We start from the raw sequence: 244941 nt of genomic DNA, 5'->3' as shown, positions 1-244941 counted from the left end.
AGTCCAGGACAAGGGGACACAGTTTAAGGATAAGGGGGAAATCGTTTAGGACTGAGATGAGCAAAATATTTTTTACACAGAGAGTGGTGAATTTGTGGAATTCTCTGCCACAGAAGGTAGTTGAGGCCAGTTAATTGGCTATATTTAAGAGGGAGTTAGATGTGGCCCTTGTGGCTAAAGGGATCAGGGGTTATGGAGAGAAGGCAGGTACAGGATACTGAGTTGGATGATCAGCCATGATCATATTGAATGGCGGTGCAGGCTCGAAGGGCCGAATGGCCTACTCCTGCACCTATTTTCTATGTTTCTATGTAAGTCGGAATGTTTTTTCCAGCCTGATAAATAATGTGCACAAGTTAAAAAAATAGTCGGGAGGAGAAAAATTGCAACTTATCTGATGCTCCGAGTACCTATGGCCGGCATAACGAGCCGCTACGATATATCTATGGACTCCTACGGACTCGGTACGAACATTCTGCGAGTTTGAATCAAAGGGAAAACTCGGGAGAATTCGTGAATAACTCGGGAAAGCGGGACAGGCCCTTCACCAACACCCACTAACTGGGAGCAGCGGCAACGGAAGTGAAACTTCCACCCTGGAGACAGGCAACTCTTCCGTTTACATTGTAAGAAATGAGATGATCACAAAGGGACCATTTAGAGTCACAGTCAGTGGATCAGTGGCATTTAATATCTTTGAATCTTCACAGCATCACAAATGATATGACTTCTCATCAGTCAATAATATATTGGTTCATTATCCAACTTCATAAATAAATCAAATATTAGTATTGTAAAAGGAAATTATTGTTATTGATCAGTGCAAATAGCGTTTGGCTGAGTTCGGAAAGTCCGGCTGAAAGTTGGGTCATTAGTTTGGGAGTGTTGGCGGAGTGAGGAGGTTCGTGACTGGCAGGCAGGCTTTAACCAGTTGGGGGGGTGGGTGTGCCAGTCTCTCCGTTTCCCCTGTGCCCACCTTAGTCCCTGCAGCCTTTTACTGAAGCCAGATGGTGACCAGCACCAGCCCCATACCCACAGTGAGTGAGAGGGTGGGTCCTCACTACCCCAGAGTAATGCCCCCACTCTCTGCTGACCAGCCCACCCAGCGTGGGCATGGCTAATGCCTCTCCCCCTTCCCTCCCCCATGCCAGTGTATGCCAGTGTACAACTCCCTCCCACCCTTCAGCAGCCAGCCCCCAATATGATGGATTGAATAATACAGCATGGAAACAGGCCTTTCAGCCCATCTAGTTCACGCCGACCGTTGATCACCCGTTCACACATTAGTTCTATGTTATCCCACACTCCCATCCACTCCCCACTAGGGACATTTCACAGAGGGTCAATTAACCTACAAGCCCGCATGTCTTTAGGACGCGGGAGGAAACCGGAGCACCTGGGGGAAACCCACGCCATCAAACTCCACACAGGCAGCGTCTGTGGTCGGGTCTCTAGTGAAGTGAGGCAGTGGCTCAACCTGCTGCGCCATTGGCATGCCGTACACAGTAAAGGCGGACCTCTATCAAGTGCTGCAATCTAACAGGACCTGGCAGTTTTACTTTCTTTAGACTTTAGAGGTACAGCATGGAAACAGGCCCTTCAGCCCAGAGTCTGCGCCGACCAGTGATCACCCTGCACACTAACACTATCCTACACACTATGGGAAATTTACAATTTGTACCAAAGCCAACTAGCCTACAACCCTGTATGTCTTTGGCGTGTGGGAGGAAACCGGAGCATGCGGAGAAAACCCACGCAGTCACAAGGAGAATGTGCAAACTCCGTACAGACAGCACCCGAGGTCGGGATAGAACCCGACTCTCTGGCGCTGTGAGGCAGCAACTCTGTCGCTGCACCACCATGCCGCCACACTTACTCCAGTGAAAGGTTGGAAGTAGTGGCAGAGCTGAGGGTCTGGCCACAGTGCGGCCATTCCATGTGACCAAGGGGAGTCTCCCTGCTGACTCCCAGATGGATTTGTGGTTAAAGCTACCCCACGATGATGGGTTGCTCCTGTCTGGTTTGGGCGCCACTGTTCCACGGGCCAGGAGAAATTGGTGAGGGAATGCCGGGGTTATATGGAGGCCCGCAGTGGTTGGAACATGGGTCGATGATCACACTTTTTGGAGTCACGGGACCGTGCTCCAGTTAGGCACAAAGTGCTGGAGTAACTCAGCGGGGAATGGCAGCATCTCTGGAGGACATGGATGGCTGATGTTTCGGGTCAGTGACCCTTCTTCAGACGGGTGGACAGCCGCACAGGAGTCGGGTGAAGGGTCCCGACCCTAAAATGTCACCCATCCTTTTTCTGCTGCTTGGCATGCTGAGTCGCTCCAGCATTTTGTGACTATCGTCGGTATGAAGCAGTATCTGCAGTTCCTTCCTACACACTATAGTCCCAAGGGCCACAAGCCAGGGACCCAAGGGCCACACTACAGGGACCCAAGGGCCACACTACAGGAGTGAAAGATGCCAGTGGCCCAGGGTTGTACGTCAAGAATAAGAGTGGGCAAGGGGTTAAGGAAGGGTCTTCTCTGGACTGGTGGCGTGAACCAAGCGGAAAGCAGCTGGAGCAATGATAGGGATTAACCAGGGTGGAATGGGGTACTGCCACCCATCCTCATCTACAGCCCACACTCTGCCCTCTTTTGCTACCGGCCTGAATTGCAGTTGCAAAAACAGCAACATCTTAGCAAAAGGCACAAAGTGCTGGGGTAACTCAGTGGCTCAGGCAAGCATCCCGATCCCGCTGAATTACTCCAGCACTTTGTGTCTTACTTTGTGAACCAGCACCTGCAGTATCTCCAGTCAACATCTATGCAAAATTAATCGCATTTGTAGCAAAAATCTGGTACCCTGAGAGCACCATCCACCTGCCCTGTTTCAACCTTACCAACAGTAGACAATGTACCCACACAGGTATATCGGGTAGATTCACACAAAGTGCCCCCCTTCCTCCCACTCCACCTAACTTTCAGTCTGAAGTATTTCGACCCCGACCCCGAAACGTCACCCATTCCTTCTCTCCAGAGATGCTGCCTGTCCCGCTGAGTTACACCAGCATTTTGTGTCTATCTTCGGTGTAAACCAGCATCTGCAGTTCCCTCCCGCACATGGTGACAAGGTATCAACGCTGTCCGAGCACGAGCCCTCCTTTCCCATCCGAGGAAATGCAGGCGCTGGTTTACAAAACAAGACACAAAGTGCCGGAGTAACTCAGCGGGTCAGGCAGCATCTCTGGAGAAAAGGAATGGGTGACGTTTCGGGTCAAGATACTCCATCAGACTGCAGTTGATTTGATAGCGATTGCAACAAAACGCTGTTACCCTGAGAGAACCATCCTGAAGAAGCCTGAAAAACTGTAGTTCCAGTCTGTAGACGGATCCCGACCCGAAACATCACCCATCCTTTTCCTTCAGAGATGCTGCCTGACCCGCTCAGTTACTCCAGCACTGTGTGTCTATCTTCAGTATAAACCAGGAACTGTTTGTGTCTGTCTCTTGTGTTGTTTACTCTCTCCAGGGTGAAGGCAAAGAGAGGGAAGTACTGGCCCAGAAACTCTGGCAGCTGAGCAGTGACCCTCCCTGCCTCACCCTCCTGCACTCTCAGCGCCACCTTTACCACCAGGCACCCCACGAACCGCCTCCTCCCACAGCACAGAGAGGGTCGGACACCTACTTCAGACTAAACGGTAGCAGCGGACGAGGAGGGTGGAAACTGGAGGTGGGAAGCCGGCAGAACAAAACAGGACTGGCACCAAGGGTGGAGCCCACAATGGCCCATTGTTGGCAGGGGAAGATGTGAGGGACAGTAATAGGCCATGGGTGATGCATCCTGGTCGGATGCAAGCCTGGGCGATGTCATATGGAGGACAGGCTGTTGCCCATGCAGCATGTCCCCCCTCTCCACGTCGCTGATTGATCCTAAGGAACAGCAGGGCCTTACAGTTTGGCACCAGCGCCGTCGCAGGAGCTGCCAGAGCGAGGTTGCAGACAACGGAGTGAGGGATACAAGCATGCAAACTGTGGAACTGGTCGGACGACTAGGGTGGGGGATGACGGGGAGAGAGGAGAGGGGAGGGTGGGGGAGGGTGTGCAGGGGTTACGAAATTAGAGATATCAACGTTCATACGGCTGGGTTGTAATAGCCCTGTCCCACGGTACGAGTTCATTCCAAGATCTCTCCCGAGTTTAAAAAAAATCAAACTCGTGGTAAGCACGGAGAATGAACGTAGCGGGTACGTCGGAGCTCGGGGACGTCTCTTAGCACTAACGGCAGGTACTCGGGAAGACTCGCTAACGGCAGGTAAGCACGGGAAGACTTGTGAAGATTTTTCAACATGATGAAAAATGTCCACGAGAGCCCCGAGTACCGACGAGTGGCCATTACCGTAAATCTCCGAGTTTGAATCAGGGCAAACTCGGGGAGAGCTCTTGGAATGAACTCGTACAGTGGGACAGGGCTTTAAAGCTGCCCACCCCTAACCTCTATCTTTGTCTGTGGAAGGGTTCCGACCCAAAACGTCACCTATCCATTTTCTCCAGAGATGCTGCCTGACCAGCTGAGTTACTCCAGCACTTTGTGTCTGTCTTTAGTGTAAAGCAACGTCTGCAATTTCCTTCCTACACAAGCACACCGTCTGAGCTGAGAGTTTGGGCTTCATCTCTGTACCGTGGGACCACTGATCGCGGGCAGGATTATCGCGGGGGCTTACGGTGGGCAGTCGGCAAAGCCGTCCACCAGCAATCGGTGCAACGCTTACAACTCAGTTTCTTTTCCGTGTGGGTGGGTGGGTGGGTTCTTGCAGCAGTAACGGCAGCCGAGCTTCACGGAGCAGGCAAGCCCAGCCCAGCCCAGCATGTGTTGATGGTGGGGCCGGAGAGGAGGGCAACAGGGAACAGACACACTAGACCCTTGCGGTGGGTCTCCCGATATCCCCTCACACTTCCCCCTAGGGGAAAACCCGAACAAGCGGACCAATTCCCGATTAAACAGGAACATCACAAGTAACCACAAACTCCACCGACTGCAGATGTCTGTGCCATCCGTACCCTGGCCGCTTCTTATTAACCGCTCTTGCAATGAAAGAGGAGGAAGGATGTGTAATATAAAAAAGCAACAGTAATTCCCAGACCACCGGGTAAGATGCCCCTCGTTCAACGGCATAATTTTGTAGATTCCTTTGCTTAGCTTAGCTCCATTATTGAACTGTGGGTTGTATGTTCGGGTAAGCGCGCAGTGCAGGGCCGCCTCAACCGTGTTTAAACTTCACTGTCGGATGGAGAGGGGCATGCCAGATCGCTGCCGATGCCACCAGGCCTGCGGTTTCTGAGATCGGTTTCTTCATCCTGCGGAGAAATGAGAAGATGAAAAAATATTATTTCATTCCACATCCCCGACATTAGACCAGTGAGGTGCACTGTCATAGAAACATAGAAAATAAGTGCAGGAGGCCATTCGGCCCTTCGAGCCAGCACCGCCATTCATTGTGATCATGGCTGATCGTCCCCTATCAATAACCCGTGCCTGCCTTCTCCCCATATCCCTTGATTCCACTAGCCCCTAGAGCTCTATCTAACTCTCTCTTAAATCCATCCAGTGACTTGGCCTCCACTGCCCTCTGTGGCAGGGAATTCCATAAATTCACAACTCTCTGGGTGAAAACGTTTTTTCTCACCTCAGTCTTAAATGACCTCCCCTTTATTCTAAGACTGTGGTCCCTGGTTCTGGACTCCCCCAACATTGGGAATTTTTTTCCTGCATCTAGCTTGTCCAGTCCTTTTATAATTTTATATGTTTCTATAAGATTCCCCCTCATCCTTCTAAACTCCAGTGAATACAAGCCTAGTCTTTTCAATCTTTCCTCATATGTCAGTCCCGTCATCCCAGGGAATAGGAATCTGTAAAAGGGGCCACTTTTTTACACAAAGAGTGGTGGTGGGTGTATGGAACGATCTGCTGGAGGAGGCAGTTGAGGCCGGGACTATCGCAACGTTTAAGAAGCAGTTAGACAGGTACATGGATAGGACAGGTTTAGAGGGATTATGGGCCAAACACAGGCAGGTGGGACTAGTGTAGATGGGACATGTTGGTCAGTGTGGGCAAGTTGGGCCAAAGGGCCTGTTTCCACACTGTATCTATCCTATATCAGTACTGAACCTGAGGCTAAATTCAACTGATTTCTTCTGCGTACATGCACCCCATATCCCCCCATCCCCTGCATGTCCATGTGCCTATCTGAAGCCCTTAAATGCCTCCATTGTATCTGCACCACCACCCCTCAGGAGGATGAGGGGTACAAAATCACGAGAGGAATAGATCGAGTCTATTCTGTACTGGTACTGAATAGTACTGAGTCTTTTGCTCAGAGTAGGGGAACAGAGAACATAGGCTGAAGTTGAGGGGGGGGGGGGAAAGATTTAATAGGAATCTGTGGGCGTAACATTTTCACACAAAGGATAGTGGGTGTATGGAACGAGTTGACGGAGGAGGTAGTCCAGACAAGTACTTTCGTGATGTTTAAGAAACATTTAGACAGGTACATGGATAGGACAGATTTAGAGGGATATGGGCCAAACACAGGCAAGTGGGACTAGTGTAGATGGGACATGGTCGATGTAGGCATGTTGGGCCTGTTTCCATGCTCTGTGACTATATGGGCATATTTGGCATGTTCCAGGGACCCACCACCCTCTGTGTAAAAAAACCCGTTGATTTGTAATCTTTAAACTCCCCCCTCTGACCTTAAAGCCATGGGCTTCAGCGCCTGACCTTTCCATTCTGGGAAGAAGGTTCTGACAATGTACCCAACCTATGCCTCTCATAGTGGTATAAACTGCCATCAGATATTTATCAGTAAGAATGTCATTGTCCTATCTGGGACATATGACAATAAAACTTGACTCTTGACAGCCTCTTTATAATGCAAATTTGGAGATGGTGGCTTGATTTCATGCCAGATAGATAGTAATCAGATCAGATCAGATCAGATTCAAATTTATTGTTATTGTGCAGTGTACAGTACAGAGACAACGAAATGCAATTAGCATCTCCCGAGAAGAGCGACATAGAATATGAGCAATAAATAAGTAATCAGTTCTTGCTGGCGTGTGACAAGTTTGGAGACAGACCACAGTGTTTTGTAGTGATGAACTGTGCTGGTCCCATTACAATCGACAATAGTTGCAGGAGTAGGCCATTCGGCCCTTCGAGCCAGCACCGTCATTCAACGTGATCATGGCGGATCATCCCCAATCAGTACCCCGTTCCTGCCTTCTCCCCATATCCCCTGACTCTGCTATCTTTAAGAGCCCTATCTAACTCTCCCTTGAAAGCGTCCAGAGATCCTGCCTCTACCGCAGGCAGAGAATTCCACAGACTCACAACTCTCTGTGAGAAAAAGTGTTTCCTCGTCTCCATCATTAAATGGCTTACCCATTATTAGTATTCTTAAACTGTGTTCTGGACTCCCCCAACATTGGGAACATGTTTCCTGCCTCTAGCGTGCCCAAACCCACACTACGGTAAAGGAAGTGCTGATTAAAACTGCTGATCTTGATGCATTAACTGCGATATCTGCATATCACAATCTACAAGATAAAATCATTTGCTCTTTTGTGCACAGCTCAAACTGTTGAGCTCACAGTGACCTTGAATGAATGGCAGCAAACCACGTCCTACTCAGGAACAACATTTGCAGAGACAGTCACCACGGCCGCCCTTCCCTCTGCACGCTGCACTGCTGCACCAATGCAAATTCCTTGCATGTGTACATACTTGGCCAATAAACCTATTCATTCATTCATTCATTCATTCATTCCTCATTCAACCTTTCCATGCAGATGTACAATGGGATACGGTTCTTTATTTTGTCCCTGGATCATGGTTTTTAACAGGGGACCAGTCCCGGGAAAGAGGAGAGATGAGGAGAGAGGGGGAGAGGGAGAGGGGAGGAGATAGGGAGAGGGGAGAGAGAGGGAGAGGGGAGAGAGGGGAGAGAGGGGAGAGAGGGGAGAGAGGGGAGAGGGGGGAGAGAGGGGAGAGGGGAGAGGGAGAGGGGAGGAGATAGGGAGAGGGGAGGAGAGAGGGAGAGAGGGGGAGAGGGGAGAGAGGGGAGAGCGGGGAGAGGGGAGAGGGGGGAGAGAGGGTAGAGGGGGGAGAGAGGGGAGAGAGGGGAGAGAGGGTAGAGGGGGGAGAGGGGGGAGAGAGGGGGAGAGTAAATTGTCCCTGGTGTGTGTAGGATAGTGTAAGTGTATGGGGGGGGGGGGGGAGGGTAACTGATATGGGGCATCTTGGTGCGCATGAACAAGTTGGGGTGCAGGGCCTGTTTCCATGCTGTATGAGTCTATAGGAAATTTGGCAAATGTGAATAATATATTTTTCACCTACCGGGTCCATGTTCCACTCCATAGCAGAATGGTCTTGGTCGGGATATTCCTGATCACCCAGCTCCTCGTTGTCCGGTAACTCTTCTGGGTCGTCATCTTCATCCCTCATTGCATCCATTATATCATCTTCATACTCAGTCAGATAATCGGACTCTTCTGCCGTGACCAGACAAAGAGAAGATAAAAGTGCTTCAATGACAAGGTTTACAAGGTTAATTCCCGGGATGGCGGGACTGTCATATGCTGAGAGAATGGAGCAGCTGGGCTTGTACACTCTGGAGTTTAGAAGGATGAGAGGAGATCTCATTGAAACATATAAGATTGTTAAGGGCTTGGACACGCTAGAAACAGGAAACATGTTCCCGATGTTGGGGGAGTCCAGAACCAGTGGCCACAGTTTAAGAATAAGGAGTAGGCCATTTAGAACGGAGACGAGGAAACATTTTTTCTCACAGAGTGGTGAGTCTGTGGAATTCTCTGCCTCAGAGGTCGGTGGAGGCAGGTTCTCTGGATGCTTTCAAGAGAGCTAGATAGGGCTCTTAAAAATAGCGGAGTCAGGGGATATGGGGAGAAGGCAGGAACGGGGTACTGATTGGGGATGATCAGCCATGATCACATTGAATGTCGGTGCTGACTCGAAGGGCCAAATGGCCTACTCCTGCACCTATTGTCTATTGACATTGAGTGGGGCCAGGGCAGTAAACTCAGAACGGCACGGGTCTGTGACGCCTTACAGCATCACAGTCCCGGGTTCGATCCCGACTTCGGGTGCTATCTGTATGGAGTTTTTACGTTCTCCCCGTGACCTGCGTGGGTTTTCTTCGAGATCTTCGATTTCCTCCTACACTCCAAAAACGTGCAGGTTTGTCGGTTATTTGGCTTGGTATCAATGTACAATTCTCCCTAGTGTGAGTGTGCGGGGATCACTGGTCGGTGTAGACTCAGTGGGCTGAAGGGCCTGTTTCCACGCTGTATCTCTGAACTAAACTAAAAAAAAAACTCTCACTCAGGGCCCTAACACAGATGGGAGCCGACAGCAGCAGAGCAGGGACCTCAACTTCGCAAAGGCAAGAGTTAGTGAGTTTGTAGCTTTGAATCTGGCCACTTTACACAAGAAATGTCCCACACTACCAACCTCACCCTTCTGTCTCATTCTTCTATTCCTTTCACCTGTCAACTTATCTCACTTGCCCTTTAAAGAACAAAATGGTCGGAGTGTTGTGGCACACAAAGGCCAAGGAGTGCAGCTACATGTTCCATGAAAGAGGCACCACCAGTGGACCAGGTGGTGAAGAAGGCATTGGGCTTCATCACTCACTGTATTGAGGGCATGAGTTAGGATGTTATGTTTCCACCCTCACTCTAAAGAAATATAGGTTTGTAGGTTAATTGGTAAAAATTGTAAAGGGCCTGTCCCACTTAGGTGATTTTTTAGACGACTAGGCTGTCGCCACATGGTCGCCTGGGTGTCGCCTGTATGGTCGTGAGTCGTCTCCTCAGTTGCCCAAAGTGTCGTCGCATCTTTCTGGTCGCCGCTGGATTTTCAACAAGTTGAAACATTTTCGGAGAAAAGTTGGCGACAGTGGGTTTGACGCCAATGAGCGTAGCTTGACTTCTCCTGATGTAAGTGCTGTCGTTGGTTGTTGCCAGGTTAACGTAGGTTGTCGCCGGTGATGACTTCATTTATTTTTTGTTGTTAAAGTAAATGATTCTATTTCAAATTTTATGTCGAAGGGGGGGTCCAGTCGCCAGTTTTTCGGCGACCTGCTACGACTATGACAGTCGCCTAAAAATAGCCTAAGTGGGACAGGCCCTTAAGATTGTCCCTAATGTGTAGTGTGTGCTAGAGTAACGGGAATCGCTGGTCGGCACGGACCTGGTGGACTGAAGGGCCTGATTCCGTGCTGTATCTGTAAACTAAACTAAATGAATACTGCAGAGAAAATGTTGATGGTTTACAGGCCAGCCCTGGCTGGTGTTTGCTGGCAGGCATCGAATGGAAAGTGGAATGAAGAGAAACTCTGGGAAGTGCCCGACTTACCGTCAGCCAAGTTGTAGGTCTTTGGAGGCTCAATTCGAGACACAATCTCAGCGAGGTCAGTGAACGCAGCGTTGGAGGACATAAAGGCCTGTGGAAGCAAAGGTGGAATGAATAGTCTCAGTACAGCAACTTGGTACCTGGTTCATGTCTGATCGAGGACCGACAAAGTCAGAGCAGTCTTAGTTTCAGTTTAGTTTAGTGTCAAGCATGACTTGAATGAATTATATAATATTCAGTCTGGATTTTATCTACTGCATAAGCACAAATAGTGTAAACACTTTGAGCCTCTACCGAGGCATGAATCCATCTCGGATAGTGTTTGATGAAGGTTTTCCACAAGGCTAGTGCCCTGTGTGTTCACCATTGACGGTTTCAACTCGGTACCTCACATCAGAGTCCAAGGCTCTTCTCAGTTTAGTGTACTGAGGTAGTGAAAAGTTTTTGTTGCGTGCCAACCAGTCAGCAGAAAGACAATACATGCTTACAATCGAGCCATTTATAGTGCATAGATACATGATAAAGGGAATAACGTTTAGTGCAAGGTAAAGCCAGCAAGGTCCGATCAAGGATAGTCCGAGGATCACCAATGAGGTAGATAGTAGTTTAGGACTGCTCTCTGGTTGGTAATAGGATGATTCAATTGCCTGATAACAGCTGGGAAGAATCTGTCCTTGAATCTGGAGGAGTGCATTTTCACACTTTTATATTTTGCCAGATGGGAGAGGGGAGACGAGGGAGTGGCCAGGGTGCGATTCGTCCTTGATTGTGCTGCTGGCCTTGTGTGAGGTATAAATGGAGTCAATGGAAGGGAGTGTGTGAGAAGCAACTGCAGAAGCTGGTTTAAACTGAAGATAGATTAAAAAAGCTGGAGTAACTCAGCGGGACAGGCAGCATCTCTAGAGAGAAGGAATGTGCAACGTTTCAGTTTGAAGAAGGCTCTCAACCCGGAACGTCACCCATTCCTTCTCTCCAGAGATGCTGCCTGTCCCGCTGAGTTACTCCAGCTTTTTGTGTCTGTCAATGGAAGGGAGGTTGGTTTGTGTGATGGTCCACAATTCGCTGGAATTGCTCAACGTCTTGGATGGAGGTTACTTGAGGCAATGCATTTTACTTCATCTGTAGTTCCTTCTTATACAACGAGAAGCCAGGCATTGCTATTAATGGCCATAGCACTGCATCTGCCAAGAGGGAGCATTTCTGGGTACTGTACTCACATTCTTCTTCTTGATTTCGTAGTAGTCAACTGACTTTCTGTCCTTCAGCATCTTGTCGATAATGTCTCCTCTGTTCCAGTTGCCGAACACCACCTTCCCGTACTGGTAGCCGAGATTCTGCAGGAAAAGATATAGAAGTGTGAAAACGCACACCTCCACATTCAGGGATAGTTTCTTCCCAGCTGTTATCAGGCGACTGAACCATCCCACCAACACCTAGAGAGCAGTCCTGAACTACTAACTAACTCATTGGTGACCCTCAGACTATATTGTCTGATGAAGGGTCTCAAGCCAAAATGTCGCCAATTCCTTTTCTCCGTAGATGCTGCCTCACCCGCTGAGTTTCTCCAGCATTTTTGTCTACCTTCAATTTTTCCAGCATCTGCAGTTCTTCTGAATATATTTGATCAGACATTACTGGCTTCATTTTGCCCGCTCCCATTATGTAGAATTGAGGCCACAATTATTTTGTGGGAGGCAGTTTCGTTCAGTGATAGTGATTTTTAATGAGTGGGAATAATGCACTGTATATTGTACCAGATAAACAACACAACCTCCCTGACGGGGCACAGTGGGATGAGCCAACACTTCAGGATGAGCTGGTGCTGTAAAACCACTGGGAAACTTGGGCTAGCAGTGAAATTGGTGTGCATGGTATCTGCAAATTTCCTCTAAACATAGAAACATAGAAAATAGGTGTAGGAGGAGGCCATTCGGCCCTTCGAGCCAGCACCGCCATTCAATGTGATCATGGCTGATCGTCCCCAATCAATAACCCGTGCCTGCCTACTCCCCATATCCCTTGACTCCACTAGCCCCTATAGCTCTATCTAACTCTCTCTTAAATCCATCCAGTGACTTGGCCTCCACTGCCCTCTGTGGCAGGGAATTCCACAAATTCACAATTCTCTGGGTGAAAACGTTTTTTCTCACCTCAGTCTTAAATGGCCTCCCCTTTATTCTAAGACTGTGGCCCCTGGTTCTGGACTCGCCCAACATTGGGAAATGTTTTCCTGCATCTAGCTTGTCCAGTCCTTTTATAATTTTATATGTTTCTCTAGTTAGCAGGCTTTTAGCCACTCTATCCGTGATTTGCCCACGATCCCAAAACAAAACTCAATACATGTGGAAACACAAGCAGCATGGTGGTGCAACGGTAGAGTTGCTGCCCCAGAGACCCAGGTTCGATCCTGACTAAGGGTGCTGCCTGTATGTAGTTTGTACATTCTCCCTGTGACCTGTGTGAGTGCTCCAGTTTCCCCCCACAGTCCAAAGACCTACCGGTTTGTAGATTAATCGGCTTGATAAAATTGTTATACTGCCCCTAGCGTGTGAGAGATAGTGTAAGAGTGTGGGGATCGCTGGTCAACGTGGACTCTGTGGGCCAGTGGGCCTATTTCTGCACTGTATCTCTAAGCTAAACAAGCAGGAAATTTTCCAATACAGACAAATGAAAGAAAACGTCTCGAGGGACAGACAGAATGAGGCAGTGAATAAGCACCGCCATTCAATGTGATCATGGCTGAAGATCCCCAATCAGTACCCCGTTCCTACCTTCTCCCCATATCCCCTGACTCCGCTATTTTTAAGAGCCCTATCTAGCTCTCTCTTGAAAGTATCCAGCGAACCCGCCTCCACCACCCTCTGAGGCAGAGAATTCCACAGACTCACAACTCTCTGTGAGAAAAAGTGTTTCCTCGTTTCCGTTATAAATGGCTTACTCCTTATTCTTAAACTGTGGCCCCTGGTTCTGGACTCCCCCAACATCGGGAACATGTTTCCTGCCTCTAGCGTGTTCAAACCCTTAACAATCTTGAGACATTCATGCAATGGCAAGAACAAGTAAGTTCTTAAACTGTTAAATCATACAAAAGAGGGCAGAATACCTCCGTTGAGAGGTTAACACAAACTTTGAATCAAGCTACTAGCCAAAGGGCAGGAGAATGGGGCAACTGGGTGAGTTATTCAGACACGCCCACAATGGTTCAGATGCCTTGTGATGTTACTTTGACTCCCTGAAAAAAAAACAAAAACCAAGGGAGGTACTTACATAAATTTCATCAAACTTGCCAAAGTCCATGGTTTTAAACCTGTCAATAGGTGGGCGGATGTATTCACAGTAGGCGCTGCTCTTCACCACCTCCAACTGTCGGACACAGGACACGTAAGCCAGTCGTGACTGGATTTCTGACATGTCTGGGACCTGCAATAAATCAGATCAACAGGGCGTGACATGGGGTCTGCAAACATCACCGTCCACAACCCGTGCGCCAACCTACTGAACTGTAAGCATGCTCTCTCCGCGACATTACCAATACTAATGGTAGTATCCATCTCTTCATCCGACCAGAATTAAGATGGACCCGGCTGTTATGAAGGGGGGACACAGCAGGTGAGGCCACCAATATTGAAAGGGAGACTGGGAGGGGGGTCGCCGAGAACGAGGGGGGACTGTCACGGGGGGCCGCATGCTGCCATGTGCAGCGGCAGGCAGCAGGTAGGACTGTTCGGCGAACTTTCGTGACTGTGTTGGTGCCAAAAATGTGGTGACACTTGTGTACAGCCTAGGCGAGGACTTCCGTGAACGCTGATGTATTGTCGATAAAGTTGGCGATATATAAATTTGATGACCGTATGTTTGTAAACTGTCAATACAGGCAGCCTTTAATCGTGTTAATACTCTGTATATTTATTTTTATTTTGTATATGTATAATTAATAAAAAGATCTGCTGTAGGATTTTACCGGGTTGAACGCAAAACAAAACATTTCACTGCACCCAGGTACGTGTGACATAAAAGTATCATTGAATTATTGAATCAGTTGAATCAATGCAGTTATAATGAGGGAAAGAGATAGCAAGTGATGGAAAACAAAGCTCGATCTCACTCCTCTCTCCCACTTCTATATGCTGACAATTTCCCCTCTACACCAGTAGCCTGGCTAGCACAGGAGTCTGAAGAAGGGTCTCAACCCGAAACATTACCCATTACTTTTCTTCAGAGATGTGGCCTGACCTGCTGAGTTACTCCAGCATTTAGTGTCCATCTTTGGTATAAACCAGCATCTGCAGTTCCTTCCTACACATCGCCGCTGCACTCTTTGCCCCAATGCAGGGTCTGGACCCAAAATATCGGCCTCCGTGGATGCTGCTCAACCTGCCGAGATCTTCCAGCAGTTGTTTTTTTTTGCTCTGCTTCGGATACATTTGCTCTTGATCAACTCAAGCATTGGCTGGATTACTACTCACTTCAGTCAGCAGAATTAAAGGCAGAGAGTGCTTCCCACATGGCAGCAACTCATTTTTCCTTGTCCTCGATTTTCCCCCACATGACTGCAAGTGGGCGAGGGTGGGACACATTTTCTCCATGACTCACACAGGGAATTAACTTGGGAAATACACACAGTATAGTCTTTCAAATGCCAGATCTTTTCAAGAGTAAGCCAGTCAGTCTCCCGCCACTCTTCTTTCCCTTCAACCCTATAAATCGCTCGACTTCAAACACTTGTCAACGCCACAAAGGAACCCTGAAAGATTGTTAAGGGCTTGGACACGCTTGAGGCAGGAAACATGTTCCCGATGTTGGGGGAGTCCAGAACATGGGGCCACAGTTTAAGAATAAGGAGTAAGCCATTTAGAACGGAGATGAGGAAACACTTTTTCTCACAGAGAGTGGTGAGTCTGTGGAATTCTCTGCCTCAGAGGGCGGTGGAGGCGGGTTCTCTGGATGCTTTTAAGAGAGAGCTAGATAGGGCTCTTAAAAATAGCGGAGTCAGGGGATGTGGGGAGAAGGCAGGAACGGGGTACTGATTGGGGATGATCAGCCATGATCACATTGAATGGCGGTGCTGGCTCGAAGGGCCGAATGGCCTACTCCTGCACCTATTGTCTATTGTCTAACCTGCCTCCATCGCATTGATCAAGATATTAAAAATCCTCGAGTGAATCTTTTGCCAGTCAAGTTAAATCTGTGCTTTGGTCCACAAACGGGCAATTTTTTCACCTACCCAGCGCCTTGTCCATCAGGACCTTTTACACTTCACTTGCTTCCCAGACTGCAAACTATATTTTGTTCAAGAAGGAACTGCAGATGCTGGAAAATCGAAGGTAGACAAAATTGCTGGAGTAACTCAGCGGGTGCCGCAGCATCTATGGAGCGAAGGAAATAGGCAAAGTTTCGGGTCGAAACGTTGCCTATTTCCTTCGCTCCATAGATGCTGCCGCACCCGCTGAGTTTCTCCAGCAATTTTGTCTACAAACTATATTTTGTAACTGAAACCCTTCTTCCTTGGAACTACTCATTAGTCTTTTAAACACCTTTACTGGGCCCTCCAGAATCTTTCTAAAGAGCAATGATCAGAATTCACTGAAATATTTAGCGAGTGCATTACACGGATTTAACATAACTGTTTGCTCTCATCTGCTTATGGCACGGTGGCGCAGCAGTAAAGTTGCTGCCTTACAGCGCCAGAGACCCCGGTTCAATCCTGACTTTGGATGCTGTCTTTAAGGAGTCTGAATGTTCTCCCCGTGGGATTTCTCCAGGAGCTCTGGTTTCCTCCCACTCTCCAAAAACTTACAGATTTGTAAGTTAGTTGGTTTGGTAAAATTGTAAATTGTCTCTAGTGTGTGCAGGATAGTGTTAAAGAGTGGGGATCGCTGGTCGACATGGACTCGGTGGGCCGAAGGGCCTGTATCCGCGCTGTATCTCTAAACTAATCTAAACTATGAAATTTAGGATCCCATATATTTTATTAACTGTTTTGCAGCATAGTTGAGGCTGGGACTATCCCATTGTTTAAGAAACCGTTAGACAGGTACATCGATAGGACAGGTTTGGAGGGATATGGACCATGCGCAGGCGAGTGGGACCAATGTAGCTGGGACATTGTTGGCCGGTGTGGGCAAGTTGGGCTGAAAGGCCTGTTTCCACCCTGTATCTCTCTATGACTGTGTTCTGCCAAAGATTTATACCAGTAATAGGACTCTTAGCCCCTGCACCCTGCGTAAACTTGATCCATTTAGTCTGTATTGTCTCTCTTGTTCATGAGGAATTTTTCTTCCAGCCTGTTTGTCTTCTGGATGTCAATCGTGATCCTCCTATTCGATGGTCCTTGGTCCTCCTCCTATTGTGTTTAGTTTAGTTGAGTTTAGAGATACTATCTGGAAACAGGCCCTTCGGCCCAACAACGATCACCAATATACTAGTTTTATCCGACACACTGGGGCCAATTTACAGAAGCCAATTAACCTACAAATCTGTACGTCTTTGGAATGTGGGAGGAAATGAGAGCATCTAGAGAAAACCCATGTGGTCACAGGGAGAATGTACAAAGTCCATACAGACAGCGCCTGTGGTCAGGAGCGAACCTGGGCCTCCCGGTGCTGTAAGACAGCAACTCTGCCGCTGCCCCGTTCTACTCTTTACCGCGCTTTGCACTTTTCCATTGCTAATCAAAAGATTACAACCAAGATAAACCATCTGTGATCACTATTCAAGTAACATAAATAATAACCTGAGTGTTTGTTCATCTAGAGAGAGGAGGAGGGAGGAGAGCACAGAAAAGGCATGCAGGCTGAACAAGGGAGACCCGTGTCTGTATGCATTTGTGCGGAGAAGAATGGAGTGCGAGGCAGCAATGGAGGACAAATGTGAACAAAATCCACCAGGCACTTTTGACTCGGGTATTGCTCCAAGCCAAAAGAACAAGCAAGCAAGCGGATTTCAGAGGTTGGCTGGGATGAGTACAGTGGATGTGTATCATCTTGATATACTTGACCATGTTCAATGGTACGTTATTGTCACCTGTACCGAGGTACAGTGAAATGATAATTTTTTATACACAAATATTCACTTTTGTATGCACATTCATTTTTCTATACGCACACTTCACAAGCAGCAAATTCTCAAGATGTGTAAGAAGGAACTGCAGATGCTGGTTTACACCGAAGATAGACAGGGAAAATGTTGGAGTAACTCAGCGGGGCAGGCAGCATCTCCGGAGAAATGGAATAGGTGACGTTTTGGGTTGAGACCCTTTTTCAGACAGTCTCAACTGGAAACATCACCTCTTCCTTGACTGCAGAAATGCTGCCTGTCCCGCGGAGTTACTCCAGGTTTTGTGTGTATCTTCGGTTTTAAACCAGCATCTGCAGTTCCTTCCTACACGATTAAACGAGTAGGTCTGCAGGGAAAGGGAGGCACTTAATCAACCATTCTCTCAATGCATTATCCAGTCTCCGTGGCTCCTTTACAAAGCTTATTGTGCAATGGATTGAAAAACAGACTTGTCCGCATAGTTTCCTACTTTGACTTTTTCTGCCCATGGATTTAGGCGTTTCCAAAGCAACCACCATCCCGACAGGCTGTCTCCATAGTTACACAAATCGGTTTCATCCCTGCTTCCCACATCAATAGCAATGACTGTTTTGGCACCCATCGTTTTGGCGATATCAGCTGCAATTATATTTTAAAAAAAGAACACAATTTATTTAACATTTCGGCTGAACAACCAGGAACACTGCATGCTGTGTAAAACTGCATCTGGCCTTGGACAGGTGCTTCCTGAAAACTGTACCCAGGAACAGCTTCCATTCGCCAAGTCCTCTCGAGATTCACTTTTGCAGCGTTTCCAAAAATAACACAAAAAAGTTCCATTCCTTATTAAACTGTAAACGGTCAAAAGCTACATTGCACTACAATTACCACAATCCACTGCAAACAAAAATATAAGCAACTTCACTAAGCAAAGGAGCAATTTTAATGGGTTTTTTAAAATATAGAACAATCACAGAAACACATGTGCAGGAAGGAACTGCAGATGCCGGTTTACACCGAAGATAGACACAAAATGCTGAGGTAACTCAGAGGGTCAGGCAGCATTTCTGGATAGAAGGAATAGTTCAATCCAGAGATGATGCTGCCTGTCCAGCTGAGTTATTCCAGCATTGTGTGTCTACCTTGAAAAATACATGGCGTTCTTTAATGAATAACAAACTCCATTTTGAATGATGGTTGGCAGAGACATGAGTGCAAGGCAGTAATTTTATCTGGCATGCTAGTTCATATCAAATAGAAGTAGCACAGCATAGAAGTACCAGTTGGGAATAAAATGGTCATTCAACCCTGAATATATGAACCTAATGCGGGCGTTCGGTTGAAAGTATTGGCATACTGACTGATTGGATTGCACAGAGTGTTCTGTTCTAATGTAAACTGACAGCCCGATGAGAAAAACACAGCAATAGTTGTGTTTAACAATTGACAATGAATTTTATTTAACAAAGAAATTCATCATAAGTGTTTTTTGCACGGGCATCAGCAAAGTCCACTGCCCAGCCAATAAGCATGCCCAAGATATGTGGAAAGTTGATCAAATAGTTTGTCACTAAAGGAGATACAAGGAACTGCAGATGCTGGTTTACAAAAAAATACACAAGGGTATAAGGGACTGCAGACAAAGTGTGTGGGAAGGAACTGCAGATGCTGGATAAACCAAAGATAGACACAAAATGCTGGAGTAACTCAGCGGGTCAGGCAGCATCTCCGGAGAGAAGGAATGGGCGATGTTTTGGGTCAAGACCCATCTTCGAATGGGTCCAGACAGGTCTGAAGGAGGGTCTCAACCTGACCCGAAACATTGCCTATTCCTTTTCTCCAGAGATGCTTCCTGACCCGCTGAGTTACTCTAGCATTTTGTCTCCATCTAAGGAACTGCAGATGCTGGTTGACAAAAAAAAGGCATAACAATAAAGAAACTGTCGTGTGTTACTCCAGCATTTTGTGTCTTTACTTTGTCAGTTATGGATGGTTTAGGAAGCATCTTACAGGAGATGGAGAAGCAGGGGTATCTGGGGATGGAATTTCAGAGCTGGACTCGGTGGGCCGAAGGACCTGTTTCCACGCTGTATCTCGAAACTAAACTAAAGATTAGATGTAGTTTTAATGGGTGAATTGCAACGTTGATTGTTAGATCACAACAAACCATTTGTTGCATTTTTTATTGACGAGGCAGGGTATGTATTAGATAGGAAAATTTAAGTGGATAATACATTATATGGAGTTCCAGTAGGAATCAGTTTGGAAAGCTAACAAAATGTCATAAGATGTTATAACAAAATGTTACAGAAACAAGGAAGCACCGGAAGTGGCGGCGCTGTTAACAGCTGCGGCTCGCCTGCAGTCCGTCTGTCTTTACTTTTTTCTGTTGTTTTTTTTGTCTTGTTTTGGTTACGTTTTAGTTTGTTGGGTTGTGTTAGAGAGAGGGGGAGGGGGGGTGAAATATGTTCTCTGTCTCTTCCTTCGGGGGAATGCGACTTTTTCGTGTCGTATCCCCCTTCTCTGCCTCCGTCTGCGCTGAGGCCTAATGGCGGAGCTGGCGGCCTCCAGCCTGCGACTGACCCCGAGGCTCCGGAGGCAGAGCCAGCCAGGACTCACCAACGAGAGGCTGGCCGTCTTCGGGGCTGAGGCAGCGGTGGCCCGACTTGCTGGTGCGGCGTTCTGGCTTTCGGCGGCGGCCTGGAGCTGATGCAGCGGGGCTCGGAGCTGAGACTGTGGGACCCGGAGCTGGGGCAGCGGCCCGGAGCGGAGACTGCGGGACCCGGAGCTGGGGCGGCGGCCCGGAGCGGAGACTGCGGGACCCGGAGCTGGGGCGGCGGCCCGGAGCGGAGACTGTGGGACCCGGAGCTGGGGCGGCGGCCCGGAGCGGAGACTGCGGGACCCGGAGCTGGGGCGGCGGCCCGGAGCGGAGACTGCGGGACCCGGAGCTGGGGCGGCTGCCCGGAGCTGATGCTGTGGCGGGCCGTCTCGGAGCGGAGACGGCGTTCCGGCTTTCGGCGGCGGCGACATCACCACGGCGGTCCGTTGGACTGGAGGGCGGCATCTCCGGCCTGGATCGATCGCCTCAGTGCAGAGGGAGAACAAGGAGGGAAGAGACGGAGACTAAGATTTGTGTTTATTGTATGTTTTGTTTTTATTAGTTCTGTGTATGACTGCAGGCAACATAATTTCGTTCAGACCGAAAGGCCTGAATGACAATAAAGGGAATCTAATCTAATCTAATCTAATCTAATCTAATGCTGCTTTATACCCAAGATAGACACAAAGTTCTGGAGTAACTCAACGGATCAGGAGCATCTCTGGAGAAAAAGGATGGGTGATGTTTCGGGTCGGGACCCTTCTTCAGACTGTTGTTGCTTGTTGCAAGTGGAATTGAATACAAAAGTAGAGAGGGTATGTTTCAGTTACATGGGAGTTTGGTGAGGCAACATGTGGAATATTGTTTGCAGTGTTGGTCTTTTTTTAAAGAGAAAACATGTTAATACATTGAACGCAATTCAGAGATGACTTACGATGCTGATGGTCGTAATGTCTGGTGGTTTAAAGCGAAGATTGGACGAATGAGGCTTGCAATGGTAAGTTTAGGAAACGAGACTGAAACACACAACATTGTGAGGGATCTTGATTGGGTGCATTTGGAGCGAAAGCTTCCACTTTGGGGGAAGAAGCCTCTGCTTGCGCCCGGCGGTGGGTGGCCAAGGATGGGTGCCGGAGGTCGAATGATGGATCAGGTGAGCGCCGGAGGACAGAGGGACCACGTGAGTGTCAAGGTCGATCGAAGAAGCGTCGCGGAGAACACAGAGGGACCATTGGAACTACATGGAACACTCTGCGACTTTGTCAATGCCCTATAGGTGGTGAATCTTTGCATACCTTGTATATGGGACGCAAAACCAGGAATATCACTGTGACGTGTCACATGTGATAAGAAAGTATCATTCATTCATTCGGGAGTTACAATTAGGGGTCTCTGCTTAACCACTTGACCTGAATATTTTTGCCAGATGGTTGGAAGACCTTGGAACTCTCACGCTCAGAAGGCTGCAGGTGTAGAGTTTTTGAATATTTTAAAGGCAGAAATAGATGGCGCTTTTTAATCATTGTGCAGGGGTGGCGGAAAAGGTTAGCCAGGGTGTAGAGCTAAGGTTAAAATCAGCTCATGTACGATGTTAATGATGGTGCAGCAGGTTCGTGGGTTCCAATGGCCAACATAATTTGTATCCACTTGACCATTGAACTTAAAGCAGATCATTGACTGCAATGGTATATTAGCTGATGAACAGGTGGGGTGAGGACACAAAGTGCTGGAGTAACTCAGCGGGTCAGGCAGCATCTCTGGAGCACATGGATGGGTGACAGCTCGGTCCGGGACAATTCTTCAGAGTATGTCTGAAGAAAACTGTGGGGGATAATATTGGGTACTTAAATGGAAGCATGGAGCTCTGCAGGCCGAAATGAAATAACTCCCAGACTGAGACCGCCACCTTCAGGCACATACGATGCCTTTGCACATTGTCAGAGCCAACATTTTTAAAGACTATTGACCAGCCATGTGCATTTTTCTCCCCATACTATGCTATATATTTTCACAATTGCACCAACAGGTAACACTATACAAATTCATTCAAGGATCAAGTTTCAAATATGTTTTGATTACACTTGAGAAATGAAATTGGAGACAAAAGTGCACCATGCAAGGCTGTGTGTGTGTGTTCTCCATAGCAAATAATAGTTCCCTATCTCTAACTCCCCAACATTCCTACCCCACTGACCCAAGAACAGCCGGGCACCCAACACATGTTACCCTGGCGACACTGTGAGCCATAATGGCTCGCCAAGGGAAGAATTAATATCCTAATTTGCGTAGGTAGTTTCTGTTCCATTTCACGCAAGAACTGTCCATAATCTCACGAATGCCGTGTTAAAATGGAGATGTGAGGAACTGCAGATACTGGCTTACGAAAAAAAAGGCACAAAGTGCTGGAGTAACTCAGCGGGTCAGGCAGCATCTCTGGAGAACACGGATAGGTGATGTTTCGGGTTTGGACCCTTCTTCAGACTGATTGTGGAGTGGGAGGGGGTCGGTGGAGAAGCTGGAGAAGAAGTGGGGGCAGGACAAAGCCTGGTGAGTGATAGGTGGATACAGGTGAGGGGGTTGATCGGCTGATGGTTGGACAAAAGCCAGGACACAAGACAAAAAGTGTGAGATAAGGATAGAAGGTGTGAAATGTGACGCCCAGCGGAAGGAATGCAGGTGGAAGAGAACAGGGGAAAGGGGAGAAATGGGTGTGAATCCCGATGGGGCACAGAGAAGGCGGGGTTGGGGGGGAGGGGGTTTGTAGATTACTTTGTAGAATAGTTACCTACAATTGGAGAATTCAATGTTCATACCATTAGGCTGTAAGCGAACGGGCGGAATCTGAAGATGTCACCTATCAATTTTCTCCAGAGATGCTGCCTGACCCGTGAGTTACTCAGCATTTTGTGTCTATCTTCGGAACACGAGGTGCTGTTCCTCCAGTTTGTGTGTGGCTTCACGCTGGCAATGGATTATTGCACGGTTTTCTCTTGCAGATGGGAATTGTTGCTGGTATTTCCTACCGCTGATGGTCTCAATAATGACCAGACCTGCACTGCCCAGCCAGATATTCCCCCGCGGTCCCTCCACCACACACACATCCGTTGCTTGTACACCTCTGTCACCGAGGAAGCATTTTTACAGCAGAAACTGTACCCTGAAGTTGCATTGCAACAAGCTTAGATTGCTGCTTCCCACCTGCCCAATCTCCAAAACCACCGTGGGTTTAAGGCACTGAAATTTTGCCAAATTCATTCTAATATCTTTTTAAAAAGCCAAACAAAGATGCTTCCGTACAAACCACACGTTCGACAACATGACAGGACAAGTTAGGTTGCCGTCAATGAATTGGTGGACTGTGCCAATCCATTTCTGCAGCTAACTTATTCTGGAGCAAGTTAATTTGCAGCAGATCGGTGGCCCCCGGATTTGATGTGATCTGTGACTTCTGTAAGAAATTCATATGAAATTAGGTTTTGCGTCTCACATAAGAAGAGCTGGTTGGCGTTCATTAGCTTTTACAATCACTATACTGTAATTTCAAGAGCATACCTAGTAGCTTAACTTGACTTATTTTGCTATCAAGAAGCTAATTCAGATCTCACCTTGGGCCTTTTCTCTCCTAATGTCACATACTTGCCTGGCAGGTTGTTGGTGTATCCTCCGTCCATGAGCAAGTGTCCGTCCTTGGGGTCACAGAGTGGCGGCAGGTATCCCGAGAGGGACATGCTAGCTCGCACGTACCGCCACAGCGAGCCTAACCACACGAGGAACAGATGCAGTCAGAGGCCTAAAAGAGCATCGGTGTGCGCGACACGCCACCCTCCCCCACTTCCTCGTTGCAAAATATGTGCTCTATGCAGAGTGGTAGAGGAGGGGAGGTCACAGCTTACTACTCACAGGCCGACGGAAATCTCCACAGCATCTCATCTCCTGCAGCCCAATGTCCTCCTCCAGGCCAAATTATTTCCGAGGGGCAGGTGGAGATGGTGAAAGTGAGAACAGTTTGACACCAAATCTCTTTGGTGACAAAGATTTTCAGCAGAATGGCCAAAAGTCACCAGCACTGTCAGTGATTAATGTTCAGTTACAGTGGAATCATCATGCCCCTGAATAATCAGTAACATTGTGTGTCCGTTCTTCCATGGATGATTTCTAAAGTTTACATCTTTAAAGAAAGACGTACTAACATTAAAGGGCCTGTCCCACTTTCCCGAGTTATTCACAAATTCTCCTGAGCTATTCACGAATACTCCCGAGTTTTCAAACTCGCAGAATGTTCGTAACGAGTCCGTGGATGTATCGTAGCGGCTCGTTATCGTAGGTACTCGGGGCATCAGGTAAGTCGGGAGTTTTTTCAGCATGTTGGAAATGTCCACGAGTAAAAAAATAGCCCCGAGTACCTACGGCTGGCAAAACGAGCCGCTACGATATATCCACAGACTCCCACGGACTCGTTACGAAAAAATTCTGCGAGATTGAAAACTCGGGAGAATTCGTGAACAACTCAGGAAAATTCGTGAATAACTCGGGAAAGCGGGACAGGCCCTTAACTTTCTCCCCCTCAAAGATCTGAGCATTTCTCCAACCTTGAGTTCTTGTGTATTCCTCACTACCCTGGAATTTACTCCTGAACTTTTAGTCCCCTTCTGGGTGCAAGTTTAGTTTCGAGACACAGCATGGAAACAGGCCCTTCGGCCCACTGACCATTCACACTGGTTCTCTGTTATCCTACTTTAGTTCCATGTTATCCCACTTTCTCATCCACTCCCTACCTGCTAGGGAGTGGATGAGAAAGAAGCCAATTAACCTACAAATCCACACATCTTTTGGATGCGGGAGGAAACCAGAGCACCCGGAGGAAACCCACATGGTGTCAGGGAGAACGTGCAAATTCCTTTCAGACAGCACCTGAGGTCAGGATCGAACCCGAGTCTGGGGCGCTGTGAGGCAGCAACTCTACCAGCTGCACCACTGGTAAATCTATCTCTTTGACAAAGTATTCGGTCACCTGTGCAAGGAAGTGTGAGGGTTGATATCAGATCAATAGGACTTTGTACACCAGTGTTGTGGCTGACATCATGATGTCTCCTCAAGCAGTTCAGTAGTGGCACTGCCAGTTCCACACTACAATGTTGAACCATTTGACTTCCCCTTACACCTCTGCATCTGATCTACATCTGCGACATTTACCATGCCGAAGTCCTCGAATAAATGTCATTTGCTGCTTCCCTTGTACAGCTTTACAATCCCACTCTAAATCATTTCACCAACAAGCTCACTTCCGTGTTGCAGAAAGAAACAGGCCACTTGACACACCGAGTCCATGCCAATCTTCAAACACCAATTTTTTCCACAAATTCCGCCTTAAAGCCCTGTCCCACGGTGCGATTTCATTCCAAGAGCTCTCCCGAGTTAAATAAAAATCAAACTCGTGGTAAGCACAGGGAATGAACGTAGCGGATACGTTGGAGTTCGGGTACCTCACTTAGAGGCTCGTAACGCTAACAGCAGGTATTCGGGAAGACTCGCTAACGGCAGGTAAGCACGGGAAGACTCGTGAAGATTTTTCAACATGATGAAAAATGTCCACGAGAGCCCCGAGTACCAACGAGAGGCCATTACCGTAAATCTCCGAGTTCGAATCAGTGCAAACTCGGGAGAGCTCTTAGAATGAACTCGTACCGTGGGACAAGGCTTTCAATCCCTTATTACTCTCTTCGACAGCTCAATCTCCCATCTCTCAGATTCTACACATTAGAGGTCATTTATAGTTGGCAATTAACCGATCAATCTGCACGTTTTTTTTGGGATGAGGGAAGAAAACGGGACATAAAACATAAAAACAGCTTTTTCCCCCACGAGTAGTAGCTCTACTCAATGACCAAAAATCTGTAGCCTCCTTTTGCTCTGGTATTTTATTTAATTCACATGTTTAATCGATAATGTTTTATTATTAATGTTTAATGTGTCATTCGTAACTGTCACTGTGTGTCGTGTTGTCACTTGCGGGCGGAGCACCAAGGCAAATTCCTTGTATGTGAATACTTGGCCAATAAACCTATTCATTCATTCATTCATTCAGGGAGGAGACACACGTGTCTTTGGAGGCGCTCACACCTATCGCTTATTTAAAACCAGAACCACCTTGCTTACCCCAATTCAGAATGTATCTGCACTCAAGTCTGGGATTGAAGGACTCAGCTGAGGGTGAGAATTGGCAATTTTCCTTGTTCCACAGATGGGAAGAATGAGATTCCACTGTAAGATTCTTTATTTGATTTACTCACTAATAAAGTTTATATTAGCGAGCATCTGGCCAGGATGCAATGATTTTGAAAGTTGCTTTTGGTGCGACAGGCTGTTGTTAAATGACAATTGAGGGAGAGTATACCAAGTAACGGTATTATTAATTTGATTAATGGTGACAATGTCAAAATAAAATGAAAGAGTCACCTGGAGACTGGGCAGATAACCATCTCATGATAAAACCCAGACCAGTTTGTCGGCTGCGAGACTCCTTTGATGCTGTGTAGATTTAGAGTTTTTGCAGCACAGCTGCCAATGAGCAAGATGGGTCCACACGCAAGACTTATCCACCTCATGCCCGTCCTTGGGCGAAAGGACAATAAACCTTCATAGAGAGACTTGGTTCAGAAGGAAACAAAGCAGTTTGAGGCATCTGGCCGTTGAGCACAGAAAGCTGACACAGTCCTGTTAGAAAAGGAGATTGCTGGTGGCAACCAGTGGTTTAATTGATATTTTCCATAACTTTAAGGATCTGCAATATATCCAAATGATTGATTATCGATGGGGAGGCAAAGAGATCGCAAACACCCAAATGCCGTTTCCTTTCGAGCCACAAGTTTCCAATGTCTCCACGTGGCCAGTGTAGATAGGAAGTGATTGTAGTGCTGACCTGGGACATTGTTTACATAGCAGCCATCCACAAGCAAATGCCCGTCCTTGGGGTCACAGAGAGGAGGCAAATAAGGGACGTAAGATGCACTCGCTCTGACGTAACGCCAGATGCTGCCTGCTGGATGAAGATGAAGAGTAAGAAAACGAACAGCAAGGTGGAACAGCATGGGAAGGGGGGAAAAAAGAAATAAAGGGGACACAGGCACAGAGATAAAGCATGATAAGGGTCAATTGGGAGAACTCTTTGAAGAGTTGGGGGGACAGAAAATTCCTTGCAAGCATTCCTGTCCTTCAAGGACATTATATTCGCTTTAAACAGCGACTGCTTTGCTTTGGGCTACTGTTATTTTGTCCATATTTGAGCAAACTGCAGTATAATGTATAGGAAGGAACTGTAGATGCTGATTTACACTGAAGATAGACACAAAAAGCTGGAGTAACTCAGTGGGACAGGCAGCGTCTCTGGAGAGAAGGAAGAGGTGACGCTTTGGGTCGCCGGTCTGAAGAAGAGTCTCGATCTATTCCTTTTCTCCAGAGATGCTGCCTGACGTGCTGAGTTACTCCAGCTTGTTGTGGCTATCTGCAGTACAATGCAATTGACTACCTGCCATGGACACAGCAATGGTTCTCACAACAGTGGTATCAATGAAAACATTTATGACACTAAATCACAAAAGCAGACTGGTTTTAAATGAGCATTAAAAGTGAAAGAAGCAATTTGATGGTGCAGATATTTTAGGAGGAACAAAATCAAAACAAATTTACTATGATGTACCCCAGCCAATATGCATTTTGGACAGAGGGGTAGGAGGAGAACTCATGTCCCAGCAGTTTTCTCCTGTTCTTTATTGCTCCCTTCAAACTTTATCATGGAATATTAAAAGGAAATCCTATGTTGAGAAGTTGAGTTAGTTAGCTGGGTTGAGGGAGGTTTCATGTCCATAAGCCGTAGGAGCAGAATTAGGCCATTCGGCCCATCAAGTCTGCTCCGTCATTCAATCATGGCCCTTCTATCTTTCCCTCTCAACCCCATTCTCCTGCCTTCTCCCCGACATCCTTACTAATCCAGAATCTGTCACTCTCCGTCTTAAATATATCCCTTGACTTGGCCTCCACGGCCTTCTGTGGCAATTATAGACAACAGACAGTAGGTGCAGGAGTAGGCCATTCGGTCCTTCGAGCCAGCACCGCCAATCAATATGATCATGGCTGATCATCCCCAATCAGTAACCCGTTCCTGCCTTCTCCCCATATCCCCAGGCTCTGCTATCTTTAAGAGACCTATCTAGCTCTCTACAATTAATTCTACAGATTCACTACCCTCTGACCAAATAAATTCCACCTCATCTCCTTTCTAAAGGTGCGTCATTTTATTCTGAGGCAGTTTGGTGCAGTTAAACCCACAGATTTTTTTTGTCCTTTCATATGTGGCAGTCTGCTGCCAATTTCCGTTACTTTTAACATATTTTCGAGGGAATATGCCGAACATGATGCCATGACGAACTCTTAAGTAGAGAAAAAATGCTGGAGAAACTCAGCAGGTGAGAGGCAGCATCTATGGAGAGAAGGAATCGGTCGAGACCCTTCTTCAGACCTTCAGACTGCCATCGGGGGGGGGAGGAAGTAGGGGGAGACAGTAGGCCATGGGAGAACTGGGAAGGGGTGAGAGGGACAATGTTTAAAGGAGATGTGTGGGGCGAGATTTTTTTTTTTTTTTGCATTAAAGGTAGTGAGTCCCTCTCACCTTAAAACTATGCCTTCTAATTGTTGACATTTCAATTCCGGGACAAAGGTTCTGAATGTCTACCCTATGGTAGACCCGCGTGGGTTTTCTCTGAGAACTTTGGTTTCCTCCCACACGCCAAAGACATACTTGCCTCTACGTTAATTGGCTCAGTATAAATGTAAATTGTCCCGGGTGTGTGTAGGGTAGTGTAGTGTGCGGGGATTGCTGGTCGGTGTGAATTCGGTGGGCTAAAGGGCCTGTTTCCGCGCAGTAATGTGTATAATGTGGATAAATGTGAGGTTATCCACTTTGGTGGCAAAAACAGGAAAGTAGACTATTATCTGAATGGTGGCCGATTAGGAAAAGGGGAGATGCAACGAGACCTAGCATTCATAGCAAAAGGATTTGAGTATAAGAGCAGGGAGGTTCTACTGCAGTTGTACAGGATCTTGGTGAGACCACACCTGGAGTATTGTGTACAGTTTTGGTCTCCTAATCTGAGGAAAGACATTCTTGCCATAGAGGGAGTACAGAGAAGGTTCACCAGACTGATTCCTGGGATGGCAGGACTTTCATATGAAGAAAGACTGGATAGACTCGGCTTGTACATGCTAGAATTTAGAAGAGTGAGGGGGGATCTTATAGAAACTTACAAAATTCTTAAGGGGTTGGACAGGCTAGATGCAGGAAGATTATTGGGGAATGTTGGGGAAGTCCAGAACTAGTGGTCACAGTTTAAGGATAATAATGGATGGGATTTATATAGCGCCTTTCTAATACTCAAGGCGCTTTACATCGCATTATTCATTCACTCCTCAGTCACACTCGGTGGTGGTAAGCTACTTCTGTAGCCACAGCTGCCCTGGGGCAGACTGACGGAAGCGTGGCTGCCATTCTGCGCCTATGGCCCCTCCGACCACCACCAATCACTCACACACATTCACACACAGGCAAAGGTGGGTGAAGTGTCTTGCCCAAGGACACAACGACAGTATGCACTCCAAGCGGGATTCGAACCGGCTACCTTCCGGTTGCCAGCCGAACACTTAGCCCATTGTGCCATCTGTCGTCCCAAGGATAAGAGGGAAGTCCTTTAGGACAGAGATGAGAAAATCATTTTTTACACAGAGAGTGGTGAATCTGTGGAATTCTCTGCCACAGAAGGTAGTTGAGGCCAGTTCATTGGCTATATTTAAGAGGGAGTTAGATGTGGCCCTTGTGGCTAAAGGGATCAGGGGGTATGGAGAGAAGGCAGAGATGGGATACTTAGTTGGATGATCAGCCATGATCATATTGAATGGCGGTGCAGGCTCGAAGGGCCGAATGGCCTACTCCTGCACCTAGTTTCTATGTTTCTATGCATCTATAAACTAAACTAAACTCTGGCTTTGAGGCTTTAATCGAACCCGGGTCTCTGTCGCTGTAAGTCCTGTAAGGCAACTCTACTGCTGCGCCACCATACTGCCCGTATTTGAACCTTGAACAGTATGGGAATAGTTACAATGTATATTTACCATGAGTAGAAATAAATTTCTATTACACTGATGTGGTGGAGTCAGCCTCTGGGGACTTTCGATCCTGACAGTGACAAAGTGCCCACTCACAGTCATTGAGATTCTCAGACCTATAGACTCTAATACTCACTGCTGAGATTGGGTGCATGGTAAGAGGATAACCATGCTTTGTCAAAGCAGGCGAAACAGTGTGGAAAATATTCTTGTTTGCAACGCAAACGGAAGACTGTTTTGTCAATGGTACATTTTAGCTCTCAACAGCAAACATTCAGGAGGCTGTTTTTTTTTTTTTTAAACAGGACAAATTTAAAATCTTTTGCATTCTTGTCCAATACTCACCACTGTTGTTTTACAGAGCCTGTAAATGGCAGGTAAAGCTAAACATTTGTTTTAATGCAAGGAAAGGCAAGAACTGAAAGGGTCAAAACAAAATATTTTTTTTATATAAAAAGGGAATAGGGAGGGAAGGAAGATAAAAAAACACAACGTTGGGTGAAAAGTTACGCTTCGGTTAACTTTGGGTTAATAAATGTAGTTATGAGTTGGTGCTGGTTTTGGTAGAATGTTATTATTCAGCAATGCTACCACGATGAGACAGGAAACCAAAGCTTTGGGGAGTGGTGAGGGGGTGAGGAGCATCACACACACACAGGGCCGGATTTAGATGAAGAGAGGCCCTAAGCTGTTCCACTTGTGAGGCCCCCTCCGCGTTGGTTTTCAGCGCTGGCGGCGACCGGACAGCCATGGCGGCCAAATCTCCCACAATTCAAAGCGAGGGAGAAAGTGCCCAGCGCCGACCAGTTGCCGTTGCAGTGCGCATGCGCAGGGCGGCCGATGATGTGCTGGCCGTGGTTGTGCGCATGTGCAGGGGGGCTGAGGACGTGCAGGCCGCAGCAATGCGCATGTGCAAGGTGGCCTGCCGTGCCGGCGGATGAGGAGCGAGCGGAGCCCGGCGGCCCGGACACGGATAAGGGGGGAGGGAGATGGAGAGAGAGAGAGATAGAGAGGGGGGCCCGCCCAGAGTTGAACGGTAGGTGTCCTGCCTTGGCCGGAGGCCCCCCTAAGACCTCAAGGCCCTAAGCTTAAGCTTGTCTAATTTATAGATAAATCCGGCTCTGCACACACACACACACACACACTTACGTACATGACAACATCCACTCTCAAGGGTAGGACAAGGAGTTGTGGATCGCAATGTCCCAAGAACAGCTCAGTATCGGTGACAGAATCAGATAGGAGTTTTAACAAAGGAGGCCGGCAGGCTCGCATCTACCACCAAAATAAGGATTGTAACTAAATCTCCCGGAAACTTATGAAAGAAACTTAAAGAGCCAAGTGTGCAAACCCGATCTAAAAGAGAACAGAATGGCTTTTCTGTGCTGTTAAGGCTCCATCTGCTTCAGTTCAATACATGGAAGTTAATGAAAAATTAAAATCAATAAAGAGGAACACTGAGTAATATTCTTCTAACTTTGGAGAGTTTTAATGATGCAATGCAATTTTCAGCCATCTGTTATGGCGTCAATCAAGATTTAAAGCTATTTTTAAAATTCATCACTATTTCTGGTCAAGCTGGTTTAAAATGGCGGACAATAGGTTTGGCTGCAGCTGCATGGTTCTGGTTACCCCTTGCATCAGGTGGCACTTGATGTAAACTCAGGCACAATGCAGAAGCAGAACAGCCAGACAGTTAGGGAGATGCACAAGTACGCAAGTGAAGTGGAAGGTACAAATGCAAGCACTTGTCACAGGTCAAGGAGAATGGGATAGGGGGACCTCAAAAGGCAACAACTGTTGGAACCTGCTACAACTAACTGCTAAATTCACAATTAACAGTAATGAGATCTTATTTCAGTAGGAAATAGCCTTCTAAAAAGAGATAATAAAACTGTTTTAAAAGCCAACGCGTCATATGATTGGTGAACTTCATGGGATTCTTCCCGGTGCTCCGGTTTCCTCCCACATCACAAAGACGTGCGGGTTTGTAGGTTAAATGGCCTCTGTAAATTGCCCCAAGTGTGCAAGGAGTGAGAAGGTGGGATGACATCGAACTAGTGCAAAGGGGTGATTAACGGTTGGTGTGGACTCAGTGGGCTTTAGGGCCTGATCCCATGTTATACTGCTCTAAACTGCCTACAACCACAGACAAGTCTCTCAGGCAATTACAGTGAAATGGTCACGCCAGTAAGGCCGTGATTCACTAAAGGAGAAGACCATTATGCTTTTGAACACAAACCATGTCACTCTATCCAACTGATTCTTTTTTTTTTGGCTAGGTTTACATTTCCGGGGACAGGGCGGGATAAAAACCCTTATTTGAGGGTTTATCATTATTTGAGGAAAAGCAAAAATAGCAAATTAAATAAAATGGTGAAAAACCTGAGTGTTCCACTCTAATGATAACTCAAGTGATCATGCAAGGTTCTTATTAACACAAATCAGTAATCCTGTTAATGCTGTTACTGTTACTCATATGCTGCCCGCTCACAGAGATACCTTGTCGAAAAGTATGTACTTTTGGATCTACATTTACCAATCAAAATTTTTGGATTAGCTCACACATTATATAGGAATAACCAAATACTGTGTAAACAAAAAACCCCACTAGTTTCTGAAGGGCCTGTCCCACTTACGTGACTTTTTTCGGTGACTTGCTGGCACCCATCATAGTCGCAGCAGGTAGCCGAAAATTTTCAACATGTTGTAAATCCAGCGGCGACCAGAAAAAGGTACGACTCGTTGGGCGACTACTCACGACCATACAGGCGTCACGTGTCGACATGTCGCGGGGTGACGCCTGTATGGTCGTGAGTAGTCGCCCAAAGAGTCGTACCTTTTTCTGGTCGCCGCTGGATTTTCATAATATAAAAAATTTCGGCGACCTGCTCCAACAATGACGGGTGCCGGCAAGTCGGCGAAAAAAATCGCATAAGCTGGACAGGCCCTGGTGACCATTCATGTGTTCCTGCACAATACGATTGTTCAGAGTTAAAAGTTTATAGGGAGGAGGAACTTAAAACAATTGCTTGAGAAAAGCATCAGGTGAGGCAAATGCCATGGACCTAGTCACAGGATCTTAAAAATAGCAGCTGCAGTGATAGTGGATGCTTTGTTCAGAATGTAGGGAGAAAGTTGCAACTCATAGGCCAGTTACCCCAGTCATTAGGAAACTCAGAGCAGCCATTAGGGAAATACATTATTGAAGCATTGGTAGGACATTTAAAAAAAGTCATAACATCAAAGACGAGTTTGATGTTGTTTAAGAAAAGGATTAGAAAAAGTGTTTGGTGAATTTGCTAGAATTCTTTGACAAATGGTGGATGGAGAGGAACCAATAAAGGTGGTGTATCTGGATTTTCAAAAGGCCATTCGATGAAATACCACAGAATAGGTTACTGCACGAGAAGAGACTGCAGAAGGTTGGAAGTTAAAGATTAGCTTGGACAGGGGAGTGACACAGGTAGAAAATAGCGAGTTGCAATAGACTGATGACTTGGATGAAGGGAGAGAGTCCATTGTACCCACGTACGCTGACAACACAAAGGCAGGTGCATTATTGCCATGCATTATTGCTTACTGATTTGTAAACTACCGCCCAAGCTATGACAATATCAATCTCCACTGCAACCAAGGTCGGACCTGTGAGCACTTTGATTTTCGAGATCTAATTTGCACCAGTTTGCTACACTCCCAGATTCGAGCTGCTTTTAAACTGCACATGAGCAAACAAGCAAGAGCAGGATCACTTGCACAGGCTTTGGCCATAGCTGCAAAAATCACATTCCTGAAGGGTGGATTTAGTAAGTTACAGTTTAAAGGGTCAAATGCCCGCACCATTCAAAAAGGCGATCTCTTACACGGAAAGCAAACACTGACGTGGTGAGAAACCATTCCCGGACTACTGTGCCTCTGCCAGGCCAAGATGCATGATTCAAATGAGCAGGGAAAGGGATTGTAGTGCAATGAGGGAACTTGTGGTGGCCACAGAGGAAGGATTCAAGCAGAAATGCAAGCTTCCACAATAATAGGAAACCATTGCTGAAATATTCTCCTGGATCCAACCCTGTAACGAGTGCAGTATAAAAGGACTATGTTTCTATAGATAGAGCTCTAGGGGCTAGTGGAGTCAAGGGATATGGGGAGAAGGCAGGCACGGGTTATTGATCGGGGACGATCAGCCATGATCACAATGAATGGCGGTGCTGGCTCGAAGGGCCAAATGGTCTCCTCCTGCACCTATTTTCTATGTTTCCATGACTCACTAGCAATGAGAATTTTAACAGTTTTGTCTGATGTCGTCCTTTTTTGTCTAGTTTGTATAATAAGATTTGCAAATTCCTGGTAAAATAAGGGCATAGTGATACAGTGTGGAAACAGGCACTTCGGCCCAACTTACCCACACCGGCCAATATGTCCCAGCTGCGCTAATCCCTCCAAACCTGTCCTATCCATGTACCTGCTTAACTGTTTCTTAAATGTTGGGATAGTCCCTGCCTCAACTACCTCCTCTGGCAGCTTGTTCCATACACCCACCACTTTTGAGTGAAAAAGTGACCCCTCAGATTCCTATTAACTAATTTCCCCTCTGGTCCTCGATTCACCTAGTATGGGCAAGAGACTTGGTGCGTCTACCCAATCTATTCCTCTCATGATTTTATACATGATATTATACACCACTATAAGATCGCCCCTTATCCTCCTGTGCTCCAAGGAATAGAGTCCCAGCCTGCTTAACTTCTCCCTATAGCTCAGACCCTCTAGTCCTAACGTTGGGTAGAAGCAGACGGAGAAGCCAACAGGATACTTGGAGAGGAATAATTGGAGAAACTTTTCATTAAGGATCCCATTACAATCAAATTCCAATTCTTGCATAGAATGGGCCCCTGAGATACTGATTTAGTATTTAACATCTACTAATTTTCCTATGACTCTTCCTTAATTTTATTTTAAGTAGGATAGCAATTTATTTCAAAAATTAAGCTTCTCCCACAATATCAAAGCGGGATTATGGTCAACATGCCATGGGATTCTCTTACACAATGCCAGGAGAGTTGAGCTACATTTACAGCACTATGCCAGTGTGAAGGGCAAGAGCAACAACATCAGGGAAGCTCCATTTCACTGGTATTCATTGTGTTTTATCATGTGAAAGTGATCAAGGTGGTGCCCTGGGCAGCTTCCTTATACAGATCCACATAAAATGAGTAGGAAGGAACTGCAGATGCTGGTTTATACCGAAGAAAGACACAAAATGCTGGAGTAACTCAGTTGGTTTAGGCAGCATCTCTGGATAAAAGGAATAGGTGACGTCTCAACCTGAGAAGACACCTATTCCTTTTCTCTAGAGATGCTGCCTGACCCGCTAAGTTACTCCAGCATTTTGTGTCTATCCACAGAAAATGAGTCAACTTCAGCCTTTAGCTCAGTAAGAGTTTTAGGAATGTACAAAACGCACAGGAGCCATACAACAGAATTTCTCCCTCTGTGCTGCTGAGACCCTCGTTCAATCCGTTGAACCCTTCACGTTACAGAGGGGGAGTGGGGGGAAATGACCCAAAGATGGACGGGCATGTAAATGGCATTAAACATCTTGCTGGCAGGAGGCAGGGTAGTCATGGATGGGATGCAAAGCCTTTACACACAGAACCAGGCATGAAGGTACAGCACACGTGGACATTCTTACCATCCTTATGCACCCTCATTGCAGACGCAGTAATATCAGTCGTCACATTGAAATACGGGATCCACAGGTCCTGAGCAGGAAGGGAGGGGAGGGGAGGTGGTGGGAGTAAAAGGTCACGATCTATTAAAAGCAATGGTAGCAAGGATACAATACGACTTTATTCATCCCAGTAGTGAAATTGATCTGCCAACAGTCATAAAAACACAAAATAGATGAAACATGAAATAAGCAAGGCTTCCTAATAGAAAACATTGCCCATTAGATGAGCTCCAGTCATGCAGTAAACTTCTACGATTCTAAGAATAAATCAGTCTGTTGAAAATCATTAAAGATACAAAGTGGTGGAGTTTCTCAGCAGGTCGGGGTGCATGCATGGAGAACATGGACAGGCGACGTTTTGGGTCGGGACCTTTGCAGGCTGATTTTATAGGCAGATTGTTGGGCAAAGCCCAGGGGTGAAAAGGCAGGTATGAGCCCAAAAAGGAGAGAGAGTTGCAAACTCACGGGTGGAAAAGTTGTGCATCGTGTAGCCATCTTGCAGGAGGCGAGATGGACGTCGAACAGCAACAGATCTGATGAGCCGGCTGATAAAATCTCAGAGCCGCTACACCTGCTGTGACAATTCGGCATGTGTTTGCTTCTACGGGGGGCTGGCACTCGGGAGATTTAAGGGGCATCGGTGTTCAGGGAATTGGTGAGCGCTGCGATCGAACGGGGGCGGTGGTGGGAGCGGGGGTAGGGGGGCGGTTGAGAGACGCCAAAGAGATTTCATAACTAAGACGTGGAAATTAAAAACACTCCCAGAGGCAGAAGAGTGAAGAAGAGAGAGAGCGAGGGGGGAGGGGGAGGGGGGAGGAGGGGAAAAACTAACCCAGGGAATGAAAACCCACGAGCTTCTGGCAGTCCAATCCTGAACACACTGCTGAGAAGTAGACTAGGTGTATTAAACGCATTGTCGACTTGCGATATTTTCGATTTACGAGAGGTTTATTGGAAAGTAACCGCGTCGTAAGTTGATGAGCAACTGGTAGTGGCGGTCAAATACGGGACAAGGGCAGTCCCGTATGGGCCAAACCAATTTAGCCCAATATACGGGATGTCCCGGCTAATACGGGACTGTTGGCAACCCTAAGCAAGGGTATGCAGGCAATTAAATAAATGCTTAAGCTCAATACTTTCATTGCAGAAGATTACATGTACATTTCAAGAAGCTATTTGAATAGAAGGGCCAATGGATAACACTTTAACTGAAGCAACTGAAGCTGATTTAACTACATTGACATGCTGCCGCTGAACCTGGTCTACAAGTACATGGCATGACCAAACTAGCAGTACGACACTCTTTCTAGGATTAATTATTAGCTCAAATATCAAACGAATGTCAAGGAGCAATGTTTAAGAAAGAACTGCAGATGCTGGAAAAATCGAAGGTAGACTCAGCGGGTGAGGGTGGGGTGAAGGAATAGGTGACGTTTCGGGTCGAGACCCTTCTTCAGTCTGAGTTTCTCCAGCATTTTTGTCTACCTTCAAGGAGCAGTAGTCAGAGTGGCTTCTAAAAATCAAGGTGCAATCTCTGTGGAAGCACTAGTAGTCGACATGCATTGAGTTCACATAGAACTGTCTTACCTTAACATTGGACATTGCACGCCATCTAAGCTTAACTTCATAAGGTCTTGTACAATACCATGCACGCTACTTTCAAGAGGGATCAACTGTGGCTTGAAGCTTACCTCAATTTGTTTATCCTCAAAGACATCAGCAATGCTCGTGTTGAAAGCAGAGCCAGAGAGCATCGATGTGATGGGGTAGGTCAGGTCTAACACTGTTTTAAAGACAGAATTCATGGCCTGTAAAGAAAGGATAGGAAAAGGTTGAATGATCTCAGCTGGAACCATGAAACTCTTCTTGAGTTAACCCTTTGCCCAAACAGTACTCCAGACAGTAGTTGTGACTTCCAATCTTGCACTGAGCTACCAGGCTCAGTATTTGAAGAATATGAAGAAAGACTGGATAGACTCGGCTTGTACTGGCTAGAATTTAGAAGATTGAGGGGGATCGTATAGAAACTTACAAAATTCTTAAGGGATTGAACAGGCTAGATGCAGGAAGATTGTTCCCGATGTTGGGGAAGTCCAGAACAAGGGGTCACAGTTTAAGGATAAGGGGGAAATCTTTTAGGACCGAGAAGAGAAAAACATTTTTCACACAGAGAGTGGTGAATCTCTGGAATTCTCTGCCACAGAAGGTAGTTGAGGCCAGTTCATTGGCTATATTTAAGAGGGAGTTAGATGTGGCCCTTGTGGCTAAAAGTATCAGGGGGTATGGAGAGAAGGCAGGTACAGGATACTGAGTTGGATGATCAGCCATGATCATATTGAAAGGCGGTGCAGGCTCGAAGGGCCGAATGGCCTACTCCTGCACCTATTTTCTATGTTTCTATGTTTCTAATCTTGTTAAGTCAATGGATACTTTTAAGGCAGAGATAGATAGATAGATTCTTGATTAGTACGGGTGTCAGAAGTTATGGGGGAAGGTTAGGAGGGAGAGATAGATCAGCCATGATTGAATGGCGAAGTAGACTTGATGGGCCGAATGTTATCACTGGATGGCAGGTGGATAGGAAAGGTTTCGAGGGATATGGGCCAAGCATCGGCAGGTGGGACTCGTGCAGATGGGGCATCTTGGTCAGCATGGACAAGTTGGGTCGAAGGTGAAGCATGTTCCCAGGCTGTGTGACTGCATGACTCTGTGGCACGCATGAGGCCAAGGGATGATCTTGTAGAGATTTCGATGGGCATGGATAGAATCTTTTACCAATGGTAGGGGCATCTAAAGCTAGCGGGCAGAGGTTTAAAATAAGAGGGATCTATTTAAAGGAGATTTGAGGGACATTTTTTCCCACACAGATTCTGGCGGATACATTGGACAAGTGGAAGTGGTAGAGACGGCACAATGATACACAGAGGATGGTGGGTGCTGCTGGGGGTGGTGACAAAGGCAGATACGATAGTGGCATTGAAGAGATCGGTGGAGAGGTAGTTGGGTGTGCATGGAATGGAAGGACATGGATGATACGCAGACAGATAAGGGTTGGTCGAGGCATTATGTTCGGCACAGATAATGTGGGTGCTCCTGTGTTGTTCTAGGAATCTTGTTGTGTGGAAATGAAAGATGCATGACAGTCCTTCACTTTGTGTAAAGGCCCTGTTCCACTTTCCCGAGATACTCACGAACTCTCACGAGTTTTCCCCTTGATTCGAACTCGGGGAATTACGGTAATAGCCATTCGTAGGTACTCGGGGCTTTTTTTTTTTTAAACTCGTGGATAATTTTCAACATGTTGAAAAAACGTCCCGACTTACCTGATGCCCCGAGTTCCTCCGGCTGGCATTACGAGCCGCTGCGAAACATCTAGCGACTCCTACGGCCTCCTACGAGCTCGCTACAGACATTTCCCGACATTCCCCGAGTTCGAATCAAGGGGAAAACTCGGGAGAGTTCGTGAGTAACTCGGGAAAGTGGGACAGGGCCTTAAACTCGGCAATGGGAAAGTTTGTCCTTTCAGATAGTTCTACCCTGGATAAAAAGGTTTCAAAGCTTCGTTCGAACACTCACGTTTGCCCACTCCTTCGCTCTCTGCTTGGTCCCCACTGCACTCCGCTCCTCTGCGTACAATGCGCCAATAAATGACCCAATGGACGTTCCACCAACGATATCGACTGGGATTCCACTCTCCTCCATGGCTTTTATTACACCCACATGCGAGCATCCTCTGAAGGGAGTGAGAGAGAGGGGAGTTATGGGGGTGGCCGTGATGAAACAGGTGAGAGGGCAGATGAAGGAGGGCAGGTGAGGATGAGGGAGAGATGGGAGGGAGGAAATTAATCCCCAGTGTGTAGCATAATGCCAGTGAGAAGGGTGATCATTGGCCGACGCGGACCCAGTGGGCCGAAGGGCCTGTTTCCATGCTATATTTAGTTTTTTTAGTTTTAGAGATACAGCACGGAAACAGGCCCTTCGGCCCACCAGGTCCGTGCCGACCAGCGATCCCCGCACATTAACACTATCCTAGGGACAATTCTTTTTACATTTACCAAGCCAATTAACCTACAAACCTGTACATCTTTGGAATGTGGGAGGAATCTGAAGATCTCGGAGAAAACCCGCGCAGGTCACGGGGAGAACGTTCAAACTCGGTACAGACAGCTCCCGTAATCGGGATCGAAGCCGGATCCCCAGCGCTGCTTTCGCTGTAAGGCAGCAACTCTACCGCTGCGCCACCGTGACCGCCTACATCTCTAAAGTAATGTTTAGTTTAGGTTAGAGATACAGAGCAGAAACAGGCCCTTTGGCCCACCGAGAACACGCCAACCAGCGGTCCCCGTTAGAAAGTTTAAAATGTGGGAGGACAAAGTCCTACATGGAGCATCTTGGGCAGCACAGACGAGTTGGGCTGAAGGGCCTGCTTTGTGCTATGTGGCACAATAAGCATGGGAGGAATAGTGCCTACTGGAACAAGTCACTGTTCTCAATTCTTTCTGCTCAGCCTTAATAATGCAACAAATGAGAACGTGCTGCAGTTACCTGGCTCCTCCTCCTCCCAACACCAATGCAATTGTGTTCCCCGTTAGGATCCGGGCCAGACGGGAGAAGTCACTGTGTCGGTCCGCGGGTTTCTGAACGACATTCTCATATAGCTCCGTCTAGAAAAATGAAAAATATTTAACTTTCGCTGAAATCCCATGTTCCAAGAGACATCCGACAGTGTGCGTAGTGGGAAGGAACTGCAGATGCTGGTTTAAACCGAAGACAGACACAAAGTGCAGGAGTTTTCACACTCCCCCTCCTATTTCGAATCTGACCTTTCTGTCCTGGGCCTCCTCCATGGCCAGAGTGAGTCCCACCCCAAATTGGAGGAGCAGCACCTCATATTTCGCTTGGGTAGTTTCAGCGGTATGAACATTGACTTCTCTAATTTCAGGTAGTCTTTGCTTTCTCCCTCCTTCCCCTCCCCTTCCCAGCTCTCTCACAGCCCACTGTCTCTGCCTCTTCCTTTCTTCTTCCGCCCCCCCGCCCCCACCTCCACATCAGTCTGAAGAAGGGTCTCGACCCAAAACGTCACCTATTCCTTCGCTCCATAGATGCTGCCTCACCCACTGAATTACTCCAGCTTTTTGTGTCTATCTGACGGTGTGTGCTGGATTCAGCGCCACTCCCATGTCCTTAAGCCACACTACGGGCAGCTCTACCCCCCCTCTCTCTCTCTCTCTCTCTCTCTCTCTCTCAACAGGCTAATTATCTTGTGTAGGAAGGAACTGCAGATGCTGGTTAACACCGAAGACAGACACAAAAAGCTGTGGTAACTCAGCGGGTCAGGCAGCATCACTGGAGTAAAGGATTAGGTGATGTTTGGGATTGAAACCTTTCTTCAGACTGAAGAAGGGTCTCGACTCGAAACGTCACCTATTCCTTTTCTCCACAAATGCTGCCTGGCCCGCTGAGTTACTACAGCTTTTTGTCTCTATCTTAGGTTGGTTATCCCATTATCACACGTTTCTAGCTAATTTTCCAGCTGCTTTCTTGCCAGGTTTGTAGCAAATTGCAGGCCATTAATAGGTCCCCATGAAACCAGCCGCTCACTCCTACCAACCCATTCCCTGGAATGCCCTCATCAGCATTCCCACAATGGAGGATCCCACCCATCCCAAGCCATTGTTCCCAACCCTGCTACCATTCCCACCTTTTCTCCTGCTGGTGATGTACGCCCACCTCCTCCCACCCGTAATCTTCCACACTCAATTTATACCCAACTGCTCCCCTCGCCCAGTTCAGCACTCCTCTCACAGCAAGGCTTTCTTCCTCTCCAACCCAGCTCTCAAATTCTGACACGGACATTTAGAACATACTTCAGTCCTGGTCAACTCTGGGATCAAGGTGTTGTTGGTGTGGGCCATTGGAGGCCCGACAACAGCATGGGGCTCGATTAGATCAAATGCTGCTCCAAGTGGCTGAATGTGCGGATAGGACGCGACCTGCAGCGGCACGGATCAGCAGAGCAGCAGTGGAGGATGGCGACGGCATCGTTTGTCCAAGCAAACAAACCCTGCAACTCCAACCTTGCACTGCCACCAGAACAACTGCACGTTTTGACCAAATTCTGACTCTAGATTTTCAACAACGCTGAACTTGAGGGGTACAAGACGACACCAGACGACACTTCTGTATACTGCCTCGGTGTAATCTACTATCTTACACTTGTACTCAAGTTTGATTGCAGAAATATAGAAAATAGATGCACGAGTTGGTCATTCGGCCCTTCGAACCAGCACCGCCATTCAAAATGATCATGGCTGATCATCCAATTTCAGTACCCCGTTCCTGCTTTCTCCCCATATCCCCTGACTCCGCTATCTTTTGTAATGTAAAAAACATCGCATCGTGACGCGTAAATGATGTCGCGTAAATTACGTGCAAATGATGCCCAAGTGGGACAGGCCCTTTAGTCTTCTGTGTTAATTCAGGTTGGGTTGGCATGGCAGGCTAGAAAATTAAATCACCAATTTTTGAAGATTCCGACGTGAGAAGATTCTGCGTGGACACTTGATATGGAAGTGCCCGGAGCACCAGCTCCTCATGTTCAGCCATTCGACGGTCCGGGAAGGACTGGGGCCATCTTCTTTGTGCAACAGGATGAGTTGCTTCAGTGCTCGCACTGCTGTGTTCTCCAACATCTGCTCCAGCTGCAGAGACGGGACACAGAAATATGAGCATCCAAGAGAAGAAAACCTACCGCATTTGCACTTGTACATATAGGAAAGAATCCCAAGGTAATTTCCAAAGCAATGATCAAATGAAATGGGGGTTGGTGGCATTTGGAGGAGTGAGAACGATCTCAGTGGAGACAGATGTTCCACTTTGAGCTTCAAATCAAACGAGATAATGCAAACTTGAAATTTGTCGAGGCATTATATAAAACGCTAATTGGAAAATACAAAATATTCAATCTTTGTTCAGGCAGATTAAGATTTCATGGTCTATACAGTGGTTGATTGGCCTCATGGTCAGCACGGGATAAGAATAGATGTGGAGAGGATATTTCCAGTAGCAGGAGAATCCAAGACCAGAGGGCACAGCCTTAGAGTATAAGTATGCACTGTTAGAATGGAGATGAAGAGGAATTTCTTTAGCCAGAGGGTAGTGAATCGGTGGAATTCATTGACACAGACAGCGATGGAGGCCACGTAATTTAAAACTGAGATTGATAGGTTCTTGATTAGAAGGACATCAAAGGTTACGGGGAGAGGGCAGGAGAATGGGATTGAGGGGGAAAAATAGATGAGGCGTGATTAAATGGCAGAGCAGACTCGATGGGCCGATATTCCTGCTTTGTATGGTCTTACTGCTAAAAGTGCCTGTTTCTGTGTTGCGTGCTTCTATGAGTCTGTATGATCTCCAGAGGCTGGTTAAGTAGAACATAAACCACACCAAAATCTCTTCTGGGTCAAAAAGGTAATAATACGTGGTGTGACAATGCCAATTCACAATGTGTTTTTGATTTTCTGTTTTTGGATTGAATTCTGTTTTTAATTTGTGTCTCTGTGATGTCTTTATTACTTGTTATATTCCGATTATATGTTTTTATTCCGATTACTATGTAAGGTGTCCTTGAGATGTCTGAAAGGCGCCCATTAAATAAAATTTATTATTATTATTATTACTTAGATGGTGCTACCAGATTTCTTTGGCCTCCTTTCACAGATGCTTATAGTTATGCCTTGCTAATCCTGCATCATTTTCCATAATCCTGTTTCCCCTATCCTTTCCTAGTTATGAGAGTCAAGAGGTTATTCAATCAATGACATTATCTTGCTGATACTGACGACAGAGTACATTCAGCACGAACACACAGACAGACAGACACACGCGGACATCTCTTCATATGTTAAACAAAATCAGCTATGTTCGAGAATTAAAATGTTATGCAAAATTTCATGCTACCAGTCCCAAGGAGGGTTCCTGATCTCCAAGACCAACTATCAAGATGCAATCAGCTTGTCGAATACAGCGTTGGGTCCAAGGCGTCATGCTGTAGTCAGTCTGGTACAGCACGATCCGATGTAGGTCCTCCTGCTGGGCCAGCCATGCTGAGAGACGGTACTCATGGATGCTACAATAGTATAGAAGAGATACCAGTTGCTCAGGGTGCAATGTTAGTAAGGCACATGCTCTGCAAACCTAGTGTCCAAAGCCTATAGATAACATAGAAGCCAGAAACTAGCTTGGTTTGGGAACAGCTCCATGTAAGACCGCAAGAAATTACAGCGAATTGTCGATGCAGCCCAGACCATCACACAAACCAACCTCTCTTCTATTGATTCCATTTATACCGCACCCTGCCTCGGCAAGACCAGCAGCATAATCAAGGACGAGTCACACCCTAGCCACTCCCTCTTCTCCCCTCTCCCATCAGGCAAAAGATATAGAAGTGTGAAAACGCACACCTTCAGATTCAGGGACAGTTTCTTCCCAGATGTTATCAGGCAACTGAACCATCCTACCACAACCAGAGAGCAGTGCTGAACTACTATCTACCTCTTTGATGACCCTCGGACTATCCTTGATCGGACTTTGCTGGCTTTACCTTGCACTAAACGTTATTCCCTTATCATGTCTCTATACACTGTAAATTGATCGATTGTAATCATGTGTTGTCTTTCTGCTGACTGGTTGGCACGCAACAAAAGCTTTTCACTGGACCTCGGTACACGTGACAATAAACTCAACTGAGAAGAGCCCTGGACTCTGATGTGAGGTACTTAGTTGAAACCGTTAGGGCACTAGCCTTGTTGAAAACCTTCAGCAAACACTTTCTGGGATGGATTCATGCCTCAGTAGAGGCTCAAAGTGTATACACTATTCTTGCTTGTAGGTCTAAATGCAGTAGATAAAATCCAGACTGAATATAATATAACTCTTTCAAATAGGTCACCACAATGGATAAGGAGAGGGACTAGTGGGGGAATTATTGCTTTGGACAACAGGTATTAGTGCTTAAGATTTCCTTTTTGTTGTGTTTTAGTCATTGATAGGGCTCAGGCAAATAATATTCATGGGGTTATCACATATCCCGAACAATGCAGAGACATTTCAGAGAAGAGAAATAGTTGGTGTTTGTGTCTTTAGTATTGAAGTGCAAAATAATGCTCAGCAGTGCACTATGGTTTACACTTGCGTTACAATAATGTTACTGGAGCAAGCTTTCAAGCGGGATGAAGCACAAATAAAACTAATATTATTTGCAGTGGGAATATGTTAACACACAAATCCAGATGAACACTTAAATCACCAAAGTATGCAAGTCTATCCACCAAGTGCTGGTTTAGTTTAGAGATACAGAGTGGAAACGGGCCCTTCGGCCCACCGAGTCTGCACAGACCATTAACCCACCGTACACCAGTTCTATACTACACACTAGGGACGATTTTTGGAGTTTGGGAGAAAACCTACGCAGGTCACCAGGAGAACGTGCAAACTCCGTATAGACAGCACCCATAGACAGGATCGAACCCGGTTCTCTGGCGTAGCAAAGCAGCAACTCTACCGCTGCACCGCTCAGATAAAAGGGACAGTGTGGATACGTGTTGTTGATCAACATGAAGATTCAAGATTCAAGAGAGTTTATTGTCATGTGTCCCAGATAGGACAATGAAATTCTTGCTTTGCTTCAGCACAACAGAACATAGGCATGAATAATAGAGAACAGATCAGTGTGTCCATATACCATAATATAAATATATACACACATGAATAAATAAACAGATAAAGTGCAAATAAACAGATAATGGGCTATGAATATTCAGTTTTGTATGAGTTGAGTTTAATAGCCTGATGGCTGTGGGGAAGTAGCTATTCCTGAACCTGGACGTTGCAGTCTTCAGGCTCCTGTACCTTCTACCTGAAGGTAGGGGGGAGATGAGTGTGTGGCCAGGATGGTGTGGGTCTTTGATGATGCTGCTAGCCTTTTTGAGGCAGCGACTGGTGAACCAATGGAGCTGTTTCTGTGCTGTATCATACTGTGAAAGACATCATCTGATAAGAGGTTTCTCCCATCTTGAGCACTTATCTCTCACCACTTCAAAATGTCAGTCACGAAACAGCACCTCCGATGAAGCAAATTGGAAACTTGCAGGCTAATTGGCTTCTGCAAACTGTCCCTAACGTGTAGGATAGAACTCGTGTACGAGTGATTGCTGGTTGGAGTGGACTCGGTGGGCTGAAGGGCCTGTTTCCATGTTGTATCTCTAAACTACTAATAATTATATAAAGTAATACATTGTCCGCTTATAACCTCATAGGCTTACAATTTAATGATGTAATTTATACCTAACATCAGTTATCACTAAGTATTAAATTAAACTGCAATTTCTCGCGGCATTAGCTGGAAGTATTCTCGAAGTGTACATATATCGTTCCCCTACCTGTCCAATGCTGATGCACCAAGGCGCTGTCTAATGATATCACTGGTCATCAGCAATGTTGGGCCTGGTAAAACATAAGACAGCAATAGACAGCTAAGAGCAATTGCTAATGCCTTTATAAATGGTTGTAGTGAACTTTCTTCAAAGCAATTAGCAAAATAGACATTATATCAATTGGCTGGGCTCAGAGTTCCCATTTTGTATTCCCTCAAACCTCTCACTAGCACAGCACAATCCTCCACAATAACTACTTTAACAATCTTGCAATGCTTTCATCAGTGAAAAAGTGTAGATCAAAACAATTACAAGTCTAAATCTGGATAGACTTAATTGATTGCAAGGAGCAAGTAAGCAGTCCCAGTTCAGAGATTAGAAAGCTGATTTCAATGCTGGCTGTTGGAGTCCCCTGCTTGGCTTAGGGATTTGGTGCGGCCAACAAGTTGAAAAGGGGGGCTATTCAATCCAGATAAGGAGCAGTTTAGTGCTTAGTCTTTAATGCTTAGTCAATAATTTTCAATCCAGAATGAGATTATTGAGAATCAACTATAAAAGAAACTTTAGGTAGACCAAAAAGCTGGAGAAACTCAGCGGGTGAGGTAGCATCTATGGAGCGAAGGAAATAGGCGACGTTTCGGGTTGAGACCTTTCTTCAGACCCTCCATAGATGCTGCCTCACCCGCTGAGTTTCTCCAGCTATTTTGTCTACCTTTGATTTTCCAGCATCTGCAGTTCCTTCTTAAACATAAAATAAACTTTAGTGACAATATCTACTTTAAGAACTTTCCCCACTTATTTTTCCACATACAGTGGTTTGTTTTTCACAGGGAACACTGCAGATATATTGTGGTTCTCCATTGTGGTTCGTACACCCCACAGAGCCTGAGCGGCCAAAGGATAATCTGCTGCCAAGCTCCCTCATCGTGGCACTGAGCACCTTGGTAAGCGGCGAGAAGGCCAGCTAGATATGCCCGGTTCTCAAGATATCTTCTTATAATAACCAGTGAGAAGCAAGAAATGGAAGCCAAGATGCAGATCAGGGTAGTCACAACGTGCTGGAGTGACTCAGCGGGTCAGGCAGCATCTCTGTAGGAAAATAAATAGGTGATGTTTCGGGTCGGGACCAGAAACATAGAAAATAGGTGCAGGAGTAGGTCATTCGGCCCCTCCGAGCCTGCACCGCCATTCAATATGATCATGGCTGATCATCCAACTCAGTATCCTGCACCTGCCATCTCTCCATGCCCCCTGATCCCTTTAGCCACAAGGGCCACATCTAACTCCCTCTTAAATATAGCCAATGAACTGGCCTCGACTACCTTCTGTGGCAGAGAATTCCACAGATTCACCACTCCCTGTGTAAAAAATGATTTCCTCATCTCGGTCCTAAAAGACTTCCCCCCTTCTCCTTAAACTGTGACCCCTTGTTCTGGACTTCCCCAACATCGGGAATAATCTTCCTACATCTAGCCTGTCCAACCCCTTAAGAATTTTGTAAGTTTCTATAAGATCCCCCCTCAATCTTCTAAATTCTAGCGAGTATAAGCCGAGTTTATCCAGTCTTTCTTCATATGAAAGTCCTGCCATCCCAGGAATCAGTCTGGTGAACCTTCTCTGTACTCCCTCTATGGCAAGAATGTATTTCCTCAGATTAGGGCCCCGACCCAAAACGCCACCTATTCCTTTTCTTCCAGAGATGCTGCCTGACCTACTAAGTTACTCCAGCACTTTGTGTCCATCTTTGGCATAGACCAGCATCTGCAGTTCTTTATGTTTACATGCAGACCAGCGTGCTGTCCTGAAAGCACAGGCAGCGCACATTTTACTCGCGTTTGATGTATGCATTTTTGAAAAAACATGCTTGTTCCTTTGATACCAAAGCTTGATTTACACATCCGTAGCTTTGGAATGGCGTGCTCAAATTTACTGCTGACAGTGTAGTCATGTATATGTTTCATTTATGTTTTTTTTTTAATTACACGCACGTAACATCCGCTTAAAACACGGGTTGCTTGAACTCACTCCACAATCCGAGTTTTTAAATAAACAGGTGCAGGTTCACTGAAACGCAGGCAAGGCTCAAAATTATTAATTAATTATTAAGTAGCAGCAGTTCTCAAACATGCTGCTGTTGTTGATTTCTTTCTCAAAATCAAAGAGCTGCTGATTTTGCAGAGCCACGGATTTCAATATCCAGCTTCCCGCAAGGTCGCTGTACGGGACTCGTACTAACCGATGGCATTGAGTGCATGCGTCAGTTCCATGGCAAAGGCAGCGATCGGCACCTCATCGCAGACGGGAAGCACAGCCACGGTGGAGAGGTTACTGGTTGGGTTCGTGACATCAGCACTGCTGGCTGTCGACAGTCCCAAGCTGGAGCCTGAAAAGAAGTGAGACAAACAAGAGAAAAAAAATACAGCTCATGAAAGCTTTTTTTGAGGGTGTGCAGGGTTAAAATAAACAGATGAAAGCTCCTAGGTACACAGAAATGCTGGAGAAACTCAGCGGGTGCAACAGCATCTATGGAGCGAAGGAAATAGGCAAAGTTTCGGGCTGAAACCCTTCTTCAGACTGATGGGGGGGGGGGCGGGGAGAAGAAAGGAAAAAGGAGGAGGAGCCCGAGGGCTGGGGGATGGGAGGAGACAACCTGAGGGCTGAGGAAGGGGAGGAGACAGCAAGGACTAACAACATTGGGAGAATTCAATGTTCATGCCCCCAGGATGCAGACTCCCCATATGAGGTGCTGTTCCTCCAATTTCCGGTGTTGCTCGCTCTGGCCATGGAGGAGACCCAGGACAGAGAGGTCGGATACGGAGTGTACCTTCGATTTTCCAGCATCTGCAGTTCCTTCTTAAACACAGATGAAAGCTCCTCGTCAGTCTGGTAGTGCGATAGTCACTGATGCCTCCATTATCACCACTGGGTGTAAGCATTCAAGACAGGATTGAGAAGTGGGTGCGGCAGCATCTATGGAGCGAAGGAAATAGGCAACGTTTCGGCCCGAAACGTTGCCTATTTCCTTCGCTCCATAGATGCTGCCGCACCCGCTGAGTTTCTCCAGCATTTATGTCTACCTTCGATTTTCCAGCATCTGCAGTTCCTTCTTAAACAGGATTGAGAAGTGGTCTTGCTTACATCCCAATGTCACCTCTCTTCTATTGAGCAAGTGAGAACATACTCTCTTGTAAGGATTAGAATACCATATTATTACAGAGTTATGCCCCTGTCCCACTTAGGAAACCTAAAAGGAAACCTCTGGAGACTTTGTGCTCCGCCCAAGGTTTCCTTTGCTGTTCCCGGAGGTTTTTGTCAGTCTCCCTACCTGCTTCCACTACCTGCAACCTCCGGCAGCCACCTGCAATCTCCGGGAACTGCTCGGAAACCTTGGGTGGGGCGCAAAGTCTCCAGAGGTTTCCGTTCAGGTTTCCTAAGTGGGACAGGGGCATAGGGGACGTGTTTAAGGACTGCTATTCTTTTTCTACTAATTACAGATGGCATGGATGAAAGTGGCTGGGTCTTCAGAACATTGACACACAGTGCTGGAGTAACAAAGTAGGTCAGGCAGCTTCTCTGAAGAAAAGGAATAGGTGACGTTTCGGGTCGAGACCCTTCATCAGACTGAGAGTCAGGTGGGAGGGAGTCTAGAGGTATGAAAAGGTGCAGAACGTGGAAGAGGTGACAACGAAGGGATACAAGGGGATGAAAGAACAGTCTTCCTCAGACTTAGTGGGTGGAATGGGTTAATTCTGCTCCCATGTCTTATCTCAAAGAGTTTTTAAAGTTACTCAACTCAGAACCCGGTGCCCGATTACATTACCTGGAAATGGTCCGTGTACTTGTTGCAGGTTCCCGAGGATCTTCTGACCCAGCAGATGAATTAACCGAGTGACTACCTGTAAATCACGCAGAGTATGACAAAATAATTAGAGCATTCATCTCATGAATGGCTGCAGAATCTGTTACAATTCTGATTTACCCCACATTGCAAAGAAAATTACATCTGCCACTATTTATAGTCAAAAATTATGCATGAGGAGCATTTTGCCTGAATTTTGAAAGGGTTTTGATTCATTTCTTATTGCAATCATTTTTTATCAGGACTTTTACCAGTTTCCGTCAAGCTTCAACCCAACATTTTCCTCTTGTGGTCTGAGCTCTTGATGAGGTTTTTGACTTGCATGGCATGGTTTACTTATTCATCAGCAAAGAAATTGGAGTAAACGGTTTGACTTCCACCTCAGAAATAAAATGAATATATACGCTGTAAACAATGACGTGATCTCCTCCAGGATATTTGTGAATTGGATAATTGTCCTGTGTGAGGATTATTATTCCGGAATCCCATAGTCATCGAGAGCCATACAGCGTGGAAACAGGCCCTTCGACCAAACTAGCCCACGCCGACCAACATGTCCCATCTACATTAGCTCCACCTACCTGTGTTTGGCCCATAAACCTCGAATCCCATCCTATCCATGTACCTGTCCAAATGTTTTTTATACGTTGTGATAGTACCTGCCTCAACTACCTGCTCCAGCAGCTTGCTCCATATACTTACCATCCTTTGTGTGGAAAAAGTTGCCCCTCAGGTTCCTATTAAATCTTTCCCCCCTCACCTTAAACCTCTACTCTGGGTAAAAGTAGCTGTTCCTCTCATGACTTTGTACACCTCCATAAGATCACCCCTCATCCTCCTGCGCTCCAAGGAATAGAGTCCTAGCCTCTCCCTATAGCTCAGGCCTTCCGAGTCCTGGCAATGATTGAAGGATCAGAGGCGCAGAGACTCCTGGATGTGTGGCCCAAAGACAATACTCCTTTCTGGGGCTTGTAATCTGGATCTGGATGTGGATGTAGTACGCTGAAACGCTCTAGGTAGAGCACCGGACAATTTTATACTGGACAATTTTTTTTTTAATGTTTATTTTATTAGAAGCAATTGTACAAGAATAAAGCAATCGGCATGACAATTATACAATTTTCTTACAGCTTCAATTTTAACATTTTATATATTGATATATAAATCGAGAAGAATAAATTGATACATAAATCGAGTAAAAGAGTAAAAAGGAGAGAATGAAGAAAAAGAAGAAAGATACAAAAAAGAGAAAAGACCCCTGAACTGCCTAAGAACTGCGAGCAGCAAAAACAGAGAGAAGAGAAAAGAAACGGAGATATGTCCCACCGTCCTCCCCCCCCCCACCCCCCGCTCACCCATCCCAAGCATCGGTTTTAACTTTGCGTTCAACCATTCTGCTGTTGAAGAAATTCAGTGAAAGGAGACCATGTTTTGGAGAATTGGTCTACTTTATCAGCCAAAACAAGCCTAATTTTTTTAACATTTTATCAAGCCAATTAACCTACAAACATGTACGTCTTTGAAGTGTGGGAGGAAACGGAAGATCTCGGAGAAAACCCACGCAGATCACGGGGCGAACGTACAAACGCCATACAGACAGCAGCCGTAGTCGGGATCGAACCCGGGTCTCTGGCGCTGCATTCTGCTGTAAGGCAGCAACGCCACCGTGACTGCATTTTCAGGCATGCGGTATGATGGATTCATTCCTCTGTTGTCTGAGGTCCACTCCAGGAGATCTCAGTTCCCTCAGCTACTTCCCAACCGATCCTATTTCCATGCCTGTCACAGACAGATCTCGTCAAATGTGAAAGTTGTCTTTCCAGATAGCGGCAGCATTTGTGAGATGTGAATGAGATTTAAACTACAAACCACGGTAAAGATTTCTTAACATAACCAGGTCCTGATTTAGGTTTGTGGTTTCAGACCTGGTGTCACCGCTAACCACAGCGCTCATTTAGCACATCAATGAGAAACCTGCCCTGATTAACAGGCACCAGCCCGCGCGCGGTTTCACACCCACCTGAGGATACCTCCTTTTGATGTTGTTCAACGTCCCTTCGGGCAACTTGGCCAGTTCCGAATCGCGGACGGCATGCATCGTGGTGGCTCGGGGCTGGTGTGTCAGGGCTTCCACCTGAACAGGAAGAGAAACTTCTCTGTGAAATGAGTCTCAGGTTACCGACAGCTGAGTGATGATGGACAGGAAACAACCCTCTGGTCCAGCCAGCCAGCCTCTCACAATGGCCCGTGTAAGATGGTCTTTTCACCATGGATGAACGGTGTATGCTTGCAGTAGGTATGCAGTGCAATTTCCACAGTGTAGTTACAATCTTATGCAGTGTAGTTACAATCCTATGCAGGCCTGGGTCGCAGGCTGCAGCAGCCTGGGGCTTCCCTGAATTGGGGGTACTCGTGAAACTCCAACATGTGGACCAAACTTTGGTCTGTTTTTTATCTTTCTCCTTTGTAATGGGCGCCAAAATACGGTGACTGTGCAATTGTGGTTGTGCAAAAGAATTCCGCCACAGTCAGACATAAAAACAGCTTATTGAGTAGATCAGTAGCTCTACTCAATAACCAAACGTTTGCAACCTCCTTTTGCTCTGGTATTCTATTTCATTCGCATGTTTAAACTAGAATGTTTTATTCTTAATGTTTTAATGTTTTATTCTTATTGTTTTATTCTTCACTGTATGTCGTGTTGGTACTTGCGAGCGGAGCACCAAGGCAAATTCCTTGTATGTGTACATACTTGGCCAATAAACTTATCCAGATTCAGATAAAGAACCACTGGGCCAACTGCACATCCATAAGATACTTGACCTAGTCTTCAGAATTTTCACCCTGGTACCAAATACGATGCAAAAGCATTAACGCTACCAGCCAGCCTATCTGACCCAGGTATAGAGTCCAAAACTAAAAGGCATTCCTTTTACTTTTTTTACCTTCGATATCTTACATGTTCCATTTAGTTTTATTTCTGGTATTAATGACACAATGTGATCCCCAGACTTTATTCTCAGACGTCAGCGTCTCTTCCCTTAATGGTCAGATACTATGTGGTTTCATCCTCATTTTTGCAACCTCCTAACTCAGGGTTGCTTACGGCACATTGTTTGGTTGTGGCACTGTCGGGGGAGGGGGCGACATAGCACGTTGAACACAAAAGGTGAAATGGGTCAGGAAGAAGTCAAGAGACATAATGACGGCCACTTGTGCAGTGCACTGTGCACAAGCTGAAGACCAGCTCAACAGTCTTAATCAGCGAGGGATGGTAAAAAGCAAATGGCATTTAGTCAGATTGTCTGATCCTGAATATCCTGATGAATAGACAATAGGTCAATAGACAATAGACAATGAACACAGCTCCTTCCGCAGAAGAGAAAAGAACAAATAGACCAGTACAGCACAACAACAAGCCCTTGAGCATACAATGTCTGTGCCAAACATGATGCCAAAATTATTCTTAGTCTACCTGCATATAATAATACATTTTATTTATGGGCGCCTTTCAAGAGTCTCAAGAACACCGTACAAAAATTGAGCATGTAGAGGAAAAACATGTAAGGGGAATGAAATAAATAGTAGAGACATGACTAGTACACAAAGTAAAGACAGAATTCAATTCAATTCATATAATCCATATCCCTCCATTCTCTGCACATCCAGGTGCCTAGCCAAAAGTCTCTTAAATGCCACTATCATATCTGCCTCAATCACCGACCCCGGCATCACATTCCAGACACTTACCCTTTGTGTAAAAAAAAGTTGCCCTTTTAAAAAATACTCTTAAAGTATTTGATTTCTCCATCCTGAGATAAAGGTTCTGACTGTCTACCCTATCTAATGGGGAGAAGCCACCTGACAGCTGCATTTATCACTGCTTCCCAAAACAATATTAAAAATCCCCTGCATGAAACCAGAACATACGTGAAAGGTTTTGTAGGTGTGGGAGTGGGGGGAATGGGGGAAAAGATATCATTACCACTCCGATCAGATCTCCACGTCCATACTCTCCCACTAGCTCCTTCTTGCCATTGGCCTTTCGGATCACCGATCGCAGGCGTCCGTTCAGCACAATGTAAGTGCAGTCCGATCGGTCAGCCTGCCTGCAAAACAAAACGACAGGCTTTGGTAGATAGACACAAACAGCTGGAGTAACTCAGCGGGACAGGCAGCATCTCTTGGGCGAAGGAATGGGTGAACGATTCAGGTCGAGACCCTTCTTCGGTGAGGTTATCCACTTTGGTAGCAAAAACAAGAAGGCAGATTACTATCTAAATGGTGTCGAGTTGGCAAAAGGGGAAGTACAACGGGATCTGGGGGTCCTTGTTCATCAGTCTATGAAAGTAAGCATGCAGGTACAGCAGGCAGTGAAGAAAGCGAATGGCATGCAGGCCTTTATAACAAGAGGAGATGATTATAGGAGCAAAGAGGTCCTTCTGCAGTTGTACAGGGCCCTAGTGAGACCACACCTGGAGTATCGTGTGCAGTTTTGGTCCCCTAATTTGAGGAAGGAGATTCTTGCTATTGAGGGAGTGCAGCGTAGGTTTACAAGGTTAATTCCCGGGATGGTGGGACTGTCCTATGCCGAGAGAATGGAGCGGCTGGGCTTGTACACTCTGGCGTTTAGGATGAGAGGGTATCTTATTGAAACATATAAGATTGTTAAGGGGTTGGACACACTGGAGGCTGGAAAAATGTTCCCGATGTTGAGGGGGTCGAGAACCAGGGGCCACAGTTTAAGAATAAGGGGTAAGCCATTTAGAATGGAGACGAGGAAACACTTTTTCTCACAGAGAGTGGTGAGTGTGTGGAATTCTCTGTCTCAGAGGGTGGTGGAGGCTGGTTCTCTGGATACTTTCAAGAGAGAGCTAGATAGGGCTCTTAAAGATAGTGGAGTCAGGAGATATGGAGAGAAAGAAGGAACGGGGTACTGATTGTGGATGATCAGCCATGATAATATTGAATGGCGGTGCAGGCTCGAAGGGCCAAATGGCCTACTCCTGCACCTATTTTCTATGTTTCTATGTTACTCCAGCATTTTGTGTCTATCTGTATTTAAACCTACCTGGTGATACAGTATTATAATACCCACTGTGCGGAACATCTCAAAAATAAGTCAAATAGAATGTGTTGGGATGTTGTAGAGCCAACATTAAATGTCCGAATTTGTTTGAAGAGTCCAGCTGTGCCAATGGCCTGCTTCTGTATTGGGAACTACATGTGGTTCATGGTACATGCAGAAGATAAGTAAGCCGCAGCATGTTTACAGTAAGCTGGAGAGAAGTTGGACTGTTCTACTTTACCTGTAGAGGGCACGGCCTGCTTCCACTGCCATCCAATCAATTGCAAAGTCCATTTGTCGGACAAATGCAGACATTCTGACAGCCACATTGTGTGCAGTGCTGAGGACCACATTAGGCTGTTCACGCATTATCCTGCAAATGTAAAGAAATAGTCTAAATTAGACACTGGACCACTAACACTACTATTTATCAGAACCATCTTGTTACCTTGTCTACCCTCAACTGAAGAAGCCCGACTCACTAAATGGAGTCTGGAAAATTAACTGCTTGTAAGGCAACTGCAATCCGAGTTGGGACATGGGGTGGGGATCATCAAAGTCCATGCTAAGATTGGCCTGGCAGCACCGCCACGGATGAGCTGCTATCCAGGGGAGAGCTAACTGTGCTCGGGACAGCCCAGAGAGAACCAACTCAAAGGTGTCACCCAGACCATGCATGGACGACATGGTTACGTACTGCCTCACAGCGCCAGAGAACCGGGTTCAATCCTGACTACAGGAGCTGTCTGTGCGGAGTTTGTACGTTCTCCCCGTGGGTTTCCTCCGATATCTTTGGTTCTCTCCCACACTCCAAAGACGTACAGGTTTGTAGGTTAATTGGCTTGGTATTTTAAAAAATGTAAAATTGTCCCTAGGATAGTGTTAGTGTGCAGGGATCGCTGGTCGGTGCGGACTCGGTGACCGTTTCCGCTCTGTATCTCTAAACTAAACCAAAAGACCAATCTGCCTGATGGATGTGCACTTGTTCAGACCAGTTCTTGTCCAGGAGCCCTTCACACAATCTTGATGTGTCCAAAGACCCATCTTCTTGCAGAGGAGAAAAAGCATTTTAGGGGCCTGGAAGCGAGCGGGCAAGATCATCACTGACCCCTCTCACCATGGCCACAAACTCTTTGAATCACTTCCCTCTGGAAGGCGACTCCGGGACTGTCAAAGCTGCCACAGCCAGACATAAAAACAGTTTTTATCCACGAGTAGCTGCTCTACTCAACAGCCAAAAATCTGTAGCCTCCCTTTGATCTGGTATTTTGTTGGTTCACATGCTTGATCAATGGTGTTTTATCATTAATGTTTTATTATTATTAATGTTTAGTGTTTTCTGAGTCAATCGTAACTGTCACTGTATGTCATGTTGTTACTTTCTGGGCGGAGCACCAAGGCAAATTCCTTGTATGTGAATACTTGGCCAATAAACTTATGAAGTATTGTGGCTGAAGCTAATGGCTCATTACTGTCTTCTCCACATCAATTAGTGGTTGAAAGTAATCACAAGTTTTGCCATTGACACCTCCAATCCACAGTAGAGTAAATGGGGAGAGAACAAGCTAGTTATCGAAACAGAACCAAAATTACATGGTGCAGATGCATTTCAACAAGCTGCTCAGAAACAATTCTATCAAATAAACTCATGCTGTGGCAAAGGCTTGAATGAATGAAGAGAATTTGCATTGTGTTTTTCATGGGGAAATATGTCTTAAATCTCATCAGGAAAGAAGTGTAATCCAAGTCAAAAGGTTGCCAAATACTGGTTTTATGGGAATTCTTATTCAGGGTTATGGGACTTGGAAATCAGGATGCATTCAAAAGACATTAAAGTTGAATTAGTCTGGCAATTTTAGGTATTTAGAGTTGAGAGATACAGCGTGCACACCGAGTCCGCACTGACGTGCGCTCCCTGCGCATTAATACTATCCCACACACACACACACTAGGGCCAATTTACACTTACGGGCCATTCTTCGGAAAGTGAACCAAAATGTCACACACGTGACCAGACCGTCATCACAGAAAGTAATACATTTAAAAAATTCTTGTAAGAGATGAATCTGATTCATGGCTATTTTCCTACTCGACCCAAAATGTCTCCTCTCCAGAGATGCTGCCTGGCCATGTCCAGCTGAGTTATAATGCATGTCTGCTAAAGATATGAGCATTCTTGCTTTTTAAAAAATTCACAGAGTTTGTAAAACACTTCCGTGTGAGGCCACACACGTGACCAGTCCTATTTGACCTCTGACCCTAAACAAACATTGTCAGCACAACATAAAAATTTCACTTGATAAACTTCAAAAAACATGAATCATATATACAGTACAAAAACAATACACCTGTAATGCTTTCAGAATTAGAAGAGATGTAATCCACAACTTTTCATATTTTTGGCCACACACGTGACCAAGAATGGCCGTTATGCTGAGCCAATTAACCCACAAACTTGAAACTCATTTTGAAGTGTGAGAGGAAAGCAAAGATCTCGTAGAAAACCCACGCGGTCACGGAGAGAACATACAAACTCCGTACAGGCAGCACCCGTTGTCGGGATGGAACCTGGGTCTCTGGCGCTAACAGCGCTGCAAGGCAGCAACTCTACCGCTGCGCCACCTTGCCGCCCCCGTTAGTATTGCAAACAGTTGGCAAAGGAAACCAGGTATGCTCATGAAACCAGAATCAGAATCACAGAATGGAGATTTTGTTCAGGCCAGTGTGTTAGGGGTTGGAGAGTTAAAGACAGTCCTTTGACTGAAGTCCTATAGGAACTCAGCGGGTCAGGCAGCATCTGTGGAAAGAACATAGGCGACGTTTCAGGTTGGCACCCTTCTTCAGACTGATTCTTCCTCTTCCCGGTTTCTGGCTGATGGATAGAATATATCAACATTCTGGGATCTGATATCTTGACCATTCTACCCCCGCCCGCAATTAACAGATTTGAATTACAGTATGAAGAACTATCAATGATTTTGCACCAATTTTTATCACAGCAAAACACAAAGTACTAACGGCAGGTTATGATGTTTCAGGTATGTTCTCTTTAACTGCCTCTTAGCCAAGGGAGAAATGCTCCTTATAACATCCATGTAATGTAGGCAAGGCTTGGGGAAGAGGGAGAAGGGGGGGATATGACTTAACAGGTACCAAAGGCCAGCAGGAACCAAAGATAGACACAAAATACTGGAGTAACTCAGCGGGACAGGCAGCATCTCTGGAGAGGAGGAATGGGTGACGCTTCGTTAGACTGAAGTAGGGTCTCGACCCGGAATGTCATTCCTTCTCTCCAGAGATGCTGCCTGTCCTGCTGAGCTACTCCAGCATTTTGTGTCTATCTTCGGTTTAAGCCAGCATTTGCAGTTCCTTCCTACACCAGCAGGAACCAGGCTCATTGTTGACGAGGGGAGGTGCGATCTCAAGAGGGATATATCATGGTGAACCGTGGAACTGGTTGAACAACTAGGGTGGAATTTGTCGGGTCTCCGTTGTCGTTGGGGCTGCAACGAGGAGCGGCCTCCAACAGGAAGACCGGGGGCTGTGGTGCCGACTACTCACCGTCGCGGAGCTGGCCGAGTCCAGAGCGGGTGGAGCTGTGGTGGACGCTGCTGCGACCCGACCCCCGGAGATTCGGTGGCTGCAACTGCGGGTTTGGCGGGCGGCGGCACCGGGAGCCCGCGGGTCCCTGGAGGGGGTCAGCTTTTCGGGGCTTCCGCAACGGCGACTTCTCCCGCCCGAGTTGCGGGGTTGAAGAGCTCCTGGAGCGGGGCCTTACAGCACTACCCCGCGCGGCTTGGAATGGCGGCGGGTCTCTGCGAGCGCACGCCGGGGGCTCTAACACCAAGAACCCGGTGTGCGACCTTGCATCACGCGGCGTGGCTTTAATGGCCACGGGACAATCGCCATCGCCCGCCGGGGGCTTTGACTTTGACTGACATCGGGGGGGAGAGTGCAGTGGAGAGAGAAGTTTTTTTGGCCTTCCATCACAGCAATGTGATGGATGTTTATGTAAATTATGTTGTGTCTTGGGTCTATTTGTTTGTAATGTATGGCTGCAGAAACGGCATTTCGTTTGGACCTCAAGGGGTCCAAATGACAATAAATTGAATTGTATTGTATTGTATTGTATTAAGGGGACAGGAGTGGTAGTGGAAGTGACATAAAATTAGAGAACTCAACATACTAGGAGCTCGATGATTAGACTTTGGAACTTCATTGAAAGTATTGAAGATAGACTTTAAGTGCTGGAGTAACTTAGGGGGACAGGCAGCATCGCTACAGAAATAGGATGGGTGACGTTTCAGGTCGGAACCCTTCTTCAGACTGAAAGTAGGAGGTGAAAAGGTGGAGGGGGAAAAGACCAAGACCAATCAAGGCTAGCCACTAATAACCTCAGGCAGGGTGGTGTCCGGTAAGCTCACTGATTTTGGCACGTTGAGCACAACATAATTTGAGGAAAATGTGCTACCTACAACACGATGCGACGACGCCTCATTTTGCAGGCAGTGCAGTCACATTATGCCGAGTGCCCATTCCCTACAATGTAAGTGGCACATACAAAGGGTGGCACAGCGGTAGAGTTGCTGCCTCACAGCGCCAGAGACCTGGGTTCAATCCCGACTACGGATGCTGTCTGTACGGATTTTGTACAGTCTCACTGAAACATATAAGATTGTTAAGGGCTTGGACACGCTAGAGGCAGGAAACATGTTCCCGATGTTGGGGGAGTCCAGAACCAGGGGCCACACACAGTTTAAGAATAAGGAGTAAGCCATTTAGAACAGAGACGAGAAAACACTTTTTCTCACAGAGAGTGGTGAGTCTGTGGAATTCTCTGCCTCAGTGGAGGCAGGTTCTCTGGATGCTTTCAAGAGAGAGCTAGATAGGGCTCTTAAAAGTAGCGGAGTCAGGGGATTTGAGGAGAAGGCAGGAACGGGGTATTGATTGGGGATGATCAGCCATGATCACATTGAATGGCGGTGCTGGCTCGAAGGGCCAAATGGCCTACTCCTGCACCTATTGTCTATTGTCACCGTGACCACGCGGGGTTTCTCCGGGTGCTCCGGTTTCCTCCCACACTCCAAAGATATGTGGGTTTGTAGGTTAGTTGGCTTCTGTAAATTATAAATTGTCCCTATTGTGTGAGATAGTGCTAGTTTGGACTCAGTGGGGCCAAAGGGCCTGTTTCCTCACTGCATCTCTAAAGACGAAAGTCAAGAAGTGGAATTGACATCGACACAAAGAATATACACATGACTAAAAAAGGAAAGGCAACATGCAAATACTGTATAATGTCAGTGGTCTGATAATACTAACTCGTAGAAGTCGGATTTGGAGATCTTGAGGAAGATGCAGTCACGGTTTGCTTTGATGGTGAAGATCAGAGGTTCCCCAGTTAGGACGGCGAGCTGGCCCACCATTTCACCAGGGTAGGTCACAAATAAGCACACATCATCCTCCATGTCGATCGTCCGCTGATAAATGTGCAGGCAGCCGGACAACACAAAATGTAAACTGACGTCCTGAGAATGGGAAGAGATCACAGCACACATCTCACTAAACTGATAGGGGGGACCAAGACCAAGTTGCAGCGTGCGTGACATGTACTTTACAATTGTCCGAAAAACGACCACATCTTAAATTTCTCTGCATTTCTAAAAAAAAAAAACAGATCAACCTCATACAGTTCAAGAGCAAACCTCTCTGCAAAACTCTCCAAGGAGGCTGTTTAGTTCTGCTTCATGAGGTAAAAATCCAGTCAAGGTTAGGGGAATCAAAATCTCACTTCAGAGACTAGAGTCCACCATCAAAAATGGAGTTAGATGTAGCCCTTGTGGCTAAAAAGGATCAGGGGGTATGGAGAGAAGGCAGGTACGGGATACTGAGTTGGATCGTGCAGGCTCGAAGGGCCGAATGGCCTACTCCTGCACCTATTTTCTATGTTTCTATGGCACCCAACTGCACTATCTGACATGGCCCCTTTTAAACCACATCCACACTTCTCCTTTCACGTGGATGTAAAGGATTCCAAGATGCTCTGCTGAAGAAGAACAGGGGAGTTCCACCAGTTTAACCCAATGCACAAAAAAACCAAAAACCTACAAGCAGGAGTATCACCCATGTCTGGCTTCTTTCAGCCGTAATATCTTGTTATAAATATATGTATACCTACTGTCCATGGTCCAAGACTACAATAGCTCCCACACTTCAAAAGTGCATTATTAGTAATAAAGATTGATTGAAAGATACAGCATGGTAACAGGCCCTTCGGCCCACCAAGTCCATGCCGACCATCGATCACCCATTCACACTAGTTCTATGTAATTCCACTTTTACACACTAGGGACAATTTACAGTGGAACATTTAGATTTATTCACATTGATACTAAGGCAATTAACCTACAAACCCGCACATCTGTTTTGATGTGGGAGGAAACTGGAGCACCCGGAGGGAACCCAATCCGGTCACGGGGAGAACGTGCAAACTCCACACAGACAGCACCCGAGTCAGGATTGAACCCGGGTCTCTGCCATTGTGAGGCAATAGCTCTACCAGCCGCCATTGATCTGTAAACAATAGACAATAGGGTGCAGGAGTAGGCCATTCGACCCAGCGAGCCAGCACCGCCATTAAATGCGATCATGGCTGTTCATCCCCAATCAGTGCCTTCTCCCCATATCTCCTGTCTCCGCTATCTTTAGATCTGCGAAATAGTTTAGCGTCATTGCCAGATGATTCAGCCACGATGAACTCTAGTTGGCAAGAATGCGGATACCCACCTGATCCCCTTCACGGGCGAGCAGACTCCCACATTTGGCATGGTGCAGCGTTACCCGGTTGTCAAGAAGTGATGGATCCTGGGACAAAAAAGGAACATTTTTTAAAAGTAGACTTTTACTTCAAGGATAGTTTAGTTTAGTTTAGTTTAGAGATACAGCATGAAAGCAGGTCCTTCGGCCCACCGAGTCCGCGTCAAGAAACGATCATATGGACACTAGTGGAGGAAGGAACTGCAGATGCTGGTTTAAACCGAAGATAGACACAAAAAGCTGGAGTACCTCAGCGGGACAGGCAGCATCTCTGGAGAGAAGGAATGGGTTTGTACCATACACACTGCGGACAATTTACAGAAGCCTGTTTTATTGAAGGATACCAAGGTTCTGGAAAAGGTACCGAAAGGATCCCTTTGCCAGGGATCGACTTCGGAGCTCCAACTCCTGCGGACTTTAACATTGTGGAGCTCACGGTCTCTGATTAGAGACCGACTTTGGGAACTACAAGCCGCAGGAGCTTCGACCATCCCGACGCGGGGGCTTTGACCGCCGGTTGCGGGAGCTTCGATTGCCCTAACAGGTTGAATGGCAGAATAGACTTGAAGGGCCGAATGGCCTAATTCTGCTCCTTTCACTTATGAACATGAATGTGGGCTAGGCTTTGTTTTAAATCCGGGTTTAGCAACTGCATTTACCGTGATACACTTTCAGAAGATTGCATCCTCATTCGCAGACATTCAACAAAGATGCTAACTATCTGGAGAAATGCAAACTCCGTAGAAGAATGGACGTGGTCATTAAACAAGGAACGTGTCCCTACCTCAATCCGCATCAACTTCAAGAGCTCCTGCTTTGCCTCCTCGAAAATGGTTCCAACGTGCTTCACCTGAAATGCTCCATCAATGTCATCTGGTTCATCCTCGGGGTAAAGGTGCACGGATGAGGGTTGGCCCTCCACGGTCACGGACCTGCGTTCCCTGGTATCGTGTGGTGCTGACTAGTATTGACAAAACTTTGTTATTTAAGGAATCACAGCCTCTTTAGATCATTCCCATCCCTTGCTGCCCAATACCTTCTTCGTCCCAACCTTCTAACAAACAGAAGATGCCACCAAGCCTTGGGCATTTACTCCACAGGAGAGTGCGTGTGGTCATTAACAAACAACGTGTCTCCACCTCAATCCGTAACTAAGAGTAACTTTCAGAGAGCCACAATAGCTTGGTCTTCCAACTATTGTATTTTTTCTTCAAGAGCTTGCAAGGACAAGGCTGGGCAAGTGAGCTACATGGTCTCATGACATTTAACGGCACTGTTACATTTCGAAGGGCCATTCCAATTCTATAGCATTCTTTCATTTTAATACTTTTTCCAAAACAGGACAATTCTTTTACAATGAAAATGGGTTAAAAATATCATGTTATTCCTGTAAATACCTGAGAACAGTGCATAGCTTCTTGTCAAATCATGAGTATTTATTTCACAGATTGTACATATAATAGACCAGTTGAGACACATCAATTGGTTGCAGGACAAAGAATAGAAGGACAAGGCAGACTGGGTTCCACTCCACTAATAGTGAGCCTGCCAACGCACTGATCCGCACTCTCATAAATAATTGACTTAAGCACGCCTTACATTTGAATTTGTAACCTGCTAAAAGTTGCTATATTTGATGAACTGGTGAACGGAGAGGGCAAATGAACAAGTAAGCACAAATGGCGCCCTCTGATTGCTGGTCCCAGAAGTGGATCTGCAATTACTTCTTACAATCACTCCACTCTTATAAGATCTGTACACTGTGGACGGCTCGATTGTAAAATTCCGCTGACTGGATAGCACGCAACAAAAAAGCTTTTCACGGTACCTCGGTACATGTGACAAACTAAATTAAACTAAACTAAACAAAGAGCACAAATCAATGCAGCAGCATCCTAGTTGGAACTCTGTTCAGGGTCAGAATCTTTAGTCCCTTGGAACTGGGGGCAATGTCAAAACTCTTCTCTTGTATGTGGCTCTATACAATTCTGGAGATGAGAGAGTTAGAGTTAGATTTAGCTCTTAGGGTTAAAGGAATCAAGGGATATGGGGAAAAAGCAAGGACGGGCTACTGATTTTAGATGATCAGCCATGATCATGTTGAATGGCGGTGCTGGCTCAAAGGGCCGAATGGCCAACTCCAACCCATTTTTCTATGTTTCTGTGTTCTAATGCCCAGTGAGATGAGTTTCTGGACTGGATCTCATGTCGGGAGGCGGTTCCAAAGAGTTATTTTTATGGAGGGAGGAATCCTTGACCAGCTGAGAGCACGTGCACACCATCAACAACATGCCTGCTCACCGACACACTAACTCTGGAGGCCACATACTCAGCCCGGGCCATATCAGATCCTTAAACTCAATCTGGGTGAGAATGCACCTCAAGTGGCATATCTATGATTTGGCATGTTCAATATGCGTAACGCATCTGCAAGTGAAGGTTACCTTCACGCCAATATTAAAAATAATTCAGCCTATTTAATATGGAACAGTTGATAGGGATATTGAACAAAACCCCCAAACTACTATGGCCGTTCGCAGGAAGTCTGAGTAGTGGAACAGTCTTTCGCTTACTCTGCTAAATGAAGGGCTAAATGGCAATTCCTCTTGCAGAGACACTGAGATCCTCCCACGCTCGTAGGCCATATCAAAATCTGAACACATTCCTTTGTGTATTCCTAAAATGGAAGCAAGAACAGTTTTACTTTCATCCTGATTTTCACAGCAGTTTATTTGTGACACTCTGACCTTCAACACCTTATTACTAGTGTCACTGCTCTAACCAATTCTTCATGCATTAACATTAAAGTAAGAAGCGGCAGGGAAAGAATACTAGCTGATAGGATTTAGCAGAAAATGGTATAAATTATACAACTTCAAATGCTACAGTGGTATTTTTCTTTGCATTTCAGGCAGTTGGCTGGCCACAAGTCACAGGTTTTATTTCCCAAAGTTTAGGATTATTATATGAGATACCAAGTAATATGAACCCCCCCCCCCCCCACCCCCACACCCTTCTCTCCCCTCCCAGATCACACACACAACCCCCCAAACCCCCCCCACCCCCACAGAAGGAAAGCATTTGTAGATAAATAATATTAGTCCCATTCAGCAGTTAGATTTGGGAGCATTAGAACGGCATGCAGAGCAGATGATGCGGGGCAGCACTTTATCTTCTATTTCTTATCGGAGAGCTTCAGATTTTTCTCTGAGTGGTGTTTACGGGCTGGTATCTTGAGATCCAAGTATTTAAGTGTGTTAATTTCCAGCATGCTGAAAGACAGACTCCAGGCTCACCCGAAATGTCCACGGGCATGGATATACAGCGGCTCAGCAAGGCAGCCCGGTTGTTCTCTGAAGTCTGTGCCTTTGGTCCCTCGGTCCCTACGGACAGAGACAGGGACAGAGCTGGTGAGTGAGTGGTCACACTCGCAGGGTCAAGCTTCCACTCCGGCTGCCTCACCACAGAGTCCCCATCAGTTCCTCCTGTGAGGAGAGTCACAACGGCAAGGAGAACAAAAGCATTGAGAGGGATAGACTGGGTAGACGCACAGAGGCTCTTGCCCAGAGTAGGGGGAATCAAGAACCAAAGGTTTCAGGTGAGCGGTGAAGTTTAATAAGCATCAGATGTTCTTGCCCTGAGTAGGGGGATCAAGAATCAAAGGACATGGGTTTAAGGTGAGGGGTGAAGATTTAATAAGCATCAGAATTTCTTGCCCAGAGTAGGGGATCAAGAATCAAAGGACGTAGGTTTAAGGTGAGGGGTGAAGATTTAATAAGCATCAGAATTTCTTGCCCAGAGTAGGGGGATCAAGAATCAAAGGACGTAGGTTTAAGGTGAGGGGTGAAGATTTAATAGGAGTAACATTTTCACACAGAAGGTGGTGGTTATATGGAACAAGCTGACAAAGGAGGCAGTTGAGACAGGTTGTATCGCAACGTTTAAGAAACATTTGGACAGGTACATGGATAGGATAGGTATAGAGGGATATAGGCCAAAGGCAGGCAGGCGGGACTATGGTGTAGATGGGGCACATTAGTCAGTGTGGACAGCCTGTTTCCATGCTGTATGACTCTCTGAGAGGAAATTAAATACAATATCAAATGAGGCAGCATGATCACGACAGTACCTAAATCGGGTATCAAAGACAGCACGGATAAAAGTGGCAAGGGTGCAACTTGGAGAAGATGGGTGGTGGAGGCCACAGGTGGAAGAAAGCCATCTCACCCCACTGTGATGCGAGTTTCACTCAACTCAAGAGACACAGCTTTTACAGTGGCACCAAGCCGAGAAGGGACTTTGCAGGTAGACAAAAGTGCTGGAGAAACTCAGCGGGTGCAGCAGCATCTATAGAGCGAAGGAAATAGGCAACGTTTCAGGCCGAAATCCTTCTTCAGAAGAAGTGTTGTTGTTAAAGTACTATATTGGGAAAATGGTCATCTTGAGCCATTCTGTACTCCCCAAACGTATATATTGATACAACTTTCTCAGTTAGAAATTTTGCACAGGACAAAGTACAAAATATTCAACTTGACATGGAGAGCACTTTGTATTAAAGATTTAAATTTTGTGCTTGGTGGCATTGAAAATGTCAACGTTTCCTCCACATAACCATTTTATGTTCGAGTTAAATGGCTGCTTTGCAGCTTTCCTTGGTACACGTGACAATAAACTAAACTAAACAGATAAGGAATGTTAGACACAAAAAGTTGGAGTAACTCAGCGGGACCGGCTGCATCTCTGGAGGGAAGGAATGTTACTGACCTACGCTGCATGTCTGGCATTCCTCATAGCGCTTTGAGCTTGCTTGCGCTTTTGGCCTCTGCAGATCTACCTTTTCCTCACCCGAACTTTCCTCATCCTGAACTAATCTACCAGGAGGCGGTTGGACGGTGGCAATGGTGACGCGTCTCGATGGCTTTGATTTGGACCATTCCTGTTTGCCGTTTTCCTGGCCTGATGGATCCTGTGTTTGTGATGTCTCCTGATATTGGGCTCCATCCTGATTAACTAAATCTGCACCTGGCCGTCTCTCCTTAGCTGCCTTGCCGCGCTCTCCCTTCAGCAAGGAACGACGTCGGACGGCTTTCCTGCTCCCTAGGCTATCTGCGTCAACGCACTCGGAATCGATTTTAAACACTGCTACATACAGGAAGTCAGGGAGCTCCTTTAAAGCAGGGTCCATAGTCATACCTTTAGAGGAGAGAAGGTTACAGGTGAAACATCTCATTGGCACCACGTCAGCCTTACATTGGTACACCACTATCCAATGTGAACCACACTGGATGGAAGAATCTTTAATACAAATTTAACCTCTGAAATCACATTGCAGAATAGAACATTGAAAAGTATGGCACAGTGGCGCAGCGGTAGAGTTGCTGCCTTACAGTGCCAGAGACCCAGGTTCGATCCTGACTATCGGTGCTATCTGCACGGAGTTTGCACGTTCTCCCTGTGACTGTGTGGGTTTTCTTTGGGTGCGCTGGTTTCCTCCCACGCTCCAAAGACGTATAGGTTTGTAGGTTAATTGGCTTTGGTACAATTGTAAATTGTCCCTAGTGTGTGTAGGATAGTGTTCATGTGCGGGGATCGCTGTTCGGCACAGACTCGGTGGGCTGAAGGTCCTGTTTCAGCGCTGTATCTCTAAACTAAACTAAAGGACATGATTACACTGGAGATGCACCCAGATTGGAGTTTCAGTTATGAGGACAAGATTATTTCTCTTTTAAAACAAAAACTCAGGGAAATAACTCTGATCTCTCTTCATGATTAATTTTACTGTTTCACAAATCAATCTGCTGAGCCTTTGCAGCATTCATTCTATTATAATTGCAGCAAGATGTCACTAGCTTAGCATTCAAATCATCTTGCGATAAAGACCAAAGTACTATTTGCTTTCCCAATTGCTTAATAACTTCTATTGATTTGTACGCAAGGACACACTGGACAGGATAGTGGGACAGGACGTAAGAAACGATAAGCTATTTAGCCGCCACAATCCCCAGGTCTGCTCCTCCGATCAATAAAGTCATGGCTGATCTCCTAATCTCAGCCTTGAATGCATTCATTGGTGACTATGTATAAAATCATGAGAGGAATAGATCAGGTGGATCTCTTGCCCAGATTGAGGGGGGAATCGAGAACCAGAGGGCATAGGTTTAAGGTGAAGGGAGAAAGATTTTACAGAAATCCGAGGGGTAACTTTTTCATGCGATGGGTGGTGGGTGCATGGAACGAGCTGCTGAAGAAGGCAGGCACTATCGCAATGTTAAGAAGCAATTATACAGGTACATGGATATGACAGGTTTACAGGGATATGGCTAAACGCAGGGAAGTAGGACTAGTATAGATGGGGCATGTTGGCCAGTGTGGATAAGTTGGGATGAAGGGCCTGGTTCCACATTGTATGATATGATTATGACTCCACTGCACTGTTGGAAACTTCTGCATATCCTGGATTGGATGTCCATCAAGCAAAGTGACAATTCACAATTACAGAAGAGAATTGAGAGAAATGGGAGTGAACTGGAGTGGGATATTGATATGGATATGTATGGAAGCTAACATAACCTGAATGTTATCAATGAGAAAAAGGAGAACAAATCCTTGGAGAGCACGACTAATCACAATATAAAGAGCAGGAATTCACAAAATCTATTTTTACACCTGCCGCTGAAAAACTATTTACATCAACAGAAACCACAAGAAGACTTGCTGACACCATTAATCTGCAAAGAGGCCCAGCTGGTAGAGCCACTGCCTCACAGCGCTGGAGACCCGGGTTCAATCCTGACCTTGCTGTCTGCGTGGAGTTTGCACGTTCTCCCTGTGAATGCGTGGGTTTTCACCAGGTGCTCCGGTTTACTCCCACATCCCAGATAGGTGTGGGTTTGTACGTTAATTGGCCTTGGTAAATTACCCCTAGTGTGTAGTGAATGGATGAGAAAGTGGGATAATATACAATGGACAATAGGTGCAGGAGGAGGCCATTCGGCCCTTCGAGTCAGCACCACCATTCAATGTGATCATGTCTGATCATCCCCAATCAGCACCCCGTTCCTGCCTTCTCCCCATAACCCCTGACTCTGCTATTTTTAAGAGCCCTATCTAGCTCTCTCTTGAAAGCATCCAGAAAACCAGCCTCCACCGCCCTCTGAGGCAGAGAATTCCACAGACTCACCACTCTCTGTGAGAAAAAGTGTTTCCTCGTCTCCGTTCTAAATGGCTTACTCCTTATTCTTAAACTGTGTGGCCCCTGGTTCTGGTCCTGGTTCTGGTCCATGTTTCCTGCCTCTAGTGTGTCCAAGCCCTTAACAATCTTATATGTTTCAATGAGATATCCTCTCATCCTTCTAAACACCAGAGTGCACAAGCCCAGCTGCTCCATTCTCTCAGCATATGACAGTCCCGGCATCCCGGGAATTAACCCTTTAGAACTAGTGTGAACGGGCGAACAATGGTCGGTATGGATGCGGTGGACTAGAGGGCCTGTTTCCGTGCTGTGTCTTTCAATCAATCAATCAATCAAAGATGCCAAAGACTCACAGCAAGATTGGCACAAACTAAGATTAATGCTTCAACACAAGTACCGAAGCACAAAAACTGGAATAATACCTCCTCCAACATTGAAGGGTTGATGAACCATCACAAATTAAATTGAAAAGAGAGTGTTATTGCCTTCTCTGGTTGATTTAAAAAACAAAAGTAAAGTAATTCCTCTTCTTCATTTGAAAAATAAAAGTGGAAGTTGCCATTTTAACTTTTCAAGGAAGTGCTATTAAAAATAAATGCGTGAACTACTCCGAAAGCTTATGACGCAAACAGAAAACACAATGAAAGAGGAATCCAGGTAACGTTACTCAAATGAGTAGGGAGGAACTGCAGATGCTAGTTTAAACCGAAGACAGACACAAAAAGCTGGAATAACTCAGGCAGCATCTCTGGAGAAAATGAATGGGTGACGTCTCGGGTCGAGGCCTTTCTTCAGACTGAGAGTCAGGGGAAAGGGGAGAGAGATATAGACGGTACCTAGAACAAATGAATGGAAGATATGCAGAAAGCAACAATAATCAAGGAGATGTGGAGCCCACAATGGTCCATTGTTGGCTGTAGGGTAGGTGATAACGAATTAATACAGACAGTGGAACTCAACAGGATGACCGTGAAACTAGTATGACGACTAGGTTGGGAGAGGGGCGAAGAGAGGGGGTGCAAGGGCTACTTGGAGTTTGAGAAATCAATATTCATACCGCTGGGTTGCAATCTGCCCAAGTGAAATATGAGGTGATGTTCCTCCAATTTACGTTTGGCCTCACTCTGACAATGGAGGCTGCCCAGAGAGGTCAGTATGGGAAGGGGAAGGGGAGTCAAAGTGTTTGGCAACTCGAATATCACATAGGACTGAGGACTGTAGCTGTTCAGTGAAATGATCGCCGAGAATTGTAGGCAAGTTAACGTACTAATATAAATTCTGTAATTCCCTTCAAGGCTTTCACACAGCCATGGAGCTAGAATCTAATTTTTTATCACCAATTTTGGATTTGGGGAATGGAATGGACAAGTGCATCTATCACATGTCTGAAGAAGGGTCTCGACCCGAAACGTCACCTATTCCTTTTCCACAGAGATGCTGTCTGTCTGAAGAAGGGTCTCGACCCGAAACGTCACCTATTCCTTTTCTACAGAGATCCTGTCTGACCCGCATTTTGTATCATATTATTATGATCACTCTCTCTAAAGTAATGTGGCATTGCCATCTAGAGGCCAATCACTGTCACTGCATCAAATAACCAAATGAACACTCAACCAAGGGCTAGGCTGTCCGGGCACCAAGGAGCATAATGAGGATGAGAAAGACAAACAGAAAATTACAGCATGCCATCCTCAGAGCTCAAATTTGAAGACAGTGCAAGATTAGTGATGAAATTAAAAGAAAACAATAGGTAATCACAGCGGTAACTCGAGAAAAATATCGTCAAGTTAACACAGTTTATGACTATTGGGATTCAGTGAGGAAACAGGGCCTTTGGCCCACCGAGTCCATGCCGGCCAGCGATCACCCCATACACTAGCACCAACCTACACACTAGGAACAATTTACAGTTTACATAAGACAAGTAGCCTATAAACCTGTACGTCTTTGGAGTGTGGGAGGAAACTGGAGCACCCGGAGAAAACCCACGCGGTCACAGGGAGAACGTACAAACTCCGTACAAACAGCAGCCACAGACAGGATCGAACCCGGTTCTCTAGTGTTGTAAGGCAGCAACTTTGCTGCTGCGCCACCGTGCAGCACCAATTGACCCAAAAGGTATTTCCTAGATCCGTGCCAAAGGGAGTGAAAGTTGGGACCATGATTCCTAATGAATATTTAGTGTCTACCATTGTGAAAGAGGACAATGGTATAAATATTGCAGTTGAAGGGCAATTGTGCAAAAAAATGTTGGGCAAAATGAACACACAAAATATAAATGTAGCCAAAAATGCTGGAGAAACTCAGCAGGTGAGGCAGCATTTATGGAGCGAAGGAATAGGTGACGTTTCGCGTCGAGACCTTGAAACCCCGATAACAGTCTGAAGAAGGGTCTCGACCCTAAACGTCACCTATTCCTTCGCTCCATAGATGCTGCCTCACCCGCTGGATTTCTCCAGCATTTTTGTCTACCGTCGATTTTTCTAGCATCTGCAGTTCTTTCTTAAACACAAAATATAAAGATGATAAGCATGTTTCAAAGTAGATGCGTTATAACCATGAAATAAATGAGTCCCTGGTTTGGGGAACTAAATGAGGAAAGGACATTTCTCAAGATTGAGACATTGCTGGCAAGATCAGCATTTATTTCACACCCCCAACTGCCTTTAAGATGATGAGCAACCTTCTGAAGCTCTGAATTGTTATTGCTAAAGATACCGTTGGACAGGAATTTCCTGACCTTAGGGTCACCAACGAATAAATGACAATATGTTTCCAAGAAAAATTGCCGCGCTTCTTGGAGGAAACCCACAGGTGATGGTGTTGGGAAGAACTGCAGATGATGGTTTAAACCTAAGACAGACACAAAAAGCTGGAGTAACTCAGCGGGTCAGGTAGAATCTCTTGCAAAAAGGTATAGGAGACGTTTCGCGTCGAGATCCTTCTTCAGACTGAAGATTTCTAAACGTCACTTACTCCTTTTCTACAGAGATGCTGCCTGATCTGCTGAATTACTCCAGCTTTATGTGTCCTGACACAGGTCCAATCTGGACTACAGGTGCTGTTTGTACGAATTTTGTACGTTCTTCCTGTGAACACTGGGTTTTCTGCTGGTGCTCCAGTTCTCCTCTCACACTCCAAAGACGTACGGGTTTGTAGGTTAACTAACTTCAGTAATTTGTCGCTAGTGTGTAGAATAGTGATAGTGTACGGGTGATTGCTGGTCGGCATAGACTCGGAGAGCCGAAGAGCTTGGTTCCATGCTGCATCTCTAAAAAATTAACTGGAAGATATGAGATTCGTCCTATCAGCCAAATCAGACCAATTCTTAAAGATTTGGTCTCCATTTATCGACCTATTACAAGCATGTGGTGCAACACAACCTTAGAAATTAAGTCTTTCAGAACCGGGTGAGAGGTGGGTAAAGATATGAAGGAGGCATATCCCTTTCAATCTCTTTCTCTTTTTTTTTCTTCTCTCTTTTCTCTCACCTATTCTTTTTCTTTTTGCTTAGTTCACATCACCCTCTGCTTTTCTTTTTCGAGCTATACAATACTTTCCCTCTTGATATCTCTTGCTTTTCTTACCTTTTTTCTTTCTACTATTAAATTTAAAATAAGTAGTTGTACATGAAATGTAATATGTCATTCATGTCTTATATTATTGTATATCACTTCTAATAAAAATATTAATTAAAAAAAAAAAAAAAAAAAAAAAAAAAATAACTGAACTCCAGTCCCTCAGTCAGTGAAGTCCCAGTCTACCGGGGCATCTTAGAGTTTGCACTGGACGTTTGCCAGAAGTGGGTTCCATGGATACCAAGTACCAATTCTTAATTGCCCAGCCACTCCAAAGTACAACTGGATAATAAACTGGCCTTTTCTTTCTAAATTCAGCCCTGAACACCACACCCTCGTAAATCAACATTAATTCAACAATTTGCAGTGTATTCTGGCACAGGGCAGGTATAAACACCAGATTATATACAAGGACTACAGAGCCTTGTTGGTAGCAATTACTTACACTGCAATTACAAGAGGCAAAATGAGTGGGTTGTGAAATGCTCCTGTGTTTCAGAGAACTAGAGCTGTGTGCAGAAATAACGCATTTTGCAAAACCTGCTAAAAGGAAATTATGCTGCAAATGATACTCTGCAAACCAAACTCTCCTGCCTTCGACGAAAGGGTCATAATATTAGACAAATGAGGATAATAATCTCCTCGACTGTAACATTATCACTCTGAACTTCAACTGCAATATTTACAGAACAATTAACAGGGACAAGTAGACACAAAAATCTGGAGTAACTCAGCGGGGCAGGAAGCATTTCTGGATAGAAGGAACGGGTGACGTTTCGGGTCGAGACCCTTCTTCAGACAAGACGGAACAAGAAGTGCTTATTTGGGGCCTATTTGCTTAGTTTCTGGAGCATTGTGCTAACATTTGCAGCACAGTACTTAGGGTGGACTTTACATCATAGTATCCACTATACAAATATGGAGTGTGTTGTTTGGAATCTCTTTATTGATTCCCCAAGCCTTTTGCCTTGCCTCGAACTCTCATATTTCCCAATCTTTCCGTATATAGAGATAGAGATATACACACAGCAAGAAAACAGACCCTTCGGGCATTGAGTCCACGCCAACCTATTTGCAGTAGATCTATGTTATCCCAATTTCTCATCCGTTCCTTACATATTCCTACATCTAGTGCAGCATGGTGGCGCAGCGCTAGAGCTACTGCCTTACAGCGTCAGAGACCCGGGTTCAATCCTGACTACGGATGCTGTCTGACAAGAGTTTGTACATTCTCCCCGTGACCTGCGTGGGTTTTCTCTGAGATCATTGGTCTCCTCCCATACTCCAAAGACGTACAGGTTTGTGGGTTAATTGGCTTGGTATAAATGTAAATTGTCCCTAGTGTGTGTAGGATAGTGTTAGTGTGCAGGGTTCGCTGGTCGGTACAGACACGGTGGGCCGAAGGGCCTGTTTCCGTGATACGACTAAACAAAAGAAAATATTAGGAGTAATTTCACAGAGGCCCTTTAAACTACAAATCCACACATCTTTGGGAAGTGAGAGGAAACGGGAGCACCCGGAGAAAACCCACGCGGTCACAGGGAGAATGTGTAAAATTCCACACAGACAGCACCCGAGATCCGGATCTACCGTGCCATCTCCAATCCCCTCCCACCTGCTCTGTGAACTCAACTTGTCCTTGAGACCTCGCCAAAGAGCTGCTCTGGAGATAGACTAAACAGCGAGTGGGATGGAAGGCAGCAATACAATTTCATTGCTTTATCACCCCCTATTTCATGTGATAATTGAAGCCACATACTGGCTGTGAAGTTGGAATATTTCAGAACAGTGTCTTATTTCCTCTATTTGCAACTTGTTCGTTTATTTTTAATGTTCTCAACTGCAAGAATAAAATAAAACCTGCACGAGAGTCAAAAAGCACCGATTTTAAGAAGAGAAAAAAAGGTGAATAGTGGGATTGTGGCGCCACCCGGTGGTTAGGCCACTTACTATGCAAACCCTCGGCAGTCGGGGGTAGGGTCACTTTACTGGGTAATGGCGGGAATAAGTTGTCATGAGGTATAGGGGTGTGCCCTAGTATAAAACCCCTGTGCCACGGTACAAGTTCATTCAAAGAGTTCTCCCAAGTTTGCCCTGATTCGATCTTGGAGATTTACAGTAATGGCCACTCGTCGGTACTCGGGGCTCTCGTGGGCATTTTTCAACATGTTGAAAAATCTTCACGAGTCTTCCCAAGCTTACCTGCCGATAGCGAGTCTTCCCGAGTACCTGCCGTTAGCGTTATGAGCCGCTAAGAGACGTCCCCGAGCTCCGACGTACCTGCTACGTTCATTCTCCGTGCTTACCACGAGTTTGGTTTTTTAAAAACTCGTGAGAGTTCTTGGAATGAACTCGTACCGTGGGACAGGGCCATAAGTATTGAGCCCAGGGTCAGCCTTCCCCCATTCACGTGTGTGTTGTTCTCTTTGCTTCAACAATAAAGATCTCTTCGATTCACCACACGTGGCTTGCCTATTCGCCCGCCTTAGGATATGCCACTCTTTTTAACAAGTACAAGTAATAAAATTATTGAAAAACAATAAATTGCTGATGCTTGAAATCAGAAATGAAAGCACAAAGTACTAGAAATATTCAGGTCAGGCAGCATCTATAGAGAGAGAAACAAGGTTAATGTTTCAGCTCAATGACATTTCATCAGAAATGATTGAATTGTAATGATCGCAACAAGATGAAATCTCTCCGGCATCCAATGATTTAGTGCAGTCATATGTGAGTATACACACCTGGACATAACTGAAATAAAGTTCATAAACATGCATTTCAGTACAGAATTTATGTTATGCGTTAATGCTCCAGAACTAAGATGTCTGAAATATGTTCACAATTCACCAGTAATCTATGAACACAAACAATCATATGATTTTTGCTCCAAGGAAAACATTTTATCGGGATGCATCATTTGGGAACATGATTTTGGAACAGATCCATCCAAGACCGCAAGAAATTGCAGAGAATTGTGGACGTGGCCCAGCCCATCACACAAACCAACCTCCCTTCCATTGACTCTATCTACACTTCACGCTGCCTCCAGCAAGGCCAGCAGCATAATCAAGGACCAGTCACACACTGGCCACTCCCTCTTCTCCCCTCTCCCATCAGGCAAAAGGTGTGAAAACGGACACCTCCAGTCCAGATTCAGGGACAGTTTCTTCCCAGCTGTTATCAGGCAACTATCACCAAATAAAGACCATTCCTGAGTAACTATCTACCTCATTGGAGACCCTTGGACTGTCTTTAATTGGACTTTATCTTGTGCTAAATGTTAAACCTTTATCATGTATGTGTACATTGTGGACGGCTCGATTATGATCATGTATTGTCTTTCTGTTGACTGGTTAGCACGTAACAAAACAATTTCACTATACCCTGGTACACGTGACAATAAACTAAACTATGTAAGGTTGATGGTGGAAAGCATTGGGCATGACAGATATCAAAAACTGATTATTATTACATAATAACCCATTAAAGCACATGAAAAAAATCAAAATACATTAGCAAACAGATGTCTGAGGATGCTTTGGGAAGGGGAGTTGGGAGGTTGTGGCAAGGAGTAACAGCAGGTATAGCTTCTTCAGGCTCAGAATGGTTCTTCCATAAGCTAGGGTGCTATCTGATTCACCTCAACCCGAGAAATTGGACTTTGTCTGTGGAGGTGACGCATTATAATACTGAGAACTATATTCTGTACCCTTATTGTATTCGAGTTTGACTTAATTGCATTTACGTATGGTATTACCCAATTTCGTGGGATAACACTTGGGGCGACCACGGTGGCGCAGCGGTAGAATTGTTTCCTTACAGTGTTTGCAGCGCTAGAGACCCGGGTTCGATCCCGACTACGGGTGCTATCAGTACGGAGTCAGTACATTTTCCCCCTGTCCGCGTGGGTTTTCTCCGAGATCTTCGGTTTCCTCCCACACTCCAAAGATGTAAAGGTGTGTAGGTTAATTGGCTTGGTGTAACATTGTCTCGAATGTGTGTAGGATAGTGTTAATGTGCGGGGATCGCTGGTCGGTGCGGACTCGGTGGGCCGAAGGGCCCGTTTCCATCCAGTATTTCTAAACTAAACTAAACATGCAAAACAAAGCCTTTCACTGTACCTTGGTGCACGTGACAATAATAAACTTAAACCTGGTGAGAGAAGGAAAGGGGAATTCAGCAGCGATCATATTGAAAGGGCAGATCCAAAGTATCATGGGTTTAAGCTGCTGCGAATTTCTTATTATTTACACAGTTCCAGATACCAGTGGAGGTCAAGGTCAAAGCGGCTCTGCAGCCAGCTAGTCTCATGCAATATGAAAAATTCGCAGGGTAATTCTAATGTGAACAAAGAATTTAAAAACGAGGAGATTAGCATGTCAAACAATGCGGATAGATCACCGAGACAAAAGCACTTGTGTCAGACAAGAAGCAGCGGGTTGCACCCACGTACCTGCATCAGAGTTTGACTTCCCAGCTGCATCCTTCTGATCATCAGCAAGCGATGAACTATTGAACTGTCTGTGTCGCACAGGGCTCATGCGAGTGGCAGAGTTCGGCAGTGGAGCCAGGCGCGAAGGCTGGTTCTCCTACCATTAAACATAGGACATAGCTACTATCAGTAAACATTAGAGAAGCCAATATCTTCACTTATACAGTAAGCTGGTTCCTCGATCGATGACTGTTTTTAAATCAGCTCAGCCTGCAGTGAATCTGGTCTCTAGGTTCCAGTAAACTATCACACATTCATGAAATATCCTGCGCTTTTTTTTTATAAAGTCGCTTCCAGTTTATTTTCTTTGCTCACCCTACTGCATACATGAAGCCTCTGCCAATTGATGAAGAGAACAGGAGAAAATGTGCGTTGTCTGTGATGTTAGTACCGACATGTTTGTGTGTTGCTCTGGACAAGTAGGCTGCAGAGTCACGTTCATTCAAGGCTTTTCTAACATGGGCAACGTGGCTCAGTGATGTGCATAACACAGGCGTGCAGGATATACCAGGTTGTCGATTCCAGCCCAACATACTTGTTGTAACAATAACTAGAACTGATTTCACTGTACCTTAATTGGTACATGTGACAATTAAATTAAATCATGAATCTTGAACTACTGATGAAAGGTTGGGTCTTGGCAGTGACGGGCATTAGTGGATAAGGGTGGCACGGTGGTGCAGGGGTAGAGCTGCTACCTCACAGTGCCAGAGACCCAGGTTCAATCCTGACTATGGCTGCTTCTCTGTAAAGAGTTTGTACGTTCTCCCCGTGACTTGTAAGGGTTTTTAACCTGGATCTCCGGTTTCTACACTTCAAATGCGTACAGTTTTGTAGGCTAATTGTCTTGGTATAATTGTAAATTGTCCCTAATGTGTGTAGGATAGTGTTAGTGTGCGGGGATCGCCGGTCGGCACAGACTCAGCGGGCCGAAGGGCCTGTTCCTGTATCTCTAAACTAGACTAAGAAGATACGGGGTTGGAGGTGGCTAGGACCACTCCTGACATCTGTAATCGGTTGCTTTCTCACTAATGAAACTGATTGGAAGTGGGGAAATGGAAGATAGCTAAACCAAATAGTGCATGCAGTTTGAAGCTAGACCTTGATCAGAGTGCAGGGAAGACTGCGGAAAACAGTTCAAGTTGTCGAGGGAAAAGTAGATAAGTAGACGGTCCAGATTCTTGCCCGCTTTTGAACAGAGAATAATGGAAGAGTCACCTGATTGAACAGTTCATTAGTCAGGCCCAGATAGTTGTGCAAAGCTACGAACGTCACTCTCTGCAGCCTCACCATGATGATCTGGGAGAGACAGATAGCAAATTGAAAGGAAGAAAATTAATTGAAGCACAAGATATAAGTAAGATATAAGTCCATTAATTATAGTTATATTAAAATCTCAAACATAAATGGAAAAGTAAATCCGTTAATAAATGAAAAGACTTTTGCACGCACTGTTCATCTTTTTGTCCATTTTGCAAACTGTTTGTCCTTCTACCACTGCTGCCTGACTAACTGAAAGTTTCCAGAAATGTATTTTAGTTCTCACACTTATCAAGCATCTATAGGGGGGAGAGAGACGAGATACTGGCCTGCGAAGTTGGCTGTGGGAACGAATCAACTGGCTGCGTCCGGGCCGGGGTTCCAGAACCCCGACCGCAGGGGGGGAAATTCCACCAGCTGATCGGCCACAGAAGTCCCGATGAGGTTGAGATCGGCGGCCTCATCCAGCCCAGGCGACACATTTTCAGGGGGATTTCGCTGGGGGGGGGGGGGGGGGGTAAGATTTCAACTGTGCTCTCGTAATTTTGTCTGGATTAAAGGAGGGGCCGGACCACCAGTTGCCGGAAAATCGGTGGTGAACGTATAACTGATTCAATGATAATTCAATTTTCTATATTTGAATTGGAAGCAATAGACAATAGACAATGGGTGCAGGAGTAGGCCATTCGGCCCTTCGAGCCATGGCTGATCATCCCCAATCAGTACCCAGTTCCTGCCTTCTCCCCATATCCCCTGACTCCGCTATTTTTTAAAGCCCGATTTAGCTCTCTCTTGAAAGCATCCAGAGAACCTGCCCCCAGAGAACCTGCCCCCAGAGAACCTGCCATCCAGAGAACCTGCATCCAGAGAAGCAATATCAAGTTTGGGGCAGATTAAAAGATCTATGTTCAGTTCTTACAAGACCATGAAAACTAAGCTTGTATATTCTTATATAAATACTTATCGGTCTATACAATGATTAATGCCGGGTGCATGCGTCCCTGCGATGCATACATAGGGATATGCGAGTAGATGTCTGTAGAGAGAGATAACCCAAGTCTGAAAATGCTCTCACCTGCACCACCCTCACCAAACTTTCTGGATACTTCTCAAAAATTGCCTGAAAGGCTTCCACGGGCAAGCAGAGCACAGTTGATACTTCAGTAGCTCGGGCTGACACGGTTTTGAATGGCCGTTGGTGACCCTGGAACAAGTAAAAATCAACAGCATCACATTTGATTGCCCCGTGAAAGATGGACCGCTGAAAGACCTCCGTGCAAAAGCCCGCTGCAACTCTGGGTCAGGACACTGAACACTCACTGTTATCTCCAGTTCTGTACTTTAGAGATGTAGCGTGGAAACAGGTTGTCCGGCCGACTGGGTCCGTGCCGACCAGCGGTCACCCTGTACAATAGCACTATCCTACACATTAGGGGCAATTTAACCAAAGACAATTAACCTACATGCCTTTGTAGTGTGGGAGGAAACCCGAGAACCCAGAGAAAACCCACGTGGTCACAGTGAGAACGTACAAACTTCGGACAGACAGCACCCGTAGTCAGGATCGGGATCTAATTAATGATTTAGGATATGAGCGACTGCAGTTTTAATTTGAGGTCTTCGATCCACTGCCATTGAGTCAAACCGCACAGACACTGGCCCTTTTGGCCCACTACGTTTGAGCATTGTACCAAGCACCATTTACACTAATCTCATTTTATTTTCCCTGGACTCAGGGGATGTTATGGCGGCCAATTAACCAGCTTTTAAGAAGGAACTGCAGAGGCTGGAAAATCGAAGGGAGACAAAAATGCTGGAGAAACTCAGCGGGTGCAGCAGCATCTATGGAGCGAAGGAAATAGGCAACATTTTGGGCCAAACCCTTCTTCAGACTCAAGTCTGAGGAAGGGTTTCGGCCCGAAACGTTGCCTATTTCCTAACCACAGCTTTTTTTGCTTGTGGGAGAAAACTGGATCACTGGGGAAAACCAACATGATCACAGAGAGAACGTACAACTCCACAGACACAGCACTGGAAGCAGGGACGGAAGTCAGAGTGCTGCAGTAATGGGGTCACCTCTAAGAGCTGTGTCACAGTGCCTCCCCAATTGATTTGTTCCATTGGAAAAAGTTGCATTTGTTGGAAAAAAAGTGCAAGAGTACCTCAGCAGCTCAGGTAGAATCCCTGGAGAACATGGATAGGGTGTTCAAGAAGGAACTGCAGATGCTGGAAAATCAAAGGTAGACAAAAGTGCTGGAGAAACTCAGCGGGTGTGGCAGCATCTATGGAGCGAAGAAAATCGGCAACGTTTCGGGCTGAAACCCTTCTTCAGACCGAACATGGATAGGGTGTCCGAAGAAGGGTCTCGACCCAAAACGTCACCCATTCTTTCTCTCCAGAGATGCTGCCTGACCCGCTGAGCTACTCCAGCTTTTTGTGCCTATCTATGGATAGGGTGACTATGTACATCTAACAATTAACATCCTTTTTGACTTTTAGTCTGTATAGTGGCCTGGTCCAGGTCTCTGCCATATCTTCAATTGTTAAGTTGGCTATTCTCCGTATGGGGTAGTGAAGGAGACATTCGACATGCTTGCCCCCCTGGGGCGAGACATTCAGTGGGGTGCCATGACGCAGTTGCACAAAACACTGATCAGACTGCACTTGGACCACAGACAACTTTGTGTTCCAGGCTAGTGCTGAGGTTACAGACAACCCTGCGTTACGGCCATTGGGTAACAGAAATTCACCATTAAAGAGTTCACAAATCAGTACCCCAAAACAATTGTACATTGGCATCAGCTCCACCTACATCAACCGACTCCAACTGGTCCAGAACGCAGCCGTCCGACTCATCACCCACACCAAATCCTGGCATCACATCACTCCAGTCCTCAAACAACTTCACTGGCTTCCCATCTCCCACCGGATCACCTTCAAAATCCTGGTCCTCACCTACAAAGCCCTCCACCATCTGGCCCCCCCATATCTCACTGACCTCATCTCCCCCTGCCAACCCTCACGGTCCCTCAGATCCACATCAGCCGGTCTCCTCTCCATCCACAAGTCCAACCTCCGCAGTTTTGGGGACAGAGCCTTCTCCAGGGTAGCTCCCAGGCTCTGAAACTCCCTCCCCCAACTGATCCGCAATTCCGTGTCCCTCACCATCTTCCAGTCCCGCCTCAAGACCCATCTCTTCACCTCTGCCTATCCTTAGCCCCATGTCCCCCTCCCTTTTCATCTGTGCTTGAATTGCCTCATATTGTGTTTTGAATTGAATTCTGTCTTTAATTTGTGTACTAGTCATGTCTCTACTATTTATTTCATTCCCCTTACATGTTTTTCCTCTACTTGCTAAATTTTTGTAAGGTGTCCTTGAGACTCTTGAAAGGCGCCCATAAATAAAATGTATTATTATTATTATTATTATAATTCACTGTGAAAACTCTCATAGTCCACACTGCCACCCAGGTCTGGAACAAGGTAAAGATTTTTTTTCTCCAACGTTGACCTGTTATTGAGGCCCAAGTCTGGGGCGTCACTGGTCTAAAGCACAGGCCAGACTCCCAATATCCATTTACTGACCATCCTTGCAGGGCATGTTTTAAAATCAAGACGTAACATGTCGAAAGGCAGTTACTTACGGTAATGACGTCAAGAATGCTGAGCAAACTGTGTACACTATCACCAGGGAAAACCTCCTTTACCACGCTTTCTTTACCATCCTGCGGGAAAAGATAAACAGTTGAATCACGTTGTACGCAATAAACTCTCTTGACTTGAACTGCAGATGCTGGTTTTAACCGAAGATAGACACAAAAAGCTGGAATAACTCAGCGGGTCAGGTAGCATCTCTGGAGGCAAGGAATAGGTGACGTTTCGGGTCGAGATCCATCTTCAGACTGAGATTCAGGGGAAGGGAAAATGCAAAGGTTGTTTCCCTTTACCTTGACTCTCAGTCTGAAGAAGGATCTCGACCCAAAACATCACCTATTCCTTTTCTCCAGTTACAAAGATACATAGACAATAGGTGCAGGAGTATTTGGATCAAACCAAAATTCATCGATGAGGGGGGATCTTATAGAAACATATAAAACTATAAAAGGACTGGACAAGCTAGATGCAAGAAAAATGTTCCCAATGTTGGGCGAGTCCAGAACCAGGGGCCACAGTCTTAGAATAAAGGGGAGGCCATTTAAGACAGATGTGAGAAAAAACTTTTTCATCCAGAGAGTTGTGAATTTGTGGAATTTCCTGCCACAAAGGGCAGTGGAGGCCAAGTCACTGGATGGATTTAAGAGAGAGTTAGATAGAGCTCTAGGGGCTAGAGGAATCAAAGAATATGGGGAGAAGGCAGGCACGGGTTATTGATTGGGGACGATCAGCCATGATCACAATGAATGGCGGTGCTGGCTCGAAGGGCCGAATGGCCTCCTCCTGCACCTATTTTCTATGTTTCTATCAGTGCTTTCTACTGAACTGGCATGAAAACCAAAATTGATGGGTGGAAAATTCCTCACAGATCGATCCCTGGAAATTGAGTCCACAACTTTTGCTTTGAACGTTTTAGTGAAAGCTTATAACCATAAGTAGAGGGAAATAGGATTAGAAACAAAATATGTATGGCAATGGGAATTAAAGAACAGAAGGATCTTTGATGGAGAGCATGACTCAATCTGGCAAAAATCAATTTCTGGGAAGTTGTCTTGCATGAATTAAGGATGTTGATTCATAACCAACAATCCAGGCTAGTCATGTAGTTGAAACAGTGGCCTAAGTGGGAAATCGAATGTCTCCTCCAGGTTTACGTTTATTATTGTCACATGTACCGAGGTACAATGAAAAGCTTTGTTTTTGCATGCTATCCAAACAGATGAATAATACTGTACATAAATACAATCATGCCAAACTCAAGCACAAAAGGAAGAGCAAAGGGAAGGATACAGAGTGCAGAATTGAGGTAAAAAAAGAGATTTAAAAGAGTGGGGCGACTGTGTTGGATGATAGTAGATGGCACAATAGACAATAGGTGCAGGAGTAGGCCATTCGACCCTTCGAGCCAGCACCACCATTCAATGTGCTCATGGCTGATCATCCCCAATCAGAACCCCGTTCCTGCCTTCTCCCCATATCCTTTGACCCAGCTATTTTTCAGAGCCCTATCTAGCTCTCTCTTGAAAGTATCCAGAGAACCGGCCTCCACCACCCTCTGAGGCAGAGAATTCCACAGACTAACCACTCTCTGTGAGAAAAAGTGTTTCCTCATCTCCGTTCTAAATGGCTTCCTCCTTATTCTTAAACTGTGGCCCCTGTTCTGGAAGCGGTGGCGCAGTGGTAGAGTTGCTGCCTTACAGCGCCAGAGACCGTGGTTTGATCCTGACTACGGGTACTGTCTGTACTGAGTTTGTACGTTCTCCCCCTGCCGCGTGGGTTATTCTCCGAGATCTCCGGTTTCCTCCCACACACCAAAGTCCATATAACCATATAACAATTACAGCACGGAAACAAGCCATCTCGACCCTTCTAGTCCGTGCCGAACACGTATTCTCCCCTAGTCCCATATACCTGCGCTCAGACCATAACCCTCCATTCCTTTCCCGTCCATATAACTATCCAATTTATTTTTAAATGATAAAAACGAACCTGCCTCCACCACCTTCACTGGAAGCTCATTCCACACAGCCACCACTCTCTGAATAAAGAAGTTCCCCCTCATGTTACCCCTAAACTTCTGTCCCTTAATTCTCAAGTCATGTCCCCTTGTTTGAATCTTCCCTACTCTCAGTGGGAAAAGCTTATCCACGTCAACTCTGTCTATCCCTCTCATCATTTTAAAGACCTCTATCAAGTCCCCCCTTAACCTTCTGCACTCCAAAGAATAAAGCCCTAACTTGTTCAACCTTTCTCTGTAACTTAGTTGCTGAAACCCAGGCAACATTCTAGTAAATCTCCTCTGTACTATCTCTATTTCGTTGACATCCTTCCTATAATTAGGCGACCAAAATTGTACCCCATACTCCAGAATTGGCCTCACCAATGCCTTGTACAATTTTAACATTACATCCCAACTTCTATACTCAATGCTCTGATTTATAAAGGCCAGCACACCAAAAGCTTTCTTTACCACCCTATCTACATGAGATTCCACTTTCAGGGAACTGTGCACAGTTATTCCCAGATCCCTCTGTTCACCTGCATTCTTCAATTCCCTACCATTTACCATGTACGTCCTATTTTGATTTGTCCTGCCAAGATGTAGCACCTCACACTTATCAGCATTAAACTCCATCTGCCATCTTTCAGTCCACTCTTCTAACTGGCATAAATCTCTCTGTAGACTTTGAAAATCTACTTCATTATCCACAACCCCACCTATCTTAGTATCATCTGCATACTTACTAATCCAATTTACCACACCATCATCCAGATCATTGATGTACATGACAAACAACAGTGGACCCAACACAGATCCCTGTGGCACCCCACTCACTAGTCACTGGCCTCCAACCTGACAAACAACCATCCACCATTACTCTCTGGCATCTCCCATTCAGCCACTGTTGAATCCATCTTGCTACTCCACCATTAATACCCAACCATTGAACCTTCTTAACCAACCTTCCATGAGGAACCTTGTCAAAGGCCTTACTGAAGTCCATATATACAACATCCACTGCTTTACCCTCATCAATTTCCTGAGTAACCTCTTCAAAAAATTCCAGAAGATTAGTCAAACATGACCTTCCAGGCACAAATCCATGTTGACTGTTCCTAATCAGACCCTGTTTATCCAGATGCTTATATATATTATCTCTAAGTATCCTTTCCATTAATTTGCCCACCACTGACGTCAAACTAACAGGTCTATAATTGCTAGGTTTACTCTTAGACCCCTTTTTAAACAATGGAACAACATGCGCAGTACGCCAATCCTCCGGCACTATTCCCGTTTCTAATGACATTTGAAATATTTCTGTCATAGCCCCTGCTATTTCTACACTAACTTCCCTCAATGTCCTAGGGAATATCCTGTCTGGACCTGGAGACTTATCCACTTTTATATTTCTCAAAAGTGTCAGTACTTCCTCTTCTTTGAATCTCATAGTTTCCATAGCTACTCTACTTGTTTCCCTTACCTCACATAATTCAATATCCTTCTCCTTGGTGAATACCGAAGAAAAGAAATTGTTCAATATCTCCCCCATCTCTTTTGGCTCTGCAGATAGCTGTCCACTCTGACTCTCTAATTGACCAATTTTATCCCTCGTTATCCTTTTGCTATTAATATAGCTGTAGAAACCCTTTGGGTTTACTTTCACCTTACTTTCACCTCATATCTTCTTTTAGCTTTTCTAATTTCTTTCTTAAGATTCTTTTTACATTCTTTATACTCCTCAAGCACCTCATTTACTCCATGCTGCCTATAATTATTGTAGATCTCCCTCTTTTTCCGAACCGTGTCCAATTTCCCTTGAAAACCATGGCTCTTTCTGATTTTTACTATTTCCTTTCAACCGAACAGGGACATAAAGATTCTGTACTCTTAAAATTTCACCTTTAAATGTACTCCATTTCTCTTCCACATCTTTCCCATAAAACAAAATGTCCCAATTTACTCCTTTTAAATCCTTTCGCATCTCCTCAAAGTTAGCCTTTCTCCAAACAAAAATCTCAACCCTAGGTCCAGTTCTGACCCTCTCCATAATTATATTGAAACTAATGGTATTGTGATCACTGGTCCCGAACTGTTCCCCAACGCATACCTCTGCCACCTGACCCGTCTCATTTCCTAACAGGAGGTCCAGCACCGCCCCTTCTCTAGTAGGTACTTCTATGTATTGCTGCAAAAAACTATCCTGCACACATTTTACAAACTCCAACCCATCCAGCCATTTACAGAATGTGTTTCCCAGTCTATGTGTGGAAAATTGAAATCTCCCACAATCACTACCTTGTGCTTACTACTAATATCTGCAATCTCCTTACATATTTGCTCTTCCAATTCTCGCTCCCCATTTGGCGGTCTATAATACACCCCTATAACTGTTGCTACCCCTTTCCCATTTCTCAGTTCCACCCAAATAGCCTCCCTAGACGAGCCCTCTAATCTATCCTGCCAAAGAACTGCTGTAATATCTTCCCTGATAAGCAATGCAACACCTCCACCTCTTGCCCCTCCAATTCTATCACACCTGAAGCAACGAAATCCTGGAATATTTAGTTTCCAATCACAGCCCTCCTGCAACCATGTTTCCCTGATCGCCACAACATCATACTTCCAGGTGTCAATCCAGGCTCTAAGTTCATCCACCTTTCTTACAATGCTCCTAGCATTAAAATATACACATTTAAGAAACCCACCCTCTCTTATTCTCTGTTTATTGTCTTTTTCTTCTCTCTCCCCTACATTTTGGGTCAGAGTGCTACCATTCTCTGCCTTCTGCCTCACACACTGATTGCTAGCTTTCCCAATTTGAGTCCCTCCCCCCAAGTTTAAAGTCTCCCCAGTAGCCTTTGCAAATCTCCCCGCCAGGATATTGGTCCCCCTCGAGTTCAAGTGCAATCCGTCCTTTCTGTACAGGTCGCACCTTCCCCAAAAGAGGTCCCAATGATCCAGAAACTTGAATCCATACCCACTGCACCAGTCCCTCATCCACTCATTTATCCTCCACCTCGCTCCATTCCTACTCTCACTGTCGCGTGGCACAGGCAGTAATCCTGAGATTGTTACCTTTGCAGTCCTTCTCCTTAACTCTCTACCTAACTCCCTAAATTCTTCTTTCAGGACCTCTTCTCTTTTTTTACCTATGTCGTTGGTACCTATGTCGAATAGGTTAGTAGGTTAATTGGCTTGGTATAAATGTAAATTGTGACTCCTGTGCGTAGGATAGTGTTAATGTGTGGGGATCACTGGTTGGTGCGGACTCGGTGGGCTTGAGGGCCTGTTTCCGCGTTGGATCTCGAAACTAAACTAAAGATCCTCCTCTTGGACCAAAATACAAAGAGCACCACACTCCAGTGGCATACACCCTATTGATTAGAAGGTGGGGAATCAACCCTTGTCAGAGACTAAACAGTGCAGAACACTTGGGGCAATATCCAAGGCACGAAACACAACTAAAATGGGGCAGAAAGCAAATTACTGCCAGTCAGAAAGGAAATGAAAGCGTGTTGTGCGGCTGAGATTCAGGAGGTTGCAAGGGATAGGAAGAAACATCTACGATACAGTCGGGTGATCAAGGTGTAAAAGCAGAAAGCCTTGGACTTGGAACCTACACTGAAAATGCCAATATTAGTGAAGTTTCAGCCTATACAGTCGCCCACATTCAGGGCCAACCAGGTGCCACTGATGACCAGTCTTCCCTGCGGCTGTTACACTACTCAACACTGTACCTCGGTGATTGCCAATCCAGCCCCCCCCCCCCCCCCCCCCCCCCACCCCGGACACTCCTCCCACCAGGAAATGAAATACTATGACTGTATGCACGTAAATAGATTTATTTATTGCTCATATTTATGTCGCTCTAATAGGGAGATGCTAACTGCATTTTGTTGTCTCTGTACTGTACACTGCACAATAACAATAAAGTTGAATCTGAATCTGAATCTTAAGTCAAAAATCATATTGTGTCCATGATATCCGGCAGCAATTTTGATCAAGAAATGCTTGGTCAAATTCCACCAAAGGGAAATTGTAATTCAAGCAATAAAATGAACCTGCAGTAAAAAAAGTCTAGCATGAATAATGGCGATTATTAAATAATCTGACTTACTAATCACTAATGTCCTTCAGAGGGAAAATAAATCTGTCATTCTTACCTCATCCGACCTACATGTGATTCCAGACATTGACATGTTTTATCCTTAACTGCCCTCTGAAGTTACCCCAGCACACTAATCATGTCAGGGAACAATTACTTACGGGCAATATATTCGTCTCACCTGGGACATAAACGTCCCATGAAGGAATAAAACTAAAGACTAAAGTATGAGTTAGCTTTATCCATCAGTATGGAAGGCAACATAATTGGTCTGGAAAATTAAGAACAGCCGAGTTCTTTGGTGAAGGTTAGGGAACAATGACAACAACAATTGATGGAAGATATTTCCTGGATACTTAAAGTGGAGATTGAACTTACAGGTCCCATCAGACTGAGCTCCAGTTTGCCATCCTGTACCACGTAGATGCAGTTGTCCGCGTTTCCCAGTTTGAAGACATACTCCCCTTGCTGAAATTGCTGGAAGACCATGTGTTTACACAGCTCCAGAAACAAAGGCTTCTCAAAATGGCCCAGAACTCTGTAACGACAGAATTCAATGGAAAGATGATCAAAAGTTAAAGTAATATTTGGCATTAATAGTAGACAGACAGTAGATAGATGGTCCAGTATAGAACAGAAGCTGTTAGATCTTCTGTATAAGATACATGGCCTCCTACACTATTGTAAAACATGCATAGTGGTGCAGTGGTAGAGTTGTTGCGTTACAGTGCCAGAGACCTGAGTCCCATCCTAACCATGGGTGCCGTCGGTACAGAGTTTGTACGTTCTCCCCGTGACCTGCATGGGATTTCTCCGAGATCTTCGGTTTCCTCCCACACTCCAAAGACATACAGGTTTGTAGGTTAATTGGCTTGGCATTGATGTAAAATTGTCCCTAGTGTGTGTAGGATAGTGTTAATGTGCGGGGATCGCTGGTCGGCGGTAACTCGGTGGGCCGAAGGGCCTGTTTCCGCACTGTATCTGTAAACTAAACTTAAAGAATCACTTTTTCTTTTGATTAGGTCCTTTATAATAAGTTACCAAAAGACCAGATTCTCACCTGAACAGACAGAATAGATGCGCATGAGTGTACTTAAAGAAGTAACTTTCCTTTAACATGGAGCAGACCTTTCTTTCCACCCCCATTTTTCATAGAAACATAGAAAATAGGTGCAGGAGTAGGCCATTCGGCCCTTCGAGCCTACATCGCCATTCAATATGATCATGGCTGATCATCCAACTCAGTATCCTGTACCTGCCTTCTCCCCATACCCCCTGATCCCTTTAGCCACAAGGGCCACATCTAACTCCCTCTTAAATATAGCCAATGAACTGTCCTCAACTACTTTATGTGGCAGAGAATTCCACAGATTCACCACTCTCTGTGTGAAAACAAAATTCTCATCTCAGTCCTAAAAGACTTCCCCCTTATCCTTAAACTGTGACCCTTTGTTCTGGACTTCCCCAACATCGGGAACAATCTTCTTGCATCTAGCCTGTCCAACCCCTTAAGAGTTTTGTAAGTTTCTATAAGACTCATCAGCTTGGAAGTTAAATACTTAAACATTTCTAGCATTTTTAATGTTTACTTAGATATCCAACATTTATACTTTTGTCATTTTACCATCATTCTACTCCTCATTTCCAAGTCAAAATGTTGACTGAGCTACCAACATCTAATTCCTCTGTATCACTCTCACCTATTTTGTAAGATTCAACAAGCGCAACACTCCCTTGCTGACTATATAGTACTCCCAGTTTTAGATGTTTTCCTATACAAGTTCAGATTCTAATAGGCATGGCTTCAATTCATTCAAAATAGGTTTTCATTAACTCTAGACTTGCTTCGAGTCTCGGAATTTAGATTAGAGATACAGCATGGAAACAGGCTCACTGTGCCCACCAATGGTCACCCGTTCACTAGTTCTATGTTATCCCACTTCACATCCTACACACGAGGGGCTATTCGCAGAAGCCAGTGAACCTACAAACCTGCACGTCTTTGGAATGTGGGCGAAAACTGGAATGCCCAGAGAAAACCCACGGTGTCACAGGGAGAACGAACAAACTCTGCACAGACAGCATACACCTGAACTTGGTTCTCTGGTGCTGTGAGGTAGCAACTGTACCCTTGTGCCACTGTGCTTTCTCAAATCACCTATACTTCGGATTTGACCCTAAAAGTTCCTTGTGTTTACTGCCAATTGGTAACTGGGAAACGAAAATAAAAGTGAGGAATTTGAGAGAGTCACCTGACGTTTTTCAGCATGTACAGAACTTCCAAAGGCAAGTGTGAGCTGGCAACGTCAAATTCAGTTAAATCTGCCTCGAGAACGGAGGGTGGAGGCTCCTTTGGCTGTAGGGTTGGAAGATCCTTAACAATGTGCAAGAACCTGTGGAAATGACAAAAGGCATTCGTACACTTAAAGGAATTAGAGAGAAGCACACTCTCTAGGGAAAGAAATTGGGACGCAAACGGAGACAGGCAGATAAATCGCATCAACTCACGTAACAATGCAATGATGTACAGCACTTACACACAAAATACAGTAGTGTTAACCATACTTAAATATTGTTCCATCATTTGGAATTTCCACATCTACATTGATGCTATTCTCTGAAGCAGGCACAAGGTGGAAATGTTTTCTACAAAAGCAATGATACTCGGCAAGTCATTACAGAAACCACTTGCACGGTAAGAAAGACATCCTAGCTCACTTGAAAGGCATCCTCCGTAACCAGTCCCGGCATCAAAAAAAGGGGAGGGAGAGAAGAGGGAACGGGGATGAAAGAAAGAGTTTCCAACCAATAAAGCTGTCCAAGGGAGCCGGGTTACTGGGCAAGCAAATCACTGACAATTCACATCAGGTATTATACTAAGCTCACCGACCTTATACCAATCAACATGTGGAGCCAGAGTCAGGTGTGACATACTACGCTTTAATCAAAATCCCTGATAGTCACAACGCCTCCCGGTTACTTCTGGTCAAAGCTGGATTATCAGCAGCCACGCTCTGCATCACTGTCTTGGCAGCATTAACTCAAGTGGATTTAAGCACAAGTTGCCCAAGCACCTAATTTAAAATACTTCATACAAAAAGAGGAGAAACAAGAATCGATGTGTGTGAAAAAAACACTCCCTTGGACAGCTTCTTTTTTGCTCCTTTCGTAGCCTCCTTTTGCTCTGGTATTTTATATAATTCAATGTTTAATCACTAATGTTCTATTATTAATGTTTAATGTTTAATGTATCATTCTTAACTGTCACTGTATGTCATGTTGTCACTTGTGAATTTTAACACCTCTGCCAAGGAAAACAATTGCTTTATTTACACTATTTAACTCTTTCAATTTTATACACCACAATCAATTCTCTCCTAAGAAGGATCTTACGCCAATGAAAAGAATCTTAGCTCATCATTAAAAATGTCTGGTCCTATCAACATTCTCCTTTCTATCCTCTCCAGTGCAAGGAGACCAAGGGAGAAGAAAAGAAAAGGTAGGGAGACAAAAATGCTGGAGAAACTCAGTGGGTGAGGCAGCATCTATGGAGCGAAGGAATAGGTGACGTTTCGGGTCGAGACCCAAAACGTCACCTATTCCTTCATTCTATAGATGCTGCCTCACCCACTGAGTTTCTCCAGCATTTTTGTCTACCTTCGATTTTTCCAGCATCTGCAGTTCTTTCATAAAAGAAAAGATAGAATTTGATTAGTTTGGAGCAGTGGGCCAAAAACCTTAATTCTTTGGAAAATAGTCAAATGATTAACTTTTTATCCTGGTCTTTTCTTAAATTGGTTTCAAGATACAGCCGATGTTGGTAAAAGTACATTTACTACCCATGTTGCCTGACATTAAATAACCAGTTAGGTCAATTAAGATAAATATGAAGCTCCTCGCTCTTTTTGCTATCAGGTCACAAATTGACTGAATTTTGATTCACAACAGTAGAATTCCCTGAAGCAAGTTGTTAACTCAGTACCACGATCATCACATTGCCATGTCCTTAGTGCACAAGATTATTGTGCAAGATTACTCCTTACTGACTATCCATATACAGAGAGTATGGAGGAGACTGTACCGTTTTGCAATGATCAGCATTTTTTGTTTCCTTTTGAACTTTTGTCTTATCGAAGTTCCAACAAAGGAAGATGTGGATTGGGACACCTAGAAACAGACAAGCACAAGCACGATACATCATAAAGATGGAGTGAAACAACATGCAAAATGTTCACACATTTTAAAATTTGAGCAGCCAATTTAGCCCTATTTTTGGAACTTTTGAAAAGAGCAATTTTACTGCAATCAAGCACAAAGAACATGACTCTGGTGTTCTTCGACCAGGTCAGTATGACTTACTGTGAATAGGGAGGTCAACTTAATAAATCTTGCAACATACCAGTGTGGAAATATCAAAGATTAGAGATTCAGATTCAGATTCAGATTCAACTTTAATTGTCATTGTCCGTGTACAGTACAGAGACAACGAAATGCATTTAGCATCTCCCTGGAAGAGCGACATAGCATATGATTTGAATAAATATTTACATTAGCATATATACAGACATAGTGTTTTTCCTGTGGGAGGAGTGTCCGGGGGGGTGGGGGGGTGATTGGCAGTCACCGAGGTACGTTGTTGAGTAGAGTGACAGCCGCCGGGAAGAAGCTGTTCCTGGACCTGCTGGTCCGGCAACGGAGAGACCTGTAGCGCCTCCCGGATGGTAGGAGGGTAAACAGTCCATGGTTGGGGTGAGAGCAGTCCTTGGCGATGCTGAGCACCCTCCGCAGACAACGCTTGCTTTGGACAGACTCAATGGAGGGGAGCGAGGAACCGGTGATGCGTTGGGCAATTTTCACCACCCTCTGCAATGCCTTCCGGTCGGAGACAGAGCAGTTGCCATACCATACTGTGATACAGTTGGTAAGGATGCTCTCGATGGTGCAGCGGTAGAAGTTCAACAGGATCTGAGGAGACATGGACCTTCTTCAGTCTCCTCAGGAAGAAGAGACGCTGGTGAGCCTTCTTGATCAGAGTTGAGGTATTGTGGGTCCAAGAGAGGTCATCGGAGATGTTAACACCCAGGAACCTGAAGCTAGAAACACGTTCCACCTCCGTCCCGTTAATGTGGATGGGGGTGTGCGTGCCGCCCCTGGACTTCCTGAAGTCTACAATGAGCTCCTTGGTCTTCTTGGAGTTAAGGGCCAGGTTGTTGTCAGCGCACCATGCTGCTAAGTGCTGGACCTCCTCCCTGTAGGCCGACTCATCGTTGTTGCTGATGAGGCCAATCACCGTTGTATCATCTGCATACTTGATGATGGTGTTAGTACCATGTACAGGTGTGCAGTCATAGGTGAAGAGGGAGTAGAGGAGGGGGCTCAGCACACAGCCCTGTGGAACGCCGGTGTTCAGGGTGAGGGTTGAAGAGGTGTGCTTGTCTAACCTAACAGACTGTGGTCTGTTGGTTAGAAAGTCCAGTATCCAGTTGCAGAGGGAGGGATTGATGCCCAGGTTACCGAGTTTGGTGATCAGTTTAGATGGTATAATGGTGTTGAATGCTGAGCTGTAATCGATGAACTGTAATCAATGAGTGCACAGCTTTAAAGTTAGAAGGGGGAAATTTAAAGCAGATGTGCAGGGCAAGATTTTATTTTTAAATACAGAATGGTGAGTGCCAAAGGTCATAGTGGAAGCAGATACAATTGTAATGTTTAAGAGGTTTTTACATGGGCATATGGATATGAAGGGAATGAATGTATAGGGATCATGTGTAAACAAAAGAGATTAATTTAACTCATAAGATAGATACAAAATGCTGGAGTAAAGGGACAGGCAACATCTCTAGATAGAAGGAATGGGTGACGTTTTGGGTCGAGACCCTTCTTCAGCAGGGATGCCAAGGGCCAGAGTGCCTGTTCCTATGCTGTAATGTTCTTGGTTCTACATTGTTCAACGCAATAGAAGAATAACTTTCCAATGTTTATTGGCGCACAACAGTCCAGATTCTGTTACCTTAGTAACAATAAAACTGCAGGCTTATTACAGCGCAGAAGTGTAATATTGGTAACTGGGAAACAAAAATAAAAGTGAAGAATTCTGGAGTGTGAATCATATTCAGGGAAATGCAAAGAGCTTTAAGCTGCTGCCTGTGATACCCTGCGCTTCCACTGGGAGTTATGTCTGCAACTTTCACTGGCAAAACACTCAGCAATCAATGACCTAATGATAATTTACATCTACTCATAAGGAATTTTTAAAAGTGGAAATCTTTGATAGTAGGTGCAATTTCTCTCTTTTTTTTTTTATAAGGCGCAAAAAAAATTCAGAAGCTGAGGGGAACAATTTTAATGATGTATTAATCAAAATAACTGCAAAGCAGCCTCTCACCATAAAAAAAATTAGATTTATTATTATCACGTACTGAGGTACAGTGAAAAGCTTTGTTTTACATGCTATCAAATCAGATAATACTATACAGAAATATAATCAAACCAAACATGTTTAACACACAGAACAAAGAGAAAAATACCAGAATGTATCATTGGCAAGTATGTACAGATTGCAATAATGTCAGGTAAACATTTAATAATAGTCGTTTTTTTTCAAATAATGATTTATTGCATTACATCTTCTATCCTACTTAAGAGAACAATTGTTTTAATTTAAAAAATCTCACATCAACGTGCATCATTTTGCATCCGTCCCGACCTATGTCCAAGACACCTCATACTCCCTTTGTCTCTTTAATTACTTCAGTTGCCCAGGCCGCCATTCCCTCATCTTTACTATTCTTCTCCCTAACATCCATAAACAGAACTGCCCTGGCAAACCCATTGTTTTTGACTGCTCCTGCCCCACTGAAATAATTTCCACGTACCTCGACTCGATCCTATCCCCCCTGGTCCAATCCCTCTCCACCGATGTCTAAGACATCTCACATGCTCTTTGTCTCTTTATTGACGTCCATTTTCCAGGCCCCCGTTCCCTCATCTTTACAATGGATGTTCAAAAGAAGGGTCTCGACCTGAAACGTCGCCTATTCCTTTTCTCCAGCGATGCTGCATGACCCGCTGAGTTACTCTAACATTTTGTGTCTATCTTCATCTGCATCTTCTATAATCTAGTTTGGTGCTTGTAAGAATTTATTGTCATCGACAGCTCATCTTGCTTGAACACTCCCTTGTTGCTGGATACTGGAGATACTTATGAATTGACAAACCTGTTATCAGGCAAATTAACCGTTGATTGTGATTGGGGATGATCAACCACGATCACATTGAATGGCGTTGCTGGCCCGAAGGGCCGAATAGTCTACTCCTGCACCTATTGTCTATTGAACCATCCCACTGTACAAAGAGAGCCACTATCCTGAACTACTATCTACATAGGGGACCCTCGGACTATCTTTGATCAGACTTTACTGGCTTTACCTTGCACTAAATGTCATTCCCTTATCATGTATCTGTATACTGGGAATGGCTCGATTGTAATCATGCATTGTCTTTCCACTGGCTGGTTTGCACGCGACAAAACCTCTTCACATGTGACAATAAACTAAACTGAAACTGATCTGCTGAAGCCTGCTTCAGACTTCAATCTGTGACTGCTTCAGACTTCAGTGAAGGTAGACTAAAGTGCTGGAGATTTTTGCAGCATCTATGGAGCGAAGGAAATAGGCAACGTTTCAGGCCAAAACCCTTCTTCAGTCTTCAGTGATTGCTTCAATAGTGAGCAACCGTGGGACTTGGAAAGAAGGTTTGGGCTGCTGTGTTGAGTTGGCCACACATCATTTGCCAGTGTTAGTGCAGAGGTTATATGCAGTATGGACTCTGATGGTGGTGCTTTATCTTTGCCTTCCTGAATGACTGCACTGGATCCAAACCGTGGCAACTGCTGTATATACCTGCAGATTTGTCTCAATGTTCAGTACTGACTTCAGTTTAGGGTTCCCTAATCTTGCTGTACAGAAGTAGGATGGATAAGTTCATTTCACCACAGATACTTCCCGCACAGGGAAAGGCCACTCGGCCTAGACAAATACCTCGACTCATCCAAAACTAACAACTCTGCTCTGGTCACAGAGTCTGAAGACGGGTCCTGAAACGTCACCCATCCATTTTCTCCAGAGACGCTGCCTGACCCGTTGAGTTACTCCAGCACTTTGAGTCACTTTTCTGGTCACAAATATGTTGGCTGCATCTTGAATAACGCAGATAAGTAATATCTGGTAGACACACTCAGGGATTGACTATGAATTAATTATACCTCAATAGATCCACGCCTGCTTACCTTTCTCATGATCTTGCGGCCATAGAACATTACTTTATCACGTTTTCGGAATCTGTATTTGGGAGTTTCCTGAGCTTGAATCTCTAAGAAGCAGCAACAAATACACAAAAACAATTAATTGCAGGGCAGAAAGATGAATAATGATTTGCATCTCTCTAAAGGGGCTATCCCACTGTATAAGCTAATTCAAGAGTTCTCCCGAGTTTCACCCGATTCAAACTCGGAGAATTACGGTAATAGCCACTCGTAGGCACTCGGTGCTCTCGTGGACATTTTTCAACATGTTCACGAATGAAGGCTCGTGGACATTTTTCAACATGTTGAAAAATCTTCACGAGCCTTCACGAGCTTACTGCGTTTCCCGAGTACCTGCCGTTAGCGTTACGAGCCGCTAAGAGACGTCCCGAACTCCAACGTATCCGCTACGTACATTCTATGTGCTTACCACGAGTTTGATTTTTTTTAAACTCGGGAGAGCTCTTGAATTAGCTCGTACAGTGGGACAGCCCCATAATTTTAGCATTAATCCCAGGAAGCACTTAACTCCTCACTATGTGTAGGAAAGAATTGCAGCTGCTGGTTTAAATCGAAGGTAGACAAAATGCTGGAGTAACTCAGCGGGACAGGCAGCATCTCTAGAGAGAAGGAATGGGTGACGTTTCGGGTTGAGACCTTTCTTCAGGCAGATGACAGGGGAGTGGGCGGGCCAGAGATAGAATGTAGTCGGAGACAGCAAGACTGGTGGCAGAACTAGGAAGGGGGAGGGGATAGAGAGAGAGGGAAAGCAAGGGCGATTTGAAGTTAGAGAAGTCAATGTTCATACCGCTGGGGTGTAAGCTACCCAAGCGAAATATCCCAGGATCAGGATCCTCAGTCCCAATGATTAACTTTCCCTTGTAGGTGGTCTTCTGGACATGCTATACATTAATTGGAGACTCTGGCCACTGAATTTATACTGATTAATCAGCTTGTAAAAATGGGTTTCAATTCAAGGCAAACACAGGGGGAGATGGTACAGTAGTTTAGTTTAGTTTAGTTTAAAGATACAGCATGGAAATAGGCCCTTCGGCCCACCAAGTCCACGCCGACCAACGATCACTGTACAATAGCACTATCCTACACAATAGGGACAATGTTTTAAACAATTTTCACCCAAGCCAATTAACCTACAAACCTGTATGTCTTTGGAATGTGAGAGGAGCTCCCAGAGAAAACCCACGCGGTCACGGGGAGAACGTAAAAATTCCATAACAGACAGCAGACCCATAAACTAAACAAGCAGAATCAAATCCCAGGTCTCTGGCGCTGTGTTGTGAGGCAAACTCTACTCGTAATTTACTTAACTTTATTTAAGCTTTAAGCAACTTAGTTATTTAATACATAAACTCAGAAACGTCTGGCAAACATGGCTGAGTCTTGGGATGTCAGGACTTTCATATGAAGAAAGACTGGATAGACTCGGCTTGTACTCGCTAGAATTTAGAAGATTAAGGGTGGGATCTTATAGAAACTTACAAAATTCTTAAGGGGTTGGACAGGCTAGATGCAGGAAGATTGTTCCCGATGTTGGGGAAGTCCAGAACAAGGGGTCACAGTTTAAGGATAAAGGGGAAATCTTTTAGGACCGAGATGAGAAAAACTTTTTTCACACTGAGAGTGGTGAATCTCTGGAATTCTGCCACAGAAGGTAGTTGAGGCCAGTTCATTGGCTATATTTAAGAGGGAGTTAGATGTGGCCCTTGTGGCTAAAGGGATCGGGGGTTATGGAGAGAAGGCAGGTACAGGATACCGAGTTGGATGATCAGCCATGATCATATTGAATGGCGGTGCAGGCTCGAAGGGCCGAATGGCCTACTCCTGCACCTATTTTCTATGTTTCTATAATTCCGCAGGCCTTTCCCGCCTAAAAACCCCGCACATATGCTGCACACTCTAGAAAAACCCCGCACATGCGCCTACTTCAGGCTGCAAGGCAGCAACTCTACCCGCTGCGCCATTATGCCTCCATACTATGAAATGACAGTGATCTACTGTAATTCAACCTGGACATTGAGTAGACTCTGAGAGACTGAGAACAAACACATGGGGCAACAGCATTAGAATACCCATGGAACTGCAATCATACTTACTTCTCTCTTGCAACCGCCTGTGAACAAGGAGAATGGTGGTGGCAATCAGAACGATTGCCACACCAGCCCCCAATATTACTCCCATCATCTGAAAAACAGAATACAATTATGAAGCAATCATTTTTTTTCCAAACTTTAAATTAAGAGGGCATTTTTAATGAAAAAGCACAAAGATTTATACTTTGTTCAAGAAGGAACTGCAGATGCTGGAAGATCGAAGGTACACAAAAATGCTGGAGAAACTCAGCTGGTGCAGCAGCATCTATGGTTTTTAGTCTGAAGAAGGGTTTCGGCCCAAAACGTCGCCTATTTCCTTCGCTCCATAGATGCTGCTGCACCCGCTGAGTTTCTCCAGCATTTTTGTGTACCTAAGATTTATACTTTGGTAGACAAAAATGCTGGAGAAACTCAGCGGGTGAGGCAGCATCTATGGAGCGAAGGAAATAGGCAACGTTTCGGGTCGAGACCCTTCTTCAGACTCGACCAGAAACGTTGCCTATTTCCTTCGCTCCATAGATGCTGCCGCACCCGCTGAGTTTCTCCAGTATTTTTGTCTACCTTCGATTTTCCAGCATCTGCAGTGCCTTCTGAAAGATTTATACTTTGCTCAGCATGGGCACAAAATTATTCTCCTGAACATGGCTTCCATCCTTCTATGGTGGACAATTCCCTTGACTGCATCTCAACTATTTCCAACACCTCAGCTCTCTGGGGACTCCAAATGCAGATTGGATGACCACCTTGTGCAGCACCCACGTTCAGTCCACAGGAGTGCATGCATGACATAACATGAGTCACTAATCTACATCCCCCCTCTTAAAGAATCAACAATACAGACCCATAAACTAAACAAGGCAGGTATTACAACCGACGACAGACTGGTGGAAAGTCAAACATAGTCCGGATACGTCACAACCGGCGTGCAAACACGACCAGTACGTGTACGATAGAGACCATCTCCGTCCCGGCAATGATGTGAGTTACAAATTAATGTGAGCATTGAACGTCATCAATTATTTTCAATGTGTCAAAAACAAGGAGAACCTGTTGAGCTATATATTAATGCACTGAAGCATGTCGCCAGTCGATGCGATTTCAGAGAAAGTCAAGATAGTTTGGTACGAGATCGCTTAATTCATGGTATATTGAATGCTAAATTACGCAATGATTATTGCAGGAAGTTGACCTGACCTTAGCGGCTGTTGAAAACCGCTGTCGCATAGCTGAACTAACTAATGCTCACATTCAATGGCTTGGACACTCTGCTGCTCGTGAAGTAAATGCGGCCAGCTTGTCTTATCAAACTCCTGCTCACTCATCACAGGGGCCAGCTAATAACCCAAGGTGGATTGATAATTGCTTTAACTGTGGGGGTTCACAGATTGCAATTCCCGAAAGGTGCCCTGCGTATGGAAAACTGTTGATTGATGCCCTTATAATAACAGCAACCTCACACAGTGATAAGGATTCATAGGCTTTATTAACTACAGAGCAAACAAAATTTCTCTCTTACTTGTAATAAAGGAATGCAGCAGACTGCAATAACTGAAAAGCTCGTGTGCGTAACTACACATGCATGACTCATAACATGTCACTAATCTACAGACACCAAGCTTCTTTAGTTTAGTTTAGTTTAGAGATACGGCGCGGAAACAGGCCCTTCGGCCCACCGGGTCCGTACCGACCAGCGATCCCCATACATTAACAATCATCATCGGCGGTCACTAAAAACGAGTATGACTGTTCTCTGCATGGAGGATGCCTGTGCGTGACTTTGTTTAACGTGGGGACACTGGTGCACAGACAGCCACCACACAGGACCTTGACAGATCTGGGTCAGGATCCAGTGGCATGGAGTCCAAGACGACCGGAGACCTTTTTCTGCTGCAGCCTTCATCCGCTTTCCCAGCCGTCGTGATGTTCCACTAAGGTCAGCCATCATCCTCTGCCTCATCAGGCAATATCTTGGTGAATCTCCCTTACATTCTCTCCAGTGCTATCACATACTTCCTATAGTATGACGACCAGCATGGCATACAATACTCCAAGTGCAATTGAACCAGCGTTTTGTAATGTTGCAGCAGAACATCCCATCTCTTACATTCTATCCCTCAACCTGTAAAGGCAATCATGCCATATGCCTTTGATAGGTACAAGCTGCTGGAATATCTGAGCCAGTGAGGTAGCATCTCTGGAGAAAAGGAATAGGCGATGCTTTGGGTCAGGACCTTTCTTCAATCTAAAAAAATGCCATATGCCTTCTTCACTGCTATTGACCCGTAATTTATTTACCTTGTTCATTATGTCAAACAACCCTATTAAATATGTTAAAATACTTTTATAAAATCACAGATTAACACAAAACGCTGGAGTAAGTCAGATGGAGTAACCCTTCTTCAGATTCTTTAAGTAGGATCTCGACCCGAAATGTCACCTATTCCGTTTCTCCAGAGATGTTGTCTGACCCGCTGAGTTATTCCAGCTTTTTGTGTCTATCTTTGGTCTGAACCAGCATCTGCAGTTCCTTCCTATATATTTTATAAAATCACATTGTCCCAACGTGTCCAAAAATAATTTCCTTAATGGCTTTCATTATTTTTCTTGCCAATGGTATTAGGCCAGTTCACCTCCCATCTATTTTTTTTTTAAATCGACAGTACTACATTTGCTGTCTTCCAATATGTAGCGAATATCAGTCGATGGATACCAAAGCATCCAATTTCTCTACAACCACTTATTTTACGATGCAATAGATCTTTATTCATCCCTGGAGGGAAATTGGTCTGCCGACAGTCACAACACGCAAGGTACACAGATACTTGAACCCAAGATGTACAGGACCTATTCCTCTTACTGAACAGGGCATTTATCTGCCCACTCGGCTGACCTAGCCTTGTCTGTCTGTGGCCTTTCACAATCTAGCAGACGTTAGGAGAATATCCCTACTTTAGTGGTGTAGACTGTAGACCATCAAGATTTCAGTAATTGCAGATTTAGCCTTATTATAGTCTCAATCTACTGCCATTAATAATTTTGTTCATCACTCCCTTCATAAGTTCATAAGTTACAGGAGCAGTATTAGCTCATGCGACCTATCAAGTGTACGCCATTCAATCATGGCTAATCTATCTTTCCCTCTCAACCCCATTCCCCTGACTTCTCCCCTTAACCCGACACTCGTACTAATCAAGAACCTGCCAATCTCCACCTTATAAATATCCATTGACTTGGCCTCCACAGCTGAGGCAATGAATTCCACAGTTTCACCACCTTCTGACTAAAGAAATTCCTCCTCATCTCCTTTCTAAAGGTACATCCCTGTCTGAGGCAATGAGTTCCACAGATTCACCACCCTCTGACTAAAGAAATTCCTCCTCATCTCCTTTCTAAAGGTACGTCCTATTATTCTGAGGCTGTGCCCTCTGGTCCTAGACTCTCCCACAGGTGGAAACATCCTCTCCACAACCACTCTATCCAAGCTTTTCACTATTCGGTAAGTTTCAATGAGGTTCCCCCTCCCATCTAAACTCCAGCGAGTACAGGCCCAGTTCTGTCAAATGCTCATCCTATGTTAATCCAATCATTCCTGGGATCCTTCTCATAAATCTTCTCTCCAATGCCAGCATATCCTTTCTCAGATATGGGGCCTTATGCTTCTTAATTACCTACAGAGCCTTCGAATGTGAAACTATATACAAAATATAGTCCCAGCCAAGATCTATGCAGCGGAAGCAGGGTTTCCTTTTTCTTGTATTGCATCACCTTCTAAGAAAAGCTAACTTCTATCTTCATTTTCAATTACTTCCCTAATGTGCATGCTAACCATTCTCTTGCACAAGAACATTCAAGAATGTTTGTACCCATTGCCAGTTCCTTATTCCCCATTTTTATTTCCTAGCTTCTTACATCCTCAACGTTTAACTTTTGTCACTTTTTTTCTTTGCCGAAGTAATTTGTCTTTATATCACTTGATCATTTTACCCATTTTTGTCATATTCTTTAAATTATCCTTGTTGGTTTACAATATTCATTAAATCCTCAGGCCTTCAACTAATCTTTGTAACTTTATCTATTCATTTAATCTAATACTATCCTCAACTTTAGTTTGCCACGGTGGAATACTTTTATCGTATCACAGAATGGACATGCGATTAGAACAAAGAAGCATTTCACTACAGATCTACGATTTATTTTTCACCGCTCCTTATAATCTAAATTTCCAAACATACTTTAGCCAACCCACCCACGTTTCATTCTCCAGTTTCAAACTTGAATTTGTTACTCTTGAAGTGAATGTGAAATTCAGTTTGCTTTCACCATCACTCTTCCCCAGAGATAGACACAAAGTGCTGGAGTAACTCAGCGGGTCAAGCAGTATCCTTGGAGAAAAAGGATGGGTGACACTTCGGGTCTGGACCCTTCTCAAGAGAGAGCTAGATAGGGCTCTTAAAAACAGCAGAGTCAGGGGATATGGGGAGAAGGCAGGAACGGGGTACTGATTGTGGATGATCAGCCATGATCACATTGAATGGCGGTGCTGGCTCGAAGGGCCAAATGGCCTACTCCTGCACCTATTGTCTATTGTCTATTGACCCGAAACGTCACCCATCCTCTTTCTCCAGAGATGCTGCCTGACCTGCTGAGTTACTCCAGCACTTTGTGTCTATCTTTGGTATAAACCGGCATCTGCAGTTCCTTGTTTCTATTCTTCCCTAGAGGATCCTCCTTAACAATAATGTAAAGCACTTTGGCCAACGAGAGTTGTTTTTTAAATGTGCTATATAAATAAATGTGACTTGACTTGACTTACTTAACCATAAAACTCGGGTCCAAATTCAAAAAGCCGTCACAGTAGACATCAAATCCAGGATGTCTCACATATAGAGGGTCCCTACAGATTTAACTGAAAGGAATCTAACTCATCTAAAAAGAAAACATGTACTCACCGATGATCTCTTTGGTAAATGTTGAAGCATCTCAAACTAATAGATGATCCTTCACTTTTCCAATCTAGTCAGGATCGTCTCTGCTAGAGTGTCCGCATTGTCTGACTGCCTCGATAGTATGCTGTGTAATAGCTAAGAAGGCAATCATCAACTCACTTTTTCTAGTCTGTACTATTTCTAAACCAGCCATCCTGCCATTAGTCTAAAGTCTGGTAGGAATCGGCATTCTATTCAGATCAAACTTACCACACTTGCTCATTACAGAAATGCACTTAACTTTATATAAGATAATTGATTTGGTCATTTTAGTTTAGAGGGACCAAATGCCGGCAAATGGGACTAGCCCATGAATATGCCAACTTGGTCAGCATGAACATGGTGGGATGAAGGGCCTGTTTCTGTGCTGTATCCTCCATAGTACTCACTCCTTTCCAATTAGCAGCTTATTTTGGCTCGCCTTATTAAACCACGCAACACAGATATATCAATCTGAAACGGTGAGGCAAAGTGTATCTAAAATCCACAGTGGGCTGCCACGAAAATGAAATCTTTTTAATCTGCAGCCCAGTGCAGACAGGAAACCTCAAAAGAAAAAATGGGGCCACAAATAAAAATATTTGACTTCAGGAATGGAGACTAAACAAACCCCCAAAAAATCAGATCAAACTAAACAAGGGAGAGTCTCCTAACATGGCTACTAGGTTGCAAAAGTCTGCAGACAGACAAGGCTAGGCCAGCCAATGTGCATGTCAATGTGGTTGACACAACATATGAATGTATATCGAAGGTAGACACAAAATGCTGGAGTAACTCAGCAGGACAGGCAGCAGCTCTGGAGAGAAGGAATGGGCTACACAAAATGCTGGAATAACTCAGCGGGACAGGCAGCATCTCTGGAGAGAAGGAATGGGCTACACAAAATGCTGGAGTAATTCAGCAGGACAGGCAGCATCTCTGGAGAGAAGCCCATTCCTTCTCTCCAGAGATGCTGCCTGTCCCCGCTGAGTTACTCCAGTATTTTGTGTCTACCTTCGATTTAAACCAGCATCTGCAGTTCTTTCTTACACATGAATGTATATATAGCCTCTGAGAATGTCAGAATATTTGCACAGATCTTGTTTTTTAATATTTTTTAATTCTGAATTTTGATCTTTTTAAAAAGAACCACAGCCTGGAGTTAAACTGCTGTTAAACATCAAAGGGCAGATTCTGGTGGGGACAACGGTTTGGAGATCAGCCCAGGGGACAGGTGAGTGGCAAGGGTGTTTTGTTTAAAGATAGGTGTGAACACGAATGAGTACGACACTAACAAATATCTCAACGCTGAGAATGTCTGAAGAGTTGTTGCACAGTTTTTGTTTTCATGTGTTTTTTTAATTTGGAATACAGTTTATTTTGGGAGAAAAAATGTCACCCTACTTACCATGGCTGTTTGTAGTTGGTTTTCAACCAGAGTCTTCAGATCTAATAAGCTGCCATCAAGTTCATTCTAGAAAAAAAAATCCAAAGAAATCTTACTCACTCTACTTAACAGCAAGATAAAGCTTCAACATATTTAACTGATAGTATCGTCTTATGGTATCAACTTAATGCTGTCACGGTTTTGCGAAGCAGGGGAAACAATACTGTATCTCATACTAAAATGCTGAGTAATCTGATTACAATGGCATTTCCCCCAAATCTTCAGACCTCCCCCACCCCAAGTACTTTCTCCTTCAACCACAGGAGACGTACCACCCGACCCTATACCTCCTCTGTCACCTCCATCCAGGGACCCTAACAGTTCTTCCAGATGAGACAGAGGTTCACGTGCACCTCCTCTAATCTCATCTCCTGTATCCAGAGTTCCCGATGACTTTCCATTACATCGGCGAGACCAAGTTTAGACTTGCCGATCATTTCGCTGAAAACCTGCGCTCGGTCCGCCAATGGATCTCCCTAACCATTTGAACTCTCCTTCCCATTCTGACCTTTCTATCCTGGGCAGTGGGAAGAAACCATTGCCGAGTGTCTTTGGAGGTATGATGAATCTCCCTAGTCTTCTGAGGATGGCCTTGATGGTGTTGAAGTTAATAAATAAGAGTCTGATGTAGGTGTCCATGTAGGGCCAGGCAGATGCTGTCTGCTGTGGACACGTTGTCGCTGTGGAGTGTTGTTTGGTTGGAATTATGGTTTTGAAGGCAGAGTTATGGTCAATAAATGGGAATCTGACATAAGTGTCCAGATTTTCCAGGGATGAGGGTGGGGAGATGGTGCAACAGGAAGCAAATTGCAGTGTATCAAAATGTCTGGGAGGCTGGAGATGGCGTGCAATATGATCAGCACAAAACATGTGTCTCCAATGTTCACGGCCAATTTCCACAGGTGCACCACAGGAAATATCTTATTGGGATGCATCACCCCTTGGCAACACCTCTGCCCAAGACTGCAAGAAATTGCAGAGTTGGGGATCTGTCATGCAAACCATCAACTCCACCATCATCAACTCCACCAACACCCCAGCCGCCTCAGGAAAGCAGCCAACATAATCAAGGGCCATTCACACCCTGGTCATCCCCTCTTCTCCCATCGAACATAAGATACAAAAGCTTAAAAGCACGTTCCATCAGTGTAGTGGTCATTTGGCTTGCTTTGTGTGTCATTAATGATGGCATGTGTCATTAAATTTTAGACTGCCCGTTATAGTGTGGGTAGGATTTATGACGTATTTTAGGCCGTGTTTGGAGCTAAGTTTCTTGCACAGAAGCTTAGTTTTTAGTTAAGTTTGGGACCAGCATGGGGAAGGTTTACCCTTTGACCATGTGGAGCGTAACGGAGACACGAGGAGTTTTCTAACCTTTAAAGCGATATGCTGGAGTTCGATGAAGATTAAAGTGTCGAGTTGGATGTGCACCTTATTGTTTTACATCAATCATGAAGAATTTATTAATCAAAAGACTGTGCTATGAAGATTTATCTGTGAAGAAGCTCTGAAGGTCTCTGACAGAAAGCTCACATGCGTATAACGACATTCCCCTTAATCATGTCATCCATTTAACGGCTAGAGGGAGTGCTCTCTGGAACGATATAAAAATCTGCCGCTACAATCAGATTCAGGAACAGCTTCTTTCCACTAACATCAGACTATTGAATGGTCCCTTCAAAAGTCCCCCTTCCAACCTACCTCCTTGTAACCTTTGAACTTTGTTATCTGCACTTTTCCTGCAGCTGTAATAGTATATTTTGCACTCGGTTTATCTTTTTCTTTGAACTACCTGCAGTACGTGTGTGGTTCGATTGTACATAACTAAGGTACGATTTGAGTGGACAGCATGCAAAACAAATTTCCCACTGTAATTTGCTACATGTGACAATGATAAACAAATATTAACAATGAGGTGTTCAAGAAGGAACTGCAGATGCTGGAAGATCGAAGGTACACATAAATGCTGGAGAAACTCAGTGGGTGCAGCAGCATCTATGAAGCGAAGGAAATAGGCGACGTTTCGGGCAGAAACCCTTCTTCAGACTAATGGGGGGTGGTGGGGAGAATGAAGGAAAAAGGGAGGAGGAGGAGCCCGAGGGCGGGGGGATGGGAGGAGACAGCTCGAGGGTTAAGGAAGGGGAGGAGACAGCAAGTGCTAGCAAAATTGGGAGAATTCAATGTTCATGCCATCCGGACGCAAGCAACCCAGGAGGTGCTGTTCCTCCAATTTCCGGTGTTGCTCGCTCTGGCAATGGAGGAGACCCAGGACAGAGAGGTCGGATTGGGAATGGGAGGGGAAGTTGAAGTGCTGAGCCACCGGGAGTTCAGGTAGGTTATTGCGGACTGAGCGGAGGTGTTCGGCGAAACGATCGCCCAACCTCCGCTTAGTCTCACCGATGTAAATCAGCTGACATCTAGAGCAGCGGATGCAGTAGATGAGGTTGGAGGAGATACAGGTGAACCTTTGTCGCACCTGGAACGACTGCTTGGGTCCTTGAATGGAGTCGAGGGGGGAGGTGAAGGGACAGGTGTTGCATTTCTTGCGGTTGCAACCGAAAGTGCCCGGGGAGGGGGTAGTACGGGAGGGAAGGGAAGAATTGACAAGGGAGTTGCGGAGGGAGCGGTCTTTGCGGAAGGCAGACATGGGGGGAGATGGGAAGATGTGGCGAGTGGTGGGGTCACGTTGGAGGTGGTGGAAATGGCGGAGGATTATTTGTTGTATTTGCCGGCTGGTGGGGTGAAAGGTGAGGACTAGGGGGACTCTGCCCTTGTTGCGAGTGCGGGGATGGGGAGAGCAGTGTTGCGGGGTATGGATGAGACCCTGGTGCGAGCCTCATCTATGGTGGCGGAGGGGAATTCCCGTTCCCTGAAGAACGAGGACATTTCCGAAGCCCTGGTGTGGAAACAATGAGATATTTGCTCTCTTCAAATCTCCAAGAATCATTCTAACAAAGGCCCCATAGCAGAAGCGTCCACGTCACGGGGCTGGAACCTGGAAGTATCCTGAGCTAATTCTGCTACCACCATCATCTATTGCGACAAGTGATGGCTTCCACTGATTGTCGCCAGATCCTCACGTCCTTTTCAGGACGGACGATGACAGCGAGGTCAACATTGGACACGAAAAGAAGAAGATTCAAACAAATAAATCACCCACAACTTAAAAGCTTTTGATTTTGCTCTTCAGCTTCGAAGATTTTTTGCCTTGTACTTTAATTATGTTCATAGTCACGTTTCTTTACTAATACTAATCTCTATACAAGTTCCTCATTCTCATTGTACCCTTAATGTACCACTATTTACCTATCATTTGCATGCTCTACCATCAGGCCACACAGAATATTTGTTTAATGGATCTGACAAGAGTGTTTATTTCTCGTATGAACCAGGACCTGAAGGCTGTAGGGTAAACCCTTGTTTTAACGGATTCTTTTAAAACGGATTTTGGTTATAGCAGATGGTCCCGCTAACGCAATCCCACCAAGTTCGCACCACCTCTCCTCCCAATAGAGCCCCAGCTTCCGACACCATCCCCAGCTCACAAGGTGCACCAGTGAGCCCTTCTTCACTCACCGCACGATCTAGTGGCTCATGTTGTCGCCCCTGGGAAAAGCATTTCCTTCAGGCTGCCACTACCGACAGGAGGTCTCGGTCCACATGGGGCTCCCTTCCCTCTCACCGCTGCCGCTTCTTCCTTCGGCTTGTCCCAATACCCCCCCCTTCCCCACTTCTCCGTCACTCAGACAACTCGGCCTCTCCTTCTCCCCTCCACTGCTACTGCCACCTCCACCTCCTTCTCCCCCCGGAGTTGCTGACATGCTCCACTTTGGAAGATGTTGGTGACTGTTGGGAAGGAGGCGGCAGTGAAGGGGGAGCGGACAAAGTGAAAGAAGCAGCAGCTGGTGAGAGGGGAGGGAACCCCTCGGTGCTCGAGCACGTCTTGTTGTTGGCAAGGGCCTGAAGAGAGCAATGCCACAGCGTGAGCTACAACAACAGCCACGTTAACCAGTGAAGAAGGGCTCACTGGTGCAAGCCAGTGGTGCCTGGTATAACGGTGAAACAACACAAAGTGCTGGAATAATTCTGCAGACTCTGAAGAAGCGACCCGACGTCACCTAATCATGTTCTCCAGAGATGCTGCCTGACCCGCTTAGTTACTCCAGCACTCTGTGCATTAACCATCATCTGTGCTTCTTTATTTCAACTACATACAATAATACCTTACTCGGTTATAGCGGGCAATAGGCAATAATGGACACCATTCCCCTTCCCCCATATGGTCCGTTATAACAAGGGTTTACTGTAATTCTTTCTTGCTGCACCTTTACAAGCACATTCAATAGAACGCAACAAAACAATAAGGCAAGAGAATGGGGGTGAGATGAAAATTAAATGGCAGAGTGGACTCGATGGGCTGAATGGCCTACTTATGCTCGTCTGACTTGTGAACATGAAGTAATAATTACTCCGTAAACCAGACCATGATAGTGCAAGCCAAAGTATGCTGTGCAACCTCAATAGCTTGTGCAAAATCAATAGTTAGTTTGGTGTCGATGAATGGTTGTGGTTAGGGTTATACAGATTAGTTCAAGCGCCTGATGGGAAGCTGTACTAAAACCTGGAGGTAATGGTTTTCAGGCTTGTGTAACTTCTTCCTGATGGTAGAAGCGAGATGAATAGCCAGTGGATCTTTGATGATGTTAGCTGCCAGCTTTCTGGTTGGAGAACTTTCAGATGGTCGGAACGCACTCCTCCACACATTTCTTTATGAAACCACTAAGAACTGTGACTTATTCGTTAAGGTCCATTGCCGATCCCTTAACATCGTTTAGTTTACCAAATCCAAGTAGTCAAGTCAGTCAACTGCATCCCGTGACCAACTTTGAACAGTCCTCTCTGCCAGAGCCGTGCAACCCTTTGCCACGCAAGCCCAAGAGCTGCTCTGCCCAACACTGGCTGATGCTTCTAAGGCCGCCTGGGTCGACGAGATGGAGAGACCAGTGGAAGTCAGTGGAACCATCTAGGCTACACCAGTTCATCGATGACCCCATGGACGTCCCTGGCCAGGACCTGCCCCGAAAGCAGCAGACAACCCTCAACCGCTTGAGGACAGGCATCGGACGCTATGGAGTAGCGATGAAGAGGTGGGGCCTCGTGGACAGCACCTCCTGCGAGTGTGGGGACCCAACACAGACAGTGGAGCACATCGTCACCAGTTGCCCCAAACACCAGCCACCGAATGGTGAACGAGGTCTGATTGACCTGGACGATGACACGTGGCCTGGCTCGCCTCAACGGAGCTGCAGGTCTAAAAGACATACGACAGAAGAAGTCACTGCCTATACATATATCAGAGCCAGGTAGTCAATCTGTGTTGATGCACAAAATGACACAAAATGCTGGAGTAAGTCAGCGGGCCAGGCAGCATCTCTGGAGAACAGATAGAGAACAGCGAGGTGCTCCATTCTTCAGGTGACGGATGGAGCAATGTGCCTGATAATGGAGTAGCGGAGAGCAAGATTATTTGATCATCTGGTGCTGCAGGAAACCTTATGATGGTAGTTTGAAACAAAGATTATCTTTGGTTTGAAGGTGACTTCTCCTACCACCAAACAACTTTGTATCCAACTACCTCACGCTAATCTCATGCGATCCTACTCGCTGAACTAGCCTACCAGCGTGGGAGCTAGTCAAAGGGCGGCACAGAGTTGCTGCATCACAGCGCCAGAGACTCGGGTTCCATCCTGACTACAGGTGGTGTGACTGTACAGAGTTTGTACGTTCTCCCCGTGACCTGAGTGGGATTTCTCCGGGTGCTCCGGTTTCCTCCCACACTCTAAAGACATGCAGGCTTGTAGGTTAATTGGCTTGTGTAAAATTGTAAATTGTCGCTGGAGTGTGTAGGATTGTGCTGGGGTGAAGGGATCGCAGGTCGCCGAGGACTCGGTGGGCTGAAGTGCCTGTTTCCGCGATGTATCTCTAAGCTAAACTAAAACTTGCTAAAGGCCATGTAGACAAAGCCGACTGCACCACCCTCAACAATCCTCTTGGTCACCACTTCAAAAAAATAAATCCAACGCACAAAGCCGTATTGACTTTACCTGAATTTCCAAATGCAGGTAACTCCTGCCTCTTAGAATTTCCCCCAGAATGTACTCCCCATTGATGTTGGGAATGGGGATGAGAGAGAGAGAGAGAAGATAGACACAAAAAGCTGAAGCAACTCAGCAGGTCAGGCAACATCTCTGGAGAAAAGGAATATGTGATTCCATGAGCACTTTCATTCCTAGGAACACATTCCCAGTGCTACGCAAGATACCAGTGCACACCAATGATTTGTGCCTGCCACAGTGCAGTAACCTTCCATGTGGCAATTACTGAATGCCTTTCAGAAATCCAAATACATCCGGATCTACTAACTTCCCTTCAAGACTGGTTCATTACATCTTAAAAGGATTCCGAATGAATGTTTGAAATACTATTTCCCTTTCAAAAACTGTGTCAGCAATTTAATTGTATTATGATTTTTTAAATGTTCAATACTACTTCCTTAATAATGGAAGCAGTATAGCGGATGTCGAGTGAACTTGCCGATAGTTTTCTTCTTGCTGTGATGTTAGGAATTAATAAATCAAATATGGATAGACCAAAAGCTAATTAGATCATTCATTTGCTGCCTTTGTACATTTGCTGCTAAATAATTTTCAGAAGTGAGTAATCGGAGTGAAGAATCCACTTCCCCAAGAGTCGCGTATCTGGAGATTCTCAAAGCTAAATAAACCCCATGCATTTTCATGCATGGAAGTTTCAACTCAAACCCTCTGAAACACAGCATTAAAGCACAAGCTTGGAACAGTCTTGTTTATTAGCCGTTGGATCATTTTCAATAATGTACCTCTAAATCCTCTGCATGTCGAGCTTCATTCTGCCCCATTCTTTTCAGTTCCCTTTGTCAAATCCTCCCACAAGGCAGGGCGCTTTTGTCCAGAACACAAGGATGGAAAGAGTGAAAAGAGAAAACAAAAGCCACAAGTGATTCAAACTTCTCAATCTCCGGTTTAAATTCCAGATTCGTAAACAGTTTGACAACATGCCGAGCACATCCCAGCTTCAATCAGCAGATTTTTAAAGATGTTTGCTCAGAAAGCATACAGCATCATGAGATATCGATCATTCACAGCCTTTCACACAACTTACTTCTCCTTTGGTAGCTTCCAAGGAACATCCTTTCTTCCAGAAGAAGCACAAGATACAGATGAGAATAGCTACGTCATCTAACAACCAACGACTGCTGTCGGGAGCACAACATGCACATTCATGTTGAGAATTCCTTCATTCTTCAACCCACCTGTACTGTTATTTCTATGGAGATTCATGCAGCAATTCGACACCTAAAGCATTCCTAAAATTTTCTGACCATTACATTTGCTTATGTTTTTAACGACACTCTTTAGGCACTCACGAACTTGCAGCCAAATTCTGCTCCAACTGCGTTGGCAAGTTTGCACACGATACTGTCAAGTTGGGCTGGATCTCGAAAAATGATAAGACAAAGTACAGGAAGGAGATAGATAGAGAGCTGAGTAACACATAGTGTCAAGATAGCAATCTCTCCCTCAATGTCTACAAAATGAAGATTATGCATGGACTTCAGAGAGCGGGGTGGTGTACTTGCTCCGGTCAACGTGAACAGGAATTGGCATGTCTCCAATGACTCTGACCGACTTCTACAGATGCACGGCAGAAAGCATCGCAACTTGGTTTAGCGACAGCCCTGCCCAAAACTGCAAGGCGTTGTGGAGAGTTATGGGTGCAACCCAGTTCCATCACGCAAAACAGCCTCTGCGTCACCCCCCACCCCATTCATCATCACAACTTCCTTCTTCTTTCTCCAGAATATTTCTTATCTCAGTCGATCAGCCACTTACCCTCAGCTACAGTCGCACCCAACCCTCCTGGTTTTCTGCTCAACTGAAACACAAGTGAACTTCTTCCCTCCACCAACGTATCACTCCTGCAACCCAGACTTATACCATCCGTCATCCTCTGCCTACTATTAGTAACTAAGTTTCCAGCTGTCTGGACCCTAATATCCCTCAAACTCTGGCTTTTACAGTTCCTTCAAGATAACTGGCAAAGAAGATGGAACAGCAGTAGAGATGCTGCGCTAGAGACTCGGATTTGATCCTGACTATGATTGCTGTCGGTACAGAGTTTGTACGTTCTCCCCGTGACCCACGTGGGTTTTCTCCGGGTGTTCCGGACCCTCCCACAGTCCAAAGACGTGCAGGTTTGTAGGTTAATTGGCTTGGTAAAATTGTACATTTTCTCTAAGGTCTGCAGGATAGTGTTAGTGGTTGGCAGGGACTTGGTGGGCCGAAGGGCCTGTTTCTGCACTGTAGCTCTGAACTAAATGAAGTATCACTCAATACAGTAGCTCTAAAAACATCCTTCATCTTTCTTGTTTACTTATTCTTCAGAATGTGAGCATCATTGCAAGGCCAGCATTTATTGTAACTGGTGATGGCGAGTTGTGCACAGTAATGTTTTCAGTTGGGTACCCAATATCATTGTGCAAATGGGGATAGAGTTAATGTCACGTTATTTTTCCCTCACCCGTATGGCATGTAGGCGCTCACCATCACAAGGACACAGTGTCGTACAGCACAGAATCAGGCCCTTTGGCCCAACTTGTCCATTCCAACCAAGATGCCCCATCTACACTCGTCCCACATGTTTGGCCCATATCCCTCTAAACCTTTCCTATCCTTTTACTTGTCCAAATGTCTTTTAACTGTTGTGATAGTACCTGCGTCAACTACCACCTCTGGCAGCTCGTTCCATACACCCATCACCCTATGTGTGAAAAGGTTGCCCCTCGGGTTCCTATTAAATCTTTCCCCTCTCACCTTAAACCTATGTCCTCTGGTTCTGATTCCCCTGCCTGAGTAAAGGACTTTGTGCATTCACCCTATCTTTTCCCCCTCTTGATTTAATACACCTCTCTCTAGGATCACTCCTCAGCCTCCTGCACTCCAAGGAATAAAGTATCCATTGTATCCTGGCAACATCCTCGGAAAATTTAGGGAAGGGCTATAAATCTGGCATCGGCTCCGACATACACATCCTGAAAAATGAATACATTTAAAATGTAACAAAAGGTGTTGTCAATAGTACTAACAAGGGGAACTTGCACAGTTGTTATCAGATTATCACTGAAAGGCTTTAGTTGTTCCGACACCATTCATTTACAGATTTCAATACAGTTTTGGACAAATATATATAATACAGATCAATACAAGGGAAGATAAACACAAAGTGCTGGAGTAACTCAGCGGGTCTGGCAGCATCTCTGAAGAAAAAGGATGGGTGATGTTTCTTCAGACTGAAAGAAGGGTCCCGACCCGAAACATCACCCATCCCTTTTCTCCAGAGTATATACCAACATCCAAGTTCCTTTTTACACACTTAATCCAAGGGAAGATGGGGATAACTTCCCTTGACCAAGGCAGCATGTAAATCATATGTGGTAACAAGGAACTTGGTAAAAGTAAAGCATAATGAATTGCTGCGAAACATTAAATTTGCCCTTGCTCAAAGAATAATAGTTGTGCTCGTCGAAGGTCAATCGTTATAAAGACTGGGAAATGGAAAGGATTCCTCCGCATGGTATTCTGCGTGGTCAATCCTAACCTCTGTGGCTCTCTGTGTGGAGTTTGCACAAGAGTGACCACAGGGCTTCCTCATGATTGCCAATTAACCTTAAAACCTGCACCTCTTTGGAGGAATCCGGGGAATCTGGGGAAAATCCATGTGATCACAGCTGAGAAGGCATAAACTCTGTATGAACAGCACCCGTGGTCAGGATGGAACCTGGGTCTCTGCTGCTATAAGGCAGCACCTCTACTGGTGTGCCACCGTGCCCCACCATGTTGTTACATCAGGACGTGCTGATCGTGGTAGCCAACTAAGTTATTGGTTGCTGTACTTTCAACGAATATGACATTTAATTGCATTTTAATAGAAATTGAGTGCCACTGAAACGCTTGGGTATTAGGAAAGAAATTATATATGCAAGTTTCTTTAAATGCTACGAGTAAAAATAGTGCTCATTCGAAGCACGAACAGAATATGAGCATTGAGGTGCAAACTCCCTGCTCCACATTGACTATTCGCGCCACTACCCATCAGCACTATATCAGCTGACCTCTGATACTATTCCTCGGTGGATTTATAGCACCACATTGCGGGAAGGTGCTACTATAAATTCTGCAACTTACAAAACTAGTAAAATTGATTCTCTTGTGCAATTGTGGAACCAACGTTCCTGCTTAAGGGACACAAGGCGCAGATTTAGGCATATCTGCTGCCACTTCAGCACAAGGTGAAGGTTGCCGACTACTTATTTCAAGAGTGTTTTATGGTCATATGTCCCAGATAATGAACAATGAAATTCATACTTGCAGCAGCACAACAGAATATGTAAACATTGTACTCACCCAACCTATCCAAGTCACCTTGCAGCCTCCTAGCATCCTCCTCACAGCTAACACTGCCCCCCAGATTCGTGTCATCCGCAAGCTTGGAGATGTTGCATTCAATTCCCTCATCCAGATCATTAATATATATTGTAAATAGCTGGGGTTCCAGCACTGAACCTTGCGGTACCCCACTAGTCACTGCCTGCCATTCTGAAAAGGACCCGTTTACTCCTACTCTTTGCTTCCTGTCTGCCAGCCAGTTCTCTATCCACATCAATACTGAACCCCCAATACCGTGTGCTTTAAGTTTGTATACTAATCTCTTGTCGAAAGCCTTCTAAAAGTCCAGATATAACACATCCACTGGTTCTCCCTTATCCACTCTACTAGTTACATCCTCGAAAATTTCTATAAGATTCGTCAGACATGATTTACCTTTCATAAATCCATGCTGACTTTGTCCAATGAATTCACCACTTTCCAAATGTGCTGCTATCCCATCTTTAATAATTGACTCCAGAATTTTCCCCACCACCGATGTTAGACTAACTGGTCTGTAATTCCCCGTTTTCCCTCTCCCTCTCTTTTTAAAATGTGGGGTTACATTAGCTACACTCCAATCCTCAGGAACTACTCCAGAATCTAAAGCATCCACTATTTCTGCGGCTACTTCCTTAAGTACTCTGGGATGCAACTTATCTGGCCCTGGGGATTTATCGGCCTTTAATACATTCAATTTACCTAACACCACTTCCCGGCTAACCTGGATATTACTCAGTTCCTCCATCTCATTTAACCCCCGGTCCCTTGCTATTTCCGGCAGATTATTTATGTCTTCCTTAGTGAAGACAGAACCAAAGTAGTTATTCAATTGGTCTGCCATGTCCTTGTTCCCCATGATCAATTTGCCTGTTTCCGACTGCAAGGGACCTACATTTGTTTTAACTACATACACACACACATATATATATATATACACATATATATACATACACACACACACACACACACACACACATATATATATACACACACATACATATACACACACACAAACAAATGCACATACATATGCATACACATATTCACATACGCATACACAAAACCAAACAAACAATAATGGTGCAAAAAGACAAAACCAATGCCCCCAGGTCTATGTAGTTAGGGGCTTATTTGGAGGTTGCAGTGTTTAATTGTCTGATGGCCCAGATTAACTCCAGTAATCGTAGCCTCAGATGGAAGCGCCAGAGAACAGAGCAAACTACTGATCACTTTGCTCACAGTCTGCCAGAAAGCAATAGGATTGTATACCTTGTATCATTTGAATATATTTTGCATTCCTGGCATAACAATCCCAACTGGGCTTCATATCACTGGGCCATTTCCAGTACTGCAGTTCCGCAGCCGATGTTTACATACTGTGGGAGGCAGTTTTGGCCATGGATTATACAACGGAAGGGCCTAATATCTAAGTGACTTGTTGTGCTGTTTCAGAAGTTTGCAATTCAAATTTCCAGTCGAGTATTTTGCTTCATATCTTTACTGCACACAAGTAAAGAATCTTTGTACAGGTCACAAACACACAACAGTTCATGCAAATACCAACGCATTCTAATAAATGCAAGTCATTCGTGGAAAATAGAGAAAAGGGGATGGGAACGACTTCTGCACAGATAGTTACAGAGCTCAGGCATTTCCTTCCAGGATATGAATCCCCAACCGAAATAATCTCAACATTCAAGAATAGATTGAAATAAATGGACGGAAAGCAGTATTTGTGCTAAGTATTTGCCTCAGTAGTTTAGTTTATTCTTATCAAAAGTACAGAGGTACAGTGAAAATTTTTGTTTGCGTGGAGATTGACAGATTCTTGATTAGTAAGGGTGTCAAAAGGTTATGGGGAGAATGCATGGGAATGGGGTTGAAAGTGAAAGATAGATCAGCCTTGATTGAAATGCAGAGTAGACTTGATGGGTCGGTTGGTTTAATTCTGCTCCTATGACTTATGAACTTAGCTTACCTAGTTTAGTTTAGTTTATTGTCACGTGTGGCGAGGTACAGTGAACGGGGTTTTTATTGCATGCGTTCCAGTCAGCAGAAAGACTACACATGATTACAATCGAGCTGTCCACAGTGTACAGATGCTGGATAAAGGGAATAACATATGGTGTAGGAAGGATCAAGTCTTATTAAAGATAGTCCGAGGGTATGATTTAAGCAAAGGTGCTGAACTGAGAGCAGTTCAGAGAGGTTTACTGAAATAACAACTGGAATGGGTTTTGTTGAGTTGTGAGGAAAAGTTGGAAAGGTGAGATTTCCATTCACTGGACATTAGAAAAGTGAGAAGAGAGTTACGTGAAACATAAAGATCTTGAGGTGTCTTCAAAGGGTGGATGTGGAGAGGATCTTTCTTCTTGTGGGAGAACATAATACCAGGAGTTATATTTCAAACCTTTGGTTGGTTATGACAAAAGGCCATTGGCCATTGAGTGGCATGGTGGCGTAGCAGTAGGGCTACTGCCTTACAGCGCCGGAGACCCAGTTTCAATCCTGACTATGTATGCTTAGCTGTACCTTCTCCCCGTGACCTGTGTGGGTTTTCTCCAAGAACTCCGGTTTCTTCCCACACTCCTAAGACGTACAGGTTTGTAGGTTAATTGGCTTGGTATAAATATAAATTCTCCCTAGTGTGTGTAGGATAGTGTTAGTGTGCGGGAATCTCTAGTCGGGGTGGACTCGGTGGTTTCCATGCTAAACTATTCTCCAACTTACACTAAACTAAACTAAATCAAGAATGTTACTCTGTGCTGCCTGACCTGCAGTGTATTTTTGGGTTGATGACCTTTAATGAGAAGCAAAGTTCAAACTTTGAGAACTTTTGTCCACGCAGCAGCTATTGAATAACCAGAGGCACCATTCCAACTCTTATTCCAACAATTCAATTGCAAGCCTACAGCTGTTACACAATTCATCATAACTTTTCATAGGGTATTAGGTATAGCAAGTCCAAGTTGCATGAATGGTTGTATAAACAAACAGCTCCAGGATGCAGGTGAGTGCAAGGTTCAGCAAGAATACTTTGCCTGTTTAACAGTTATTGACTGTTTTTTGGTGCATGGCTCTATCTGCCTCTCCTTTTTATTCTTTTTGTTTAGTTTAGATTTAGAGATACAGCGCGGAAACAGGCCCTGCGTCCCACCGAGTCCGTACTGACCAGTAATCACCCCGTACACTAGAACTATCCTACACACACTAGGGACATCTTTTTACATTTACACCAAGCCACCAAACCTACAAACTTGTATGTCTTTGGTGCGTGGGAGAAAACGGAAGATCTCGAAGAAACCCCATGTGTAGAAAGTACAAAGTCCGTACAGGCAGTCCAGATCGAACTCGGGTTTCTGGCGCTGCAAGTCAGCAGCTCTACCGCTGCACCACTGTGCCACAGTCTTCCTCTATCACCTGCCTCTTGTCCATCAATCACAAATTCTGTCTCAACACTTCCTCTCCTCTTGATATTGGCTGTCTCTCTCTCAAAAATCAAGAGTGTTTTATTGTCATAAGTTCCAAAACAGAGCAATGGAAATCTTAGTTGCAGCAGCACAACAGTTATGTAAACAGTTATGTAAAAACCCAGAATAAACAACAACAACAAAAAGTTCAGTATACATGTATAAATAAATAAACAAACAAACACACAATATTAGGGCAATGTCAAATATAATGCATCCAAGTCCATGAAGTATGGGCCCTGTTTGCAGTGTTTAATAGCCTGATGATTGTAGGGAAGAAGCTGCTCCTGAACCTGGACGTTACAGTTTTCAGGCTCATATACCTTCTTCCCGATGGCAGGAGCGAAATGAGAGTGTGGCCAGGGTGGTGTAGGTCTCTGATGATGCTGGCTGCTTTTCTCAGGCAGTGACTCTTGTAGATCCCCTTGGCTCCCAGTTCTGATGCAGGATTTTGACCAGAAACATTGTCTCTCCCAGCAGAATGAGATGTCTGTCGGGGAATGTCGCCGACTGGCCCACTCCAGACTGCAGGAATACGTGGTGAGGGACGCACTGAATGCCAAGACTCTGTGGGGGAGGGCCACAGTCCAGGGTCCTTCTGCTGCTGGACATTTGGGGGGGGGGGGGGGGGCAGAGTCTGGTAGGGACACCCCTCAAACAAGGGAATGGAGATCACCCCAGGGGGCCAGAAGAGGGGCAAAGGTGCTTACTCTTAGGATAGTTGCAAACACTATTGAATATGACACTAATTAATCGATAGACGCCGAAAATGACAGGTCTTTTGTACTGTTGTTATCTTTTATATATTTTTAATTTCTCTTCCCACCCCCCAAGAAAACAAAAAAATGCTCAACCTGGAGAGTTCCTCCATCAGATTGACTCCTGCACCAGATTTCAGCATCTGCAGTCTTTTGTTGATGCATAAAAACTGTGCGCAGTCCAAAGCTGCCTGGCTGTTTCGGGATATATTTAATTCATGAATGCAAAACGTCACAGACACGTTTTTTAAATAGTCCTGGTCTTCACGCACAAATGCCACAGATTTTCGATCTTTTGGTAATTGGAATCACAACAACGTTTCCCATCTCTCAGTAGACTGGCAATGACAAGCCCTTGCAGATGCTGTTGGTCAGATTTCAGCTTCACCAGCGCATTAAACAATAGCACAATCCTGTCACCTCCCTGCTGACACAGTATTCTGGTGATTCAGCCCTTTTTCCACATGCTCTATACCAACAAAACCACATTGTAAAATTATACCCATCTCAGCTAAAAAGACTAAAACGCGACTCTTCACTTACATAAGAACAGTAACATACATAGTCTGCCTGTTCTCAGCTTATTCTCAACAACTGATCAACTTACTAACCTACAGTTCCACCTCCCTTGTTCAAAATGTATGAAGGTTTAGTTTAGTTTATTGTCACGCGTACCGAGGTACAGTGACAATTTTGTTGCGTGCTAATCAGTCAGCGGAAAGCCAATACATGATTAGAATCGAGCCATTCACAGTGTACAGAGACATATGGGAATAATGTTTAGTGCAAGATAAAGCCAGTAAAGTCCGATCGAAAATCAATCAAAGTTTGAGTTTATCTGCAAATCACTTTTTGAAAACCTTCGTAAGTACATATTTAATCAACTCTAAACCCCATGGTTTTTGTTCATTATACATTATCAGGATGTTTCACCTGATCCTCACTAATACAAGCAGCCTCTGTATGCTGTAAATAGAAGAGTTTCTTGTGCAGTCAATGCACAGAAAGAATACAAATCGCAGACTTAAAAGACAAGGGAGCTGTGTTAGGCCCATATGCTTTGTAACAGGTACAGGACTGAGGCCCAGCTTCAACCCCCCATTTAAATGCAGAGCACTGCATATTCCACAGAATAATACCGATACAAGCAGGAGGTGGGTGTGGGAGGAGGGCACTGTGGGAAGTCTGAATTCAGTGGAATGAAGAATGAAAGGGTCCAGAGTATGTTTGGGGGGGGGGTCAGGGGGGGAAGGTAACAGTGGCTGGGGTTAAAGGGGAATAGGAACTGGGTTCAAAGGAAGAAGGGAGTCAGGGGCTGGGTTGAAAGGGGGGGGGGGGGGGATCAGGGGCTGGATTAAGAGGGGTGGTCGAAGAAGGAACTACAGATGCTGGATTACACCAAAGATAGACACAAAATGCTGGAGTAACTCAGCGGGTTGGGCAGTATCTCTGGAGAGAAGGAACAGTGGACGTGTCGGGTTGAGACCTTTCATCAAACTGAGGGAGGGGGGGGTCAGGACTGGGTTGATAGGGCAGGGATAGGGGCTTTGTTCAAAGGGCAAAGAGGGACAAGGGCTGGGGTCAGGGAGCATCTTTGTGGGCGGGGTTAAAGCTGAAAGGTTAGGGGGGGTCTATTTTATCCTTTTGTCATTATCTATTTAATCCGTTTGTTATTTTATGTTGCGCGATGAGCCAGATGCAACGAAATTTCATTCACATTTGCATTTTATTTATTCATGTGTGCATATATTTATATATATATAATTTTGTAGTCAATGCCTAAGAAGGGTTTCGGCCCGAAAAAGGTTGCCTAAACCCCTATCAGTCTGAAGAAGGGTTTCGGCCCGAAACGTTGCCTATCTCCTTCGCTCCATAGATGCTGCTGCACCCGCTGAGTTTCTCCAGCATTTTTGTGTACCTTCGATTTTCCAGCATCTGCAGTTCCTTCTTAAACACCTACTATGTTCTGTTGTGCTGAAGCAAAGCAAGAATTTCATTGTCCTACCTGGGACACATGACAATAAGCTCATTTGAACTTGAACTTGATTTGTTGGTCTATTTTTAAAGGCAGTAAATTATTTGATTGATTGATTGATTGATTGGAAGGGGGAGGGAGGGAGGCAGGGCGTGTTCTGTGGGAGACAAGCCCCCTCCAGCTGAGCTCAAAGTCCTCTCCTTTCCCACCCACCAAGGCTGGTGCCATTACACTGCCCAGCCCTGCTGCTGCCCATGGCACCCGCCCACGCCGCGGCCACTGCCCGTCCCGCTGCCCAAGGCACCTGCGGCCACCGCCTTGCCCTCCCCGCTTCGCCCTGCCCGCTGTCCGGGCCACATACATACCCGCCTGCCCTCCACCGGCCCGGTGCCGCCGCCGCCGCCGCCACCGCACTGCTCGCCGCAGCCTCTTGTCACATCACCAGGCCAACGCGCCGGAAGCACCCGCCCCCCCCTAGGGCGGCCAATAAGGACGCGGCAGTCGCCAATGAGCGACAGACGGCCGACCAATGGGAAACGCAGATTGCGCTATAATTGACGGCCCCGTTCACCAATAGAAGTGGACGCTCTGCCCTGGAGACAGCCAATGGGGATGGAGAAGGGGCGGGATCTGGATCTGGTTGATTGACAGGTCGTGTGGGCAGTCCCTGGAGCATTGTCACCCAGAGCCCAGCTTGCAGCAAAGGTATCTTTGGCTTGCAGCTCATGGGCCAAAGCTGAACACCACTGCAATCTGTGGAATTCTCTGCCACAGAAGGTAGTTGAGGCCAGTTCATTGGCTATATTTAAGAGGGAGTTAGATGTGGCCCTTGTGGCTAAAGGGATCAGGGGGTATGGAGAGAAGGCAGGTACAGGATACTGAGTTGGATGATCAGCTATGATCATATTGAATGGCGGTGCAGGCTCGAAGGGCCGAATGGCCTACTCCTGCACCTATTTTCTATGTTTCTAAACAAGAGCAGCCTCTTCAGGGTCTCAGAGTCTGCAATTAAAACACAGACCGGTGGGAATATTCCTCAAACTAGGTCCTCAAATCATCACTTGGTGCTGCAATTTCACTGTTCTATTTGAGACATATGACAATAAAACACTTTGAATTTTGACTAAACTAATTCTAAAGGAAATAATGTACCTGAAGCAACAATATTTTGTTGTATTTTTATTTGTTTTATTGAAGTGGCCTGATCCACAGTGTAAACATTTATAAAATCCAATAGTTACATTCTTCCAAACATCAATGGCCACTAATCACAGAGAGATTAAACTGCATTTGAAATAAAAGGTAAGCAAGTTTAGATGCAAGAGAGAATTTGCTTGGCTGACTGCAGATGATTCACTTCAGCGCACCCTCCATTTGCAGCTTGTGTATCTCTGATCCGTTAGAATGCAGAACAATTGATCCACTGAAAGGCAATCTTTCCAACCTCAGTGTACATTCCTATCGTTAGGAATGAACATGTTTAGTTTAGTTTAGAGATACAGTGCGGAAACAGGCCCCGAGGCCTACCGGGTCCGCACCGACCAGCGATCCCTGCACGCTAACACTATCCTACACACACTAGCGACAATTTACATTAATACCAAGCCAATTAACCTACAAACCTGTATGCCTTTGGGGTGTGGGAGGAGATTGAAGATCTTGGAGATAACCCATGCAGTTATGGGGAGAACGTGCAAACTCCATACAGACTGCACCAATAGACAGGATCGAACCCGGGTCTCAGGCTCTGTAAGGCAGCAACTCTACCGATGCACCACCGTGCGGCCGGTGATCGGTGTCATATGATTGCTGTGGGTACAAGCATTCAACTCTAGTGAATGTTAAATAATAATTGATGTTTTAGAGATACAGCGTGGAAACAGGCTCTTTGACCCACGGAGTCTGCGCCGATCACCTGTTCACTAGTTCTATCCTGCACACTTGGAACTATTTAAAGAAACCCGGAGAAAAACATTCGGTCACAGCGAGAACGTACAAGCTCTGTACATGCAGCACCCATAGTCAGGATCGAACCCAGGTCTCTGGCACTGTAAGGCATCAACTGCACCACCCTTCCGCAACTGAAAAATAGAATGGGAGCTGTGCCACAAGGAGGTGGATGGTGCCACAAGGACGAGACCATTTGAACACTACCGTTATACAAGGTTGGCTCTGCCTCCTTTGATAAAGTGGACACCTAGTAGGAAGTAGACACAAGGAACTACAAAAATGGACGCAAAGGGCTGGAGTAACTAAGCAGGTCAGGAGGCGTCTCTGCAGAACATGTGTAGGAAGGAACTGCAGATGCTGGTTTAAATCGAAGATAGACACAAATTGCTGGAGTAACTCAGTGGGACAGGCAGCATCTCTGGAGAGAAGGAATGGGCGACGTTTCAGGTCGAGACCCTTCTTCAGACTGATGTCAGGGGAGTGGGAGGTACATAGATAAGTAAGTGTGTAGATAAGGAGGTGTAAGGTGTGAAAACAGGAAAAAGGGAATGGATATCAAGGAAAATGTAGAAATAACGAAGGATTATTGTTAGCTGGGAGAAGGTATCAACAGGGGTGGAAGATTGCAACCTTCAACCTTCATCTATGTACCTCCCACTCCCCTGACATCAACCTTCACAGAAGAAGAAGGTATCAACAAAGCAAACAGATAAAATGTAGTAGGAGACAGTGAGACTGGTCGGAGAACTGGGAAGGGGAGGGAATGGAGAGTGAGGGAAAGCAAGGGTTACTTGAAATCTGGAGAACATGGATAGGTGATGTTTTGGATCAGACAGATTCCGTCTAAAGAAGGGTCATGAAACGAAACGTCATCTATCCATGTTCTCCTGATCCGCTGAGTTACTCCAGCACTTTGTGTCCTTTCTCGTAGAAAATGTTAAATTCTCACTTGACAGATAGATGTGGAAACACACTGGTACAATCCTAATCTAAATTATCAAAGAAAACTATACATTTAAGCATAAAAAAGGAAAGGTGTTGAATATTCTCAGGTTAAAAAAAAGTACTCGAGCTGCAGAATTAAATTCCTAACGCATAGTTTACTAGTGGGCATTGAACAAGCTGGAAATGTCAGCCTCTTCGCTACATTTGATGGAACTCAGTTTCAGGCAGCAAGTTGATCTTGTTGTTAGGCCATGGTTACAACATAGCTTAAAAAAGGATCAGAAAATATGTTTCCAAACAAGATTCAGATCTTCAACTAAGTGAAGGGTTACTTAAAATGGCAAAACACAGGCCGCTCACAGATGTAATTCATTTTTTCACTACATGAGTATACCATCCAGGACCCATCATGGTTAGTACCAGCACAAGCTTCGTAACTTCCAGTGCTTTTGGGTTTTCCGTCGGCCCAAAACCTAAATGATAAAATGACATGGGTTAGAATGGTTGCAGTGTTCATGTCCGTAGATTCACAAGTTATAGGAGTAGAATTAGGCCATTCAAGTTCAAGTGAGTTTATTGTCATGTGTCCCTGATAGGACAATGAAATTCTTGCTTTGCTTCAGCACAGAACATAGTAGGCATTTACTACAGAACAGATCAGTGTGTCCATATACCATTATATAAATATATACACACACATGAATAAATAAACTGATAAAGTGCAAATCGGCCCATCCGCCATTCAATCATGGCTGATCTCTGCCTCCTAATCCCCATTGTCCTGCCTTCTCCCCATAACCCTTGACACCCGTTCTAATCAAGAAGTTGTCTATCATATGCTAACCCACTAATTTCTTCATAGTTTGAATTAAACCAGTTTGAATGTACATCTAATTATGTACATGTGAAGAATAAGGAGTGGTGTCACGGAGCGGGGGGGGGAGAATATTAACCATTTTCCTCGGATTATCCATTGACTGGAACATAGAATATAAAACAGGCATAAAGGTACAGCACAGGAAGAAGGGTCTCAACCCGAAACATCACCCATTCCTTCTCTCTAGGGATGCTGCCTGTCCCGTTGAGTTACTCCAGCGTTTTGTGTCTATTTTTCTCCTGCTCTCAGATCCCCAGTCGAGAATAAAGACTTAGAGTACTGCACATGGTGGCAGGTCTGGTTCATCGGTGTGAAGAAGGGCCCAGCAGGGAAGCTCAGAAGCCCAGAGAGCACAGGAGGAGGGAGTTGCTGGCAACTATAGATGTGAGGAGTGGGCCGGTAGGAGATGGATCGGGATATTGCCTCCAGCATCCGTCAGGGTCGGCTGCAGGAGGTGCCCCCGGGACACAGAGGCGGTCGGGCAGGGGAGGAGAAGGACCTTGGGTCGTGGGCCTGCAGAAGCCTGGGGCTGACCTGGACTTGCCTGAATCAAGGGCGTTCCAGTACATCCAGCACGTGGACTGAACTTTGGACCTTTTCTTTTTCTTTATAAACGGCACCAAAATATGGCGACTTTGCATTTACGAGTTGTGCAAAAGAATTTCACTGGGCCGTGCATAGGTGACAGTAAAGAACCATTGAATGTTTGAATTGAACCATGTACCAGACCCAGCAGTGAGTGGGGGTGGGCTGGACAACATTGGTTGCTCAAGTGTCTTTTCAAGTCAAGACCTGAACCTTTTAGTTTAGTTTAGAAATACAGTTCAGAAACAGGCCCAACACCGACCAGCCATCCCGGCGCACTTACACTATCCTACCAAATATATTTAAACCAAGTCAATTAGCTTACAACTCCGTACGCCTTTGGAGTGTGGGAGGAAACCAGAGATCCCGGTTCGGTGGCACAGCGGTAGAGTTGATGCCTCACAGCGCCAGAGACCTGGGTTCGATCCTGGCCACGGTTGCTGCCTGTGTGGAGTTTGTACGTTCTCCCCATGACCTGCGTGGGTTTTCTCCGGGTGCTCCGGTTTCTCCCACACTCCAAAGACGTGCAGGTTTGTAGGGTAATTGGTTTCGGTAAAGTTTGTAAATTGTCCCCAAGTGTGTGTGTGTGTGTGTGTGTGTGTGTGTGTGTGTGTGTGTGTGTGTGTGTGTGTGTGTGTGTGTGTGTGTGTGTGTGTGTGTAGGATAGTGTAAGTGTGCGGGGATCGCTGGTCGGCGCGGACTCGGTGGGCCGAAGGGCCTGTTTCCACGCTGTATTTCTAAACTAAACTAAATCCCAGAGAAAACCTACACGGTCACAGGGAGAACGTACAAACTCTGTACAGACAGCACCCCATGTCAGGATCGAACCCGGGTCTCTGGCGCTGCAAGGCAGCAACTCTACCGCTGCCCCACCGTGCCACCCAAACCTCCATGAACCCATCTTAAAAAACCTCACCTCCAGTCCCGATAGTTTTCAGAGCTAATTGCACAAAATAAATGTTTAGCAACAGAGGGTCGGACTGGTGCACCAATTAGCCCGTTCCACTGCAAAGAGAACTTACGTCTGTGAAGGAACGTAGTCAGTACCATCCACCCAATGCCAGGTCCCATCCACGCTGGACTCATTCAGGCCAATCCAGTGTCGTGTTGTCTTGACCTCTTTTCTCACAAACGCCTATGGCATAAATAAATAAATATAGGATTGTGAGAGACGTCAGACATATTGGTTGACCAAAACTACTGGAACCTAGCCATGCCATTTTCATGATTTTATCATCTGACGAAGTGCTTCTTCTGTTGCAAAAATATTGAGTGTAGAATATGTCAGATTTGCTGCCTATCGATCTGAATTTCTGCCACGCACAGTAAGAAATGCTAATCTGACAGTGCTTTTATTTCATAAACCCCACGATAATTGGAGTGTATATGTGTGAATACGTGTGTGTGTGTGTGTGTGTGTGTGTGTGTGCGCGTGCGAATACGTGTGTGTGTGTGTGTGAATACGTGTGTGTGTGCGTGTGTGAATACGTGTGTGTGTGCGTGTGTGTGCGTGTGTGAATACGTGTGTGTCTGTGTGTGTGTGTCTGTGTCTGTGTGAGAGCGAGATAATATATATGTGTGAGTGTGCATGTGTGACAATATGTGTGTAAGTGACATTATATCTGTCTGTGAGATAACATTATTGTGTATGTGTGTGTGTGTGTGTGTATATATATATGGTGTGTGTGTGTGTGTGGGTGTGTATATATGGTTTGTGTGCGTGTGCGTGTAAATTATAATATGTGTATGTTTGTGTGATAATAGGAGTGAGGTGGTGAGTGAATGTGGAGAGATGACCTGCAGAAAGCGCTCCGAGGACTGGTATTGGGAAACTCTAAACAAAGCCACCCCCTCCCACCCCCCAAAGCTCCCTACCCTTCTCTTTCCCCCCTCCCCCACCCTCCCTTCCTCCGTGCCCACCTGGACTGCCACCACCCACTCCCCTCTCCCCCAGCTCGCCACTTTCTTCCCTCTGTCTTTGCAACATGCAAATTTCAAACATGTCTCACACCTTCCTTTCGTATCTCTGGCCTTTGTTCCAACCATTTGCCCATCAAAACCCTTCTCACCTATGCTTGAAGAAGGGTCTCGACCCTAAACGCCACCCATTCATTCTCTCCAGAGATGCTGCCTGTCCTGCTGAGTTACCCCAGCTTTTTGTGTCTATCTTTGACCTATCTGCCAGACTTTACCCTGCCCCTCTCCTTTTCCATCATTTTTCTCCCTCCCTCCCTACCCCCCCCCCCCCCCCCCCACCCCCACCAATCAGTATAAACTTGTATAATCTTGACCCAAAACGTCACCTCTCCACGTTCTCCAGAGATGCTGCCTGTCCCGCTGAGTTACTCCTTCACTTCATGTCTATGTTTAGGCGTACCTGTTTGGCAGAGCTGTCGACCACAACCAGGTTGGCCATCTGGGCAGTGCAAAGCCTCTGCGATGACACCCAATCTTCTGAGTCTGGTGAAAAGTAGAAGCACTTTTGGCTGAATAACGTCCACTGGTCGGGGCACTCGAACCGGGGGCGACCTGGAAGTGAACAACCAGTCACCAAACTCCTCCCCACAACAGGAGCCACGTAGACAAAGTCCGCCACTGGTGCCAAGGGGACAACTCATCCATGGAGCCCAATGGGCACTCTCCCTCCCTCCTTCCTTCCTTGGTCAAATGGGCCATGGGGAGGTGTGTAGTGAGAGGAGTCTGGGATGCAAGCATTGACCAAGCAACGTTGAGAGTTGAATTGAGGATGACAGCAATCCATGTCTTTACAGAGAGGAAAGGAGCCCTCAAAGGAGTTGCCCTTTCCCACTCTACACTTGATAGGAATTGTATCATCCATGGGTCCGAGACCAACCCCACCAATTTATCTGAAGAAGGGTTTCGGCCCGAAACATTGCCTATTTCCTTCGCTCCATAGATGCTGCTGCACCCACTGAGTTTCTCCAGCATTTTTGTATACCCACCAATTTATCATCTAGTGACTCCCCCTGGAAGCGATGGACTTACAGAGGAATATCTCAGTGGCAAAGCAGCTGAGGAACGTTGCCAAAGGTGTATCAGTAACTGCCCATAGAAGCAGCCCATGGCACCGCTCCCCACAGTCTCACACAAGGCTACCTGTGTTTAGGGTTTTCATCTGTCCCTGGTGAATAGGGCCATCGTCTAGTACCTTTTGTATTTGTGACGATCGCAGTGGCTGTCTAGATGTTAGAGATGTGTAGGTAGGAACTGCAGATGCTGGTTTAAACCAAAGATGGACACAAAATGCTGGAGTAACTCAGCGGGTCAGACAGCATCTCTGGAGAAAAGGAATAGATGCTGACTGACCCGCTGAGTTACTCCAGCTTTTTGTGTCTCACCAATTTATCCATGATTCTTACTCCGAGGCTTGGGATTGTTCGAAGGATTGGAGACTGCGATAAAATGTCTTGCCTTCAAGAGTCTTTTGAATGACCAGAGTTTTTTTTTTTTTTAATACCAAGAGTCGGGGAAACAATAACCAGATGACATAAGTTTAAGGTGAGAGGAGGAAGATTTCATAGGAACCGAGGGGCAACTTTCATACAAAGGGTGCACAAAATGAGCTGCCAGAGGAGGTAGGAAAGAACTGCAGATGCTGGTTTAAATCAAAGGTAGACTCAAGATGCTGGAGTAGCTCAGTGGGACAGGCAGCATCTCTGGAGAGAAGGAATGGGTGACGTTTCGGGTTGAGACCCTTCTTCAGGCAGACGACAGGGGAGGGGGCGGGACAGATATAGAATGTAGTCAGAGACAGCAAGACTGGTGGGAGAACTGGGAAGGGGAAGGGGATGGAGAGAGAGGGAAAGCAAGGGCTATTTGAAGTTAGAGAAGTCAATGTTCATACTGCTGGGGTGTAAGCTACCCAAGCGAAATATCCCTGCACCTATTGTCTATTGACCCGAAACATCACCCATTCCTTCTCTCCGGAGATGCTGCCTGTCCCGCTGAGTTACTCCAGCATTTTATGTCTGCCAGAGGAGGTAGTTGAGGTAGGTACTATAAGACACTTGGACAGGTACATGGATAAGAAGGGTATTGCGGGATATGGGCCAAATGCAGGCAAATGGGACCAGGGGAGATGGGGCATCTTGGGCAAGTTGGGCCGAGTGGCCAGTTTCCGTGCTGTACGACTCTATGAGTTGCGCAACGCCCTTCATTGACTGACCGACGGGGTGAATGAGACACAAGGATGGCTCCCGTCGTTCTCAACACTCACAGTTTTCCCTCATGTCCGCGAGCTGAGCGCGCACGTCACCGTGCCATTTGCGCGTCTGATCCCACAAGCTGGAAACTGAAAGTGAAACGCAGGATTACTGCAGGGCCAGGATATTCCAGTCACACTTTAATCCCAGCACCCACCGCACAACATCCACTACAGGACAAAGGCCAGGGAAACGGGCAAACTCTTGCATATCTTTCATTCATTGTCCTGGTTTGGCTCAGCCACCAAGCACGACACCCGGAGGCTGCAGCGAATCGTCCGATCAGCTGAGAAGGCTGTTGGCTGCAACCTTCCCTCCACTGACAAACTGTACACGGCAAGGGCCAGGAAGCGAGCGGGTACGATCATCTCTGACCCCTCCCACCCTGGCCACAAACTCTTTGAATCACTTCCCTCTGGAAGGCAACTCCGGACTGTCAAAGCCGCCACCGCCAGACATAAAAACAGCTTTTTTCCCCACGAGTAGTAGCTCTACTCAATAACCAAAAATCTGTAGCCTCCTTTTGCTCTGGTATTTTACATGTTTAATCGATAGTGTTTTATTATTAATGTTTAATGTTTTATGTGTCATTCTTAACTGTCACTGTATGTCATGTAGTCACTTGCGGGCAGAGCACCAAGGCAAATTCCTTGTATGTGAATACTTGGCCAATAAACGTATTCATTCATTCATTCTATATCTCTCCACATCATCGTCTATATCTCTCGTTTCCCTCTACCCTGACTTCCAGTCTGAAGAAGGGTCTTTAACCCAAAACGTCACCTATTCCTTCTCGCCAGAGATGCTGCCTGACCCGCTGAGTTACTCCAGCTTTTTGTGTCTATCTTTGTGTAACTCTTCACACTGGCAACTCCCAATTATCCCTGCCCGATGTTGGGAATACTGGGAAAGACATGGTTTGAAAGTGGAGCCAGGCACCAGGGAGTGTCTTCAATCCCACTGGCTAGGTGGCACGGTGGATAGAGCTGCTGCCTCACAACGCCAGAGACCCGGGTTACATCCTGCCTGTGGGGAGTTTGCACGTTCCTCCGAGTGCTCCTGCTTCCCAAAGACCCACGCCTTTGTGGGTTCATTGGCTTCTGTAATGGGCCTGTCCCACTTTCATGACCTAATTCACAACCTTTTGAATCGTGGACATTTTTCATCAGGCTAGAAAAAACGCCGCGACCTACTTGATGCCACGAGTACCTACGACTAACATCACGACCTGCTACGACCTACCTACGACCTTGTGACGCCCATGCTGCGAATATGAGTCAAGGGCAAACTCGGCAGAGGTCGTGAATTTGGTCTTGAATGTGGGACAGGCCCTTCACTTGCCCGTGTCGCAGTGCGTGGACGAGAAAGTGGGATCTCGACCCAAAACTGCAACAATCAGGATCGCTTGCAGCTGGCCATGTGCAGCGATGCTTTGTCATTGACATGCCCTGCTCACTCTGCCATTGCCTGCATTGTACCCTCTGTCTGCTCAGACAAGGCAATCTCCAAGCAGGGCAGCAGGAGGGTAGGCACTGCCCCCTGTTGGAACGACCAGCCTGCTGCAAGTCTCCCCAGCAGAATGACCAGTAGATGAGTCCACAGGTGAACCTCACCACAGAAACACACAGGGGCATTGTTGGAGTCTCACTTACTCCTGTTTTCTATGTTTTTCTGTCCCGTGGCCAAATGTTCGTTTTCCACCCGAATCACTGAGATCAGTTCTGTAATGGGCATGAAATATTGGTTACAGCAGTCAGGAATACTGAACGAGGGACAGAACATTCACATTATGGTAACACAGCCATCCACACACGCCTCTACATGCAGACTGATCCAACACACCCTACACAGACCCACCCACACACTCCACACACAGACCCACCCACACACTCCACACACAGACCCACCCACACACTCCACACACAGACTCACACTCCACACACAGACTCACACACACATTCTCTGCACAGACTCACCCACACACACACAGACCCACCCACACATTCCCCACACTCAGACGCACCCACACACACACTGACCCATCCACACACTCCCCTACACACAGACTGATCCAACACACCCCACACAGACCCACCCACACACTCCCCACACAGACCCACCCACACATTCCCCGCACTCAGACCGAGCCACACACTCCCCACGCCCAGACCCACCCACACACTGACCCAACCACACACTGACCCAGCCACACACTCCACTACGCACAGACTGATCCAACACACCCCACACAGTCTGGCCCACACACTCCCCACACAGACCCACCCACACAGACCCACCCACACACTCCCCACACAGACCCAGCCACACATTCCCTGCACAGAGTCACCCACACATTCCCCTACACACAGACTGATCCAACACACCCCACACAGTCTGACCCACACGCTCCCCACAAAGACCCACCCACACACCCCCATGCACACTTTGACAAAGACTTACCCTGCTTCATGCTCGCAAGTTCCGATGTGATGTTATCCTTCAGCTCTTTAATTTCTCCAGACATCTGTCTGACTAAAAGTGAGACAATAACATGGAGGCCACGTCAACGGATACTTTTAAGGCAGAGATTGACAGATTCTTGGTTAGTACGGGTGTCATGGGGTTACGGGGAGAAGGCAGGAGATTGGGGCTTTAGAGGGAGAGATAGATCAGCCATGTTCTATGTTCTTGACTCGAGGGAATGAGTATAGTTTAGTTCAGTTTATAGATACAGTGTGAAAACAGGCCCTTTGGCCCTCTGATTCCACGCCGACCAGCGATCCCCGCACCCGAACACTCTCCTACACACACTGGGGACAATTCTACAGTTTTACCACGCTAATTAACCTACAAAACTGTACGCCTTTGGAGTGTGAGCGGAAACCGGAGCTCCCGGGGAAAGCCCACGCAGGGAGAACGTACAAACTCCGTGCAGACAACCCGTGGACAGGATCAAACCCGGGACTCTGGCGCTGTGAGGCAGTAACTCGACCTCTGCGCCACAGTTTCACCTGGAGTTATAGGGAGAGTTTGGACAAGCTAGGACTTAATCCCTTGCAATGCAGGAGACTAGGGTTAATCATATAGAGGTGTATAAAATCATGATGAGCATAGATAGTGTGAATGCACACAATCTTTGTCCCAGGGTTGGGGAATTAGGAACTAGAGAGCAGAGGTCTACCCAGTTGCAATGATCGAGAGGAGTTGATATGGAAGAGGTTCACTGGCAGTTTTCAGACTTGGAGATCTGTAACATTGGGTAGCAAATTAATCGTAGGTTCCTTCCTTGAACATGTCTTTGGATTCATGATATGCTGAATATATTTTGTGTGAAAGCCTGTGACCGGAGCCTGTCTGATCTCTCTCACTTCCCTCCACACTGTGTGAGTCACCAGCCTCCTGCCCTTTGCGGGATGTTCCCCCGACGCTTCCACACGGCTGCAGGCAGGCCCTTGCTCATCGCCCCCGCCCGCCATCCCTAACACTCACACGCCGTCTGCAACTTACACTTCAGCAGCTCCACGACAAACATCACCGTCAGCAGGACAAAGAGACCCAGGAGGATGTAGCTCACTATCCCAAAGGCTTTTCCTCGCGTTGCTCCCGCCGTTCCTTTGGCAGCGTCTGGAAGGTGGGAAGGAGGTTGACTGATACATTGATTAACTGATTAGTTGATTCATTGACTGTGATTAGTTGACATTGACTGATTAGTTGATTCCGTGACTGATTAGTTGATTCCCTGACTGATTAGTTAATTAATTGACTGATTAGTTGATTCAGTGACTGATTAGTTGATTCACTGACTAATTAGTTAATTCACTGATTAGTTAATTCATTGACTGTGATTAGTTGATTCACTGGCTGATTAGTTAATTCGTTGACTGATTAGTTGATTACTGCCTGATTAGTAATTCATAGTTAGGTACAGGTTACTGAGTTGGATGATCAGCCATGATCATATTGAATGGCGGTGCAGGCTCGAAGGGCCGAATGGCCTACTCCTGCACCTATTTTCTATGTTTCTGTTTCATTGACTGATTAGTCGATTCACTGACTAATTAGTTAATTCACTGACTGATTAGTTGATTACTGACTGATTATTACTTCATTGACTGATTAGTTCATTCATTGACTAATTAGTTATTTCGTTGACTGATTAATTGATTTACTGACTGATGGAGAAGTTGATTGATTGATTGATTGATTGATTGATTGATTGATTCCCCCCCAGCCTCAGTGCTCCCTCCTTCTCTCTGCACCCTGCCCCTCCAGTGCTTCCCCAGCCTCACCTGCCACTGCTCCCTCCTGTGTCCCGTCCGGCTGGGCATCCTCTGCTTGAAGGGAACAGAAGAGATCGATAAGTGAAGGGACGCGGATTACCTATGGGCGATTTGTCCACATCACTGGGAGGTGTGTGAGGTCCACCTCCTCCGGCTCTGGGACACGGTGGGTACTGAGACTGGCATTTGCCTGCTGCTCAGTCAGTGTGGGACACTGGCCCAGGTGATCCTGGCACAATGAAACAAGTGTGGAGGAAGGAACTGCAGATGCTGGTTTACACCGAAGATAGAAACATACACAAAATGCTGGACTAACTCAGCGGGTCAGGCAGCATCTCTGGAGAGAAGGAATGGATGGCATTTTGGGTCGAGACCTTTCTTGAGATGAAAAAAGGCACAGCGATGAGTCACCCTGGGCCAAACAAAGTGTGTGTGTGTGTGTTTGCCTGCGTGCAAATGTTGGTATGTGTGTGTTTGTATGTATGTGTGTTTGTGTTTCCAAATGCATATGTTTGTCATTGCATGTGTATGTTTGTTCTTGTATGTGTGTTCATGTGCATGTGTGCATCGATGTATACATGTGTGTACATCAATGTGCGCATGTGTGTCTTACACTGTATGCATGTGGGTGCATACATGTGTGCAAGTGTGTGTGTCTGTATGAGTGTGTGCATTTGCATACAGGTATGTTGGTGCATAAGTGTGTGCAAGTGTGTGTGTGTACGTGTCTGCGTATGTTTGTGTGTACATTTGCATACATGCATGTGGGTGCATACATGCATGAAAGTACATATGTCTGTGTGTGTGTCTTTGTGCATGTGTGCATACATGCATGTAGGTGCATACGTGCGTGCAAGTGTATGTGTGAATTTGTGCATACATGTGTGTGTGTGTGTGTGTACGTGTGTGCATGCATTTGTTTGTGTCTTGAGTGCATGTGTGTGTGTGTGTGTGTGTATGTGTGTGTGTGTATGTGCATGTGGTGTTCCAAAGAGTATGTGCGCGTCAGTGTGTTCCTGAGTGCGTCTGCAAGTGTGTATTGTGTTGGTGCATCTGTGCGTTTGTGTATGTTTCCATAAATGAGACCAGGCATGCACACATGAGTGGCAGGAAATGCTGAGCCAGTTGTACACAGAGTGAGACAGCTGACAAGTGACCACTTCATAAGGCACCACGTTATTGTGGGTCTTGAGCCACATATCAGCCAGAGAGCAGATCACCTTGCCTTGTCTATGCACTTGCACTGGTAGCTTTAATCAATGCCAGCATTTATTTTGCAATTTTAACAACTAAATTCGGCCTTTGAAATTGCACAAAAAAGTGAAGTGCTGAGCAACTCAGCGGGTCAGTCAGCATCTGGGGAGAGACACAGACACTCGATGTGTTGGGGTCGGCAACCTTCCACTGACCCGACCCGAAATATCGTCTGTCCATGTCCCTCCACAGATGTTGCCTGACAAGCTGAGTTACTCCAGCACTTTGTGTCATAGAGTCATAGAGTTATACAACGTGGAAACAGGCCCTTCAGCCCAACTTGCCCACAACAGCCTAACCCTTGCCATCATGACCAACATGTCTCATCTACATTAGTTCCACTTGGCCCATATCCCTCTAAACCTGTCCTATCCACGTACCTGTCTAATTGCTTCTCAAATGTTGAGATAGTCCCAGCCTCAACTACCTCCTCAGAAGCTTGTTCCATGCACCCACCCAACTTTTTGTGTGAAATAGTTACCTCTCAGATTGCTATAAAATCATTTCCCCTTCACCTTAAATCTATGGCCGATTTTGTGTTGTGCTTAAGATTCCTGCATCTGCAATCTCTAGTGCCTCTCTGATATTGCACGGTTCACTGTGAATTCCTGTTCTCTGGATGGCTGCCCATGCTCCAGGATGATTTGTTCAACGTGGTCCTACATTGCGGTACCACAATAGCGGTAGAGCTACTGCCTTACAGCACCAGAGACCCGGGTTCGATCCTGACTGCGGGTGCTTGTCTGTATCTGTATCTTGACGTACAATCACCATCACTGGTTGTCGCATATGTTGGGAGGGTCATGTGCAAAATTGCAACTAAATATTAAAGTGGGCCTTCGAAGTCAGCGTCTTAATATCGATTGTTTCCAGCTTTGTCTTGAAGGTCTTGACATCGGATGCAGTGCGAATGTCATGGTGGAGATGATTCCATTCGCCAATTGTCTTTGGGTACAGTCAATACAACAGACAATAGACAATAGGTGCAGGAGTAGGCCATTTGGCCCTTCGAGCCAGCACCGCCATTCAATGCGATCATGGCTGATCATCCCCAATCAGTACCCCATTCCTGCCTTCTCCCCATATCCCCTGACTCCGCTATCCTTAAGAGCCCTATCTAGCTCTCTCTTGAAAGCATCCAGAGAACCTGCCTCCACCGCCCTCTGAGGCAGAGAATTCCACACTCACCACTCTCTGTGAGAAAAAGTGTTTCCTCGTCTCCGTTCTAAATGGCTTACTCCTTATTCTTAAACTGTGGCCCCTGGTTCTGGACTCCCCCAACATCGGGAACATGTTTCCTGCCTCTAGCGTATCCAAGCCCTTAACAATCTTATATGTTTCAATGAGATTTCCTCTCATCCTTCTAAACTCCAGAGTGTACAAGCCCAGCTGCTCCATTCTCTCAGCATATGACAGTCCCGCCATCCCGGGAGTTAACCTTGTATACCTACGCTGCACTCCCTCAATAGCAATACCTATCACAGTCTGTATCTGTAACTTGACGTACAATCACCATCACTGGTTGTGCGGAGGTTGCACATTCTCCCTGTGACCTGCGTGGGTTTTCTCCGAGATCATCAGTTTCCTCCCGCACTCAAAGGACGTGCAGGTTTGTAGGCTAATCAGGTTAGTATCAAAGTTTTTTTTTTAAATCGCTAGTGTGTGTAGCGTGGTGTTAATGTACGGGGATCGCTGGTCAGCACGTTCTCGGTGGGCCGAAGGGCCTGTTTCTGATTCTGTATCTGGAAACTAAACTAAACTAAACAAAATGAAACACGCACCCCATGGTTACATGAGTCAGTCTAATCCTGGTTGGGGATATTCCTCAGCTTCATAGATTCTCATCGGTTTGCATGTGGCCTCAGCTGCGTAATTATACAGCTATTCTTGGGCATGGGCAATGTGTTCCAGATGGCCAGAACAGGAAGAAAGTTATGAGTAAGGAGAATCATCTGTAAAATAAGTAAATCCCCAGTGAATCACCGGGCGGGCGGGCGGGCTGCTGATTTTAAACAGCTCCCTAGTAAAGCTGAAAGAGAGACGGTGAGGGTGGGTGAGGGTGGGTGTGGTTGGGAAGATGGGGGGAGAGGGAAAGTGGGGAACGGGTGGGGAGCAGGGTGGGTGGAGGGGGAGGGGGTGAGGGAATGGGGAGGGAGGGGTGGGGAGGGGGTGAGGAGGCAGTGGGGAGGGGGTGGGGAGGGAGAGAGGAGGGAGTGGGGAGCGAGAGAGAAGGGAGTGGGGAGAGGGTGAGGAGGCAGGGGGGAAGGAGAGAGAAGGGAATGGGGAGAGTATGGGGAGAGACTGGGGAGGAGGAGAGGAGGGAGAAAGGAGGGAGGGTCTGAGGGAATGAGGAATGGTTGAGGAGGGAGTGGGGAGGGAATGGGAAGAGGGTGAGGAGTGGGGAGGAGTGAGGAAGGATGGGGGAAATGTGGGGATGGTGAGAAGAGACACTGGCGAGGAAGTGTCAAGGGAACAAGGGCCAAAGTGGGCAGAGTAGGGAGAGAATGAGGAGGGTTGGGGAGGAGTGGGGAGGGGGGTGGGAAGGGAGTTGGGATGGAGTAGTGGGCTGAGAATGAGGCAGTGTGGGAGGGAGAGGAGGGATTGGGGAGGGGGAGGGTCTGAAGAGGGGGTGAGGAAGGAGTGTGCATGGAGTGGGTAGGGTGCAAGGAGCCCCTGGGGAGGTAGTGACAAGGCAGTATGGAGGGGGTAAAGCAGGTGGGCAGTGAGTAGGGCAAGAGCATGGAGGCTGAGGAATGGGGAGAGGGTAAACAAAAGTGCTGGAGAAACTCAACGGGTGCAGCAGCATCTATGGAGCGAAGGAAATAGGCAACGTTTCGGGCCGAAACCCTTCTTCAGACTGATGAAGGGTCGGAAGGGAGTAGGAAGGGAGTGGGAAACTGCTCAGGGAGTGTGTCATAAGGGATAAGAGTAGAATTAGGCCATTCGGCCCATCAAGACTACTCCACCATTCAATCATGGCTGATCTCTCCCTCCTAACCCCATTCTCCTGCCTTCTCGCTATAACCTCTGACACCCGTACCTGTGAAGAGTGAGATGGGGGGATGTGGAGAGAAGTAGACATGAGAGGGGTCTTTTACGACTGAGCTGGCTTTCCATGGAACCAGTTGTCTGCCTCTGTCCCAGTGGGAGGTGCGGGCAATGTTCAGCCGTTATGTCCCCAATCTGCTCATCACATGAAGCCAACCTTCAAATCAATGACTTCCTGAACTATAACATAGAAACATAGAAAATAGGTGCAGGAGTAGGCCATTCGGCCCTTCGAGCCTGCACCGCCATTCAATATGATCATGGCTGATCACCCAACTCGGTATCCTGTACCTGCCTTCTCTCCATACCCCCTGATCCTTTTAACCACAAGGGCCACATCTAATTCCCTCTTAAAATAGCCAATGAACTGGCCTCAACAACTTTCTGTGGCAGAGAATTCCACAGATTCACCACTCTCTGTGTGAAAAATGTTTTTCTCATCTCGGTCCTAAAAGACTTCCCCCTTATCCTTAAACTGTGACCCCATGTTCTGGACTTCCCCAACATTGGGAACAATCTTCCTGCATCTAGCCTGTCCAACCCCTTAAGAATTTTGTAAGTTTCTATAAGATCCCCCCTCAATCTTCTAAATTCTAGCGAGTACAAGCCGAGTCTATTCAGTCTTTCTTCATATGAAAGTCCTGCCATCCCAGGAATTAGTCTGGTGAACCTTCTCTGTACTCCCTCTATGGCAAGAATGTCTTTCCTCAGATTAGGAGACCAAAACTGTACACAATACTCCAGGTGTGGTCTCACCAAGACAACTTGCAGTAGAACTGCAGTAGAACCTCCCTGCTCCTATACTCAAATCCTTTTGCTATGAATAACAACCTGTCCCCCACACCCAGTGCCCCTCCCTCCATCCCTCCAACCCCGCAGTGAGCAGCGTACCTGCGTTCCGCACATTCATCTTCATCTCGTCCTTGCCCTGCCGATCTCCAGCGCCGTCCTTCACCATGGTGTGTTGGGTGGTGACCCGATAACCTGCCCGACAGAAAGAAGGGGGCAGAGGTGAAGTGGAGCTTTGTACCAGCCCTAGGGCTCCATCACTGCCCGATGCCCCCTCCTCACCCACCTGGGGTCCCCAGCACTGCCCTCGGGTCTCACCCCCACCCAAAGGTCCCACATCCCCACCCCCATCCAATGGCCACACTCTGCAATAGTCCAATGGCCACAATGGCGGCACGGTGGCGCAGCGGTAGAGTTGCTGACTCACTGCGTTGACACCCAGGTTCCATCCTGACCGCGTGCGCTGTCTGTACGGAGTTTGTACGGTCTCCCCGTGACCTGCGTGGGTTTTCTCCCGTTGCTCCGATTTCCTCCCACACTCTAAAGACGATCCCCGCATATTAACACTATCCTACACCCACTAGGGACAATTTTTAGGGACATTTACCAAGCCAATTAACCTACATACCTGCACGTCTTTGGAATGTGGGAGGAAACCGAAGAACGCGGAGAAAACCTACGCAGGTCACGGGGAGAACGTACAAACTCCGTACAGACAGCGCCCGTAGTCAGGATCGAACCCGGGTATCCGGTGCTGCATTCGCTGTAAGACAGCAACTCTACCGCTGCGCCACAGTGACCGCCCTTCCTCTCTCCGAAGGGCCTGCCATTTGGAGTTGATGTTCCCCTTGATCTCAACCCACTATATCATTATCAATGGTTTCTTCTTCTTATTTGTTCATGCATTCCCCAAGAGGCAGAAAGTGCTCCCTTATGAAGAAGGGTTTTGGCCCGAAACGTTGCCTATTTCCTTCGCTCCATAGATGCTGCTGCCACCCGCTGAGTTTCTCCAGCATTTTTGTCTACCTTCGATTTTCCAGCATCTGCAGTTCCTTCTTAAACAAGTTCCCCCTTCTCATCAATCGCCTGCACTGCCCGTTAGATATATTACTATTACCATATTACTCTTCCATAACGCAAGTTTCTGAGAAGCAAACCACTGCAGATGCTGGTTAATACCAAAGATAGACATAAAATGCTCGCGTCCCAGTCACAGTGGGACAGGAAGCATCTCTGGAGAAAATGGATGGGTGACGTTTCAGGGTTGGAACCCTTCTTCAGTATCTCCCGTTCTAGGAAGATGCATTATAAGAATGACACTAAAAGCTGGAGTAACTCAGTGGATCAGTCAGCATCTCTAGAGAAAAGGAATAGGTGACGTTTCGGGTTCAGACCCTTCTTCGGACTGGGAAAAGAGGAGTGAGGGACAGTTGCGGACTGAGTCTAAAAATATTGGTTACCAGGAGACAAAGGGGGCCCACCATTAGGGGCCCACTTCATATTGGGGGCCCACTTCATCAGTGGCCCACTTGCCATCGGGCAAGCTGACACCCTGGCCAGTCCGCCACTGGTGAGAGATATGGACTGTACTTAGGAGAAATGAATGAAAGATATGCAAAAAGCAACGCTAATGAAGGAAATGTGGGAGACACAATAGGCCAATGTTGGGAGTGACAGAGGTGACAACGAGTGTACAGACAGAGGAACTCAACAAGGTGACAGCAAAACTAGTATGTGTAGTAAGGAACTGCAGATGCTGGTTTATACCGAAGATAGACACAAATTGCTGGAGTAACTCAGCGGGGCATCTGAGAAAAAGGATGGGCGACGTTCTGAAGAAGGGTTCCGACATGAAATATCACCCAAACATCACCTATTCCTTCTCTCCAGAGATGCTGCCTGGTTCATTTAGTTAGTGGAGAGATACAGTGCGGAAACAGGCCCTTCGGCCCCACCGAGTCCATGCCGACCAGCGATCACCTCGCTATACTACACACCAGGGGCGACTTATAATTTTCACCAAAGCTGGGACTGATTGGGTTAGTTTAGTTTAGAGATACAGTATGGAAACAGGCCCTTCGGCCCACCGAATCTGCGCTGACCAGTGATCCTCGTACACGAGCACCATCCCACACACTGGGGACAATTTACAGTTTTTTTACCAAAGTCAATTAACCTACAAACCCGAAACGTTGCCTATCACCTTCGCTCCATAGATGCTGCTGCACCCGCTGAGTTTCTCCAGGGTTTTTGTGTACCTTCGATTTTCCAGCATCTGCAGTTCCTTCTTAAACCTACAAACCTGCACGTCTTTGGGATGTGGGAGGATACTGGAGCACCCGGAGAAAACCCACGCGGTCAGAGGGAGAACATGCAAACTCCATACAGACAGCACCCGTAGTCAGTACGGAACCCGGGTCAGTGGCACTGTGAGGCAGCAACTCTACCGCTGTGCCGTTCTGCTGCCCGAAACGAACATTTTCTTTCCTTTCCACATAATTCCACGTTCTAATCTCCACCAGAATGTTCAGCAGCAGCATCTCACAGGAGTGTAATTAATCAAAGGTCTGGCGTCAAGCCTTTTAAGGAGATATAAGTCCCGATCATCCGCAACTTGCTGGAAGAGTTCTGCCTAAAGTAACGCCCCGAGTTAAGAAAGAGAGGGAAAAGCTTTGGGAGGATGGGTGACTGAAAATACCATGGGCAGAGGAGGATCGAGGAGAATTTTGGTGTTGCAGAGTTCGGGGGGACAGGAGGGGGAGGCAGAAATCTCAGTGAATTAGCAGAGACAAAAAAGCTACAGTGGGATTCCACAATACATACATATATATGTATTGTTTATCCAGTGATTTATATCCTTGGATATATATATAAATATATCCACAAGGATACAATGTACAAACAAAGTGAGAACAGTACGAAACAATGAACTGCAGATGCTGGTTTATACCAAAGATAGACACATATCCCTGGAGTAACTCAGCAGGTCAGGCAGCATTTCTGGAGAAAAACGGTGGGTGACATTTCGGGTTGGGGCCCTTCTTCAGACTGAAGGCAGTGCTAGTGCTGGTTCATCAGTTCATTAGTATTTGATTAGTACGAGACTTGATTAGGGTGTCAGGGGTTATGGGGAGAAGGCAGGAAAATGGGGTTGAGAGGGAGAGATAGATCAGCCACGATCGAATGGCGGAGTAGTCTTGATGGGCCGAATGGCCTAATTCGGCTCCAATAACCTATGAACTTATGAAAGGTGGGGCAAGGGCAGGGATGATGTTGGGAGACAGAGGCAGGTGAGAGATAGGTGGAAGTCTGGTGGAACCAGGTGTGGGAGAAAAGGGGATGCAAATAATATCTCTGAGGATCTAATTGTCGGTGCATTTCATTGCAACAGGTTTAAAAACAAAGGCAGTTGGAAAAAGTTCAAAGGTGAATTGGGATAAATGTTCTAAGAATAAACACGGCCAAATTGGACTGGCTTTTAGATGGGACAACTTTGAAGAGTTGGGCCAGTTTGTTTCTATGCTGTATGAATCTATGACTATATTTGGAGTCAACAGCAACACGGTGGAGTTGCTGCCTTACAGCACCGGAGAGCCGGGTTCAATCCTGAACCTCCGGGAACCGCACGGGATCTCCAGAGGTTTCTGTTCAGGTTTCCTAAGTGGGACAGGGGCATAACACTCAATGCCCCGACCAATGAAGGCAAGCATTATTTACCACTATCTACTTGTGTTGCCACTTGTAAGGGAGCTCCAGACTTGGATCCCAAGATCCATTTGTACATAAACTCTGTTCAGGGTCTTATCATTAACTGTATACTTTCCCTTTGCAAGAAAACAGAAAATGCATGGAATAGGGTAGCAGTTTGGGAAAAGGCGGAAAGACAACTCAGAGAGGAAACTGCGATGCTGATTTTTGAGTGCCTGTCTCCCTCGACCAAGAGTGGGAGACAGCCAGAGAGTTGTGAGTCTGTGGAATTTTCTCACAGAGAGTTGTGAGTCCGTGGAATTTTCTCACAGCGAGTTGTGAGTCTGTGGAATTTTCTCACAGCGAGTTGTGAGTTTGTGGAATTTTCTGCCACAGAGGGCAGTGGAGGCCGGTTCTCTGGATACTTTCAAGAGAGAGCTAGATAGGGCTCTTAGAGATAGCGGAGTCAGGGGATATGGGGAGAAGGCAGGATCGGGGTACTGATTGGGGATGATCAGCCATGATCACATGGAATGGCGGTGCTGGCTCAAAGGGCCGAATGGCCTACTCCTGCACCTATTGTCTATAGTCTAATGTCAATGCTCAAATACAGTCCAATGTGAAATCAGGGTTAAAGAGAGAATATTCCTGTGTTATTTAAAATGCTAAATTATTTTGATTGTGTACATGAGGAAGCAGGCTTAAAAATTGCATTAGTAGATTGAATGCCGTTAAAATTGTGTAGTGAGTCACCGTAACCCTGTTTAGAAAGGTTCAATAAACAATGCGATCTTCTGTTGCAAGTTTCCCCGTGACGTTTCCCAGTCTGATGCTGCTCTCTGGCACATTCAATGCACGCTGTTGTCCTGGGCCTGCTGCGAGTTCTCGCAGTTGCCGCGCGCGGTTGGCCTAGCAGCTGCCACCACAGCAGGAGTTGCCCTTTAGATAGTAGAATTGGCCCTTTAGTTATGCAAGGTTCCAAGGAGAACGTACAAACTCCGTACGGACAGCACCCTTTAGTCAGAAACTGCAGATGCTGGTTTACACCGAAGACTGAAGAAGGGTCTCGACCTGAAACGTCACCCATTCCTTCCATCCAGAGATGCTGCCTGTCCCGCAGAGTTACTCCAGCATTTTGAGCCTATCTTTCTCTGTAATTGTAGCATTATAATGCAGTCACAATATATTGTGTGCTTTTGATATTTTTCTCTTTGCATTACTTGATGTACTTGCAGATGGCATCCTTGTACTCATGCACAATAAGATTTGACTGCATTACACACAAATAAAAATGTTTCACTGTATCTCGGAACATACCACAATATTCTTCCACTGACATCCTGATTAAATGGGCAAGGACCAGAGGTTTGTGAGACAATCCCCTCCTTTTACTCCTTCTACAGGGTCCCTGTTCTCCAAATGCACAGACTTCAGTTTCCCAAAACCATGCTGATACACCTTCACCACTTTGGGCCATTGCAGGTCTGAGAAGGATGGGGGGGGGGGGGGGAAGGAGCTTATTGAAACATACCAAATAGTGAAAAGCCTAGTGGATGTGGAGAGCACTAGTGGGAGAGTCCAGGACCAGAGGCCATAGCCTAAGTCTAAAAGGACGTACCTTTAGAAAGGTGATGAGGAGGAATTTGAGCCAGGGCAGATTTTGACCCTCTTGGTCTTTGTTGTATCTGGGGGACTCGGTCATTTCTTGGCACTCAGGACTGCCTGTTCATAAGTTCTAGGAGCAGAATTAGGCCATTCGGCCCATCAAGTCTACTCTGCCATTCAATCATGGCTGATCTATATTTCCCTCTCAACCCCATTCTCCCGTCTTCTCCCCGACACCCATACTAATCAAGAATCTGTCCCACTGAGTCACTCCAGCTTTTTGAATCTATCTCTGCCTTAAAAATACCCATTGACTTGGCCCCCACAGGCCTCTGTGGCAGTGAATTCCACAGATTTACCACCGTCTGACGAAATAAATTCCTCCTCATCTCCTTCCTAAAGGAACGTCCTTTGAATCTGAGGCCGTGCCCTCTGGTCCTAGACTCTCCCACTAGTGGGAATCAGTGACGATATTGGATTTTGAGCACACTCGTGAATTGTTCGCTGGTCCTGTCTTCCCCTGGCAGGACTTGGAATAGACTACTTGAGTGGTCTGGTATCATGCGTGTGAACTAAGTGACCCACCCCGTCGGTGCTGAGCGAGTGTAATTGGAACCCTGCTGCTGGGAATGTTGTCCGGGGAGAGGACCCCGACATTGACACGCCCGGCTGGCTCAGCCACTGCATCACCTGCCGTCGCCTCAGAGCCGTGGGTTCGAGTCCCGGCTTGGGCGATAATTTCCCAACTAATGGGATTTCATGGGAAGAATACGAAGTGAAACCTGGTTGATTTCTGGGACAGTAAACCCCCTGTCCCACTTAGGAGACCTAAACAGCAACCTCTGGTGACCTTGCCCACCACCCAAAAAAAAATCATGGTCAAGGTGACCTGCAACCTCCTACCACTTCCCACAAATATGTTGAAAACCTTGCTCGACTGTGAAGAAAACCGGCTTCAACTAGACCTGCGACAAAAAAATTATCGATGTTTAAAACGGCAACCTATTTTTAGTCGAGGCTAGTTTTAATCATGATGAAAAAATAGCAGCAACCTAGATGAAGCCTCGACCACACGGAAACTACTTTCGACCATTAGGGAGAGTGACCAAAACCTCCCGTGACCTCATGGAAACCTTGGGTGGCGGCCAAGGTCACCAGAGGTTGCTGTTTAGGTCTCCTAAGTGGGACAGGAGCTTTTAAGATTGTTTTTCAAACAAGTGTGGTTGAACATCCTACTAACAACAGAATGGTAGGGATATAGGGACATATTGAATATCATATTGAATAGCTGTGCTGGCTCGAAGGGCCGAATGGCCTTCTTGGTTCTTGGTTACTTGGTCCTCCAAAATATTCCAACTGGAATTTAAACTGGAGGTGGTGAAGGGAGGGATTAAGCCAGAAAGGGTTATTGGGAAGAAAGTGCTACTTTAAATTTAGTTGCATCTGGTTGGGTAACTATAGTTTGGTGGAGATTATTCCATGCTTTAATTGTGCGTGGGAAGAATGAATTGCTGTACACATCTGTCTTCTCCTGCACCTATTTTCTATGTTTCGATGAACCATCCTACCAACAACTAGAGAGCAGTCCTGTGCTACTATCTACCTCATTGGAGACCCTCGGACTATCTTTGATCGGACTTTATTGGACTATTGAAACTTTCTCATCTTCTCCGTGCATATGGCTTGCACAACCTAAAGTTGCAAGTCAACTTGTACTACTTGATCTAATTGTTTGTGCACGTCGGGTTGATTGCATTAGTCAAAACAGGGTGGACCACGTGAAGGTTGCATTCTCCCTTGCCCTCAGGACTGTGCTGTGGTCACTCTGTGCGGGCAGAAGGTCATAAGGAATAGGAGTAGAATTAGGCCATTCAGCCCATTCAATCATGGCTGATCTATCTCTCCCTCCGAACCCCAATCTCCTGCCTTTTCCCCATAACCTCTGACACCCGCACTAATCAAGAATCTACCTCCACAGCCGTCTGTGGCAAAGAATTCCACAGATTCACCACCTTGAGCGAGGACTCTGGCCCTCCAGCCATTTGTGGCTGTGATTAGGAATGGGCCATACTGTTGCTAGGGATCGCTCCCCAAATTTAACCAACCCCCCTCCCCCACCCACTGACCCACAGGAGGATGCTCCTAAGTTGACTGAGTCACTGCAGCCGGGTGAATCCAGGTTTAATTATTGTCTTTTCTCATTGCAGGTGTATTACAATCCAATGGCCGAGCGGACGATGCAGGTTACAGGTAAACCCCACTGTCATGGGCTTGAAGCAGTGTTGCCTGTAACGAGAGTAGCGATGCCCTTAACGAGTGTACATGCTCCCCATAATGACTGTTGACGATGCCTGTAATGATTGTTGGTGCTGCCTGTAATGAGTGTAGCTGACTCCCGTAACGAGTGTAGATCTTGTCTGTAATGTCTAGACGATGTCTATAATGATTGTCTGTGCTGCCCGTAATGATTGGGATGACGTCTGTAATGAGTGTCGGTGCTGCCTGTAATGAGTGTGGCTGACTCCTGTAACCAGTGTGGAAACACTTCAATGACTGTAGACTAAGCCTGTAATGAGTGCATATGACACCCATAACAAGTGTAGGTGTTAAGTGTAGGTTCGGTTCTCGAACAAATGAGGGTGTTACCTGTAACGAGTGTAGGTGACGCCTATAAAGAATGTAGTGTTGCCTGTAATGAGTTTGCACAATGCCTGTAACGAGTGTTGATGCTGCCTGTAATGACTGTAGGCGATGCCTGTAACGAGTGTAGACGCTGCCTGTAATGACTGTAGGCGATGCCTGTAACGAGTGTTGATGCTGCCTGTAATGACTGTAGGCAATGCCTGTAACGAGTGTAGATGCTGCCTGTAATATGGCACGGACTGTGTGTGTGTGTCAGGGCGTGGAGTGTGTGCTGGGCTGGACACTGGAGTGCTGTCGACTGTATTGAATGGTCTGTGCTCCGTGTCGGCGGGTGTGCAAGCTGATGCGTGCCCCTGTGATCGTGAAAGCGTTGCTCGACCGAGGCGGATGGAGACCTCTCCATCCAGCCCAACGAAGGGTTAACAGCCGAGCGTGGCCCGTTCAGCTGTTGCAGCAACTGCGGCCGTCACTCTCCCTGTGTGGGGGCTTACGGGGAGATGCTCGATCTGTTGCCAAGTGCTGATTGCTGGCGGGGAAACAGGTAGCCAGAGCTCCACTCTCTGGGGGAAGCTAGGGCCCCTTGCAGTCAGAACCACAGGCAATTAATGTTGGGACGAGAGGCTCACAGTAACCAAACTCCCTCCACCCCACGGCCCAACGTTGCTATGCTACTCAATACCAAGCACGTGGCCTCCTGACCCAATCCTCACCCGTGAACCCCAACCATCACCTCGGAACCCCAACCCTAACCTCTGAACCCCAACCCTCACCTCTGAACCCTAACCTTCACCTTTGAACCTCAGAGCACTGAACCCCAATGCTCACCCTTGAACCCCAGCCCTCACCTCTGAACCCTAACCTTCACCTTTGAACCTCAGACCACTGAACCCCAACACTCACCTTTGAACCCCAGCCCTCACTTTTTAACCTCAGCGCTCACCTTTGAACCCCAACCCTCACCTCTGATCCCCAGCCCTCACCTCCGAACCCCTGCTTTCACCTCTGAACCTCAGCCCTCACCTCTGAACCCTAACATTGACCCACCTGAACCCAAGCTTTGACCCTTGAACCCCAACCCTCTCGTCTGAACCCCAACCCGGACCCCTGAACACCAACACTCCCCCACCGAGCCCAAACCCTGACCCACAACCCCGACACATGAACCCAAACGACCCCGGGACTTCCCCTTGACCATACCCTGGCCTTCCTGATCCTCACCCTAACCCCCTCAGCCATAATCCTGAATCCCAAACCTGCAGACACAAAAAACCTGGAGTAACTCAGCAGGTCAGGCAGCATTTCTGGTGAAAAGGAATAGATGACCCTTCTTCAGGCTTAGGGTCGGGGGAGAGAGAAACAAGGACTATAGGATGTACATAGAACAAATGAATGCAAGACGTGCAAAAAGCAATGATGATCAAGAAAAGGCAGAGCCCACAATGGTCCATTGTTGGCTGTGGGGGTAGGTGATAACGAGTTATACAGACGGTGAAACGCAACAGGATATTAACCTAGTACGATGTGTAGGGAAGAACTGCAGATGCGGATTTAAATTGAAGATGGACACAAAATGCTGGAGTAACTCAGCGGGATAGGCAACATCTCTGGAGAGAAGGAATGGGTGACTTTTTAGGTCGAGACCATTCTTCAGACTGATGTCTGAACGATGACTAGGGACCACAACCCTGACCCTGACCCTGAATCCTGACAACTCACACTGACCCCCTGAACCCTAACCATGGCAATTTCAACATTCACCCCGAACATTGAGCCTCTGATCAGGACCCAGCCCCTGATCCCTTGAATCCCACCCTGACCCTAACCCTGTCATATGCTGAGAGGGTACACAAAATTGCTGGAGGAACTCAGCGGGTGCAGCAGCATCTATGGAGCGAAGGAAATAGGCGACGTTTCGGGCCGAAACCCTTCTTCAGACTCAGAGGGACTGAGAGGGACTGTCATATGCTGAGAGGATGGAGCAGCTGGGCTTGTACACTCTGGAGTTTAGAAGGATGAGAGGGTATCTCATTGAAACATATAAGATTGTTAAGGGCTTGGACACGCTAGAGGCAGGAAACATGTTCCCGATGTTGGGGGAGTCCAGAACCAGGGGCCCCAGTTTAAGAATAAGGGGTAAGCCATTTAGAACGGAGACGAGGAAAGACTTTTTCTCACAGAGAGTTGTGAGTCTGTGGAATTCTCTGCCTCGGAGGGCGGTGAAAGTTCTCTGGATACTTTCAAGAGAGAGGTAGATATGGCTCTTAAAGATAGCGGAGTCAGGGGATATGGGGAGAAGGCAGGAACGGGGTACTGATTGGGATGATCAGCCATGATCACATTGAATGGCGGTGCTGGCTCGAAGGGCCGAATGGCCTACTCCTGCACCTATTGTCTATTGTCTATTGTCAAACCCTTCCCACAAAAAGGGGAGTGTGCAGGAGATTGGGGTTAGGGGGCATAGATAGAACAGCTATGGATTGAATGGTGGAGTAGACTTGATGGGCTGAATGGCCTAATTCTGCTCCTATCACGAATGAAATAATAGACAATAGAGAATAGGTGCAGGAGCACGGCATTCGGCCCTTCCACCATTCAAAATGCTGGAGTAACTCAGCGGGCCAGGCAACATCCACAATCAGTACCCCGTTCCTGCCTTCTCTCCATATCCCTTAACTCCGCTATCCCTACCCTAGTGAAGTAATGTTCCTGATCCTTTCCGCTGAACTTTTTTCCCTGAACCTAACTCACAATCCCAACTCCCTTTCCCATGCCTATGTAACCACCGCAGGACCCTAAACGACACCCCTGCCCCTATAAGGCGAGGCTGGGATCCCGGGGCGAGGCGGGGAGACGGGCCGGGCAATGACTCACAGACTCCTGTGTCAGAAGGAACTGCAGATGCTGGTTTAAACTGAAGAGCTGGAGTAGCTCAGCGGGACAGGCAGCATCTCTAGAGAGAAGGAATGGGTGACATTTCGGGTCGAGACCCTTCTTCAGACTGAAGACTAAAGTTGTCAGCGTTTTACGTCTATCTTCGGTTTAAACCAGCATCTGCAGTTCCTTTATACACTCACACACACAGTCTAAGGAAGGGTCTGGACCCGAAAACCCCATCCATTCCTTCTCTCCAGAGATGCTGCCTGTCCCGCTGAGTTTCCCAAGCTTTTTGTGCCTGCCATCAGTCTTAAAATAACATCGGAATTATTTTACAGTGACTGCTTTAAGTCGGCGGCTGTATGCAAACTCCTGGCTAAACCGCTGCGGGCGACTCCCATCCTAATTGAGACATCTAAAGTTGCAAAGAGTCTTGTGCATGTTGCATTTGCGGGGTTTACAGCAATGAGTAATTGCATTGAGATCAGACTTACAAGTTTGGGGTTGCAGCTGTGCACGCTTTCACCGTTATTTAACGTCTCGCCGTTAGTTTCTCTCTCCTCTCTCTCAATGGACCGTGGAGCGGTTGCAATCCGCCGCCGCGCCTCCCTGGGCGGTGTTGGTCCGTCCACACTGGAACCCCTGCAGCCCGGACTCCAACAAAGAGAAGCGAGCGAGTCTTCCGTCTGCCTCGCCGAACTGTTACAGCCCTGCCTCCTGCCCCTCCCACTCCTCTCCCCCACGCCTACCGTCTAACTCTGGGGTCGGCGTGGACTCGGTGTTTCCACGCTGTATCTCAAAACTAAACTAAAAGTTTAGGGGTAACATGAGGGGGAACTTCTTTACTCAGAGAGTGTTAGCTGTGTGGAATGAGCTTCCAGTGGAAGTGGTGGAGGCAGGGTCGATTTTATCATTTAAAAATAAATTGGATAGGTATATGGACGGGAAAGGAATGGAGGGTGTCCCACTTAGGAAACCTGAACGGAAACCTCTGGAGACTTTGCGCCCCACCCAAGGTTTCCGTGCGGTTCCCGGAGGTTGCAGGTAGTGGAAGCAGGTAGGGTGACTGACAAAAACCTCCGGGAACCGCACGGAAACCTTGGGTGGGGCTCAAAGTCTCCAGAGATTTACGTTCAGGTTTCCTAAGTTATGCCCCTGTCCCACTTAAGAAACCTGAACGGAAACCTCTGGAGACCTTCTGTCCCACCTGAGGTTTCCGTGTGGTTCCCGGAGTTTTTTGTCAGTCTCCCTAATGGTCGAAAGTGGTTTCCGCTTCTTCTATGTTCCGGCGATTATTTCAAAAAATTCAAAACCGCCCGCGACTAAAAATAGGTTGCCGTTTTAAAAATCGGTAATTTTTTAGTCGAAGCCGGTTGCAATGCTAGTTGTAGGTGGTTGCCGGAGGTTGCCGGAGGTTGCAGGCAGTGGAAGGAAAGACCAATTTCCAAAGAAAGCATCCTACAGAGTTATGTGGATCTATTACAACTTGTTTTGACAATTGCTCTGCCAAAGAGTTGTAAATGCTACTCAGTACTTTACGCAGACCAGCCTCCACCCCATCAATTCCATGTCTATACCACACAGTGTCGCGTACATAGAAACATAGAAAATAGGTGCAGGAGTAGGCCATTCAGCCCTTCGAGCCTGCACCGCCATTCAATATGATCATGGCTGATCATCCAACTCCGTACGCAAGCATCCAATATCATCAAGGACCATTTAGACCCTGGTCATTCCTTCTTCTCTCCTCTCATGTCAGGCAATAGATAAAAAAAAACCTTGAAAGCACATTTGGTTGTGGAGGCCAAGACATTTGGTATTTTTAAAGAGGGGATTGGTGGTAAGGGCGCCAAAGGTTACAGGAGAAGGCAGGAGAATGGGGTTGAGAGGGAAAGACTGATCAGCCAAAATTGAATGGTGGAGTAGACTTGATGGGCCAAATGGCCTAACTCTGCTCGCATGACATGAACCACCGGATTCAGGAACAGCTTCTTCCCGGCTGTTATCAGACTCTTAAATGGACCTCTCTTAAGCTAAGAGAGACACAAAATGCTGGAATAACTCAGCGGGACAGGCAGCATCTCTGGAGAGAAGGAATGGGTGACGTTTCAGGATGAGAGCCTTCTTCAGACTCTAAGCTAAGGATGTATTCACCATCTCTTCATCAAACATGTTGCAGCTCATCCACTTTATCTTATCTTATGTCCTTTCTCTGCAGCTGTGACACTAATTTCTGCACACCTCTTTCTCCACTACTAGACTAATGTATGAATGACTTTCCTGGATAGCATGCAAAACAATATTAAACCAAAAACAGGAAGTGCTGGAGTAACTCAGCGGGACAGGCAGCATCTCTGGAGAAAAGGAATAGGTGACGTTTCAGGTCGAGACCCTTCTTCAGACTGAGAGTCAGAGGAAACAGGAGCGAGAGATATAGTCGGTACTTAAGATAAATGAATGGAAGATGCTTAAAGCAACATTAATCAAGGAGATGTGGAGCCCACAATGATCCATTGTTGGCTGTGGGGTAGGTGAGAACGAGTTATACAGACAGAGAAACTCAACAGGACAACAGTGAAACTAGTACGATGACTAGGGTGTTAAAGGGATGGAGAGAGAGGGGGTGCAAGGGGTTACTTGAACTTAGAGAAATCAGTGTTCATATCGCTGCCCAAGCAAAATATGAGGTGCTGTTCCTCCAATTTGTACTAGGCCTCACTCTGAGAGTGGAGGAGGCCCGGGACAGAAAGGTCAGTGTGGGAATGGGAAGGGGAGTTGAAGTGTTTGGCAAGCATGGAGATTCCATCCTGGCAGCTGGAAAGAAGGAAAGGGTTAACGTCTGCGTTCTGCCGAGTCCGGGCAACACAAAGGATTTATACATCCCATCGATGCCAGATGTTTCTGATCAAACTACGGCTGCCTGCAGGAAGCAAACTTGTAGACCAGATGGCGTCCCGTACCAGAGGCCTCAGAGAGAGGCAGGAGCAACTGCCCCGTGGAATGTGCCTGAGAGATGGGGCAGGGGGAAGAGAGGCGGTGGTGGGATCATCATCGTGGGGCCCAGTATCCCGGTGACCAGGTCATCGGGGTTAGAACAGGCTTAGTTTTTAGTTTAGTTTAGCGCTACAGCATGGAAACAGGCCCTTCGGCCCACCGAGTCTGTACCAGCCACCCCGCACCTGTCCCACTAAGGAAACCGAACGGAAACCTCTGGAGACTTTGCGCCCCACCCAAGGTTTCCGTGCGGTTCCCGGAGGTTGCAGGTGGCTGCCGGAGGTTGCAGGTAGTGGAAGCAGGTAGGGAGACTGACAAAAACCTCCGAGAACCGCACGGAAACCTTGGGTGGGGCGCAAAGTCTCCAGAGGTTTCCGTTCAGGTTTCCTAAGTGGGACAGGGGCATTACACTATCCTACACACACTAGGGACAATTTACATTTATACCAAGCCAGTTAAACCTACAAACCTGTATGTCTTTTAAGTGTGGGAGGAAACCGAAAATCTTGGAGAAAGTCTACGCAGGTCACGTGGAGAACGTACAGTAAGTATCCGTTGTCAGGATCGAACCCGGGTCTCTGGCGCTGTAAGGCAGCAACTCTACCGCTGCGCCACCGTGCCGCACGGCTGCAGATATCCACGCATCACCCAGAGGGATCCCAGACCATGCGCTCACCGACATCTCGAACTGCCACACACACACTAAACATTATTCACTTTATCCCGTATCTGTACACTGTGGATGGCTCGATTGTAATCACGTATTGTCGTTCCGCTGGCTGGATAGCACGCAACAAAAGCTTTTCAATGTACCTCGGTACACGTGACAATAAACTAAACTGAACTGAGACTGAACTGAAAGGGCCTGTTGCTGTGTTCTACTGTTCCATGTATTTTGTAGTACCCCAGGCTATACAGTTTGCACAGACTGATACCACAGCCACATGATTGCCAGCGCAGTTGCCTCTACATGGAAGCATAACACTATCCTACACACACTAGGGACAATTTACATTTATACCAAGCCAGTTAAACCTACAAACCTGTATGTCTTTGGAGTGTGGGAGGAAACCGAAAATCTTGGAGAAAGCCTACGCAGGTCACGTGGAGAACGTACAGTAAGTATCCGTTGTCAGGATCGAACCCGGGTCTCTGGCGCTGTAAGGTAGCAAAATCTACCGCTGCGCCACCGTGCCACCGGGACGACAGATGGCACAATGGGCTAAGTGTTCGGCTGGCAACCGGAAGGTAGCCGGTTCGAATCCCGCTTGGAGTGCATACTGTCGTTGTGTGCTTGGGCAAGACACTTCACCCACCTTTGCCTGTGTGTGAATGTGTGTGAATGTGTGTGAGTGATTGGTGGTGGTCGGAAGGGCCGTAGGCGCAGATTGGCAGCCACGCTTCCGTCAGTCTGCCCCAGGGCAGCTGTGGCTACAGAAGTAGCTTACCACCACCGAGTGTGACTGAGGAGTGAATAAATAATGCGATGTAAAGCGCTTTGAGTATTAGAAAGTCGCTATATAAATCCCATCCATTATTATTATTATTAACCTGGGTACACTTATATCCCAGACTGTGGCTTGACAACTCCACCATAGGGAGAAAATACTTGGCATGCTGGTGAAGACATGATCATGAGCACTATGATGATCTATAAGCTGGGGGATGCTCCTGACTTTGGAGTTACAATCTCTCATCTAGTGTGAGAGAGACCCAGGCCTATAGATGTTGAAACAAGGCAAACTGCAGATGCTGGTTTATACCAATGACAGGCACAAAGTGTTTATTTTAGTTTATAGATACAGCGCGGAAACAGGCCCTTCGGCCCTCCGAGTCCGCGCACACCAGCAATCCCTGCACACTAACACTATCCTACACACTAGGGATGATTTATATCACCTGTACATCGTTGGTGTGTGGGAGGAAACCCACGCGGAGAATGCACAAACTCCGTACAGACAGCACCCGTAGTCAGGATCGAACCCAGGTCCCTGGGGATGTGAGGCAGCAACTCTACCGCTGCGCCATCGTGCCACAGTGCTGGAATAACTCATCGGGTCAGGCAGCATCTCTGGATAGAACGGATGGATAACTTTACTGGTCGGGACCCTTCTTCAGACTGATGTTTCCGCTCGGACGCCTTTCTTCAGACTGATGAAGGGTCCCGACATGAAACGTCACCCAGCCGTTTTCTCCTGCAATCTCCTGCACTGACTTCAAGAGTGTGCGTAGGTTGTGTTCAAAGATCCGCTCTATGGTCTTTGGTTGTGTTTGGGAAGAGCTGTCGGAGTAGCCTGGGTGAGTAATTGGGATGTTGCCCACTGCATGCACTGGGCACCAGCAATGGAAGATGGTGGGTGAGGTGCCAACTTAGTGTGTGTAGCCCTCGATGACGTCGCACCTCTTCCACTCTGTAAATGGCTCGATTGTAATCATGTATAGTCATTCCACGGACTGGTTGGCACGCAACAAAAGCATTTCACTGTACCTCGGAACTCATGACAATAAACTACACTAAACATGCAGGGGCATCAGAATCAGAATCGGAATCACACTTTATTCGCCAAGTATGTTTTGAAACATACAAGGAATTTCATTGGCCAGGTCAGTCATACAATTAAAAGCAACAGATCACTCAAAAACACATTTTAACATGAAACATAGAAACATAGAAATTAGGTGCAGGAGTAGGCCATTCGGCCCTTCGAGCCTGCACCGCCATTCAATATGATCATGGATGATCATCCAACTCAGTATCCCGTACCTGCCTTCTCTCCATACCCTCTGATCCCCTTAGCCACAAGGGCCACATCTAACTCCCTCTTAAATATAGCCAATGAACTGGCCTCGACTACCCTCTGTGGCAGAGAGTTCCAGAGATTCACCACTCTCTGTGTGAAAAAAGTTCTTCTCATCTCGGTTTTAAAGGATTTCCCCCTTATCCTTAAGCTGTGACCCCTTGTCCTGGACTTCCCCAACATAGGGAACAATCTTCCTGCATCTAGCCTGTCCAACCCCTTAAGAATTTTGTAAGTTTCTATAAGATCCCCTCTCAATCTCCTAAATTCTAGAGAGTATAAACCAAGTCTATCCAGTCTTTCTTCATAAGACAGTCCTGACATCCCAGGAATCAGTCTGGTGAACCTTCTCTGCACTCCCTCTATGGCAATAATGTCCTTCCTCAGATGAACATCCAACACAGTGACTCCTACACATTCCTCATTGTGATGGAAGGCGAAATAAAGTTCAAGGCCTTCCTTTTGTTCTTCCTCGGTCGGGGGCCTCGAGCCCTCCATTGACGGGACGATCTTCACTCCCGTAGCCGGCGGTGTTCAGGCCCTCCGCGTCGAGGCGTTCAGCTCCCGCATCGGCGGGATGTCAGTTCCCCCGCGCCGGGCGATCGAACCTCACGTTGGGGCTGGACAAACCTTCTGCGGCGTTGGAGCATTCCGACTAGCCTCTCCCGAAACTGCGAGCCCTTGATGGTAAAGTCCACGGTGGGAGCGATCCCAGGCAAGGGATCCGCTCCGATGTTAAGTCCACGCCCCGCGGTGGGGCTCACGACAGTCCGAGGCGGCTCCCAGCTCCAGCGATGGTAGGCCGCAGAGCCCGGAGAATGTGATCCGAAAATCAATCACATCTCTGGGAATGTAAGAACTTGAAAGGAAAAAAAAAAAGTTTCCCCCGATCCCCCCCTACCGCCCACCCCCCACACAAAACAAACCGAAGTACATTAAAACAAACTCTTAACAAACGCTAAAAATAACAAAAGATGAAAAAACGAACAGACTGCCGGCAGGGCTGCCATCTCCCCGGTGCCCCTGGTGGTCTATCACGGAGGGAATATAGGGTGCACTGACATGCCACCCGTCCGCTAGCCATGCCCGTATATAGTCACGTCACTATCCACCAGTTGTTAATTGATTGAATTGAATTGAATGGAATATATTTTATTAGCCAAGTATGTATACATACAAGGAATTTGCCTTGGTGCTTTGCTCGCAAGTAACAACACGATAAACAGTAGACAAGTAACATTATCATTTACACATGTGATAAAGCAAAAGGAGGCTACAGACTTCTGGCTGTTGAGTAGATTCTGTTGCACTTGCAAGTGGGAGAATGTGGCCCATGTCCCCCCCCCCCCCCCCCCCCCCCCCCCCCCCCCCCCCGGCTCTGTAGCTCGTGTGATGACACTTTACACAGTCAGAGTCATGATATAACATGTTCACCCCATGCACAGACATTCCCTTATCAATGCAGAACCATTCGTGTAGTGAAGGAGCTTCGATTACACTGTGTGACCTGTGGCCTATATCTCCCAGGTCTGTGATGGGCTGCACTGCGGGATTGAAACACACTATCTGCTTTGTGACTGAGTCGGCACAGGCTGTATATCTTTCACCATCACATGTACTTACGGCGTACGACCCTTTCTGGCTCCTTCCTATCTTAGAGTTCGGTGGGGGGGGGGGGGGGGGGGCATTGTCCGGGGGCATTGTCCTCTCTGTCTCTGACCGTCATCTTGCTTAGTCCCCCTGCTTGTTCCCTTCTCTGCCGTCCCTCTCATACTAACTTTTCCATGGTGTAGGAGCATCTAAAACTGGAGGGAATAGGTTTAAGACGAGAGGGGAAAGATTTGAAGGGGACCTGATGAGACCAGAGAGCATGTTGCAATGAGTTGTCATTGGAATTGGTAGAGAGTGGTCCTGAGCTACCATCTACTTCGAAGACCCTCGGACTATCTTTCATCAGACGTTACTGGACTTTTACACGACATCATTTACGCGTGGAAACAGGCCCTTTGGCCCACCGAGTCCATGCTGATCACCCATACACTAGCTCTATCCAACACACACTAGGGACAATTTACAGAAGCCAGTTCAACTATAAACCCGCACGTCTTTGGAGTGTGGGGGGGAAACCGGAGCACCCAGGGAAAACACACGCGGTCACGGGGAGAACGTGCAAACTCCGTACAGACAGCAGCCGTGGTCGAGATGGAACCGGGGGTCTCTGGCGCTGTGCGGCTGCAACTCTACCACTACACTACTGTGCTGCAATAACAAGTTTCATTTGTTTAGTCACTAGCACAATTGTATGAGCTAAGGAGATTTTCCCACATTTTCAAACAGCCTCTCACATCAGTCCATGTGAGGAGATATTTGAGTTGTTTTTGTAACTCAGTCCCCTGCAGTTATAAGCCCGCAAGCCAACCCCTTGGTGAAGTGGCACCTTCATTTTAAAACTCTCAGTCTTATCTCCCTCCATGCCTTTCCTCCTCTCCCTTTATCTTTAATATGCTCCAGCTGTACTGCAGTAGTGAATTGAAAGCTGTTCTCATGTAAGCAGGCAGGAGTCTTGGAGATGAGTTAACGTTTTCATTGATCTCGGCAAGAACTGTGTTTGTGGACACACACACACACACTCTCAGACTGGAAGGTAAATAAACCTCTTAAAGCAGGAAGCTGAGTTTCCCCTTCTTATCGATTATTTAGATATGACATCTTGGCAATTAAAAAAAGGAAGTTGTTCCTGAAGTCAAGTAAGACCGAAGAGAATTAAGGGGAGAAAAGTGAGTTTGTTTGGAAAACAATAAGGCAGGAGTAACTGTTTCTCAAATCCAGACATAAGAGGAATAGTGTGAGATATTTTGCTTCAAACAACTCACCTTAGTTAGAAAAGACACAAAGTGCTGGAGTAACTCAGCGGCACGGTGGCGCAGTGGGTAGAGTTGCTGCCTTAATGTCCCTGTCCCACTTAGGAAACCTGAACGGAAACCTCTGGAGACTTTGCGCCCCACCCAAGGTTTCCGTGCAGTTCCCGAAGGTTTTTGTCAGTCTCCCTACCTGCTTCCACTACCTGCAACCTCCGGGAACCACCTGCAACCTCCGGGAACCGCACGGAAACCTTGGGTGGGGCGCAAAGTCTCCAGAGGTTTCCGTTCATGTTTCCTAAGTGGGACAGGGGCATTACAGTGCCAGAGACCCGGGTTCAATCTTGACTTCGGGTGCTGTCTGTATGGAGTTTGAACGTTCTCCCCGTGACCTGCGTGGGTTTTCTCCGGGTGCTCCGATTTCCTACCACACTCCAAAGACGTACAGGTTTGTAGGTTAATTGGCTTGGTGTATGTGTAAATTGTCCCTAGTGTGTGTAGGATAGTGTTAGTGTGCGGGGATCGCTGGTCGACGCGGACTCGGTGGGACAAATGGCCTGTTTTGGCACAGCATCTCTAAACTAAATTAAATTAATTCCTCATGCGCCCCTGCAGGATGGCTGCACACACAAAGCCGCCTCACGTTCTGAACCAACCTGTGGCGAGGATTAGCCACAGTTCACCACTTCTACAATCAGCAACTGTTCAAAACTATCAACGGGTCAGGCAACCTGTGGGAAAAGGGAATGGACGGGTGTCTTTTTGAGTCAGGACCTCTCCACCAGACTCAGGCTGAAGAAGGGTCATGACCCGAATTATTTGCTATTGAGGGAGTGCAGCGTAGGTTTACAAGGTTAATTCCTGGGATGGCGGGACTGTCATATGCTGAGAGAATGGAGCAGCTGGGCTTGTACACTCTGGAGTTTAGAAGGATGAGAAGGGATCTCATTGAAACTATAAGATTGTTAAGGGCTTGGACACGCTAGAGGCAGGAAATATGTTCCCGATGTTGGGGGAGTCCAGAACCAGGGGCCACAGTTTAAGAATAAGGAGTAAGCCATTTAGAACGTAGACGAGGAAACATTTTTTCTCACAGAGAGTGGTGAGTCTGTGGAATTCTCTGCCTCAGAGGGCGGTGGAGGCATGTTCTCTGGATGCTTTCAAGAGAGAGCTAGATTAGGGCTCTTAAAAATAGCTGGAGTCAGGGGATATGGGGAGAAGGCAGGAATGGGGTACTTATTGGGGATGATCAGCCATGACCACATTGAATGGCTGTGCTGGCTCGAAGGGACCGAATGGCCTACTCCTGCACCTATTATCTATTGTCTATTGTCGCCTGTCTATTCCCTCTCCATGTGTCCACTGACCCGCTGAATTCCTCCTGCACCTTGTGTCCTGCTCATGTCAAGATTCCAGCATCTGCAGTTAGTTGTGTGTCTCTGTTTGAGCTATCAAATTGCTTGAGGGCAGAGTCATATTGACTGGTCTCAACAGTTGGACAGATAGTGTAGGGAGGATCTGCAGATGTTGTGTTTACACCGAAGATAGACACAAAATGCTGGAGTAACTCAGCGGGACAGGCAGCATGTCTGGTGAAAAGGAATGGGTGACGTTTTGGGTCGAGACCCATCTTCACACTCGCACTGCCCCACCTCATGTAATCATGGTGTCATGGTCATGACTGCACTCCTTATCTAACCCTTCCTAAAGGATGAAGCATTTATAAACCCCACTGACCCTGTTGTTAATGTAGCACATTGACAGAACTCCGATTCAGATAAGGTTTATTGACATCGATCGCTGGGTTTGCAGTGACTGAATACGACTCAGGGAGTGGTCTCAATCACATAGGGCCTCTGGCTCCTCATACAATCTTGTTGTACAGGTAGCTCATCATACATTAGATTTACATGGTTACAGTTTCATTGCTGAGTGAAGTCTTCATAGATTAAATGTTTGCCCTGGTTTCCGCATGAAGTCTACAATCTGGGGAGGATATAAAGATTTCCCACTGCAGCAAGTAAGAGTTTGATTGGAGCCGGAGTAACTCAGCGGGCAAGGCAACCTCTTTGTAGATAAAGGATGGGTAACGTGTTAGGTCGGGAATCCTCCTCGGAGTTCCTCAAGAGTTTGATTGCTCTAGTCCCAGTGCATATGACAACTAAACACCCATAATTCTTGAATAAAAGACACTTTAAAGCGTTGGAGTAACTCAGCGGGTTAGGCAGCATCCCTGGAGAACATGGATAGGTGATGTTTCGGGTCGGGAACCTTCTTCAGATCCGAAGTGTTACCTATCTATCCATGTTCGCTTCTTCTGCCAGTTTGCACTCCTTTCTGTAGTAGACTTGCTCGCTGGTTCACTGTGAATACAAAACAAATATATTTAAACAGTTTGGCTCAGCTCTGGTGAAGCAGGATGAAATGTGCATCTCTGTACCGCCCACTCCCCTGACATCAGTCTGAAGAAGGGCCTCGACTCGAAACGTCACCCATTCCTTCTCTCCAGAGATGCTGCCTGTCCCGCTGAGTTACTCCAGCATTTTGTATCTATCTTTGATTTAAACCAGCATCTGCAGTTCCTTCCTACACACTTCAATGTTCAGCATTCAGTTTACAAGTGGTTGCCATGACGATGGTACTCACAGTCACTCTTCAGTTGTCCCAGTTCCTGTCTCCAGTCACTCTGCGACATTCGTATTTCACTGAACCGCTTGGCAACTGAAAGAGAAGCCAAGAGTTAGATGTGAACCTGGAAGGTTTCAATGTTCCCTGGGGCTTGCGACCCTACTGATTTTCACTGGAGTGATCCCGTCAGACGGCAATGACCATTTTCCCGATCACCTGCTGGGGTGAGCTGAGGGGGCGCTTTTAAACCAGGCAATGGGCACAGAGAGAACGGTGTCACAGTGGCGCAGCGGTAGAGTTGCTGCATTAAGGGCATGTCCCACTTACGTTCTTTTTTCGGCAACTGCCGGCACCCGTCATAGTCGCAGCAAGTCGCCAAAAATGTTCGGCTGCCTACAGCGACTATGATGGGTGCCAGCAGTCACCGAAAAAAATCGCATAAGTGGGACAGGCCCTTTACAGCACTTGCAGCGCCAGAGACCCGAGTTCAATCCCCACTACGGGTGCTGTCTGTACGGAGTTTGCACGTTCTCCCCGTGACCTGCGCGTGTTTTCTCCAAGATCCTCGGACTCCTCCCACCCTCCAAAGACGCGCAGGTTTGTAGGTTAATTGGCTTCTGTAAGTTGTCCCTCGTGTATCGGATAGAACCAGTGTGCGGGGATCGCTGGCCGGCACAAAGTCGTCGGGCTGAAGGGCCTGTTTCCGCGCTGTATCTCGATAAGGAAAACTAAAGCTAAACGTGGAGAGGAGGTGGAGGGGGTCAGCGATGGCGGTGAACACTTGACAAAGAGCGGGGGGGGGGGGGGGGGGGGGGGGGATCTCACATTCCCTGCCCTCAAAATGGCCGGCTGCAGTTGGGACTGTAAAATGGCAGCAAAACTTGGTTCAATAATGACCAACCCCACTCACCCACTCCATGCCCTGAAGGTGATCAAGAGCAGCATCTTCAGTCAGAGACTGATTGCACCAACGTGCAAAACTGAGAGATATAGGAAGTCTTGTATACAGCTGCTATAAGGTTATATAATGCGCATAAATAACTGCACTTTTTTTCATTCATTGTATTTTAACTGTATTTTAACTTAGTATGAAGTATGGCACTGTAAATTTCCTGGTAAAGAAGGATTATTAAAGGTATAATCAATCAATCAATCAATCAATTAAACCTGCCAACCCTTGCACATGGACACAGTGAGCTGTTTCTATGCATTATGTACTTAACCGGGGGATTGTACTTAGTGTACGTATGGCAATCATCTCAGTATTCTGTATGCAAAAAATAAATCTGTATGCAATAAAAAAATCTGTATTTAAAAAATAAATGTACGTTATAATAAAGGAAGCATTAATTGAACCATTGAAGTGTCTGGCTGCTGTGAACATCACCCACCCTGGTCCTGAACCTATTGGCAGCCTGCAAACCTTCACACAGAAATGAAACCACGCTCTCTCTCTCACTCTACTGCTTTGGAATCTAAACAACTACTGAAATATGTCCGATTTGCACCTCAGAGTGAAGGCAGTGATAAGTCCATAGGTTCATAAGTGATTGCAGCGGAATTAGGCCATTTGCCACATCAAGTCTACTCCGCCATTCAATCATGGCTGATCTATCTCTCCCCCCTAACTCCTGCCTTCTCCCCATTACCCCTGACACCCATACTAATCAATAATCTAGCAATCTCCACCTTAAAAATATCCATTGACTTGGCCTCCACAGCTTTCTGCAGCAATGAATATCTCAGGTACACAAAAATGCTGGAGAAACTCAGCGGGTGCAGCAGTATCTATGCAGCGAAGGAAATAGGCAACGTTTCGGCCCGAAACGTTGCCTATTTCCTTCGCTCCATAGATGCTGCTGCACCCGCTGAGTTTCTCCAGCATTTTTGTGTACCTGAGATTTTTCAGCATCTGCAGTTCCTTCTTAAACACATGAATATCTCAGATTCACGACCCTCGGACTAACAAAATTCCTGCTCATCTCCTTCCTAAAGGTATGTCCTTTTATTTTGAGGCTGTGCCCTCTGGTCCTAGACTAGTGGAATCATCCTCTCCACACCCACTCTCTACAAACTATGCATCACACCATGTTCTAAGCAAGGTCCTTCACTAATGCTCCCACAAGCAAATTAACCAGGTTTCCCCTCAGGCACCCATTGATGTGTGTGGCTGCTGCTAACAGTGTATCCTGATGGTGTGGATCGCAAGGTGGCTCACTGGCCCTGGTACTGGTGTGAAGTATCTGTCCCAGTGTTTGCAAGTCACCACCTACTGTCGTAATTCATCTGGGCAAGCTCCGTCTTGAGGTCTTCCTGGGACTTCTTAAGTTCAATGAACATCTGTGTGACTGAAACCAAAGAAAGCATCAGTTTCATTTCTTTTGACATGCATACATAGAAACATAGAAAATAGGTGCAGGAGTAGGCCATTCAGTTCTTCGAGCCAGCACCGTCGTTCAATATAATCATGGATCATCAAAAATCAGTACCCCGTTCCTGCTTTTCCCCCATATCCCTTGATTCCATTAGGCCTATGAGCTAAACCTTATAGCCCTGTCCCACGGTACGAGTTCATTCCAAGAGTTCTCCTGAGTTTAAAAAAATCAAACTCGTGGTAAGCACGGAGAATCAACGTAGCAGGTACGTCGGAGCTCGGGGACGTCTCTTAGCGCCAACGGCAGGTACTCGGGAAGACTCGCTAACGGCAGGTAAGCACGGGAAGACTCGTGAAGATTTTTTAACATGATGAAAAATGTCCACGAGAGCCCCGAGTACCGATGAGTGGCCATTACTGTAAATCTCCGAGTTCGAATCAGGGCAAACTTGGGAGAGCTCTTGGAATGAACTCGTACCATGGGACAGGGGTTTAACTCTCTCTTGAAAACCTCCAGTGAATTTGCCTCCACTGCCTTCTGTGGCAGCGAATTCCACAGATTCACAACTCTCTGGGTGAAAAAATGTTTCCTCATCTCAGTCCTTAATGGCCTATTGCTTAAACTGTGACCCCTGGTTCAGGACTCCCCCCAACATGGGGAACGTTTTTCCTACATCCACCCTGTCCAATCCCTTAAGAATTGTATATGTTTCAATAAGATTCCCTCCCATCCTTCTAAATTCCAGTGAATATAAGCCCACTCGACCAACTTTCATCAGGAACACATATCACTAGTTAGTGAGGGTCATAGAATCGTACAGTGTGGAAACAGCCCCTTTGGCCCAAACTTACCCACACCGATCAACGTGCCCCATCAATACTGGATCCACCTGCCTGCGTTTGGCCCATATTCCTTTAAACCTGTCTGATCCATGTACCTGTCTAAATGTTTCTTAAATGTTGCGATAGAACCTGCCTCAACTACCTCCTCCAGGAGCTCATTCCATACACCCACCACCCTTTGTGTCAAAAAGCTACCACTCCTATTAAATCTTTACCACCTCACATTAAATATTTCACCCCTCACCTTAAACCTATGCCTTCTGGTTCTTGATTCCCCTATTCTGGTGACGTTTCGGGTTGGAACCCTTCTTTGGTCAGGTTCTTGAAGCCTTCTAGAGTCTGAAGAAGGCTTCCGATTCACAATGTCACCTATTCTTTTCCTGCAGAGATGCTGCCTGACCCGCTGAGTTACTCCAGCATTTTGTGTCTATCTTCAATGGATATATTGGTATACGGGAGTTTTTGAGGATAGCTGTACACTGATGAGTCGGAATTATTCAGCAGCAGAGTTGCTGCCTTACAGCGCCATAGACGGCATCCGTAGTCAGTGTTCGATAGCGTCTGTATGGAGCTTGTACATCCCCCCTGTAACCCACGTGGGTTTTCTCCGGGTGCTGCAGTTTCCTCCTACACTCCAAAGACATATGGGTTGTAGGTTAATTGGCTTTGGTAAAAATGTAAATTGTCCCTAGTGTGTGTAGGATAGCGTTAATGTGCAGGGATAGCTGATCGGCGCGGACTCGGTGGGCCAAATTGCCTGTCTCCGCACTGTATCTCTAAACTAAACTAAAGAACCTTTTCAAAGCCCCTGTGTGTCTCCCCCTCCCCTCCTGACAAAGACACATACGTGAAACTGTGGGCAGTCACTGCAGAGGTCTGTCAGAAAGGCGCAGTTTAAGACCACCCAACAATAATTGTTTGGAATCTCTGCAAATCCCACGAACGTTTGCACAACAGTTGTAAATTGATGTCGAGCTAACATCAGCTAATGCAGAAAGCATGACTTATGTTGAAAATGTTGACTTGAATGTTTTGTATTATATGCATTGTCCCAGCTCCAACAAACCAAACTCTCAGCCCACACTTCACTTGAGACTTTACTTTAGGCTTTAGAGATACAACGTGGAAACAGGCCCTTCGGCCCACCAAGTCCACGTCAACCACTAATCACCCCATACACTAACGCTATCCTACACACACAAGGAGCTCACGGTAGCGCAGTGGTAGAGTTGCTGCCTTACAGTGAATGCAGCGCCAGAGACCTGGGTTTGATCCGTCTACGGGTGCTGTCTGTATGGAGTTTGTACGTTCTCCCCAGCTTTTTGTGTCTATTTTAGTTTAGTTTAATTTGGAGATACAGCGTCCTTTGGCCCACCGGGTCCGCACTGGCCAGCAATCCCCGTATACTAGCACTATCCTACACACTAGGTTTCAAGGTTTCAAGGTCTGTTTATTGTCACATGTACCAATTAAGGTACAGTGAAATTTGAGGGAGAAGGGACAATTTACAATTTTATCAAACTCAATTAATCTACAAACCTGTACATCTTTGTAGTGTGGGAGGAAACTGGAGCGCCTGGAGAAAGCCCACTCAGTCACGGGGAGAACGCACAAACTGGCGCTGTGAGGCAGCAACTTTGCCAACGCGCCCCAGTGCCGCCAAGACGTCTTTTCATTTTGGACATACTTGGTTCTTGGTTTCTTGGTTTCTTGGTCCTCCAAAATATTCCAAATGGAATTTAAACTGGAGGTGGTGGAGGGAGGATTTACACCCATTCATGGGGGGGGGGGGGGGGGGGGTTTACTTCATCCCCACCCTGGAAAAACACCATAAGCATTCACCTTATTCCAACCCCTCATTAGTTTGTATACCTCAATAACCTAACACTTCAGCCTATTAAACTCCAAAGAAAAATGTTCAAGACCAGGTGACATGGTGGTGAACCTTTTCAAGTTCAAGTGTTCAAGTGAGTTTATTGTCATGTGTCCCTGTGTAGGACAATGAAATTCTTGCTTTGCTTAAGCACACAGAAAATAGTAGGCATTTACTACAGAACAGATAAATGTGTCCATATACCATAATATAAATATATACACACATGAATAAATAAAATGGTAAAGTGCAAATAACAGAAAGTGGTTATTAATAATCAGAGTTTTGTCCGAGCCAGGTTTAATAGCCTGATGGCTGTGGGGAAGTAGCTATTCCTGAACCTGGTTGTTGCAGTCTTCAGGCTCCTGTACCTTCTACCTGAAGGTAGCGGGGAGATGAGTGTGTGGCCAGGATGGTGTGGGTCTTTGATGATGCTGCCAGCCTTTTTGAGGCAGCGACTGCGATAAATCCCCTCGATGGAAGGAAGGTCAGAGCCGATGATGGACTGGGCAGTGTTTACTACTTTTTGTAGTCTTTTCCTCTCCAGGGCGCTCAAATTGCCGAACCAAGCCACGATGCAACCGGTCAGCATGCTCTCTACTGTGCACCTGTAGAAGTTAGAGAGAGTCTTCCTTGACAAACCGACTCTCCGTAATCTTCTCAGGAAGTAGAGGCGCTGATGAGCTTCCCCTGTACTAATAACATTTTTCGTGTAGCTGTGTGAACATAACTGCTCACAGTACTTCAAGTGTGGGCTCACCAACGACTTGTACAGCTGTATCGTGATGTCCCAACTTGTGCTCAATACCCTTCTCATTGAAGATAACAAAAGTTATATGGAGAGACTGGTTAGGCTGGGGCTTTTTTTCCCTGGAGTAAAGGAGGCAGAGTATTTATTTATACCATCTATAAATATGAGGAGCATAGATAAGACAAATGGTCACAGTCTTCTCAGGGTTGGCATGGAGTCAAAAACTAGAGGGCATAGGGGAGAGGGTAGGGCTGAAGATATCCTGGTTGGGTTGCTCCTGGGCCTGGCCAAGCTGGCCATCCGCGAGTCATGGCACCAGGCGGTGGAGGCATTTACCCGAGCCGGCTGCCTGCCCCTTTTCCGGGGTAACGTCCGTGCCCGGGTGGGGTTAGAAAGGGAATACGCCCTGTCCACGGGCACCCTGGGGAAGTTCCGGGACCGCTGGGCTCCGCAGGGTGTTGAATGCATCCTCAATAAGGATTGTAACATTGTTGAATAGTACTTTATTAAGGATATTTCTTTGTATTGTATTATGGCGGTGGGCTCTGGCTTGTTTTATTGTAATGTAAATATTATTTTTTAATAATTAAATACATTTTTTGATTAAAGTATTTTCATTGTGCAGAGATGGCTTTGAAAGTAATGGATAGTACTGTTTCTCCTGTTCCCCGGAAAGCAAAGTACTTATGATGTTAAGACAGGAATCCCGCATTGCCAACTGGCTCAAGAATCATGATCTTATGTGGATTATGTGTGAGTTTGAATCAGGAAATGCAATTAAGAACAGGTAGTTGACACAATACTATTGGGAATTTCTATTTTAGTTATGCTGCAGCTAAATAAGACTTGGGTTAGTCTGCATTAGGACTATTGTGTGCAGTTCTGGTCGACTCATTACAGGAAGGATGTGGAGGTTATGAAGAGAGTGTTGAAAAAGTTGACTACGATGTTGTATGGATTTGAGCACATTTGTAGGGAGAGGTTGTTTAGTTTAGTTTAGTTTATTGTCACGTATACCGAGGTACAGTGAAAAGCTTTTGCTGCGTGCTAACCAGTCAGCGGAAAGACAATACATGATTACAATTTGCTATACTTTATATTTAAGAGGGAGTTAGATGTGGCCCTTGTGGCTAAAGGGATCAGGGGGTATGGAGAGAAAGCAGGTACAGGATACTGAGTTGGATGATCAGCCATGATCATATTGAATGGCGGTGCAGGCTCGAAGGGCCGAATGGCCTATTCCTGCACCTATTTTCTATGAATCTATGAATCGAGCCAGTCACAGTGTGCGGATACATGATAAAGAGAATAACATGAATGGTGTTTAGTGCCAGATAAAGCCAGTAAAGTCCAATCAAAGATAGTCGGAGGGTCTCCAGTGAGGGAGATAGTAGTTCAGGACTGCTTTCTAGTTATGGTAGGATGGTTCAGTTGCCTGATAACAGCTGGGAAGAAACTTGGATGGACAAATTTGTTTGTCTTTGTAGGATCTTTAGAGGTTGTGGGATGATCTTACAGAAGTTTATAGTTTAAAATATAGGAGTGAAACGTGGGCAAATGGGATTAGTTTAAGGCGTGGGGGGGAAGGGGGCATGAGAACTAAGGTGGAGGGGAGGGGGGATCATTAGGGGGAAAAAAGGGGAAACTTTGTAACTCGACATCCCTTACATGGCATCTCTTTGAATGCCGACGTATGCAAATCAAAGCATGTGACCGTGGCTTGTCACATGTGACAATTAAAATATCTAGTCTAATCTAAATGGTCCCATCACCACTCACCGTTTACCTTCATCTGCGACATCTCGACCTTCAACTCCGTCTGCATGTTTCTGATCTCTCTGAGCGTCCATGCAACTGAAAAGGAAACAGAGAACTAGTCCTCAGTCCGCCCTCCAAACAGCCCTGCACCTCTCCCCACACCAACATCCTCCACCCCCCCCACACACACACAAATTCATGTTATAGGAGCAGAATTAGGACATTCGGCCCATCAAGATTCTGTTCGACTGTTCTAGATTGGCCAAACTTCCAGATTATTAGTTAGCACGTACCATTACTCCTCTGGGAAACTTGGTCCCGCAGATTATCCTGGGCACTTCTTGCAGCCCAAGGCCGGCCGTTAGCTGGAAATAAGAACACATCAAATCAGACCATCTCCACTTCCTCTAACAATGCACCACGCAGTATTGGAAGAGCTAATATCTTCAGTAAGAGAGAGGTCTAGGGGTCTCTAGACCTCTAGAGATGCTGCTTCAACAATGAAGCAGCATCTCTGGAGCACAGATACTCCAGAGATGCTGCCTGACCCGCTGAGTTACTCCAGCACTTTGTGTCTATCTTCGGTATAAACCAGCATCTGCAGTTCCTTTCTAGACATTGAACCATTGAACTGTGCAAACAAAGACATATCTTTCATAAGTATAACCAAGAGAGGATTGAATCACTGAATCAACAAAATACGGTGTCAGATTCAAAGGACGTTCCTTTAGAAAGGAGATGAGGGGGAACTTCTTTAGTCAGAGGGTGGTGAATCTGTGGAATACACAGATGGCTGTGGAGGCCAAGTCAATGGATATTTTTATGGCAGAAATAGATCGATTCTTGATTAGTGCGGGTGTCAGGGGTTATGGGAAGAAGGCAGGAGAATGGGGTTGAGGGGGCTGGATAGATCAGCCCTGATTGAATGGCGGAGTAGATGTGATGGGGCCAAGTGTCTTGATTCTGCTCCTCTCATTTATGAGCTTATGAATGCAACACACACAGGACGCTTGCTCAGAAAATGACACCAACTCACTCGCATTCTCCATGTGTGCCTGCTCCATGTTTCCGGGCGATGGTGAATCTCGCACTGCTCTGAGCATCTGTGTAACTGCAAGGAAGAAATGTGTCAGTTTAACATACTAGTACGGGTGTCAGAGGTTATGGGGAGAAGGCCGGAGAATGGGGTTAGGAGGGAGAGATAGATCAGCCATGATTGAAAAGTGAAGTGGACATGATGGGCTGAATGGCCTAATTCTACTCCTATCACTTAACATAGAAACATAGAAAATAGGTGCAGGATGAGGCCATTCGGCCCTTCGAGCCAGCACCGCCATTCATTGTGATCATGGCTGATCGTCCCCTATCAATAACCCGTGCCTGCCTTCTCCTCATATCCCTTGACTCCACCAGCCCCTAGAGCTCTATCTAACTCTCTCTTAAATCCATCCAGTGACTTGGCCTCCACTGCCCTCTCTGACCTTATGGCTTGTTCTACCTCAACTACCTCCTCTGGCAGACACAAAAAGCTGGAGTAACTCAGCGGGATAGGCAGCAACTCTGGAGAGAAGGAATGGGTGACGTTTTGGGTCGAGACTCTTCTTCAGATTTCATAAATCTCTTTAAGGTCACCCCTCAGCCTCTAACACTCGAGGGAAACAAGTCCCAGCCTATCCAGCTTTTCCAAACAACTCAAATCCTCTCGACCTGGAAGCACCTTGTAAATCATTTTTGGACTTTCCAATTTAATGACATCCTTCCTGTCGGAGGCTAACCAGAATTGTAGACAATGCTCCAAATGTGGCCTCACTGATGGCTTGTACAGCTTTAAAAAAAACTCCCAACACCTGCACTAAACACCCTGCCCGATAAAGGCAAGCGTGCCAAATGCCTTCTTTACCACCCTACCCATCTGTGTTGGCCACTTTGATGGAACGATGCATTTCGGACAATCTCATCGACAAGACTTTAACAAAGATTTTAACTGAACTCTTTAACAGGAATTTTTCACACTAAACATTCTCAGCAGTTGAGGTAATTCTATCTCAATAGTTTGCGTCTCCCTGTGTGATTATGTAGAAATCCAATATATTTTGGATGGTTTACCGTAACATGTTGAAAGTTTTCCAAACTGCAGCCACGGGACCATTTCAAATGACTCACGTTTTCTGGAATGTAATACTAGCGAGCTCTTTTAGATTTGTGGGCAGTTATACAGAGGAATATGTCCTGGCTGCTCTCTCTGCCCTGTCTAAAGCTGGCCTCCATTACTTCTCTGGGACCCATCTTGATGTGATATTCTGTGGACCTAAGGAACTGCAGATGCTGGTTTACAAAAAAAGACACAAAGTGTTGGAGTGAATCAGCAGGCCAGGCAGCATTCCTGGAATGAATGAATGTATGAATACTTTATTGTCACATGTGACAAGTCACAGTGAAATTCTTTTCTTGCATAGCCAAGGTATGCAAATAGTCACTACATAAAGGGCACTGACTAAAGGGCCTGTCCCACTTGGCTGTCTTTCGCGCGCCATTTACGCGACCTGCTAGCGTGTGGGTAGTGCGGGGACGGGCGCATGGAGTGGTGCGGAGGAGTGCGGAGTGGCGTGGAGGAGTGTGGACTTCGTCCTGAACGAAATCTTTGCGCGCCATCGGCCTGTCCCGCAAGTGACGGCCCAAGTGGGACTGGCCCTTAAGTTACAGAGTATCCCGTGCCAGGTCTTCCTTTGTCCCCCCCCCCCCCCCCACGCCGGGTCCACATCTTGTAATGATGTACAACACGCTCATTTTGAAAATATTTTGAGAGCTGTTGTCATGACTTACAATTCTCCTTCATCTGTGAGAGCTGCATCCTCAGTCCAGTTTGGGAGTGGTTTATTTCACCGATGATCTGCGAAACTAAAATTAATAACCAACATCATCAGGCAAGAACAGTATATCTAGTCGATAACTCTGCTTTAGTTTTCGTTTCAGTTCTAATTTTCGAGAAGCGGCGCAGAAACAGGCCTACCGAGTGCGTGCCGACCAGCGATCCCCCCACACTTACACTATCCGACACACACTAGGGACAATTTACAATTTTACAGAAGCCAATTAACCTACAAACCTGTATGTTTTTGGAATGTGGAGGAAACCGGAGCACCCAGAGAAAACCTACGGTCACGGAGAGAACGTACAAACTTCATACACACTCAACCCATAGTTAGGATCGAACCCAGGTTTCTGGCACTGTAAGGCTGGAACTCTACGCCTGTTTCCATGTTGTATTTCTAAACTAAACTAAATTGTAAGACGAGGGCTGGGATGGTCTTGGCAGCAATAAGATAACAAGCACCAGGGAAGAGTAACACAAAACACAGCAGTGGAATCTAGAATCACAGGACTTTGGTTTAAGAAGAAAGGGGAAAGACTTAATAGGAACCTGAGGGGCAACTGTTCATACAGAGGTTGGTGGGTCTATGGAACGAGCTGTCAGAGGAGTTGGTTGAGCCAGATATTATGTATGACAGTGTATAAAAGAGATTTTTGGATAAGTACATGGATAGGAAATGTTTAGAGAGATAAGGGCCCAACAGGGGCCGGTGGATGGGGCATGTAGATGGGAGATGTTGGTCAGCATAAAGAAGGTGGGCCGAAGGGCCTGTTTCCATGCTGTTGGACACCAACTCACCATTCACTGGATCCAGACAGCATTCCACCTTGTGCTCAGACTGTGAACTCATCTCGCTGACCATTTCAGTGACTGAAACACAAAATGAAGTTATTCGCGCTGATTCTGACGGAAATGCTTCCATCATTACCATCAACAACTATAACCATGAGATAATATTTGCATCCAGACAATTCCTTAACTTTGATGCAGGTGGACCGTTGACTGATTGATTGATACTTCATTATCACATGTGACATGTCACAGTGGAATTCTTTGTCTTGTGTACCATACACAAGGTATGCAAAGAGTCACCACATAAAGGGCACTGACATAAGTTACACAGTGTTCAATGTAGTCCCCAGTGGTCCCTCTTTGTTCCCGATGGCCCCCCCATGTCAGGTACCTCTTCATTCCCGGCAGCAGAATTAGGACATTCGGCCCATCGAGTCTACTCCGCCATGGCTGATCTACTATTCCCTCACAACCCCATTCTCCCCGTAATCCTTGGTCCCACGGTAATGGGAGCAGGAGCAGGAGCTGGGTACAGTAACGGGCATGTTTGTGCCCAAGAGCAAATCAGGCACCTTCTGTCGGTGAGGCAGCAGTGACGACAGGGGTATGGGAATGCACGGCAGCGTATACATTCAGCATCTGCAGGGCACTTTTTAAACTGCACTTTCTCTGTAACTTTATTGCTATTACGCTGAGTGACACTATATTGTTGGTGGCAATATAGCACTTTGTGGGCATCACGGTGGCGCAGTGGTAAAGATGCTGTCTTACAGCGCCAGAGACACGTGTTTGATCTGGCTACGGGTGCTGTCCGTACGGAGTTTGTACGTTCTCCCCGTGACCTGCGTGGGATTTCTCCGAGAACTCCGGTTTCCTCCCACACTCCAAAGACGTACATGTTTGTAGGTTAATTGGCTTGGTATAAATGTAAATTGCCCCTAGTGTGTGTAGGATAGTGTTAGTGTGCGGGGATCGCTGCTTGGTGCGGACTCGATGGGCCGAAGGGCCTGTTCCCACGCTGCATTGTAGCGAGGTACAGTGGAAAGCTTTTTGTTGCGTGTTCTCCACAATATCTCTAAACTAAACTAAACTAAACTATAATACAGGATTACAATCGAGCTGTACACATTATACAGATGCAGGGTAAAGGGAAAAAGGTTTAGTGCAAGGTAAAGTCTTCTAAATGCTGCTGTTGGAGTTGAAGTTTAAAAGAGTGGAGCGATGGTGATGAGTGATTGCAGGCCTGTTTCTGGGACCAGTACGTACAGAGTCGCCTCGCTTGGGCGGCAAGTCGGTGAGAGGGTACACAAAATTGCTGGGGAAACTCAGCGGGTGCAGCAGCATCTATGGAGCGAAGGAAATAGGCGACGTTTCGGGCCGAAACCCTTCTTCAGACTGGGTTTTTCGCTCTCCCAAGATTTTCCTCTCTCCCAAGTCGGTGAGAGGGTCTGGCCCATGTCAGAGCTCCTGACTGCTGGCAGTCAAACTGCCTGACTAGGCAGTGCTGTGGGAGTTTCCATACTCAGAGGCCCCCCTGTAGCCTCAGTAATGTATACTCACACTATTCGCAACACAAGAATCCCTGGCAGGGCCCCAGAGCTGCTGTGTGTTCCCATTACGGAACTTTCAAAACTTCCCAATCATTCCTTAAGCCAGGAGCTGTCTCATAAGGAGCTGTGGAGTAGGTTTAGTTTAGTTTAGTTTAGTTTAGTCTAGTTTAGTCTAGTTTAGTCTAGTTTGGTTCAGTTTGGTTCAGTTTGGTTCAGTTTGGTTCCGTTTGGTTTAGTTTGGTTTAGTTTGGTTTAGTTTAGTTTAGTTTAGTTTAGTTTAGTTTAGTTTGGCTCGGCTCGGCTCGGCTCGGCTCGGCTCGGTTCGGTTCGGTTTGGTTTGGTTTGGTTTAGTTTAGATGGGAGGCATGGTGGCGCAGTGATAGAGTTGCTGCCTTACAGCGCCAGGGACCCGGGTTCAATCCTGACTACGGGTGCTGTCTGTATGGAGTTTGTACGTTCTCTCTGTAACTGCGTGGGTTTTCTCCAGGTGCTCCGGTTTCCTACCACACTCCAATTAACTTTGCAGGTTAATTGGCTTTGGTAACAATTATAAAATGTTCCTAGTGTGTGCAAACACATTGTGAACACTGAATGCTGGAGCAGAGTTTTGCAAGAGGTACAAGGGAATCTCTGCTTCCCTGGATGGAGGGAAGAGAAGAGATGAATAGATATGGAGAGAGCCATAAGATGGGGCATGCTTGGTCGGGCTGGATGCGTGCACTCAGGAATTGCGAAGGGGATGGTCCTTTCAGAAAGAGGAGGTGAATCGAACAGTACCCTGACTTATGTAAGGCCCATGCAGAAGCCTCTGTACCTACTGCTCGATGGGGGCAGGGAGAAGAAGGTATGACTGAAGTGCTTTTCCGAGGCAATGTACAGGATTGCAATTGGGCTGTCCACAGTGTACAAGGCAATGTGACATGTAGATGGAGTCAATGGTGGGAAACCTCCCTTTCTCCCTAGTCTGAAGAAGGGTCCCGACCTGCAACATCACCGCTCCTTTCTCTCCAGAGATGCTGCCTGACCCGCTGAGTTACTCCAGCACTGTGTGTCCTTTGGAGCTAGTGGAGATGGGTGAAAGGCGGTTGGTTGTCAGGCTGTGGTGCTGAGCTTTGGATGAGCTGAGGTTTAAAGCCCTGTCCCACGGTACGAGTTCATTCCAAGAGCTCTCCCGAGTTTAAAAGAATGAACGTAGCGGGTACGTCGGAGCTCGGGGGCGTCTCTTAGCGCTAACTGCAGGTACTCGGGAAGACTCGCTAACGGCAGTTAAGCATGGGAAGACTCGTGAAGATTTTTCAACATGATGAAAAATGTCCACGAGAGCCCCGAGTACCGACGAGTGGCCATTACCGTAAATCTCCGAGTTCGAATCAGGGCAAACTCGGGGAGAACTCTTGGAATGAACTCGTACCGTGGGACAGGGCTGTGTGAGGAGAGAGAGAGTGAGTTAGTCCAGCTCTTTGTGTCGATCTTTCCTTCATCCTGTATCTGTACACTGTGGACAGCCCAATTGCAATCCTGTTTACAGTTTCCTGAGCAACAGTGAATGGAGTTGATTAAGTTGTTCAACTCTCCAGAAGTTCTAACTAACTTGTTTTCCCTCTCCCCCAGCTCTGACAAAGATCCTCTGACTTGCAGCGTTCTGCTTCAACAGATGTTGCTTGAGCTGTGTGTTCCTTTCAAGTGCCTGCTCTCTTCTCTCCTTGTCTCCACGCATATTGTCTTTCAGCAACTGTATACATGTGGGACTAACATTCCTAGGCCTGACCTTGCTCCGCTCTCCCCGTTTACTCAGGGAGCATAAGATGGCTGTGCCGCCATCATGGATAACTTTGCAGTATGGACAAGTTGTGTGTTATTGTCCAGGCCAGGGATTCACATAGCCTGTGAATGCAGTGCTGGCGATCGGAAACACTTCACTCACAGCATGGGTGGTCGGCTGCGAACAGTCTTGTGACACCGTTCCACAAAACACATCCTTGTAGCTCAGTGGAGGGGTAACATCGTACAAACATACTCCTATTGTAAAGGTTACGGATCTCTGGGTCAAAGAAGGGCCAGGATTAAGTGAAAGGTAAAAGTCAGTGGGATCCAAACACATATTGGATTGATTCGGGTCATTGAGAGAGATACAGCACAGAAACAAGCCCGACCACCCAATGAATCCACACCGACCAGCAGACACCTACTTACATTATTCCCACCCTGTGCCATTATATTCTTCCATAATTCCCGCCATCTCCTCCGAGATTTTACCATACATCTACACTCCAGTGGCAATCTAGAGCAGCTGATTCATCTTCTGATCCGAGTGCCTTTGGGATGTGGGAGAAAGCTGGAGCACCCGGGCGGGCACAGGGAGAACGGGCAAACTCCGCACAGACAGCAATGGAGGTCAAAGACTGAACAAGGGTCACTGGAGGTGTGAGGTAGCGGATCTCCCAGCTGTGCCAGATTACTGCCCATAGCATAAGATGGTCAGAATGAATCAGAGCTGGGTGAGCAAGAGTAGACTGAGCCAGTGGGACGTTTCTTTAGATGTGAAATACAACGGCTGATGGCGGGAGCTCCAAAGCACTAGAGTTGTGAAGTTGTGAAGTTTGTGAAGTATATTTGATTCATCGCTAAGAAAAAGACACAAAAGTCCTGGAGTAACTCAGCGGGTCAGCGAGCATCCCTGAAGAATAATCATGGTGGCACAGCGGTAGAGTTGCTGCCTTACAGCAAAATGCAGCGCCAGAGACCCGGGTTCAATCCCGACTACCGGTGCTGTCTGTATGAAGTTTGTACGTTCTCCCCGTGATCTGCGTGGGTTTTCTCCGAGATCTTCGGTTTCCTCCCACACTCCAAAGACGTGCAGGTTTGTAGGTTAATTGGCTTGTTTCATTGGCTTGATAAAAATGTTAAATTGTCCAAGTTGGTGATATGCAGAGTACTGCCCTGCCGACTACAACATTCAAAAGGTTCAGAAGGTATAGATGGGTGACTTTTTGGGTCTGGACCCTTCCTCAGACTCATGCCAGATGTGGAGCTGCTGTTATAAGCTGCTATCGTTCTCACAGGCCCATTAGCTTCCCTTTAATTCCTCGTATGTTGTAAAACATACTTGGTTAATAAAGTATTATTGTATTGTATTGTACTGTATTAATTCTTTACCTACACTAGGTGTCAGCTAAAAGAGAAAATTGACCTTTAGTTTAGTTTAAAGATACAGCATGGAAACAGGCCCTTCGGCCCATCGAGTCTAGGCCCACAACAATCACCCATACGCTAGTTCTATCCCACACATTAGAGACAATTTACAATTTCTACCAAAGCCAATTAACCTACAAACCAGTAATTGGGAGGAAACCTGAGCAGTGGCTAAAAAGCCCACGCGGTCACAGGGAGAACGTACTCACTCCGTACAGACAGCACCCATGGTCAGGATCGAACCCAGGTCCCTGGTGCTGTAAGGCAGCAACTCTACCCGCTGCGCCTTACAGAGTGCTGCCCAATTACGGGAGGAAACCGGAGCATCCGGGTGAAACTGGTCACAGCTGGTCACAGGGAGAGTGTGAAAAAAGACAAGACCGGAGGTGAGGATCGAACTTGGGTCGCTGGAGCGGAGTGGTCTCTCCTTTCGCTGTCCACAGCCAACCACTGAGTTGAGTCAACCATGCTTTAAACTAAACAAGAAAATGTTACTGGGTTCCTGGGTGTCATGGTACACCAGTCATTGAAAGTAGGTATGCCGGTACAGCAGGCAGTGAAGAAAACGAATGGTATGTTAGCATTCATCGCAAAAGGATTTGAGTATAGGAGCAGGGAGGTTCTACTGCAGTTGTACAGGGTCTTGGTGAGACCACACCTGGAGTATTGCGTACAGTTTTGGTCTCCTAATCTGAGGAAAGACATTCTTGCCATAGAGGGAGTACAGAGAAGGTTCACCAGACTGATTCCTGGGATGGCAGGACTTTCATATGAAGAAAGACTGGATAGACTCGGCTTGTACTCGCTAGAATTTAGAAGATTGAGGGGGGATCTTATAGAAACTTACAAAATTCTTAAGCGGTTAGGCAGGCTAGATGCTGGAAGATTGTTCCCGATGTTGGGGAAGTCCAGAACAAGGGGTCACAGTTTAAGGATAAGGGGGAAGTCTTTTAGGACCGAGATGAGAAAATCATTTTTTACACAGAGAGTGGTGAATCTGTGGAATTCTCTGCCACAGAAGGTAGTTGAGGCCAATTCATTGGCTATATTTAAGAGGGAGTTAGATGTGGCCCTTGTGGCTAAAGGGGTCAGGGGGTATGAAGAGAAGGCAGGTACAGGATACTGAGTTGGATGATCAGCCATGCTCATATTGAATGGCGGTGCAGGCTCGAAGGGCCGAATGGCCTACTCCTGCACCTATTTTCTATGTTTCTATGTTTTCCTGCAATAGACCCCATTCATGGAGAACCTATTTTCTATGTTTCTATGTTTTCCTGCAATAGACCCCATTCATGGAGAATCGATCAGGAATGTTACATTGGAGTTCAACATTTTCCACTGAGTAAATTGAATAAAGGCAACTTTTGCACTCCGTGAGTTCACATCCATCTGCTCCCTCTGGCTTCACCAACAAGGGTGGACCTTTCACACAGTTACTCCCACATAATCCCTTTGGAGTCTCACAGTTTTGGCAGGAGTTCTGAGATCTGAGTTGTTAATCTCAATGGCAGCTTGGGAACACACCATGGAAATTCCAGCCATTGACTGTTATTGCAATAGCCTCAAGAGAGAAATGATTTTACAATCTGCTGCTGGTTATATTGGAAAGTAATTTGACTCAGCACCTGATATTGGTGAATAAAATCGCCCTAAGGCTGACTTTTGTTCTCATATGGCTCATTTAAATGGAGCATCCTGGACAATACAGCTCACCCCCTCTGTGACACACTGGTCAACCTGAGGAGCACCTTCAGCAACAGACTGGTTCCACCAAGATGCAGCACAGAATGCCACAGGAGATCCTTCTTCCCTGTGGCTATCAAACTGTACAACTCCTCCCCCTTCTGTCGTGGGGTAGACTGACCCCACCGCCCCCCTCCCCAATCTTTGCAAGTCCCCAACCCTGGATGTTCCATTCATCATTTTAATTTCATGTTTCATGGACCTTGTTGTGTTTTATGATTGTTAGCAGATCAATTTCTCTCCTGGGATAAATAAAGTTCTATCGTATCATATCGTATTGTATCGTATCGCAAAGCTGGAAGCGTCGAGACAGTTATTGTCTCAGTGCTGCATGGATGATCGATGGTTAGCATGGACTTGATGGGCCGAGGGGCCTCTGTCCAAATGTATCATTCAATCAAACACCATTATCCCATTGCAACCATCGTAATCCGAGTCATTACCTGTTTGAGTTGATTCAAATATTCTTTATGTTAGACTTTAGACCTTAGATATACAGCGAATAAGTGGTAAGGCATTTGGAACGCAGATGAGAAAACACAGAGAGTTGTGAGTCTGTGGAATTCCCTGCCTCAGAGGGTGTGGAGGCCGGTTCTCTGGATACTTTCAAGAGAGAGCTAGATAGGGCTCTTAAAGATAGCGGAGTCAGGGGATATAGGAGAAGGCAGGAACGGGGTACTGATTGGGGATGATCAGCCATGATCACATTGAATGGTGGTGCTGGCTCGAAGGGCCGAATGGCCTACTCCTGCTCCTATTGTCTATTGTCTATTGCCTAAGCAGGCAGCAGGCATGCCGGCCAACAATCACCCTGTACACTAACACTATCCGACACACACTAGGGACAATTTACAATTCTTACAGAAACCAATTAACTTACAAACCCGCACATCTTTGCAGTGTGGGAGGAAACCAGAGCACCTGGAGAAAACCCATGCGGGCACAGGGCGAACATACAAACTATGTACAGACAGCACCTGTAGTCGGGATTGAACCACCACCAGGCCACAGATTCTCTCAGTCTTGGCCTCAGAATCCCAAGCCAGGGGAAGATTCTCGGGGGTGAGTAGAGAGACGTGAAGCCCGTCAAATTGGCATTTGATACTCACTGTTCTGCAGCTGGGAGAGTTCACCCTTGAGCTCAGCGAGTGAGCCTTTCATCCCGTCTGACATTCCTGTCACTGATAAAGGAACCATGTTAGTGTCAGCATCTGTGAACATCTGCACAGAATGCAAGAGAAACATCTGCGAACATCTGCACAGAAAAAAGCAAAAGCAAAAATACACACAGCACATAAACTATATATTGTATATATATATAATTATATAATATATATATGTATTGTATATTATATTGTGACCCTTGATATATGCACTCCACTTTTTATTCTTTTTTTTCTTTCCTTCCCTCTTACATTATTTCTTTCTTCTTCTCTTTTTGCGTACCTTGTTGTATGTTGTATCTGTTGGCAAACCAATTTCCCTCCGGGGATGAATAATTTTTAAATTGTATCGTATACACCTGGGGCTGGTGTAGTGTGGACCTGTGTGGACTGTTAAGGTCTCCCGCCTCACCATTGAACACTCAATGGATCCAAGCCAGGAATTTGTACCACATTGTGTGGGAAGGAACTGCACTATCCAGGCCCGTACGAAGCTTTTCAAAAAGGAGGGTGGCATGACAGGATTACCAAAAACTTAATGTGAAATAATGTGCGCGCTGCGCACATCACGAGCACGAAGCGTGAAGTCCCTCGATGCCAGGATCCAGGGGGCCCTGAAAGCTCAGGGGTTTTAGATGCTTTCTGATGCATTCTGAGCCTTATTTTGGAGCATTTATGCACCAAATTTATGACCAATATTTCAGAAATTAACAGGAATCTGAGAGGTAGCTTTTTCACACAAAGGGTGGTGGGTGTATGTAACGAGCTGCATAACGAGGTTTATGGGTGGAAAGGAACATAGGAAAGGAGGGGGGAGAGTGGGCTTGGGCAGATGGGTGAAGGGAAAATGCTGGAGTAACTCAGTGGGTCAGGCAGCATCTGCGGAGAATATGAATAGGCGACGTTTCACAGAGTGTTGGAGTAACTCAGCGGGTCAGGGAGCATCTCTGGAGAACATGGATAGGTGACATGTCACAGAGTGCTGGAGTAACTCAGTGAGTCAGGCAGCATCTCTGGAGAAAAGGTATAGATTATATTTCGGGTCAAGACCGTTCTTCAGTAATATTCATGATGTGACATGCATAGAAATTCCTGAATGTTACCCAAACCATCGTGAGCTATTTTGTTACAGTGCTTGCCCTCTCCTATAACGTCTCTGCTGCCTTGGGTGATGCAAGACAGGACACAAGCTTTGGGACACGGTGTGAAGCTGTTGCCGTCTGCCACAGCCTGGTAAAAACCTGGATGGAGTCGATTTGGAGAGAATGTTTCCACTAGTGGGAGAGTCTAGGACCAGTGGCCACACCGTCAGAATTAAAAAACATTCCTTTAGGAAGGAGATGAGCAGGAATTTCTTAAGTCAGAGGGTGGTGAACTGTGGAATTCATTGCCACAGACAGCTGTGGAGGTCAAGTCAATGGACATTTTTCAGGAGGAAATTGATAGATTCTTGATTGATACGGGTATCGGAGGTAATGGGGAGAAGGCAGGAGAATGGGTTTGAGAGGGAAAGATAGAGTCATAGAGTGATACAGTGTGGAAACAGGCCATTCGGCCCAGCATGTCTCATCTGCACTAGTCCCCCCTGCCCGCGTTTGATCCATATCCCTCCGAACCTGTCCTATCCATGTACCTGTCTAACTGTTTCTTAAATGTTAACTACCTCCTCTGGCAGCTTGTTCCATACACCCACCACCCTTTGTGTGAAAAACATACCCCTCAGATTCCTATTAAATCTTTTGCCCTTCACCTTAAACTTATGTCCTCTGCTCCTCGATTCACTTACTCTAGGGAAACGACTCAACCATATCTATCCAAATCATGATTTTATACACCTCTATTAGATGATCCCTCATCCTCCTGTGCTCCATGAAATAGAGTCCCAGCCTACTCAACCTCACCCTATAGCTCTGGCCCTCTAGTCCTGGCAACATCCTCGTAAATCTTCACTGTACCCTTTCCAGTTTGATGACACCTTTCCTATAACATGGTGCCCAGAACTGAATACAATACTCTGAATGCGGCCTCACCAACTTCTTATGCAACTGCAACATGACCTCCCAACTTCTATACTCAGCCTGACCCGCTGAGTTACTCCAGCACTCTGTGAAACGTCATAGAACTGGGCAAGATTAGCAACTTTGCTGATGATACAGAAGTGAGTAGTTTTGCAGATAGTGAAGATGGTTGTGAAAGACTGCAGCAGGATCTGGATCAATTAGCCAGGTGGGCAGGGGAATGGTTGATGGTTGCATGGTTCCTTGAAGGTCGTCTCGCAGGTATATCAGGTGGTCAAAAAGCATTTTGGCACTTTGGCCTTCATCAGTCAGAGTATTGAGTCTAGAAGTTGGGAGATCTTTCCCTCTCAAACCCATTCTCCTGCCTTCTCCGACACCCGTATCAATCAAGAATCTATCAATCTCCTCCCAGTGGGGGTCAGCGGGGGCCCAGCGGGGGTCAGCGGGGGTGGCGTGGGCCCAGCGGGGGTCAGCGGGGGTGGCGTGGGCCCAGCGGGGGTCAGCGGGGGTGGCGTGGGCCCAGTGGGGGTCAGCGGGGGTGGCGTGGGCCCAGCGGGGGTCAGCGGGGGTGGCGTGGGCCCAGTGGGGGTCAGCGGGGGTGGTGTGTGCCCAGCGGGCGTGGCGTGGGCCCAGCGGGGGTCAGCGGGGGTGGCGTGGGCCCAGTGGGGGTCAGCGGGGGTGGCGTGGGCCCAGTGGGGGTGGCGTGGGCCCAGCGGGGGTCAGCGGGGGTGGCGTGGGCCCAGTGGTGGTGGCGTGGGCCAAGCGGGGGTCAGCGAGGGTGGCGTGGGCCCAGTGGGGGTCAGCGGGGGTGGCGTGGGCCCAGTGGGGGTCAGCGGGGGTGGCGTGGGCCCAGTGAGGGTGGCATGGGCCCAGCGGTGGTGGCATGGGCCCAGTGGGGGTCAGCGGGAGTGGTGTGTGCCCAGCAGGGGTGGCATGGGCCCAGCGGGGGTCAGCGGGGGTGGCGTGGGCCCAGCGGAGGTCAGCGGGGTTTGTGTAGGCCCAGCGGGGGTGGCATGGGCCAAATGGGGTGGCGTGGGCCCAGCGGGGGTGGCGTGGGCCCAGCGGGGGTGGCGTGGGCCCAGCGTGGGTCAGCGGGGGTAGTGTGGTGGGAGATAGCTTGGGCCCCGGTGGCGGGGGGAGGCGAGGGGAGCGGGCCCCGCCGCAGCGGCGTCTGGTGTTGGGGTTACAGCCGCTGGGTTCAGATTCAGCCACTCTCACCCGGCGACGGTAGAACGGAGAACGGGCCGTTTCCTAAGTGGAAACGGTGATTTTTTTTAAATCGATTTTTATTTTTATTTTTTCTTATTCTGGGGGTAAAAAAGGGGGGTGCGGTCGCACCCAATGCACCCCCCCTTTGGATGGCCATGCTATCATAGACACAAAATGCTTGAGTAACTCAGCGGGGCAGGCAGCATCTCTGGAGAAACGGAATGGGTGACGTTTCGGGTTGTGTCTGAAGAAGGGTCTCGACCCGAAACATCACTAATTCCTTCTTTCCAGAGATGCTGCCTGTCCCGCTGAGTTACTCCAGCATCTTCTATTTGTACCACATTGCTGTGTTAATCTGCTGTGTAAGGGTTGTTATTCACTGTTGTTCTGCTGTGAATTTATTGTAATGGTTTGAACCTTGTCCACTTGTTTACATAGCGCTGGGCAAGTTATATATAGCCATTGAACTAGTCCAGCTTTCTTTTTCTTTTGATCTAATTATTCACGGAGAGTCACTGATGATTGTTCAACATTCACTTGACTTCACAGTTGCTGCCGTGGCAGCCTGCAATGACCCCAGGTCCCCATCAATGGCACCGTTATACTGCAGTCTGCACGCTGCACTGTGCCACAACATTGCTGCCTCACAGAGTGGAGGCAATTGTAGAATTCCCCCCTTCAATCAGGCTTGGGGAATCTCACAATCAGCATGGTGGTGCAGCGGTAGAATTGCAGCCTCACAGAGCCAGAGGCCCAGGTTCGATCCCAACTACGGGTGCTGTCTGTGTGGAGTTTGTACGTTCTCCCCATGACCTGCGTGGGTTCTCTCCAGGTGCTCCAGTTTCCTCCCACACTTCAAAGACAAACAGGTTTGTAGGCTAATTGGCTTGGTTAAATTGTAAATTGTCCCGAGTAAGTGTAGGAAAGACTTAATGTGCAGTGATTGCTGGTCGGTGCGGGATAGGTGGGCCGAAGGGCCTGTTCCCGCACTTTATCGTTAAATTAAACTAAAACAAAACAATATTTGTGGCTGAGATTGATGCATCTGTAGTTGGGTCCCCACACTGCATATCTCTAGAAATATTACCCTGCCTTTATTGGGAGAAGTTGTTCTAAATTGCTATACAGCAGACAGCTGGTGAGTGGTACATCCCACCCCATACACAACTCATTGGTTTGCACATTATGGTCAATAAATACAATGCATTTGTGTCGGAAGGAACTGCAGATGCTGGTTTACACCGAAGATAGGCACAAAATGCTGGAGTAACTCAGCGGGTCAGGCAGCATATATGGAGAAAAGGAATAGGTAACGTTTCATGGGTTGAGACCCGAATGGGTGACGTTTCGGGTCGGAAGAAGGGTTTCGGCCCGAAACGTCACCTAATACAATGTATTTGTTGACTCGTGTGTAGGAAGGAACTGCTGTTGCTGGTTTAAACCGAAGGTAGACACAAAATGCTGGAGTAACTCAGCGGGACATCAAACAGCTAACAATGGCCTGTTTCTTTTATTTTTAATAATATTTTTATTAGAAGCAAGTACATAATAAAAACATTTCATGTATATCAGTCATACATTGCTAATATAAAATGACCCTGCTTCTATTTTATTTTTATTTTTTATATGGCCTGTTTCCTTTCTCATCATTACTTTTTTGCATATCTTTCATTCATTTGTTCTATATATTTCTCTCTACATCACCACCTATATCTCTAATTTCTCTATCCCCCGACTCTAGTCTGAAGAAGGGTCTCGACCCGAAGTCACCCATTCCTTCTCTGCAGAGATGCTGTCTGGCCCGCTGAGTTACTCCAGCATTTTGTGTCTGTCTTCATATCTGTTGACTCTCTTGTATTTTTTCTTTGTTTCGTGAACTTTCTCTTCGGTCTGAGCTCCTGCGGGCAGTAAGCCAATTGCTTCGACTTTACTCGGCAAGGCTGGAGTCTTGCCGCAGTCTCTAAAGCCCCCTGTGGTGTGAAAGAAAGTGCCGTTCCAGGATGTCGGAATCTGGAGCGATACACAGAGGATTGGGAACTGCCAGAATCACTGAACTGCCAGAATCACTGCCACACTCACCATTACTCCCCAAGCGGGAAAGTTCCATTTTGATCGCAGTGTCGGAGTTCCTTAATTCTTTGAACATCTGTGTGACTGGAATGGAAGCAGACGTTTTACATTGAATTGTGAGGGGTGATGTTGTGGAGGTGTACAAAATCATGAGAGGAATAGATCGGGTAAACACACAGAGCCTCTTGCCCAGAGTAGGGGAATCGAGAACCAGAGGACATAGGTTTAAAGTGAGGGGGTGGAGGGAGATTTAATAAGAACCTGAGGGGTAACTTTTTTACACAAAGGGTGGTTGGTGTATGGAACGAGCTGCTGTATGAGGTATCTCCTCTGGCAGCTCATTTCATATACCTACCATCCTCTGTGTGAAAAAGTTATTGCTCAGGATCCAATTAAATCTTTCCCCTTTCCCCTTGAACCTCTATCTCTTGGTTCTTGATTCCCCTATTCTGGGTAAAACATTCTGTGCATTTACCCTACCAATTTCAATAGACAATAGACAATAGATGCAGGAGTAGGCCATTCAGCCCTTCAAGCCAGCACCGCCATTCAATGTGATCATGGCTGATCATCCCCAATTAGTACCCCGTTCCTGCCTTCTCTCCATATCCCTTAACTACACTATCCTTAAGAGCTCTATCTAACTCTCTCTTGAAAGCACACAGAGAATTGGCCTCCACTCCCTTCTGAGGCATATTCACAACTCTCTGGGTGAAAAAATGTTTCCTCGTCTCCGTTCTAAATGGCTTACCCCTTATTCTTAAACTGTGGCCCCTGGTTCTGGACTCCCCCAACATCGGTAACATGTTTCCTGCCTCCAGCGTGTCCAATCCCTTAATAATCTTATATGTTTCAATAAGATCGACTCTCATCCTTCTAAATTCCAGTGTATACAAGCCTAGTGGCTCCTTTTTTTCAACATATGACAGTCCTGCCATCCCGGGAATTAACCTCGTGAACCTACGCTGCACTCCCTCAATAGCAAGAATGTCCTTCCTCAGATTTGGAGACCAAAACTGCACACAATACTCCAGGTGTGGTCTCACTAGGGCCATGTACAACTGCAGAAGGACCTCTTTGCTCCTATACTCAACTCCTCTTGTTATGAAGGCCAACATGCCAAACATCATACATTGTCATATAAATCTTCTGTCAACTTGCTTTTCAACAACAATTTCTGTTGAATATTTATAATGAAAATAATTTTACCCTTAAACCCCTTCAAGTTTTAGCACCCCTTGCACATGCTGTCTGGTGCTGTCGAAAGACATCTGTTCATTCCGGCATTCTCGTTTTCCACAACGTCCCTGTCATGGTGCACTCAGAATTCCTGTACGGGTGTCAAGGATTATGGGGAGATGGCTGGAGAATGGGGTTGAGAAGGAGAGATAGATTGAATGGCGGAGTAGACTCGATGGGCCGAAAGGCCTAATTCTGCTCCTATGTCTTACGACGTACTTATTATTCCATGTAGCAAGCCCTGACAGAAACCTCACATCTAATGAGGTGCAGGCACTGTGAGGAATGTAACAGCGTTTGTGAGCCAAGTTGTTGTGGATTGTGAGACCCTGGGGTCCCACACAGAATGGACTCATATTTCATGAAACAAGAGACCATGAGTTTGAATGCAATTTCCTCTTTAATATTATACTGCAGGGTCAGAAGTCTGGGTAAACATAGAGAGTGATAGAGTCAATACTGACACTTCTCACACCCTCTAACTACTGATGGAAAGGCACACGGTATGTTTATTTCATTTAGTTTAGAGATACAGTGCAGAAATAGGCCCTTTGGCCCACTGTGTCCGCACCTACCAGCGATCCCCGCACACTAACACTAACACTAAACTAGGGACAATTTTTACATTTACCAAGCCAATTTACCTACATTCTCTTTGGAGTGTGGGAGGAAACTGAAGATCTCGGAAAAAACCCATGCAGGTCATGGGGAGAACGTACAGACTCCGTACAGACAGCACCTGCAGATGGATCGAACCCGGGTCTCTGGCGCTACAAGCACTGTAAGGCAGCAACTCTACCGCTGCGCCACCGTGCTGCCTATTGTAGGGTGAAGTAGGGTTGTATGTGTTGTAGGGTAGAGAATAGTGAGGGCTAATGACTATTAAATAGGGATGTGGATTGTGCTAATGTGGGGACAGGGAACTGCAGACAAAGCCTTAAAGTCAAGACATGGAATGCAGCAGCAAAGACACCCAAGTTTCACAAAGTTCATTAATTATGTTATAGTGTACACCCATCATTGTAACAGGGATTGGATCTACTGTTAACAAAGTTAGACTTGTGGATAATCATTTCTTTCAGGTTGTCACCAATTTAAATCTTTCTGGGTTCCAATTTGTGCAAGACCTCGTTTTATCGTTAGTCAAGTTTCTATAATTAAGACCTCGTTTTACTTTTAATCAAAGTTTCTCTTGCAGAGCTTGTTTTACTGTCAGTCAAGTTTCTGTAATTCAGTCTGAAGAAGGGTCTCGATCCGAAACGTTGCCTGTTTCCTTTGCTCCATAGATGCTGCCTCACCCACTGAGTTTCTCCAGCATTTTTGTCTACCTTCTGTAATTAAGACCTCATTTTACTGTCAAATGTCGGAGTGATTTTGTCATCTGAGAATATAAAAACTGCACCAAAGTCACACTTGGGAGATCAGCTTTGACTGGTCTCCTGGTGCTCACTAGTTTTAATAAATCGCCCGTTACTTTGAACACCAACTCCGCTTGGCCTTTCCATGTTGCTCCTACAATGTGTATACTTCCCTGGCACCTACCCCCTGATCTCTTCCACTGCAGCAGCTTGCTTAGCACGAAGAATGACTGCCTCAGGTTAAGACTAGGCTCTGCTAGAGTTTGGGACTCAGAGACTTCTGAGACAGTTAACACTCACTGTTCTTCAACTGGGTGAGGTCAGCCCGGAACGTAGAAAGTGAGCTCCTCATCTCTTCCGAGAAACCAGTCACTGAAAGTCAAGCAGAAAACAAGTGGTGAAAGCACTGGCATTAGAGTCTCAAATTAGGGAAATAATTCATCCGGTGTTTGAGTGTTCTTTACTGTTTACAGCTCTGGTTGCCATAGAAAAGGTTCTGCAGTGCTGTGAGGATGGGGCAGTCATTGTGGGGGAGGGGGAGAAGTTACAGTGTGTGGAATGGATTGTAAAGAACGTAGGTCCTTTCAGGAGGAAAGAGGATGTTAATGCCCCTGTCCCACTTAGGAAACCTGAACGGAAACCCCTGGAGACTTTGCGCCCCACCCGAGGTTTCCGTGCGGTTCCCGGAGGTTCCCGGAGGTTTTTGTCAGTCTCCCTAATGGTCGAAAGTGGTTTCCGTTTTTTTCTATGTGCCGGCGATTATTTAAAAAAATTCAAAACCGGCCGCGACTAAAAATAGGTTGCCCTTTTAAAAATCGGTAATTTTTTTGTCGAAGCCGGTTGCGATGCTAGTTGAAGGTGGTTGCCGGAGGTTGCAGGTGGTTGCCGGAGGTTGCAGGTAGTGGAAGGTAAGACCTCCGCTACTAAGTCGCGGCCGGTCTTAAATTTTTTGAAATAATCGCCGGAACATCGAAGAAGCGGAAACCACATTCGACCATTAGGGAGACTGACAAAAACCTCCGGGAACCGCACGGAAACCTTGGGCGGGGCGCAAAGTCTCCAGAGATTTCCGTTCTGGTTTCCTTAGTGGGAAGGGTGAACTGAATGAGACAAAGTAGAAGTCAATGGAGGAAGTGGATACAGGGAAAATTCACAGCATCTGTAGATGGTGGGCAGATAGCCCTAAGGTCAATGCCATGGTCTTATCTCCAAAGCCACCAGAAATTCAATGACCTTGTAGGGGTGATCAAGGTCAGTCAATGTATCGAAGATAGACACAAAATGCTAGAGTTACTCACTGTATCTGCGGAACAGGCGGCATCTCCGGAGATGGTAAATGGTAGGGAATTGAAGAATGCAGGTGAACAGAGGGATCTGGGAATAACTGGGAATAACTGTGCACAGTTCCCTGAAAGTGGAATCTCATGTAGATAGGGTGGTAAAGAAAACTTTTGGTGTGCTGGCCTTTATAAATCAGAGCATTGAGTATAGAAGTTGGGATGTAATGTTAAAATTGTACAAGGCATTGGTGAGGCCAATTCTGGAGTATGGGGTACAATTTTGGTCGCCTAATTATAGGAAGGATGTCAACAAAATAGAGAGAGTACAGAGGAGATTTACTAGAATGTTGCCTGGGTTTCAGCAACTAAGTTACAGAGAAAGGTTGAACAAGTTAGGGCTTTATTCTTTGGAGCGCAGAAGGTTAAGGGGGGACTTGATAGAGGTCTTTAAAATGATGAGAGGGATAGACAGAGTTGACGTGGATAAGCTTTTCCCACTGAGAGTAGGGAAGATTCAAACAAGGGGACATGACTTGAGAATTAAGGGACAGAAGTTTAGGGGTAACATGAGGGGGAACTTCTTTACTCAGAGAGTGGTGGCTGTGTGGAATGAGCTTCCAGTGAAGGTGGTGGAGGCAGGTTCATTTTTATCATTTAAAAATAAATTGGATAGTTATATGGACGGCAAAGGAATGGAGGGTTATGGTCTGAGCGCAGGTATATGGGACTAGGGGAGAATACGTGTTCGGCACGGACTAGAAGGGTCGAGATGGCCTGTTTCCGTGCTGTAATTGTTATATGGTTATATGGTAACGTTTTGGGTCGCCTTTGATTGATTTCAAGATATAGCAGGGAAACAGACCCCTCAGCCCACAGAATCCACACAGGATATTGATCACCCGTTCGTGCTAGTTCTACATTATCCCACATTCTCAAGCACTCCCCGCACACACTAGGTGTAATATAAAGAATTAACCAACAAACCCGCGTGTCTTTGGGTTGTGGGGGGGAAACCGGAGAGCCCGGATCAAACGACGTAAGGTCACAAGGAGAAGATGCAAACTCGTAACAGATAGCACCCAAGGTCAGGATCGAACTCGCGACTCTGGCACTGTGAGTCAATAGATCTACCAACTGCTCCAATGTGCTATGCTATCCTTAAATGTCTTGGAGGACCAATTTCATCTCCAAATATAGACATGTTCAAATCACCGTGCCCACAGACTGAAGGAGGAGTCCGACCCGAAACATCCTTTAGCTCCAGAAATGCTGACTAACACAATGAGTTCCTCCAGCACTTTGTGCCTATCTTTGGTATAAACCAGCATCTGCAGTTCCTTGCTGCACGTATATCTTGTGTATCGTCATTACAGTGCCTGGGGACAGGAAGATATCTTCGATGCACTTGACTCATCTGTGGAGAGTTTGGTTCTGAGGTCACCCTCACTTCCTTCTCCTTGCGGTCACCAAAAAGGAAGCTTCACCACAGCTGTGTTTTTGCTGTTGCTATCCATGCACCAAGCCACTGTCAGAAATATTGTCATATGCAGTCATCCACAACAAACTACAGTCTGAAGAAGGGTCTCGACCCGAAATGTCACCTATTCCCTTTCATAATTTCATAGGAACAGAATTAGGCCATTCAGCCCATCAAGTCTATTCCACCATTCAACTATGCTTCCCTCCTGACCCCATTCTCCTGCCTTCTCCCCTTAATCCCTGACACTTGTATGGGATTATACAAGTGTCAGGGACTCTACACCATGGCATAGTGGTAGAGTTGCTGCCTTACAGCGCCAGAGACCAGGGTTCAAACTAAACTAAACTAAACTAAACTAAACTAACCAAAACATACAAGCATTATTCCAAGACTTTGTACAGATCAAAAGTCCTGTTCGTAACTGTGGGAACTCCTGACTTAGATTCAATTAGAGTTTAGCAGTGACTGGGCAGATGAGGAAGGCACTGGCTACTGATGGGCTTGTTCAGCGCATAACAGGAGGTCAGCACCAACACCTCTGCAATTTCCGCTTTGATCTGAGGCCATAGACGTTGCGTGGGCGTGTGCAAAGTTGAAAACGAGTGGGAGAACTCAAGCAGTCATAAATAGCTGGCATGAACAGCGGACACGAACGGCCGTCAACTGAGGAAGGTGAAGTTGAAAGACAGGAAGGAATGCGTTGGCGCATGAGATGTTGTCATGAGGAGCCCGTCAGACAGAGCGGGGATTGTTCAAGCAAGGACAGAATTGTCCACGGCAGATATTGGAAAGGCACCAGGGGCTTCCGAAAAACACAAAGAGCTGCTTGAGTTGAGGATACAAAGGGGTATTTGACAAGCTTGTAGTGCTTACTGTTGCTGTTCATCTGCAAAAGTTCCATGTTGAGACCAGCCTGCGAGTGCCTCATCTCATTGAAGATCTGAGAAACTGAAAGAGAAGCAAATCTTTCAATGGGATTGCGGGAAGAGAAGTTCAAGTGAGTTTATTGTCATGTGTCCCTGTATAGGACAATGAAATTCTTGCTTTGCTTCAGCACGCAGAACATAGTAGGCGTTTACTACAAAACAGATCAGTGTGTCCATATACCATAATATAAATATATACACACATGAATAAATAAACTGATAAAGTGCAAATAACAGATAATGGGTTATTAATGATCAGAGTTTTGTCTGAGCCAGGTTTAATAGCCTGATGGCTGTGGGGAAGTAGCTATTCCTGAACCTGGTTGTTGCAGTCTTCAGGCTCCTGGACCTTCTACCTGAAGGTAGCAGGGAGATGAGTGTGGCCAGGATGGTGTGGGTCTTTGATGATACTGCCAACCTTTTTAAGGCAGCGACTGCGATAAATCCCCTCGATAGAAGGAAGGTCAGAGCCGATGATGGACTGGGCAGTGTTTACTAATTTTTGTAGTCTTTTCCTCTCCAGGGCGCTCAAATTGCCGAACCAAGCCACAGTGCAACCGGTCAGCATGCTCTCTACTGTGCACCTGTAGAAGTTCGAGAGAGTCCTCCTTGACCAACCAACTCTCCGTAATCTTCTCAGGAAGTAGAGGTGCTGATGTGCTTTCTTTATAATTGGATTAGTGTTCTCGGATTTTTACAATAGTAATTTGTGATCAGAGCTACCAATGGGTTACCATCAATGATCCTACTGTCAGTGATTGGGTCCAGTAAGTGTTTGGGTTAGTGTAGGAAAGAACTGCAGTTGCTAGTTTACACCGAAGATAGAGATAAAAAGCTGGAGATGATGATGAAGGGTCTCCTCCCAAAACGTCTCCTGTTCCTTTTATCTCCAGCGATGTGGCCTGACCCGCTGAGTTACTCCAGCTTTTTGTGTCTATCTTAGGTGTTTGGGGTCAGTAGGTGTTTGGGGTCAGTAGATGTTTGGGTCAGGGGGAAACTATGGCTGGGAGTAATAAGTCAACTGAGCCAGGTTCAGCCTTCTGCCCTGACTCTGCCCCGACTCGTTGCTCCGATCTCCTTCCCCCTGCCTCCACTGTGCCATGTACAGAGAGCTGACTGAACTGAGCGATCCTAGGACCCACCATCGGACCCTGGGTGAGCAGATCTCAGGCACTGTCCCAACAAGACCTTGCACCCGAATGAGTTTTACCAATGTTGAAAGTTGTTGTCAATAATTGAAAACAATTAGTGATAAGACTATTGTCAAATGAATAGAAATGTTAAACTGAGGAAGAAGCGGGTTGGTGCATCTCTCCGCAGAACCTCAGCTCACTCCATGAGACAACCCGAGGTCCTCCAATTCCTGCCCAATCCCTTTCCCAACATCTTTCAGAACACCCCTTGGCGGCACGGTGGCGCAGCGGTAGAGTTGCTGCCTAACATCGCTTGCAGCGCCGGAGACCCAGGTTCGATCTCAACTCCGGGTGCTGTCTGTACGGAGTTTGTACGTTCTCCCCGTGACCTGCCTGGGTTTTCTCCGAGATCTTCGCTTTCCTTCCACACTCCAAAGACATACAGGTTTGAGGGTAACTTGGCATGGTGTATGTGTAAATTGTCCCTAGTGTGTGTAGGAGAGTGTTAGCGTGCGGGGATCGCTGGTTGGCGTGGACTCGGTGGGCCGAAGGGCCTGTTTACATGCTGTATCTCTAAAACTAATTCTAAGGCTTGGAAAGAGTCAGAGGTCTTCTCCTGGGCATCAGCTGCAACAGAAGAAAACATCTTTAATTGTACTTCTGACTTTATCTAGCAATAATTCTGTTTATTACATATCTACACAGTGTAGACTGCTTGATTGTAATCATGTATAGTCTTTGCGCTGACTGGGTAGCATGCAACAAAAAGATTTTCACTATACTTCGGTACACGTGACAATAAACTCATCTAAACTAAACACCTAGTCCACCACCCAGTTTCCCCACAGCCATGCATCACCCTCACCTTGTCCTCTGCCCCATCCCACTCTCAATTTGATTCCGATGTCTCAACCCGAAATGTCACCTATCCATGTTCTCCGTTGAGTTATTCCACCACTTTGCTACATCCTCTCATCTGCTGCCCATTCACCCCTTTATGCAGCCTTTCAACATACAATGGGGGGCTTCAATGTCAGGCAATGCATTCCTTCACTTGTCAATGCCCCTCCCTTCCTTCCCTCTCCCCCCACTCAACATCCACCAACAACCAGTGGAACTTCATGTATAAGAAGGAACTGCAAATGCTGGAAAATCGAAGGTACACAAAAATGCTGGAGAAACTCAGCGGGTTCAGCAGCATTTATGGAGTGAAGGACTGAAGAAGGGTTTTGGCCCGAAACGTTACCTATTTCCTTCGCTCCATAGATGCTGCTGCACCCGCTGAGTTTCTCCAGCATTTTTGTGGAACTTCATGTATAGTTTAGTTTAGTTTAGAGATACAGCATGGAAACAGGCCCTTCGGCCCACTGGGTCCACACTGACCAGCGAGCTCCATACACTGGTACTATACTATACACAAGGGTCATTTTATAATATTTACCCAAGCTAACACACCTGTATGTATTTGGAGAGTGGGAGGGAACCAGAGTACCCGTGGAAAACCCATTCGGTCACGGGGAAGAAATTACAAACTCCGCATTGATAGCGCCCGTTGCCAGAATCGAACCCTGGTCTCTGGTGCTGTAAGCAGTAACTCTACCACTGCGCCACCTTGCTGCCTTTCTTGTCCCTGTTTTTGCCTTGCATCTGGAGGGAACCCTCCATTGTAATGGAGGGAACCCTCCAAAGGCAATATTGTCTATTGTCTCCTGTCAATTGTAACCGAAATGAGGGTGGAGATAGATCACTGGGCAGGGGTCACAACCCACACTGAACTATGTTTGTGAACTTCACACAGAGAGAGAGGCCACAAAGCACGAGGATAAGATCACCGAATCTCTTAAGGGGATTCAACACTCACAGTGGCTCTTCATTTGCGACTGGTCCATTCTGAGCTCAGTCTGGGAGGTCCGTATGTCATGAAGGTGCTGTGGAACTGAGAGAAAATTAGAAAAATTGAGGCCTTCATTCTCATCGCACATCCCTCATCAACTACATTTCATGCCCCATTATTTCACGGTTTCGCACCCTTTGACGCAGTATGTGTTATGGCGAGCCTCACTCATTGAGTTACACCAACACTTTGTGACCATCACAGCTCCAGAGACCCGGTTCATCCTTGATCCTGGATGCTGTCTGTGTGGAGTTTGCATGTCCGCCCTGTCATTGCATGGGTTTGCCCAGGGTGTTCTGATTTCCGGTTGATTTCCGGTTGGCTAGTCAATTGATGCCATAGCTTGCATCTCAGACACTGTGAGAACGTATCACTGATGCCATCAGATTGTACCTTTGATCTGCTGATATAATGTCCCAATGCTATCAGATCATATCTCTGATCCAACGCCGTCATATTGTAGCTCTGATCCAATATTAAGATATTGCTGACAACCTACTTTGAGTCTTCACTTGTGAAATTTCTCTCTTTAGTTCTTCGTGCGACATCTCTACTTTGCTGAAGTTCCCTGCAACTGAAATAAACGAAAATAATCAGGGCACTTTGTGTAATAATTCAGTGTGAAATTACCACTGCTCTGAAATCGATGGGCTGTTTACAGAATCGTGGAATGGTCACACCACCGAAGCAGGTCCATTCGGCCCATCGTGTTTACTCTGGCCTTCCACACGGCAGCTCTCTCGTCACCCGCATCTTTCCCCCTGTCCCATTCAAGAAGATAGACAATAGACAATAGACAATAGGTGCAGGAGTAGGCCATTCGGCCCTTTGAGCCAGCACCGCCATTCAATGTGATCATGGCTGATCATCCACAATCAGTACCCTGTTCCTGCCTTCTCCCCATATCCCCTGACTCCGCTATCTTTAAGAGCCCTATCCTGCTCTCTTTTGTAAGCATCCAGAGAACCTGCCTCCACCGCCCTCTGAGGCAGAGAATTCCACAGACTTGCCACTCTCTGTGAGAAAAAGAGTTTCCTCGTCTCCGTTCTAAATGGCCTACTCCTTATTCTTAATTCTTAAGATAGCCAGGGGATATGGGGAGAAAGCAGGTACGGGGTACTGATTGGGTAGAAATGGCTTCTGAAGATAGACACAAAATGCTGGAGTAACTCTGCGGGACAGGCAGCATCTCTGGATAGAAGAAATGGGTGATGTTTCGGGTCGAGACCCTTCTTCAGACGTCACCCATTCCTTCTATCCAGAGATGCTGCCTGTCCCGCTGAATTACTCAAGCATTTTGTGTCTATATGTGATGTAAACCAGAGTAATGGCTTCTGCCCCATTTTGACAGAAGAATGACAAATTTTACAGAGAAATTGGAGGGCAGAATTTTTACTCACTCTCTGTCTCCAGGTGGGAAATCGCTCCCTTCAAATCAGGCTGGGAGTTTCTTAATTCGTTGAGCTTCTGCACAACTGTAAGGGAGGGAAAGAAGGGGTTAGTTCCCAATGTTTCCTCATTTTCCTCAAGGGGCTCTTTCAACAAAGGTATTAATTTGTGCATTTTAAAACAGCGTATAGCTGCCCAAGGCTGGAAGTGATGCAAGTGTGTTGTGTACTGTAAGAAATCACCCATGGTTCAGTTTAGGGAAACACAGTCTCCATTCTGTCGCTAATCTGAGATACGGTCCATTGTTCAACCTTGCCGTGGACTTTCTGTGCTGGGAGCTGGTTAGACAATGTCTTGGTTCTTGTATTCTTGGTCCTCCAAAATATTCCAAATGGAATTTAAACTGGTGGTGGTGAAGGGAGGGCTTAAGCCAGAAAGGGTTATTGGGAAGAAAGAGCTACTTTAAATTTAGTTGCATCTGGTTGGGTAACTATAGTTGGGTGGAGATTATTCCATGCTTTAATTGTGCGGGGGAAGAATGAATTGCTGTACACATCTGTCTTTGTAGCTGGGATCACAAATTGGATCGAATGCCCTCGTCTGCTCCTAATTGGTTTGGGGTTGGTGTAGATCTTGTAGTCTATGTCGAGCTGACCATTTAACATTTTGTAAAAACAGGTCAAACGGTGAGATTCACGTCTGTCTTGGAGAGGGTTCCACCCCAGAGAATTCAGAAGTTTGGTGACACTCGCTTCTCTATCACAGGTGTTAGTGACAAATCGAGCTGCCTGTCTTTGGACACGTTCGATGGAAGAAATGTTTTTATTTGTGTATGGGTCCCATGCTGCAACTGTGTCGCAGCAGGTAGTGCTGTTGCCTGTCGGGTTCACTCCTGGCCTCTGTGGTTGTCGGTGTAGAGTTCACACTTCACGAAGATGTGCGAGTTGGCAGGTTAATGGCCCCCGGTGAGTACGTAGTAGGGGAGGGTAGGTGGGGATTTGGAGTTGTGGGAGGGTTGGGGGTAAATTGGCAAATGGGATGAGTGTAACTGGGTTCTTGGCTGTCAGCGGTGGGCCTGGTTATAGGCTGTGAGACCTTAATTCAGGTGAATCTTCACAATTTGAGTTCTAATAGCATGTAGCGATAGAGCTACGGCCTTATATTGCCAGAGTCCCGGGTTCGATCCTGACTATGGGTGCTGTCTGTACGGAGTTTGTACGTTCTCCCCGTGACCTGCGTGGGTCTTCTCTGGATGCTTCGGTTTCCTCCCACATTCCAAAGACGTACAGGTTTGTAGGTTAATTGGCTTGGTATGAATGTAAAATTGTCCCTAGTGTGTGTAGGGTAGTGTTAATGTGCGGGGATCGCTGGTCGGTGCGGACTTACTAAACTAAACTAAAAAAAACTAAACTAAAATAAAGATCCATCAAGCTTAGTTGACAAAAGTGTTGGAGAAACTCAGCGGGTGCGGCAGCATCTACGGAGCGAAGGAAGTAGGCAATGTTTTCGGGCTGAAACCCTTCTTCAGACTCCAAGCTTGGTGTTGAGGGTGTTGTGAAGGATGAGACTCCGTTTATACCAGGATAGAAAGGGCTGCTATGATAGTTTGGATTGTATGAGTAGAGCCATGCCGTGCCCAGGGAATGTCCATGCTGTGGACCAGTACAGTGCAGTGCTAGAGGTTGGGCAACACACAGGGTTAGTTACTCCAGCTGCTGGTTTAAACTCACTGCCGTTCTTCATCTGCGACAACTCCGTCCAGCACCCGGCCTGCGAATCCCCAATCTCCTTTAGTTTCTGTGTGACTGACACAAAATAACGTTGTGTTTACATTAGCCCCAAATTGTTGTTTCCTATGATTATTTACACATGTAGAGAATCTACAGCACACACTTGGGTTGTTTTTAAGCTGCCAATTTCACAAAACCTCCCCATGGAAAACTGGTGCAGGGTGAACGGCAGCACATTGCCCTCTGGTGCTCATGTTAGACAGTGCCCTGCTCTCTCTTTCTCTCTCTCCCTTTCCATGCCCTCTCTCCCTCTGTCCCTCTTTCCCTGCCCTCTCTCCATCTCTCTCCCCCTCTCTCTCTCGCACACACACACATGCTACACACCCACGTACTTACACACACACACACACATGCGTACACACCCACTTACACACACATATACAAACACATGCGTACACACACACACACACACACACACACACACACACACACACACACACATACACACACACACACACACACACACACACATGCGTACACACCCACGACACACGTACACACACACACACACACACATGCGTACACACCCACGTACACACACACGTACACACATACACACACACACACACGTACACACACACACACACACACAACTACACACACATATACACACACACACAACTACACACACACATGCGTACACACCCACGTACACACATATACACACACACACACACTCATAAACACACATATTAATGTACACACAAACATACACACCCACAATCTTTTAATCAAGTCACATCTCACAAAGGTTTTGAGGAGATGATCAAGAGGACCAATATGAGCAGGCACGATGCCTACATGGACTTTAGCAAGGCCTTTGGTAAGGAGTTTCCTAGCAGTCTAGATTATCTCCTTAGTAACCTGTTCAGTGTGGCAGGCAGCATCTCTGGAGAACAAGGAGATGTTTCGGGTTGGGGTCGACGATCAGTTCGACCCGGAACGTCACCTATCTGTGTTCTCCAGAGAAGCTGCCTGGCCTGCTGGATTACTCCAGCACTTTGTGTGTGTTTTTTTTGTAAGCTAGCATCTGCAGTTCCTTGTATCTACAGAGATATTGAAGATTGTCCATCAGGTGCAAAGAAACATGTGGAGCGCACGTCTGGTGATAGGGCGAAACGGTCACGTTGATGACGTGTCAGTGGGTGGTATATGTAGAAGATTCAATGGGTTGAGCGCCAGTCAAGGGAAGGTTTAGAACATATCAGATGGGTCTGTGTAGAATGTGTCTCAGGGGGCATTTATAGAGCATATACAGTGGCTTGCAAAAGTATTCATACCCCTTGAACTTTTCCACATTTTGTCACGTTACAACCACAAACGTAAATGTATTTTATTGGGATTTTATGTGATAGACCAACACAAAGTGGCGCATAATTGTGAAGTGGAAGGAAAATGATACATGGTTTTCAAATTTTTTTACAAATAAAAAACTGAAAAGTGTGGCGTGCAAAAGTATTCAGCCCCCTTTACTCTGATACCCCTAAATAAAATCCAGTGCAACCAATTGCCTTCAGAAGTCACCTAATTAGTAAATAGAGTCCACTTGTGTGTAATCTAATCTTAGTATAAATACAGCTGTTCTGTGAAGGCCTCAGAGGTTTGTTAGAGAACATTAGTGAACAAACAGCATCATGAAGCGCAAGGAAGACACCGGACAGGTCAGGGATAAAGTTGTGGAGACATTTAAAGCAGGGTTAGGTTATAAAAAAATATCCCAAGCTTTGAACATCTCACGGAGCACTGTTCAATCCATCATCCGAAAATGGAAAGAGTATGGCACAACTGCAAACCTACCAAGACATGGCCGTCCACCTAAACTGACAGGCCGGGCAAGGTTGCATTGATCAGAGAAGCAGCCATGGTAACTCTGGAGGAGCTGCAGAGATCTACAGCTCAGGTGGGAGAATCTGTCCACAGGACAACTATTAGTCGTGCACTCCACAAATCGGGCCTTTATGGAAGAGTGGCAAGAAGAAAGCCATTGTTGAAAAAAAGGCATAAGAATTCCCGTTTGCAGTTTGCCACAAGCCATGTGGGGGACACAGCAAACATGTGGAGGAAGGTGCTCTGGTCAGATGACAATAAAATTGAAGTTTTTGGCATAAATGCAAAACGCTATGTGTGGCGGAAAACTAACACTGCACATCACCCTGAACACACCATCCCCACTGTGAAACATGGTGGTGGCAGCATCATGCTGTGGGGATGCTTTTCTTCAGCAGGGACAGGGAAACTGGTTAGAGTTGATGGGAAGATGGATGGAGCCAAATACAGGGCAATCTTGGAAGAAAACCTGTTAGAGTCTGCAAAAGACTTGAGACTGGGGCGGAGGTTTGCCTTCCAGCAGGACAACGACCCTAAACATACAGCCAGAGCTACAATGGAATGGTTTAGATCAAAGCATATTCATGTCTTAGAATGGCCCAGTCAAAGTCCAGACCTAAATCCAATTGATAATCTCTGGCAAGACTTGAAAATTGCTGTTCACAGACACTGTCCATCCAATCTGACTGAGCTTGAGCTATTTTGCAAAGAAGAATGGGCAAAAATTTCAGTCTCTAGATGTGCAAAGCTGGTAGAGACATACCCCAAAAGACTTGCAGCTGTAATTGCAGCGAAAGGTGGTTCTACAAAGTATTGACTCAGGGGGGCTGAATACTTTTGCACGCCACACTTTTCAGTTTTTTATTTGTAAAAAAATTTGAAAACCATGTATCATTTTCCTTCCACTTCACTATTATGCACCACTTTGTGTTGGTCTATCACATAAAATCCCAATAAAATACATTTACGTTTGTGGTTGTAACGTGACAAAATGTGGAAAAGTTCAACGGGTATGAAAACTTTTGCAAGCCACTGTATCAGGCGAGGTGACCATCCAATATGAAGGGACATTGAGGAACAAATCAAGAATGGGAAAGAGGAAATAGTAAGTGTGGTATGGATTGATTGTAATTTAGAGTGTCAGGGTTGGAAACCGAACATTGTGAGATAAATTACCAATTCAAGTTTCTGTTGCGAATTAATGGAGAAAAGTGAATTAGCCATTATTTTCTGTTGCAGGTTAGTTAACAATTTAACCATTGGGGGAGTGCGACAGTTTAACTTTGTTTAGAGATACAGCGTGTAAAAAAGCCATTTGGCTCCATGCTGGCCATTGAATATCCGTTCACGCTCGTTCTATGTTATCCCACTTTCCCATACACATTCAGAGCCAAGAGTGTTTTATTGCCATATGTCCCAGACCGAACAATTAAATTATACTTATAACAATATAATACTTATAACAATATATTTGCAGCTGTATATTTAAACATAGTATTCTACAAACAATATAATAAATGGGAAAAAAATCTCAGTATTTATATACAGTATATATATATATGCAAAATGTTCATATGTATATATATATATATATATATATATACTGAACATTTTTGCATATATATATATCGTGTGTGTATATATACACACACAATATATATATATACACACACACACATATATATATACATACACACATACAATATATATATATACACACACACACAATATAAATATATATATACACACACACATATATAAAACAAACAAACAATAATAGACAAAACTAATGCCCCCGTCTATGTTGTTTACAGCTTATTTGAAGGTTGTAGTGTTTAATAGCCTGATGGCTGTAGGGAAGAAGCTGTTACAGAGGCCAATGAACCAAGAAAGCCGCAGGTTTTGGTGATGTAGGAGGAAACCAGAGATCCTGGAGGAAACCCACGCGGTCACAGGGAGAACGTGGAAATTTCACACAGACAGCAACCGAGGTCAGGATCGAGCCCGGGACTCTGGCGCTGTGAGGCAGCAGCTCTACCAGTTGTGCCACTGTGCCACAGTGAGTGTGCATTACTGCTGTGCGTTGTGTTTAACACACTACACTGTGCAACAACAAACAAAAAGTTAAAATCGCAGAGGCTTCGAGAGGCATAAAATCGCGGCATTTTAAGGGATGCCTGAAGATGAACAACTCACTCTTATGCTGCAGCGGTGAAAACTCGATCTTGAAGTCAGACTGAGAGTTTCTTATTTTAGTGAACATCCGTGCGGCTGGAATCAAAGCAAAGTTGCAATGTCACAAAATGTAATTCCCGCCCAAGCAAATATCTCATCAAACTTACTGCTGTGGGGAACGGTATCATAAAATTTAAGAGAGAGAGGGAGAGAGAGAGAGAGAGAGAGAGATTCTGGCAAAAGGCACCAGACCCAAAAATCACACAGCATCAAGGTCGCTTGCGACAAAGATGTTTAAATAATGTAATTAATAAATACTTACTGTTATACTTCATCTGTGAGAGCTCGATTTTCAAATCTGCATGTGAGCTACTTATTTCACTGAACATCTGTGTAACTGAAAGGAGAAGAGTATTAGCTTCACCTCTGCTATATCCTTTTCAGTGGAAATAGATATCAGAGTGTTGCAGGTTAATTGGCCTCTATAAATTTCCCCGAGTCTGCAGGGAATGGATGGGAAAGTGGGATAACATGGAACCCGTGTGAACGGGTGATCAATGGTCAGTGTGGACTCAGTGTGCCGAAGGGCCCCAGTCATAGAAACATAGAAACATAGAAAATAGGTGCAGGAGTAGGCCATTCGGCCCTTCGAGCCTGCACCGCCATTCAATATGATCATGGCTGATCATCCAACTCCTGTATGATATCCTGTAACTGCCTTCTATCCAAACCCCCTGATCCCTTTAGCCACAAAGGCCACATCTAACTCCCTCTTAAATATAGCCAATGAACTGGCCTCAACTACCTTCTGTGGCAGAGAATTCCACAGATTCACCACTCTCTGTGTGAAAAATGTTTTCCTCATCTCAGTCCTAAAAGATTTCCCCCTTATCCTTAAACTGTGACCCCTTGTTCTGGACTTCCCCAACATCGGGAACAATCTTCCTGCATCTAGCCTGTCCATGCCCTCTCTTTCATAGTATTGTGTAGGAAGGAACTGCAGATGCTGGTTTAAACCGAAGATAGACACAAAGTGCTGGAGTAATTCAGGACAATCAACATCTCTGGATAGAAGGAACGGGTGACATTTTGGGTCGAGCTTTCTTAAGACTGATTCAGACCATCAGTCTGAGGAAGGGTCTCGACATGAAACATCACCCATTCCTTCTATTCAGAGATGCTGCCTGAGTTACTCCAGCATTTTGTGACTATCAAAGTATTGTGGTGCAGAGAGATCTGGTTATCTTCACTGCCAGAGACATTCAATGTGCAGATTCAGCAAATAATTTGGAAGGTAAATGGAATTAAGGACTCACAAAATTCTGGAAACACTGAGCAGGTCAGAGAGTAATTGTGGAGAGAAATACTGTTTGGAGATCCTTCATCTGATCTACACGGCATGACTTCAGAATAACTCTGATAAAAGCATCTTCAGCCTGAAGCATTAATTTTATTTATCTTCCCATGGACACAGCCTGGACGGCAGAGTGGGTTTAATATTTTAATATTGTTAGAATACCTGGGCCTGTACTCGCTGGAGTTTAGAAGGATGAGGGGGATTTCATTGAAACCTACTGAAAAATGAAAGGCTTGGATAGAATGGATGTGTCAAGAATGTTTCCAGTAATGGGAGAGTCCAGAACCAGAGGGCACAGCCTCAGAATTAAAGAGCGTAGCTTTTGCATAGAGATGAGGAGGAATTTCTTCAGCCAATGGGCGTGAATCTGTGGAATTTATTGCCACAGAAAGCGATGGAGGCCATCATTGGGTACATTTAAAGTGGGGATTGATACATTCTTGATTAGTAAGGGTGACAAAGGTTATGGGGAGAAGGCAGGAAAATGGGGTTTAGAGGGAAAAAATAGATCAGCCATGATTGAATGGTGGAGCCGATTGACTCGATGAGCTGAATGGCCTAATTCTGCATCACTGTCTTGTGATCTGATGATATTAGGTAGCATAAATCAAATAGGAACAGTTCTGACCAAAGGCTCTGACGTCACTTACTTGTGTTCTTCATCTGTGAAAGCACGAGGTTCATGTTAGCTTGCAGCCTCCTTAAACCAGGCATCAGCTGGGTAACTGGAAGAGAAGCAGAATGTTACCCTCACCCAGTCAATCCTTGGTCCTGTCCCTGGCCCTGCAAGGGAGGGGAGGGGAGGGCTGTGGCTTCTGCTGCCGACCAATATCGTTCACAAACTCCAGCCAATATGCTTTTCAGGAGCAACGCCAGAGATCTGTAGGTGGATAAAGCCCATGTCCCACTTTTCCGAGTTACTCACGAATTCTCCTGAGTTTTCCCCTTCAATCAAACTCGGAGATGCCAGCCGTAGGTACTCGGGGCTGTTTTCTTTACTCGTGGACATTTTTCAACACGCTGAAAATGTTGTCCCGACTTACCTGATGCCCTGAGTGCCTACGGCTGACATTACGAGCCACTACGAAATATCTACGGACTCTTATGGCCTCCTACGGACTTGCTACGGACATTCTCCGAGTTTGAATCAAGGGGAAAACTCGGGAGAATTCGTGAGTAACTCAGGAAAGTGGGACAGAGGCTTAACTCTGCACGAGATCTTGCTCTCACCGATAAAATTGAATAGTATAATATACAAGAAGAACCCAATTATTCACAATACAATAAGAATTTGGAAACAAATAAAAGTATCCTTGAAATTAAATAATCTATCAGTACTAACCCCACTAGTGAACAACCCCGCATTCAAACCATCTCTCATCGACAAAACATACCAACAATGGGATAGACTGGGGATTAGGAAAGTAGGGGATATGTATGAATTGGGCAAACTGTTATCATTTCAACATTTAAAATTTAAATTTAAACTGAAGGATAATCAATATTTTAAATATATACAGATATGTGACTTTATGAAGAAATATATACATAGATTTCAAACTATATTTTTAGACCCTTTAGAAGAAGCAATGAATATTAAGGCTGATTCACAAAAACTAATATCATACTTTTATAATAATATATTAAATAGAGAATTACCCTCAACAGAAGCACTAAGAGAAGATTGGGAACATGAGCTAATGATAAAGATCTCGAAGGATAGATGGGAAAAGTATCTGATGAACACATATAATTGTTCTATTAATGCAAGACATAATTTAATTCAATTCAAATTATTACATAGACTATATTATTCAAAAACGAGGTTGATCATCCCCAATCAGTACCCCGTTCCTGCCTTCTCCCCATACGCCCTGACTCCGCTATTTTTAAGAGCCCTATCTAGCTCTCTCTTGAAAGCATCCAGAGAACCGGCCTCCACCACCCTCTGAGGCAGAACATTCCACAGACTCACCACTCTCTGTGAGAAAAAGTGTTTCCTCCTCTCCGTTCTAAATGTCTTACTCCCCCAACATCGGGAACATGTTTCCTGCCTCTAGCGTGTCCAAGCCCTTAACAATCTTATATGTTTCAATGAGATACCCTCTCATCCTTCTAAACTCCAGAGTGTACAAGCCCAGCTGCTCCATTCTCTCAGCATATAACAGTCCCGCCATCCCGGAAATTAACCTTGTACTCGGGATGGGTGGCCGGTGGCTGCTGACAATTCCCCGCTGACAGTGAGTGTGCGATAGTCACTATTTTGATGGAGTGAGGGGAGGTGAGGAGGTTGGGGGATGGGTGGGGGTTATACACTCACCGTTCATCTTCATCAGTGTCATCCCAAGTTTGAGATCCTCCTGAGAGTTCCGTACATCGTTCAGTTTTTGTGTTACTGAAATAAAGGAATTTCCTTAGCCATCTTTCCAGCAACATTTAAATAGTAATTTTCTAACATTATCTTCTAACACAGACATGGTTGGAAACTCAAAGGTCACTCACTACCAGAGGAGGTAGTTGAGGCAGAGACTATCACAACATTTAAGAAACAGTTAGACAGGTACATGGACAAGACAGCTCTGGAGGGAATGGAACTAATGCAGGCAGGTGGGACTGGTGTAGCTGGTGTTTAAGAGGGAACTGCAGATGCTGGAAAATCGAAGGTAGACAAAAGTGCTGGAGAACCTCAGCGGGTGCAGCAGCATCTATGGAGCAAAGGAAATAGGCAACGTACAGGTTTGTAGGTAAATTTGGCTTGGTATAAATGTGACTTTGATTTGATGTGGAATACTCACCAACATCCCTGATCTCTGAGACCTCCGTCTTGTCATCATCCTGGGACCGTCTCTTCTCACCAAACCTCTGCACGACTGAATTGGAATTAAAAGTTCAGGAAGAAAAACTCGGCTTTAAGTTCGTTTAAAGATACAGCATGGAAACAACCCCTCGGCCCCACTGAGCCCACGCTGACCATCGATCACCTATTCACACTAGTCAGATCACTTTCCTATCCACTCCCATAGACAGTGGCCAATTAAACTACAAACCCGCACGTCTTTGGGATGAGAGAGGACACAAAAGCACTCGGAAAAATCTCACAAATATGCTCCTATTCTGACAATTTAGCTCCTATTCTGACAACATTTATTTGCTCATGTCATGACCAAATAAATGCTTCCGATGTGCCTCTCTGACTCTATGAGTTCCACAAGCAGTAAATCCTCGGCAGCACCCCAGTGCTGTTAGCCTGCATTCTGTGTGGAGATCCAGGAGTGGGCTTTGGCCTCTTGCACTCCATGCATTTTAGTGCCTCCATGACTCCCAATCTGGACAATTTGCTCTGTGGGATTGTAGGGAGCCACTGTGATGGCTATTTCTGCTGCTTGTCCAGAGCAACAAAGATACAGGGACTGCATCTATGTTCCCATAAGGTCAATAGACGATAGACCATAGGTGCAGGAGTAGGCCATTCGGCCCTTCGAGCCAGCTGTGATCATGGTTGATCATCCACAATCAGTACCCTGTTCTTCCCTTCTCCCCATATCCCCTGACTCCACTATCACCCCAATCATTCCCTCTTCTCCCCTCTCCCCTCAGGCTCCCCTCAGATACAAATGCTTAAAAGCTTCCATTGAGACCTGACTTGGCCTTCCCCGTTGTTACCAGACTACTGAACTGTCCTCCCATGGGCTGAGGTGTAGTTCCGATCTTCCAACCAACCTCACTGTGGACCCTACACTTTCTTTGTAGCTGGAACACCATATGCAGCTCTGATATTTCTACCTTTGCAACACCTGGTGTACTCGTGTAAGGCTTGATATGGTACAATTTTGTAGCTTTTCACCGTGTCTCGCTACATGAGACAACCATGAACCAATACCATTACCACACTTACTGGTGCCCTGTAGCTTTGATAGCTCGATGGTAAAACCAGCCTGGGAAGTGCTTATTTCACCGAACATCTGCAGAACTGAAATAAAAACAGAGCTTTTGTAATCATCCTCAGCATAGACACATTTGGAACTAAAATGTATTTAAAATTGAGGCTGAACCGTTTAAAGTCAAATTTACTTCTACAGCACTAAAGTGTGGTCCAGGCCAAACAGACTGGTCCCAGGCTAGAAAAGGAAAAATATGTAAGTTCTCACTTGGGAAAAGACCAGGGGAGATGTCCCAGAGCAATTACAGAATGACTACAGCATAGAAGAAGGTAGACAAAAATGCTGGAGAAACTCTGCGGAGTGAAGGAGATAGGCAACGTTTCGGGCCGAAACCCTTCTTCAGACTGATGATGTTTCTGCAGTTCCTTCTTAAACACAGCATAGAAGAAGGCCACTCAGCCTTTCATGTCTATACTAGGTCTGAAGAAGGGTCTCGACCCGAAACTTCACCTATTCCTTCGCTTCATAGATGCTGCCTCACCCGCTGAGTTTCCCCAGTATTTTTGTCTATCTGGATAAAATCAAGTTGGGTCATCGCAAGACCCACCAACTGCCCATTGAGTATGAAGTCTTTCCTTTCAGTTGTTTATCTAGCTCCCTTTACCAGTTTCCCTCAGGATTTCTCTGTTCCAAAGTGAACAGATTGGCCATAGAACAAATACCCTGAAGATAGACACAAAATGCTGCAGTAACTCAGCGGGTCAGGCAGCATCTGTGGAGATAGGCGATGTTTCTGGTCGAGACCCTTCTTCAGACTGAGAGTCAGGGGAGAGGGTAATTAGAGTTAGGAAAAGGTACAGGACGAATCAGAGATGCCACCGACAGCTAAAGAGCCCACAATGGTCCATTGTGGGCTGTGGAGGAGGTGATCACGAAAAGATATAAACAGTGAAACTAGTAGGATAACTAGGGTGGGGAAGGGATGGAGAGAGAGGGAATGCAAGGGTTACTTGAAATTAGATCACGGAGAGAATGTACAAACTCTGTACAGACAGCGCCCATAGTCAGGATCGAACCTGAGTCTCTGGTGCTGCGAGGCAGCAACTCTACCGCTGCGCCACCGTGCCGCCCATACAGTAGAATTCAAATGATACCTGGTTAAATCCAAGCTGACCGTCCTTTGAGAAGCTACTGTAAGGGCACCGTAAAAAAGGGATAATAAAGTTTTGCAGAAAATGCAAGCAGAGGGACTGGATATAATATAACGATAATAAATCAATTTTAGTTCTGCAGCGACCCAAACATTCATAACTTAGAAGGGAAGGCAACAGCCCGGATCAATTATATGAGGATTGACTTTAATTGTTTCAGAATTCAACACTTACTTTTATCTTTTATCTGTGAGCGTTCTAGTACAAAGTTGGAGTTTGAGCTTCTTATTTCGGTGCACATCTGCAATACTGGAACATAATGAGGAATAAATTATTGATAGCTGCTGTCTGATAAAGGTACATAAAATAATGAGAGGCATAGATAGGGGAGATAGTTAGAATCTATTTTTCCCATAGTTTGGATTTCAAAAACAAGGGGTACATTGAAGGTGAGGGGCAGGAGTTTTAAAGAGGATCTGAGGGGAAGGATTTTTACATAGAAATATAGATAATAGGTGCAGGAGTAGGCCATTCGGCCCTTCAAGCCAGCACTGCCACTCAATATGATCATGGCTGATCATCCAAAATCAATACCTCGTTCCTGCTTTCTCCCTATATCTCTTGATACCGTTAGCCTAACTCTCTATTGAATACATAGAGAGTGTTCAATATCTGGAATGCACTGCCAGAGAAAGGGTTGGGATCAGATTCAACCAGAGGCATTTAGACAAGCACTTGAATAGGCGAATAAGGCAAGGCATGAAAAGATATTGTCTTAATACAGGCAAATAGGATTTGTGTAAATGGGCTAAAAGGTCAGCATGGATGTGATGGGCAGAAGGGCCTATTTCAGTACAGTACAAATCTATACTCCATGACTAACAGACCCCTGACTTGCACAGGCGAACGCCACCCAATTCACCACAGGGATATTCCCTACATGGGCCACCTATTCCAGGATTATTTCATTCCCTTCCCTTGGGGACCTTACCACCATCTATTACCCACTCTGAACTGACCTGACTTTTCAGAGCCACTTTTCAACATAATTGTATAAGGGGTAAGAGTGTTATAAAAACAAGCCTGAAGGCTTTGTGTCTCAATGCAAGGAGCATTCGTAATAAGGTGGATGAGTTGAACGTGCAGATAGCTATTAATGACTATGATATAGTTGGGATCACGGAGACATGGCTCCAGGGTGACCAAGGCTGGGAGCTGAACATCCAGGGATATTCAATATTCAGGAGGGATAGACAGAAAGGAAAAGGAGGTGGGGTAGCGTTGCTGGTTAGAGAGGAGTTTAACGCAATAGAAAAGGAAGGACATTAGCTTGGAGGATGTGGAATATGGGTAGAGCTGCAAAACACTAAGGGGCAGAAACCGCTAGTGGGAGTTGTGTACAGGCCACCTAACAGTAGTAGTGGAGTTGGGGTTGGCATCAAACAGGAAATTAGAAATGCGTGACTTCAATCTACATATAGATTGGGTGAATCAAATTGGCAGGGTTGCTGAGGAAGAAGATTTCTTGGAATGTATGCGGGATAGTTTTCTAAACCAACATGTAGAGGAACCAACGAGAGAGCAAGCTATTCTAGACTGGGTATTGAGTAATGAGGAAGGGTTAGTTAGCAGTCTTGTTGTGCGTGGCCCTTTGGGCAAGAGTGACCATAATATGGTTGAGTTCTTCATTAGGATGGAGAGTGACATAATTCATTCAGAAACAAGGGTTCTGAACTTAAAGAAAGGTAACTTTGAGGGTATGAGACGTGAATTGGCCAAGATAGACTGGCAATTGATTCTTAAAGGGTTGACGGTGGATATGCAATGGAAGGCATTTAAAGACCACCTGGATGAACTACAACAATTGTTTATCCCAGTTTGGCAAAATAATAAATCAGGGAAGGTAGTGCATCCATGGATAACAAGGGAAATCAGGGATGGTATCAAACCATAAGATGAAGCAAACAAATTAGCCAGAAAAAGCAGCCTACCAGAGGACTAGGAGAAATTCAGAGTGTGAGGTTGCCACACATAAACTCTTTGCAGGCGCTCGACACTTACTGTTGTTCTTGAGCTGGGACAGTTCCACTTGAGCGTATCTTATTTCACTGAACATTTGTGTAACTGAAATGGAAAGTAGATTTAGAGTTCACAGCAGTGGAACCGGTGTAATCAACTCCAGAGACTCAGATTTTATCTCCTTCCAACTGACAAGAAACAATCGGTCAGGTTACGCTCTGAGATAAAGCAGCACTGGTAATAGAAGCATAGAAACCTAGATAATAGGTGCAGGAGTAGCCCATTCGGCCCTTCGAGTCTGCACCGCCATTCAATACGATCATGGCTGAACATCCAACTCAGTATCCTGTACCTGCCTTCTCTCCATACCCTCTGATCCCTTTAGCCATAAGGGATGTTGGGGAATCTAACTCCCTCTTAAATATAGCCAATGAACTGGCCTCAACTACCTTCTGTGGCAGAAAATTCCACAGATTCACCACTCTCTGTGTGAAAATTTTTTTCTCATCTCGGTCCTAAACGATTTCCCCCTTATCTCTGTACTCCCTCGATGGCAAGAATGTCTTTCCTCAGATTAGGAGACCAAAACTGTACACAATACTGCAGGTGTGGTCTCACCAAGGCCCTGTACAACTGCAGTAGAACCTCCCTGCTCCTATACTCAAATCCTTTTGGATGAATGCTAACATACCATTCGCTTTCTTCACTGCCTGCTGCACCTGCATGCCTACTTTCAATGACTGGTGCACCATGACACCCCGGTCTCGTAATGGAGAGAGGTGAGAAGAGGGTGGAGTGAGAGACGGAGAGAGAAAGGGGAAGGGGTAGCGAGAGTCGGGGAGAGGTAGGAGATGAACATGGGGAAAGGGAAAGAGACGAGCTGAGGAAGGTAAAGGGAGGAGGTAGAGCAGAGTTGGAGGATGTAGAGAGAAAGCACGGGGAGGGAGGAGAATGGGCGGCGATGAAAGGGGGGATGGAACGGGACACAGTGAAAAAGGCACAAAGTGCTGGAGCAGATCAGCAGGTCGGACAACATCTCTGGAGAACATGGACAGGTGACGTTTCGGGTCGAGACCCTTCCTCAGACTGAATCAGGAATGAGAAATCAGAGAAGGTTCAGTGCAGAGAGGGGAAGAGAAAGTGGGAGAGGGAAGAGTGGAGATAAGAGAGGTAGCGTGGATGGGGGATAGTGGGAATGGGGAAACAGAGGAGGGACAGAAGGAAAGAAAGATGTGAAACGAAGGAATGGGGAAAAGTGATGAGGAAAGGTGAGAGCAAGGAATATGGTGAAGGAGAAAGGGAAGGAGGGGAAAATTGATATTTTTTGGAGGAGGTTCGCGGTTTGACACAGGGTCATTTTCATACGGTTTGATATTGTTCCTGCTTCCAGTTAATCCTTTTACTCACCTCAAGGTGATCACTATGGCCCCATGTCTGGCTGAGACCTGGTGCTCACACTGGCTGGCAAATCCCAGATCTGAGCCCCACCCTGTGGCACAGAGAGGCCAGGACCAACCACTTATCACCAGGGGTGATGGTGGTGGCGGCAGGTACTGGCACAGTAAATAGCGCTTTCTCACGGGGTGACTTGACGCAAGATGTAACCAGAGTGAAGTGGTCGTGGTCTAGCACGATATCACACGATATAACGGGGGGTAGATAAAGAGTTCCCACGGTACTCGGCATTTCTGTTATTTGTGCGAGTGACTTGTCCGTCTCCCGAGCTTTCCCGTTAAATCTTGAATGAACATTGTGAACTGTGAAGTGTTGTTAAATCATCACGTGGCACAAATGATGTCACTTTTTTTTTCACACACTATAAATATCCTCCCTTGGTTGAATTGGCTCATTTGGAGACATGCCTGTACTAATGCCGTGACTTTACTGCAGGAAGATGCCACATTACTTAGGAGAGAGGGGGAGAGAGACAGAGAGAGAGGCACAGAGGCAGTGTGATGTACTTCGGGGTGACTGGCGGAAGAAAGAGAGCGCACATGACCTTGGTCTATCTGTGTGTGTGGGAGCGAAGAGAGACTAAGCAGAATACATTGGTCTTATTGTGTGTAGGGGGAGAAAGAGAGAGGTGGGGGAGGGGGAGAAAGAGAGAGATGGGGGAGGGGGAGAAAGAGAGAGATGGGGAGGGGGAGAAAGAGAGGGGTGGGGGGGAGAGAGAGAAATGAGGGGAGACGTATATACACACACAAAGCAGAGTTTTACTGTGTATGTGGGAGACACAGATGGACTGAGCACAGTACCTTGGTCTTACTGTGTGTGGGAGAGGGGGAGAAAGAGACGTACACTCACAGAGGCAGAGTCTCTCAGCCTGTGTGAGAGGGAGAGAGGGAGAGAGAGAGAGGCACACACAAGGTGGATGTGAAATCTCACCTGCCTGTTTCAGTGACAGACACCCGCTGCCAGTAAATGAAGACACCCCCATCTGTCTCCCCCACCTTTCCCTCCCAACTCCAGTCCCGTCCCGACCCCCTGGGAATCTGAAGGGAGCAACAATCAACTGCTGCCTGCCCGCTGAGTTAAAGAGTTCCCACGGTAGACTGATGATACACTAAGACGATGTTAGTAGCGCCCAAGTTTAAATTTCCAACGTGTGTTTCAGAGTAAAGAGTCAGCGCAGAATCCTTGATAATCAAAAACTGTCTGAATCAGCAAGTTAGACACAAAATGCTGGAGTAACTCAGCGGGCTCACAGCCCCAGAGACCGGGGTTCGATCCTGACCATGGGTGCACCGGTTTCCTCTCACACTCCAGAGATCACAGGTTTGTAAGTTAATCGGCTTCGGTAACATTGTAAAATTGTCCCTGGAGTGTATAAGAATAGGTGGTCGGCGCGGACTCGGTAGGCCGAAGGGCCTGTTTCTGCGCTATATCTCTAAAATCTGAAGTTAGGTAATGTCTAATGGAACTGCAGATGCTGGTTAATACGCACAAAAGGACACAAAATGTTGGTGTAACTCAGCAGGTAAGTCAGTTCTGGGAAGAAAAACATAAAAAGCTGGAGTAAGTCAGTGGGTCAGGCAGCATCTCTGGAGAAAAAGAATAGGTGGCGATTCGAATCGGAACCCTTCTTCAGACATCCTAATCGGAATTGAGTCTGAAGATGTGTCTCGTCCCGAAACATCACCTATTTTTCTCCAGAGATGCTGCTTGACTCGCTGAGTTACTCCAGCTTTTTGTGTCTGTCTTCGGTTTAAACCAGCATGTGCAGTTCACTCCTTACACGGGTCTCTGGAGAACATTGATTGGTAGCGTTCCGGACCCTGCTTCGGAAAGGCATCGATCGCTAGTCGGCGAGGACTCCGAGCTGTATCTCTCAAAGAAGTACATGTGAAAAATTTCTCACGGACCATAAAAATGCGGGACCTTTCAGTAAAGTCCCTTTTAAAGATTATAGTTATTTTCTTGAATCTCATTAACATAACTCATGAATAAGTTGATGTCCATATGCGGATGCAAATCTTTATTTTTTACATTCAATCCCACAGAAGACAATTTTTACTCACCTTCTGTCCCCTCTGTCCAGCTTCCGGGTTCACCGTTCGCAGGAGTTCCCACGGTAAACGCAAGAGTTATTACGGATATCGCACTGGCCACTACGTCCATATAATGTTGCAATCTTCAACCACAAGTGTACAAGTCATTCTTGGAGAAATTCAAGCTTGCAAGAATTCAAGTTCAGTCTAGCTTGCTTGAATTTTCTCCCGAGTCACCAAGTTACACGAGTACCTGCCGTTAGCGCCACGGTGGTCCACGGTGGTCCACGAATGCCGTACGGTTATCGTACGAGGTTCCCACGGTGTTCAACTCTGCTTAACTCGTGCGTCAAGTCGCTCCGTGAGAAAGGCCTATTACGAGTACTTGTGTAACTTTGTTGGCGTCAGAAATGTGGCGACCATTTTGTGTATTATGTGCAAAAGCAAATGAATTTCTCTGTACATAGGTACATGTATGTAATAATGGAGTATCATTGAATCATTGAATAATTGAACAGTGGCATTTCAGAGGCTTTTGGATACGCGGGGAATGTAGGAATATGGATCACATGCAGCAGAAGTTTAACTTAGATTAGTTTGACCTTATCTCCAAAGTTGTATTTTTAGTAAATTATTCCATTCTTTATTATACTTTTTTCATTTTTTTATTTCTCTTTCTTATTTTCTATCTATATATTAAAAAAAATACTAGAAGCAGAGTTAATATCAATTGATAATATTGGTAATGTAGGAATGATATACATGAAATGTTTTTAATATGATATGTCCCTGCCTCTAATAAAAAGATTATTAAAAAAAAAGATTAGTTTGACAACATGTCCACCATGGCCATTATGGGCCGAAGGGCCTGTCGCTGTGCCGTGCTTTCTGTGCTCTATATTCTATGTATCCACCTATTACTTGTGTAGGAAAGAACCGCAGATGCTGGTTTACATCGAAGGGGGACACAAAATGCTGGTTTAGCTCAGCGGGACAGGCAGCATCTATGGAGAGCAGGAATGCGTGAGGTTTTGGGTCAATCTGAAGAAGGGTCTCGACCCGAAACGTCACCCATTCCTTCTCTCCAGAGATGCTGCCTGACCCGCTGAGTTACTCCAGCATTTTGTATCCACCTGCTCTCTTTAACCCACCCCTCTCTCCACTTCGTTATACTGGTCACTGGCTGCTTAGCCTCTAGTCGTTCAGTCTAGCAGAAGCTTCCTGACACAAAACATCCTGTCCATTTCACTCCACAGATGTTGAAGGACTGAGTTCCTCCAGCTGCATTTTTTTTCTTGTGCCTCCAAAGATCTTTCATCTTTTCTTCCCTCGCTACATTTCCTTTTCTCCAATATTTCCTCAGTCATTCTTCTTTCTTTCGACTTTTGGACTTTAGAAAAACAGCTCGGAAACAGGCCATCCGGCCCACCGAGTCCGCACCAACCAGCGATCACCCCGTACACTAGCAGCATCCTACACACTAGGGACAATTCACAATTTTACAGAATCCAATCGATCTGCAAATCTGTACATCTTTGGAGTGTGAGAGGAAATACCTCACGCGGTCACAGGGAGAATGTGCAAACTCCGTACAGACAGCACCTGTAGTCGGGTGCTAGCTCCAGCTCCATCTCCAGCTCCATCACCAGCTCCATCTCCAGCTCCATCTCCAGCTCTAGCTCCAGCTCTAGCTCTAACTCTAACTCTAGCTCCCTCCAGCTCTAGATCCAGCTGTAGCTCTAGCTACAGCTCCATCTCCAGCTCTATCTCCAGCTCCAGCTCCATCTCCACCTCCAGCACCATCTCCAGCTCCATCTCCAGCTCCATCTCCAGCTCTAGATCCAGCTCCATTTCCAGCTCCAGTTCCATCTCCATCTCCAGCTCCATCTCCAGCTCTAGCTCCATCTCCAACTCTAGCTCCATCTCCAGCTCCATCTCCAGCTCCATCTCCAGCTCCATCTCCAGCTCCAGCTCCATCTCCAGCTCCAGCTCCATCTCCACCTCCAGCTCCATCTCCAGATCCATCTCCAGCCCTGGCTCCAGCTCCATCTCCAGCTCCATCACCAGCTCCATCTCCAGCTCCATCTCCAGCTCTAGCTCCAGCTCTAGCTCTAACTCTAACTCTAGCTCCCTCCAGCTCTAGATCCAGCTGTAGCTCTAGCTACAGCTCCATCTCCAGCTCTATCTCCAGCTCTAGCTCCATCTCCACCTCCAGCACCATCTCCAGCTCCATCTCCAGCTCCATCTCCAGCTCTAGATCCAGCTCCATTTCCAGCTCCAGTTCCATCTCCATCTCCAGCTCCATCTCCAGCTCTAGCTCCATCTCCAACTCTAGCTCCATCTCCAGCTCCATCTCCAGCTCCATCTCCAGCTCCATCTCCAGCTCCAGCTCCATCTCCAGCTCCAGCTCCATCTCCACCTCCAGCTCCATCTCCAGATCCATCTCCAGCCCTGGCTCCAGTTCAATCTCCAGCTCCATCACCAGCTCCATCTCCAGCTCTAGATCCAGCTCCATTTCCAGCTCCAGTTCCATCTCCATCTCCAGCTCCATCTCCAGCTCTAGCTCCATCTCCAGCTCTAGCTCCATCTCCAGCTCTAGCTCTAACTCTAGCTCCCTCCAGCTCCATCTCCAGCTCCATCTCCAGCTCCATCTCCAGCTCCAGCTCCATCTCCAGCTCTAGCTCCATCTCCAGCTCTAGCTCTAACTCTAGCTCCCTCCAGCTCCATCTCCAGCTCCATCTCCAGCTCCATCTCCATCTCCAGCTCCATCTCCAGCTCTAGCTCCATCTCCAGCTCTAGCTCTAACTCTAGCTCCCTCCAGCTCCATCTCCAGCTCCATCTCCAGCTCCAGCTCCATCTCCACCTCCAGCTCCATCTCCAGCTCCATCTCCAGCCCTAGCTCCAGTTCAATCTCCAGCTCCATCTCCAGCTCCATCTCCAGCTCCATCACCAGCTCCATCTCCAGCTCCATCTCCAGCTCCATCTCCAGCTCCATCTCCAGCCCTAACTCCATCTCCAGCACCATCTCCATCTGCAGGATCGAACACAGGTCTCTGGTACTGCAAGGCAGCAACTCTACCGCTGCCCCACTATGCCACCCTTTCTCATTCCCTTTTCTCTGCTTAGAGACTGTTGGTCTCAGTTACGTGTCCTGCATATCCCGGTCCCCTTATTGTGTTTTCATCAGCTCCCACTTCCAGCAAGTTACTGCAACAAACATCTCCAGGTTGAAAAGAGGGAGTGGTAGACTTAACGAATGTGTCGGAGCCATATGGTCCTCCAGAAATTCCTGGGCCAGTTCCCCCCCTTCGCAAAAGGCCGCAGCACTTACATAGAAAGACTCCAGCAACGAGAATGCCTGCAGACAGCAGAATGGAGAGGCCCAGGAGAAAGGAGATGACAAAAGGCCGATGACATCCTCTGGCAGCTTCTGATCTTCGACCTGCAAATGAAGACTGGATGGAGCAAGGAAAGTGGTTTGGAAATCATGCTCGGTGTTGAACGTTGCGGTCATTGCCTATAATTTTATTCTGCCAATCCTGTGAGAAAAAGATGTCCCTCAGGTTCCAGCTAAATCTTCTGCTAAATCTAAAGCACATCAGCGCCTCTACTTCCTGAGAAGATTACGGAGAGTCGGTTTATCAAAGAGGACTCTCTCTAACTTCTACAGGTACACAGTAGAGAGCATGCTGACCGGTTGCATCGTGGCTTGGTTCGGCAACTTGAGCGTCCAGGAGCGGAAAAGACTGCAGAAAGTTGTAAACACTGCCCAGTCCATCATCGGCTCTGACCTCCCCACCATCGAGGGGATCTATCGCAGTCGCTGCCTCAAAAAGGCTGCCAACATCATCAAGGACCCACACCATCCTGGCCGCACACTCATCTCTCTGCTGCCATCAGGTAGAAGGTACAGGAGCATGAAATCTGCAACATCCAGGTTCAGGAACAGCTACTTCCCCACAGCCATCAGACTGTAAAACCCACCTTTAAATAAACTCTGAACTATAACAGCCTATTGCACATTATCTGGTTAATTATGTGCATATATATATGGTCTATGGTATACAGACACACTGAACTGTTCTGTATTTATGCTTACAATACTCTGTTGTGCTGCAGCAAGAATGAATTTCATTGTCCTATCTGGGATACATGACAATAAATTCTCGTGACTTGACTTGACTTGCTGAAGTAGGTTATATGTTTTGGATCTAGTCGGGCTTTGACAACAGGACCAAGCTCCCACTATGCAGACTTAAGCCAATATCACCAGATTAACCATGTGTATCACTGCTAGTTATACAGAGGGAAATAGAAGGATTTCTGACCCCGTTACTCTGTTCACACTGTGTTAACCCGTTCACTCTGTGTTAATCACCAGCAGTAAAAGGGCGGTGAGTGAACAACCTCTGACACCATCACTTTTTTAATTGTGTAACTGTGCTGTCTTTGTCACAACTAAGTGACACAGCTGGTAGAACTGCTCCTCACAGCGCCAGTGACCACCCGCGTGCGATCCTGAACTTGGGTGCTGTCAGTGTGGAGTTTGCACGTTTTCCCCAGCTGAGGGTTTCCTGAGGGTGCTTCAGTTTCCCCCAACATCCCAAAGACATGCAGGGTTATAATTTACAGGCGATAGGTTTTTGGTGAAAGGACACAACATGCTGGAGTAACTCAGCAGGTCAGGCAGCATCTCTGGAGAACATGGATTAGACCCCTGACTTGCACAGAGGCGAACGCCACCCAATTCACCACAGGGATATTCCCTACATGGGCCACTTATTCCAGGATTATTTCATTCCCTTCCCTTGGGGACCTTACCACCATCTATTACCCACTCTGAACTGACCTGACTTTTCAGGGCCACTTTTCAACATAATTGTATAACGGGTAAGAGTGTTATAAAAACAAGCCTGAAGGCTTTGTGTCTCAATGCAAGGAGCATTCGTAATAAGGTGGATGAGTTGAATGTGCAGATAGCTATTAATGACTATGATATAGTTGGGATCACGGAGACATGGCTCCAGGGTGACCAAGGCTGGGAGCTGAACATCCAGGGATATTCAATATTCAGGAGGGATAGACAGAAAGGAAAAGGAGGTAGGGTAGCGTTGCTGGTTAGAGAGGAGATTAACACAATAGAAAAGGAAGGACATTAGCTTGGAGGATGTGGAATATGGGTAGAGCTGCAAAACACTAAGGGGCAGAAACCGCTAGTGGGAGTTGTGTACAGGCCACCTAACAGTAGTAGTGGAGTTGGGGATGGCATCAAACAGGAAATTAGAAATGCGTGCAACAAAGGTAAAACAGTTATAATAGGTGACTTCAATCTACATATAGATTGGGTGAATCAAATTGGCAGGGGTGCTGAGGAAGAAGATTTCTTGGAATGTATGCGGGATAGTTTTCTAAACCAACATGTAGAGGAACCAACGAGAGAGCAACCTATTCTAGACTGGGTATTGAGTAATGAGGAAGGGTTAGTTAGCAGTCTTGTTGTGCGTGGCCCTTTTGGCAAGAGTGACCATAATATGGTTGAGTTCTTCATTAGGATGGAGCGTGACATAATTCATTCAGAAACAAGGGTTCTGAACTTAAAGAAAGGTAACTTTGAGGGTATGAGACGTGAATTGGCCAAGATAGACTGGCAATTGATTCTTAAAGGGTTGACGGTGGATATGCAATGGAAGGCATTTAAAGACCGCCTGGATGAACTACAACAATTGTTTATCCCAGTTTGGCAAAAGAATGAATCAGGGAAGGTAGTGCATCCGTGGATAACAAGGGAAATCAGGGATGGTATCAAACCATAAGATGAAGCAAACAAATTAGCCAGAAAAAGCAGCCTACCAGAGGACTAGGAGAAATTCAGAGTGTGAGGTTGCCACACATAAACTCTTTGCAGGCACTCGACACTTACTGTTGTTCTTGAGCTGGGACAGTTCCACTTGAGCGTATCTTATTTCACTGAACATTTGTGTAACTGAAATGGAAAGTAGATTTAGAGTTCACAGCAGTGGAACCGGTGTAATCAACTCCAGAGACTCAGATTTTATCTCCTTCCAACTGACAAGAAACAATCGGTCAGGTTACGCTCTGAGATAAAGCAGCACTGGTAATAGAAGCATAGAAACCTAGATAATAGGTGCAGGAGTAGCCCATTCGGCCCTTCGAGTCTGCACCGCCATTCAATACGATCATGGCTGAACATCCAACTCAGTATCCTGTACCTGCCTTCTCTCCATACCCCCTGATCCCTTTAGCCATAAGGGATGTTGGGGAATCTAACTCCCTCTTAAATATAGCCAATGAACTGGCCTCAACTACCTTCTGTGGCAGAAAATTCCACAGATTCACCACTCTCTGTGTGAAAAATGTTTTTCTCATCTCGGTCCTAAACGATTTCCCCCTTATCTCTGTACTCCCTCGATGGCAAGAATGTCTTTCCTCAGATTAGGAGACCAAAACTGTACACAATACTGCAGGTGTGGTCTCACCAAGGCCCTGTACAACTGCAGTAGAACCTCCCTGCTCCTATACTCAAATCCTTTTGGATGAATGCTAACATACCATTCGCTTTCTTCACTGCCTGCTGCACCTGCATGCCTACTTTCAATGACTGGTGCACCATGACACCCCGGTCTCGTAATGGAGAGAGGTGAGAAGAGGGTGGAGTGAGAGACGGAGAGAGAAAGGGGAAGGGGTAGCGAGAGTCGGGGAGAGGTAGGAGATGAACATGGGGAAAGGGAAAGAGACGAGCTGAGGAAGGTAAAGAGAGGAGGTAGAGCAGAGTTGGAGGATGTAGAGAGAGAGCACGGGGAGGGAGGAGAATGGGCGGCGATGAAAGGGGGGATGGAACGGGACACAGTGAAAAAGGCACAAAGTGCTGGAGCAGATCAGCAGGTCGGACAACATCTCTGGAGAACATGGACAGGTGACGTTTCGGGTCGAGACCCTTCCTCAGACTGAATCAGGAATGAGAAATCAGAGAAGGTTCAGTGCAGAGAGGGGAAGAGAAAGTGGGAGAGGGAAGAGTGGAGATAAGAGAGGTAGCGTGGATGGGGGATAGTGGGAATGGGGAAACAGAGGAGGGACAGAAGGAAAGAAAGATGTGAAACGAAGGAATGGGGAAAAGTGATGAGGAAAGGTGAGAGCAAGGAATATGGTGAAGGAGACAGGGAAGGAGGGGAAAATTGATATTTTTTGGAGGAGGTTCGCGGTTTGACACGGCCATTTTCATACGGTTTGATATTGTTCCTGCTTCCAGTTAATCCTTTTACTCACCTCAAGGTGATCACTATGGCCCCATGTCTGGCTGAGACCTGGTGCTCACACTGGCTGGCAAATCCCAGATCTGAGCCCCACCCTGTGGCACAGAGAGGCCAGGACCAACCACTTATCACCAGGGGTGATGGTGGTGGCGGCAGGTACTGGCACAGTAAATAGCGCTTTCTCACGGGGTGACTTGACGTAAGATGTAACCAGAGTGAAGTGGTCGTGGTCTAGCACGATATCACACGATATAACGGGGGGTAGATAAAGAGTTCCCATGGTACTCGGCATTTCTGTTATTTGTGCGAGTGACTTGTCCGTCTCCCGAGCTTTCCCGTTAAATCTTGAATGAACATTGTGAACTGTGAAGTGTTGTTAAATCATCACGTGGCACAAATGATGTCACTTTTTTTTCCACACACTATAAATATCCTCCCTTGGTTGAATTGGCTCATTTGGAGACATGCCTGTACTAATGCCGTGACTTTACTGCAGGAAGATGCCACATTACTTAGGAGAGAGGGGGAGAGAGACAGAGAGAGAGGCACAGAGGCAGTGTGATGTACTTCGGGGTGACTGGCGGAAGAAAGAGAGCGCACATGACCTTGGTCTATCTGTGTGTGTGGGAGCGAAGAGAGACTAAGCAGAATACATCGGTCTTATTGTGTATGGGGGGAGAAAGAGAGAGGTGGGGGAGGGGGAGCAAGAGAGAGATGGGGGAGGGGGAGAAAGAGAGGGGTGGGGGGGAGAGAGAGAAATGAGGGGAGACGTATATACACACACAAAGCAGAGTTTTACTGTGTATGTGGGAGACACAGATGGACTGAGCACAGTACCTTGGTCTTACTGTGTGTGGGAGAGGGGGAGAAAGAGACGTACACTCACAGAGGCAGAGTCTCTCAGCCTGTGTGAGAGGGAGAGAGGGAGAGAGAGAGAGGCACACACAAGGTGGATGTGAAATCTCACCTGCCTGTTTCAGTGACAGACACCCGCTGCCAGTAAATGAAGACACCCCCATCTGTCTCCCCCACATTTCCCTCCCAACTCCAGTCCCGTCCCGACCCCCTGGGAATCTGAAGGGAGCAACAATCAACTGCTGCCTGCCCGCTGAGTTAAAGAGTTCCCACGGTAGACTGATGATACACTAAGACGATGTTAGTAGCGCCCAAGTTTAAATTTCCAACGTGTGTTTCAGAGTAAAGAGTCAGCGCAGAATCCTTGATAATCAAAAACTGTCTGAATCAGCAAGTTAGACACAAAATGCTGGAGTAACTCAGCGGGCTCACAGCCCCAGAGACCGGGGTTCGATCCTGACCATGGGTGCACCGGTTTCCTCTCACACTCCAGAGATCACAGGTTTGTAAGTTAATCGGCTTCGGTAACATTGTAAAATTGTCCCTGGAGTGTATAAGAATAGGTGGTCGGCGCGGACTCGGTAGGCCGAAGGGCCTGTTTCTGCGCTATATCTCTAAAATCTGAAGTTAGGTAATGTCTAATGGAACTGCAGATGCTGGTTAATACGCACAAAAGGACACAAAATGTTGGTGTAACTCAGCAGGTAAGTCAGTTCTGGGAAGAAAAACATAAAAAGCTGCAGTAAGTCAGTGGGTCAGGCAGCATCTCTGGAGAAAAAGAATAGGTGGCGATTCGAATCGGAACCCTTCTTCAGACATCCTAATCGGAATTGAGTCTGAAGATGTGTCTCGTCCCGAAACATCACCTATTTTTCTCCAGAGATGCTGCTTGACTCGCTGAGTTACTCCAGCTTTTTGTGTCTGTCTTCGGTTTAAACCAGCATGTGCAGTTCACTCCTTACACGGGTCTCTGGAGAACATTGATTGGTAGCGTTCCGGACCCTGCTTCGGAAAGGCATCGATCGCTAGTCGGCGAGGACTCCGAGCTGTATCTCTCAAAGAAGTACATGTGAAAAATTTCTCACGGACCATAAAAATGCGGGACCTTTCAGTAAAGTCCCTTTTTAAGATTATAGTTATTTTCTTGAATCTCATTAACATAACTCATGAATAAGTTAATGTCCATATGCGGATGCAAATCTTTATTTTTTACATTCAATCCCACAGAAGACAATTTTTACTCACCTTCTGTCCCCTCTGTCCAGCTTCCGGGTTCACCGTTCGCAGGAGTTCCCACGGTAAACGCAAGAGTTATTACGGATATCGCACTGGCCACTACGTCCATATAATGTTGCAATCTTCAACCACAAGTGTACAAGTCATTCTTGGAGAAATTCAAGCTTGCAAGAATTCAAGTTCAGTCTAGCTTGCTTGAATTTTCTCCCGAGTCACCAAGTTACACGAGTACCTGCCGTTAGCGCCACGGTGGTCCACGGTGGTCCACGAATGCCGTACGGTTATCGTACGAGGTTCCCACGGTGTTCAACTCTGCTTAACTCGTGCGTCAAGTCGCCCCGTGAGAAAGGCCTATTACGAGTACTTGTGTAACTTTGTTGGCGTCAGAAATGTGGCGACCATTTTGTGTATTATGTGCAAAAGCAAATGAATTTCTCTGTACATAGGTACATGTATGTAATAATGGAGTATCATTGAATCATTGAATAATTGAACAGTGGCATTTCAGAGGCTTTTGGATACGCGGGGAATGTAGGAATATGGATCACATGCAGCAGAAGTTTAACTTAGATTAGTTTGACCTTATCTCCAAAGTTGTATTTTTAGTAAATTATTCCATTCTTTATTATACTTTTTTCATTTTTTTATTTCTCTTTCTTATTTTCTATCTATATATTAAAAAAAATACTAGAAGCAGAGTTAATATCAATTGATAATATTGGTAATGTAGGAATGATATACATGAAATGTTTTTAATATGATATGTCCCTGCCTCTAATAAAAAGATTATTAAAAAAAAAGATTAGTTTGACAACATGTCCACCATGGCCATTATGGGCCGAAGGGCCTGTCGCTGTGCCGTGCTTTCTGTGCTCTATATTCTATGTATCCACCTATTACTTGTGTAGGAAAGAACCGCAGATGCTGGTTTACATCGAAGGGGGACACAAAATGCTGGTTTAGCTCAGCGGGACAGGCAGCATCTATGGAGAGAAGGAATGGGTGATGTTTCGGGTCGAATCTGAAGAAGGGTCTCGACCCGAAACGTCACCCATTCCTTCTCTCCAGAGATGCTGCCTGACCCGCTGAGTTACTCCAGCATTTTGTATCCACCTGCTCTCTTTAACCCACCCCTCTCTCCACTTCGTTATACTGGTCACTGGCTGCTTAGCCTCTAGTCGTTCAGTCTAGCAGAAGCTTCCTGACACAAAACATCCTGTCCATTTCACTCCACAGATGTTGAAGGACTGAGTTCCTCCAGCTGCATTTTTTTTCTTGTGCCTCCAAAGATCTTTCATCTTTTCTTCCCTCGCTACATTTCCTTTTCTCCAATATTTCCTCAGTCATTCTTCTTTCTTTCGACTTTTGGACTTTAGAAAAACAGCTCGGAAACAGGCCCTCCGGCCCACCGAGTCCGCACCAACCAGCGATCACCCCGTACACTAGCAGCATCCTACACACTAGGGACAATTCACAATTTTACAGAATCCAATCGATCTGCAAATCTGTACATCTTTGGAGTGTGAGAGGAAATACCTCACGCGGTCACAGGGAGAATGTACAAACTCCGTACAGACAGCACCTGTAGTCGGGTGCTAGCTCCAGCTCCATCTCCAGCTCCATCACCAGCTCCATCACCAGCTCCTTCTCCAGCTCCATCTCCAGCTCTAGCTCCAGCTCTAGCTCTAACTCTAGCTCCCTCCAGCTCTAGATCCAGCTGTAGCTCTAGCTACAGCTCCATCTCCAGCTCTATCTCCAGCTCCAGCTCCATCTCCACCTCCAGCTCCATCTCCAGCTCCATCTCCAGCTCCATCTCCAGCTCTAGATCCAGCTCCATTTCCAGCTCCAGTTCCATCTCCATCTCCAGCTCCATCTCCAGCTCTAGCTCCATCTCCAGCTCTAGCTCCATCTCCAGCTCCACCTCCAGCTCCATCTCCAGCTCCATCTCCAGCTCCATCTCCAGCTCTAGATCCAGCTCCATTTCCAGCTCCAGTTCCATCTCCATCTCCAGCTCCATCTCCAGCTCTAGCTCCATCTCCAGCTCTAGCTCCATCTCCTGCTCCATCACCAGCTCCATCTCCAGCTCCATCTCCAGCTCTAGCTCCAGCTCTAGCTCTAACTCTAACTCTAGCTACCTCCAGCTCTAGATCCAGCTGTAGCTCTAGCTACAGCTCCATCTCCAGCTCTATCTCCAGCTCCAGCTCCATCTCCACCTCCAGCACCATCTCCAGCTCCATCTCCAGCTCCATCTCCAGCTCTAGATCCAGCTCCATTTCCAGCTCCAGTTCCATCTCCATCTCCAGCTCCATCTCCAGCTCCAGCTCCATCTCCAACTCTAGCTCCATCTCCAGCTCCATCTCCAGCTCCATCTCCAGCTCCATCTCCAGCTCCAGCTCCATCTCCAGCTCCAGCTCCATCTCCACCTCCAGCTCCATCTCCAGATCCATCTCCAGCCCTGGCTCCAGTTCAATCTCCAGCTCCATCACCAGCTCCATCTCCAGCTCTAGATCCAGCTCCATCTCCAGCTCCAGTTCCATCTCCATCTCCAGCTCCATCTCCAGCTCTAGCTCCATCTCCAGCTCTAGCTCCATCTCCAGCTCTAGCTCTAACTCTAGCTCCCTCCAGCTCCATCTCCAGCTCCATCTCCAGCTCCATCTCCAGCTCCAGCTCCATCTCCAGCTCTAGCTCCATCTCCAGCTCTAGCTCTAACTCTAGCTCCCTCCAGCTCCATCTCCAGCTCCATCTCCAGCTCCAGCTCCATCTCCACCTCCAGCTCCATCTCCAACTCCATCTCCAGCCCTAGCTCCAGTTCAATCTCCAGCTCCATCTCCAGCTCCATCTCCAGCTCCATCACCAGCTCCATCTCCAGCTCCATCTCCAGCTCCATCTCCAGCTCCATCTCCAGCTCCATCTCCAGCCCTAACTCCATCTCCAGCACCATCTCCATCTGCAGGATCGAACACAGGTCTCTGGTACTGCAAGGCAGCAACTCTACCGCTGCCCCACTATGCCACCCTTTCTCATTCCCTTTTCTCTGCTTAGAGACTGTTGGTCTCAGTTACGTGTCCTGCATATCCCGGTCCCCTTATTGTGTTTTCATCAGCTCCCACTTCCAGCAAGTTACTGCAACAAACATCTCCAGGTTGAAAAGAGGGAGTGGTAGACTTAACGAATGTGTCGGAGCCATATGGTCCTCCAGAAATTCCTGGGCCAGTTCCCCCCCTTCGCAAAAGGCCGCAGCACTTACATAGAAAGACTCCAGCAACGAGAATGCCTGCAGACAGCAGAATGGAGAGGCCCAGGAGAAAGGAGATGACAAAAGGCCGATGACATCCTCTGGCAGCTTCTGATCTTCGACCTGCAAATGAAGACTGGATGGAGCAAGGAAAGTGGTTTGGAAATCATGCTCGGTGTTGAACGTTGCGGTCATTGCCTATAATTTTATTCTGCCAATCCTGTGAGAAAAAGATGTCCCTCAGGTTCCAGCTAAATCTTCTGCTAAATCTAAAGCACATCAGCGCCTCTACTTCCTGAGAAGATTACGGAGAGTCGGTTTATCAAAGAGGACTCTCTCTAACTTCTACAGGTACACAGTAGAGAGCATGCTGACTGGTTGCATCGTGGCTTGGTTCGGCAACTTGAGCGTCCAGGAGCGGAAAAGACTGCAGAAAGTTGTAAACACTGCCCAGTCCATCATCGGCTCTGACCTACCCACCATCGAGGGGATCTATCGCAGTCGCTGCCTCAAAAAGGCTGCCAACATCATCAAGGACCCACACCATCCTGGCCACACACTCATCTCTCCGCTGCCATCAGGTAGAAGGTACAGGAGCATGAAATCTGCAACATCCAGGTTCAGGAACAGCTACTTCCCCACAGCCATCAGACTGTAAAACCCACCTTTAAATAAACTCTGAACTATAACAGCCTATTGCACATTATCTGGTTAATTATGTGCATATATATATGGTCTATGGTATACAGACACACTGAACTGTTCTGTATTTATGCTTACAATACTCTGTTGTGCTGCAGCAAGAATGAATTTCATTGTCCTATCTGGGATACATGACAATAAATTCTCGTGACTTGACTTGACTTGCTGAAGTAGGTTATATGTTTTGGATCTAGTCGGGCTTTGACAACAGGACCAAGCTCCCACTATACAGACTTAAGCCAGTCTCACCAGATTAACCATGTGTATCACTGCTATTATACTGAGGGAAATAGAAGGATTTCTGACCCCGTTACTCTGTTCACACTGTGTTAACCCGTTCACTCTGTGTTAATCACCAGCAGTAAAAGGGCGGTGAGTGAACAACCTCTGACACCATCACTTTTTTAATTGTGTAACTGTGCTGTCTTTGTCACAACTAAGTGACACAGCTGGTAGAACTGCTCCTCACAGCGCCAGTGACCACCCGCGTGCGATCCTGATCTTGGGTGCTGTCAGTGTAGAGTTTGCACGTTTTCCCCAGCTGAGGGTTTCCTGAGGGTGCTTCAGTTTCCCCCAACATCCCAAAGACATGCATGGTTATAATTTACAGGCTATAGGTTTTTGGTGAAAGGACACAACATGCTGGAGTAACTCAGCAGGTCAGGCAGCATCTCTGGAGAACATGGATTAGACCCCTGACTTGCACAGAGGCGAACGCCACCCAATTCACCACAGGGATATTCCCTACATGGGCCACTTATTCCAGGATTATTTCATTCCCTTCCCTTGGGGACCTTACCACCATCTATTACCCACTCTGAACTGACCTGACTTTTCAGGGCCACTTTTCAACATAATTGTATAAGGGGTAAGAGTGTTATAAAAACAAGCCTGAAGGCTTTGTGTCTCAATGCAAGGAGCATTCGTAATAAGGTGGATGAGTTGAATGTGCAGATAGCTATTAATGACTATGATATAGTTGGGATCACGGAGACATGGCTCCAGGGTGACCAAGGCTGGGAGCTGAACATCCAGGGATATTCAATATTCAGGAGGGATAGACAGAAAGGAAAAGGAGGTAGGGTAGCGTTGCTGGTTAGAGAGGAGATTAACGCAATAGAAAAGGAAGGACATTAGCTTGGAGGATGTGGAATATGGGTAGAGCTGCAAAACACTAAGGGGCAGAAACCGCTAGTGGGAGTTGTGTACAGGCCACCTAACAGTAGTAGTGGAGTTGGGGATGGCATCAAACAGGAAATTAGAAATGCGTGCAACAAAGGTAAAACAGTTATAATAGGTGACTTCAATCTACATATAGATTGGGTGAATCAAATTGGCAGGGTTGCTGAGGTAGAAGATTTCTTGGAATGTATGCGGGATAGTTTTCTAAACCAACATGTAGAGGAACCAACGAGAGAGCAAGCTATTCTAGACTGGGTATTGAGTAATTAGGAAGGGTTAGTTAGCAGTCTTGTTGTGCGTGGCCCCTTGGGCAAGAGTGACCATAATATGGTTGAGATCTTCATTAGGATGGAGAGTGACATAATTCATTCAGAAACAAGGGTTCTGAACTTAAAGAAAGGTAACTTTGAGGGTATGAGACGTGAATTGGCCAAGATAGACTGGCAATTGATTCTTAAAGGGTTGACGGTGGATAGGCAATGGAAGGCATTTAAAGACCGCCTGGATGAACTACAACAATTGTTTATCCCAGTTTGGCAAAATAATAAATCAGGGAAGGTAGTGCATCCGTGGATAACAAGGGAAATCAGGGATAGTATCAAACCATAAGATGAAGCAAACAAATTAGCCAGAAAAAGCAGCCTACCAGAGGACTGGGAGAAATTCAGAGTGTGAGGTTGCCACACATAAACTCTTTGCAGGCACTCAACACTTACTGTTGTTCTTGAGCTGGGACAGTTCCACTTGAGCGTATCTTATTTCACTGAACATTTGTGTAACTGAAATGGAAAGTAGATTTAGAGTTCACAGCAGTGGGACCGGTGTAATCAACTCCAGAGACTCAGATTTTATCTCCTTCCAACTGACAAGAAACAATCGGTCAGGTTACGCTCTGAGATAAAGCAGCACTGGTAATAGAAGCATAGAAACCTAGATAATAGGTGCAGGTGTAGGCCATTCGGCCCTTCGAGCCTGCACCGCCATTCAATACGATCATGGCTGAACATCCAACTCAGTATCCTGTACCTGCCTTCTCTCCATACCCCCGATCCCTTTCGCCACAAGGGATGTTGGGGAATCTAACTCCCTCTTAAATATAGCCAATGAACTGGCCTCAACTACCTTCAGTGGCAGAAAATTCCACAGATTCACCACTCTCTGTGTGAAAAATGTTTTTCTCATCTCGGTCCTATACGATTTCCCCCTTATCCTTAAACTGTGACCCCTTGTTCTGGACTTCCCCAACATCGGGAACAATCTTCCTGCATCTAGCCTGTCCAACCCCTTAAGAATTTTGTAAGTTTCTATAAGATCCCCCCTCAATCTTCTAAATTCTAGCGAGTACAAGCCGAGCCTATCCAGTCTTTCTTCATATGAAAGTCCTGCCATCCCAAGAAACAGTCTGGTGAACCTTCTCTGTACTCCCTCGATGGCAAGAATGTCTTTCCTCAGATTAGGAGACCAAAACTGTACACAATACTGCAGGTGTGGTCTCACCAAGGCCCTGTACAACTGCAGTAGAACCTCCCTGCTCCTATACTCAAATCCTTTTGGATGAATGCTAACATACCATTCGCTTTCTTCACTGCCTGCTGCACCTGCATGCCTACTTTCAATGACTGGTGCACCATGACACCCCGGTCTCGTAATGGAGAGAGGAGAGAAGAGGGTGGAGTGAGAGACGGAGAGAGAAAGGGGAAGGGGTAGCGAGAGTCGGGGAGAGGTAGGAGATGAACATGGGGAAAGGGAAAGAGATGAGCTGAGGAAGGTAAAGAGAGGAGGTAGAGCAGAGTTGGAGGATGTAGAGAATTGAGCACGGGGAGGGAGGAGAATGGGCGGCGATGAGAGGGGGGATGGAACGGGACACAGGGAAAAAGGCACAAAGTGCTGGAGCAGATCAGCAGGTCAGACAACATCTCTGGAGAACATGGACAGGTAACGTTTCGGGTCGAGACCCTTCCTCTGAATCAGGAATGAGAAATCAGAGAAGGTTCAGTGCAGAGAGGGGAAGAGAAAGTGGGAGAGGGAAGAGTGGAGATAAGAGAGGTAGCGTGGATGGGGGATAGTGGGAATGGGGAAACAGAGGAGGGACAGAAGGAAAGAAAGATGTGAAACGAAGGAATGGGGAAAAGTGATGAGGAAAGGTGAGAGCAAGGAATATGGTGAAGGAGACAGGGAAGGAGGGGAAAATATTTGGATATTTTTTGGAGGAGGTTCGCGGTTTGACACAGGGTCATTTTCATACGGTTTGATATTGTTCCTGCTTCCAGTTAATCCTTTTGCTCACCTCAAGGTGATAACTATGGCCCCATGTCTGGCTGAGACCTGGTGCTCACACTGGCTGGCAAATCCCAGATCTGAGCCCCACCCTGTGGCACAGAGAGGCCAGGACCAACCGCTTATCACCAGGGGTGGTGGTGGTGGCGGCAGGTACTGGCACAGTAAATAGCGCTTTCTCACGGGGTGACTTGACGCAAGATGTAACCAGAGTGAAGTGGTCGTGGTCTAGCACGATATCACATGATATAACGGGGGGTAGATAAAGAGTTCCCACGGTACTCGGCATTTCTGTTATTTGTGCGAGTGACTTGTCCGTCTCCCGAGCTTTCCCGTTAAATCTTGAATGAACATTGTGAACTGTGAAGTGTTGTTAAATCATCACGTGGCACAAATGATGTCACTTTTTTTTTCACACACTATAAATATCCTCCCTTGGTTGAATTGGCTCATTTGGAGACATGCCTGTACTAATGCCGTGACTTTACTGCAGGAAGATGCCACATTACTTAGGAGAGAGGGGGAGAGAGACAGAGAGAGAGGCACAGAGGCAGTGTGATGTACTTCGGGGTGACTGGCGGAAGAAAAAGAGCGCACATGACCTTGGTCTATCTGTGTGTGTGGGAGCGAAGAGAGACTAAGCAGAATACATCGGTCTTATTGTGTGTGGGGGGAGAAAGAGAGAGGTGGGGGTGGGGGAGAAAGAGAGAGGTGGGGGAGGGGGAGAAAGAGAGGGGTGGGGGGGAGAGAGAGAAATGAGCGGAGACGTATATACACACACAAAGCAGAGTTTTACTGTGTATGTGGGAGACACAGATGGATTGAGCACAGTACCTCGGTCTTACTGTGTGTGGGAGAGGGGGAGAAAGAGACGTACACTTACAGAGGCAGAGTCTCTCAGCCTGTGTGAGAGGGAGAGAGGGAGAGAGCGAGAGGCACACACAAGGTGGATGTGAAATCTCACCTGCCTGTTTCAGTGACAGACACCCGCCGCCAGTAAATGAAGACACCCCCATCTGTCTCCCCCTCCTCTCCCTCGACTCCCCACCTTTCCCTCCCAACTACAGTCCCGTCCCGACCCCCTGGGAAACTGAAGGGAGCAACAATCAACTGCTGCCTGCCCGCTGAGTTAAAGAGTTCCCACGGTAGACTGATGATACACTAAGACGATGTTAGTTGCGCCCAAGTTTAAATTTCCAACGTGTGTTTCAGAGTAAAGAGTCAGCGCAGAATCCTTGATAATCAAAAACTGTCTGAATCAGCAAGATAGACACAAAATGCTGGAGTAACTCAGCGGGCTCACAGCCCCAGAGACCGGGGTTCGATCCTGACCATGGGTGCACCGGTTTCCTCTCACACTCCAGAGATCACAGGTTTGTAAGTTAATCGGCTTCGGTAACATTGTAAAATTGTCCCTGGAGTGTATAAGAATAGGTGGTCGGCGCGGACTCGGTAGGCCGAAGGGCCTGTTTCCGCGCTATATCTCTAAAATCTGAAGTTAGGTAATGTCTAATGGAACTGCAGATGCTGGTTAATACGCACAAAAGGACACAAAATGTTGGTGTAACTCAGCAGGTAAGTCAGATCTGGGAAGAAAAACATAAAAAGCTGGAGCAAGTCAGCGGGTCAGGCAGCATCTCTGGAGAAAAAGAATAGGTGGCGATTCGAATCGGAACCCTTCTTCAGACATCCTAATCGGAATTGAGTCTGAAGATGTGTCTCGTCCCAAAACATCACCTATTTTTCTCCAGAGATGCTGCTTGACTCGCTGAGTTACTCCAGCTTTTTGTGTCTGTCTTCGGTTTAAACCAGCATGTGCAGTTCACTCCTTACACGGGTCTCTGGAGAACATTGATTGGTAGCGTTCCGGACCCTGCTTCGGAAAGGCATCGATTGCTAGTCGGAGAGGACTCCGAGCTGTATCTCTCAAAGAAGTACATGTGAAAAATTTCTCACGGACCATAAAAATGCGGGACCTTTCAGTAAAGTCCCTTTTAAAGATTATAGTTATTTTCTTGAATCTCATTAACATAACTCATGAATAAGTTGATGTCCATATGCGGATGCAAATCTTTATTTTTTACATTCAATCCCACAGAAGACAATTTTTACTCACCTTCTGTCCCCTTTGTCCAGCTTCCGGATTCACCGTTCGCAGGAGTTCCCACGGTAAACGCAAGAGTTATTACGGATATCGCACTGGCCACTACGTCCATATAATGTTGCAATCTTCAACCACAAGTGTACAAGTCATTCTTGGAGAAATTCAAGCTTGCAAGAATTCAAGTTCAGCCTAGCTTGCTTGAATTTTCTCCCGAGTCACCAAGTTACACGAGTACCTGCCGTTAGCGCCACGGTGGTCCACGGTGGTCCACGAATGCCGTACGGTTATCGTACGAGGTTCCCACGGTGTTCAACTCTGCTTAACTCGTGCGTCAAGTCGCCCCGTGAGAAAGGCCTATTACGAGTACTTGTGTAACTTTGTTGGCGTCAGAAATGTGGCGACCATTTTGTGTATTACGTGCAAAAGCAAATGAATTTCTCTGTACATAGGTACATGTATGTAATAATGGAGTATCATTGAATCATTGAATAATTGAACAGTGGCATTTCAGAGGCTTTTGGATACGCGGGGAATGTAGGAAGATGGATCACATGCAGCAGAAGTTTAACTTAGATTAGTTTGACCTTATCTCCAAAGTTGTATTTTTAGTAAATTATTCCATTCTTTATTATACTATTTTTATTTTTTTATTTCTCTTTCTTATTTTCTATCTATATATTAAAAAAAATACTAGAAGCAGAGTTAATATCAATTGATAATATTGGTAATGTAGGAATGATATACATGAAATGTTTTTAATATGATGTCCCTGCCTCTAATAAAAAGATTATTAAAAAAAAAGATTAGTTTGACAACATGTCCACCATGGACATTATGGGCCGAAGGGCCTGTCGCTGTGCCGTGCTTTCTGTGCTCTATATTCTATGTATCCACCTATTACTTGTGTAGGAAAGAACCGCAGATGCTGGTTTACATCGAAGGTGGACACAAAATGCTGGTTTAGCTCAGCGGGACAGGCAGCATCTATGGAGAGAAGGAATGGGTGATGTTTCGGGTCGAATCTGAAGAAGGGTCTCGACCCGAAAAGTCACCCATTCCTTCTCTCCAGAGATGCTGCCTGACCCGCTGAGTTACTCCAGCATTTTGTATCCACCTGCTCTCTTTAACCCACCCCTCTCTCCACTTCGTTATACTGGTCACTGGCTGCTTAGCCTCTAGTCGTTCAGTCTAGCAGAAGGTTCCTGACACAAAACATCCTGTCCATTTCACTCCACAGATGTTGAAGGACTGAGTTCCTCCAGCTGCATCTTTTCTCTTGTGCCTCCAAAGATCTTTCATCTTTTCTTCCCTCGCTACATTTCCTTTTCTCCAATATTTCCTCAGTCATTCTTCTTTCTTTCGACTTTTGGACTTTAGAAAAACAGCTCGGAAACAGGCCATCCGGCCCACCGAGTCCGCACCAACCAGCGATCACCCCGTACACTAGCAGCATCCTACACACTAGGGACAATTCACAATTTTACAGAATCCAATCGATCTGCAAATCTGTACATCTTTGGAGTGTGAGAGGAAATACCTCATGCGGTCACAGGGAGAATGTACAAACTCCGTACAGACAGCACCTGTCAGTAGCTAGCTCCAGCTCCATCTCCAGCTCCATCTCCAGCTCCATCTCCAGCTCTAGCTCCAGCTCCATCTCCAGCTCCATCTCCAGCTCCATCTCCAGCTCCATCTCCAGCCATAGCTCCAGTTCAATCTCCAGCTCCATCTACGGCTCCATCACCAGCTCCATCTCCAGCTCTAGCTCCAGCTCCATCTCCAGCTCCATCTCCAGCCCTAGCTCCAGTTCAATCTCTTGCTCCATCTCCAGCTCCATCACCAGCTCCATCTCCAGCTCTAGCTCCAGCTCCATCTCCAGCTCCAGCTCCAGCTCCATCTCCAGCTTCATCTCCAGCTCCACCTCCAGCCCTAGCTCCATCTCCAGCACCATCTCCATCTGCAGGATCGAACACAGGTCTCTGGTACTGCAAGGCAGCAACTCTACCGCTGCCCCACTATGCCACCCTTTCTCGTTCCCTTTTCTCTGCTTAGAGACTGTTGGTCTCAGTTACGTGCCCTGCATATCCCGGTCCCCTTATTGTGTTTTCATCAGCTCACACTTCCAGCAAGTTACTGCAACAAACATCTCCAGGTTGAAAAGAGGGAGTGGTAGACTTAACGAATGTGTCGGAGCCATATGGTCCTCCAGAAATTCCTGGGCCAGTTCCCCCCCTTCGCAAAAGGTCCCAGCACTTACATAGAAAGACTCCAGCAACGAGAATGCCTGCAGACAGCAGAATGGAGAGGCCCAGGAGAAAGGAGATGACAAAAGGCCGATGACATCCTCTGGCAGCTTCTGATCTTCGACCTGCAAATGAAGACTGGATGGAGCAAGGAAAGTGGTTTGGAAATCATGCTCGGTGTTGAACGTTGCGGTTATTGCCTATAATTTTATTCTGCCAATCCTGTGAGAAAAAGATGTCCCTCAGGTTCCAGCTAAATCTTCTGCTAAATCTAAAGCACATCAGCGCCTCTACTTCCTGAGAAGTTTACGGAGAGTCGGTTTATCAAAGAGGACTCTCTCTAACTTCTACAGGTACACAGTAGAGAGCATGTTGACCGGTTGCATCGTGGCTTGGCTCGGCAACTTGAGCGTCCAGGAGCGGAAAAGACTGCAGAAAGTTGTAAACACTGCACAGTCCATCATCGGCTCTGACCTCCCCACCATCGAGGGGATCTATCGCAGTCGCTGCCTCAAAAAGGCTGCCAACATCATCAAGGACCCACACCATCCTGGCCACACACTCATCTCTCCGCTGCCATGAGGTAGAAGGTACAGGAGCATGAAATCTGCAACATCCAGGTTCAGGAACAGCTACTTCCCCACAGCCATCAGACTGTAAAACCCACCTTTAAATAAGCTCTGAACTATAACAGCCTATTGCACATTATCTGGTTAATTATGTGCATATATATATGGTCTATGGTATACAGACACACTGAACTGTTCTGTATTTATGCTTACAATACTCTGTTGTGCTGCAGCAGGCATGAATTTAATTGTCCTATCTGGGATACATGACAATAAATTCTCGTGACTTGACTTGACTTGCTGAAGTAGGTTATAGGTTTTGGATCTAGTCGGGCTTTGACAACAGGACCAAGCTCCCACTATACAGACTTAAGCCAGTCTCACCAGATTAACCATGTGTATCACTGCTATTATACAGAGGGAAATAGAAGGATTTCTGACCCCGTTACTCTGTTCACACTGTGTTAACCCGTTCACTCTGTGTTAATCACCAGCAGTAATAGAGCGGTGAGTGAACAACCTCTGACACCATCACTTTTTTAATTGTGTAACTGTGCTGTCTTTGTCACAACTAAGTGACACAGCTGGTAGAACTGCTCCTCACAGCGCCAGTGACCACCCGCGTGCGATCCTGATCTTGGGTGCTGTCAGTGTAGAGTTTGCACGTTTTCCCCAGCTGAGGGTTTCCTGAGGGTGCTTCAGTTTCCCCCAACATCCCAAAGACATGCATGGTTATAATTTACAGGCTATAGGTTTTTGGTGAAAGGACACAACATGCTGGAGTAACTCAGCAGGTCAGGCAGCATCTCTGGAGAACATGGATTAGACCCCTGACTTGCACAGAGGCGAACGCCACCCAATTCACCACAGGGATATTCCCTACATGGGCCACTTATTCCAGGATTATTTCATTCCCTTCCCTTGGGGACCTTACCACCATCTATTACCCACTCTGAACTGACCTGACTTTTCAGGGCCACTTTTCAACATAATTGTATAAGGGGTAAGAGTGTTATAAAAACAAGCCTGAAGGCTTTGTGTCTCAATGCAAGGAGCATTCGTAATAAGGTGGATGAGTTGAATGTGCAGATAGCTATTAATGACTATGATATAGTTGGGATCACGGAGACATGGCTCCAGGGTGACCAAGGCTGGGAGCTGAACATCCAGGGATATTCAATATTCAGGAGGGATAGACAGAAAGGAAAAGGAGGTAGGGTAGCGTTGCTGGTTAGAGAGGAGATTAACGCAATAGAAAAGGAAGGACATTAGCTTGGAGGATGTGGAATATGGGTAGAGCTGCAAAACACTAAGGGGCAGAAACCGCTAGTGGGAGTTGTGTACAGGCCACCTAACAGTAGTAGTGGAGTTGGGGATGGCATCAAACAGGAAATTAGAAATGCGTGCAACAAAGGTAAAACAGTTATAATAGGTGACTTCAATCTACATATAGATTGGGTGAATCAAATTGGCAGGGTTGCTGAGGTAGAAGATTTCTTGGAATGTATGCGGGATAGTTTTCTAAACCAACATGTAGAGGAACCAACGAGAGAGCAAGCTATTCTAGACTGGGTATTGAGTAATTAGGAAGGGTTAGTTAGCAGTCTTGTTGTGCGTGGCCCCTTGGGCAAGAGTGACCATAATATGGTTGAGATCTTCATTAGGATGGAGAGTGACATAATTCATACAGAAACAAGGGTTCTGAACTTAAAGAAAGGTAACTTTGAGGGTATGAGACGTGAATTGGCCAAGATAGACTGGCAATTGATTCTTAAAGGGTTGACGGTGGATAGGCAATGGAAGGCATTTAAAGACCGCCTGGATGAACTACAACAATTGTTTATCCCAGTTTGGCAAAATAATAAATCAGGGAAGGTAGTGCATCCGTGGATAACAAGGGAAATCAGGGATAGTATCAAACCATAAGATGAAGCAAACAAATTAGCCAGAAAAAGCAGCCTACCAGAGGACTGGGAGAAATTCAGAGTGTGAGGTTGCCACACATAAACTCTTTGCAGGCACTCAACACTTACTGTTGTTCTTGAGCTGGGACAGTTCCACTTGAGCGTATCTTATTTCACTGAACATTTGTGTAACTGAAATGGAAAGTAGATTTAGAGTTCACAGCAGTGGGACCGGTGTAATCAACTCCAGAGACTCAGATTTTATCTCCTTCCAACTGACAAGAAACAATCGGTCAGGTTACGCTCTGAGATAAAGCAGCACTGGTAATAGAAGCATAGAAACCTAGATAATAGGTGCAGGTGTAGGCCATTCGGCCCTTCGAGCCTGCACCGCCATTCAATACGATCATGGCTGAACATCCAACTCAGTATCCTGTACCTGCCTTCTCTCCATACCCCCGATCCCTTTCGCCACAAGGGATGTTGGGGAATCTAACTCCCTCTTAAATATAGCCAATGAACTGGCCTCAACTACCTTCAGTTGCAGAAAATTCCACAGATTCACCACTCTCTGTGTGAAAAATGTTTTTCTCATCTCGGTCCTATACGATTTCCCCCTTATCCTTAAACTGTGACCCCTTGTTCTGGACTTCCCCAACATCGGGAACAATCTTCCTGCATCTAGCCTGTCCAACCCCTTAAGAATTTTGTAAGTTTCTATAAGATCCCCCCTCAATCTTCTAAATTCTAGCGAGTACAAGCCGAGCCTATCCAGTCTTTCTTCATATGAAAGTCCTGCCATCCCAAGAAACAGTCTGGTGAACCTTCTCTGTACTCCCTCGATGGCAAGAATGTCTTTCCTCAGATTAGGAGACCAAAACTGTACACAATACTGCAGGTGTGGTCTCACCAAGGCCCTGTACAACTGCAGTAGAACCTCCCTGCTCCTATACTCAAATCCTTTTGGATGAATGCCAACATACCATTCGCTTTCTTCACTGCCTGCTGCACCTGCATGCCTACTTTCAATGACAGAGAGGCCAGGACCAACCGCTTATCACCAGGGGTGGTGGTGGTGGCGGCAGGTACTGGCACAGTAAATAGCGCTTTCTCACGGGGTGACTTGACGCAAGATGTAACCAGAGTGAAGTGGTCGTGGTCTAGCACGATATCACATGATATAACGGGGGGTAGATAAAGAGTTCCCACGGTACTCGGCATTTCTGTTATTTGTGCGAGTGACTTGTCCGTCTCCCGAGCTTTCCCGTTAAATCTTGAATGAACATTGTGAACTGTGAAGTGTTGTTAAATCATCACGTGGCACAAATGATGTCACTTTTTTTTTCACACACTATAAATATCCTCCCTTGGTTGAATTGGCTCATTTGGAGACATGCCTGTACTAATGCCGTGACTTTACTGCAGGAAGATGCCACATTACTTAGGAGAGAGGGGGAGAGAGACAGAGAGAGAGGCACAGAGGCAGTGTGATGTACTTCGGGGTGACTGGCGGAAGAAAAAGAGCGCACATGACCTTGGTCTATCTGTGTGTGTGGGAGCGAAGAGAGACTGAGCAGAATACATCGGTCTTATTGTGTGTGGGGGGAGAAAGAGAGAGGTGGGGGTGGGGGAGAAAGAGAGAGGTGGGGGAGGGGGAGAAAGAGAGGGGTGGGGGGGAGAGAGAGAAATGAGGGGAGACGTATATACACACACAAAGCAGAGTTTTACTGTGTATGTGGGAGACACAGATGGATTGAGCACAGTACCTCGGTCTTACTGTGTGTGGGAGAGGGGGAGAAAGAGACGTACACTCACAGAGGCAGAGTCTCTCAGCCTGTGTGAGAGGGAGAGAGGGAGAGAGAGAGAGGCACACACAAGGTGGATGTGAAATCTCACCTGCCTGTTTCAGTGACAGACACCCGCCGCCAGTAAATGAAGACACCCCCATCTGTCTCCCCCTCCTCTCCCTCGACTCCCCCACCTTTCCCTCCCAACTCCAGTCCCGTCCCGACCCCCTGGGAAACTGAAGGGAGCAACAATCAACTGCTGCCTGCCCGCTGAGTTAAAGAGTTCCCACGGTAGACTGATGATACACTAAGACGATGTTAGTTGCGCCCAAGTTTAAATTTCCAACGTGTGTTTCAGAGTAAAGAGTCAGCGCAGAATCCTTGATAATCAAAAACTGTCTGAATCAGCAAGTTAGACACAAAATGCTGGAGTAACTCAGCGGGCTCACAGCCCCAGAGACCGGGGTTCGATCCTGACCATGGGTGCACCGGTTTCCTCTCACACTCCAGAGATCACAGGTTTGTAAGTTAATCGGCTTCGGTAACATTGTAAAATTGTCCCTGGAGTGTATAAGAATAGGTGGTCGGCGCGGACTCGGTAGGCCGAAGGGCCTGTTTCCGCGCTATATCTCTAAAATCTGAAGTTAGGTAATGTCTAAAGGAACTGCAGATGCTGGTTAATACGCACAAAAGGACACAAAATGTTGGTGTAACTCAGCAGGTAAGTCAGATCTGGGAAGAAAAACATAAAAAGTTGGAGTAAGTCAGCGGGTCAGGCAGCATCTCTGGAGAAAAAGAATAGGTGGCGATTCGAATCGGAACCCTTCTTCAGACATCCTAATCGGAATTGAGTCTGAAGATGTGTCTCGTCCCGAAACATCACCTATTTTTCTCCAGAGATGCTGCTTGACTCGCTGAGTTACTCCAGCTTTTTGTGTCTGTCTTCGGTTTAAACCAGCATGTGCAGTTCACTCCTTACACGGGTCTCTGGAGAACATTGATTGGTAGCGTTCCGGACCCTGCTTCGGAAAGGCATCGATTGCTAGTCGGAGAGGACTCCGAGCTGTATCTCTCAAAGAAGTACATGTGAAAAATTTCTCACGGACCATAAAAATGCGGGACCTTTCAGTAAAGTCCCTTTTAAAGATTATAGTTATTTTCTTGAATCTCATTAACATAACTCATGAATAAGTTGATGTCCATATGCGGATGCAAATCTTTATTTTTTACATTCAATCCCACAGAAGACAATTTTTACTCACCTTCTGTCCCCTTTGTCCAGCTTCCGGATTCACCGTTCGCAGGAGTTCCCACGGTAAACGCAAGAGTTATTACGGATATCGCACTGGCCACTACGTCCATATAATGTTGCAATCTTCAACCACAAGTGTACAAGTCATTCTTGGAGAAATTCAAGCTTGCAAGAATTCAAGTTCAGCCTAGCTTGCTTGAATTTTCTCCCGAGTCACCAAGTTACACGAGTACCTGCCGTTAGCGCCACGGTGGTCCACGGTGGTCCACGAATGCCGTACGGTTATCGTACGAGGTTCCCACGGTGTTCAACTCTGCTTAACTCGTGCGTCAAGTCGCCCCGTGAGAAAGGCCTATTACGAGTACTTGTGTAACTTTGTTGGCGTCAGAAATGTGGCGACCATTTTGTGTATTACGTGCAAAAGCAAATGAATTTCTCTGTACATAGGTACATGTATGTAATAATGGAGTATCATTGAATCATTGAATAATTGAACAGTGGCATTTCAGAGGCTTTTGGATACGCGGGGAATGTAGGAATATGGATCACATGCAGCAGAAGTTTAACTTAGATTAGTTTGACCTTATCTCCAAAGTTGTATTTTTAGTAAATTATTCCATTCTTTATTATACTATTTTTATTTTTTTATTTCTCTTTCTTATTTTCTATCTATATATTAAAAAAAATACTAGAAGCAGAGTTAATATCAATTGATAATATTGGTAATGTAGGAATGATATACATGAAATGTTTTTAATATGATATGTCCCTGCCTCTAATAAAAAGATTATTAAAAAAAAAGATTAGTTTGACAACATGTCCACCATGGACATTATGGGCCGAAGGGCCTGTCGCTGTGCCGTGCTTTCTGTGCTCTATATTCTATGTATCCACCTATTACTTGTGTAGGAAAGAACCGCAGATGCTGGTTTACATCGAAGGGGGACACAAAATGCTGGTTTAGCTCAGCGGGACAGGCAGCATCTATGGAGAGAAGGAATGGGTGATGTTTCGGGTCGAATCTGAAGAAGGGTCTCGACCCGAAACGTCACCCATTCCTTCTCTCCAGAGATGCTGCCTGACCCGCTGAGTTACTCCAGCATTTTGTATCCACCTGCTCTCTTTAACCCACCCCTCTCTCCACTTCGTTATACTGGTCACTGGCTGCTTAGCCTCTAGTCGTTCAGTCTAGCAGAAGCTTCCTGACACAAAACATCCTGTCCATTTCACTCCACAGATGTTGAAGGACTGAGTTCCTCCAGCTGCATTTTTTCTCTTGTGCCTCCAAAGATCTTTCATCTTTTCTTCCCTCGCTACATTTCCTTTTCTCCAATATTTCCTCAGTCATTCTTCTTTCTTTCGACTTTTGGACTTTAGAAAAACAGCTCGGAAACAGGCCATCCGGCCCACCGAGTCCGCACCAACCAGCGATCACCCCGTACACTAGCAGCATCCAACACACTAGGGACAATTCACAATTTTACAGAATCCAATCGATCTGCAAATCTGTACATCTTTGGAGTGTGAGAGGAAATACCTCACGCGGTCACAGGGAGAATGTACAAACTCCGTACAGACAGCACCTGTAGTCGGGTGCTAGCTCCAGCTCCATCTCCAGCTCCATCACCAGCTCCATCACCAGCTCCTTCTCCAGCTCCATCTCCAGCTCTAGCTCCAGCTCTAGCTCTAACTCTAGCTCCCTCCAGCTCTAGATCCAGCTGTAGCTCTAGCTACAGCTCCATCTCCAGCTCTATCTCCAGCTCCAGCTCCATCTCCACCTCCAGCTCCATCTCCAGCTCCATCTCCAGCTCCATCTCCAGCTCTAGATCCAGCTCCATTTCCAGCTCCAGTTCCATCTCCATCTCCAGCTCCATCTCCAGCTCTAGCTCCATCTCCAGCTCTAGCTCCATCTCCAGCTCCACCTCCAGCTCCATCTCCAGCTCCATCTCCAGCTCCATCTCCAGCTCTAGATCCAGCTCCATTTCCAGCTCCAGTTCCATCTCCATCTCCAGCTCCATCTCCAGCTCTAGCTCCATCTCCAGCTCTAGCTCCATCTCCAGCTCCATCTCCAGCTCCATCTCCAGCTCCATCTCCAGCTCCAGCTCCATCTCCAGCTCCAGCTCCATCTCCACCTCCAGCTCCATCTCCAGCTCCATCTCCAGCCCTGGCTCCAGTTCAATCTCCAGCTCCATCACCAGCTCCATCTCCAGCTCTAGATCCAGCTCCATTTCCAGCTCCAGTTCCATCTCCATCTCCAGCTCCATCTCCAGCTCTAGCTCCATCTCCAGCTCTAGCTCCATCTCCAGCTCTAGCTCTAACTCTAGCTCCCTCCAGCTCCATCTCCAGCTCCATCTCCAGCTCCATCTCCAGCTCCAGCTCCATCTCCAGCTCTAGCTCCATCTCCAGCTCTAGCTCTAACTCGAGCTCCCTCCAGCTCCATCTCCAGCTCCATCTCCAGCTCCATCTCCACCTCCAGCTCCATCTCCAACTCCATCTCCAGCCCTAGCTCCAGTTCAATCTCCAGCTCCATCTCCAGCTCCATCTCCAGCTCCATCACCAGCTCCATCTCCAGCTCCATCTCCAGCTCCATCTCCAGCTCCATCTCCAGCTCCATCTCCAGCCCTAACTCCATCTCCAGCACCATCTCCATCTGCAGGATCGAACACAGGTCTCTGGTACTGCAAGGCAGCAACTCTACCGCTGCCCCACTATGCCACCCTTTCTCATTCCCTTTTCTCTGCTTAGAGACTGTTGGTCTCAGTTACGTGCCCTGCATATCCCGGTCCCCTTATTGTGTTTTCATCAGCTCCCACTTCCAGCAAGTTACTGCAACAAACATCTCCAGGTTGAAAAGAGGGAGTGGTAGACTTAACGAATGTGTCGGAGCCATATGGTCCTCCAGAAATTCCTGGGCCAGTTCCCCCCCTTCGCAGAAGGCCCCAGTACTTACATAGAAAGACTCCAGCTACGAGAATGCCTGCAGACAGCAGAATGGAGAGGCCCAGGAGAAAGGAGATGACAAAAGGCCGATGACATCCTCTGGCAGCTTCTGATCTTCGACCTGCAAATGAAGACTGGATGGAGCAAGGAAAGTGGTTTGGAAATCATGCTCGGTGTTGAACGTTGCGGTTATTGCCTATAATTTTATTCTGCCAATCCTGTGTGAAAATGATGTCCCTCAGGTTCCTGCTAAATCTTCTGCTAAATCTAAAGCACATCAGCGCCTCTACTTCCTGAGAAGATTACGGAGAGTCGGTTTATCAAAGAGGACTCTCTCTAACTTCTACAGGTACACAGTAGAGAGCATGCTGACCGGTTGCATCGTGGCTTGGTTCGGCAACTTGAGCGTCCAGGAGCGGAAAAGACTGCAGAAAGTTGTAAACACTGCCCAGTCCATCATCGGCTCTGACCTCCCCACCATCGAGGGGATCTATCGCAGTCGCTGCCTCAAAAAGGCTGCCAACATCATCAAGAACCCACACCATCCTGGCCGCACACTCATCTCTCTGCTGCCATCAGGTAGAAGGTACAGGAGCATGAAATCTGCAACATCCAGGTTCAGGAACAGCTACTTCCCCACAGCCATCAGACTGTAAAACCCACCTTTAAATAAACTCTGAACTATAACAGCCTATTGCACATTATCTGGTTAATTATGTGCATATATATATGGTCTATGGTATACAGACACACTGAACTGTTCTGTATTTATGCTTACAATACTCTGTTGTGCTGCA

At 46.3% G+C, this 244941-nt stretch overlaps 3 protein-coding genes across 15 annotated transcripts; all 3 read right to left on the bottom strand.

Moving 5' to 3' along the window:
- Positions 1 to 4339: 4339 nt before the first annotated feature.
- LOC116991809 (neuropathy target esterase-like) lies at positions 4340 to 144638 on the bottom strand. 13 transcript variants are annotated; one of them, XM_033050757.1, is made up of 38 exons: positions 144620 to 144638; positions 124018 to 124175; positions 112124 to 112163; positions 105187 to 105252; positions 98818 to 98905; positions 96689 to 96771; positions 92483 to 92568; positions 90654 to 90794; positions 88780 to 88939; positions 82285 to 82365; positions 79716 to 79844; positions 78599 to 78679; positions 77342 to 77477; positions 65412 to 65498; positions 64689 to 64792; positions 62900 to 63076; positions 62086 to 62163; positions 60622 to 60827; positions 55544 to 55675; positions 54220 to 54343; positions 52255 to 52368; positions 50196 to 50271; positions 48612 to 48758; positions 46382 to 46445; positions 43902 to 44070; positions 42461 to 42643; positions 40488 to 40606; positions 39519 to 39675; positions 37634 to 37750; positions 35904 to 35973; positions 26979 to 27098; positions 23700 to 23816; positions 17951 to 18099; positions 13693 to 13845; positions 11643 to 11759; positions 10429 to 10516; positions 8389 to 8543; positions 4340 to 5348 (listed from the first exon to the last, which is right to left on the bottom strand). In XM_033050757.1, the coding sequence occupies exons 2-38, from the start codon at positions 124095 to 124097 to the stop codon at positions 5262 to 5264; spliced, it is 4281 nt and encodes a 1426-aa protein (XP_032906648.1). In that variant the 5' UTR covers positions 124098 to 124175; positions 144620 to 144638; the 3' UTR covers positions 4340 to 5261. The 13 variants fall into 13 exon arrangements, with proteins under 13 accessions (XP_032906648.1, XP_032906652.1, XP_032906651.1 ...); XM_033050761.1 differs by lacking the exon at positions 144620 to 144638 and adding an exon at positions 142836 to 142852; XM_033050760.1 differs by lacking the exon at positions 144620 to 144638 and adding an exon at positions 141653 to 141668.
- Positions 124985 to 151462, bottom strand: LOC116991812 (CD209 antigen-like protein E). The gene is made up of 11 exons (XM_033050770.1): positions 151228 to 151462; positions 142642 to 142652; positions 140008 to 140100; positions 134824 to 134868; positions 134042 to 134158; positions 132995 to 133066; positions 132187 to 132255; positions 130549 to 130623; positions 128689 to 128840; positions 127334 to 127446; positions 124985 to 125322 (listed from the first exon to the last, which is right to left on the bottom strand). Exons 3-11 carry the CDS (start codon positions 140072 to 140074, stop codon positions 125178 to 125180), a joined length of 855 nt encoding a protein of 284 aa, XP_032906661.1. The 5' UTR covers positions 140075 to 140100; positions 142642 to 142652; positions 151228 to 151462; the 3' UTR covers positions 124985 to 125177.
- Positions 151463 to 161131: 9669 nt separating this feature from the next.
- Positions 161132 to 218026, bottom strand: LOC116991864. The gene is made up of 25 exons (XM_033050839.1): positions 217919 to 218026; positions 211142 to 211204; positions 209315 to 209389; positions 207944 to 208018; positions 206844 to 206918; positions 206369 to 206443; positions 204699 to 204773; positions 203014 to 203088; positions 202713 to 202787; positions 198630 to 198704; positions 196911 to 196985; positions 196010 to 196084; positions 195478 to 195552; positions 192431 to 192505; positions 189098 to 189169; positions 186210 to 186284; positions 180850 to 180921; positions 173262 to 173333; positions 172415 to 172489; positions 170628 to 170702; positions 169885 to 169956; positions 169613 to 169687; positions 164266 to 164340; positions 162011 to 162085; positions 161132 to 161727 (listed from the first exon to the last, which is right to left on the bottom strand). Exons 2-25 carry the CDS (start codon positions 211194 to 211196, stop codon positions 161663 to 161665), a joined length of 1758 nt encoding a protein of 585 aa, XP_032906730.1. The 5' UTR covers positions 211197 to 211204; positions 217919 to 218026; the 3' UTR covers positions 161132 to 161662.
- Positions 218027 to 244941: the final 26915 nt, after the last annotated feature.

Source organism: Amblyraja radiata, chromosome 35 (assembly GCF_010909765.2).
Source record: "Amblyraja radiata isolate CabotCenter1 chromosome 35, sAmbRad1.1.pri, whole genome shotgun sequence".
NCBI classification, from domain to species: domain Eukaryota; kingdom Metazoa; phylum Chordata; class Chondrichthyes; order Rajiformes; family Rajidae; genus Amblyraja; species Amblyraja radiata.
Note: the sequence above shows the minus strand (reverse complement) of the source record. Positions and strands in the feature narration are given on the sequence as shown.

What these genes read in the sequence shown, in the direction of transcription:
- LOC116991812 (XM_033050770.1), bottom strand. Translation starts at nt 140,074, where the DNA reads ATGGTGAAGGACGGCGCTGGAGATCGGCAGGGCAAGGACGAGATGAAG. An exon ending in ACAGGAGGGAGCAGTGGCAG is followed by an intron (nt 134,159 to 134,823) that starts GTGAGGCTGGGG and finishes CCCACCTTCCAG; the next exon opens with ACGCTGCCAAAGGAACGGCG. An exon ending in ACTTGCGAGCATGAAGCAGG is followed by an intron (nt 132,256 to 132,994) that starts GTAAGTCTTTGT and finishes TGCCCATTACAG; the next exon opens with AACTGATCTCAGTGATTCGG.
- LOC116991864 (XM_033050839.1), bottom strand. Translation starts at nt 211,196, where the DNA reads ATGTTCAGTGAAATAAGATACGCTCAAGTGGAACTGTCCCAGCTCAAG. An exon ending in GTCCCAGCTCAAGAACAACA is followed by an intron (nt 209,390 to 211,141) that starts GTAAGTGTCGAG and finishes ATTATGTTCCAG; the next exon opens with TATTGCAGATGTGCACCGAA. An exon ending in CTCACAGATGAAGTATAACA is followed by an intron (nt 202,788 to 203,013) that starts GTAAGTATTTAT and finishes CTTTGATTCCAG; the next exon opens with CCGCACGGATGTTCACTAAA.
- LOC116991809 (XM_033050757.1), bottom strand. Translation starts at nt 124,097, where the DNA reads ATGGTCTCGTCCTTGTGGCACCATCCACCTCCTTGTGGCACAGCTCCC. An exon ending in ATGCTGATCATTGCAAAACG is followed by an intron (nt 90,795 to 92,482) that starts GTACAGTCTCCT and finishes TCATTTCCACAG; the next exon opens with GTTCTTGCACATTGTTAAGG. An exon ending in TTGGGAGGAGGAGGAGCCAG is followed by an intron (nt 39,676 to 40,487) that starts GTAACTGCAGCA and finishes CACTCCCTTCAG; the next exon opens with AGGATGCTCGCATGTGGGTG.